The 287,202-nt window shown below is 53.2% G+C and overlaps 2 protein-coding genes across 5 annotated transcripts; one reads left to right on the top strand and one right to left on the bottom strand.

Annotated features, from left to right (window-relative positions):
- Positions 1-17,165: 17,165 nt before the first annotated feature.
- LOC140404568 (galactose-3-O-sulfotransferase 2-like) lies at positions 17,166-22,211 on the bottom strand. The gene is made up of 2 exons (XM_072493170.1): positions 21,906-22,211; positions 17,166-18,008 (listed from the first exon to the last, which is right to left on the bottom strand). Exons 1-2 carry the CDS (start codon positions 22,209-22,211, stop codon positions 17,166-17,168), a joined length of 1,149 nt encoding a protein of 382 aa, XP_072349271.1.
- Positions 22,212-169,640: 147,429 nt separating this feature from the next.
- On the top strand, positions 169,641-274,043 carry gal3st4 (galactose-3-O-sulfotransferase 4). 4 transcript variants are annotated; one of them, XM_072493352.1, is made up of 4 exons: positions 169,641-169,907; positions 262,764-262,874; positions 267,711-268,020; positions 272,997-274,043. In XM_072493352.1, exons 1-4 carry the CDS (start codon positions 169,903-169,905, stop codon positions 273,804-273,806), a joined length of 1,236 nt encoding a protein of 411 aa, XP_072349453.1. In that variant the 5' UTR covers positions 169,641-169,902; the 3' UTR covers positions 273,807-274,043. The 4 variants fall into 4 exon arrangements, with proteins under 4 accessions (XP_072349453.1, XP_072349455.1, XP_072349454.1 ...); XM_072493353.1 differs by lacking the exon at positions 169,641-169,907 and adding an exon at positions 238,289-238,671; XM_072493351.1 differs by lacking the exon at positions 169,641-169,907 and adding an exon at positions 256,924-257,059.
- The last annotated feature ends 13,159 nt before the right edge of the window (positions 274,044-287,202 follow it).

Raw genomic sequence — 287,202 nt, 5'->3', positions numbered from 1 at the left:
AGGGCATTCAGCCTCTAATCTCCGGGTAAGCGTTCTCCAAGGCGGCCTTCAGGACCCGCGACAACGCAGAATCGCCGAGCAGAAACTTATAGCCAAGTTCCGCACACATGAGTGCGGCCTCAACCGGGACCTGGGATTCATGTCGCATTACATTCATCCCCCACCATCTGGCCTGCGAAATCCTACCAACTGTCCTGGTTTGACACAATTCACACCTCTTTAACCTGGGGTTACCCCATCTCTGGATCTGTAAAGATTTAATCACCTGCTAATGCTCGCATTCCAAGCATTGTTTGGCATCTTTGAATTTGTCTATATATGTGTTTCTGGAACAGACCTCTTCATTCACCTGAGGAAGGAGCAGCGCTCCGAAAGCTAGTGACATCGAAACAAACCTGTTGGACTTTAACCTGGTGTTGTAAGACTTCTTACTGTACTCACCCCAGTCCAACGCCAGCATCTCCACATCGAAGTACAAAGGCAGCTGACCTGCGGGGCCACATTCATTGTTGTACAGGTCACAGGCAGGCTCAGTTCTAAAGCTGATTAAAACCACGGTTTACTTCTCAATGTGTCTCTCAGTGAATTGATGGCCGCATCAATTTAATCAGCTTAAAATACTACTATGGAATCAGCCCTCAAACCTGATAGACTGGAACTCGATCCACAGGCCGCGGAGGCGAGAGAAACTTTTCGCACTGGCTTCGATGCTTCAAGGCCTATCTCGCCGCGTCGTCTACGCCATCCGTCACTGACGAACAGAAGCTGAGCCTCCTCCACGCACGGGTGAGCCATCATATTTCTGTCCAGCTCGACGAAGCCGCTTCCTATACAGAGGCCCTCGCACTACTCGAACGCCTCGATGTGCGGCCTGTGAACGAGGTATACGCGCGACACGTCTTCCCCACTCGCCGCCAGCGCCCCGGGGAGTCGCTAGATGATTACCTACGCGACCTCAAAGCCCTCGCGCGCAACTGTAACTCCCAGGCCGTTACGGCCCCTCAGCACATGGAGCTCGCCGTCCGAGACGTTTACGTGGCGGGGGTCCGGTCGAACTATGTAAGACAGTGCCTGCTCGAAAAAGGGGCCCAGGACCTGGAGGACACGGTAACACTAGCTACCTCTCTGGAGGTCGCGTTTCAGAGCCTTACTGCGTTCCCCGCCGACCACGCGACCACCTCGTGGGCGCCCAACCAGAGACTACCCCAGGCCTGTGCCGCGCGGCCGCCCGCCCATCATGGGGGGCTACCCTGCTACTTTTGCGGCCAGTCCCAACACCCCCGACTTCCCGGCCCGCAACGCGAACTGCAGCAGCTGCGGGCGGAAAGGACACTTCGCCAAGATCTACCCGAGGCCTAAGAACTCGAACTCACAGACCCGATCCACAGACGCACAGGCCCGCAGACCCCGCAAGGTGGCAGCGTGTCTGCCGACTCCGCCTCCGCACAACACGTGCGACTCACGGGGGCCGCCATCTTGGCCATCCTCCCCCACGCGGCCGGCCACGTGCGATCCATGGGGGCCGCCACTTTGGACGCCATCGTCCTCACCGCCCGCCACGCTCGAGCAACGGGGGCCGCCATCTTGGCCGCCATCTGCTACACCGCCCGAGATGTACGAACGACATGGACAGCAGCCATCGCGGGGCCGCCCCAGCACCTCCGATCACGCCGCCGGCTACCCGCAGCTCAGCGCGGTCACCCTGGACCAGTCGCGACCGAAGCACCTCCGGAGCTCCATGATGGCCGTCCGGGTAAACGGGCACGAGACACATTGCCTTTTCGACTCCGGGAGCACAGAGAGCTTCATTCACCTGGACATGGTAAGATGTTGTTCGCTCCCAATATTCCCGACACGACAAACCTATCTCCCTCGCCTCTGGGTCGCACTCGGTGCAGATCCAAGGGTGCACAACTGCAACCCTAGCGATCCAGGGCGCTGAGTACGCTAATTTTCAACTATATGTGCTCCGAGACCTCTGCGCTCCTCTCCTCTTAGGACTCGATTTTCAGTGCAACCTCAGGAGCCTAACTCTTAAATTCGGGGGGGGGGGGGCCCTGCCCCCGCTCACCATATGCAGCCTCGCGACCCTAAAAATCGACCCTCCCTCCCTCTTTGCAAACCTCACCGCCGATTGTAAGCCAGTAGCCACTAGAAGCAGGCGGTATAGCATGCAGGACAGGACGTTCATTCGGTCCGAGGTCCAGCATCTCTTGCGGGAGGGGGGTCACAGAGGCCAGCAATAGCCCCTGGAGAGCTCAGGTGGTGGTCGTCAAGACCGGGAAAAGTTCCGGATGGTGGTTGATTACAGCCAGACCATTAGCCGGTTTACGCAACTCGAAGCGTACCCCCTTCCCCGGATTGCAGACATGGTAAATCAGATCGCGCACTACCGCGTCTTCTCTGCGGTAGATCTGAAGTCTGCAGACCACCAGCTCCCGATCCGCCCGGAGGACCGCCACTACACGGCGTTTGAGGCAGACGGCCGCCTTTTCCATTTCCTCCGGGTCCCCTTTGGCGTCACAAACGGGGTTTCGCTGTTCCAACGAGCGACGGACCGAATGGTGGACCAGTACGGGCTGCGGGCCACGTTTCCGTACTTGGACAATGTCACCATCTGCGGCCATGATCAGCAGGACCACAACGCCAACCTCCACCGATTTCTCCAAACCGCCCAAAAACTCAACCTCACCTACAACAAGGAGAAATGCGTTTTCCGCACAACCAGGCTAGTCATCCTCGGCTACCAGCACCGCAACGTCTTCGAAGGCATAGGCACGCTCCCATATACCTACAAGATCATACTCAAACAGAACGCCACGCCTGTGGTGCATGCACCTCGCAGAGTCCCAGCACCCCTCAAGGACCACCTCAAGCAGCAGCTGCAGGACCTCCAAGACCAAGGAGTGCTCTCCAGAGTTACGGAACCAACCGACTGGGTCAGTTCCATGGTGTGTGTAAAGAAGCCTTCCGGCGAGCTCAGAATCTGCATTGATCCAAAGGATCTGAATCGCAACATAATGAGGGAGCATTACCCAATCCCCAAACGCGAAGAGATCACATGCGAGATGGCTCGAAGGAAATTCGGCATGTCCACATTGACTCTTACCAACTTTTACAGATGCACCATAGAAAGCATCCTATCGGGCTGCATCACAGCCTGGTATGGCAACTGCTCGGCCCAGGACCGCAAGAAACGTCAGAGAGTCGTGAACACCGCCCAGTCCATCACACGAACCTGCCTCCCATCCATTGACTCCATCTACACCTCCCGCTGCCTGGGGAAAGCGGGCAGCATAATCAAAGACCCCTCCCACCCGGCTTACTCACTCTTCCAACTTCTTCCATCGGGCAGGAGATACAGAAGTCTGAGAACACGCACGAACAGACTCAAAAACAGCTTCTTCCCCACTGTCACCAGACTCCTAAATGACCCTCTTATGGACTGACCTCATTAACACTACACCCTGTATGCTTCATCCGATGCCAGTGCTTGTGTAGTTACATTGTATATGTTGTGTTGCCCTATTATGTATTTTCTTTTATTCCCTTTTCTTCTCATGTACTTAATGATCTGTTGAGCTGCTCGCAGAAAAATACTTTTCACTGTACCTCGGTACACGTGACAATAAACAAATCCAAATATTTCAATTGAAAATCCACCTCGTTGATGGTTTGGTAACAGAGCTCATTGATTTGCCTGGGCGTTGCTGTGGAAACCACTCCAACGTCCAATCCTGTGTTCGCAATAAATATTTCATTGTCAAGGGATTTGAAAGCTCTCTAAAAACACGGCAGGAAGTGAGATTAGCATCAGTAACCCAGCTTTCTCCTGTAGACACACTCTAAGGGCTGGGTTCTTTTTTTTTAAGGTCTAACACATTTCCCAGCAGTCCCAAGGGGTTAGAGTTCAAAGGGCGCGAGAGGTGCGGGGCGAGATAGGGAGCGCATTGATTGGTCAGTGAGTATTTCGCTCGTTTGCCTTTTAGGAATTAGTGCAATTTATTGGTGACTGGAATGTTTTATGAAAAGTAAGGTTTTTATTGGGAACATTACGGCTTGTTAATTAAAATTAATTCATTGAAAGGGTAATTAATTCACACATGTAAGAGGCTGCTGATGTGCCATCAATTATGACAAAGATGAGTCGCGGAACGAAACTGTGGCTTTAATATGCTAAACGAGAACCTGCTGGCAACTGATCCCGAACTGGGGCAGGGCCAGAGGTCGGCCACCATTATACAGAGCCTGAGGGGAGGACCCAGCAGAGGCAACAAACAATATATACAATACAGTAACAGTGGTTTACCACAATATATACAGTACAGTAACAGTGGTTTACCACAATATATACAATACAGTAACAGTGGTTTACCACAATATATACAATACAGTAACAGTGGTTTACCACAATATATACAATACAACGGGCAGCACAGTAGCATTGTGGTTAGCACAATTGCTTCACAGCTTCAGGGTCCCAGGTTCGATTCCCGGCTTGGGTCACTGTGCGGAGTCTGCACATCCTCCCCGTGTGTGCGTGGGTTTCCTCCGGGTGCTCCGGTTTCCTCCCACAGTCCAAAGATGTGCAGGTTAGGTGGATTGGCCGTGCTAAATTGCCCTTAGTGTCCAAAATTTCCCTTAGTGTTGAGTGGGGTTACTGGGTTATGGGGTTAGGGTGGAAGTGTGGAACTTGGGTAGGGTGCTCTTTCCAAGAGCCGGTGCAGACTCGATGGGCCGAATGGCCTCCTTCTGCACTGTAAATTCTATGATTGATTCTAACAGTAACAGTGGTTTACCACAGCTGCATTGCAGAAATATGTAACGGCATTACATAACCCTCACTTGGCTAATTTATAGGTAGAGGAGAAAGAACTAATTGGTACGTTTGTCTAATTTCTGGTCTCTGGTTTATAATCAATTGTTCAAAAGTTAGCTTAAGGTTTGGCAGGGCAGCTTGCCCGTGCGGAATGCCCATCCTGTGGCACGTGGGAAGTCGTGGACAGGTCGTGCGGCCTGGACGAGTGCGTGGGCAGGAGGTGTCACCAGCTGCAGAAACCTGAGCTCTGGGTTCCGGCACTCGTGCCCGCAGCGGGCGATGGTTCCTCAAGCGAGTGGAGCCAAATTCAGGCTCAGTGGGAAAAAGGCAAAGACCGCTGGTTAGTGGACGTCTTTGAGACTGGAAGGTTGTTTTCTGAGGGGTTCCGGCGGGGCCCAGAACTGGGTAACCCTGCTTTGCGCGGAAACAGGTGAACAATTTGGACAATGATTGCAAGAGGAATGATCTAGAAGTTTGCAGGTGACACAAAGATAGGCCGTGTGGTTAATAGCGAGGAGGATTCGCTGGAGCATCGTCAAAACATAATGTGGCACTGAGTCTTCCGAAGGAGACATCGGGACCAATGGCCAAACGGTTAATCAAAGAGCGAGTCAAAGTCTGAAAGTATAAACCTTCTCGGCTTAACTCAGTTGTGGAGCAGTTGTCCCCACGCACCAATATTTAAACCCCAGCCATTGGTGATGAGGTGGTCAATGGGTGCGGTGCGGGGGGGGGGGGGGGGGGGGGGGGGGGGGACGTGGGGGAGGGTGATTCCTCGACGTCCGTCTCCCCGTCTCGCCTGAGAGCAGGGCGCAGCTGAAGCCCTCGTCGTTCACCCCCACCCCACCCTCTTCCCCCCACGATGGAATTACATCTCAGCGCATAGTTCATGCCCTCAAAGTCAGCCGCCACCCTCCCTGACGTCTTGATCTCAGTGCAAATCAACGGTGGGCGTGCAGGCAGCAACGCTGTGAAGTGACTGTATTGGGACTCAATGCAGGGTCTGTCCCTGACACAGAGAGAGAACGAGACAGAGAGAGAGACAGAGAGAGAGAGACAAAGACAGAGATAGAGAGAGAAATGAAATGAAAATGGCTTATTGTCACAAGCAGGCTTCAAATGAAGTTACTGTGAAAAGCCCCTAGTCGCCGCATTCCGGCGCCTGTTCGGGGAGAGAGAGCGAGACAGAGAGAGACAGACAGAGAGACAGAGACAGAAACAGAGAGAGTGAGACAGAGAGAGAGAGAGAGACAGAGAGAGAGAAAGACTGAGACTTAGACAGAAAGAGAAAGAGAGAGAGAGTTCAGGTAGAAAAGTGATTCATGGTTTGAAAGCAGATACTCAGGGCAATTTTTCCACTGACTGAGCAACCTGAGTTCCAGTCGCTTAGCAACGGCCGGGCGGGGTGGGGGTGGGGGGGAGGGGGGGGGTGCTCTTCCCGATGCCGCTCCAACCCTCCGCGCCAATTCCTAACGAACGCTGACCAGAAACGTCCCCCTCCCCCCTCCCCCACCCCTGACACCTCACCAACCCTCCAAAAATAAATCATTTGGAAAACGCAAGGAATGCATTTATATAAGACGATAAGACATAGAAGCAGAATTAGGCCATTCGGCCCATCGAGTCTGCTCCGCCGTTCAATCATGGCTGATATTTTTCTCATCCCCATTCTCCTGCCTTCTCCCCATAACCCCTGATCCCCTCATTAATCGAGAACCTATCTCTCTCTGTTTTAAAGACACTCTATCTCTGTCTTAAAGACACTCAGTGATTTGGCCTCCACAGCCTTCTGCGGCAAAGAGTTCCACAGATTCACGACCCTCTGGCTGAAGAAATTCCTCCTCATCTCTGTTTTAAAGGATCGTCCCTTCAGTCTGAGATGGTGTCCTCTGGTTCTAGTTTTTCCTACAAGTGGAAACATCCTCTCCACGTCCACGCTATCCAGGCCTCGCAGTATCCTGTAAGTTTCAATAAGATCCCCCCTCATCCTTCTAAACTCCAACGAGTACAGACCCAGAGTCCTCAACCGCTCCTCATACGACAAGCTCTTCATTCCAGGGATCATTCTTGTGAACCTCCTCTGGACCCTTTCCAAGGCCGGCACATCCTTCCTTAGATACGGGGCCCAAAACTGCTCACAATACTCCAAATGGGGTCTGACCAGAGCCTTGTGCAGCCTCAGAAGTACATCCCTGGTCTTGTATTCTAGCCCTCTCGACATGAATGCTAACATTGCATTTGTCTTCCTAACTGCCGACTGAACCTGCACGTTAACCTTTCGAGAATCGTGAACAAGGACACCCAAGTCCCTTTGTGCTTCTGCTTTCCTAAACATTTCCCCATTTAGAAAATAGTCACTGCGTAGATTCCTCCTTCCAAAGTGCACAACCTCACACTTTTCCACATTGTATTCCGTCTGCCACTTCTTTGCCCACTCTCCTAGCCTGTCCAAGTCCTTCTGCCGCCCCCTTGCTTCCTCAATACTACCTGCCCCTCTACAGATCTTTGTATCATCTGCAAACGTAGCAACAGTGCCTTCAGTACCTTCTTCCAGATCATTAATGTATATTGTGAAAAGTTGTGGTCCCAGCAACGACCCCTGAGGCACACCACTAGTCACCGGCTGCCATCCTGAAAAAGACCCCTTTATCCCCACTCTCTGCCTTCTGCCAGTCAGCCAATCCTCTATCCATGCCAGGATCTTACCCTCAACGCCATGAGCTCTTAACTTATTTAACAGTCTCCTGTGCGGCACCTTGTCAAAGGCCTTCTGGAAATCTAAATAAATCACGTCCACTGGTTCTCCTTTGTCTAACTTGCTTGTTACCTCCTCAAAGAACTCTACCCGATTTGTCAGATATGACCTCCCCTTGACGAAGCTGTGCTGACTCAGTCCTATTTACCATGCACTTCCAAGTTTCCGCGATCTCATCTTTAATAATGGACTCGAAAATCTTACCAATGACCAAAGTCAGGCTAACCGGCCTACAATCTCCCATCTTCTGCCTCCCTCCCTTCTTAAACAGGGGTGTTACATTAGCCACTTTCCAGTCCTCTGGGACCCTCTCTGCCTCCAGTGATTCCTGAAAGATCATCACCAATGCCTCCACAACCTCCTCAGTTATCTCCTTCAGAACCCTGGGGTGTAGTCCATCCGGTCCAGGTGATTTATCCACCTTCAGACCTTTCAGTTTCCCCAGAACCTTCTCCTTGCTGATGGCCACTGCGCTCACCTCTGCCCCCTAGTTCTCCTGGAGCTCTGGCATCCCACTGGTGTCTTCCACCGTGAAGACCGATGCAAAGTAACTATTCAGTTCCTCTGCCATTTCTTTATTTCCTATTATTACTTCTCCAGCCACATTTTCCAGTGGTCCAATGTCTATTTTTGCCTCTCTCTTACCTTTTATATATTGAAAAAATGGCGCCTTTCGTAGTGGGGCGACATCTTAAAGTGCTCCGGTGCCAATGGGACACCTTCCTGAAGTGCGATTGCCATTGCCATTGAGGGAAACGCGGTGTTTATTTGTACACAGTAAGATCCCGGGAGGTGATGACCAGACTTTAATGATTTTTTTTTTACGAGCGATTCTGGTTGAGGAACAGTTCTTGGTCTGGGCGTCATAGAATCCCTGCAGTGCAGAAGTTGGCCATTCGGCCCATCGAGTCTGCACCAACCCTCCGAAGGAGCACTCGACCCAGGCCCGCTACCCCGCCCTATCCCCGTAACCCCACCCAACCTGTACATCTTTGGACTGTGTGGGGTGGGGGGGAAACCGGAGCACCCGGAGGAAACCCACGCAGACACGGGGGAGAAGCTCCGCGCAGACAGTCACCCGAGGCCGGGATCGACCCCGGGACCCCTGGCGCTGTGAAGCAACTGTTACTGTGAAAAGCCCCTAGTCGCCACATTCCGGCGCCTGTTCGGGGAGGCTGGTCCGGGAATTGAACCCGCGCTGCTGGCATTGTTCTGCATTACAAGCCAGCTGTTTAGCACACTGTGCTAAACCAGCCCCTGTAGCCTCTCAGTCCTCAGTGAACCTATGTTGTTCCCCTCCGATGGGATGTAATACCGAGCGACGGGATTGGCAGGAACTGTGGACAATGCTCCCACTGTAGTGGGGAAACACAGACCAATTAATGAATTTAGCTCCGCTCTTCGTTTTGAGAGGAGCGACCCATTAGTCTGAAGAAGCTATTGTCCAAAGGCACAATTGGCAATTGTTGGCCGACAGGAAGTTCAATACGCAGAGATAGGGCTGATATCTGAACCATGCCTCACATACCCGTCTTCGCTCGGAACCAAACGCTTCAGATTAGGCTCCTTAGAAAAATGTGGGACTTGGGAGTTTATCCTATTTGGGCTCACAGGCCCCCTGCTTCAAGCACAGTTAGTGTCTGAGGAGCAGCCTGTAAAACTGCCCCTGTGTGCATGGGCTGAGTCTCGGAGGCTGGGGAGTCCTGCGGAGAGGGGCTCACCTCCTGACTCCCCAAAGCCTGTTCGCGATCGACACGCCACAGGTCAGGAGTGGGGTGGAGCAGTCTCCGCGTTTCTGGTGAGCGCGGCGGCTCCAGCAACACCCGAGGAGCTCGACACCATCCAGGACAAAGCAGCCACCGACTTGATTGCTACCCTGTTTTTTAAACTATTACACAGAGTCCGGTTCTACCACCTCCCACCCCACCATTGCTAAGGTTCACTGAATATAGAAGTAGAAATCTTGCACAACTAAAGTTCAAATACTGTTTTTGTGAAATGGTCAGGCACTAATGCCATCTTGGTGCAGGTTAAGATGGCGAATCAAGTTTATTTACAATTAAATGATTGACCAGAGCAGCAGTAGAAGGCAAATACAGTGATGCACAAATGGAATCTAACATTGGAAAAGAAGGATTTGATTTTCCCAAGCAGCTTTCAATACTCTTACCACGTCCCACGGCACCATTCTTGGCCCTCTGATTGTGAAACCTTCTTTTTTTTGTGGATGAATGTAGGTGCCTCAATTCCATTGTCCTCATCTGCTTCCAATTTTAGACAATAAGACATAGAAGCAGAATTAGGCCACTCGGCCCATCGAGTCTGCTCCGCCATTCAATCATGGCTGATATGTTTCTCATCCCCGTTCTCCTGCCTTCTCCCCATAACCCCTGATCCCCTCATTAATCAAAAACCTATCTATCTCTGTCTTAAAGACACTCAGTGATTTGGCCTCCACAGCCTTCTGCGGCAAAGAGTTCCACAGATTCCCCACCCTCTGGCTGAAGAAATTCCTCCTCATCCCTGTTTTAAAGGATCGTCCCTTCAGTCTGAGATGGTGTCCTCTGCTTCTAGTTTTTCCTACAGCCCCCTCTCCACGTTCACTCTATCCAGGCCTCGCAGTATCCTGTAAGTTTCAATAAGATCCCCCCTCATCCTTCTAAACTCCAACAAGTACAGACCCAGAGTCCTCAACCGTTCCTCATACGACAAGCTCTTAATTCCAGGGATCATTCTTGTGAACCTCCTCTGGACTCTTTCCAAGGCCGGCACATCCTTCCTTAGGCCCAAAACTGCTCACAATACTCCAAATGGGGTCTGACCAGAGCCTTACACAGCCTCAGAAGTACATCCCTGCTCTTGTATTCTAGCCCTCGACATGAACATTGCATTTGCCTTCCTAACTGCCGACTGAACCTGCACGTTATGCCAGGAGTATACAAAATAAGGTAGGGGAACTGGCAGCATGGGTTGGTACCTGGGACTTCGATGTTGTGGCCATTTTGGAGACATGGATAGAGCAAGGACAGGAATGGTTGTTGCAGGTTCCAGGGTTTAGGTGTTTTAGTAAGCTCAGAGAAGGAGGCAAAAGAGGGGGAGGTGTGGCGCTGCTAGTCAAAAACAGTATTACGGTGGCGGAGAGGATGCTAGATGGGGACTCTTCTTCCGAGGTAGTATGGGCTGAGGTTAGAAACAGGAAAGGAGAGGTCACCCTGTTGGGAGTTTTCTATAGGCCTCCAAATAGTTCTAGGGATGTAGAGGAAAGGATGGCGAAGATGATTCTGGATAAGAGCGAAAGTAACAGGGTAGTTATTATGGGAGACTTTAACTTTCCAAATATTGACTGGAAAAGATATAGTTCGAGTACATTAGATGGGTCGTTTTTTGTACAATGTGTGCAGGAGGGTTTCCTGACACCAGATGTTGACAGGCCAACTAGAGGAGAGGCCACATTGGATTTGGTTTTGAGTAATGAACCAGGCCAGGTGTTAGATTTGGAGGTAGGAGAGCACTTTGGGGACAATGACCACAATTCGGTGACGTTTACGTTAGTGATGGAAAGGGATAATTATACCCCGCGGGGCAAGTGTTATAGCTGGGGGAAGGGCAATTATGATGCCATTAGACATGACTTGGGGGGGATAGGATGGAGAAGTAGGCTGCAAGTGTTGGGCACACTGGATATGTGGAGCTGGTTTAAGGAACAGCTACTGCGTGTTCTTGATAAGTACGTACCGGTCAGGCAGGGAGGAAGGCGTCGAGCGAGGTAACCGTGGTTTACCAAAGAAGTGGAATCTCTTGTTAAGAGGAAGAAGGAGGCCTATGTGAAGATGAGGAGTGAAGTTTCAGTTGGGGCGCTTGATAGTTACAAAGTAGCGAGGAAGGATCTAAAGAGAGAGCTAAGACGAGCAAGGAGGGAACATGAGAAGTATTTGGCAGGTAGGATCAAGGAAAACCCAAAAACTTTCTATAGGTATGTCAGGAATAAAAGAATGACTAGGGTAAGAGTAGGGCCAGTCAAGGACAGGGACGGGAAGTTGTGTGTGGAGTCTGAAGAGATAGGCGAGATACTAAACGAATATTTTTCGTCAGTATTCACTCAGGAAAAAGATAATGTTGTGGAGGAGAATGCTGAGACCCAGGCTATTAGAATAGATGGCATTGAGGTACGTAGGGAAGAGGTGTTGGCAATTCTGGACAGGCTGAAAATAGATAAGTCCCCGGGGCCTGATGGGATTTATCCTAGGATTCTCTGGGAAGCCAGGGAAGAGATTGCTGGGCCTTTGGCTTTGATTTTTATGTCATCATTGGCTACAGGAATAGTGCCAGAGGACTGGAGGATAGCAAATGTGGTCCCTTTGTTCAAGAAGGGGAGTAGAGACAACCCCGGCAACTATAGACCGGTGAGCCTCACGTCTGTTGTGGGTAAAGTCTTGGAGGGGATTATAAGAGACAAGATTTATAATCATCTAGATAGGAATAATATGATTAGGGATAGTCAGCATGGCTTTGTGAAGGGTAGGTCATGCCTCACAAACCTTATCGAGTTCTTTGAGAAGGTGACTGAACAGGTAGATGAGGGTAGAGCAGTTGATGTGGTGTATATGGATTTCAGTAAAGCATTTGATAAGGTTCCCCACGGTAGGCTATTGCAGAAAATACGGAGGCTGGGGATTGAGGGTGATTTAGAGATGTGGATCAGAAATTGGCTAGCTGAAAGAAGACAGAGGGTGGTGGTTGATGGGAAATGTTCAGAATGGAGTTCAGTTACAAGTGGCGTACCACAAGGATCTGTTCTGGGGACGCTGCTGTTTGTCATTTTTATCAATGACCTAGAGGAAGGCGCAGAAGGGTGGGTGAGTAAATTTTCAGACGACACTAAAGTCGGTGGTGTTGTCGACAGTGCGGAAGGATGTAGCAGGTTACAGAGGGACATAGATAAGCTGCAGAGCTAGGCTGAGAGGTGGCAAATGGAGTTTAATGTAGAGAAGTGTGAGGTGATTCACTTTGGAAGGAATAACAGGAATGCGGAATATTTGGCTAATGGTAAAGTTCTTGGAAGTGTGGATGAGCAGAGGGATCTAGGTGTCCATGTACATAGATCCCTGAAAGTTGCCACCCAGGTTGATAGGGTTGTGAAGAAGGCCTATGGAGTGTTGGCCTTTATTGGTAGAGGGATTGAGTTCCGGAGTCATGAGGTCATGTTGCAGCTGTACAAAACTCTGGTACGGCCGCATTTGGAGTATTGCGTAAAGTTCTGGTCACCGCATTATAGGAAGGACGTGGAAGCTTTGGAGCGGGTGCAGAGGAGATTTACCAGGATGTTGCCTGGTATGGAGGGAAAATCTTATGAGGAAAGGCTGATGGACTTGAGGTTGTTTTCGTTGGAGAGAAGAAGGTTAAGAGGAGACTTAATAGAGGCATACAAAATGATCAGGGGGTTAGATAGGGTGGACAGTGAGAGCCTTCTCCCGCGGATGGAAATGGCTAGCATGAGGGGACATGGCCTTAAGCTGAGGGGTAATAGATATAGGACAGAGGTCAGAGGTAGGTTCTTTACGCAGAGTAGTGAGGCCGTGGAATGCCCTACCTGCAATAGTAGTGAACTCGCCAACATTGAGGGCGGTTAAAAGTTTATTGGATAAGCATATGGATGATAATGGCATAGTGTAGGTTAGATGGCTTTTGTTTTTTGACTTCCCATGTCGGTGCAACATTGTGGGCCGAAGGGCCTGTACTGCGCTATATCGTTCTATGTTCTATGTTCTATGTTAACCTTAAGAGAATCGTGAACTAGGACTCCCAAGTCCCTTTGTGCTTCTGATTTCCTAAGCATTTCCCCATTTTGAAAATACTCTATGTCTCCATTCCTCCTTCCAAAGTGCATAACCTCACACTTTTCCACTTTGTATTCCATCTGCCACTTCCTTGCCCACTCTCCCAGCCTGCCCAGGTCCTTCTGCAGCCCGCCTGCTTCCTCAATACTACCCGTCCCTCTACAGATCTTTGTATCATCTGCAAACTTAGCAACAGTGCCTTCAGTTCCTTCTTCCAGATCTCTTACCCATCCGATCGTACTCCAGCTTGGGCCCCTCTGCTCGATCATACACCGTCGAGGATGGAGTCCAGCACAAGGTGTTTCATCGCCTCCTCCGCTCTTTCAGTGACCGATATTGGGGTGAATTCACAGCACGGAAGAAGATCATTGGGCCTAACTGGTTCATTTGTGCCCCCGCATCAGCCTTTCCCGACGTATCCGTGTAACATAGAACATAGAACATAGAACATAGAAAATACAGCACAGAACAGGCCCTTCGGCCCACGATGTTGTGCCGAACCTTTGTCCTAGATTAATCATAGATTATCATTGAATCTACAGTGCAGAAGGAGGCCACTCGGCCCCCTGAGTCTGCACCAGCTCTTGGAAAGAGCACCCTACCCAAACTCAACACATCCACCCAACACCAAGGGCAATTTGGACATTAAGAGCAATTTATCATTGGCCAATTCACCTAACCCGCACATCTTTGGACTGTGGGAGGAAACCGGAGCACCCGGAGGAAACCCACGCAGACACGGGGAGGACGTGCAGACTCCGCACAGACAGTGACCCAAGCCGGAATCGAACCTGGGACCATGGATCTGTGAAGCAATTGTGCTATCCACAATGCTACCGTGCTGCCCTTAAGAACAAATAAATCTACACTATATCATTTTCCCGTAATCCATGTACCTATCCAACAGCTGCTTGAAGGTCCCTAATGTTTCCGACTCAACTACTTCCACAGGCAGTGCATTCCATGCCCCCACTACTCTCTGGGTAAAGAACCTACCTCTGATATCCCTCCTATATCTTCCACCTTTCACCTTAAATTTATGTCCCCTTGTAATGGTGTGTTCCACCTGGGGAAAAAGTCTCTGACTGTCTACTCTATCTATTCCCCTGATCATCTTATAAACCTCTATCAAGTCGCCCCTCATCCTTCTCCGCTCTAATGAGAAAAGGCCTAGCACCCTCAACCTTTCCTCGTAAGACCTACTCTCCATTCCAGGCAACATCCTGGTAAATCTTCTTTGCACCTTTTCCAGAGCTTCCACATCCTTCCTAAAATGAGGCGACCAGAACTGTACACAGTACTCCAAATGTGGCCTTACCAAAGTTTTGTACAGCTGCATCATCACCTCACGGCTCTTAAATTCAATCCCTCTGTTAATGAACGCGAGCACACCATAGGCCTTCTTCACAGCTCTATCCACTTGAGTGGCAACTTTCAAAGATGTATGAACATAGACCCCAAGGTCTCTCTGCTCCTCCACAATGCCAAGAACTCTACCGTTAACCCTGTATTCCGCATTCATATTTGTCCTTCCAAAATGGACAACCTCACACTTTTCAGGGTTAAACTCCATCTGCCACTTCTCAGCCCAGCTCTGCATCCTATCTATGTCTCTTTGCAGCCGACAACAGCCCTCCTTACTATCCACAACTCCACCAATCTTCGTATCGTCTGCAAATTTACTGACCCACCCTTCAACTCCCTCATCCAAGTCATTAATGAAAATCACAAACAGCAGAGGACCCAGAACTGATCCCTGCGGTACACCACTGGTAACTGGGATCCAGGCTGAATATTTGCCATCCACCACCACTCTCTGACTTCTATCGGTTAGCCAGTTCGTTATCCAACTGGCCAAATTTCCCACTATCCCATGCCTCCTTACTTTGTGCAGAAGCCTACCATGGGGAACTTTATCAAATGCCTTACTAAAATCCATGTACACTACATCCACTGCTTTACCTTCATCCACATGCTTGGTCACCTCCTCAAAGAATTCAATAAGATTTGTAAGGCAAGACCTACCCCTCACAAATCCGTGCTGACTATCCCTAATCAAGCAGTGTCTTTCCAGATGCTCAGAAATCCTATCCTTCAGTACCCTTTCCATTACTTTGCCTACCACCGAAGTAAGACTAACTGGCCTGTAATTCCCAGGGTTATCCCTAGTTCCTTTTTTGAACAGGGGCACGACATTCGCCACTCTCCAATCCCCTGGTACCACCCCTGTTGACAGTGAGGACGAAAAGATAATTGCCAACGGCTCTGCAATTTCATCTCTTGCTTCCCATAGAATCCTTGGATATATCCCGTCAGGCCCGGGGGACTTGTCTATCCTCAAGTTTTTCAAAATGCCCAACACATCTTCCTTCCTAACAAGTATTTCCTCGAGCTTACCAATCTGTTTCACACTGTCCTCTCCAACAATATCGCCCCTCTCATTTGTAAATACAGAAGAAAAGTACTCATTCAAGACCTCTCCTATCTCTTCAGACTCAATACACAATCTCCCGCTACTGTCCTTGATCGGACCTACCCTCGCTCTAGTCATTCTCATATGTGTAAAAGGCCTTGGGGTTTTCCTTGATCCTACCCGCCAAAGATTGTTCATGCCCTCTCTTAGCTCTCCTAATCCCTTTCTTCAGTTCCCTCCTGGCTATCTTGTATCTCTCCAATGCCCTGTCTGAACCTTGTTTCCTCAGCCTTACATAAGCCACCTTTTTCCTCTTAACAAGACATTCAACCTCTCTTGTCAACCATGGTTCCCTCACTTGACCATCTCTTCCCTGCCTGACAGGGACATACATATCAAGGACACGTAGCACCTGTTCCTTGAACAAGTTCCACATTTCACTTGTGTCCTTCCCTGCCAGCCTATGTTCCCAACTTATGCACTTCAATTCTTGTCTGACAACATCGTATTTACCCTTCCCCCAATTGTAAACCTTGCCCTGTTGCACATACCTATCCCTCTCCATTACTAAAGTGAAAGTCACAGAATTGTGGTCACTATCTCCAAAATGCTCCCCCACTAACAAATCTATCACTTGCCCTGGTTCATTACCCAGTACTAAATCCAATATTGCCCCTCCTCTGGTAGGACAATCTACATACTGTGTTAGAAAAGCTTCCTGGACACACTGCACAAACACCACCCCATCCAAACTATTTGATCTAAAGAGTTTCCACTCAATATTTGGGAAGTTAAAGTCGCCCATGACTACTACCCTATGACTTCTGCACCTTTCCAAAATCTGTTTCCCAATCTGTTCCTCCACATCTCTGCTACTATTGGGGGGCCTATAGAAAACTCCTAACCTTCTGACCCGCCCCCCCCCCTCCCTCCCTCTCTCTATCTCTCTCTCTCTCTATCTCTCTCACATGGGTTAATCCGGCTTCCCATCGATCGTGTCACCCACCAATTCCTCGTGGTTGACTTCCATATCTTTTTTTCCCCATCAGTCGCTATTTGGGCATGCTTGGACTTCTTTGCAGGAGAAACTACTCAATTGGCACAGCGGGGTAGCACACATGGCGTTTTCTGAGGAGCGGTTAGAATTGCACCTCACCAACCATTACCTCTACCAACTGGCCACTCCCCAAATTACGGGGGTGGAACTTGTTGAGCATTTTCGGAGGTCTGCCCCGGAGGGTTTGCACGTTCTCGCTAATTTAGTTACGCCCTGAGCAGCCGCCTCCCTCCCTATTAGGTCCAATTCCCCCCCCCCCCCCCCCCCCCTCACCCCCCCACCCCTCATGATCGGCGGCCCATCGTCACTGGTGGTTTTCCCCCCCATTTTCCGACGGCCTTTGGGGTCACGGGTGGGAGCAGGGACTGCAAGTGGTGCAGGTGATAGCGTTCCGGGAGCACCATCCGTTGGCACAGCTCCCGGGCGCTGCTGCTCAAATTGGCCCTGAGAATGTAGCCCAGGATCTTAGCCTTGCCAAAGTTGTCGGGCCGAAGTGCGTTACTCGTCACCCGCTCGCCCTCCACGGGGGTGCCGCCCTGGAGGCAGGTGGCGCTCAGGCGCTGGCGCAGTTCCCTCAGGCGGCCGAGGTCCTGCTGCATCCTCTCGTGCCCGTAGGTGGCCACCCGCTGCCAGAAGGAGGCGTTGAAGTGGCAGTAGAGCTTCAAATCCAGCCAGTTCCATACCCTCACCCTGTCGGCTGTGGTGGCGTTCAGCGAGCTGACCGAGGCACTGCTCCGGGCATTGAGCCTGAAGTACACCACGTCCTCCAACTCCCAGCACAGGGCCTCCCTGAGCAGGACCATCGACTCGTCGAAATACTCGGCAACCAGGATGAGGTCAAAGGTCCTCTCCAGCTCCCCGAGGGCAGTGCTGGCATTGAAGCCGGGGCCGTCCATCATGTTGTTGTCGTAGCCAAAGTCGAACCACATGAGATTTCGAGTGTAGTGGCTGTTCCGCTCCTGTCTCTTGTAGTACGAGTCAGCGTGCAACACAAACTCGCCCAGGCTCGCCGCCCTCTTAAAGGCAGGCGACACGGAGTGATAGTACGCGAACGAGGACTCCGCCAATCGGACAGGATTCCGCACGATGGAGAAATAAAATGAGCCATTTGGCATCACTCTCTTCACCTACAGGGTGAGAAAGACATTTACTCTCAGTTGAGGATGACAGCACATTCAGGCTAGCCAGTAATATAATCGTTGCTTGCTGGAAAGGGGCCATTCCGACCATCCAGACATGCAAGCTCTCAGAAGAGTAATCCAATCGTTTCCATTACCACCAATGCTCTCATAGAGTCATGGAATTTACAGTGCAGAAGGAGGCCATTCAGCCCATCGAGTCTGCACCGGCTCTTGGGAAGAGCACCCCATTTAAGCCCACAATTCCCGACGGGTGAGACCACGCGTGTCCCGCGCCGCCGGGAACTCTGCCGGTCGGGGACGGAGCATCGCTCAGGCAATGGCCTGAGGCGTGGATAAGGCGCGCGGCGTACTCCTAGAGTACACCACTGCTCAGAGGGCGGAGCATCGCGAAAAGCGGTGCCGCCTCCGATTCGTGCGTCACGGGGATTCTTTTGGAGGTGGGACGCACTCCCATTGTCACTGGCGGGGCGAGTTTGGACAGTTAAAATGACGGTCCTCCCGAAGGTTTTGTTTGTTTTTCAGAGCCTGCCAATTTTTATCCCCGAGGCGTTCTTTCAAAAAGTGAATGCAGAGGTCTCGGGATTTGTTTGGGCGAAGAAGGCGCTGATGGAGCGGGGCATGATGGGGGTCGTCTCTTCCGAATTTCATTAATTACTACTGGGCGGCGAATATTGCGATGGTCAGGAAGTGGGTGGTGGGGGTGGGGTCGTTATAGGAGTGGGTGGAGGCAGCCTCGTGTAAAGACACAAATTTGGGGGCATTGTTAACCGTGGCCCTCGCCGGCTCGGTACTCCATAAGCCCGGGAGCAGTGGCAGCCCTGAGGGCGTGGGGACAGCACATGGGGTTGGAGGGGGCGTTGGTGTCGGCACTGATATGTGACAACCTCCCTTCCGCCCCGCGGGGAGGCTGGACAGGGGGGTTTCGGAGGCGGCAGCGGGCGGGGATCGAGAGAGTTGGGGATCTCTTTATTGAAGAGAGTTTCCCGAGTCCGGGGGAGCTGGAGGAGGAATTTGAGTTCCCAGGGGGGGAATGGGTTTCGGCATCTTCAAGTGAGGGATTTTGTGCGGAGGCAGGTTTCGAACTTCCCCCACCTGCGCTCCAGGAGCTACAGGATAAGGTGGTGTCGAGAAGAGGAGTAGGAGAGGGGAAGGTCTCAAAGATCTATAAGGAGCTGATGGGGTGGGAGGGAGCCCCGATAGGGGAGGTAAAGAGAAAGTAGGAAGAAGGCTTGGTGGGGGGGAGTTGGAGGCTGAGTTAACGAGTAGGCCCTGTAGAGAGTTACTGCATCCTCGTCGTGTGCCAGGCTTACTCTGATACAGTTTAAGGTGCTCCACTGTGGTCGACTGTGGCCCGAATGAGCAGGCTCTTTAAGGGTGTGGAGGATAGCTATAGGCGCTGTGCAAGGGGCCCTGCGAACCAAGTCCATGTGTTTTGGGCATGTCCGAGACTGAGGGGTTTCTGGCAGGGGGGTCACATCAGAGGCCTTACAAGGGAGGGGGGCGCCGAGTCCAGAGGTGGCGATTTGTGGTGTGTCGGCAGGCCCGGGAGCCCAGGGGGGTGAGAGAGGCCGACGTCCTGGCCTTTGCCTCCCTGGTGGCCCGGGAGACAGATCTTACTAGGGTGGAGGGACTCGGAGCCCCTGAAGACGGGGGGGGTGGGTTAGCAACATGGCGGGATTTCTCAGACTTGAGAAAAAGGAATTCGCCTCGAGCGGTCCGTTGTAGGGGCTGGATAGGAGGGGCAGCCGTTCATCGATTTCCTCGAGAAAAATTTAGCTGTCAGCAGTGTGGGGGTGTGGGGGGAGGGGGGGCGCATTTGGAGTATTGCGTGCAGTTCTGGTCACCACATTATCAGAAGGACATGGAAGCTTTGGAGAGAGTGCAAAGAAGGTTGACCAGGATGTTGCCTGGTCTCCAGGGTGTTGGCTCTGAGGAGAGATTGAATAAACGAGGATTGTTTTCACTGGAAAGACGGAGGCTGAGGGGAGGAGAAGAACTAGATGATTTGGAGTTGGGGGACCAAGGGCAATGTGTCCAAGTTTGCAGCCGACACTAAGATAAGTGGTAAAGCAAAAAGCGCAGAGGATACTGGAAGTCTGCAAAGGGATTTGGATAGGCTAAGTGAATGGGCTAGGGTCTGGCAGATGGAATACAATGTTGACAAATGTGAGGTTATCCATTTTGGTAGGAGTAACAGCAAAAGGGATTATTATTTAAATAATAAAATATTAAAACTAAGTTCCCAGGGGGGAATGGGTTTCGGCATCTACAAGTGAGGGATTTTGTGGGCAGCGCGGTAGCATTGTGGATAGCACAATTGCTTCACAGCTCCAGGGTCCCAGGTTCGATTCCGGCTTGGGTCACTGTCTGTGCGGAGTCTGCACATCCTCCCCGTGTGTGCGTGGGTTTCCTCCGGGTGCTCCGGTTTCCTCCCACAGTCCAAAGATGTGCAGGTTAGGTGGATTGGCCACGATAAATTGTCCTTAGTGTCCAAAATTGCCCTTAGCATTGGGTGGGGTTACTGGGTTATGGGGATAGGGTTGAGGTGTTGACCATGGGTAGGGTGCTCTTTCCAAGAGCCAGTGCAGACTCGATGGGCCGAATGGCCTCCTTCTGCACTGTCAATTCTGCGATCTGTGATCTGTGAAAACATGCTGCTGTGCAGAGAGACCTGGGTGTGCTAGTGCATGAGTCGCAAAAAGTTGGTTTACAGGTGCAGCAGGTGATTAAGAAGGAATTCTGTCCTTCATTGCTAGAGGGATGGAGTTTAAGACTAGGGAGGTTATGCTGCAACTATATAAGGTGTTAGTGAGGCCACACCTTGAGTATTGTGTTCAGTTTTGGTCTCCTTACTTGAGAAAGGACGTACTGGCACTGGAGGGTGTGCAGAGGAGATTCACTAGGTTAATCCCAAAGCTGAGGGGGTTGGATTACGAGGAGAGGTTGAGTAGACTGGGACTGTACTCGTTGGAATGTAGAAGACCTGATAGAGGTCTGCAGAGTTAGGTGAGGTATGGACAGGGTGGATAGTCAGAGGCTTTTTCCAAGGGCGGAGGTGTCGATTACAAGGGGGCGCAGGTTCAAGGTGAGAGGGGGGAAGTTTAAAAGGAGATGTGCGGGGTACGTTTCTCACGGAGAGAGTGGTGGGTGCCTGGGACGCGTTGCCAGAGGATGTGGTGGAAGCAGCACATTAGCGACATTTAAGAGGCCTCTGGATGGGTCCATGAATCGGGGGGGAAATAGAGGGATAAGGACCGAGTGAGGGCATCATTATCGGCAGGGACTTGGACGGCCAAAGAGCCTGTTCCTGTGCTGTACTTTTCTTTGTTCTTTGTTCCGAAACTAGTGAATCATAAGTCTTTGCCTGGAATGCACTGTCTGGAGGTGTGGTGGAGGCAGGTTCAATCGAGGTGTTCGAGAGGGTGATTATTCAAATAGAGACAGCGTGTAAGGGTACGGGGGGAAAGGCAGGAGACCGGCTCTCGGAGAGCCAGGGCGGTCACGATGGACCGAATCGCCTCCTTCGGGGACAGAACAGTTTGCTGATTCAGCCCCGGGATCATTCTGGCAGAACTGTGTGTCTCACCAACATCCCCCCCCCCCCCCCCCCCCCGCACCCCCACCGAAGCAACGCCCAGGACTGAGCCACAAGCTTTTCATTATTTATTGATGTAGAATATTACAATTTGGTCGATTGGAAATGCAGAATTTGAGTGTTGCTGAAAAAAGAGACGTGTTGTCGAAGCTTTTCGTCGTGCACTCATCAGGTCAGCCTTGCAAGAAGACCAAATTTCAAACCTTTATCATCTGGCATTCTCGCGGTAAGCTTCGATAAGCATCTCTTTTTTTGTTATTGTTAGCATTGCATCGAGATCGCATTACCTCAGGTAGATTGAATCTCATGTGGTTACAGATGATATTGTGCTCTTTGTCACGATTCTTAGCAAAGTCCTTGACAAATTCTGCCTTGAATCTTTTAGGATAGCCCAGATGGTCCTGGGTCGGCAAGGCGAACGTCAGATTCCTGCTTTCCCCGTACCGATACAGGATGTTGAGGACAGTGCTGCTTGCCGTTTTGTGCGTCTTCAGGAACACCACGTGCTTCTTGGGGGCACAGGTGGGCCCCAGGGTGATTCCATCCCTATTCCAAACAAACCAAAGAATTTTACATACAGCTGCAGCGTGCATTTGTGAAAGACACCAGTCAGTGTACAGATATCTCCCTGAGAGAGAGGGGGGACTGAGAGACACCAGTCAGTGTGCAGATATCTCCCTGAGAGAGAGGGGGGACTGAGAGACACCAGTCAGTGTACAGATATCTCCCTGAGAGAGAGAGGGGACTGAGAGACACCAGTCAGTGTACAGATATCCCCCTGAGAGAGAGAGGACTGAGAGACACCAGTCAGTGTACAGATATCTCCCTGAGAGAGAGAGGGGACTGAGAGACACCAGTCAGTGTGCAGATATCTCCCTGAGAGAGAGAGGGGACTGAGAGACACCAGTCAGTGTACAGATATCTCCCTGAGAGAGAGGGACTGAGAGACACCAGTCAGTGTACAGATATCTCCCTGAGAGAGAGAGGGGACTGAGAGACACCAGTCAGTGTACTGATATCTCCCTGAGAGAGGGGGGACTGAGAGACACCAGTCAGTGTACAGATATCTCCCTGAGAGAGAGAGGGGACTGAGAGACACCAGTCAGTGTACAGATATCTCCCTGAGAGAGAGAGGGGACTGAGAGACACCAGTCAGTGTACTGATATCTCCCTGAGAGAGGGGGGACTGAGAGACACCAGTCAGTGTACAGATATCTCCCTCAGAGAGAGGGCACCGAGAGACACCAGTCAGTGTACAGATATCTCCCTGAGAGAGAGGGACTGAGAGACACCAGTCAGTGTACAGATATCTCCCTGAGAGAGAGAGGGCACTGAGAGACACCAGTCAGTGTACAGGTAGCTCCCTGAGAGAGAGGGACTGAGAGACACCAGTCAGTGTACAGGTAGCTCCCTGAGAGAGAGGGGACTGAGAGACACCAGTCAGTATACAGATATCTCCCTGAGAGAGAGAGGGGACTGAGAGACACCAGTCAGTGTACAGATATCTCCCTGAGAGAGAGGGGACTGAGAGACACCAGTCAGTGTACAGATATCTCCCTGACAGAGAGGGGACTGAGAGACACCAGGCAGTGTACAGATATCTCCCTGAGCGAGAGAGGGGGGAGAGAGAGACAGCAGTCAGTGTGCAGATATCTCCCTGAGAGAGAGGGACTGAGAGACACCAGGCAGTGTACAGATATCTCCCTGAGAGCGAGAGGGGACTGAGAGACACCAGTCAGTGTACAGATATCTCCCTGAGAGAGAGGGGACTGAGAGACACCAGTCAGTATACAGATATCTCCCTGAGAGAGAGAGGGGACTGAGAGACACCAGTCAGTGTACAGATATCTCCCTGAGAGAGAGAGGGGACTGAGAGACACCAGTCAGTGTACAGATATCTCCCTGAGAGAGAGGGGACTGAGAGACACCAGGCAGTGTACAGATATCTCCCTGAGAGAGAGGGGACTGAGAGGCACCAGCCAGTGTACAGATATCTCCCTGAGAGAGAGAGGGGACTGAGAGACACCAGGCAGTGTACAGATATCTCCCTGAGAGAGAGAGGGGGCTGAGAGACACCAGTCAGTGTACAGATATCTCCCTGAGAGAGAGAGGGGACTGAGAGACACCAGTCAGTGTACAGATATCTCCCTGAGAGAGAGGGGAATGAGAGACACCAGTCAGTGTACAGATATCTCCCTGAGAGAGAGAGGGGAATGAGAGACACCAGTCAGTGTACAGATATCTCCCTGAGAGAGAGGGACTGAGAGACACCAGTCAGTGTACAGGTAGCTCCCTGAGAGAGAGAGGGGGGACAGAGAGACAGCAGTCAGTGTACAGATATCTCCCTGAGAGAGAGGGGACTGAGAGACACCAGTCAGTGTACAGATATCTCCCTGAGAGAGAGAGGGGGGACAGAGAGACAGCAGTCAGTGTGCAGATATCTCCCTGAGAGAGGGGACTGAGAGACACCAGTCAGTGTACAGGTAGGTCCCTGAGAGAGAGAGGGGACTGAGAGACACCAGTCAGTGTACAGATATCTCCCTGAGAGAGCTGTGACTGAGAGACACCAGTCAGTGTACAGATATCTCCCTGTGAGAGAGGAGACTGAGAGACACCAGTCAGTGTACAGATATCTCCCTGAGAGCGAGAGGGGACTGAGAGACACCAGTCAGTGTACAGGTAGCTCCCTGAGAGAGAGAGGGGGGACAGAGAGACAGCAGTCAGTGTACAGATATCTCCCTGAGAGAGAGGGGACTGAGAGACACCAGTCAGTGTACAGATATCTCCCTGAGAGAGAGAGGGGGGACAGAGAGACAGCAGTCAGTGTGCAGATACCTCCCTGAGAGAGAGGGGACTGAGAGACACCAGTCAGTGTACAGGTAGCTCCCTGAGAGAGAGAGGGGACTGAGAGACACCAGTCAGTGTACAGATATCTCCCTGAGAGAGCGGGGACTGAGAGACACCAGTCAGTGTACAGATATCTCCCTGAGAGAGAGGGGACTGAGAGACACCAGTCAGTGTACAGATATCTCCCTGAGAGAGAGGGAGGACAGAGAGACAGCAGTCAGTGTACAGATATCTCCCTCAGAGAGAGGGGACTGAGAGACACCTGTCAGTGTACAGATATCTCCCTGAGAGAGAGGGGACTGAGAGACACCAGTCGGTGTACAGACATCTCCCTGAGAGAGAGGGGGGACAGAGAGACAGCAGTCAGTGTACAGATATCTCCCTGAGAGAGAGGGGACTGAGAGACACCAGTCAGTGTACAGATATCTCCCTGAGACCGAGAGGGGACTGAGAGACACCAGTCAGTGTACAGATATCTCCCTGAGAGAGAGGGGACTGAGAGACACCAGTCAGTGTACAGATATCTCCCTGAGAGAGAGAGGGGACAGAGAGACAGCAGTCAGTGTACAGATATCTCCCTGAGAGAGAGGGGACTGAGAGACACCAGTCAGTGTACAGATATCTCCCTGAGAGAGAGAGGGGACTGAGAGACACCAGGCAGTGTACAGATATCTCCCTGAGAGAGAGAGGGGACTGAGAGACACCAGTCAGTGAACAGATATCTCCCCGAGAGAGAGGGGACTGAGAGACACCTGTCAGTGTACAGATATCTCCCTGAGAGAGAGAGGGTACTGAGAGACACCAGTCAGTGTACAGATATCTCCCTGAGAGAGAGGGGACTGAGAGACACCAGTCAGTGTACAGATATCTCCCTGAGAGAGAGAGGGGACTGAGAGACACCAGTCAGTGTACAGATTTCTCCCTGAGAGAGAGAGGGGGCTGAGAGACACCAGTCAGTGTACAGATATCTCCCTGAGAGAGAGGGGACTGAGATACACCAGTCAGTGTACAGATATCTCCCTGAGAGAGAGGGGACTGAGAGACACCAGCCAGTGCACAGATATCTCCCTGAGAGAGAGGGGGGACTGAGACACTAGTCAGTGTACAGATATCTCCCTGAGAGAGAGGGGACTGAGAGACACCAGGCAGTGTACAGATATCTCCCTGAGAGAGAGGGGACTGAGAGGCACCAGCCAGTGTACAGATATCTCCCTGAGAGAGAGAGGGGACTGAGAGACACCAGGCAGTGTACAGATATCTCCCTGAGAGAGAGAGGGGGCTGAGAGACACCAGTCAGTGTACAGATATCTCCCTGAGAGAGAGAGGGGACTGAGAGACACCAGTCAGTGTACAGATATCTCCCTGAGAGAGAGGGGAATGAGAGACACCAGTCAGTGTACAGATATCTCCCTGAGAGAGAGAGGGGAATGAGAGACACCAGTCAGTGTACAGATATCTCCCTGAGAGAGAGGGACTGAGAGACACCAGTCAGTGTACAGGTAGCTCCCTGAGAGAGAGAGGGGGGACAGAGAGACAGCAGTCAGTGTACAGATATCTCCCTGAGAGAGAGGGGACTGAGAGACACCAGTCAGTGTACAGATATCTCCCTGAGAGAGAGAGGGGGGACAGAGAGACAGCAGTCAGTGTGCAGATATCTCCCTGAGAGAAGGGACTGAGAGACACCAGTCAGTGTACAGGTAGGTCCCTGAGAGAGAGAGGGGACTGAGAGACACCAGTCAGTGTACAGATATCTCCCTGAGAGAGCTGTGACTGAGAGACACCAGTCAGTGTACAGATATCTCCCTGTGAGAGAGGAGACTGAGAGACACCAGTCAGTGTACAGATATCTCCCTGAGAGCGAGAGGGGACTGAGAGACACCAGTCAGTGTACAGGTAGCTCCCTGAGAGAGAGAGGGGGGACAGAGAGACAGCAGTCAGTGTACAGATATCTCCCTGAGAGAGAGGGGACTGAGAGACACCAGTCAGTGTACAGATATCTCCCTGAGAGAGAGAGGGGGGACAGAGAGACAGCAGTCAGTGTGCAGATACCTCCCTGAGAGAGAGGGGACTGAGAGACACCAGTCAGTGTACAGGTAGCTCCCTGAGAGAGAGAGGGGACTGAGAGACACCAGTCAGTGTACAGATATCTCCCTGAGAGAGAGAGGGGACAGAGAGACAGCAGTCAGTGTACAGATATCTCCCTGAGAGAGAGGGGACTGAGAGACACCAGTCAGTGTACAGATATCTCCCTGAGAGAGAGAGGGGACTGAGAGACACCAGGCAGTGTACAGATATCTCCCTGAGAGAGAGAGGGGACTGAGAGACACCAGTCAGTGAACAGATATCTCCCCGAGAGAGAGGGGACTGAGAGACACCTGTCAGTGTACAGATATCTCCCTGAGAGAGAGAGGGTACTGAGAGACACCAGTCAGTGTACAGATATCTCCCTGAGAGAGAGGGGACTGAGAGACACCAGTCAGTGTACAGATATCTCCCTGAGAGAGAGAGGGGACTGAGAGACACCAGTCAGTGTACAGATTTCTCCCTGAGAGAGAGAGGGGGCTGAGAGACACCAGTCAGTGTACAGATATCTCCCTGAGAGAGAGGGGACTGAGATACACCAGTCAGTGTACAGATATCTCCCTGAGAGAGAGGGGACTGAGAGACACCAGCCAGTGCACAGATATCTCCCTGAGAGAGAGGGGGGACTGAGACACTAGTCAGTGTACAGATATCTCCCTGAGAGAGAGGGGACTGAGAGACACCAGGCAGTGTACAGATATCTCCCTGAGAGAGAGGGGACTGAGAGGCACCAGCCAGTGTACAGATATCTCCCTGAGAGAGAGAGGGGACTGAGAGACACCAGGCAGTGTACAGATATCTCCCTGAGAGAGAGAGGGGGCTGAGAGACACCAGTCAGTGTACAGATATCTCCCTGAGAGAGAGAGGGGACTGAGAGACACCAGTCAGTGTACAGATATCTCCCTGAGAGAGAGGAGAATGAGAGACACCAGTCAGTGTACAGATATCTCCCTGAGAGAGAGAGGGGAATGAGAGACACCAGTCAGTGTACAGATATCTCCCTGAGAGAGAGGGACTGAGAGACACCAGTCAGTGTACAGGTAGCTCCCTGAGAGAGAGAGGGGGGACAGAGAGACAGCAGTCAGTGTACAGATATCTCCCTGAGAGAGAGGGGACTGAGAGACACCAGTCAGTGTACAGATATCTCCCTGAGAGAGAGAGGGGGGACAGAGAGACAGCAGTCAGTGTGCAGATATCTCCCTGAGAGAAGGGACTGAGAGACACCAGTCAGTGTACAGGTAGGTCCCTGAGAGAGAGAGGGGACTGAGAGACACCAGTCAGTGTACAGATATCTCCCTGAGAGAGCTGTGACTGAGAGACACCAGTCAGTGTACAGATATCTCCCTGTGAGAGAGGAGACTGAGAGACACCAGTCAGTGTACAGATATCTCCCTGAGAGCGAGAGGGGACTGAGAGACACCAGTCAGTGTACAGGTAGCTCCCTGAGAGAGAGAGGGGGGACAGAGAGACAGCAGTCAGTGTACAGATATCTCCCTGAGAGAGAGGGGACTGAGAGACACCAGTCAGTGTACAGATATCTCCCTGAGAGAGAGAGGGGGGACAGAGAGACAGCAGTCAGTGTGCAGATACCTCCCTGAGAGAGAGGGGACTGAGAGACACCAGTCAGTGTACAGGTAGCTCCCTGAGAGAGAGAGGGGACTGAGAGACACCAGTCAGTGTACAGATATCTCCCTGAGAGAGCGGGGACTGAGAGACACCAGTCAGTGTACAGATATCTCCCTGAGAGAGAGGGGACTGAGAGACACCAGTCAGTGTACAGATATCTCCCTGAGAGAGAGGGAGGACAGAGAGACAGCAGTCAGTGTACAGATATCTCCCTCAGAGAGAGGGGACTGAGAGACACCTGTCAGTGTACAGATATCTCCCTGAGAGAGAGGGGACTGAGAGACACCAGTCGGTGTACAGACATCTCCCTGAGAGAGAGGGGGGACAGAGAGACAGCAGTCAGTGTACAGATATCTCCCTGAGAGAGAGGGGACTGAGAGACACCAGTCAGTGTACAGATATCTCCCTAAGAGCGAGAGGGGACTGAGAGACACCAGTCAGTGTACAGATATCCCCCTGAGAGAGAGGGGACTCAGAGACACCAGTCAGTGTTCAGATATCTCCCTGAGAGAGAGAGGGGACTGAGAGACACCAGTCAGTGTACAGATATCTCCCTGAGAGAGAGGGGACTGAGAGACACCAGTCAGTGTACAGATATCTCCCTGAGAGAGAGAGGGGACAGAGAGACAGCAGTCAGTGTACAGATATCTCCCTGAGAGAGAGGGGACTGAGAGACACCAGTCAGTGTACAGATATCTCCCTGAGAGAGAGAGGGGACTGAGAGACACCAGGCAGTGTACAGATATCTCCCTGAGAGAGAGAGGGGACTGAGAGACACCAGTCAGTGAACAGATATCTCCCCGAGAGAGAGGGGACTGAGAGACACCTGTCAGTGTACAGATATCTCCCTGAGAGAGAGAGGGTACTGAGAGACACCAGTCAGTGTACAGATATCTCCCTGAGAGAGAGGGGACTGAGAGACACCAGTCAGTGTACAGATATCTCCCTGAGAGAGAGAGGGGACTGAGAGACACCAGTCAGTGTACAGATTTCTCCCTGAGAGAGAGAGGGGGCTGAGAGACACCAGTCAGTGTACAGATATCTCCCTGAGAGAGAGGGGACTGAGATACACCAGTCAGTGTACAGATATCTCCCTGAGAGAGAGGGGACTGAGAGACACCAGCCAGTGCACAGATATCTCCCTGAGAGAGAGGGGGGACTGAGACACTAGTCAGTGTACAGATATCTCCCTGAGAGAGAGGGACTGAGAGACACCAGTCAGTGTACAGGTAGCTCCCTGAGAGAGAGAGGGGGGACAGAGAGACAGCAGTCAGTGTACAGATATCTCCCTGAGAGAGAGGGGGCTGAGAGACACCAGTCAGTGTACAGATATCTCCCTGAGAGAGAGAGGGGGGACAGAGAGACAGCAGTCAGTGTGCAGGTACCTCCCTGAGAGAGAGGGGACTGAGAGACAGCAGTCAGTGTACAGGTAGCTCCCTGAGAGAGAGAGGGGACTGAGAGACACCAGTCAGTGTACAGATATCTCCCTGAGAGAGCGGGGACTGAGAGACACCAGTCAGTGTACAGATATCTCCCTGAGAGAGAGGGACTGAGAGACACCAGTCAGTGTACAGATATCTCCCTGAGAGAGAGGGAGGACAGAGAGACAGCAGTCAGTGTACAGATATCTCCCTCAGAGAGAGGGGACTGAGAGACACCTATCAGTGTACAGATATCTCCCTGAGAGAGAGGGGACTGAGAGACACCAGTCGGTGTACAGATATCTCCCTGAGAGAGAGGGGGGACAGAGAGACAGCAGTCAGTGTACAGATATCTCCCTGAGAGAGAGGGGACTGAGAGACAACAGTCAGTGTACAGATATCTCCCTGAGAGCGAGAGGGGACTGAGAGACACCAGTCAGTGTACAGATATCTCGCTGAGAGAGAGGGGACTGAGAGACACCAGTCAGTGTACAGATATCTCCCTGAGAGAGAGAGGGGACAGAGAGACAGCAGTCAGTGTACAGATATCTCCCTGAGAGAGAGAGGGGGCTGAGAGACACCAGTCAGTGTACAGATATCTCCCTGAGAGAGAGAGGGGGGACAGAGAGACAGCAGTCAGTGTGCAGATACCTCCCTGAGAGAGAGGGGACTGAGAGACACCAGTCAGTGTACAGGTAGCTCCCTGAGAGAGAGAGGGGACTGAGAGACACCAGTCAGTGTACAGATATCTCCCTGAGAGAGCTGTGACTGAGAGACACCAGTCAGTGTACAGATATCTCCCTGTGAGAGAGGAGACTGAGAGACACCAGTCAGTGTACAGATATCTCCCTGAGAGCGAGAGGGGACTCAGAGACACCAGTCAGTGTACAGGTAGGTCCCTGAGAGAGAGAGGGGACTGAGAGACACCAGTCAGTGTACAGATATCTCCCTGAGAGAGCTGTGACTGAGAGACACCAGTCAGTGTACAGATATCTCCCTGTGAGAGAGGAGACTGAGAGACACCAGTCAGTGTACAGATATCTCCCTGAGAGCGAGAGGGGACTGAGAGACACCAGTCAGTGTAGAGGTAGCTCCCTGAGAGAGAGAGGGGGGACAGAGAGACAGCAGTCAGTGTACAGATATCTCCCTGAGAGAGAGGGGACTGAGAGACACCAGTCAGTGTACAGATATCTCCCTGAGAGAGAGAGGGGGGACAGAGAGACAGCAGTCAGTGTGCAGATACCTCCCTGAGAGAGAGGGGACTGAGAGACACCAGTCAGTGTACAGGTAGCTCCCTGAGAGAGAGAGGGGACTGAGAGACACCAGTCAGTGTACAGATATCTCCCTGAGAGAGCGGGGACTGAGAGACACCAGTCAGTGTACAGATATCTCCCTGAGAGAGAGGGGACTGAGAGACACCAGTCAGTGTACAGATATCTCCCTGAGAGAGAGGGAGGACAGAGAGACAGCAGTCAGTGTACAGATATCTCCCTCAGAGAGAGGGGACTGAGAGACACCTGTCAGTGTACAGATATCTCCCTGAGAGAGAGGGGACTGAGAGACACCAGTCGGTGTACAGACATCTCCCTGAGAGAGAGGGGGGACAGAGAGACAGCAGTCAGTGTACAGATATCTTGCTGAGAGAGAGGGGACTGAGAGACACCAGTCAGTGTACAGATATCTCCCTGAGAGCGAGAGGGGACTGAGAGACACCAGTCAGTGTACAGATATCTCCCTGAGAGAGAGGGGACTGAGAGACACCAGTCAGTGTACAGATATCTCCCTGAGAGAGAGAGGGGACAGAGAGACAGCAGTCAGTGTACAGATATCTCCCTGAGAGAGAGGGGACTGAGAGACACCAGTCAGTGTACAGATATCTCCCTGAGAGAGAGAGGGGACTGAGAGACACCAGGCAGTGTACAGATATCTCCCTGAGAGAGAGAGGGGACTGAGAGACACCAGTCAGTGAACAGATATCTCCCCGAGAGAGAGGGGACTGAGAGACACCTGTCAGTGTACAGATATCTCCCTGAGAGAGAGAGGGTACTGAGAGACACCAGTCAGTGTACAGATATCTCCCTGAGAGAGAGGGGACTGAGAGACACCAGTCAGTGTACAGATATCTCCCTGAGAGAGAGAGGGGACTGAGAGACACCAGTCAGTGTACAGATTTCTCCCTGAGAGAGAGAGGGGGCTGAGAGACACCAGTCAGTGTACAGATATCTCCGTGAGAGAGAGGGGACTGAGATACACCAGTCATTGTACAGATATCTCCCTGAGAGAGAGGGGACTGAGAGACACCAGCCAGTGCACAGATATCTCCCTGAGAGAGAGGGGGGACTGAGACACTAGTCAGTGTACAGATATCTCCCTGAGAGAGAGGGACTGAGAGACACCAGTCAGTGTACAGGTAGCTCCCTGAGAGAGAGAGGGGGGACAGAGAGACAGCAGTCAGTGTACAGATATCTCCCTGAGAGAGAGGGGGCTGAGAGACACCAGTCAGTGTACAGATATCTCCCTGAGAGAGAGAGGGGGGACAGAGAGACAGCAGTCAGTGTGCAGATACCTCCCTGAGAGAGAGGGGACTGAGAGACAGCAGTCAGTGTACAGGTAGCTCCCTGAGAGAGAGAGGGGACTGAGAGACACCAGTCAGTGTACAGATATCTCCCTGAGAGAGCGGGGACTGAGAGACACCAGTCAGTGTACAGATATCTCCCTGAGAGAGAGGGACTGAGAGACACCAGTCAGTGTACAGATATCTCCCTGAGAGAGAGGGAGGACAGAGAGACAGCAGTCAGTGTACAGATATCTCCCTCAGAGAGAGGGGACTGAGAGACACCTATCAGTGTCCAGATATCTCCCTGAGAGAGAGGGGACTGAGAGACACCAGTCGGTGTACAGATATCTCCCTGGGAGAGAGGGGGGACAGAGAGACAGCAGTCAGTGTACAGATATCTCCCTGAGAGAGAGGGGACTGAGAGACAACAGTCAGTGTACAGATATCTCCCTGAGAGCGAGAGGGGACTGAGAGACACCAGTCAGTGTACAGATATCTCGCTGAGAGAGAGGGGACTGAGAGACACCAGTCAGTGTACAGATATCTCCCTGAGAGAGAGAGGGGACAGAGAGACAGCAGTCAGTGTACAGATATCTCCCTGAGAGAGAGAGGGGGCTGAGAGACACCAGTCAGTGTACAGATATCTCCCTGAGAGAGAGAGGGGGGACAGAGAGACAGCAGTCAGTGTGCAGATACCTCCCTGAGAGAGAGGGGACTGAGAGACACCAGTCAGTGTACAGGTAGCTCCCTGAGAGAGAGAGGGGACTGAGAGACACCAGTCAGTGTACAGATATCTCCCTGAGAGAGCTGTGACTGAGAGACACCAGTCAGTGTACAGATATCTCCCTGTGAGAGAGGAGACTGAGAGACACCAGTCAGTGTACAGATATCTCCCTGAGAGCGAGAGGGGACTGAGAGACACCAGTCAGTGTACAGGTAGCTCCCTGAGAGAGAGAGAGGGGGGACAGAGAGACAGCAGTCAGTGTACAGATATCTCCTTGAGAGAGAGGGGACTGAGAGACACCAGTCAGTGTACAGATATCTCCCTGAGAGAGAGAGGGGGGACAGAGAGACAGCAGTCAGTGTGCAGATACCTCCCTGAGAGAGAGGGGACTGAGAGACACCAGTCAGTGTACAGGTAGCTCCCTGAGAGAGAGAGGGGACTGAGAGACACCAGTCAGTGTACAGATATCTCCCTGAGAGAGCGGGGACTGAGAGACACCAGTCAGTGTACAGATTTCTCCCTGAGAGAGAGAGGGGGCTGAGAGACACCAGTCAGTGTACAGATATCTCCCTGAGAGAGAGGGGACTGAGATACACCAGTCAGTGTACAGATATCTCCCTGAGAGAGAGGGGACTGAGAGACACCAGCCAGTGCACAGATATCTCCCTGAGAGAGAGGGGGGACTGAGACACTAGTCAGTGTACAGATATCTCCCTGAGAGAGAGGGACTGAGAGACACCAGTCAGTGTTCAGGTAGCCAGAGAGACAGCAGTCAGTGTGCAGATACCTCCCTGAGAGAGAGGGGATTGAGAGACACCAGTCAGTGTACAGGTAGCTCCCTGAGAGAGAGAGGGGACTGAGAGACACCAGTCAGTGTACAGATATCTCCCTGAGAGAGCGGGGACTGAGAGACACCAGTCAGTGTACAGATATCTCCCTGAGAGAGAGGGGACTGAGAGACACCAGTCAGTGTACAGATATCTCCCTGAGAGAGAGGGAGGACAGAGAGACAGCAGTCAGTGTACAGATATCTCCCTCAGAGAGAGGGGACTGAGAGACACCTATCAGTGTGCAGATATCTCCCTGAGAGAGAGGGGACAGAGAGACAACAGTCAGTGTACAGATATCTCCCTGAGAGCGAGAGGGGACTGAGAGACACCAGTCAGTGTACAGATATCTCCCTGAGAGAGAGGGGACTGAGAGACACCAGTCAGTGTACAGATATCTCCCTGAGAGAGAGAGGGGACTGAGAGACACCAGTCAGTGTACAGATATCTCCCTGAGAGAGAGAGGGGAATGAGAGACACCAGTCAGTGTACAGATATCTCCCTGAGAGAGAGGGACTGAGAGACACCAGTCAGTGTACAGGTCGCTCCCTGAGAGAGGGAGGGGGCACAGAGAGACAGCAGTCAGTGTACAGATATCTCCCTGAGAGAGAGGGGACTGAGAGACACCAGTCAGTGTGCAGATATCTCCCTGAGAGAGAGAGGGGGGACAGAGAGACAGCAGTCAGTGTGCAGATATCTCCCTGAGAGAAGGGACTGAGAGACACCAGTCAGTGTACAGGTAGCTCCCTGAGAGAGAGAGGGGACTGAGAGACACCAGTCAGTGTACAGATATCTCCCTGAGAGAGCTGTGACTGAGAGACACCAGTCAGTGTACAGATATCTCCCTGTGAGAGAGGAGACTGAGAGACACCAGTCAGTGTACAGATATCTCCCTGAGAGCGAGAGGGGACTGAGAGACACCAGTCAGTGTACAGGTAGCTCCCTGAGAGAGAGAGGGGGGACAGAGCCACAGCAGTCAGTGTACAGATATCTCCCTGAGAGAGAGGGGACTGAGAGACACCAGTCAGTGTACAGATATCTCCCTGAGAGAGAGAGGGGGGACAGAGAGACAGCAGTCAGTGTGCAGATATCTCCCTGAGAGAGAGGGGACTGAGAGACACCAGTCAGTGTACAGGTAGCTCCCTGAGAGAGAGAGGGGACTGAGAGACACCACTCGGTGTCCAGATATCTCCCTGAGAGAGCGGGGACTGAGAGACACCAGTCAGTGTACAGATTTCTCCCTGAGAGAGAGAGGGGGCTGAGAGACACCAGTCAGTGTACAGATATTTCCCTGAGAGAGAGGGGACTGAGATACACCAGTCAGTGTACAGATATCTCCCTGAGAGAGAGGGGACTGAGAGACACCAGCCAGTGCACAGATTTCTCCCTGAGAGAGAGAGGGGGCTGAGAGACACCAGTCAGTGTACAGATATTTCCCTGAGAGAGAGGGGACTGAGATACACCAGTCAGTGTACAGATATCTCCCTGAGAGAGAGGGACTGAGAGACACCAGTCAGTGTTCAGGTAGCCAGAGAGACAGCAGTCAGTGTGCAGATACCTCCCTGAGAGAGAGGGGACTGAGAGACACCAGTCAGTGTACAGGTAGCTCCCTGAGAGAGAGAGGGGGGACAGAGAGACAGCAGTCAGTGTACAGATATCTCCCTGAGAGAGAGGGGACTGAGAGACACCAGTCAGTGTACAGATATCTCCCTGAGAGAGAGAGGGGGGACAGAGAGACAGCAGTCAGTGTGCAGATACCTCCCTGAGAGAGAGGGGACTGAGAGACACCAGTCAGTGTACAGGTAGCTTCCTGAGAGAGAGAGGGGACTGAGAGACACCACTCGGTGTACAGATATCTCCCTGAGAGAGCGGGGACTGAGAGACACCAGTCAGTGTACAGATTTCTCCCTGAGAGAGAGAGGGGGCTGAGAGACACCAGTCAGTGTACAGATATCTCCCTGAGAGAGAGGGGACTGAGATACACCAGTCAGTGTACAGATATCTCCCTGAGAGAGAGGGGACTGAGAGACACCAGCCAGTGCACAGATATCTCCCTGAGAGAGAGGGGGGACTGAGACACTAGTCAGTGTACAGATATCTCCCTGAGAGAGAGGGACTGAGAGACACCAGTCAGTGTTCAGGTAGCCAGAGAGACAGCAGTCAGTGTGCAGATACCTCCCTGAGAGAGAGGGGACTGAGAGACACCAGTCAGTGTACAGGTAGCTCCCTGAGAGAGAGAGGGGACTGAGAGACACCAGTCAGTGTACAGATATCTCCCTGAGAGAGCGGGGACTGAGAGACACCAGTCAGTGTGCAGATACCTCCCTGAGAGAGAGGGGACTGAGAGACACCAGTCAGTGTACAGGTAGCTCCCTGAGAGAGAGAGGGGACTGAGAGACACCAGTCAGTGTACAGATATCTCCCTGAGAGAGCGGGGACTGAGAGACACCAGTCAGTGTACAGATATCTCCCTGAGAGAGAGGGGACTGAGAGACACCAGTCAGTGTACAGATATCTCCCTGAGAGAGAGGGAGGACAGAGAGACAGCAGTCAGTGTACAGATATCTCCCTCAGAGAGAGGGGACTGAGAGACACCTATCAGTGTGCAGATATCTCCCTAAGAGAGAGGGGACTGAGAGACAACAGTCAGTGTACAGATATCTCCCTGAGAGCGAGAGGGGACTGAGAGACACCGGTCAGTGTGCAGATATCTCCCTGAGAGAGAGAGGGGACAGAGAGACAGCAGTCAGTGTACAGATATCTCCCTGAGAGAGAGAGGACTGAGAGACACCAGTCAGTGTACAGATATCTCCCTGAGAGAGAGGGGACTGAGAGACACCAGTCAGTGTACAGATATCTCCCTGAGAGAGAGAGGGACTGAGAGACACCAGTCAGTGTACAGATATCTCCCTGAGAGAGAGGGGGGACTGAGAGACAGCAGTCAGTGTACAGATATCTCCCTGAGAGAGAGAGGGGACTGAGAGACACCAGCCAGTGTACAGATATCCCCCTGAGAGAGAGAGGGACTGAGAGACACCAGTCAGTGTACAGATATCTCCCTGAGAGAGAGAGGGGACTGAGAGACACCAGCCAGTGTACAGATATCCCCCTGAGAGAGGGGGGACTGAGAGACAGCAGTCAGTGTACAGATATCTCCCTGAGAGAGAGAGGGTACTGAGAGACACCAGTCAGTGTACAGATATCTCCCTGAGAGAGAGAGGGTACTGAGAGACACCAGTCAGTGTACAGATATATCCCTGAGAGAGAGGGGACTGAGAGACACCAGTCAGTGTACAGATATCTCGCTGAGAGAGAGGGGGGACAGAGAGACAGCAGTCAGTGTACTGATATCTCCCTGAGAGAGAGAGGGACTGAGAGACACCAGTCAGTGTACAGATATCTCCCTGAGAGAGAGGTGGGACAGAGAGACAGCAGTCAGTGTACAGATATCTCCCTGAGAGAGAGGGGACTGAGAGACACCAGTCAGTGTACAGATATCTCCCTGAGAGAGAGGGGACTGAGAGACACCAGTCAGTGTACAGATATCTCCCTGAGAGAGAGGGGACTGAGAGACACCAGTCAGTGTACAGATATCTCCCTGAGAGAGAGGGGGGACAGAGAGACTGCAGTCAGTGTACAGATATTTCCCTGAGAGAGAGAGGGGACTGAGAGACACCAGTCAGTGTACAGATATCTCCCTGAGAGAGAGGGGGGACTGAGAGACACCAGTCAGTGTACAGATATCTCCCTGAGAGAGAGGGAACTGAGAGACACCAGTCAGTGTACAGATATCTCCCTGAGAGCGAGAGGGGACTGAGAGACACCAGTCAGTGCACAGATATCTCCCTGAGAGAGAGGGGACTGAGAGACAACAGTCAGTGTACAGATATCTCCCTGAGAGAGAGGGGGGACAGAGAGACAGCAGTCAGTGTACAGATATGTCCCTCAGAGAGAGGGGACTGAGAGACACCAGTCAGTGTACAGATATCTCCCTGAGAGAGAGAGAGGGGACTGAGAGACACCAGTCAGTGTACAGATTTCTCCCAGAGAGAGAGGGGACTGAGATACACCAGTCAGTGTACAGGTAGCTCCCTGAGAGAGAGAGGGGGGACAGAGAGACAGCAGTCAGTGTACAGATATCTCCCTGAGAGAGAGGGGACTGAGAGACACCAGTCAGTGTACAGATATCTCCCTGAGAGAGAGAGGGGGGTCAGAGAGACAGCAGTCAGTGTGCAGATACCTCCCTGAGAGAGAGGGAACTGAGAGACACCAGTCAGTGTCCAGATATCTCCCTGAGAGAGAGGTGGGACAGAGAGACAGCAGTCAGTGTACAGATATCTCCCTCAGAGAGAGGGGACTGAGAGACACCAGTCAGTGTACAGATATCTCCCTGAGAGAGAGAGAGGGGACTGAGAGACACCAGTCAGTGTACAGATATCTCCCTGAGAGAGAGAGAGGGGACTGAGAGACCCCAGTCAGTGTACAGATATCTCCCTGAGAGAGAGGGGGGACAGAGAGACACCAGTCAGTGTACAGATATCTCCCTGAGAGAGAGAGGGGGACTGAGAGACACCAGTCAGTGTACAGATATCTCCCTGAAAGAGAGGGGGGGGGGACAGAGAGACAGCAGTCAGTGTACAGATATCTCCCTCAGAGAGAGGGGACTGAGAGACACCAGTCAGTGTACAGATATCTCTCTCAGAGAGAGAGGTGACTGAGAGACACCAGTCAGTGTACAGATATCTCCCTGAGAGAGAGGGGACTGAGAGACACCAGTCAGTGTTCAGATATCTCCCTGAGAGAGAGGGGACTGAGAGACACCAGTCAGTGTACAGATATCTCCCTGAGAGAGAGAGGGGGACTGAGAGACACCAGTCAGTGTACAGATATCTCCCTGAAAGAGAGGGGGGGGGGGACAGAGAGAAAGCAGTCAGTGTACAGATATCTCCCTCAGAGAGAGGGGACTGAGAGACACCAGTCAGTGTACAGATATCTCTCTCAGAGAGAGAGGTGACTGAGAGACACCAGTCAGTGTACAGGTAGCTCCCTGAGAGAGAGAGGGGACTGAGAGACACCAGTCAGTGTACAGATATCTCCCTGAGAGAGCGGGGACTGAGAGACACCAGTCAGTGTACAGATTTCTCCCTGAGAGAGAGAGGGGGCTGAGAGACACCAGTCAGTGTACAGATATCTCCCTGAGAGAGAGGGGACTGAGATACACCAGTCAGTGTACAGATATCTCCCTGAGAGAGAGGGGACTGAGAGACACCAGCCAGTGCACAGATATCTCCCTGAGAGAGAGGGGGGACTGAGACACTAGTCAGTGTACAGATATCTCCCTGAGAGAGAGGGACTGAGAGACACCAGTCAGTGTTCAGGTAGCCAGAGAGACAGCAGTCAGTGTGCAGATACCTCCCTGAGAGAGAGGGGATTGAGAGACACCAGTCAGTGTACAGGTAGCTCCCTGAGAGAGAGAGGGGACTGAGAGACACCAGTCAGTGTACAGATATCTCCCTGAGAGAGGAGCGGGGACTGAGAGACACCAGTCAGTGTACAGATATCTCCCTGAGAGAGAGGGGACTGAGAGACACCAGTCAGTGTACAGATATCTCCCTGAGAGAGAGGGAGGACAGAGAGACAGCAGTCAGTGTACAGATATCTCCCTCAGAGAGAGGGGACTGAGACACACCTATCAGTGTGCAGATATCTCCCTGAGAGAGAGGGGACAGAGAGACAACAGTCAGTGTACAGATATCTCCCTGAGAGCGAGAGGGGACTGAGAGACACCAGTCAGTGTACAGATATCTCCCTGAGAGAGAGGGGACTGAGAGACACCAGTCAGTGTACAGATATCTCCCTGAGAGAGAGAGGGGACTGAGAGACACCAGTCAGTGTACAGATATCTCCCTGAGAGAGAGAGGGGAATGAGAGACACCAGTCAGTGTACAGATATCTCCCTGAGAGAGAGGGACTGAGAGACACCAGTCAGTGTACAGGTCGCTCCCTGAGAGAGGGAGGGGGCACAGAGAGACAGCAGTCAGTGTACAGATATCTCCCTGAGAGAGAGGGGACTGAGAGACACCAGTCAGTGTGCAGATATCTCCCTGAGAGAGAGAGGGGGGACAGAGAGACAGCAGTCAGTGTGCAGACATCTCCCTGAGAGAAGGGACTGAGAGACACCAGTCAGTGTACAGGTAGCTCCCTGAGAGAGAGAGGGGACTGAGAGACACCAGTCAGTGTACAGATATCTCCCTGAGAGAGCTGTGACTGAGAGACACCAGTCAGTGTACAGATATCTCCCTGTGAGAGAGGAGACTGAGAGACACCAGTCAGTGTACAGATATCTCCCTGAGAGCGAGAGGGGACTGAGAGACACCAGTCAGTGTACAGGTAGCTCCCTGAGAGAGAGAGGGGGGACAGAGAGACAGCAGTCAGTGTACAGATATCTCCCTGAGAGAGAGGGGACTGAGAGACACCAGTCAGTGTACAGATATCTCCCTGAGAGAGAGAGGGGGGACAGAGAGACAGCAGTCAGTGTGCAGATATCTCCCTGAGAGAGAGGGGACTGAGAGACACCAGTCAGTGTATAGGTAGCTCCCTGAGAGAGAGAGGGGACTGAGAGACACCACTCGGTGTCCAGATATCTCCCTGAGAGAGCGGGGACTGAGAGACACCAGTCAGTGTACAGATTTCTCCCTGAGAGAGAGAGGGGGCTGAGAGACACCAGTCAGTGTACAGATATTTCCCTGAGAGAGAGGGGACTGAGATACACCAGTCAGTGTACAGATATCTCCCTGAGAGAGAGGGGACTGAGAGACACCAGCCAGTGCACAGATTTCTCCCTGAGAGAGAGAGGGGGCTGAGAGACACCAGTCAGTGTACAGATATTTCCCTGAGAGAGAGCGGACTGAGATACACCAGTCAGTGTACAGATATCTCCCTGAGAGAGAGGGACTGAGAGACACCAGTCAGTGTTCAGGTAGCCAGAGAGACAGCAGTCAGTGTGCAGATACCTCCCTGAGAGAGAGGGGACTGAGAGACACCAGTCAGTGTACAGGTAGCTCCCTGAGAGAGAGAGGGGGGACAGAGAGACAGCAGTCAGTGTACAGATATCTCCCTGAGAGAGAGGGGACTGAGAGACACCAGTCAGTGTACAGATATCTCCCTGAGAGAGAGAGGGGGGACAGAGAGACAGCAGTCAGTGTGCAGATACCTCCCTGAGAGAGAGGGGACTGAGAGACACCAGTCAGTGTACAGGTAGCTTCCTGAGAGAGAGAGGGGACTGAGAGACACCACTCGGTGTACAGATATCTCCCTGAGAGAGCGGGGACTGAGAGACACCAGTCAGTGTACAGATTTCTCCCTGAGAGAGAGAGGGGGCTGAGAGACACCAGTCAGTGTACAGATATCTCCCTGAGAGAGAGGGGACTGAGATACACCAGTCAGTGTACAGATATCTCCCTGAGAGAGAGGAGACTGAGAGACACCAGCCAGTGCACAGATATCTCCCTGAGAGAGAGGGGGGACTGAGACACTAGTCAGTGTACAGATATCTCCCTGAGAGAGAGGGACTGAGAGACACCAGTCAGTGTTCAGGTAGCCAGAGAGACAGCAGTCAGTGTGCAGATACCTCCCTGAGAGAGAGGGGACTGAGAGACACCAGTCAGTGTACAGGTAGCTCCCTGAGAGAGAGAGGGGACTGAGAGACACCAGTCAGTGTACAGATATCTCCCTGAGAGAGCGGGAACTGAGAGACACCAGTCAGTGTGCAGATACCTCCCTGAGAGAGAGGGGACTGAGAGACACCAGTCAGTGTACAGGTAGCTCCCTGAGAGAGAGAGGGGACTGAGAGACACCAGTCAGTGTACAGATATCTCCCTGAGAGAGCGGGGACTGAGAGACACCAGTCAGTGTACAGATATCTCCCTGAGAGAGAGGGGACTGAGAGACACCAGTCAGTGTACAGATATTGTAAGGTTTTCGGGCAATTCGGCCCTTTTGGAGAAACTCAGAGACTGTAAACTGACTTTCCAGCCAAGGGAACAGAACCAGTTTTCCCAGCAGGCTTGGCCCGCTGAGCTGAGTGGGGACATAAGCACATAAATATTTACAAACACCCCCCTAGGAGCTACAAGGAAGAAGGAGCCAGACAACAAGATAACATCAAGACACAGACAAAGGGGCACGGGAATACACAGGAGGCTTGCATGCAAGCAGGACAATGGGATGGTCATAGCCCCATGCAAATGTAAATGACCTGGCCTCCACCAGAGCAGAATCCAATCAACACCCCATCAACATAGCAGCATCTCCGGAGCAGATGGAAGTCTTTGAAAATCTTCAAGGGAGCTCAACCTCGTTATCTCAAAAAAACAGACTGGAGGCGGACCTAGGGGAGGTACTCCCATCTCGACAGCTCTGACCGGCTCAAAGGGGGCGGGACCAGCGGGAACTTTAAAACTTACCTTTTCAATGCAAAAGGGGCTGGCCGATCACAGAACAAAGCCAGGTAAAGCAATATAAAAGGGGCTGTGTTTTCAATTGGGGGGCTCTTCGTTCCTGGCTCGACCTCTGCACCCCTGACTTGACCTCTGCAGCCTGTGACCGTAAGTACTCCGCAGCAGCTTACGAAACTCCCTTGATTTTAATAGTGGTTGAGGCTTTGGGGAAGGGAACTTGTTTTGTGCCTGTGATATTGCTAAAATCTGTGTAAGCATAAGAATTTTCGTTGTGTCCGCTATATTACCTTTGAATAGACATAGTGTATATTAGAGTATAAGATTGTATTGTGTTTCTTCTGTTGATGATTTTGACCTGGGTTTTACAATAAACCTTGATTTGATGATAATTGGAGTCGTTTAAATTCTTCAATCTCTCACCAGCGACCTCTGACCAAGTCATTGTTAAAATACTCCTCACCTTAATTCCGGGTTCAGGAATCGAGGGTCATCTTGAGCGATTCACTCAGGACAGACTGCTGGTTAGGAAATAAACAGCAGTGTCCTATTCTCTCTCTTGGGAAAGCTACTCTAGTGGAGTAGGAACCGGGTGGCTGTTGCACCACCGGCAAGAGAGAGAATCACCTGGGTATTGGTAGGGGTCTGGAGATCTGTGTGATATAAGTCTCAGGCTGTCGGTTAGGAATAAACGGCAGGCTTGAATCAGTGCTCTCTTCAGTGGAAGTGTCCCAGTGCGACATCCCCTGGCCTCTGAAGTTTCAGTGCCAGCTGGAGAGAGACACACACAGATATTCAAACCCCAGATATCGGCCCAGTAGTGGAGTAGCGGAGATGGCACCCTCTACAATGGCGACCGCGGCAGGACCCCGGTGGTTTGGAGTATGTGACTTGGCAGAGGGGGTGAGGGAACGAAGTAAAATGGAGGAGAGAATATCCTCATATTTGTGGCAAAAGGTCAACCTCACCAAACCTTGGGTCTCAGAATTGATCAATGCAGAGCAACCGGTAATGGCAGCGGCTGCATGGACAGAAAGCAAGGCGCACAAAAAGCACTTGGAGAAGGCAGTTTGGCTGGTTTGCCTGTCCGAGCAGGTAGTCAAAACTGAGGATAGGGTCGAAGAGTTAGAGCAGGAGTTGAGAGAAGTGAGGGCCAGCGCAGGGGACAGCGCTAGCGCAGCGGAACGACTGCGGGAAGAAGTGGCAGAAATGAAACAGGAAAGCGAGTCTAACCGGTGTGAGAAGGACTATCTCCACTGCCAGATAGTGGAGGGTAAAGAAAAGGAACGGAGGCTCCAGGAACTCTATGCTCGGAGTACAGAGCAGTGTAGGAAGCTGGAGGGGAAGTTCCGGGACATCCAGGCAGCATACCGAGTGGCTCGCGAGGAAATAGGGGACTGTGCCCATGGGCCGTGCCAGGCACGAATAACGGAGTTGGAGGAGGCCTTGTCCAGGTTCAGGGGACAGATACACCTGGTAGGTCCAGGGGGGTTCCCTAGGGGCAAGGTGCTCCTCGCAGCGGATGATTCCCCAAAGGCCAAGGGGAATAGACCGCCTCCTGAGGCACCGGGATCATGTCCGGGTCGGCAGGGGGGGATCGGGCTGCACGTTCAGGGGCAAGTCCAAGGGGGGTCGGCAGTGTATCCCCAGATAGCGGCGTCTCCTATATGGGTAGCTAGCCCGGGGACAGGGGGGCTACCCAACGAGGCAGGAGAGCTGGACAGTGGGGAGGAGGAGCAGGAACCCCAGGTAGGGCAGATGTGCCCTGTCAGGCAAAGAAGGTATGGTCCCCCGGCGGGGATGGCAAACAGGGGACCGGTTGAGGGCGACATTATCGTTCCTCATGGGGCATCCGCGCTCAGGGGGATGGTGGCCCACGTTCCCAGACTAACTCCAAAGGGGGATCCGTCGCTGCATTTTATGGAGGTGGAACAGGCTGCCAACATCAATGACTGCGACGAAGGGGAGCAAATAAAGATGCTCCTGATGACCCTAGATGCACAGCTATGCAGGACAGTGACCTCTGGGAATGGGGGAAGACCTGACACATGGGCGGCCGCACAGACTGCTGTTCTGGAGGCGATGGGCTTGAATCTGGGGAGCCCTTTCATGAGAGTGGGGGAAACCAAGCAGCAACCAGGGGAATCTCCCACCATGTTCGCAGACAGGCTGTGGATTGTCTATATGGAGGCATGCGGGGTTCAAGCGGATAGACGGAATTTAGGGGAAAGAACCGCCCACTGGCTGAAGACCCTAGTTGCCAACTGTCTCCCTAACGTTAGGGCAAAAGCCGAACACTGGTTCGACCCGCAGAGTCCGGACCTTAATGAGGAAGAGGTCCTTAGGAAACTTACCCTCGCATATCGTAATGGGGAGAGGGGTGAGGACAAGCCCCTTAAGGGTAGGGTGCATGAAATCGCGCCAGCAGCCCCTAAGAGAGAGTGGAAGCATGTGGGCACCCGGACCTCCGACGAGAAACCGGTATGCTACGGGTGTGGGAAGGCCGGGCATTTCAAGAGGGAATGTAAAAACCCTAGCAAGCAGGAGAGGGCTCCCGCAGTAGAGAGTCAGACCCCGGCGGCAGGAGCAGCTGCCCCGGAAACCTTCGAGGTAAAGAAACTTTTAGCCTTTTTGCAGAGCCTAACAGCTGGGTCGGGACAGGTGGCAATGGCAACGGGCCAGGGCCTGCCCGCACCCACACCACAAGAACCCGTATGACTACCCAGGGAGCAGCCTCAGGAAAAAGGGAGCGCAGGGGTAGTTCTAGCCCCAGACCCTGGTCCGGTCCAGGTGCAGGGTCCCATTCTGGAGGCTGCCTCAGGGGCTATTTGCAGTTTAAATCCCTTAAGGTGGGACCCATGCGAACGCCACATCAGTCAATTTAAATTGTTCCACCCCATAAGGACAAAAAAGAGCAAGGTGGGGGGAAGACGGGGGGTGGTAGTGGAGAAACCCCCCGTAGAATTAACGACGGTGGGGGAGGTCCCTGACTCCACGGTCACACAACCGGTGACAAGGTGCTGTCCCGAAGGGGCAGTCCCAAAGAGACCGACAGTGCTGCAAGCACCCAGCCCAGGGACAGGAACGATTCCCAAGCCCTTACCTGTGGGTCAGGTGGCCTGCCTTAGTATAGAGGCTAAGGAGGCGGAGGAAGTGGAGGTATCACCTTGGGTTTGGGAACCAGTCAGGGGACGAAGGAGCAATCGGGTCTCCAAGCCCCCGGTAAGATGGTCCCCATCCCATCTCCCTGTCACCCGGTCCCGCAGTAAGGGGGCCCGAGTGGAAGGGAGCGATGAGGGATCACCGAACCCTGTTGGGAAAGGAGAGGCAAGGGGCAGCCCGAACCCCCGGGAGGGGACGGTCTGGCCCGAGCCATTGGACCAAATAGGTGAACTGCCCCAGTTTAGCGGGGCACAGTTTTAATTTGGCCACCCGGAGACGGGTGGCATTGTATATAGCATTCCCCCCCTGTTAGTTCTAATTAGTGTGTAGTTGTGTGTGAGGTATTTAGGATCGTGGGAACACAGAAGCGCCTGGTGCAAGGGTAAAATGATGAAGCACCAGGCACTAGGACCCTGGTGCAGCCGGGCTGTAAACACAGAACCCCAGACAGGCTGCGGCAACTTCAAAGCAGGAGCTGCTGCCGCCACCGGATAGCACCCATGCACTTCAAGGTAGGTAGGGCTGTAGAGGCAAGAATGTGTTTTGTTTTTACAGATGGGGCACCCGACGATGTGGAGTTTGCTGATCTTGGCGATGGTGGGACCGGGAGAACTCCGCAGAGGCGAGACAGAAGAGTCCTTCGACTGACCGGGTTAGGGTGACTGAGGGCAGGCGGGTGTGTTCAACCTGTGAGGGGGACGTTCCTTTGGGGAGACGGTGGTGGCCCAGGAAGCTGAGGCTGGACATGAGGGATCGGTCCTCGGACTGGGAACGGACTGGACAACACCTAACGGACCATCACGGGGTCACCGGGTAGGATCACCGTTTGCGGGGATAAGGGGTGGGCTTCTGACCAGGGCATTTATTTGTGTTCATGGGGATCTACCAAGGCATGTCCACAAGGGGCATTAATCACTTTTGTAAGGTGGTGGCAGAACCCAGGGAACGGGATAAATTGACCGCAGTGGGGAGGGATGTGTAACGCCCAGGGAAGGGATGACTGTAGAAGCTACCGAACTGCTGGTTCAGGTAAAGCGACCCCTGCCCACAGCCCAACCGATCGACCCTCACAACTGTCCGATCACCACCAGGGGGGAGCCTGAGAATGGTTTAGTGTTTGCCCCCACAAAGGAAATGTTGTACAGGGGGTACATTATGCTGCCGCCTCAGTTGGACTAAACCTTTCAGCTGCAGGTATCGACGATGGAGGATAAATGAAGAGCCCTCAACGGGAAGAAGCGAAGTGCAGCCAAGAAAGGAGGATCCTTGATGAAATAAACAGATGCAATTGTAAATAGTTGTATGGATTCGCGGGTCCCAGTTACTTGACTGGGATATATGTACAGGGACCCTTACGTTTGGGGTTCCGGTGAAATGTGTACTTGAGTGTGATATATGTACAGGGACCCTTACGTTTGGGGTTCCGGTGAAATGTGTATATGTTACTGTCTGCTTGAATTAAGTATGGTCTTGTCTTTCCCTTTCATTGAAATCAGGGGGAGCCGAGATTAAGGGAACTGTCTTGGGACTTGTAGTTTCGCATGTTGTTGGGGGGGGACCTACGGTCCACACAAAAGGAAATAATTGCCCTTCACCTGTGTCGATACGGTCCAAGCAGGTAGGGACGTATCGAAGGGGCATCTGTAAGGTTTTCGGGCAATTCGGCCCTTTTGGAGAAACTCAGAGACTGTAAACTGACTTTCCAGCCAAGGGAACAGAACCAGTTTTCCCAGCAGGCTTGGCCCGCTGAGCTGAGTGGGGACATAAGCACATAAATATTTACAAACACCCCCCTAGGAGCTACAAGGAAGAAGGAGCCAGACAACAAGATAACATCAAGACACAGACAAAGGGGCACGGGAATACACAGGAGGCTTGCATGCAAGCAGGACAATGGGATGGTCATAGCCCCATGCAAATGTAAATGACCTGGCCTCCACCAGAGCAGAATCCAATCAACACCCCATCAACATAGCAGCATCTCCGGAGCAGATGGAAGTCTTTGAAAATCTTCAAGGGAGCTCAACCTCGTTATCTCAAAAAAACAGACTGGAGGCGGACCTAGGGGAGGTACTCCCATCTCGACAGCTCTGACCGGCTCAAAGGGGGCGGGACCAGCGGGAACTTTAAAACTTACCTTTTCAATGCAAAAGGGGCTGGCCGATCACAGAACAAAGCCAGGTAAAGCAATATAAAAGGGGCTGTGTTTTCAATTGGGGGGCTCTTCGTTCCTGGCTCGACCTCTGCACCCCTGACTTGACCTCTGCAGCCTGTGACCGTAAGTACTCCGCAGCAGCTTACGAAACTCCCTTGATTTTAATAGTGGTTGAGGCTTTGGGGAAGGGAACTTGTTTTGTGCCTGTGATATTGCTAAAATCTGTGTAAGCATAAGAATTTTCGTTGTGTCCGCTATATTACCTTTGAATAGACATAGTGTATATTAGAGTATAAGATTGTATTGTGTTTCTTCTGTTGATGATTTTGACCTGGGTTTTACAATAAACCTTGATTTGATGATAATTGGAGTCGTTTAAATTCTTCAATCTCTCACCAGCGACCTCTGACCAAGTCATTGTTAAAATACTCCTCACCTTAATTCCGGGTTCAGGAATCGAGGGTCATCTTGAGCGATTCACTCAGGACAGACTGCTGGTTAGGAAATAAACAGCAGTGTCCTATTCTCTCTCTTGGGAAAGCTACTCTAGTGGAGTAGGAACCGGGTGGCTGTTGCACCACCGGCAAGAGAGAGAATCACCTGGGTATTGGTAGGGGTCTGGAGATCTGTGTGATATAAGTCTCAGGCTGTCGGTTAGGAATAAACGGCAGGCTTGAATCAGTGCTCTCTTCAGTGGAAGTGTCCCAGTGCGACATCCCCTGGCCTCTGAAGTTTCAGTGCCAGCTGGAGAGAGACACACACAGATATTCAAACCCCAGATATCGGCCCAGTAGTGGAGTAGCGGAGATGGCACCCTCTACAATGGCGACCGCGGCAGGACCCCGGTGGTTTGGAGTATGTGACTTGGCAGAGGGGGTGAGGGAACGAAGTAAAATGGAGGAGAGAATATCCTCATATTTGTGGCAAAAGGTCAACCTCACCAAACCTTGGGTCTCAGAATTGATCAATGCAGAGCAACCGGTAATGGCAGCGGCTGCATGGACAGAAAGCAAGGCGCACAAAAGGCACTTAGAGAAGGCAGTTTGGCTGGTCTGCCTGTCCCAGCAGGTAGTCAAAACTGAGGATAGGGTCGAAGAGTTAGAGCAGGAGTTGGGAGAAGTGAGGGCCAGCGCAGGGGACAGCGCTAGCGCAGCGGAACGACTGCGGGAAGAAGTGGCAGAAATGAAACAGGAAAGCGAGTCTAACCGGTGTGAGAAGGACTATCTCCACTGCCAGATAGTGGAGGGTAAAGAAAAGGAACGGAGGCTCCAGGAACTCTATGCTCGGAGTACAGAGCAGTGTAGGAAGCTGGAGGGGAAGTTCCGGGACATCCAGGCAGCGTACCGAGTGGCTCGCGAGGAAGTAGGGGACTGTGCCCATGGGCCGTGCCAGGCACGAATAACGGAGTTGGAGGAGGCCTTGTCCAGGTTCAGGGGACAGATACACCTGGTAGGTCCAGGGGGGTTCCCTAGGGGCAAGGTGCTCCTCGCAGCGGATGATTCCCCAAAGGCCAAGGGGAATAGACCGCCTCCTGAGGCACCGGGATCATGTCCGGGTCGGCAGGGGGGGATCGGGCTGCACGTTCAGGGGCAAGTCCAAGGGGGGTCGGCAGTGTATCCCCAGATAGCGGCGTCTCCTATATGGGTAGCTAGCCCGGGGACAGGGGGGCTACCCAACGAGGCAGGAGAGCTGGACAGTGGGGAGGAGGAGCAGGAACCCCAGGTAGGGCAGATGTGCCCTGTCAGGCAAAGAAGGTATGGTCCCCCGGCGGGGATGGCAAACAGGGGACCGGTTGAGGGCGACATTATCGTTCCTCATGGGGCATCCGCGCTCAGGGGGATGGTGGCCCACGTTCCCAGACTAACTCCAAAGGGGGATCCGTCGCTGCATTTTATGGAGGTGGAACAGGCTGCCAACATCAATGACTGCGACGAAGGGGAGCAAATAAAGATGCTCCTGATGACCCTAGATGCACAGCTATGCAGGACAGTGACCTCTGGGAATGGGGGAAGACCTGACACATGGGCGGCCGCACAGACTGCTGTTCTGGAGGCGATGGGCTTGAATCTGGGGAGCCCTTTCATGAGAGTGGGGGAAACCAAGCAGCAACCAGGGGAATCTCCCACCATGTTCGCAGACAGGCTGTGGATTGTCTATATGGAGGCATGCGGGGTTCAAGCGGATAGACGGAATTTAGGGGAAAGAACCGCCCACTGGCTGAAGACCCTAGTTGCCAACTGTCTCCCTAACGTTAGGGCAAAAGCCGAACACTGGTTCGACCCGCAGAGTCCGGACCTTAATGAGGAAGAGGTCCTTAGGAAACTTACCCTCGCATATCGTAATGGGGAGAGGGGTGAGGACAAGCCCCTTAAGGGTAGGGTGCATGAAATCGCGCCAGCAGCCCCTAAGAGAGAGTGGAAGCATGTGGGCACCCGGACCTCCGACGAGAAACCGGTATGCTACGGGTGTGGGAAGGCCGGGCATTTCAAGAGGGAATGTAAAAACCCTAGCAAGCAGGAGAGGGCTCCCGCAGTAGAGAGTCAGACCCCGGCGGCAGGAGCAGCTGCCCCGGAAACCTTCGAGGTAAAGAAACTTTTAGCCTTTTTGCAGAGCCTAACAGCTGGGTCGGGACAGGTGGCAATGGCAACGGGCCAGGGCCTGCCCGCACCCACACCACAAGAACCCGTATGACTACCCAGGGAGCAGCCTCAGGAAAAAGGGAGCGCAGGGGTAGTTCTAGCCCCAGACCCTGGTCCGGTCCAGGTGCAGGGTCCCATTCTGGAGGCTGCCTCAGGGGCTATTTGCAGTTTAAATCCCTTAAGGTGGGACCCATGCGAACGCCACATCAGTCAATTTAAATTGTTCCACCCCATAAGGACAAAAAAGAGCAAGGTGGGGGGAAGACGGGGGGTGGTAGTGGAGAAACCCCCCGTAGAATTAACGACGGTGGGGGAGGTCCCTGACTCCACGGTCACACAACCGGTGACAAGGTGCTGTCCCGAAGGGGCAGTCCCAAAGAGACCGACAGTGCTGCAAGCACCCAGCCCAGGGACAGGAACGATTCCCAAGCCCTTACCTGTGGGTCAGGTGGCCTGCCTTAGTATAGAGGCTAAGGAGGCGGAGGAAGTGGAGGTATCACCTTGGGTTTGGGAACCAGTCAGGGGACGAAGGAGCAATCGGGTCTCCAAGCCCCCGGTAAGATGGTCCCCATCCCATCTCCCTGTCACCCGGTCCCGCAGTAAGGGGGCCCGAGTGGAAGGGAGCGATGAGGGATCACCGAACCCTGTTGGGAAAGGAGAGGCAAGGGGCAGCCCGAACCCCCGGGAGGGGACGGTCTGGCCCGAGCCATTGGACCAAATAGGTGAACTGCCCCAGTTTAGCGGGGCACAGTTTTAATTTGGCCACCCGGAGACGGGTGGCATTGTATATAGCATTCCCCCCCTGTTAGTTCTAATTAGTGTGTAGTTGTGTGTGAGGTATTTAGGATCGTGGGAACACAGAAGCGCCTGGTGCAAGGGTAAAATGATGAAGCACCAGGCACTAGGACCCTGGTGCAGCCGGGCTGTAAACACAGAACCCCAGACAGGCTGCGGCAACTTCAAAGCAGGAGCTGCTGCCGCCACCGGATAGCACCCATGCACTTCAAGGTAGGTAGGGCTGTAGAGGCAAGAATGTGTTTTGTTTTTACAGATGGGGCACCCGACGATGTGGAGTTTGCTGATCTTGGCGATGGTGGGACCGGGAGAACTCCGCAGAGGCGAGACAGAAGAGTCCTTCGACTGACCGGGTTAGGGTGACTGAGGGCAGGCGGGTGTGTTCAACCTGTGAGGGGGACGTTCCTTTGGGGAGACGGTGGTGGCCCAGGAAGCTGAGGCTGGACATGAGGGATCGGTCCTCGGACTGGGAACGGACTGGACAACACCTAACGGACCATCACGGGGTCACCGGGTAGGATCACCGTTTGCGGGGATAAGGGGTGGGCTTCTGACCAGGGCATTTATTTGTGTTCATGGGGATCTACCAAGGCATGTCCACAAGGGGCATTAATCACTTTTGTAAGGTGGTGGCAGAACCCAGGGAACGGGATAAATTGACCGCAGTGGGGAGGGATGTGTAACGCCCAGGGAAGGGATGACTGTAGAAGCTACCGAACTGCTGGTTCAGGTAAAGCGACCCCTGCCCACAGCCCAACCGATCGACCCTCACAACTGTCCGATCACCACCAGGGGGGAGCCTGAGAATGGTTTAGTGTTTGCCCCCACAAAGGAAATGTTGTACAGGGGGTACATTATGCTGCCGCCTCAGTTGGACTAAACCTTTCAGCTGCAGGTATCGACGATGGAGGATAAATGAAGAGCCCTCAACGGGAAGAAGCGAAGTGCAGCCAAGAAAGGAGGATCCTTGATGAAATAAACAGATGCAATTGTAAATAGTTGTATGGATTCGCGGGTCCCAGTTACTTGACTGGGATATATGTACAGGGACCCTTACGTTTGGGGTTCCGGTGAAATGTGTACTTGAGTGTGATATATGTACAGGGACCCTTACGTTTGGGGTTCCGGTGAAATGTGTATATGTTACTGTCTGCTTGAATTAAGTATGGTCTTGTCTTTCCCTTTCATTGAAATCAGGGGGAGCCGAGATTAAGGGAACTGTCTTGGGACTTGTAGTTTCGCATGTTGTTGGGGGGGGACCTACGGTCCACACAAAAGGAAATAATTGCCCTTCACCTGTGTCGATACGGTCCAAGCAGGTAGGGACGTATCGAAGGGGCATCTGTAAGGTTTTCGGGCAATTCGGCCCTTTTGGAGAAACTCAGAGACTGTAAACTGACTTTCCAGCCAAGGGAACAGAACCAGTTTTCCCAGCAGGCTTGGCCCGCTGAGCTGAGTGGGGACATAAGCACATAAATATTTACAAACACCCCCCTAGGAGCTACAAGGAAGAAGGAGCCAGACAACAAGATAACATCAAGACACAGACAAAGGGGCACGGGAATACACAGGAGGCTTGCATGCAAGCAGGACAATGGGATGGTCATAGCCCCATGCAAATGTAAATGACCTGGCCTCCACCAGAGCAGAATCCAATCAACACCCCATCAACATAGCAGCATCTCCGGAGCAGATGGAAGTCTTTGAAAATCTTCAAGGGAGCTCAACCTCGTTATCTCAAAAAAACAGACTGGAGGCGGACCTAGGGGAGGTACTCCCATCTCGACAGCTCTGACCGGCTCAAAGGGGGCGGGACCAGCGGGAACTTTAAAACTTACCTTTTCAATGCAAAAGGGGCTGGCCGATCACAGAACAAAGCCAGGTAAAGCAATATAAAAGGGGCTGTGTTTTCAATTGGGGGGCTCTTCGTTCCTGGCTCGACCTCTGCACCCCTGACTTGACCTCTGCAGCCTGTGACCGTAAGTACTCCGCAGCAGCTTACGAAACTCCCTTGATTTTAATAGTGGTTGAGGCTTTGGGGAAGGGAACTTGTTTTGTGCCTGTGATATTGCTAAAATCTGTGTAAGCATAAGAATTTTCGTTGTGTCCGCTATATTACCTTTGAATAGACATAGTGTATATTAGAGTATAAGATTGTATTGTGTTTCTTCTGTTGATGATTTTGACCTGGGTTTTACAATAAACCTTGATTTGATGATAATTGGAGTCGTTTAAATTCTTCAATCTCTCACCAGCGACCTCTGACCAAGTCATTGTTAAAATACTCCTCACCTTAATTCCGGGTTCAGGAATCGAGGGTCATCTTGAGCGATTCACTCAGGACAGACTGCTGGTTAGGAAATAAACAGCAGTGTCCTATTCTCTCTCTTGGGAAAGCTACTCTAGTGGAGTAGGAACCGGGTGGCTGTTGCACCACCGGCAAGAGAGAGAATCACCTGGGTATTGGTAGGGGTCTGGAGATCTGTGTGATATAAGTCTCAGGCTGTCGGTTAGGAATAAACGGCAGGCTTGAATCAGTGCTCTCTTCAGTGGAAGTGTCCCAGTGCGACATCCCCTGGCCTCTGAAGTTTCAGTGCCAGCTGGAGAGAGACACACACAGATATTCAAACCCCAGATATCGGCCCAGTAGTGGAGTAGCGGAGATGGCACCCTTTACAATATCTCCCTGAGAGAGAGGGAGGACAGAGAGACAGCAGTCAGTGTACAGATATCTCCCTCAGAGAGAGGGGACTGAGAGACACCTATCAGTGTGCAGATATCTCCCTAAGAGAGAGGGGACTGAGAGACAACAGTCAGTGTACAGATATCTCCCTGAGAGCGAGAGGGGACTGAGAGACACCAGTCAGTGTGCAGATATCTCCCTGAGAGAGAGAGGGGACAGAGAGACAGCAGTCAGTGTACAGATATCTCCCTGAGAGAGAGAGGACTGAGAGACACCAGTCAGTGTACAGATATCTCCCTGAGAGAGAGGGGACTGAGAGACACCAGTCAGTGTACAGATATCTCCCTGAGAGAGAGAGGGACTGAGAGACACCAGTCAGTGTACAGATATCTCCCTGAGAGAGAGGGGGGACTGAGAGACAGCAGTCAGTGTACAGATATCTCCCTGAGAGAGAGAGGGGACTGAGAGACACCAGCCAGTGTACAGATATCCCCCTGAGAGAGAGGGGGGACTGAGACACTAGTCAGTGTACAGATATCTCCCTGAGAGAGAGGGACTGAGAGACACCAGTCAGTGTACAGGTAGCTCCCTGAGAGAGAGAGGGGGGACAGAGAGACAGCAGTCAGTGTACAGATATCTCCCTGAGAGAGAGAGGGGGGACAGAGAGACAGCAGTCAGTGTGCAGATACCTCCCTGAGAGAGAGGGGACTGAGAGACAGCAGTCAGTGTACAGGTAGCTCCCTGAGAGAGAGAGGGGACTGAGAGACACCAGTCAGTGTACAGATATCTCCCTGAGAGAGCGGGGACTGAGAGACAGCAGTCAGTGTACAGATATCTCCCTGAGAGAGAGGGACTGAGAGACACCAGTCAGTGTACAGATATCTCCCTGAGAGCGAGAGGGGACTGAGAGACACCAGTCAGTGTACAGGTAGCTCCCTGAGAGAGAGAGAGGGGGGACAGAGAGACAGCAGTCAGTGTACAGATATCTCCCTGAGAGAGAGGGGACTGAGAGACACCAGTCAGTGTACAGATATCTCCCTGAGAGAGAGAGGGGGGACAGAGAGACAGCAGTCAGTGTGCAGATACCTCCATGAGAGAGAGGGGACTGAGAGACACCAGTCAGTGTACAGGTAGCTCCCTGAGAGAGAGAGGGGACTGAGAGACACCAGTCAGTGTACAGATATCTCCCTGAGAGAGCGGGGACTGAGAGACACCAGTCAGTGTACAGATTTCTCCCTGAGAGAGAGAGGGGGCTGAGAGACACCAGTCAGTGTACAGATATCTCCCTGAGAGAGAGGGGACTGAGATACACCAGTCAGTGTACAGATATCTCCCTGAGAGAGAGGGGACTGAGAGACACCAGCCAGTGCACAGATATCTCCCTGAGAGAGAGGGGGGACTGAGACACTAGTCAGTGTACAGATATCTCCCTGAGAGAGAGGGACTGAGAGACACCAGTCAGTGTTCAGGTAGCCAGAGAGACAGCAGTCAGTGTGCAGATACCTCCCTGAGAGAGAGGGAGGACAGAGAGACAGCAGTCAGTGTACAGATATCTCCCTCAGAGAGAGGGGACTGAGAGACACCAGTCAGTGTACAGGTAGCTCCCTGAGAGAGAGCGGGGACTGAGAGACACCAGTCAGTGTACAGATTTCTCCCTGAGAGAGAGAGGGGACTGAGAGACACCAGTCAGTGTACAGATATCTCCCTGAGAGAGAGAGGGGACTAAGAGACAGCAGTCAGTGTACAGATATCTCCCTGAGAGAGAGAGGGGACAGAGAGACAGCAGTCAGTGTACAGATATCTCCCTGAGAGAGAGAGGGGGCTGAGAGACACCAGTCAGTGTACAGATATCTCCCTGAGAGAGAGAGGGGACTGAGAGACACCAGTCAGTGTACAGATATCTCCCTGAGAGAGAGGGGACTGAGCGACACCAGTCAGTGTACAGATATCTCCCTGAGAGAGAGAGGGGACTGAGAGACACCAGTCAGTGTACAGATATCTCCCTGAGAGAGAGAGGGGAATGAGAGACACCAGTCAGTGTACAGATATCTCCCTGAGAGAGAGGGACTGAGAGACACCAGTCAGTGTACAGGTCGCTCCCTGAGAGAGAGAGGGGGGACAGAGAGACAGCAGTCAGTGTACAGATATCTCCCTGAGAGAGAGGGGACTGAGAGACACCAGTCAGTGTGCAGATATCTCCCTGAGAGAGAGAGGGGGGACAGAGAGACAGCAGTCAGTGTGCAGATATCTCCCTGAGAGAAGGGACTGAGAGACACCAGTCAGTGTCCAGGTAGCTACCTGAGAGAGAGAGGGGACTGAGAGACACCAGTCAGTGTACAGATATCTCCCTGAGAGAGCTGTGACTGAGAGACACCAGTCAGTGTACAGATATCTCCCTGTGAGAGAGGAGACTGAGAGACACCAGTCAGTGTACAGATATCTCCCTGAGAGCGAGAGGGGACTGAGAGACACCAGTCAGTGTACAGGTAGCTCCCTGAGAGAGAGAGGGGGGACAGAGAGACAGCAGTCAGTGTACAGATATCTCCCTGAGAGAGAGAGGGGACTGAGAGACACCAGTCAGTGTACAGATATCTCCCTGAGAGAGAGAGGGGAATGAGAGACACCAGTCAGTGTACAGATATCTCCCTGAGAGAGAGGGACTGAGAGACACCAGTCAGTGTACAGGTCGCTCCCTGAGAGAGAGAGGGGGGACAGAGAGACAGCAGTCAGTGTACAGATATCTCCCTGAGAGAGAGGGGACTGAGAGACACCAGTCAGTGTGCAGATATCTCCCTGAGAGAGAGAGGGGGGACAGAGAGACAGCAGTCAGTGTGCAGATATCTCCCTGAGAGAAGGGACTGAGAGACACCAGTCAGTGTACAGGTAGCTCCCTGAGAGAGAGAGGGGACTGAGAGACACCAGTCAGTGTACAGATATCTCCCTGAGAGAGCTGTGACTGAGAGACACCAGTCAGTGTACAGATATCTCCCTGTGAGAGAGGAGACTGAGAGACACCAGTCAGTGTACAGATATCTCCCTGAGAGAGAGGGAGGACAGAGAGACAGCAGTCAGTGTACAGATATCTCCCTCAGAGAGAGGGGACTGAGAGACACCTATCAGTGTGCAGATATCTCCCTGAGAGAGAGGGGACTGAGAGACAACAGTCAGTGTACAGATATCTCCCTGAGAGCGAGAGGGGACTGAGAGACACCAGTCAGTGTGCAGATATCTCCCTGAGAGAGAGAGGGGACAGAGAGACACCAGTCAGTGTACAGATATCTCCCTGAGAGCGAGAGGGGACTGAGAGACACCAGTCAGTGTACAGGTAGCTCCCTGAGAGAGAGAGGGGGGACAGAGAGACAGCAGTCAGTGTACAGATATCTCCCTGAGAGAGAGGGGACTGAGAGACACCAGTCAGTGTACAGATATCTCCCTGAGAGAGAGAGGGGGGACAGAGAGACAGCAGTCAGTGTGCAGATACCTCCCTGAGAGAGGGGGGACTGAGAGATACCAGTCAGTGTACAGGTAGCTCCCTGAGAGAGAGAGGGGACTGAGAGACACCACTCGGTGTACAGATATCTCCCTGAGAGAGCGGGGACTGAGAGACACCAGTCAGTGTACAGATTTCTCCCTGAGAGAGAGAGGGGGCTGAGAGACACCAGTCAGTGTACAGATATCTCCCTGAGAGAGAGGGGACTGAGATACACCAGTCAGTGTACAGATATCTCCCTGAGAGAGAGGGGACTGAGAGACACCAGCCAGTGCACAGATATCTCCCTGAGAGAGAGGGGGGACTGAGACACTAGTCAGTGTACAGATATCTCCCTGAGAGAGAGGGACTGAGAGACACCAGTCAGTGTTCAGGTAGCCAGAGAGACAGCAGTCAGTGTGCAGATACCTCCCTGAGAGAGAGGGGACTGAGAGACACCAGTCAGTGTACAGGTAGCTCCCTGAGAGAGAGAGGGGGGACAGAGAGACAGCAGTCAGTGTACAGATATCTCCCTGAGAGAGAGGGGACTGAGAGACACCAGTCAGTGTACAGATATCTCCCTGAGAGAGAGAGGGGGGACAGAGAGACAGCAGTCAGTGTGCACATACCTCCCTGAGAGAGAGGGGACTGAGAGACACCAGTCAGTGTACAGGTAGCTCCCTGAGAGAGAGAGGCGACTGAGAGACACCAGTCAGTGGACAGATATCTCCCTGAGAGAGCGGGGACTGAGAGACACCAGTCAGTGTGCAGATACCTCCCTGAGAGAGAGGGGACTGAGAGACACCAGTCAGTGTACAGGTAGCTCCCTGAGAGAGAGAGGGGACTGAGAGACACCAGTCAGTGTACAGATATCTCCCTGAGAGAGCGGGGACAGAGAGACAGCAGTCAGTGTACAGATATCTCCCTGAGAGAGAGGGGACTGAGAGACACCAGTCAGTGTACAGATATCTCCCTGAGAGAGAGGGAGGACAGAGAGACAGCAGTCAGTGTACAGATATCTCCCTCAGAGAGAGGGGACTGAGAGACACCTATCAGTGTGCAGATATCTCCCTGAGAGAGAGGGGACTGAGAGACAACAGTCAGTGTACAGATATCTCCCTGAGAGCGAGAGGGGACTGAGAGACACCAGTCAGTGTGCAGATATCTCCCTGAGAGAGAGAGGGGACAGAGAGACAGCAGTCAGTGTACAGATATCTCCCTGAGAGAGAGAGGACTGAGAGACACCAGTCAGTGTACAGATATCTCCCTGAGAGAGAGGGGACTGAGAGACACCAGTCAGTGTACAGATATCTCCCTGAGAGAGAGAGGGACTGAGAGACACCAGTCAGTGTACAGATATCTCCCTGAGAGAGAGGGGGGACTGAGAGACAGCAGTCAGTGTACAGATATCTCCCTGAGAGAGAGAGGGGACTGAGAGACACCAGCCAGTGTACAGATATCCCCCTGAGAGAGAGAGGGACTGAGAGACACCAGTCAGTGTACAGATATCTCCCTGAGAGAGAGAGGGGACTGAGAGACACCAGCCAGTGTACAGATATCCCCCTGAGAGAGGGGGGACTGAGAGACACCAGTCAGTGTACAGATATCTCCCTGAGAGAGAGGTGGGACAGAGAGACAGCAGTCAGTGTACAGATATCTCCCTGAGAGAGAGGGGACTGAGAGACACCAGTCAGTGTACAGATATCTCCCTGAGAGAGAGGGGACTGAGAGACACCAGTCAGTGTACAGATATCTCCCTGAGAGAGAGGGGACTGAGAGACACCAGTCAGTGTACAGATATCTCCCTGAGAGAGAGGGGGGACAGAGAGACTGCAGTCAGTGTACAGATATTTCCCTGAGAGAGAGAGGGGACTGAGAGACACCAGTCAGTGTACAGATATCTCCCTGAGAGAGAGGGGGGACTGAGAGACACCAGTCAGTGTACAGATATCTCCCTGAGAGAGAGGGAACTGAGAGACACCAGTCAGTGTACAGATATCTCCCTGAGAGCGAGAGGGGACTGAGAGACACCAGTCAGTGTACAGATATCTCCCTGAGAGAGAGGGGACTGAGAGACACCAGTCAGTGTACAGATATCTCCCTGAGAGAGAGGGGGGACAGAGAGACAGCAGTCAGTGTACAGATATGTCCCTCAGAGAGAGGGGACTGAGAGACACCAGTCAGTGTACAGATATCTCCCTGAGAGAGAGAGAGGGGACTGAGAGACACCAGTCAGTGTACAGATTTCTCCCTGAGAGAGAGAGGGGGCTGAGAGACACCAGTCAGTGTACAGATATCTCCCAGAGAGAGAGGGGACTGAGACACTAGTCAGTGTACAGATATCTCCCTGAGAGAGAGGGACTGAGAGACACCAGTCAGTGTACAGGTAGCTCCCTGAGAGAGAGAGGGGGGACAGAGAGACAGCAGTCAGTGTACAGATATCTCCCTGAGAGAGAGAGGGGGGACAGAGAGACAGCAGTCAGTGTGCAGATACCTCCCTGAGAGAGAGGGGACTGAGAGACAGCAGTCAGTGTACAGGTAGCTCCCTGAGAGAGAGAGGGGACTGAGAGACACCAGTCAGTGTACAGATATCTCCCTGAGAGAGCGGGGACTGAGAGACAGCAGTCAGTGTACAGATATCTCCCTGAGAGAGAGGGACTGAGAGACACCAGTCAGTGTACAGATATCTCCCTGAGAGCGAGAGGGGACTGAGAGACACCAGTCAGTGTACAGGTAGCTCCCTGAGAGAGAGAGAGGGGGGACAGAGAGACAGCAGTCAGTGTACAGATATCTCCCTGAGAGAGAGGGGACTGAGAGACACCAGTCAGTGTACAGATATCTCCCTGAGAGAGAGAGGGGGGACAGAGAGACAGCAGTCAGTGTGCAGATACCTCCCTGAGAGAGAGGGGACTGAGAGACACCAGTCAGTGTACAGGTAGCTCCCTGAGAGAGAGAGGGGACTGAGAGACACCAGTCAGTGTACAGATATCTCCCTGAGAGAGCGGGGACTGAGAGACACCAGTCAGTGTACAGATTTCTCCCTGAGAGAGAGAGGGGGCTGGGAGACACCAGTCAGTGTACAGATATCTCCCTGAGAGAGAGGGGACTGAGATACACCAGTCAGTGTACAGATATCTCCCTGAGAGAGAGGGGACTGAGAGACACCAGCCAGTGCACAGATATCTCCCTGAGAGAGAGGGGGGACTGAGACACTAGTCAGTGTACAGATATCTCCCTGAGAGAGAGGGACTGAGAGACACCAGTCAGTGTTCAGGTAGCCAGAGAGACAGCAGTCAGTGTGCAGATACCTCCCTGAGAGAGAGGGAGGACAGAGAGACAGCAGTCAGTGTACAGATATCTCCCTCAGAGAGAGGGGACTGAGAGACACCAGTCAGTGTACAGGTAGCTCCCTGAGAGAGAGCGGGGACTGAGAGACACCAGTCAGTGTACAGATTTCTCCCTGAGAGAGAGAGGGGACTGAGAGACACCAGTCAGTGTACAGATATCTCCCTGAGAGAGAGAGGGGACTAAGAGACAGCAGTCAGTGTACAGATATCTCCCTGAGAGAGAGAGGGGACAGAGAGACAGCAGTCAGTGTACAGATATCTCCCTGAGAGAGAGAGGGGGCTGAGAGACACCAGTCAGTGTACAGATATCTCCCTGAGAGAGAGAGGGGACTGAGAGACACCAGTCAGTGTACAGATATCTCCCTGAGAGAGAGGGGACTGAGCGACACCAGTCAGTGTACAGATATCTCGCTGAGAGAGAGAGGGGACTGAGAGACACCAGTCAGTGTACAGATATCTCCCTGAGAGAGAGAGGGGAATGAGAGACACCAGTCAGTGTACAGATATCTCCCTGAGAGAGAGGGACTGAGAGACACCAGTCAGTGTACAGGTCGCTCCCTGAGAGAGAGAGGGGGGACAGAGAGACAGCAGTCAGTGTACAGATATCTCCCTGAGAGAGAGGGGACTGAGAGACACCAGTCAGTGTGCAGATATCTCCCTGAGAGAGAGAGGGGGGACAGAGAGACAGCAGTCAGTGTGCAGATATCTCCCTGAGAGAAGGGACTGAGAGACACCAGTCAGTGTCCAGGTAGCTACCTGAGAGAGAGAGGGGACTGAGAGACACCAGTCAGTGTACAGATATCTCCCTGAGAGAGCTGTGACTGAGAGACACCAGTCAGTGTACAGATATCTCCCTGTGAGAGAGGAGACTGAGAGACACCAGTCAGTGTACAGATATCTCCCTGAGAGCGAGAGGGGACTGAGAGACACCAGTCAGTGTACAGGTAGCTCCCTGAGAGAGAGAGGGGGGACAGAGAGACAGCAGTCAGTGTACAGATATCTCCCTGAGAGAGAGAGGGGACTGAGAGACACCAGTCAGTGTACAGATATCTCCCTGAGAGAGAGAGGGGAATGAGAGACACCAGTCAGTGTACAGATATCTCCCTGAGAGAGAGGGACTGAGAGACACCAGTCAGTGTACAGGTCGCTCCCTGAGAGAGAGAGGGGGGACAGAGAGACAGCAGTCAGTGTACAGATATCTCCCTGAGAGAGAGGGGACTGAGAGACACCAGTCAGTGTGCAGATATCTCCCTGAGAGAGAGAGGGGGGACAGAGAGACAGCAGTCAGTGTGCAGATATCTCCCTGAGAGAAGGGACTGAGAGACACCAGTCAGTGTACAGGTAGCTCCCTGAGAGAGAGAGGGGACTGAGAGACACCAGTCAGTGTACAGATATCTCCCTGAGAGAGCTGTGACTGAGAGACACCAGTCAGTGTACAGATATCTCCCTGTGAGAGAGGAGACTGAGAGACACCAGTCAGTGTACAGATATCTCCCTGAGAGCGAGAGGGGACTGAGAGACACCAGTCAGTGTACAGGTAGCTCCCTGAGAGAGAGAGGGGGGACAGAGAGACAGCAGTCAGTGTACAGATATCTCCCTGAGAGAGAGGGGACTGAGAGACACCAGTCAGTGTACAGATATCTCCCTGAGAGAGAGAGGGGGGACAGAGAGACAGCAGTCAGTGTGCAGATACCTCCCTGAGAGAGGGGGGAATGAGAGACACCAGTCAGTGTACAGGTAGCTCCCTGAGAGAGAGAGGGGACTGAGAGACACCACTCGGTGTACAGATATCTCCCTGAGAGAGCGGGGACTGAGAGACACCAGTCAGTGTACAGATTTCTCCCTGAGAGAGAGAGGGGGCTGAGAGACACCAGTCAGTGTACAGATATCTCCCTGAGAGAGAGGGGACTGAGATACACCAGTCAGTGTACAGATATCTCCCTGAGAGAGAGGGGACTGAGAGACACCAGCCAGTGCACAGATATCTCCCTGAGAGAGAGGGGGGACTGAGACACTAGTCAGTGTACAGATATCTCCCTGAGAGAGAGGGACTGAGAGACACCAGTCAGTGTTCAGGTAGCCAGAGAGACAGCAGTCAGTGTGCAGATACCTCCCTGAGAGAGAGGGGACTGAGAGACACCAGTCAGTGTACAGGTAGCTCCCTGAGAGAGAGAGGGGGGACAGAGAGACAGCAGTCAGTGTACAGATATCTCCCTGAGAGAGAGGGGACAGAGAGACACCAGTCAGTGTACAGATATCTCCCTGAGAGAGAGAGGGGGGACAGAGAGACAGCAGTCAGTGTGCACGTACCTCCCTGAGAGAGAGGGGACTGAGAGACACCAGTCAGTGTACAGGTAGCTCCCTGAGAGAGAGAGGCGACTGAGAGACACCAGTCAGTGGACAGATATCTCCCTGAGAGAGCGGGGACTGAGAGACACCAGTCAGTGTGCAGATACCTCCCTGAGAGAGAGGGGACTGAGAGACACCAGTCAGTGTACAGGTAGCTCCCTGAGAGAGAGAGGGGACTGAGAGACACCAGTCAGTGTACAGATATCTCCCTGAGAGAGCGGGGACAGAGAGACAGCAGTCAGTGTACAGATATCTCCCTGAGAGAGAGGGGACTGTGAGACACCAGTCAGTGTACAGATATCTCCCTGAGAGAGAGGGAGGACAGAGAGACAGCAGTCAGTGTACAGATATCTCCCTCAGAGAGAGGGGACTGAGAGACACCTATCAGTGTGCAGATATCTCCCTGAGAGAGAGGGGACTGAGAGACAACAGTCAGTGTACAGATATCTCCCTGAGAGCGAGAGGGGACTGAGAGACACCAGTCAGTGTGCAGATATCTCCCTGAGAGAGAGAGGGGACAGAGAGACACCAGTCAGTGTACAGATATCTCCCTGAGAGCGAGAGGGGACTGAGAGACACCAGTCAGTGTACAGGTAGCTCCCTGAGAGAGAGAGGGGGGACAGAGAGACAGCAGTCAGTGTACAGATATCTCCCTGAGAGAGAGGGGACTGAGAGACACCAGTCAGTGTACAGATATCTCCCTGAGAGAGAGAGGGGGGACAGAGAGACAGCAGTCAGTGTGCAGATACCTCCCTGAGAGAGGGGGGACTGAGAGACACCAGTCAGTGTACAGGTAGCTCCCTGAGAGAGAGAGGGGACTGAGAGACACCACTCGGTGTACAGATATCTCCCTGAGAGAGCGGGGACTGAGAGACACCAGTCAGTGTACAGATTTCTCCCTGAGAGAGAGAGGGGGCTGAGAGACACCAGTCAGTGTACAGATATCTCCCTGAGAGAGAGGGGACTGAGATACACCAGTCAGTGTACAGATATCTCCCTGAGAGAGAGGGGACTGAGAGACACCAGCCAGTGCACAGATATCTCCCTGAGAGAGAGGGGGGACTGAGACACTAGTCAGTGTACAGATATCTCCCTGAGAGAGAGGGACTGAGAGACACCAGTCAGTTTTCAGGTAGCCAGAGAGACAGCAGTCAGTGTGCAGATACCTCCCTGAGAGAGAGGGGACTGAGAGACACCAGTCAGTGTGCAGATATCTCCCTGAGAGAGAGGGGACTGAGATACACCAGTCAGTGTACAGGTAGCTCCCTGAGAGAGAGAGGGGGGACAGAGAGACAGCAGTCAGTGTACAGGTAGCTCCCTGAGAGAGAGAGGCGACTGAGAGACACCAGTCAGTGGACAGATATCTCCCTGAGAGAGCGGGGACTGAGAGACACCAGTCAGTGTGCAGATACCTCCCTGAGAGAGAGGGGACTGAGAGACACCAGTCAGTGTACAGGTAGCTCCCTGAGAGAGAGAGGGGACTGAGAGACACCAGTCAGTGTACAGATATCTCCCTGAGAGAGCGGGGACAGAGAGACAGCAGTCAGTGTACAGATATCTCCCTGAGAGAGAGGGGACTGAGAGACACCAGTCAGTGTACAGATATCTCCCTGAGAGAGAGGGAGGACAGAGAGACAGCAGTCAGTGTACAGATATCTCCCTCAGAGAGAGGGGACTGAGAGACACCTATCAGTGTGCAGATATCTCCCTGAGAGAGAGGGGACTGAGAGACAACAGTCAGTGTACAGATATCTCCCTGAGAGCGAGAGGGGACTGAGAGACACCAGTCAGTGTGCAGATATCTCCCTGAGAGAGAGAGGGGACAGAGAGACAGCAGTCAGTGTACAGATATCTCCCTGAGAGAGAGAGGACTGAGAGACACCAGTCAGTGTACAGATATCTCCCTGAGAGAGAGGGGACTGAGAGACACCAGTCAGTGTACAGATATCTCCCTGAGAGAGAGAGGGACTGAGAGACACCAGTCAGTGTACAGATATCTCCCTGAGAGAGTGGGGGGACTGAGAGACAGCAGTCAGTGTACAGATATCTCCCTGAGAGAGAGAGGGGACTGAGAGACACCAGCCAGTGTACAGATATCCCCCTGAGAGAGAGAGGGACTGAGAGACACCAGTCAGTGTACAGATATCTCCCTGAGAGAGAGAGGGGACTGAGAGACACCAGCCAGTGTACAGATATCCCCCTGAGAGAGGGGGGACTGAGAGACACCAGTCAGTGTACAGATATCTCCCTGAGAGAGAGGTGGGACAGAGAGACAGCAGTCAGTGTACAGATATCTCCCTGAGAGAGAGGGGACTGAGAGACACCAGTCAGTGTACAGATATCTCCCTGAGAGAGAGGGGACTGAGAGACACCAGTCAGTGTACAGATATCTCCCTGAGAGAGAGGGGACTGAGAGACACCAGTCAGTGTACAGATATCTCCCTGAGAGAGAGGGGGGACAGAGAGACTGCAGTCAGTGTACAGATATTTCCCTGAGAGAGAGAGGGGACTGAGAGACACCAGTCAGTGTACAGATATCTCCCTGAGAGAGAGGGGGGACTGAGAGACACCAGTCAGTGTACAGATATCTCCCTGAGAGAGAGGGAACTGAGAGACACCAGTCAGTGTACAGATATCTCCCTGAGAGCGAGAGGGGACTGAGAGACACCAGTCAGTGTACAGATATCTCCCTGAGAGAGAGGGGACAGAGAGACACCAGTCAGTGTACAGATATCTCCCTGAGAGAGAGGGGGGACAGAGAGACAGCAGTCAGTGTACAGATATGTCCCTCAGAGAGAGGGGACTGAGAGACACCAGTCAGTGTACAGATATCTCCCTGAGAGAGAGAGAGGGGACTGAGAGACACCAGTCAGTGTACAGATTTCTCCCTGAGAGAGAGAGGGGGCTGAGAGACACCAGTCAGTGTACAGATATCTCCCAGAGAGAGAGGGGACTGAGATACACCAGTCAGTGTACAGGTAGCTCCCTGAGAGAGAGAGGGGGGACAGAGAGACAGCAGTCAGTGTACAGATATCTCCCTGAGAGAGAGGGGACTGAGAGACACCAGTCAGTGTACAGATATCTCCCTGAGAGAGAGAGGGGGGTCAGAGAGACAGCAGTCAGTGTGCAGATACCTCCCTGAGAGAGAGGGAACTGAGAGACACCAGTCAGTGTACAGATATCTCCCTGAGAGAGAGAGAGGGGACTGAGAGACACCAGTCAGTGTACAGATATCTCCCTGAGAGAGAGAGAGGGGACTGAGAGACCCCAGTCAGTGTACAGATATCTCCCTGAGAGAGAGGGGGGACAGAGAGACACCAGTCAGTGTACAGATATCTCCCTGAGAGAGAGAGGGGGACTGAGAGACACCAGTCAGTGTACAGATATCTCCCTGAGAGAGAGGGGGGGGGGGGACAGAGAGACAGCAGTCAGTGTACAGATATCTCCCTCAGAGAGAGGGGACTGAGAGACACCAGTCAGTGTACAGATATCTCTCTCAGAGAGAGACGTGACTGAGAGACACCAGTCAGTGTACAGATATCTCCCTGAGAGAGAGGGGACTGAGAGACACCAGTCAGTGTTCAGATATCTCCCTGAGAGAGAGGGGACTGAGAGACACCAGTCAGTGTACAGATATCTCCCTGAGAGAGAGGGGACTGAGAGACACCAGTCAGTGTACATATATCTCCCCTGAGAGAGAGGGGACTGAGAGACACCAGTCAGTGTACAGATATCTCCCCTGAGAGAGAGGGGACTGAGAGACACCAGTCAGTGTACAGATATCTCCCTGAGAGAGAGGGGGGACAGAGAGACAGCAGTCAGTGTACATATATCTCCCTGAGAGAGAGAGGGACTGAGAGACACCAGTCAGTGTACAGATATCTCCCTGAGAGAGAGGGGACTGAGAGACACCAGTCAGTGTACAGATATCTCCCTGAGAGAGAGAGGGGACTGAGAGACAGCAGTCAGTGTACAGATATCTCCCTGAGAGAGAGAGGGGACTGAGAGACACCAGCCAGTGTACAGATATCCCCCTGAGAGAGAGAGGGACTGAGAGACACCAGTCAGTGTACAGATATCTCCCTGAGAGAGAGAGGGGACTGAGAGACACCAGCCAGTGTACAGATATCCCCCTGAGAGAGGGGGGACTGAGAGACACCAGTCAGTGTACAGATATCTCCCTGAGAGAGAGGTGGGACAGAGAGACAGCAGTCAGTGTACAGATATCTCCCTGAGAGAGAGGGGACTGAGAGACACCAGTCAGTGTACAGATATCTCCCTGAGAGAGAGGGGACTGAGAGACACCAGTCAGTGTACAGATATCTCCCTGAGAGAGAGGGGACTGAGAGACACCAGTCAGTGTACAGATATCTCCCTGAGAGAGAGGGGGGACAGAGAGACTGCAGTCAGTGTACAGATATTTCCCTGAGAGAGAGAGGGGACTGAGAGACACCAGTCAGTGTACAGATATCTCCCTGAGAGAGAGGGGGGACTGAGAGACACCAGTCAGTGTACAGATATCTCCCTGAGAGAGAGGGAACTGAGAGACACCAGTCAGTGTACAGATATCTCCCTGAGAGCGAGAGGGGACTGAGAGACACCAGTCAGTGTACAGATATCTCCCTGAGAGAGAGGGGACTGAGAGACACCAGTCAGTGTACAGATATCTCCCTGAGAGAGAGGGGGGACAGAGAGACAGCAGTCAGTGTACAGATATGTCCCTCAGAGAGAGGGGACTGAGAGACACCAGTCAGTGTACAGATATCTCCCTGAGAGAGAGAGAGGGGACTGAGAGACACCAGTCAGTGTACAGATTTCTCCCTGAGAGAGAGAGGGGGCTGAGAGACACCAGTCAGTGTACAGATATCTCCCAGAGAGAGAGGGGACTGAGACACTAGTCAGTGTACAGATATCTCCCTGAGAGAGAGGGACTGAGAGACACCAGTCAGTGTACAGGTAGCTCCCTGAGAGAGAGAGGGGGGACAGAGAGACAGCAGTCAGTGTACAGATATCTCCCTGAGAGAGAGAGGGGGGACAGAGAGACAGCAGTCAGTGTGCAGATACCTCCCTGAGAGAGAGGGGACTGAGAGACAGCAGTCAGTGTACAGGTAGCTCCCTGAGAGAGAGAGGGGACTGAGAGACACCAGTCAGTGTACAGATATCTCCCTGAGAGAGCGGGGACTGAGAGACAGCAGTCAGTGTACAGATATCTCCCTGAGAGAGAGGGACTGAGAGACACCAGTCAGTGTACAGATATCTCCCTGAGAGCGAGAGGGGACTGAGAGACACCAGTCAGTGTACAGGTAGCTCCCTGAGAGAGAGAGAGGGGGGACAGAGAGACAGCAGTCAGTGTACAGATATCTCCCTGAGAGAGAGGGGACTGAGAGACACCAGTCAGTGTACAGATATCTCCCTGAGAGAGAGAGGGGGGACAGAGAGACAGCAGTCAGTGTGCAGATACCTCCCTGAGAGAGAGGGGACTGAGAGACACCAGTCAGTGTACAGGTAGCTCCCTGAGAGAGAGAGGGGACTGAGAGACACCAGTCAGTGTACAGATATCTCCCTGAGAGAGCGGGGACTGAGAGACACCAGTCAGTGTACAGATTTCTCCCTGAGAGAGAGAGGGGGCTGGGAGACACCAGTCAGTGTACAGATATCTCCCTGAGAGAGAGGGGACTGAGATACACCAGTCAGTGTACAGATATCTCCCTGAGAGAGAGGGTGTCATGATATTCAAACACACACATCATGATGGACACACTAACAGGCAAATCAGAGTACACAACACCACAACCAATCACAGACAAGAACACCAACCACATAAAAAGCACGAGCACGACACCTGGAGGTCAGTAGGTCTGGGGAGAAGGAAGCATGAAAGAGCTGTTGAAACACCACAAGCAGGGAGCCCCCCACGTGCAGAGTGCAAAGACCAAGTTGTAAATAGCAAGTTTAAATAAACAAGTGTTGTACCATATGCAACTGTGTTGGCTCTTCTGTGTGTTAGAACACCCAACACCACATGGTACAGGAGTGGATCGATACCTGCCTACCAACCTGCCATTCTGGACATGGACCACACCGGCAAACCGCAGCCGATGCAAGTCACGGGGAACCTAGGCACCAACTGGAAGCTCTACAGGCAGCGATTTGACCTGTACATCCGTGCCACCGAAAAACAGAATGTCTCGGATGATTCGAAGATTGCAATGCTCCTCTTCTACGCAGGCCCCCACCCAAATGATGTCTTTAATTCACTGGTGTTCGAGGAAGGCGAAAACCAGGCCAAATATGACACGGTCATCCTCAAAATGGACCAGCACTTTCAAACTGAAGTAAACGAAACTTTCGAAAGATACATCTTTCAGCAACGCCTGCAAGGTAAGGAGGAGCTTTTTCAACCCTTTTTGACGCACCTCCGGATTCTAGCGCAGTCCTGCGGTTACGGCACCACCACAGAGTCCATGATCAGGGACCAGATTGTTTTTGGCGTTGCCTCCAGTGGCCTACGCCAGCAGCTTCTTAAAATAAAGAGCCTCACCTGAGCGTCTGCTGTGGAAGCCTGTGTCCTCCATGAAAATGCGACCTGCCGTTTTGCCCGATTTCAGGCGTCCGAGTTGGCACGGAGGGGGTCCCCAGCCGTCGAATCGGCAAGCCAGGCCGCCCACGACGTTGAACGCATCCAGGCCGTCGATTTCTTCCCGCCCCACGGCCCGGACGACAGCGGCCGCTTCCCGCGCTTTTCGCGGTCTCCCGCGCAGGTGCGCGCCAAGAATAACGGCCACAACGAGGGACGCACTGCGCAGGCGCGCCCACCGCAAGATCGCACTGCGCATGCGCAGTGGCGCAACGAACGCCGTGACGTCATGACGTGCAGCAAGTGTGGAGGTCTACACTTAAAAGGGCAATGTCCTGCAAAATACCAACAGTGCAACAGATGTGCCATGATAGGCCACTACGCAGCCCGCTGTCGTGCGGCTCAACCCATGGATCCGGCGCATCCTCGACAACCTCGCACACGAGTCAGGACCGTCCAGCCCACGCATCAAGACTTCCAGTTAAGTGATGCAGATGACCAGGATGACTTCAGAGTTGCCGTCATTGATGTCAACAAGGTCAATGCCATCAATCCAGACGATGAGTGGTGTGCCACCCTGACGGTCAACCGATCGCGCGTCGCCTTCCGTCTGGACACCGGCGCATCCGCCAACCTGATTGCTTACTCTGCAGTCCAGGCCATGAAGGTCAAACCACTCATCACACCATCCCGGCTTAAGATGGTTGACTATAACGGGAACGTTATCCCGTCCGTAGGATCTTGCCAGCTACAGGTGACTCACAAGAGGTACACGGCCACACTCCCCTTCGAAGTTGTGGGCTCATCAAAGGACTCGTTACTGGGCGCACAAGCGTGTAAGGTCCTTCACCTGGTACAGCGCATCATGTCTCTCTCTCCAGATGAGATATCCGACTTCCCGGATGCTGAGTTCCACGCGAATCTCCATTCCCTCCTCGCTCACAACCAGGAGGTTTTTGAAGGCATGGGGACATTGCCACACACGTACAAGATTCGACTCAGACCGGACGCCATCCCTGTCGTTCACGCACCTCGCAGGGTTCCTGCGCCTCTCAAAGACCGCCTCAAGGCACAACTGCAGATTCTTCAGGACCAAGGGGTCCTATCCAAGGTCACGGAGCCCACGCCATGGGTCAGCTCCATGGTCTGTGTAAAGAAGCCCTCTGGCGAGCTCCGTATATGTATAGATCCAAAAGATCTGAACAACAACATCATGCGGGAACACTATCCCATCCCAAAACGAGAAGACCTCACCAGCGAGATGGCGCGAGCCAACATATTCACTAAATTGGATGCGTCCAAAGGATTCTGGCAGATCCAACTGGACCCGGCCAGCCGAAGACTATGCACATTCAACACCCCTTTTGGCAGATTCTGCTACAACCGGATGCCATTCGGCATCATTTCGGCATCTGAAGTATTCCACCGCATTATGGAGCAGATGATGGAAGGCATCGAAGGGGTACGTGTATATGTGGACGATATCATCATTTGGTCCACCACTCCGCAGGAACACATGCATCGTCTTCGACGTGTCTTCACCCGCATACGGCAAAATGGCCTGCGTCTCAACCGTGCGAAGTGTGCTTTCGGCCAGACGGAGCTGAAATTCCTCGGGGACCACATCTCAAGGTCCGGGGTCCGTCCCGATGCAGACAAGGTTAGCGCCATCACAGCCATGCCACGACCGGCTGACAAGAAGGCTGTCTTAAGATTCCTGGGCATGGTCAACTTCCTTGGGAAGTTCATTCCCAACCTGGCTTCTCATACAACAAACATGCGCCATCTCGTAAAAAAATCGACGGAATTCAACTGGCACCAGTCGCATCAGCAGGAATGGGAGGAGCTCAAGCACAAACTGGTCACGGCACCAGTGCTGGCCTTCTTTGACGCGACTCGCCCTACAAAGATCTCAACAGACGCCAGCCAATCTGGTATTGGAGCGGTACTCCTGCAAAAAGACAGCACGTCATCATGGGCCCCGGTTGCGTATGCCTCACGAGCCATGACCCCTACCGAACAGCGCTACGCGCAAATCGAAAAAGAATGCCTGGGCTTGTTAACTGGACTGGACAAGTTCCACGACTATGTGTATGGCCTGCCACGATTCACGGTCGAAACTGACCACCGCCCCCTGGTCAACATCATTAACAAAGACCTGAACGACATGACTCCTCGCCTCCAGCGCATCTTACTCAAACTCAGGAGGTACGATTTTGAACTGATCTACACTCCGGGGAAGGAACTCATAGTGGCGGACACTCTTTCCCGAGCAGTGAGCACACCACCAGATGCGGAGGGGTTCGTGCGTCAAATTGAGGCACACGTGACTCTGACAGCAGCAAATATGCCAGCTGATGATCCTTGTCTGGCCCACATACGCGCAGAGACGGCGACTGACCCTCTGCTGCAGCGAGTGATGCGCCACATGACGGAAGGGTGGCTAAAAGGGCAGTGCCCCCAGTTTTACAATGTGCGAGATGATCTCACCAATATAGACGGGGTCCTTATGAAATCGCATAGGATCGTCATTCCACACAGTGTGCGCCAGATGATTCTTCGTCAACTACACGAAGGCCACTTGGGTGTCGAAAAATGCAGACGAAGGGCCCGGGCGGCGGTATATTGGCCGGGTATTAATGAAGACATAGCCAACATGGTGCTCAACTGCACAACCTGTCAGAGGTTTCAGCCGGCGCAACCTCCGGAAACACTTCTACCACACGAGATGGTGACGTCCCCCTGGGCGAAGGTGGGTGTTGACCTATTTCACGCGCTCGGCAGAGATTACATTGTTATTATAGACTACTTCTCAAACTACCCGGAAGTCATGCCTCTCCATGATCTGACGTCGTCCGCAGTCATTGGGGCCTGCAAGGAAACGTTTGCTCGCCATGGCATTCCAAGGACTGTCATGTCAGACAATGGACCTTGTTTTGCCAGCCGTGAATGGTCGTCCTTTGCCGCAGCATATGGTTTCACTCATGTGACATCCAGCCCTCTGCATCCACAATCGAACGGGAAGGCTGAAAAGGGTGTCCACATCGCAAAGCGGCTCCTGTGCAAGGCGGCTGATGCCGGATCGGACTTTAACCTTGCCTTGCTGGCCTATCGATCGGCCCCGTTATCCACGGGCCTCTCGCCAGCGCAGCTACTAATGGGTCGCTCCCTCAGGACGACGGTACCTTCCGTCCTGGCACCGACAACAGACCATGAGGCGGTTCTTCGGGACATGCAACTGCAGCGTGATCGCCAGAAAGGTCGGTACGACACACGAGCGACGGACCTGCCCCCCCTGTCCTCCGGAGACAAAGTACGCGTCCATCAACCGTATGGTGGCTGGTCAGCACCGGCCGAAGTCCTCCGACAAGTGGCTCCCCGCTCGTTCCTGGTTCGCATGCCGGATGGTTCCGTGCGTCGCCGCAATCGGCGCGCCCTTCGCCGACTTCCACGTTCACAGCCACACAACACGCCAGATCCTCAACAGGCTTCCGAGGATGACTTTGTGGAGCTGCCGCACATCACGCCCTTTCCATCGCCACCCATGGCCATGCCTGCACAGCAGCCGGTGGTTCTTGATCCACCCTTAAGGCGGTCAACCCGAATTCGTCGCAAACCCATTAGAATGGACTTATAATACAGTTCATATGTTTAATAAGTTGGACAATTTTACATGATAACCTGTTGTTGTTTATCGTTCCAGATGTCGTCTGACTGGACAACTGTTCAAAATTTTTTTTCTTCTTCTCTCGTTCGCATTTCTGTTATGTTATGGTACAACTGGATTCATGTGACGCACTCGACATCGCCCCATGTACATAGTTCCGTCATAGACACATGCTGCACACGACACACACACACTCTTAGATGCACTCACGTCACGATCATATTTATTACCACGTAGGCACATATCTTTGTAAAAAGGGGGGATGTCATGATATTCAAACACACACATCATGATGGACACACTAACAGGCAAATCAGAGTACACAACACCACAACCAATCACAGACAAGAACACCAACCACATAAAAAGCACGAGCACGACACCTGGAGGTCAGTAGGTCTGGGGAGAAGGAAGCATGAAAGAGCTGTTGAAACACCACAAGCAGGGAGCCCCCCACGTGCAGAGTGCAAAGACCAAGTTGTAAATAGCAAGTTTAAATAAACAAGTGTTGTACCATATGCAACTGTGTTGGCTCTTCTGTGTGTTAGAACACCCAACACCACAGAGGGGACTGAGAGACACCAGCCAGTGCACAGATATCTCCCTGAGAGAGAGGGGGGACTGAGACACTAGTCAGTGTACAGATATCTCCCTGAGAGAGAGGGACTGAGAGACACCAGTCAGTGTTCAGGTAGCCAGAGAGACAGCAGTCAGTGTGCAGATACCTCCCTGAGAGAGAGGGAGGACAGAGAGACAGCAGTCAGTGTACAGATATCTCCCTCAGAGAGAGGGGACTGAGAGACACCAGTCAGTGTACAGGTAGCTCCCTGAGAGAGAGCGGGGACTGAGAGACACCAGTCAGTGTACAGATTTCTCCCTGAGAGAGAGAGGGGACTGAGAGACACCAGTCTGTGTACAGATATCTCCCTGAGAGAGAGAGGGGACTAAGAGACAGCAGTCAGTGTACAGATATCTCCCTGAGAGAGAGAGGGGACAGAGAGACAGCAGTCAGTGTACAGATATCTCCCTGAGAGAGAGAGGGGGCTGAGAGACACCAGTCAGTGTACAGATATCTCCCTGAGAGAGAGAGGGGACTGAGAGACACCAGTCAGTGTACAGATATCTCCCTGAGAGAGAGGGGACTGAGCGACACCAGTCAGTGTACAGATATCTCCCTGAGAGAGAGAGGGGACTGAGAGACACCAGTCAGTGTACAGATATCTCCCTGAGAGAGAGAGGGGAATGAGAGACACCAGTCAGTGTACAGATATCTCCCTGAGAGAGAGGGACTGAGAGACACCAGTCAGTGTACAGGTCGCTCCCTGAGAGAGAGAGGGGGGACAGAGAGACAGCAGTCAGTGTACAGATATCTCCCTGAGAGAGAGGGGACTGAGAGACACCAGTCAGTGTGCAGATATCTCCCTGAGAGAGAGAGGGGGGACAGAGAGACAGCAGTCAGTGTGCAGATATCTCCCTGAGAGAAGGGACTGAGAGACACCAGTCAGTGTCCAGGTAGCTACCTGAGAGAGAGAGGGGACTGAGAGACACCAGTCAGTGTACAGATATCTCCCTGAGAGAGCTGTGACTGAGAGACACCAGTCAGTGTACAGATATCTCCCTGTGAGAGAGGAGACTGAGAGACACCAGTCAGTGTACAGATATCTCCCTGAGAGCGAGAGGGGACTGAGAGACACCAGTCAGTGTACAGGTAGCTCCCTGAGAGAGAGAGGGGGGACAGAGAGACAGCAGTCAGTGTACAGATATCTCCCTGAGAGAGAGAGGGGACTGAGAGACACCAGTCAGTGTACAGATATCTCCCTGAGAGAGAGAGGGGAATGAGAGACACCAGTCAGTGTACAGATATCTCCCTGAGAGAGAGGGACTGAGAGACACCAGTCAGTGTACAGGTCGCTCCCTGAGAGAGAGAGGGGGGACAGAGAGACAGCAGTCAGTGTACAGATATCTCCCTGAGAGAGAGGGGACTGAGAGACACCAGTCAGTGTGCAGATATCTCCCTGAGAGAGAGAGGGGGGACAGAGAGACAGCAGTCAGTGTGCAGATATCTCCCTGAGAGAAGGGACTGAGAGACACCAGTCAGTGTACAGGTAGCTCCCTGAGAGAGAGAGGGGACTGAGAGACACCAGTCAGTGTACAGATATCTCCCTGAGAGAGCTGTGACTGAGAGACACCAGTCAGTGTACAGATATCTCCCTGTGAGAGAGGAGACTGAGAGACACCAGTCAGTGTACAGATATCTCCCTGAGAGCGAGAGGGGACTGAGAGACACCAGTCAGTGTACAGGTAGCTCCCTGAGAGAGAGAGGGGGGACAGAGAGACAGCAGTCAGTGTACAGATATCTCCCTGAGAGAGAGGGGACTGAGAGACACCAGTCAGTGTACAGATATCTCCCTGAGAGAGAGAGGGGGGACAGAGAGACAGCAGTCAGTGTGCAGATACCTCCCTGAGAGAGGGGGGACTGAGAGACACCAGTCAGTGTACAGGTAGCTCCCTGAGAGAGAGAGGGGACTGAGAGACACCACTCGGTGTACAGATATCTCCCTGAGAGAGCGGGGACTGAGAGACACCAGTCAGTGTACAGATTTCTCCCTGAGAGAGAGAGGGGGCTGAGAGACACCAGTCAGTGTACAGATATCTCCCTGAGAGAGAGGGGACTGAGATACACCAGTCAGTGTACAGATATCTCCCTGAGAGAGAGGGGACTGAGAGACACCAGCCAGTGCACAGATATCTCCCTGAGAGAGAGGGGGGACTGAGACACTAGTCAGTGTACAGATATCTCCCTGAGAGAGAGGGACTGAGAGACACCAGTCAGTGTTCAGGTAGCCAGAGAGACAGCAGTCAGTGTGCAGATACCTCCCTGAGAGAGAGGGGACTGAGAGACACCAGTCAGTGTACAGGTAGCTCCCTGAGAGAGAGAGGGGGGACAGAGAGACAGCAGTCAGTGTACAGATATCTCCCTGAGAGAGAGGGGACAGAGAGACACCAGTCAGTGTACAGATATCTCCCTGAGAGAGAGAGGGGGGACAGAGAGACAGCAGTCAGTGTGCACGTACCTCCCTGAGAGAGAGGGGACTGAGAGACACCAGTCAGTGTACAGGTAGCTCCCTGAGAGAGAGAGGCGACTGAGAGACACCAGTCAGTGGACAGATATCTCCCTGAGAGAGCGGGGACTGAGAGACACCAGTCAGTGTGCAGATACCTCCCTGAGAGAGAGGGGACTGAGAGACACCAGTCAGTGTACAGGTAGCTCCCTGAGAGAGAGAGGGGACTGAGAGACACCAGTCAGTGTACAGATATCTCCCTGAGAGAGCGGGGACAGAGAGACAGCAGTCAGTGTACAGATATCTCCCTGAGAGAGAGGGGACTGTGAGACACCAGTCAGTGTACAGATATCTCCCTGAGAGAGAGGGAGGACAGAGAGACAGCAGTCAGTGTACAGATATCTCCCTCAGAGAGAGGGGACTGAGAGACACCTATCAGTGTGCAGATATCTCCCTGAGAGAGAGGGGACTGAGAGACAACAGTCAGTGTACAGATATCTCCCTGAGAGCGAGAGGGGACTGAGAGACACCAGTCAGTGTGCAGATATCTCCCTGAGAGAGAGAGGGGACAGAGAGACACCAGTCAGTGTACAGATATCTCCCTGAGAGCGAGAGGGGACTGAGAGACACCAGTCAGTGTACAGGTAGCTCCCTGAGAGAGAGAGGGGGGACAGAGAGACAGCAGTCAGTGTACAGATATCTCCCTGAGAGAGAGGGGACTGAGAGACACCAGTCAGTGTACAGATATCTCCCTGAGAGAGAGAGGGGGGACAGAGAGACAGCAGTCAGTGTGCAGATACCTCCCTGAGAGAGGGGGGACTGAGAGACACCAGTCAGTGTACAGGTAGCTCCCTGAGAGAGAGAGGGGACTGAGAGACACCACTCGGTGTACAGATATCTCCCTGAGAGAGCGGGGACTGAGAGACACCAGTCAGTGTACAGATTTCTCCCTGAGAGAGAGAGGGGGCTGAGAGACACCAGTCAGTGTACAGATATCTCCCTGAGAGAGAGGGGACTGAGATACACCAGTCAGTGTACAGATATCTCCCTGAGAGAGAGGGGACTGAGAGACACCAGCCAGTGCACAGATATCTCCCTGAGAGAGAGGGGGGACTGAGACACTAGTCAGTGTACAGATATCTCCCTGAGAGAGAGGGACTGAGAGACACCAGTCAGTGTTCAGGTAGCCAGAGAGACAGCAGTCAGTGTGCAGATACCTCCCTGAGAGAGAGGGGACTGAGAGACACCAGTCAGTGTGCAGATATCTCCCTGAGAGAGAGGGGACTGAGATACACCAGTCAGTGTACAGGTAGCTCCCTGAGAGAGAGAGGGGGGACAGAGAGACAGCAGTCAGTGTACAGGTAGCTCCCTGAGAGAGAGAGGCGACTGAGAGACACCAGTCAGTGGACAGATATCTCCCTGAGAGAGCGGGGACTGAGAGACACCAGTCAGTGTGCAGATACCTCCCTGAGAGAGAGGGGACTGAGAGACACCAGTCAGTGTACAGGTAGCTCCCTGAGAGAGAGAGGGGACTGAGAGACACCAGTCAGTGTACAGATATCTCCCTGAGAGAGCGGGGACAGAGAGACAGCAGTCAGTGTACAGATATCTCCCTGAGAGAGAGGGGACTGAGAGACACCAGTCAGTGTACAGATATCTCCCTGAGAGAGAGGGAGGACAGAGAGACAGCAGTCAGTGTACAGATATCTCCCTCAGAGAGAGGGGACTGAGAGACACCTATCAGTGTGCAGATATCTCCCTGAGAGAGAGGGGACTGAGAGACAACAGTCAGTGTACAGATATCTCCCTGAGAGCGAGAGGGGACTGAGAGACACCAGTCAGTGTGCAGATATCTCCCTGAGAGAGAGAGGGGACAGAGAGACAGCAGTCAGTGTACAGATATCTCCCTGAGAGAGAGAGGACTGAGAGACACCAGTCAGTGTACAGATATCTCCCTGAGAGAGAGGGGACTGAGAGACACCAGTCAGTGTACAGATATCTCCCTGAGAGAGAGAGGGACTGAGAGACACCAGTCAGTGTACAGATATCTCCCTGAGAGAGAGGGGGGACTGAGAGACAGCAGTCAGTGTACAGATATCTCCCTGAGAGAGAGAGGGGACTGAGAGACACCAGCCAGTGTACAGATATCCCCCTGAGAGAGAGAGGGACTGAGAGACACCAGTCAGTGTACAGATATCTCCCTGAGAGAGAGAGGGGACTGAGAGACACCAGCCAGTGTACAGATATCCCCCTGAGAGAGGGGGGACTGAGAGACACCAGTCAGTGTACAGATATCTCCCTGAGAGAGAGGTGGGACAGAGAGACAGCAGTCAGTGTACAGATATCTCCCTGAGAGAGAGGGGACTGAGAGACACCAGTCAGTGTACAGATATCTCCCTGAGAGAGAGGGGACTGAGAGACACCAGTCAGTGTACAGATATCTCCCTGAGAGAGAGGGGACTGAGAGACACCAGTCAGTGTACAGATATCTCCCTGAGAGAGAGGGGGGACAGAGAGACTGCAGTCAGTGTACAGATATTTCCCTGAGAGAGAGAGGGGACTGAGAGACACCAGTCAGTGTACAGATATCTCCCTGAGAGAGAGGGGGGACTGAGAGACACCAGTCAGTGTACAGATATCTCCCTGAGAGAGAGGGAACTGAGAGACACCAGTCAGTGTACAGATATCTCCCTGAGAGCGAGAGGGGACTGAGAGACACCAGTCAGTGTACAGATATCTCCCTGAGAGAGAGGGGACTGAGAGACACCAGTCAGTGTACAGATATCTCCCTGAGAGAGAGGGGGGACAGAGAGACAGCAGTCAGTGTACAGATATGTCCCTCAGAGAGAGGGGACTGAGAGACACCAGTCAGTGTACAGATATCTCCCTGAGAGAGAGAGAGGGGACTGAGAGACACCAGTCAGTGTACAGATTTCTCCCTGAGAGAGAGAGGGGGCTGAGAGACACCAGTCAGTGTACAGATATCTCCCAGAGAGAGAGGGGACTGAGATACACCAGTCAGTGTACAGGTAGCTCCCTGAGAGAGAGAGGGGGGACAGAGAGACAGCAGTCAGTGTACAGATATCTCCCTGAGAGAGAGGGGACTGAGAGACACCAGTCAGTGTACAGATATCTCCCTGAGAGAGAGAGGGGGGTCAGAGAGACAGCAGTCAGTGTGCAGATACCTCCCTGAGAGAGAGGGAACTGAGAGACACCAGTCAGTGTACAGATATCTCCCTGAGAGAGAGAGAGGGGACTGAGAGACCCCAGTCAGTGTACAGATATGTCCCTGAGAGAGAGAGAGGGGACTGAGAGACCCCAGTCAGTGTACAGATATCTCCCTGAGAGAGAGGGGGGACAGAGAGACACCAGTCAGTGTACAGATATCTCCCTGAGAGAGAGAGGGGGACTGAGAGACACCAGTCAGTGTACAGATATCTCCCTGAGAGAGAGGGGGGGGGGGGGACAGAGAGACAGCAGTCAGTGTACAGATATCTCCCTCAGAGAGAGGGGACTGAGAGACACCAGTCAGTGTACAGGTATCTCTCTCAGAGAGAGAGGTGACTGAGAGACACCAGTCAGTGTACAGATATCTCCCTGAGAGAGAGGGGACTGAGAGACACCAGTCAGTGTTCAGATATCTCCCTGAGAGAGAGGGGACTGAGAGACACCAGTCAGTGTACAGATATCTCCCTGAGAGAGAGGGGACTGAGAGACACCAGTCAGTGTACATATATCTCCCCTGAGAGAGAGGGGACTGAGAGACACCAGTCAGTGTACAGATATCTCCCCTGAGAGAGAGGGGACTGAGAGACACCAGTCAGTGTACAGATATCTCCCTGAGAGAGAGGGGGGACAGAGAGACAGCAGTCAGTGTACATATATCTCCCTGAGAGAGAGAGGGACTGAGAGACACCAGTCAGTGTACAGATATCTCCCTGAGAGAGAGGGGACTGAGAGACACCAGTCAGTGTACAGATATCTCCCTGAGAGAGAGAGGGGACTGAGAGACACCAGTCAGTGTACAGATATCTCCCTGAGAGAGAGGGGACTGGGAGACACCAGTCAGTGTACAGATATCTCCCTGAGAGAGAGGGGACTGAGAGACACCAGTCAGTGTACAGATATTTCCCTGAAAGAGAGAGGGGACTGAGAGACACCAGTCAGTGTACAGATATCTCCCTGAGAGAGAGAGGGGACTGAGAGACACCAGCCAGTGTACAGATATCTCCCTGAGAGAGAGGGGACTGAGAGACACCAGTCAGTGTACAGATATCTCCCTGAGAGAGAGAGAGGCAACTGAGAGACACCAGTCAGTGTACAGATATCTCCCTGAGAGCGAGAGGGGACTGAGAGACACCAGTCAATGTACAGATATCTCCCTGAGAGAGAAGGGACTGAGAGACACCAGTCAGTGTACAGATATCTCCCAGAGAGAGTGAGAGGGACTGAGAGACACCAGTCAGTGTACAGATATCTCCCTGAGAGAGAGAGTGGGACTGAGAGACACCAGTCAGTGTACAGATATCTCCCTGAGAGAGAGGGGACTGGGAGACACCAGTCAGTGTACAGATATCTCCCTGAGAGAGAGGGGACTGAGAGACACCAGTCAGTGTACAGATATCTCCCTGAGAGCGAGAGGGGACTGAGAGACACCAGTCAGTGTACAGATATCTCCCTGAGAGAGAGGGGACTGAGAGACACCAGTCTGTGTACAGATATCTCCCTGAGAGAGAGAGGGGACTGAGAGACACCAGTCAGTGTACAGATATCTCCCTGAGAGAGAGAGGGGGGACTGAGAGACACCAGTCAGTGTACAGATATCTCTCTCAGAGAGAGAGGTGACTGAGAGACACCAGTCAGTGTACAGATATCTCCCTCAGAGAGAGGGGACTGAGAGACACCAGTCAGTGTACAGATATCTCTCTCAGAGAGAGAGGTGACTGAGAGACACCAGTCAGTGTACAGATATCTCCCTGAGAGAGAGGGGACTGAGAGACACCAGTCAGTGTTCAGATATCTCCCTGAGAGAGAGGGGACTGAGAGACACCAGTCAGTGTACAGATATCTCCCTGAGAGAGAGGGGACTGAGAGACACCAGTCAGTGTACATATATCTCCCCTGAGAGAGAGGGGACTGAGAGACACCAGTCAGTGTACAGATATCTCCCCTGAGAGAGAGGGGACTGAGAGACACCAGTCAGTGTACAGATATCTCCCTGAGAGAGAGGGGGGACAGAGAGACAGCAGTCAGTGTACATATATCTCCCTGAGAGAGAGAGGGACTGAGAGACACCAGTCAGTGTACAGATATCTCCCTGAGAGAGAGGGGACTGAGAGACACCAGTCAGTGTACAGATATCTCCCTGAGAGAGAGAGGGGACTGAGAGACACCAGTCAGTGTACAGATATCTCCCTGAGAGAGAGGGGACTGGGAGACACCAGTCAGTGTACAGATATCTCCCTGAGAGAGAGGGGACTGAGAGACACCAGTCAGTGTACAGATATTTCCCTGAAAGAGAGAGGGGACTGAGAGACACCAGTCAGTGTACAGATATCTCCCTGAGAGAGAGAGGGGACTGAGAGACACCAGCCAGTGTACAGATATCTCCCTGAGAGAGAGGGGACTGAGAGACACCAGTCAGTGTACAGATATCTCCCTGAGAGAGAGAGAGGCAACTGAGAGACACCAGTCAGTGTACAGATATCTCCCTGAGAGCGAGAGGGGACTGAGAGACACCAGTCAATGTACAGATATCTCCCTGAGAGAGAAGGGACTGAGAGACACCAGTCAGTGTACAGATATCTCCCAGAGAGAGTGAGAGGGACTGAGAGACACCAGTCAGTGTACAGATATCTCCCTGAGAGAGAGAGTGGGACTGAGAGACACCAGTCAGTGTACAGATATCTCCCTGAGAGAGAGGGGACTGGGAGACACCAGTCAGTGTACAGATATCTCCCTGAGAGAGAGGGGACTGAGAGACACCAGTCAGTGTACAGATATCTCCCTGAGAGCGAGAGGGGACTGAGAGACACCAGTCAGTGTACAGATATCTCCCTGAGAGAGAGGGGACTGAGAGACACCAGTCTGTGTACAGATATCTCCCTGAGAGAGAGAGGGGACTGAGAGACACCAGTCAGTGTACAGATATCTCCCTGAGAGAGAGAGGGGGGACTGAGAGACACCAGTCAGTGTACAGATATCTCCCTGAGAGAGAGGGGACTGAGAGACACCAGTCAGTGTACAGATATCTCCCTGATAGCGAGAGGGGACTGAGAGACACCAGTCAGTGTACAGATATCTCCCTGAGAGAGAGGGGACTATGAGACACCAGTCAGTGTACAGATATCTCCCTGAGAGAGAGAGGGGACTGAGAGACACCAGTCAGTGTACAGATATCTCCCTGAGAGAGAGAGGGGGGGACTGAGAGACACCAGTCAGTGTACAGATATCTCCCTGAGAGAGAGGGGACAGAGAGACACCAGTCGGTTATGGATTTTGCCAGATAATATTTGGTTAACAGAATCTGTGGACTTTGCGAGATAGGGAAATTTTAATGGAGAGACCCTTACGGCCAGATGGTATCTGTTGATTCTGGAATATAGTTTTGTCTGTTGCGGCTTCATAGATTGGGTGAATAAACCGCCTCCTCCAAAAACAAAGTTCTGTTAAATCTCTGACCAACTCCACGTCTGCGATGCCCATCCTCCCCTCTGCCATAACCTCAGAAACCTCTGACCTGAGGCAATTCTCGACTGGTTCTTAATTCAGGGACGTCCCCTCCTCATTTCGCAGTGGGGTTACTGGGCAAAAGCATACCACGGTCCACCTGATTCTCTTGCTGCTGTCCTGCTATTGGTGCTCAACACAGAGTTGCTGACCATTCAGGGCAACGCACAGCTGCAGATCCAGACATGAGGCGCGAAATTCTCCGGAAACGGCGCGATGTCCGCCGACTGGTGCCCAAAACGGCGCAAATCAGACGGGCATCGCGCCGCCCCAAAGGTGCGGAATGCTCCGCATCTTTGGGGGCCGAGCCCCAACATTGAGGAGCTAGGTCGGCACCGGACGGATTTCCGCCCCGCCAGCTGGCGGAAAAGGCCTTTGGTACCCCGCCAGCTGGCGCGGAAATGACATCTCCGGGCGGCGCATGCGCGGGAGCGTCAGCGGCCGCTGACAGTTTCCCACGCATGCGCGGCGGGGGAGGTCGGAGAATCTCGCCCGAGGTGAGGCAAAACCTCGGGGTGGGAACTGAACCCGGGTCCCTGGCGCCGTGAGGCAGCAGTGCTAACCACTGAACCATCGTGCCGTTCAAGTCTGGAGCTTGATTCCCTAAGTGGTTATCATTCATTGATTAATTGTCAATTCAAATCAGAGATTTCTTGATTTTCCCCGTCCAAAGTTGTTACTCAAAGAGGAGGCAGTGGCGTGTTGGTAGTATCACTAGACTAGTAATTCAGAGACCCAGGGAAATGCTCTTGAGACACGGGTTCGAATCCCACCAGGGCATTTGGCAGAATTTACTAAAAATCTGGAATTGGGCGAGATCCCCCGACCCCCCCCGATCGGGGCCCACCGGTCCGCGGGCGGGCCTGTGGGCCCCGATCGCGGGCCAGGCCACCGTGGGGGCACCCCCCGGGGCCAGATCGCCCCGCGCCCCCCCCAGGACCCCGGAGCCCGCCCACGCCGCCTTGTCCCGCCGGTAAGGTAGGTGGTTTAATCCACGCCGGCGGGACAGGCAATTTAGCAGCGGGACTTCGGCCCATCCGGGCCGGAGAATCGAGCGGGGGGGCCAAAGATGTGCAGGTTGGGTGGATTGGGCGGGTTAAATTGACAAAGGCACTCTTTTCCTTCCGCCTTCGCCGCGGTCTCCACCATGGCGGAGGCGGAAGAGACTCCCGCCACTGCGCATGCACGGGGTGCCGTGAGCGGCCGCTGACACTCCTGCGTATGCGCCGCCCGGAGATGTCATTTCCACGCCAGCTGGCGGGGCAACAGAGGCCTTTTCCGCCAGCTGGCGGGGCGGAAATTTGTCCGGCACAGGCCTAGCCCCTCAAGGTTGGGGCTCGGCCCCCCAAGATGCGGAGATTTCTGCACCTTTGGGGCGGCGCGATGCCGGACTGATTTGCGCCGTTTCTGGCGCCGGTCGGCGGACATCACGCCGATACCGGAGAATTTCGCCCGAGAAGTCTCATGATGAAGCTTTTTCCAATTGTTGTAAAAACCCATCTGGCTCGCTAATGTCCTTTAGGGAGGGAAATCATAGAATCATCGAATCGCGACAGTGCATAAGGAGGCCATTCGGCCCATCGAGTCTGCACCGACCCTTCGAGTGAGCACTCGACCCAGGGCCATTCCCTCTCCTCCCCCCAGACACACCCTCTGCCCCATCCCCGTAACCCTGAACCAAAACTGCACATTCCTGGACACTAGGGGACAATTTATCATGGCCAGTTCACCTAACCTGCACATCTTTGGACTGTGGGAGGAAACCGGAGCACCCGGAGGAAACCCACGCACACACGGTGGAGGACGTGCAGACTCCGCACAGCCAGTGACCCAAGGCCGGAATCGAACCTGGGTCCCTGGCGCTGTGAGGCAGCAGTGCTAACCCACTGCGCCACCCCAAATCTGCCACGCAAACTCGGGCATATGGAACAAGGTCGCACTGTTGCTTCACAGCGCCAGGGTCCCCGGTTCGATTCCCCGCTGGGTCACTGTCTGTGTGGACTCTGCACGTTCTCCCCGTGTCTGCGTGGGTTTCCTCCGGGTGCTCCGGTTTCCTCCCACAAGTCCCGAAAGACATGGGGCTGGATTCTCCGTTTTGGGGACTATGTCCCCACGCCGTGGTGAAAACTGTGGTCTTCTACGCCAGGAAAACTGGCGGCAAAAGGCCACAGCTTCACCGTCTTGCAGGGGGCTAGCAGGCAGCCAGCGTAGAGCTCGCAGCTCCAGATGTCGATACGGCCCCCCGCACATCCAGGTCAGAGGCCGCGCATGCGGACTCAGCCCGCAGACGCGGACCCCCGAAACAGTGCCCCGCATCGGCCGCACACGTAGCTCCCAGTCCCGAATCAGCACCCCCCCCCCCCCCCCCCCCCACCCGCCCTCCCTCCCTCGACTGTGGCCGCCCCGGATTGAGTCCGTAGCCGCCTCACGGTTATCACGGACGGCGGGACCAGGAGTGGTCCATGCCGTCGGGAATTCGGCCATTCGGGGACGGGGAATAGCGGGGCGGGTCTCAAGGAATGGCCTGAGGCGGTGGATACTCGACGCGCCCGAGTACGCCGTTTTTCGGGGGGGGGGGGGGGTTGCGGAGAATCGCGGAACCGGCGGCGTTCCCGATTTGTGGCGGGAAACTGGATTCTTCGCCCCGTCGCCGAATGCAGTTTCGGCGTGGGGGCGCAGAGAACCAGCCCGTGCCTCTTAGGTGAATTGGACATTCTGAATTCGCCCTCCGTGTACCCGAACAGGAGCGTGGGACGAGGGGATTTTCACCGTCACCGTAATGTGAGCCTACATGGGGCAATAATAAAGATTAATCATGGTTTAATTTTTTATAAAGGTCAGCCATGATGCCACTGAATCGCGGCGGAACAGATTCAATGGGCTGAATGGCCGCCTCCTGTTCCTAAGGTCGGGCTTGGCAGCAATCCCAGGTTTGAACAGAACAAAGCTGTTGGGTTAAGTGCCATAGCCCACGCTATAAATCTGCCAACACCGACTATACAGAACAGGAAGATGAAGTTGTTGCCTCGTTCCATTTTGACATATTCTCAGACAGGTTTAAATTCATCGTTGCAACGTACCTCCTCCTGGCGAAACTGTAAACTGTTCGAATAGTGAGGCTGAAACTGGTTATGACTATGAAGATCAGTAATAGTTGTAAGGTCCGTGTCTTCTGCGGGCAATTCATCCTGGCCTCCCCTAGATTGGAAACAAATAGACAGATTTCTCCCGCCTCAAACCTTTTGACACTCGAAGTTCCGCAGCCGAGCGGCCCGAGGCCGGGACTGATGGAGGGCTGGCGAGGGACGACCCCCCCACCGTCCGGGTTGACACCACGGCGCGCGGGGGTGGTGGGGGGGGGGGGGGGGGTGGTCATCGCTCGCCAGCCCAAAAGATGTGCAGGTTGGGTGGATTGGGCGGGTTAAATCGCCCCTTCGTGTCCAAAAGATCAGGTGGGGTTTGTGGGTTATGGGGATAGGGTGGCGGCGTGGGCTTAAGTCGGGTGCTCTTTCCAAGGGCCAGTGCCTACTCGATGGGCCGAATGGCCTCCTTCTGTATTGCGAATCTATGATTCTATGAAAAGCCAGAATCTGTAAAGCTCTGCTGATTTTAAGATGGATTGAGAACTGTATGTTTGTTTTCCTATTGTTTAACGGAGTATTGAGTACATAGAACGATACAGCGCAGTACAGGCCCTTCGGCCCACGATGTTGCACCGAAACAAAAGCCATCTAACCTACACTATGCCATTATCATCCATATGCTTATCCAATAAACTTTTAAATGCCCTCAATGTTGGCGAGTTCACTACTGTTGCAGGTAGGGCATTCCACGGCCTCACTACTCTTTGCGTAAAGAACCTACCTCTGACCTCTGTCCTATATCTATTACCCCTTAGTTTAAAGCTATGCCCCCTCGTGCCAGCCATTTCCATCCGCGGGAGAAGGCTCTCACTGTCCACCCTATCTAACCCCCTGATCATTTTGTATGCCTCTATTAAGTCCCCTCTTAACCTTCTTCTCCCCAACGAAAACAACCTCAAGTCCATCAGCCTTTCCTCATAAGATTTTCCCTCCATACCAGGCAACATCCTGGTAAATCTCCTCTGCACCCGCTCCAAAGCCTCCACGTCCTTCCTATAATGCGGTGACCAGAACTGTACGCAATACTCCAAATAGTTGTGGGGTTTTTTTTGGGTGTGCATTTATAATCAAGTTTTGTTACCGAATACCAATTACCTATTTTTTCATGCACTCATTCCTGGAGTGAATCATTCTTTTCGCGCTGTCGCACAAACTAACTAAAGTATTGGGGTTTCGACCTGGTGTCAAAATGGTGTCGGCAATTTTAAACGGCGGCGAAGGAAATATTTTCTTGGCTGTTGTGGCACTCTTCCTGAATAATAAGAATAATCTTTATTCGTGTCACAAGTAGGCTTACACTAACACTGCAATGAGGTTACCGTGAAAAGCCCCCCGTCGCCACATTCCGGCGCCTGTTCGGGCACACGGACGGAGAATCCAGAATGTCCAATTCACCCAACAGGCACGGCTTTCGGGCCTTGTGGGAGGAAACCGGAGCGCCCGGAGGAAACCCACGCAGACACGGGGAGGACGTGCAGACTCCGCCCAGGCAGTGACCCGAGCTGGAAATCGAGCACGGGACCCTGGTGCTGTGAAGCAACAGTGCTAACCACTGTGCCATAAAGCTGCCCAATTTGGAATGTTCTGTCTGAAAGGGCGGAGGATGTAGTTTCAAAAGACAAATCAGAAAGAGGGTTGAAAACAAATAAAAATGTAGGGCCATCAGGATAGAGCAACAGACTGGGAATAATTTAATGGCTATTTTCGTAGAGCTGACAGAGGGTGAATAGGCCTTCTGCCTTGTCCCGAGGTTCAATAATTCTATGAAATAAACCATTATTATTTTTAAATTGATTTAGAGTACTCAATTCCTTTTTTTCCAATTAAGGGGCAATTCAGCGTGGCCAATCCACCTACCCTGCGCATCTTTGGGTTGTGGGGGTGGGACCCACGCAGACATGGGGAGAACGTGCAAACTCCACACGGACAGTGACCCAGAGCCGGGATCGAACCTGGGACCTCGGCGTCATGAGACAACATTAACCACTGCGCCACAGCACCGTCCCTAAGTAAATCATCTACACCTCCCGCTGCCTGGGGAAAGCGGCAGCTTAATCAAAGACCCCTCCCACCCGGCTTACTCACTCTTCCAACTTCTTCCATCGGGCAGGAGATACAGAAGTCTGAGAACACGCACGAACAGACTCAAAAACAGCTTCTTCCCCGCTGTCACCAGACTCCTAAACGACCCTCTTATGGACTGATCTGATCTCCCCACGCACCCTCTCTACCGAGTAGCTCTACACTCCGTATTCTTCACCCGATGCCTGCGTCTATGTATTTACATTGTATATTTTATTTTTGCCCTGTCATGCACGGAATGATCTATACGTTTCCACTGTACCTCGCAAGAAAAAATTTAAACAGCATTGCAAAGTATTTGCAGGTATTCTTTTTATTTTTTTTAATAATTTTTATTAAAGGTTTTCATAAAATATCAATAACAAAATGAGAAAGAAAAAAGAACCCAACAGGGGTAAGTACAAAACACAATCTAGAAAAGCAACCCCCCAAACCCCCCCCCCCCCGTACCTAAATAATAAATTAACATTAACACCCCGACTAAAGACAACAGGTATATACACCCCCTCAGATCCTCCAGTGTAAATAACATAAACAAAAATAAAGTAAAACCGCCCCCCGAGCTGCTGCTGCCATTGACCAATGTCTATCGTTCTGCCAGAAAGTCTAAGAACAGTTGCCACCGCCTAAAGAACCCTTGTACCGACCCTCTCAAGGCGAATTTCGCCCTCTCCAATTTAATGAACCCCGCCATATCGCTGATCCAGGATTCCACACTTGGGGGCCTCGTATCTTTCCACTGAAGGAGAATCCTTCGCCGGGCTACCAGGGACGCAAAGGCCAGAATTCCGGCCTCTTTCGCCTCCTGCACTCCCGGCTCCTCTGCCACCCCAAATATTGCGAGCCCCCAGCCCGGTTTGACCCTGGATCCTACCACCCTCGACACCGTCCTCGCTACGCCCTTCCAAAATTCCTCCAGCGCTGGGCTGGCCCACAACATATGGGTGTGGTTTGCTGGGCTCCCTGAGCACCTAACACACCTGTCCTCACCCCCAAAAAACTGGCTCATCCTTGTCCCGGTCATGTGTGCCCTGTGCAGCACCTTAAACTGTATGAGGCTGAGCCTCGCGCACGATGAGGAAGAGTTCACCCTCCCTAGGGCATCTGCCCACATCCCCTCTTCGACCTCCTCTCCCAACTCCTCCTCCCACTTACCTTTCAACTCCACCACCGAGGCCTCCTCCTCCTCCTGCATCACCTGGTAAGTTTCCGAGATCTTCCCCAATCCCACCCACCCCCCCGAGAGCACGCTGTCCTGTACTGTGTGTGGCAGTAGCCGTGGGAATTCCACCACCTGCCGTCTGGCAAACGCCCTTACCTGTAAGTACCTGAAGGTGTTCCCCGGGGGGAGCCCGTACTTCTCCTCCAGCTCACCCAAGCTCGCGAACTTCCCGTCCACAAACAGGTCCCCTAACTTTCGTATGCCTGCCCTGTGCCACCCCGAAAACCCTCCACCTGTTCTTCCTGGGGCGAACCGGTGGTTCCCCCGTAATGGGGTCCACGCCGAGGCCCTAACTTCCCCCCTGTGCCGCCTCCACTGCCCCCAGATTTTGAGGGCCGCCACCACCACCGGGCTCGTGGTATACCTCCTTGGAGGGAGCGGCAGCGGCGCCGTTGCCAGCGCCCCCAGACTCGTACCCACACAGGACGCCGTCTCCAGCCTCTTCCATGCAGCCCCCTCCCTCTCCATCACCCACTTGCGCACCATTGTCGCATTGGAGGTCCAGTAGTACCCACAGAGATTGGGCAGCGCCAGCCCCCCCCTATCTCTACTCCGCTCCAGGAACACCCTTCTCACCCTCGGAGTCCCTCGCGCCCACACAAACCCCTTTATACTCCTGTTAACCCGCCTGAAAAAAGCCTTCGGGATAAACACGGGGAGGCACTGGAACAGGAACAAAAACCTTGGGAGCACCGTAATTTTGATTGACTGCACCCTACCCGCCAGGGACAGCGGCAATGCATCCCACCTCTTGAACTCCTCCTCCATTTGCTCCACCAGCCTTGTAACGTTAAGCCTATGCAGGGCCCCTCAGCTCCTGGCCACCTGGACCCCCAAATATCTGAAACTCCTCTCCGCCCTTTTTAGTGGGAGCTCGCCAATCCCCCTCTCCTGGTCCCCTAGCTGAACTACGAACAGCTCGCTCTTCCCCATATTGAGCTTGTACCCCGAAAAGTCCCCGAATTCCCTAAGCATCCTCATTACCTCTGGCATTCCTCCCACCGGGTCCGCCACATACAGCAGCAGGTCGTCCGCATAAAGCAACACCCTATGCTCCTCCCCACCCCGCACCAACCCCCTCCAGTTCCTCGACTCTCTCAGTGCCATAGCCAGGGGTTCAATCGCCAGTGCGAAGAGCAGGGGGGACAGGGGACACCCCTGTCTCGTCCCTCGGTGCAACCGAAAGTATTCGGACCTCCTCCTATTTGTGGCCACACTCACCATCGGGACCTCGTACAACAGCCTAACCCACCTGACGAACCCCTCCCCAAACCTGAACCTCTTCAGCACCTCCCACAGGTACCCCCACTCTACCCTATCGAAGGCTTTCTCAGCGTCCATCGCCACCACTATCTCCGCCTCCCCCTCCCTCGCTGGCATCATGATAACGTTCAAAAGCCTCCGCACATTCGCATTCAACTGTCTCCCCTTCACAAACCCCGTCTGGTCTTCATGGATGATCTGCGGCACACAATCCTCAATCCTCGTGGCTAAGACCTTCGCCAGCACCTTGGCATCTACATTTAGCAAGGAAATCGGTCTGTAAGACCCACATTGCAGGGGATCCTTGTCCCGCTTCAGGATCAAGGAGATCAGTGCCCGGGACATCGTCGGGGGCAATGCCCCCCCCCTTCCTTACCTCATTAAAGGTCCTAACTAACAGCGGGCCCAACAGGTCCATATATTTTTTATAGAACTCGACCAGAAAACCGTCCAGCCCCGGTGCCTTCCCCGCCTGCATGCTTCCTATCCCTTTGATCAGCTCCTCCAGCCCAATCGGGGCCCCCAGTCCCGCCACCAGTCCCTCTTCCACCTTTGGAAACCTCAATTGGTCCAGGAAACGGCCCATCCCTCCATCCTCCCGTGGGGGCTCGGATCGGTACAATTCCTCGTAAAAGTCCCTGAAGGCCCCATTGATGCCAACCCCACTCCGCACCACGCTCCCTCCCCTGTCCTTAACTCCCCCGATCTCCCTAGCTGCGTCCCGCTTCCGAAGCTGATGCGCCAGCATCCGGCTTGCCTTTTCCCCATACTCGTAGACCGCCCCCTGGGCCTTCCTCCACTGCACCTCCGCCTTCCTGGTGGTCACCAGGTCGAATTCGGCCTGGAGGCTGCGCCTCTTCCTCAACAATCCTTCCTCAGGTTCTTCCGCATACCTCCTGTCTACCCTCACCATCTCCCCCACCAGCCTCTCCCTCTCCCCACGCTCCCTCCGCTCCTTGTGGGCCCTAATGGAGATCAGCTCTCCCCTCACCACCGCCTTCAGTGCCTCCCATACCATCCCCACTCGGACCTCCCCGTTGTCGTTGGTCTCCAAGTACCTCTCTATACTTCCTCGGACCCGCTCGCTCACCTCCTCGTCCGCCAACAGCCCCACCTCCAAGCGCCACAGCGGGCGCTGGTCCCTCTCCTCCCCCATCTCCAAGTCCACCCAATGCGGGCCGTGGTCCGAAATGGCTATTGCCGAATACTCGGTATCCTCTACTCTCGCTATCAGCGCCCTACTCAAAATGAAAAAGTCGATTCGAGAATAAGCATTATGGACATGTGAGAAGAATGAAAATGTACTTGCAGGTATAATAGACCACGACAGATTATTTTCCAATATCAATTGATGTCACCTGTTCCAATCTGCAGCCTTTCAAATCACAAGCCACTTCTGGACTCACCTTGTCTCTTCCCTCCTCCGGTCTTCCTGCTTAGGGTCCGTCAGGTCCTTCACGTCAGCTGGGTCGATGAGGAGCGAAGCACAGAGAGGTACACCTTCCTTCGACAGACTCCTGAAGGGCTGCAGCTGATATGCCCACGTCCTGAGTTCCGCACCTATTTGGTATCCTCCTCCGGCGAAATGAACAAAGGAAGCTTTAAGGAGACGAGCAGAGAGAGAAAGAGAGGTTCCTTTCACAGTAGAGAATATTGAAGAGGGTTTTCGCCAGCTGAACCGACGGCTGCGCATTAGGATGCCAGTCAGACAGGTGTTTGACCTGTTTCCAGCCCACAAGTTGTGAAGCGATACACTCCACAACTAGGGAGTGGCCAAGTTACCTAAGTAAGGCAGGTCGTTTAATGAATCGATGAAACGGTGCCAGCAGAAGGTGAATAGTTAGACTATCCCACCACTCCCTACCAACTCCTGTCCCCCAGGCATTGACCCCCCCCCCCCCCCCCCCCTCCCCCTCCCCGCTCATTACTGAGGCCGAATCACAATCGTTGGCCATCCTCGGTCTTTTTTTTTCAGCCTGAGTGGAACGTCAGAACCCCCCACCCCCCCACCCCACCACCACCCTCCCCGCCCCACCCCCACCCCACCCTCGTAGCTTGTGACGGCAGCATCCTGCGCAGTAGCCAAAGTGTTCGGAGGTCCTTTGGCCAATCCTCCTCCACCTTTCCTGTTCTCGAAACATGGAAAATGGGAGTGGAGGGAGGCCATTCTGCCCTTCAAACCTACCCCGCCATCCATTATGATCATGGTTCCTGTGGTAGCGAATTCCACAGGCCGACCGCTCTCTGGGTGAAAATATGTCTCCTCATCTCTGTCCTCAATGGTCTCCCCCGTATCCTCAGACTGTGACCCCTGTTTCCGGACACCCCCCCCCACCTTCGGGAACGTCCTATGTTGAATAAACTCGGTTTGTTCTCACTGGAACGACGGAGGTTGAGGGGCGACCTGATAGAGGTCTGCAAAATTACGAGGGGCATAGACAGAGTGGATAGTCAGAGGCTTTTCCCCAGGGTAGAGGGGTCAATTACTAGGGGGCATAGGTTTAAGGTGAGAGGGGCAAGGTTTAGAGGAGATGAGCGAAGGAGGTTTTGCACACAGAGGGTAGTGGGTGCCTGGAACTCGCTGCCGGAGGAGGTGGTGGAAGCAGGGACGATAGGGACATTTAAGGGGCATCTTGACAAATACATGAATAGGATGGGAATAGAGGGATACAGACCCAGGAAGTGTGGAAGATTTTAGTTTAGTCGGGCAGCATGGTCGGTGCAGGCTTGGAGGGCCGAAGGGCCTGTTCCTGTGCTTTACTTTTCTTTCTTCTTTGTTCTTTGAACCCTGTCCAGTCCTGTTAGAATTTTATAGGTTTCTACGAGATCCCCCCTCATTCTTCTCAAATCCCTACACAGGCCCTCTCAGCGAACTTTATCTTCTCCAGAAACTCTGCCAGGTCACACACCCACAAACCCCCCCCCCCCCCCCCCCCCCCCCCCGGTTTTGGGGCCCTCCATTCCAGCAAGATCCGTCTCCGGGCTACCAGGGAGGCAAAGGCCAAGGCGTCGGCCTCTCTCGCACCCTGGACTCCTGGGTCTCCTGACACTCCAAAGATCGGCTCTTCCGGACACGGGACTACCTTCAGGAACTCCGACGTAACTTCGGCAAACCCCCCTGCCAGAATCCTCCAAGCTTTGGAAAGGCCCAAAACATGCGGACATGATTCGCGGGCCCAGACGTCTGGTGGCGGCCATGGTGTGAGTGGTCGCACAGAGGGCAGCTCCTGCTTGAAGACACAGGAAAGAGCTCTTTTTTACCCGACAATGGGTGGAATTTTGCTGGAAAGGTGCAGGTGAAGGTTGGAGGCGTGGTCTCCCCCGGGAGTGGTATGTTTGCTGGTTACCAAATCTGGCAGAAGATGGTGAGAGACTTGGCCAAAGAGTTGGAGGCAGCCAGTGTAAGGATGGCTGCGGGGGAAGGGTGTGTGTAAGGTGCAAGGGCCCAGCTGGAGCAGTTGATGGCTTTTATTGTCGTGTGCAGAGCTGGTGAGGAGCCTGAATCTTCTCCATGGTGCCAGGATACATTTGCTGGTCGTCACGGAACGGACTGAGGTAAGCCACCTTAAATTAGTAGTCTCCTGGTACCATGTCGTATTAGGTACACTGGTCTAACACTGGCTGCAACTGGATGCAGCTTAGATCAGAAAGATACTCCAGACCTTGAAGTTAGTTCAATCAGGTTTATTGAACTAATAGCACAGTTCTCTGTGAGTTCGACTCTCTGCTAACTTAAGTGTGGTTACTCTGTCTGACTGAACCAGACTAGCTCTTAGCCACGTGGTGGAGGTGTGAGATTGTAACAACACCCTTGACTGACTCTCTTCATCAGTGGAAAGAGGCGGAGTGTGAGTGCTTTGTGTCTTTTATAGTCAGGTCCCACCCCTGAGTGTCCTGTCTGCTTATTGGTCATGTCCTGATCTCTGTGTCCATTAGCTGCTTGTCTGTATATCATTCTGTGTGTGTCTGTATGTCATGACATTTATTAAGGAGGAATTCTGCCAGCAGCGGATGGAAATGCGGGCGGGTCGCTCGAAAGCCATCGAAGGAGCTGTGGCACCCCTGAAGGGTTCTCTGGAACGAGTGGAGAAGTTTGGAGGTGCAGGGGTCGCATATTCGGGGCACCGAAGGAGTGATCTCGGACCACAGCGATGGTGTGGTGGCTCTGGAGGAGGAGGTGGGGCTCCGAGGAGACCTTTGTAAAACGTTGAGGGCAAAGGTGGAGGAGCCGGAGGAGGCAGAACCTGCGAATACTGGGCCAGCCTGAAGGAGTGGAAGGTGTGAGTGCCACAAGGTACGCCTCGAAGATGCTGGTGGGACTGGTGGCAGGGGGCATGCTAGATAAGGCCTCTGAAGTGGACCGGGTGCATAGGTCCTGTCATAATATCCACGCATGTATATAATGAGATGCAGACAGGCAGTGATTGACACACAGGATGACCAGTAAGCACACAACACAGTGCAGCCAATCATCAGACAGGACACCACCACTATAAAGCCAGAGGGCACTAGGTTTCCCGCTCTCTCGGGACCCAGTCACTGAGACAGTCAGAGTCCACAAGCTAGCAAGTGCAAACACCATGCGGTAGCTAGTAGGTCTGGTCAGGCTACTACAAGGTCTCCAGTCAGTTCAGTATAGTGCCGACCCACGGCTGAATATGTCTATCAGTTCTATCGTTGAATAAAACAGTGTTGGATCTTCTCCCGTGTTAGACGTCTGTTTCTAGCTTCCCTGCATCTAGTGCAGTCCACATCGAACCTACCTGCCTAACACATCAGGTCCCTGAGGCAGCAGCCTGGAGCTGGGGAGCAACTACAGGCAGTGATCGTGAGACCCCACAGATTTGTGGAGAAAGAGAAGATTTTGCGTTGGGCCAGGGAGAAGCGTTCCTGCGACTGGGAGGGGAACACAGTTCGAATATATCAGGAGTTGGCGAAGCGGAGGGCATTGTTCAACAAGGCATATATATATGTTCCAGAAACATAAATATATGTTTCTGGAACATACCTCTTCATTCACCTGAGGAAGGAGCAGCGCTCCGAAAGCTAGTGACATCGAAACAAACCTGTTGGACTTTAACCTGGTGTTGTAAGACTTCTTACTGTGCTCACCCCAGTCCAACGCCGGCATCCCCACATCATGGGATAACACAGGCTGCAACCGGATGCAGGGTAGGGAATATTCCTTCTTTTCACACGTCTATAAGGTGTATTCGAGGATTGATTACTTTGTAGTGAGTCGGGAGATTTGGGTTGGGGTGGAGGGGGCAGAGTATGCGGGGATAGTTATCTCGGACCATGTGCCCACTGGCTGGATATTCGGTTTAGACCGGGACGAGAACAGAGCCGGGGTGGAGGTTTGACTCGGGGTTGTTGGCGGATGGAGGTTTTTGTGATAAGGTGCGGGCGGCGATTAAGGAGTATGTGGAGTTGAATCAGAATGGGGAGGAGTCAGCGGGCATTTTTTGGGAAGCACTGAAGGCAGTGGTCCGGCGGGAAATTATTTAGTTTAAGGCTCATGCGGATAGGGAAAGGAGGGAGCAACATGACCGTCTGGTGAGCGAGATAGTGGAGGTGGACAGGGAATATTCGAGGGTGCCCACTGCGGAGCGATTGGCGAGGAGGAAAAAGTTGCAGGGGCAGTTTGACAGGCTGACAACAGTGAGGGCAACTACGTAGGGCAAGGGGGGTGCAATATGAGTATGGGGAGAAGGTGCACCGCACGCTGGCGCACCAGCTGCGGAAACAGGTCGCGTCCAGGGAAATATTGAAGGTACGGACTGGGGCCGGGGATGCGGTGTCGGAACCACCACCTTGTCCTGTAGCCCCTGGGGCGGCAGGCGAGGAAAGGGCGGTTCCTGCTTCCGGACGAAATCCCTCACCTGTAAATACAGGAACCCATTCCCGACGGACAACTCAAATTCCACCGCCAACCCCTCCAGGTTCGGAAAGCTGCCCCCCCAACGAATCTGCTCAAGCTGCTGAATCCCCGCCCGTTGTCACCCCCGATACCCCGGCCCAGCCCTCCCAGAGCAAACAATGATTCCCGCAAATCAGTGCCCAAACCGTGACTATCTAGTCATCATCGACTATCATTCCGAGGTGATGACGTTGAATGATTCAACGATAAGTATCTGTCATACGCAAAATCTATTTCTTCACGCCATGGATTACCGTTACACGTTGTCTCTGACAATGGCCCTTGCTTCACAAGCTGGGTGTGGACACATTTTGCAGAAAAGTACAACTTTAATCACATCACATCAAGCCCTTGCCATCCTCAATCAAATGATAAGCAGAGAAGGCATAGGAATAAGCAAAGAGCTGTTCCACCATGCAATCGATGATAGCAAAGATTTAACTTTAGCACTGCTGACGTATAACGCCACCATCATCTGGATTATCGCCAGCTCAGATGTGTTAGTGGGTAGAAAAAGTCGCACCACGTTACCTGAGATAACTATTCCAGATATGGATCATCGAGAAATTCACAACCGTCTCAGATTTAGAAAACAGAAACAAAAAGAGAACCATGACGAGCAAACCTCTATCAAAATTGAAAGAAGGAGACTACATACATGTTCAGAATCCTGATGGTGGATGGCAACACGTAGCTGAAGTTCTAAGACATGTCGCACCCAGATCGTACTTTAGTTCAGACTGAACATGGGAGTGGCCCTTTAAGAAATGTTTTTGTCTTAACACATGGCTTCAGTGATGTCATTGTGTGGGTAGAGCTGGGCTGTGGCTCTGTGGCTTTTTACTTTCGCTTTGACTTTGGACTGGGTTTTGAACTGCACAGGTTGAAAGAGGTGTCTCTCTCTAATCCTCATTTTAAAAGCTGTTGCCAGACTGCTTGACAGCTTAAAAGAGATCATTGCTCTCTGGAAGAAATACAAATCAGCTGCTTTGAAAAGGGGAACAGAGTGTCAATAACAACAGCCCTATATAAGTAGGAAGGCCGTGTGCTGGGTCACGCCTTTGAAAAAGAGTTTCTGGTTTCACTTGGATTTTGTTATTGAATTGGAACAGTTAAGGGGGAATTCATTAAGAGTAATACGTAGATTACTGTCACTGTGTGGGGCGTCTTTATGTTTGTTTGTAGTTCTTATTGTGTGTGTTTATACAAATGATTACTAAATTTGTAGAATAAAGCTGTTTATTTGATTAAAAGCGCCTAAGAAGTCTGTTGAATAACATTGGAAAGGCAGGGCCTTGTGCTCATCCTAACCAAAATCAACAGAAACAGTTGTAGGTCAGGTGAACTCCATGATATACTCTAGAGTTTTCTCACCCCTGGCCCAGAACACAAGTTCTATGTTCAGACGAAGTAGAAAATAACTGAAGCGGATAAAACATCATTTTCCGTCACAACATCAAAATGTTATTGATCAAGATAACATATTCAAAGACATTGACTTTCCTTTTTTTTCTGAAAATGTTTTATTAAAGCATTTATAATTTTTAACAACAATCTTCAAGAGGAAAACAACACAGTAAAATAACACCCACCCAACGAACAACCAAACCCAGACAACTTGTCAGAGAGAACCAGGTGTTAGTCAGAGAGCTCTAGGTGTACAGGTCCACAGGTCACTGAAAGGGGCAACACAGGTGGAGAAGGTAGTCAAGAAGGCATAGGGCATGCTTGCCTTCATTGGCCGGGGCATTGAGTATAAGAATTGGCAAGTCATGTTGCAGCTGTATAGAACCTTAGTTCGGCCACACTTGGAGTATAGTGTTCAATCCTGGTCGCCACACTACCAGAAGGATGTGGAGGCTTTAGAGAGGGTGCAGAAGACATTTACCAGGATGTTGCCTGGTATGGAGGGCATTAGCTATGAGGAGCGGTTGAATAAACTCAGTTTGTTCTCACTGGAACGACAGAGGTTGAGGGGCGACCTGATAGAGTGACCACATCTGCAGCAAGTGTTGACTGCTCAAGGAACTTCTGCTCAGAATTGATGAGCTGGAGACCGAGCTGCACACACTGCGGCACATCAGGGAGGGGGAACATTACCTGGACACTTTGTTTCAGGAGGCAGTCACACCCGGTAGAATAAGTACTGTTAATTCGGACAGTGGTCAGGGACAGAGTCGTGTGACTGCAAGGGAGGCAGGTAGGGGGATCCTGAGTTTAGGAGTTGAGGAGCCTCAACCTTGTCCAACAGGTATGAGGTACTTGCTCCCTGTGTGGATGAGGAAGAGGGCTGTAGGGAGGATGCGTTGACTGACCACTGCACCGTGGTACAGGAAGCCATTCAAGAGGGGGGAGCAAAAAGACATGTGGTAGTTGTAGGGGATTCTATAATTAGGGGGATTGATGGCATCCTTTGTAAGCCAGATCGAGAGTCCCACATGGTATGTTGCCTGCCCGGTGCCAGGGTGAGGGACATCTCTGATCGACATGAAAGGATTTTGGAGAGGGAGGGGGAAGATCCAGTTGTTGTGGTCCATGTTGGGACTAACAGCATAGGTAAGACTAGGAAAGAGGACCTGTTTGGGGATTATCAAACACTAGGGACTAAATTAAAGAACAGGTCCTCCAGGGTTATAATCTCTGGATTACTACCCGAGCCACGTGCCAATTGGCATAGGGTTGAGAAAATTAGGGAAGTTAACATGTGGCTAAAGGAGTGGTGCGGGAAAGAGGGATTCCATTTCATGGGGCATTGGCTGTACTGGGGCAGGAGGGACCTGTACCGTTGGGACGGTCTTCACCTGAACCATTCTGGGACCAGTGTTCTAGCGAATAGGATAAATAGGTTGGTCACAAGGACTTTAAACTAGCAAGTTGGGGGGAAGGGAAGTGTAAAGCTATGGACAGTATAATGGTTAATGGAGATCAAGGCAGCAGGTTATGTGACAGGTTAATATGTAGAGATATGGGTTCAAAGACAAGGAAAATTAGGAGAAAGGGTAAGAGGAAAAATAATTTGTGAAAAGTTACTGATCAAGGTGTTAGGATTCATAACAAAGACATAAAAAACAGCATAAGTGTACTTTACCTGAATGCTCGTAGTATACGAAATAAGGTAAATGAGTTGATGCCTCAAATCATCGTGAATGACTATGATTTAGTGGCCATTACTGAAACATGGTTAAAAGATGGTCACGACTGGGAGTTAAATATCCAAGGGTATCAGACTATACGAAAGGATAGAATGGACGGTAAGGGCGGTGGTGTAGCTTTGTTGTTTAAGGATGGCATCCGGGCAATTGTAAGGGATGATATTGGTGCTATGGAGGACAAGGTTGAATCAATTTGGGTGGAAATCAGGAATAGTAAGGCGGAAAGGTCACTGATAGGAGTAGTCTATCGGCCACCAAATAGTAACAGGATGGTAGGGCAGGCAATAAGCAAAGAAATAACGGATGCATGTAGAAATGGTACAGCGGTTATCATGGGAGATTTTAATCTGCATATCGATTGGTTTAACCAGGTTGGTAAAGGCAGCCTTGAGGAGGAGTTTATAGAATGTGCCCGGGATAATTTCCTGGAACAGTATGTAATGGAACCTACAAGGGAACAAGCGGTCCTAGATCTGGTCCTGTGTAATGAGGCAGGATTGATTAATGATCTCATAGTTCGGGATCCTCTTGGAAGGAGCGACCACAATATGGTGGAATTTAAAATACAGTTGGAGGATGACAAGGTAAAATCAAACACTAGTGTTTTGTGCTTAAACAAAGGTGATTACAATGGGATGAGAGAAGAACTAGCTAAGGTAGACTGGGAGCAAAGACTTCATGGTGAAGCAGTTGAGGAACAGTGGAGAACCTTCCGAGCGATCTTTCACAGTGTTCAGAAAAGGTTCATACCGACAAAAAAGAAAGACGGTAGAAAGGGGAAAAATCGACCGTGGATATCTAAGGAGGTGAGGGAGAGTATCAAATTGAAGGAAAAAACATACAAAGTGGCAAAAATTTGTGGGAGACTCGAGGACTAGGAAGTCTTTAGGGGACAACAGAAAGCTACTAAAAAAGCTATAAAGAAGAGTAAGGTAGACTATGAAAGTAAACTGGCTCAGAACATAAAAGCAGATAGTAAAAGCTTCTACAAATATATAAGACAAAAAAGAGTGGCTAAGGTAAATATTGGTCCTTTGGAAGATGAGAAGGGAGATTTAATAATAGGAGACGGGGAAATGGCTGAGGAGCTGAACAGGTTTTTTTGGGTCAGTCTTCACAGTGGAAGACACAAATAACATGCCAGTGACTGATGGAAATAAAGATATGATAGGTGAGGACCTTGAGATGATTGTAATCACTAAGGAGGCAGTATTGGGCAAGCTAATGGGGCTAAAGGTAGACAAGTCTCCTGGCCCTGATGGGATGCATCCCAGAGTGTTAAAAGAGATGGCTAGGGAAATTGTAAACGCACTAGTGATAATTTATCAAAATTCACTAGACTCTGGGGTGGTCTTAGAGGATTGGAAAGTAGCAAACGTGACACCACTGTTTAAAAAAGGAGGTCGGCAGAAAGCGGGTAATTATAGGCCGGTAAGCTTAACTTCGGTTGTAGGGAAAATGCTGGAAAGTTTTGATGCAAAAGAAGACCATTCTTGGCTCGCAAAACAGGGCCCATTGTCCGACATGACGGTAAGCGGAATGCCATGGCGAGCGAAGGTTTCCTTGCATGCCCTGATGACAGCTGACGATGTCAAATCGTGCGGGCGTACGACCTCTGGATAATTGGAAAAATAGTCAATTATGATGACGTAGTCCCTGCCGAGCGCATGAAAAAGGTCCACACCCACCTTCGCCCAGGGGGACGTTACCAACTCATGGGGCTGAAGCGTCTCAGGGGGTTGCGCTGGCTGAAACCTTTGGCAGGTGGGACAGTTGAGCACCATGTTGGCGATGTCGTCGCTGATGCCCGGCCAGTATACAGCTTCTCGGGCTCTCCGTCTGCACTTCTCAACCCCGAGATGGCCTTTGTGTGATTGTTCGAGGACCAGCCTGTGCATGCTGTGTGGAATCACAATCCGGTCCATCTTTAGGGGGACACCGTCAATGATGGCCAAGTCGTCCCGGACATTGTAGAATTGTGGGCACTGTCCTTTGAGCCACCCTTCCGTCATGCGGCGCATCACACGTTGTAGAAGGGGGTCAGCCGCAGTCTCACAGCGAATGTGGGCCAGATTTGCATCAGTAGCCGGCAGATTGGCCGATGTGAAGGCCACATGCGCTTCGGCCTGACAGACGATCCCCCCCGATTCGGGCGGTGTGTTCACTGCTCTGGACAGGGCATCCGCGATGATGAGGTCCTTTCCCGGGGTGTAGACCAGTTGGAAGTCGTACCTCCGGAGCTTGAGCAGAATGCGCTGGAGGCGAGGGGTCATCTCGTTGATGTCCTTTTGTATGATGCCGACCAGGGGACGATGGTCGGTCTCCACGGTGAACTGAGGGAGACCATACACGTAGTCGTGGAATTTATCGATGCCGGTTAACAAACCCAGGCACTCCTTCTCAATCTGCGCATTGCGCTGTTCTGTGGGGGTCATGGCCCGCGAGGCATTGGCGACCGGGGCCCATGATGCAGTGTCGTCCCGTTGCAGGAGTACCGCCCCAATGCCGGACTGGCTGGCATCAGTCGAGATCTTTGTGTCTCGAGAAGTGTCGAAGAACGCCAATACCGGGGCGGTGGTGAGCTTAATCTTTTTTTAAATATATTTTATTCAAATTTTTTTCCCGGCCAAACAAAACAGGACAACAATTTTTCCCTTTTACAACAATAAAGCAATATAAATAATAGTGACCGTTTTTAACAAATAAATAAATAATATATAAACTAAATGGCAAAACTCTCCCAAATAATAAAATCAAACAAGTCAATATACATATCCAAGTAAAAATATCCATACAAAAACACCCCTGAGGACCCCCCCGAGCCCCCCCCCCCCCCCCCCCCCCCCCCCGGGTTGCTGCTGCTACTTTCCCATTTCCTTTATCGTTCTGCGAGGTCGATGAACGGTTGCCACCGCCTGGTGAACCCTTGAGCCGAACCCCTTAGTGCGAACTTTATCCGTTCCAGTTTTATAAACCCTGCCATGTCATTTATCCAGGTCTCCACGCCCGGGGGTTTGGCTTCCTTCCACATTAACAATATCCTTCGCCGGGCCACTAGGGACGCAAAGGCCAAAACATCAGCCTCTCTCGCCTCCTGCACTCCCGGCTCTTCTGCAACCTCGAATATAGCCAACCCCCAGCTTGGCTCGACCCGGACCCCCACCACCTTCGAAAGCACATTTGCCACCTCCACCCAGAACCCATGCAGTGCCGGGCATGACCAAAACATGTGGGTATGATTCGCTGGGCTTCTCGCGCATCTCCCGCACCTATCCTCTACCTCGAAAAATTTACTGAGCCTTGCTCCGGTCATATGCGCCCTGTGCAAAACCTTAAATTGTATCAGGCTAAGCCTGGCACACGAGGACGAAGAGTTTACCCTGCGTAGGGCATCTGCCCACAGCCCCTCTTCGATCTCTTCCCCCGGCTCTTCTTCCCATTTTCCCTTCAGCTCATCCACCATGATCTCCCCCTCGTCTCTCATTTCCCTGTCTATATCTGACACCCTACCATCCCCCACCCATGTCCCCGAAATCACTCTATCCTGCACCTCCTGCGTCGGGAGCTGCGGAAATTCCCTCACCTGTTGCCTCGCAAAAGCCCTCAGTTGCATATACCGAAATGCATTCCCTTGGGGCAACCCATATTTTTCCGTCAGCGCTCCCAGACTCGCAAACGTCCCGTCTAGGAACAGATCCCTCAGTTGCACAATCCCTGCTCTCTGCCATGTTCTAAATCCCCCATCTATTCTCCCCGGGACAAACCTATGATTATTCCTTATCGGGGACCGCACCGAGGCTCCCGTCATTCCCCTATGCCGTCTCCACTGCCCCCAAATTTTCAGCGTTGCCACCACCACTGGACTTGTGGTGTATTTCTTCGGGGAGAACGGCAACGGCGCCGTCGCCAATGCTTGTAGGCTGGTTCCTTTACAGGACGCCATTTCCAGTCTCTTCCACGCCGCTCCCTCCCCTTCTCCCATCCACTTACACACCATTGAGATATTGGCGGCCCAATAATAATCACTTAAGCTCGGCAGTGCCAGTCCCCCCCTATCCCTGCTACGCTGCAAAAACCCCCTCCTCACTCTCGGGGTCTTCCCAGCCCACACAAAGCTCATAACACTCTTCTCAATTTTTTTGAAAAAAGCCCTCGTAACCATCACCGGGAGGCACTGGAACACAAAAAGGAATCTCGGGAGGACTACCATTTTGACCGCCTGCACCCTGCCCACCAGTGACAGGGACACCATGTCCCATCTCTTAAAATCCTTCTCCATCTGTTCCACCAATCGTGTTAAATTAAGCCTATGTAGGGTTCCCCAGCTCCTGGCTATCTGGATCCCTAAGTACCGTAAATCTCTTCTTACCCTCCTCAGCGGTAAATCATCTATTCCCCTGCTCTGCTCCCCCGGATGCACCACAAACAACTCACTCTTCCCCATATTCAATTTGTACCCCGAAAATTCCCCAAACTCCCTGAATGTCCACATTATCTCAGGCATCCCCTCCACTGGGTCCGCAACATACAGCAATAGATCATCTGCATACAATGATACCCGGTGTTCTTCTCCTCCCCTGAGTACTCCCCTCCACTTCCTAGAGCCCCTCAGTGCTATGGCCAGCGGCTCAATTGCCAATGCAAACTGTAACGGAGACAGGGGACACCCCTGTCTTGTCCCTCTATAAAGACGGAAGTAGTCGGACCTCTGCCTGTTCGTGATCACACTTGCCACCGGGGCCCTGTACAGCAGCTGTACCCATCCAATAAACCCCTCTCCAAAACCAAATCTCCTCAACACTTCCCATAGGTAGTCCCACTCCACTCTGTCAAATGCTTTCTCAGCGTCCATCGCCACCACTATCTCCACCGCCCCCTCCGGCGGGGGCATCATCATCACCCCTCGCAGCCTCCGTATATTCGTGTTCAGCTGTCTCCCCTTAACGAACCCAGTTTGATCCTCATGGACCACCCCCGGGACACAATTCTCTATCCTTGTCGCCATCACCTTGGCCAGGAGCTTAGCATCCACGTTCAGGAGGGAAATAGGCCTGTAAGACCCGCACTGCAGCGGGTCTTTTTCCTTCTTTAAGAGTAACAATATCGTCGCCTCCGACATAGTCGGGGGCAACTTCCCCCTTTCCCTGGCCTCATTAAAGGTTCTCGTCAAAAGCGGGGCCAGTAGGTCCATGTATTCCCTATAAAATTCCACCGGGAACCCATCCGGTCCCGGGGCCTTCCCCGCCTGCATGCCCCCAATCCCCTTTACCACCTCCTCCACCTCAATCCGTGCTCCCAGTCCCGCCCTCTCCTGCTCCTCCACCTTTGGGAATTTCAGCCGATCTAGGAAATGCATCATTCCCTCCTTCCCTTCCGGGGGCTGAGCCTTATACAGCCTCTCGTAGAATGCAATAAACATCCCGTTCACCCTCTCCGCTCCCCGTTCCATCTCACCTTCCTCATCCCTCACCCCACCTATCTCCCTCGCCGCTCCCCTCTTCCTCAGTTGTTGGGCCAGTAACCGGCTCGCCTTCTCTCCATACACATACTGTACTCCCTGTGCCCTCCTCCATTGTGCTTCTGCCTTGCCCATGGTCAGCAGGTCAAATTCCATATGTAGCCTTTGTCTTTCCCTGTACAGTCCCTCCTCCGGAGCCTCTGCATATTGCCTGTCTACCCTCAGAAGTTCTCTCAACAGTCGCTCCCTTTCTTTGCTCTCTTGCTTCCCTTTATGGGCCCTTATGGATATCAGTTCCCCTCTGACCACCGCCTTCAGCGCCTCCCAGACCACTCCCACCTGGACCTCTCCGTTATCATTAAGCTCCAGGTACCTTTTGATACACCCCCTCACCCTTAGACATACCCCCTCATCCGCCAACAACCCCATATCCAATCTCCAGAGTGGGTGCTGCTCCTTTTCCTCTCCTACTTCCAGATCTACCCAATGTGGAGCGTGGTCCGAAATGGCTATGGCCATGTACTCCGTCCCTGTCATCTTCGGAATCAGTGCCCTTCCCAGGACAAAAAAGTCTATCCGTGAATACACCTTGTGAACATGGGAGAAAAATGAAAACTCCTTACTCCTAGGTCTAATAAATCTCCAGGGGTCTACTCCTCCCATCTGCTCCATGAAGTCCTTAAGTACCTTGGCCACTGCCGGCCTCCTCCCGGTCTTAGACCTAGACCGGTCCAGCCCTGGATCAAGCACCGTATTGAAGTCTCCCCCCATTACCAGTTTTCCCGCCTCCAGGTCCGTGATACGCCCCAGCATACGCTTCATGAAGTTTACATCATCCCAGTTCGGGGCGTATACGTTCACCAGAACCACCGCCTCCCCTTGCAATCTGCCACTCACCATCACGTATCTACCCCCACTGTCCGCCACTATGGTCTTTGCCTCAAACAGTACCCGTTTCCCCACTAAAATAGCCACCCCCCTATTCTTCGCATCTAAGCCCGAATGGAACACCTGCCCCACCCATCCTTTATGTAGACTGACCTGATCTGCCAGTTTCAGGTGCGTCTCCTGCAACATGACCACATCTGCCTTTAAGTTCTTTAAGTGTGCGAGTACCCGTGCCCTTTTAATCGGCCCATTCAGCCCTCTCACGTTCCACGTGATCAACCCCCCCCCCCATGTCGACGAGCCATCCCCATTTCTAACACAGCTCCTCCCCCGGTTCCCACGTACCCGTATATCCCACCGACGGTGCTCTCCCACCCCATAACAGCTCCCCCTTCTCCTTAGCAGCAGCAACCCAGTTAACTACCCCCCCCCTCCGCTAGATCCCTTTCTAGCGTAGTTGCACCCCCCATGTTGCTCCCAGAAGTCAGCAAACTCTGGCTGACCTCGGCTTCCCCCCTTATCCTCGGCCCCCACTGTGCGAGGCCCCGAGGCCCCCTCCTTCCTGCGTCCCTGTTCCCGCCACAATTACCATAGCGCGGGAACAAAGCCCGCGTTTCCCACTTGGCCCCGCCCGTGATGGCGCAGTTCCCTTCTCCTTCCCCTTTCCTTCGCACCGGCGCCCACAGTTCCCCATACTCCCCCCGCCCCCCACCCCCCCCCCCCCCCCAACGAGGGGAAAAGAGAAAAGTTACAACATTGAAAAATTTAAAAAATTTAAAAAGTTCCCCCCCCCCCCACTTCCCCTTCCTCGTCCCACATAATCACCCCACCACTTTATTACAGAAGCTTTTTCTCTCGCCAGACTATTCCAGCTTCTCGTCCACAATGAATGTCCACGCCTCTTCTGCCGTCTCAAAGTAGTGGTGCTTCCCTTGGTGTGTGACCCACAGTCTCGCCGGCTGCAACATTCCAAATTTAACCTTTTTGTGGAGCACCGCCTTGGCCCGGTTGAACCTTGCCCTCCTTCTCGCCACCTCCGCACTCCAATCCTGGTACACGCGGATCACCGCATTCTCCCACCTGCAGCTCTGAGTTTTCTTCGCCCATCTTAGGACCATCTCGCTGTCATTATAGTGGTGAAACCTCACCACTATGGCTCGAGGTATTTCTCCAGCCTTTGGTCTTCGCGCCAGAACTCGATAAGCTCCCTCCACCTCCAAAGGGCCCGTCGGGGCCTCCGATCCCATTAGCGAGTGAAACATCGTGCTCACATGTGCCCCGACGTCCGCCCCCTCTATGCCTTCGGGAAGACCCAAGACTCTTAAATTCTTCCTCCTCGAGTTATTCTCCAGGGCTTCCAACCTCTCCACACACCTTTTGTGCTGTGCCTCGTGCGTCTCTGTCCTTACCACCAGGCCCTGTATTTCATCCTCATTCTCCGCAGCCTTTGCCTTCACGACCCGAAGCTCCAACTCCTGGGTCCTCTGCGCCTCCTTTAGCCCTTCAATCGCCTGTAGCATCGGGGCCAACACCTCCTTCTTCAGCTCTTCCACACAGCGCCGCAGGAACTCTTGTTGCTCCGGGCCCCATACCAAACGGCCACCTTCGACACCATCTTGCTTCGAGCTTCCCTTCCTTGCCGCTGCTCCAGTGGATCCACTGCAATCCGGCCGCTATCCTCTCCTTTATCCATATTTATCCGGGGGGATTCCCTCCTATTTCACCGCACAATGATTTTGGCCGTTAAAAATTGCCGTTGGGGCTCCTAATAAGAGCCCAAAAGTCCGTTTCAACGGGAGGTGCCGAAACGTGCGACTTAGCTGGTCATCGCCGCACCCGGAAGCCGGCGGTGAGCTTAATTTTGAGCTTCTCCCATTCGTTCTGGTGTGCGGGCAGCCACTGGAACTCCGTAGTCTTCTTCACTAGGTGGCGAAGAGCCGTTGTGTGGGAGGCAAGGTTGGGAATGAACTTCCCCAGGAAGTTGACCATCCCGAGAAAGCGTAGCACTGCCTTCTTGTCTGCCGGCTGCGGCATGGCTGTAATAGCTGTCACTTTGTCGGCATCCGGACGCACCCCTGACCGGGATATGTGGTCCCCCAGAAACTTTATCTCAGTTTGGCCAAAAGAACACTTGGCTCGGTTGAGGCGCAGGCCGTTTTCCCGTATCCGAGCAAAGACGCGCTGGAGACGACTGATGTGCTCCTGTGGTGTGGTGGACCAGATGATGACGTCGTCAACGTAGACGCGCACCCCTTCGATGCTCTCCATCATCTGTTCCATGATGCTATGGAACACCTCGGATGCCGAGATGATGCAAAACGCCATTCTACTGTAGCAGTACCTGCCAAAGGGAGTGTTGAAAGTGCACAGCTTCCTGCTGGACTGATCCAGTTGAATCTGCCAAAAACCCTTTGAGGCATCAAGCTTGGTAAAAATTTTAGCCCGGGCCATTTCGCTCGTGACCTCTTCCCGTTTGGGTATGGGGTAGTGTTCCCTCATGATGTTGTTGTTCAGGTCTTTCGGGTCGATGCAGATGCGGAGCTCGCCGGAGGGCTTTTTTACGCACACCATGGAGCTGACCCACGGCGTGGGCTCTGTGACCCGGGACAGCACTCCTTGGTCCTGGAGATCCTGCAGCTGCTGCTTGAGGCGGTCTTTGAGTGGTGCTGGGACTCTACGCGGTGCGTGAATGACCGGGGTGGCGTCCGGTTTGAGCCGTATTCTGTAAGTGTGGGGCAGTGTGCCCATGCCCTCGAAAACCTCCTGGTTGTGGGCGAGGAGCGAGTGGAGCTGTGCCCTAAAGTCTGCATCCGGGAAGTCGGACGTGCCTTCTGGAGACAGAGCGTGTACCCACTGAACAAGGTGGAGGATCTTGCACGCCTGTGCGCCGAGCAGGGAGTCCTTCGAGGATCCAACTATCTCAAAGGACAGTGTGGCTGTGTGTGAATTGTGTGCAACCTCGAGCTGGCAGGATCCCATGGCCGGGATAACATTTCCGTTGTAATCGACCATCTGACAGCGGGATGGCCGAATTGGTCATTTGACCTTCAAGGTGTAGAAGGCTGACCATGCGAGGAGATTGGCGGAGGCACCAGTGTCTAAACGGAATGTGATTGGTGATCGGTTAACCGTTAGGGTGGCACACCATTCATCACCCGGATTAACGCTGTGCACTGGCATCGGCTGGTGGGTCCTACTTGGGGACATCCGATTCCTGTCAATGACCGCAACGCGGAAGGCTTCCCGGTCGTCAGTATCACCGGTCTGTACGTCGCGGGCCGGGAGGAATTCGATCGACTGTCCCACTTGGCCTTGTAGGACCCCTGCCGTGCCGATTCGGCCGCCTGGAATTGGGAGTACCGGCTGGTCGCGTTTTCATAGAGGACGCAGCCTTCGATGGCGGTGGCTAGGGTGAGGCTCTTAATTTTGAGGAGCTGCTGGCGTCGGGTGTCCGAGGTGACCCCAAAAACTATCTGGTCCCGAATCATGGAATCGGAGGTGGCCTCATAGCCGCAGGACTGCGCGAGGATACGGAGGTGTGTTAGGAAAGATTGAAAAGGCTCATCCTTACCCTGCAGGCGCTGCTGGAAGAGGTACCTCTCGAAGCTCTCGTTCACCTCGACGCTGAAGTGCTGCTCGAGTTTAAGAAGGACCGTCTTGTACTTCGTCTTGTCCTCACCTTCCGCGAACACCAGGGAGTTGTAGATGTGGATGGCGTGTTGCCCTGCCGTGGAGTGGAGGAGGGCGATTTTCCTGGTGTCCGATGCAGTCTCCCTGTCTGTGGCTTCTAGGAAGACCTGGAAGCGCTGTTTACACAGCTTCCAGTTAACGCCGAGGTTTCCAGCGATTTGGAGCGGCTGCGGCGGGCTGATGGTGTCCATGGCGCAGGATGGCGGATCGCTGAAGATGTGTAGGTAGGTCTCACAGTTGCTGGGTTCCAATCCTGGTACTATGTCGTGTTGGGTGTTCCGCTATACAGACGAACCAACGCGGTTGCGGATGGTACAACTCAGTTTTATTACTCTTAATAACAACATCTGTAAACTTATGACTGTGGTTCGTAATTTACACGTTAACCTGTGGACCCAGCCCTTACACTATCTCAGAGAGGCACTCAGCACATGGTGTATGTCTGAGTGGCGCGCTGTGAGCTCTGTGCCCTGAGCTGTCTCCTGCTGGAATGAGCGGGAACTGCGGTGTTCCCCGTTTTATGGTGCGTGTGCTCTTGCTTGTGATTGGCTGTGATGTTGCGTGTGTGTTGATTGGTCCGTTGATCTGTCCATCAGTGTGTCTGTGTGTTTGCACCATGATATGTTTATCTGAATATCATGACAAGGGATAGACGGTCAGGGGGGTTGGTGTTGCCGAATTTGATGAACTGACACTGGCCGGTGAATATCGAGAATGTTCGGGAATGGGTTATGGAGTAAGGGTCGGTATGGGGGGTGCGGGCGGAGGAAGTTACCTGCACAGGGTCACGTTTGAGGGCTTTGGTGAAGCTCCTCTTCGGCTCTCGCCGGCCAGGTACTCTAGGAAACCCGCGGCGGTGACCCCGTTTATATGGAACCAGTTTAGGCCCCATTTTAAGCTCGAGGGAATGTCATTGATGGTGCCGATATGCGGGAACCACAGATTTATCCCGGCGGGGTTGGACTGGACATCCAGGATTTGGGAACGGGAGGGGTTAAGAGAGGTTTAGGGAATTGTTTCTGGAGTTGGAGGAACTGGTGGAAACTCCCCGGGGGTTCAAGTATTTACAGGTAAGGAACCTTGTGCGGGAGGCGCTGGCTACATTTCCTCCGTCCTTATTGACGGACAATCAGGATGAGATGGGAGAAGTGAAGATTTTGGATATCTATGAGCTGCTGATGGAGTGGGAGTGCGCCTGGCTGGGGGAGATAGGGAGGAAGTGGGAGGAAGGGCTGGAAGGTGCATTTGAAGGGGGTAGGTGTAGAGAGAGGCCTTCAAGAGGATAAACTCTGCCTCCTCAATGTGCGAGATTCAGTTCAAGGTAGCGCACAGAGCATGTATGACTAAAACACGCATGATAGCCCGGAGGAGGGCTCTGAGGGGAACGGGCTCCTGAGCCACCAAGGGCGACGGCGTGGGTGGGGGGGGTCTGCCGGGGTTTCTGCACTGGGAGAAAGTTAAGGAGGCCAATAGGGGGCAGAAGAGGGGTGTCCTGCCAGCTGGAGGCCCACTCGGCCCATCGAGTCTGCCCCGGCCCCTAGAAAGAGCACCCCACCCAAACCCACTCCTCCACCCAACCCCCATAACCCAGTAACCCCACCTAACCTTTTTGGACACTGAGGGCAATTTATCATCGCCAACCCGCCTAAACCCGCCTCTCTTTCTCACTCTCTCTCGTTAAGACGCCCCTCAAAGAAATCAACCTTTTTGACCCGATCTTTGGTCACCTGACCCTAATATCGCCTTAAATAGCTCTGTGACAACTTCCGTCTGACAACGCTCCTGCAAAGCACCTTGGGATGTTTTCATTCCATCAAAGGCGCGATATAAATGCAAGGTGTTGTTGTCGTTGAAGCACAAGTTGGGCAACGACGCTTGCTAGAGGACTGATCACCAACCTGTCTTCACCTTTCTCATCCAGGAACGTCCCGGGGGCCCGAGCCCTGGGACAGACGTAAGTGACAGTGTTCGAGGGCGGGCGGCCGAAGGGTCCACGGGTGCCCCGGCCTATATCCATCCTTCGGTCAACATCACGCAGAAGAAGACGATCCAAATAATCTCCTGATTGTCGCATCGCCGTTTGTGGGATGTCTCTTGCTCCAAATCGGCTGCTGCCTTTCCTTCACGGCAACAGAAACGACACTCCTCATTGGCTATGATGCGCCCTGGGGGTGGCGGGCCTGAGGCTGTGAACGGCGCTATAGAAATGCAAGTCCTTTCGAAGTTGCTGTGGTGATCTGCATCACTGTAAATACACAAGGGGTTAATGTAAATACACTACAACTAAGTAAACACTAGAGGGAGCAACAGTGACATCATGACATACAGCTAATGAACACATAGAATAGGACACGACCAATGGGCAGTCGAGACACCCAGAGGTGACACTACCACAAGGGGGCATTACACAACCCATATATAAGGACAGGGCACACACGCTCTGTCTCTTTCCACAGGCGACACTTAGAGAGTAGGACAGGGGCAGATCGGAAGCATCACACCCACCACGTGGCTTAGAGCAGACTGGTTAGTTAGACTGAGTTACTATAGCAAGATTAGCAGGAGAGTCGAACTCATAGAGAACTGTGCTAATGGTTCAATAAATCACATTGAACTTACTTCAAAGTCTGGAGTACCTTTCGGTCAAAGCTGCATCGAGTTGCAGCCTGTGTTATCCCAGAGTACACAACACAACAGTTGCGATAAAGCTCATCCAACTCCATCGCTCAAAATAATGGTTGGCCTGAAATGCAGACATTAATTGGGTATTGTTGGATCCTCAAGGCTGCAGGATGTCCCCACGAGGGTCATTGAGTTTTCCATTCCATTCAATTTTTTGACAGGTTTTCTTGGTGACCCGGTGCAGATTGATGGGTTTCCAGGTTTTCTTTTTCAAGAACGAGTAAGGTGACTCTAACCTGGGCCCCGCCATTGTTCAGTCTCGGAGTCAGCAAAGGCAAGGTCCTGGGAAGGGCAGAACAGGGGACTTTCAAAGCAGTGAGAGGCTGGGCAGTGAGAGTTAGGGTGGATTGGCCATGTTAAATTACCCTTAGGTTCGATGGGGTTGCTGCATTACAGGGATAGGGTAGAGGTGTGGGCTTAAGTAGGGTGCTCTTTCTAAGAGAATTTACAGTGCAGAAGGAGGCCATTCGGCCCATCGAGTCTGCACCCACCCACTTAAGCCCTTACTTCCACCCTATCCCCGTAACCCAGTAACCCTTCCTAATCTTTTTGGCCACTCAGGGCAAATTATCATGGCCAATCCACCTAACCTGCACGTCTTTGGACTGTGGGAGGAAACCGGAGCACCCGGAGGAAACCCACGCAGACACGGGGAGAACGTGCAGACTCCGCACAGACAGTGACCCAGCGGGGAATCGAACCTGGGACCCTGGCGCTGTGAAGCCACAGTGCTAACATCTATGCTACCGTGCTGCCCTTTTGAGTCTGTTCGTGCGTGTTCTCAGACTTTTGTATATCCTGCCCGATGGAAGAAGTTGGAAGAGTGAGTAAGCCGGGTGGGAGGGGCCTTTGATTATGCTGCCCGCTTTCCCCAGGCAGCGGGAGGTGTAGATGGAGTCAATGGATGGGAGGCAGGTTCGTGTGATGGACTGGGCGGTGTTCACGACTCTCTGAAGTTTCTTGCGGTCTTGGGCCAAGCAGTTGCCATACCAGGCTGTGATGCAGCCCGATAGGATGCTTTCTATGGTGCATCTGTAAAAGTTGGTAAGAGTCAATGTGGACATGCCGAATTTCCTTAGTTTCCTGAGGAAGTATAGGCGCTGTTGTGCTTTCTTAGTGGTAGCGTCGACGTGGGTGGACCAGGACAGATTTTTGGAGATATGCACCCCTAGAAATTTGAAACTGCTAACCATCTCCACCTCGGCCCCGTTGATGCTGACAGGGGTGTGGACAATACTTTGCTCCCTGAAGTCAATAACCAGCTCTTTAGTTTTGCTGGCATTGAGGGAGAGATTGTTGTCGTTACACCACTCCACTGGGTTCTCTATCATTAAAATGATCATTAGAGTGGTTAGTACGGCTGCCTCACAATGCCAGAGACCCGCGTTCGATTCTGGCCTTGGGTGATTGGCTGTGCAGAGTCTGCACGTTCTCCCCGTGCCTGCGTGGGTTTCCTCCGGGTGCTCCGGTTTCCCTCCACAGACCAAAGATCTGCAGGTTAGGGTGGATAGGCCGTGATAAATTGTCCCTTAGTCTCCAAAGATGTGTAGCTTAGGGTATGGAGTTGCGGGGATAGGACAGGGCTAAGGGTCTAGGTAGAGGGTCAGTGCAGATGTGATGAGCCAAGTGGCCTCTTTCAGTACTTTTGGGATTCTATGAATAACTATGACTTTGGGCAAAATACTCAAAAAATCCCCAATGCAGAAACTGGAATGAAAGGGACGCCCTGAAGATTGTGGCCATTGGGTGCTTTGGAGATCTTCGTGGTGATTAAAAGGAGTGTTTTCACACAGAGGAACTGGAATAATTAGCCAGCACTGCCCGGACACCTAGAATTTCTCCAGCAGTTTGGAAAAGGAAGAGCTTGGCTGGTATGTGAAAAGTGCAGGAATCTCAATGACATCGCCATCGGCGTGTTTCCTGATTCATCGAAACATAGAAAACAGGAGCAGGAGGAGGCCATTCGGCCCCTCGAGCCTGCTCCCCCATTCATTATGATCATGGCCAATCATCAAGTTCAATACCCTAATCCCGCCTTCCCCCCATACCCCTCGATCCCTTTAGCCCCATCTAATTCCTGCTTGAAATTACACAATGTTTTGGCCTCAACTACTTTCTGCGTTAGCGAATTCCACAGATTCACCGCTCTTTGGATGAAGACATTTCTCCTCACCTCAGTCCTAAAAGGTTTACCCCTGACCCTCAAACTATGACCTCCGAGTTCTGGACTCCCCCACCATCGGGAACATTCTTTCTGAATCTACCCTGTCTAATCCTGTTAGAATTTTATAAGTTTCTATGAGATCCCCCCTCACTCTTCTAAACTCCAATGAATATAATCCTAACCAACTTAGTCTCTCCTCATATGACAGTCCCGCCATCCCAGGAATCAGCCTGGTAAACCTTCGCTGCTCTCCCTCCACAGCAAGAACATCCTTCCTCAGATAAGGAGACCAAAACTGCACACAATACTCCAGGTGTGGCCTCACCAAGGCCCTGTATAATCGCAGTAAATCATCTCTATTCCTAGACTCTAATCTTCTCGCTATGAAGGCCAACATACCATTTGCCTTCTTTACTGCCGGCTGTACCTGCGCACTTACCTTCAGTGACTGATGCACGAGGACACTAAGGTCTCGCTGAGTATCCACCTCTCTCAATTTACACCGATTCAAATAATAATCTGCCTTCCTATTTTTGCTACCGAAGCGGATAACCTCACATTTATCCACATTATACTGCATCTGCCATGCATGTGTCCACTCACTCAGCCTGTCCAAATCCCGCTGAAACATCTCTGCATCCTCCTCACAGCTCACCCTCCCACCCAACTCTGTATCATTTGCAAATTTGGAGATAATACATTTAGTTCCCTCGTCCAAATCATTAATATATAGTGCGAACAGTTGGGGTCCTAGCACAGATCCCTGCGGTACCCCACTAGTCACTGCCTGCCAATCAGAAAAAGACCCATTTATTCACAGGAGCTGTGTCCATAAGACATAGGAGCAGAATTAGGCCACTCGGCCCATCGCGTCTGCTCCGCCATTCGATCATGGCTGATATTTTTCTCATCCCCATTCTCCTGCCTTCTCCCCATAACCCCTGATCCCCTTATTACGCAAGAACCTCTCTATCTCTGTCTTAAGGACACTCAGTGATTTGTCCTCCACAGCCTTCTGCGGCAAAGAGTTCCACAGATTCACCCCCCCCCCCTCTGGCTGAAGAAATTCCTCCTCATCTCTGTTTTAAAGGATCGTCCCTTCCGTCTGAGGCTGTGCCCTCTGGTTGTAGTTTTTCCTACAAGTGGAAACATCCTCTCCACGTCCACTCTCTCCAGGCCTCGCAGTATCCTGTAAGTTTCAATAAGATCCCCTCTCATCCTTCTAAACTCCAACGAGTACAGACCCAGAGTCCTCAACCGTTCCTCATACGACAAGCTCTTCATTCCAGGGATCATTCTTGTGAACCTCCTCGGGACCCTTTCGCCACCACTGAAGGTCCGTGGTCACCAATCCCATCGAAGGGCGCGGTACCTGGAGACAGAGTGGTGTCCCAACAGGAATTCCCTTTTATTCCCCTCATAAAACACTGGTTAGGCCCCAGCTAGAGTACTGTGTGCTGTTCTCGTCGCCACACTATAGGAAGGATATGGTTGCGCTGGAGGGGGTGCAGGGGAGATTCACCAGGATGCTGCCTGGGCTGGAGCGTCCCAGCTATGGGGAGAGGCTGGTTAGGCCGGGGTTGTTTTCCTTGGAGCAGAGAAGGCCGAGGGGGGACCTGATCGAGGTGGACAACATTACGAGGAACATAGATAGTGTGGATCGGAACCAACTTTTCCTCTTAGTAGAGGCAGGACAGCGAACCAAGGACAAAGCCCTGACAACCGTTACCAAGCGAAGCTAGTCAAGAGCTCGTCTAGCTGCTAACCACCGCTTGTAGCTTGTGAATAAATATTTGTCTTAATTACGTATCACAGGCAGATATGTGGACTGTTGCCATTTTGGAAGTCTTGAGGTCGATTCTTGTCGAACACAATATGGTTATAAAATTAATTCCTCACATCCTGAAGCAAGATTAATTTGTCCTTTGTATATATCCTGTTTCTCTTCACTTGTTTGCTATTTGCTCCAATCTATATTATTTCCACAGTCTGGGGAAATGTTTTTCTTGGCCATCTTTATTCCAGAGGTGAAAGCAGCTGTACATATAAAGTTCAAAAGCTCAATTAAGGAACAGGGAACATTAACGCTGAATAGTCCTTGATATTTTTAAGGAATTCTTTTCTCCCGCTGGCAAGGACATCATTCGTTGCCCGCCCAAAGTTTCCCCTTGAGAAGGTGGCGGGTGAGCCGTGACCTTAAACCGCTGCAGTCCCGTGTGGTGTAGGTGCACCCACTGTGCTGTTAGGGAGCGAGTTCCAGGATGTTGACCCGGTGACAGCGAAGGAACGGCCGGTATATTTCCCAGTCGGGGCGGTGAGTGACTCGGAGGGGAGCCTCCAGGTGGTGGGGTTCCCAGGTATCTGCTGCCCTCGTCCTTCTATATGACAGCAGTCGTGGGTTTGGAAGGCGCTGCCTAAGAAACCTTGGCGAGTTGGTACAGTGCATCTTGTAGACGGTACACACGGCTGCCACCGTGCGTCGGTGGTGGAGGGAATGACTGTGGCGGATGGGGGCTGCTTTGGCCTGGACGGTATCAGGATTCCCGGGTTGGAGCTGCGCTATTCATAAGAGGGGGGGGGGGCAATCTGTTTTATTCAAAGGGGTCCACGTGGGGAAAATCCCTCTTTGCCGTGGGACCCTGTGGTGAATCCCGCTCTCTGATTCCAGACCCCTGGGGTTGGCAACGTGGCTCGATGGGATGTATGGCGGCAGGCTCCCTCACCGTTAAATGCGCCATCGTCACGGCGATTGCCGGGGCTTTCCAGTCCCGTCGGAACCTCTGGGGACGAGGTTGGGCAGTTGAAGGTCCGTTCCGCACGGGAGGGTCTCTGCTGACGAAACAAAGTTGTGCCCTCGCCAGTGCCAGGGGGAGGGGCTTATCCTGGCGTTCTGGTGTCATAGTAACGGGGAGGGGCGAAAATCGCCCGCCAGGCCGCAGAAAGCTGTGGGGTCATCTCGAGTCACAGAGGTTTTCTAATCACCATCCCAACTGCTCTGGCCATCAAGCACCTATCCAGCCTAAACATTATTTTTTTTAAAAATATTTTTTATTCTCCTCCTTTTTCACCATTTTCTCCCAAATGTACACCCACCAACAATAAACAATAATCAGCAACAAATATGTCAATCCCCATATCAACAACAACGATCCCATCCTCCCACCAAACCCCAACATTAGCCCGCATGTTTACATAAACAAATGACAAATAGGAATCCGGATTCACCCAGAGTCGCCATTAACACACACCGCCCCCCCTCCGTCCCAACCCTCCCACCCACCCCCCAACTAATGTTCGATGTTATCCAGTTCTTGAAAGTGCCTAATGAATAATGGGGCAGCACGGTAGCATTGTGGACAGCACAATTGCTTCACAGCTCCAGGGTCCCAGGTTCGATTCCGGCTTGGGTCACTGTCTGTGCGGAGTCTGCACGTTCTCCCCCGTGTGTGCGTGGGTTTCCTCCGGGTGCTCCGGTTTCCTCCCACAGACCAAAGATGTGCAGGTTAGGTGGATTGGCCATGATAAATTGCCCTTAGTGTCCAAAATTGCTCTTAGTGTTGGGTGGGGTTTCTGGGTTATGGGGATAGGGTGAAGGTGTTGACCTTGGGTAGGGTGCTCTTTCCAAGAGCCGGTGCAGACTCGACGGGCCGAATGGCCTCCTTCTGCACTGTAAATTCTATGAATGCCCATGAATTGTAGAACCCCTCCATCCTTCCCCTCAGTTCAAACTTAACCTTCTCAAGAGTCAAGAATTCCAGCAGGCCCCCCCCGCCACGCCAGGGCACAGGGTGGAGAGGTTGATCTCCACCCTAACAGGATCCGACTTCGGGCGATCAACGAGGCGAAGGCTACGATATCTGTCTCCACACCTGTTTCCAACCCCGGCTGGTCCAACACCCCGAATATGGCCTCCTGGGGACCCGGGTCCAGTTTCACGTGCACCACTTTAAAAATTACCCTAAAAACCTCCTTCCAGTAATCCTCCGGCTTTGGACAGGACCAAAACATATGAACGTGATTAGTGCCCCCCCCCCCCCGCAATGTTCACACACATCTTCTACTCCTTCAAAGAATTGGCTCATCCTCCCCCTCGTGAGGTGTGCTCTGTATACCACCTTCAGCTGTATCAGTCCCAACCTCGCGCACGAGGTGGAGGCGTTCACCCTCCAGAGCACCTCACACCAGACCCCCTCCTCCATACCCTCTCCCAACTCTTCCTCCCACTTTGCTTTGAAGGGCTTTAACATAATTAAACATCTCGGCAGAGTTATCAAATATAATATTGATACCCGGTCACGTGAGGAGATGCGAGGTCAGGTGAGCGAAAAGCCGGGGCAAAGAGGCTTTAAGAAACGTTTCAAAGGAGGAACGGATTCACACAATGTTCACAAGAGCTTAGGGTCCGCCAATGGCGGATTATGTAAGGGGCAATGAAAGGAGCCCGCAGCATCAATAATGAACCAGTCTTTATCCTCGTCGCCAGATATGTATGGGGAAATGAAAGGAGTCCACAGCATCGCTAGAAAACCAGTCTTTATCCCCATCACCAGTTTGTCAGGGGCAGCGAAAGTAGTCCACACCGAGTTGTAGAGAAAAACAAAACCTATTTCATTGAACACGCTAACTATTCTGTACCGCTCGAGTAGTTCCCTACTGGGTCTTCTCCAGGGTGCTGAAGAGGAGCGGAGAGATCTCGGAGGGGTTTGTTTTTTCAACATTAATTTGCGGGATGTGGGCGCCGCCGATCTAAGCCAGCATTTGCTGCCCATCCCTAATTGCCCTGGAGAGGGCATTTCAAGAGGCAACCACATTGCTGTGGGTCTGGATCTTGCGTCGGCCGATTTCCTTCCCTCGAGGCGCATCAGTGAACCAGGTGGGTTTTTATGACAATTGTTTCAATCATTAGACTTTAAAAAAAAATTTTTGACTTCGAATTTAATTTCCACCGTCTGCCCTGGTGGGGTTTGAACCCTGGGTCCCCAGAGCATCGTCCTGAGTCGCTGGATCCTGCAATAATACCACCACGTCACCGCCTCCGGATGTGAGGCTGGCGGAGCTCACGGGACAGGGCCGGAATTCCCCGGCCGTCGGGATCGCCTGTTCCCTTTGCCAGCGAGCGGCGCCCCACCCAGAAACACCCGGCTGGGGGAACGGAGGGTCCAAGAATTGAACATTTTTAAAATCTCCGACCCCCGCTCCCTCCCCCCCCCCCCCCTCTCACCCCCACCCCTCCGAACCTGTTTAGGGGATCGTGGGAGGGCAGCCTCAAAGTTTCCTTGTTAATCGCTCCATCGAGGGCACGGATCCTCCACAATGATCTTTTCAGTCCGGTGTGTGTGTGTGTGTGTGAATGTATCTCTCTCTGGCTGGACTATCTCCAGAAGGATGGCGGGCGATATCAAATCTCACCGCTGCCCCAAGCTGCATTGTTGCATTTCATAATGCGGGCAACTCAAGCCACAGGGATTGTGTGTTTTATTTTTGGACAAGTACCTGTTCGACAGACATGGGCCGAAATGGCTTTATTCCATTTTACCAGTAATCCAATAGCAAACAGTGACAGCAATTTTCCATAATATCGTAACAGAAACCACTCTCAATCGCTGAATGGATAAGATACATTACCCATTGAAATTCTAGTCTCCAAGGAGATCGGTTTCTTTCGTCTGTCCACCATCAGAAATATCCTGCATTTATATAGCGCCCTTCAGGATTTCAGGGCTTATCGGCTAAGGGGGTCATTTTAACAATAAACTCCCTGTGGTAACGTCGGCAACGTGGCGGCCATTTTGTGCAGAGCAAGCCTCCCCGGGCACAGGCCCGCTCCGGTTCACCCGTCTTTTGCGATGTTGGGAGCCGAGGGATAAATATTGGTCCCAGGACATTGCCGGGGGTGTGGCAAGGGGGGGAGTGTAATGGCCCCCATGGGGCCTTCAAGGTGGGAAATGATTACCTCCCCTGGAGTCCTTGCGAAGTACGAGCTACCCTAGCCAGCAGCACCCCCCCCCCCACCCCCGCTCAGGGTGAGGGGGTGTCCGTTGAACCCTGTACAATTGATCGTGCATCAATGCTGCTGTGGGAGGCCACGCATCTTACTGCAATAAAATTGATGCGCGATCAATTGTACAAAGACTCAGGTTGGATACAACTGTGGCTTTATTGCAGTAAGATGTGTGGCCTCCCACAGCAGCTGGCGAAGTGGCTGCTGAATAGAGGACACGCATATTTATACTCCGCCTACTGGGCGGAGCCAGCAGGCAGGGGCTACCGGCGAACCTGTAGTACAGGTCCTACCTTACATCACCTAATATAGGTGCAACAGTGGTTTACCACACAGAATAAGGGGTCGGCCATTTTGGACTGAGAAGAGGGGATATGTCTGCACTCAAACAACGGATTACGAATCTTGGGAATTCTCCAGCCCAGGGAGTTTTGTGGATGCCCTGTCCTGCGGTATATTTTAGACTTGGTGTAATGCGTGTATGGGCGGGGTGAGGGATTCGAGAAATATGGATAATTAAAACAGGCAATCAGCCAACATCTTACTAGCTGGTGAAGCATGCTGAAGGGGCTGAATGGCCGATTGCTGCTGGTGCGTCGGAAGTTCTTGCGTTCTTTTTTAAAAAAACAATTTAGAGTACCCAATTCTTTTCTTTTCAATGAAGGGGCGATTGAGCGTGGCCAATCCACCTACCCTGCACATCTTTTTGGGTTGTATGGGGTGAGACCCACGCAGACACGGGGAGAATGTGCAAACTCCACACGGGCAGTGACCCGGGGCCGGGATCGAACCCGGGACCTCGGCGCTGTGAGGCAGCAGTGCTAACCACTGCGCCGCCGTGCCGCCCTGACTTAATATTGCCTTTTGAGGCCCAGTGTCAAATTTAATGCGCTGAATCTCCTTGGGCCAGTGCCTTTAGGCCATTGTACCCTGTTCGCGCTGCACAATTATAAAGTGTGGTTAAGAAAGACAGCTGAGGTACTCTATCTGTAAACCTTGAACGATATACAGTAATAATAATAATTTACTATTATAAATTGGTTTTATTGGTTTTAAATCAGAATTGCTAATGAAGCATGGGTGAACTGAGGTCCATGTTGAGAACCAACATTGCCTCGGGGGTAGTTGAACGAAAAGTCTGTTGCAAGAGGAGACAGGTATATTTCTGATTTTAAAAACAGGTTAAAAGGATATGGGGAGCAGGTGGGGAGGTGGATTTGAGACCAGGGAGAGATCAGCCAGGATCTGATTGAATGGCGAAGCAGGATCGAAGGGCTGGATTGCCGATTTCTGCTCCTAATTCCCAAGTTCCTGCAAGGACCATTCGGCCCATTGCTGCCTTTTCTTCCCTTTACTCTTTTCGCTGTCCTTTCTGTGGCTCTGTTCCAATTATGGCAATCAGTGAATTTGCCCATCTTTCTGTGCTATCCCTAATTCACCTGAGGAAGGAGCAGCGCTCCGAAAGCTAGAGATATCGGAACAAACCTGTTGGACTTTAACCTGGTGTTGTAAGACTTCTTACTGTGCTCACCCCAGTCCAACGCCGGCATCTCCACATCATGTCCCAATGCTTAGAGTCGCCAGGTATCGAAACCACCACAAGCTTCAACCGGCTGTCGATCAAAGAATCAAACACCAGTTAGTTAGTTCAAGGTCAAGGGTGCTTTATTTACACACAATTAGTCATGCAACATAGACACTACTAGTTAACTACATCTATCGACTAAGACAACCTGTACTTAACTTCAGGCACCCGGCTTAGGTCAGAGGAACAGTGGCCGCTGTTCGATTCTGGATCTATCGGGTCTGGAGGAGTAACTGCTGCTCAGCTGGGCTCATCCGTCTGGTAGCGAGCGTTGAATTGGACTTCCTTCTGGTGGTGCTGCGATTGGAGATGGTCGTGGCCGGGACGCCGTGTCCAAGAGAGCGAACATCTGGCGGACTCTCCTTCTTATACTTGGGGGTTTTCGCGCTCTTTTGGGAGGTCCTTCAGTTTGGGCCCCACTAATTGGGTGATCCCTGATCACTCCGTTCGATTCCTAACCAATAAGTGGGAGGGGATCTGGATGGCTGGGCATGTCCCAAGCGGTCACTGACCCCGTTGATTGCGTTTCCCTTGAACAGGGAGTGGCGCCAAAATGTCTGGGACTGTCCCGGTCGCTCGAGTACCAGTCCTTTGTTTTGGCGAAGGTGGGCCATCAAATGCTAATCGGCCCCATTAAAATGCCAATTGGACGGAGTTTCGATACCGTCTGGACTTCTTGCTTCCAAATATGCATTTCAGGCTCTGAGCCTGCCTGGGTCTTGGCTTGTCCATTTTACCCACTAGGCTTTGCGAGTTTCCCTGTACCTAGTTGGAAGTGGCCATCCCAGGTGGCTACACTATCCAGCATTCTCACCATTCAATATGAACATGGCTTGATCACCAGCCTGCTCCCCATATCCCATGATTCACCGGGAGACCTAATGCCTGTCCTTCCCCAGCCTGAAATAAATTCAATGACGGAACACCCACAATGCTCTGGGGTAGAGAATTCCAAAGATTCACGACTCTTTGAGTGAAGATATTTCTCCTCATCTCAGTCCCAAAATGATCGGTTCTTCATTCGAAGCCCAAGGCGGCCTCCAGGACGGGCGACAACGCAGAATCGCCGAGCAGTAACTGATAGCCAAGTTCCGCACGCATGAGTACGGCCTCAACCGGGGTCTTGGATTCATGTCGCATTACATTCACCCCCCACCATCTGGCCTGGGCTTGCAAAATCCTACCAACTGTCCTGGCTTGAGACAATTCACACCTCTTTAACCTGTGATTATCCCTCTCTCAAGTCGCACTGTCTGGACCTGTAAAGACTTAATTACCTGCAAAGGCTCGCATTCAAAGTATCTTCTTGCATCATTGGCTTTGTCTATATATGTGCTTGTGTCACCTGCCTCTTCACTCACCTGGTGAAATAGCGAAAGCTAATGAATCATAGAATTTACAGTGCAGAAGGAGGCCATTCAGCCCATCGAGTCTGCACCGGCTCTTGGAAAGAGCACCCTACCCAAGCTCCACTCTATCCCCATAACCCAGTAACCCCACCCAACACTAAGGGCAATTTTGGACACTAAGGGCAATTTAGCACGGCCAATCCACCTACCCTGCACATCTTTGGACTGTGGGAGGAAACTGGAGCAACCGGAGAAAACCCACGCACACACGGGGAGAAGGTGCAGACTCCGCACAGACAGTGACCCAAGGCGGGAATCGAACCTGGGACCCTGGAGCTGTGAAGCAATTGTGCTAACCACTATGCTACCGTGCTGCCCTAATAATGACTCCAAATAAACCTGTTATACTTTAACCTGGTGTTGTAAGACTTCTTACCAGGGAAATTAACGATGATACAAAGGTATGTATAGAAATAAATTTCAATTTATTTAAGTGTTTTTACTTCCATTTTTTTGATAAGATCATTCAGGGACAGGTAATGTATGAGCTATCTAATGTACTGTCTAATGTATGAGCAGATGATACAAAGATATGGAGAGGGACAGGTAGTATTGAGGAAGCAGGGGGGCTGCAGAAGGACTTGGGCAGGCTAGGAGAGTGGGCAAAGAAGTGGCAGATGAAATACAAAGTGGAAAAGTGTGAGGTTGTGCACTTTGGAAGGAGGAACGGAGACATAGAGTATTTTCTAAATGGGGAAATGTTTAGGAAATCAGAAGCACAAAGGGACTTGGGAGTCCTTGTTCACGATTCTCTTAAGGTTAACGTGCAGGTTCAGTCGGCAGTTAGGAAGGCAAATGCAATGCCAGCATTCATGTCGAGAGGGCTAGAATACAAGACCAGGGATGTACTTCTGAGGCTGTATAAGGCTCTGGTCAGAACCCATTTGGAGTATTGTGAGCAGTTTCGGGCCCCGTATCTAAGGAAGGATGTGCCGGCCTTGGAAAGGGTCCAGAGGAGGTTCACTTGAATGATCCCTGGAATGAAGAGCTTGTCGTATGAGGAACGGTTGAGGACTCTGGGTCTGTACTCGGTGGACTTTAGAAGGATGAGGGGGGATCTTATTGAAACTTACAGGATACTACGAGGCCTGGATAGAGTGGACGTGGAGAGTGATGTGTTGGGTGCTTTGGATCCGTGGAACACATACAGGCTACCAGCACTTAAAATAGGATAACACTATTTTATTAAGATAGAAACTGTTGAACATACTTTCACTGTGGGTTAACATGATATTAGATTAAACTAAAGACCTGTGCCTTGTCCTAACCAGTCTATGCACTCAGCACAAGGTGAAGATCTGTGCTGTAAGCTCTGTCCTTCTGAGAGGCTGCATCCCGAATGAGCGGGAAAACTGATGCCCTCTGTCTTTATAGTGAGTGTACTCTAACTGGTGATTGGCTGCGGTGTGGTGTGTGTTGATTGGTCCCACTGTGTGACCATCAGTGTGTGTGTCAGCACCATGATATACTGGTGTATATTATGACAGAGAGGATGTTTCCACTGGTAGGAAAAACTAGAACCAGAGGACACAATCTCAGACTAAAGGGACGATCCTTTAAAACAGAGATGAGGAGGAGTTTCTCCAGCCAGAGGGTGGTGAATCTGTGGAACTCTTTGCCGCAGAAGGCTGTGGAGGCCAATTCACTGAGTGTCTTTAAGACAGAGATAGATAGGTTCTTGATTAATGAGGGGATCAGGGGTTATGGGGAGAAGGCAGGAGAATGGGGATGAGAAACATATCAGCCGTGATTGAATGGCGGAGCAGACTCGATGGGCCGAATGGCCTAACTCTGCTTCTGTGGTCTTATGGTCTCAATAGTGTTGAAGTTTAAAAACAGCCATTAACTCATTGAATGACATAGCGGGCTGGAAGAGCTGAGACCCTCCTCCTATAATCTATAAATTTGCAGATGATACGACTGTGGTGGGTCGTATTTCAAACAACGACGAATCAGACTACAGGAGGGAGATAGATCACTTGGTTGCATGGTGTGCCGAAAACAACCTCTCACTAAATGTTGGAAAGACCAAGGAACTGATCATCGACTTCAGGAAGCGTAGCACGACACCTACCGCAGCCCCCCCCTCCCCCCCCCCCCCACCCCAACTTCCACATCAATGGCTCCGAAGTGGAGATGGTCGATAGCTTTAAGCTCCTGGGGGTCACCATCACCAACAGTCTGTCCTGGTCCACTCACGTTGATGCAACAGTCAAGAAAGCCCAACAACGTCTCTACTTCCTACGGAAGCTAAAGAAATTCGGCATGTCTGCATCGACTCTCACAAACGTCTACAGATGTGCCATAGAGAGCATCCTATCCGGCTGCATCACAGCCTGGTATGGCAACTGCTCGTCCCAAGACCGCAAGAAACTGCAGAGTGTGGTGAACACAGCCCGACGCATCACACAAGCTTGCCACCCCCACATTGATTCTGTCTACACCTCCCGCTGCCTCAGGAAGGCAGGCAGCATTGTCAGAGACCCCTCCCACCCAGGCTTTGCCCTCTTCCAGACCCTTCCATCAGGCAGAAGATACAGACGTCTGAAGACCTGCACATCCAGACATAGGAACGGCTTCTTCCCCACAGCTACAAGACTCCTCAACCACTCCCCCTCGGACTGATCTGTTCGCTGTAAGAACACTATTCACGACGCCCTATGCTGCTCTTGCTCATGTATTTGCTTTGTTTGGCCCCTTGTTCCGCACTGTAACCAATCACTGTTTGTCAATGTCCCATTTGTCAATATTCTCTATTGATTATTCTTTTGCCGACTATGTACGTACTGCGTACGTTCCCTCGGCCGCAGAAAAATACTTTTCACTGCACTTCGGTACATGTGGCAATAAATCAAATCAAATCAAATCAAATCCTGTCCCTATTCCCCGACCCAGAGGAATCAAGGCTCACCTTGTGAAAGTCCCTTCAGAATCGCCAAAGTTTCAATGACAGTGCCGCTCATTCTCCTAAACCCCATGGAGCATTTTACAAAGCCTGGCAGCATGGGGTGACCTCTCACCCCAGCGGCCAATCAACCGAATGGTTTTGAGTTGGGTTAATTGCTGAATCTGAAATGTTCACCTTCCCCAGTTCTTCAGCTTGTTTGCCGGAGACCGAAAGCGGCAACACTGCAACGTGCAATATTCTTCATTGTTTGGTTATCCTGCTATGAGCAAATATGAATGCCGTGTTTATTTTGGCAGCTCAGGTGGGAATCAAACAAGCTCAATGTGAGTGGAATCTTTCGAGAAGGCAAGATCTAAAATTTGCACAGCGGGAAGGGAGGTGATGCCCACTGACAATATTCCCCATTGTTGTCCTGCCACACGCGGAGGCATAGAAATGTAGAAACTAGGAGCACAAGGAGGCCTTTCGGCCCTTCGAGCCTGCTCCACCATCCATTATGATCATGGCTGATTGTCCAACTCAGTAACGTGTTCCCGCCTTCACTCCATATCCACCGATCCCCTTCGCCCCTGATGTGTCATGTACTCTGGGATAACACAGGCTGCAACTCGATGCAGCTTTGACCAAAAGATACTCCGGACTTTGAAGTAAGTTCACTGTGATTTATTGAACCATTAGCACAGTTCTCTATGAGTTCGACTCTCCTGCTAATCTTGCTCCAGTAACTCAGTCTAACTAACCAGTCTGCTCTAAGCCACGTGGTGGGTGTGATGCTTCTGATCTGCCCCTGTCCTACTCTCTAAGTGTCGCCTGTGGAAAGAGACAGAGCGTGTGTGCCCTGTCCTTATATATGGGTTGTGTAATGCCCCCTTGTGGTAATCTCACCTCTGGGTGTCTTGACTGCCCATTGGTCGTGTCCTATTCTATGTGTTCATTAGCTGTATGTCTGCATGTCATGATGTCTCTGGTGCTCCCTCTAGTGTTTACTTAGTTGTAGTGTATTTACATTAACCCCTTGTGTATTTACAGTGATGCATATCACCACAGCCCCAAGTGCTGTATCTAACTGTTTCTTGAAAACATGTTTTGGCTTCAACTACTTCCTGTGGTAGCGAATTTCACAGGCCCGCCACTCTCTGGGTGAAGACATTTCTCCTTACCTCTGTCCTAAATGGTCTCCCCCGTATCCTCAGACTGTGACCCCTGGTTCTGGACACCCCCCACCATCGGGAACATCCTTCCTGCATCTCTCCTGTCCAGTCCCCCCCACCATCGGGAACATCCTTCCTGCATCTCTCCTGTCCAGTCCCCCCCACCATCGGGAACATCCTTCCTGCATCTCTCCTGTCCAGTCCCCCCCCACCATCGGGAATATCCTTCCTGCATCGACCCTGTCCAGTCCCCCCCCACCATCGGGAACATCCTTCCTGCAACGACCCTGTCCAGTCCCCCCCACCATCGGGAACATCCTTCCTGCATCGACCCTGTCCAGTCCCCCCCACCATCGGGAACATCCTTCCTGCATCTCTCCTGTCCAGTCCCCCCCCACCATCGGGAACATCCTTCCTGCATCTCTCCTGTCCAGTCCCCCCCCACCATCGGGAACATCCTTCCTGCATCGACCCTGTCCAGTCCTGTTAGAATTTTATAAGTCTCTATGAGATCCCCCCTCATTCTTCTGAACTCCAGCGAGAACAATCCCAACCTCGTCAATCTCTTCTCGTACGTCAGTCCCGCCATCCCAGGAATCAGTCTGGTAAACCCTCGCTGCACTCCCCCTAGAACAAGAACATCCTTCCTCAGATAAGGAGACCAAAAATGCACACAATATTCCAGATGTGGCCTCACCAAGGCCCTGTATAATTGCAGCAACACATCCCTGCTCCTGTACTCGAATCCTCTCGCAATGAAGGCCAACATACCATTAGCCCTCTTTACCGCCTGCTGCACCTGCCTGCTTACCTTCAGTGACTGGTGTATGAGGACAGCCAGGCCTCGTTGCACATTCACCTCTCTCAAGCTATAGCCATGCAGTTAATAATCTGCCTTCCTGTTTTTGATACATAAGTGGATAACCTCACATTTATTCTTGTTACACTGCCTCTGCCCACTCACTCAACTTGTCCAAATGGCACTAATTCATTTCGGCCTCCTCCTCACAGCTCTCTCTCTGGCATCCACTGTCCGCGTGAACCAATTCAATCCCTGAAGACTCCACTCCATTTATATAGCGGCATCCCCGGTCGTAGGCCATTCGCAGCCAATGAAGCACTCCGTCGATGTAATCCGCACACAGCAAGATCCCACAGACATTGATGTGATAATCTGCTTTTGTGAAGTTGATTGAGGGATAAATATTGCCCCAGGCCTCCAGGCAAGAGAGCGGCCTACCAGGCCAGAGCCATTTGCAAACAACCTACCCTCCCACCAACGTGCACAGATTGACCCTCAGGCATTCTTTTTTACCAGTCACTTTAATTCCGTTCTTCCAGCAAGAACGTCCATACAACAACTTACATTGATGTGGCGTAATTAGGAAAGCATCCCGAGCTGCTTTGCCGTGGCGTAATGGTGCTGTCATTGGCCTTAATAGTCCAGAGGGCCAGGGTATTGTTCCGAGTCCTGGGTTCAAATCCCACTCCCCCACCCACAGCAGAAGGTGAGATTTGAATTCAGTTCAGAATCTGGCATTGAAGGCCAAATCCTCAATTCAATTGGCGCCAAAACTCCTTCTGGTTCACTAATGTCCCTTCCGAAGAGGAAATCAGCTGACCTTAGCTGGTCTGGCCGACATCCCGATCCCCAAATCAGGCCAAGGGGGAAATGAGGCCTGAGGCCTAGTCCAGCCAGCCAGCTAGTCCTGAGGCCTAGTCCAGCCCGAGGCCTAGTCCAGCCAGCCAGCTAGTCCCGAGGCCTAGTCCAGCCGAGGCCTAGTCCAGTCAGCCACATGCCACATCTTGTGCAGGAATTTGGAAAAAAAAGAAGTGTGATGAAACGGATTTTGGCACCTTGACACCAGGGCAAGTGACCAAAGGTTGGGTCAAAGGCTCTCTTACTGGAGAGAGGCAGAGAGGGCCGAGGGAGGGAACTCCAGATCACGGGGTCCCGGACAGTTGAAGGCACCACTACCTCCCCTACAATGTGATTCAGCGAGCTCAGGGATTGAAGGAGGGGGGACGGGGGGGACGGGGGGGGCAGGCCGTGCAGAGGGGGGCAGGGGGGCAGGCTGTTCTGTGAGTCGATAAACGGGCAGCAGGTCACTTAGAGTTCGAGAAGAATCTAAATCACACGCCGTGACGGAATTCCGCAATCTTTACATTGGGTTTATCGACCAACTGGTCGCTGATTCCCGACATGAGGCTTTCTCCCAACCTTACCTCATTCCTTCCTGGGTGGCACAGTGGTTAGCACTGCTGCCTCACGGCGCCGAGGACCGGGCTCGATCCCGGCTCCAGGTCACCATCCGTGTGGAGTTTGCACATTCTCCCCGTGTCTGCGTGGGTCTCACCCCCACAACCCAAAAAGATGTGCAGGGGAGGTGGATTGGCCACGCTGAATTGCCCCTCAATTGGAAAAAGAGAATTGGGTACCCTAAATTTTTTTTAAAACCTTGTTCCTTCCAACCATACCTCATCATCAATTCAGAGTGAACATAAATACAATTTATTGTTCAAGATCGCACACCTTCAGGCAATCTTGTCATCAGTAAATTTATCAGGACACGGAGCTGTTAATGTAGTGTCAATATCACAAGGCCCCACTTAATGGAGACCAGCAAGATTAATATTATAAGGGCCGAAAAGGAGGCCACACCGAACCAAACAGGTCAAGTCAAAGGAATAAGTTTTTTTTTCTAAATTTAGAGTATCCAGTTATTTCTTTTTCAATTCAGGGGCAATTTAGCGTGGCCAATCCACCTACCCTGCACATCTTTTTGGGTTGTGGGGGTGAGACCCACGCAGACACGGGGAGAATGTCCCTCCTTGTTGGGAATATCAATCCACCAGTCTCATAAGTGTTCCAGGGCCTGCTTAACCCCAGGTTATGACAATTAGAATTGACAGTGAGCCACTTAAGGAGATATTGGGACAGGTGACCCAAATCTTGGCACGATTTCAAGAAGGCCAGAGTTCGGAGGTTGCGTCATCCAACTGGCCAAAACTGTTCTGCCATCCAATGAGATCATGGCTGACACACTGCCTTACCCCATCCGTCCACCTTCGCCTCAGCGCAGCCCTCAATAACCCTGAATGGCACCAAAAAAAAAAGTGCGCCTGAGGTTTAAAATTACAGACCGATCCAGCAACAACTGACCTTTTGCGGAGGTCCAAATGTCCGCCAGTCTCTGTGCACGGAGGCATTCCCTCACTTCACTCCCGTAAATGGCGAACTCTAATTCTTAGGCCCCCTAGTCCTCTTTGAGGGGGAGAGTTGACTGGTGGCGACGTCATGTGAGAGTACCCTTTAAGAAATGAGTGTTTATGAAATGTACTTTTAAGAAATGGAGCTGCTCATGTTACTGGCGTGATGTCAGAGTGTGGGTGGAGCTGAGCTCTACTTCTGCTTTTTAGTTTCAATTTGAGAAAAGATTGGGTGTGTCTGTGTTTTTCAGTGAGCTGAATCTGAAGTTAAAAGTCAGCTGCACTGCTGTGATTTCTGCCATCCAAAGACTATCTATGGATCATTTGGCGAACATAGAATTGTAAAAAGGTCTCAGTATTAAATGTAAACCTAATGTGCTCCTGTTTGAAGGTCTGTTAAGTCTTTTGGGTGTAAAAGGACAGCATACAAGTTACTTTGTGCTGTATTCTTTGGGGGATGTATTTGATTTACTGGTTGCTAAGATATTCACTGTTTGTTTAAAAAAGGTTAACTTGAGTTCATAGAATAAACATTGTTTTGTTTTAAAAACCACTGTCCGTGTGGAGTTTGCACATTCTCCCCGTGTTTGCGTGGGTTCCGCCCCCACAACCCAAAGATGTGCAGGCTCGGTGGATTGGCCGCGCTAAATTACCCCTTAATTGGAAAAAATGAATTGGGTACTCTAAAAGTAAAAAAAAAATGGAATTGTCTGTAATGTAACCTCGGTACACGTGACAATATGAAATGAAATGAAAATCGCTTATTGTCACAAGTAGGCTTCAAATGAAGTTACTGTGAAAAGCCCCTAGTCGCCTCATTCTGGCGCCTGTTCGGGGAGGCTGGTACGGGAATTGAACCGTGCTGCTGGCCTGCCTTGGTCTGCTTTCAAAGCCAGCGATTTAGCCCTGTGCTAAACTAATCCAATGATATGTATATAGGCACATCAGTGAAGGGTTAATATTGCAATCTCAGTGTAATTCAAACACTAGGGGGCACCACCTGTTCCCAGTATAAATATCAGATCTCAGGGAACCTTGGGTTGTTCAGTGTTAACAGAGGATTTGATCGCAGCTCTTGGAATAGTTTAGCTCAGAGATAGAAGCAGCACGAGTACATAATTAGTTAATATTAGATTATAGATTACTGTATTAATAGTTATAGCTCTGCAGTGCGTGCGATCTCTATCTAATTTAATCGTTAGTCAATAAATTAATTTTGCTTCAATCTTAAAATGCTGGTTTCTTTATCACCCACTCATCAAACCATTCTGGATCTCAAAACAAAGAATACCAACATATTACATCAAAGTGTAATATATGTCATGTGAGAGTACCTTTAAGAAATGGGTGTTTATAAATGGGTGTGTATATAAGTATCTGTAGTGAAAGTACCTTTAAGAAATGGGTGTTTATTACTGCAGTGATGTCAGAGAGTGGGTGGAGCTGGGCTGTCTGTCAGCTTTTTACTTTCATTTTAGGCTGTTTGCTGCAGAGTGTGTTTTAGTTTCGTTTTAAGAGCTGGATAGCTGCAGTCACAGCCAGAAGGTGTATGAATCTCTCTCTCTGCAATACAAAGACTGTAAATCGATCCTGGTGATTTAAAACTAATAACAGCATGACTTTAACCTGATGTGCTCCTGGTAAAAGGAGTTCTAAGTCTTATGGATGTTAAAAGGAAAGCTGAAAGGATTACTTAGTGTTGTATTCTTTGGGGGTTGTATTTGAATTAATGTTGCTAAGATGTTCACTGTATGTTTTAAAAAGGTTAACTTGAGTTCATAGAGTAATCATTGTTTTGCTTTAAAAAATACTTTTCCATTTCTGCTGTCCCACACCTGTAGAGTGGGCCGTGTGCTCCCCATATCACAATCTATTAAAAGTAGTGGGTCAGGTAAACGCCATGATACACTTTGGGGTTTCTGAACCCTGGCCCATAACAGCGATTTAGCCTGAGGGTCGCCGCACCTCAGGCGCTATTGAGAAGGCTGGGGGCGGGGGCGGGGGGGAGGGGCCGGGGGGGTGGCCGGGGGGGGCCGGGCCTTCATGAATAACATCGGCCGGTACGGGAATTGAACCCGCGCCGGCGGCCTCGCTCAACACCTCGAACCAACCATCCAGCCCACTGAGCTAAACCAGGCCCCATGCACTGAAAGCGTCCATCGAGTGACCCCCCCCCCCCCCCCCCCCCCGCAACATCCTGGGTCTACAACCCCAGTTTTGTATACGCCCTCCTCATGAGTCTGAAGGAATATTCTCGGTACCTGGCTAGAGAAGGGAAGGTGAATGTAAGCATTGCATTGGACTGACAGAAGACAGGTCCTTCAGTGACTGGGCCTTTACCCGGTGCTCCTGTGATTTTTAAAAAAAAATTCATTCATGGGATACAAAGAAGATAGGAGCAGGAGGAGGCCTTTTGGCCCTTCGAGCCTGCTCCGCCATTCATCACCATCATGGCTGATCGGGTGGCCGGTGGGCCATGGATTGGGGGGGGGGGGGGGGCCGTGGGCCAGCCTTTATTGCCCTTGAACCGGGTGAACACGTTCAGCCATTTCAGGGGGGGTCAGTTAAGAGTCAACCACATGGCTGTGTGGGTCTGGAGTCACGTGTAGGCCAGACCGGGTCAGGACGGCAGATTTCCTTCCCGAAAGGAAGAGCCGGATTGGTTCTTACAACAATCGAGAACTATTTCCTTGGCGACCCTTAGACGTTTAACTCCAGGTTATTCAATTTTGAAAACTTTGTTACGGGCCAGGGTTTAGAGAACCCCAAAGTGTATCATGGAGTTCCCCTGACCCACAACTTTTACTAGATTGTGGTATGGGGAGCACACGGCCCACTCTACAGGTGTGGGACAGCAGAAATGGAAAAGTATTTTTTAAAGCAAAACAATGTTTATTCTATTAACTCAAGTTAATCTTTTTAAAACATACAGTGAACATCTTAGCAACCATTAATTCAAATACAACCCCCAAAGAATACAACACTAAGTAATCCTTTAAGCTTTCCTTTTTAACATCCATACGACTTAAAAACAAACCCTTTGTCAGAAGCACATCAGGTTAAAGTCACTACTGAAAACATTTATAATTCTGAATTCACCAAATGATCAAGAGATAGTCTTTTGATGGCAGAGAGAACAGCAGTACACCTGCTCTTTCTGGCTTCAGCTCCAACACTGAAAACGAAACTAAAACACACCCTGCAGCCTGTTCAAAAACAAAAGTAAAAAGCTGACAGACAGCCCAGCTCCACCCATTCTCTGGCATCACTGCAGTAGTAAACACCCATTTCTTAAAGGTACTCTCACTACAGATACTTATATACACGCCCATTTATAAACACCCATTTCTTAAAGGTACTCTCACATGACATAAATTACACTTTGATGTAATATGTTGGTATTCTTTGTTTTGAGATCCAGAATGGTTTGATGAGTGGGTGATAAAGAAACCAGCAATCTTAAGATTGAAGCAAAACTAATTTATTGACTAACGATTAAATTAGATAGAGTTCGCACGCACTGCAGAGCTATAACTATTAATACAGTAATCTATAATCTAATATTAACTAATTATGTACTCGTGCTGCTTCTATCTCTGAGCTAAACTATTCCAAGAGCTGCAATCAAATCCTTTGTTAACACTGAACTACCCAAGATTCCCTGAGATCTGATATTTATACTGGGAACAGGTGGTGCCCCCTAGTGTTTGAATTACACTGAGATTGTAATAATTAACCCTTCACTGATGTGCCTATATACATAATCATTGGATTGGTTTAGCACAGGGCTAAATCGCTGGCTTTGAAAGCAGACCAAGGCAGGCCAGCAGCACGGTTCAATTCCCGTACCAGCCTCCCCGAACAGGCGCCAGAATGAGGCGACTAGGGGCTTTTCACAGTAACTTCATTTGAAGCCTACTTGTGACAATAAGCGATTTTCATTTCATTTCATATTGTCACGTGTACCGAGGTTACATTACAGACAATTCCATTTTTTTTTTAACTTTTAGAGTACCCAATTCATTTTTTCCAATTAAGGGGTAATTTAGCGCGGCCAATCCACCGAGCCTGCACATCTTTGGGTTGTGGGGGCGGAACCCACGCAAACACGGGGAGAATGTGCAAACTCCACACACGGACAGTGACAGTGACCCAGAGCCGGGATCGAACCCGGGTCCTCGGCGCCGTGAGGCAGCAGGGCTAACCCACTGCGCCACCGTGCTGCCCCCGACAATTCCATTTTTAAAAAAAAATTGGCATTTATAAAAACCTCCAACAATAATTGACAAACTGCAGGAATGAGACTGAGTGTTTCAGTTGTCCTCTTTGTCGGCGAGAGAGTTTGGTGGGCAGTTTTTTTTTCTTCGCTCATGGGCGTCGCAGGCTGTGCCAGCATTTAATGCCCATCCCGAATTGCCCTCATGGGGGCAGTTAAGAGACAGCAACATTTGCTGTGGGTCTGGAGTTACGTGTAGGCCAGACCAGGGTAAGGAGGCAGATTTCCTTCCCTAAAGGACATTAGTGAACCAGATGGGTTTTGACGACAATTGACAATAGGTTTCAAAGTCATCATTAGACTTTTGAATTCCAGATTTTCAGTGAATTCAAATTTCACCATGTGCCATGGCAGGATTCGAACCCGGGTCCTCAGAACAATACCCTGGGTTTCCTGGTCCGGTGACAATGCCACTATGACACTGCCTCCCCAATTATTATGGTGTGAAGCATCATTTGTGCTGCTAAGTTCCAGCCCTGTCATTTTGCAGCAAGTTTCACAGGTAATTAATGTCAATCTCGCAAGTTTGCAAAAATAGCGGTGGTTTGAGAGCGTAATACATTTTTTTTTTGCGCAGAATGACAAATCTGAAGATTCGTGACTCACCATCTTTTCATCCTGCGAATGTGCTGACAGGTTTGCAAATTAATAGCAGTGTGTCTTCAGTACATGCAGGATGTGGGCGTCACTGGCTAGGCTAGTATTTGTTGCCCATCCCTAATTGTCCTTCCGAAGGTGGTGGGTGAGCTGCCTTTTTGAACCCGCTGCAGTCCATGAGATGTAGGTACACCCACTGTGCTGTTAGAGATTTTGACCTTCCCCCCCCCCCCCCCCCCCCAGCGACGGTGAAGGAACGGCCGATATATTTCCCAGTCGGGGCGGTGAGTGACTCGGAGGGGAATCTCCGGGTGGTGGGGTTCCCAGGTACCTGCTGCTATCGTCCTTCGAGATGGTAGAGGCCGTGGGTTTGGAAGGTGCTGCCTGAGGAGCCTTGGTGAGTTGCTGCCGTGCATCTTGTAGACGGTACGGCTGCCGCTGTGCGTCGGTGGGGGAGGGAGTGAATGTTTGTGGGTGGGGAGCCAATCAAGCGGGGCTGCTTTGTCCTGGATAGTGTCGAGATTCTTGAGTGTTGTTGGAGCTGCGCTCATCCAGGCAAGTGGAGAGTATTCCATCACACTCCTGACTTGTGCCTTAAACAATATTCATCTGTCTGTCTGTCTGTCTATCTACCTATCTATCTATCTATCTATCTATCTATCTATCTATCTATCTATCTATCTATCTATCTATCTATCTATCTATCTATCTATCTATCTATCTATCACTATCTATCACTATCTATCTATCTTTATCTATCACTATCTATCACTATCTATCTATCTACCTATCTCTATCACTATCTATCTATCTATAACACTATCTATCTATCCATGTATCTATCTACCACTATCTATCACTATCTATATCTATCTGTCTGTCTATCCATCTATCTGTCCATCTATCACTATCTATCTATCTCTATCACTATCTATCTATCTCTATCATTATCTATCTATCTATCTATCTATCCATGTATCTATCTACCACTATCTATATCTATCTATCTGTCTGTCTATCTATCTATCACTATCTATCTGTCACTATCTATGTCTATCTATCTATCTATCTCTATCACTATCTATCTCTATCATTATCTATCTGTCTATCTATCTCTATCATTATCTATCTATCTATCTCTATCATTATCTATCTATCTATACATATCTATCTATCTCTATCATTACCTATCTATCTATCTATCTATCTATATATCTCTATCATTATCTATCTATCATTATCTATCTATCTATCCATCCATCCATCCATCCATCCATCCATCCATCCATCCATCTATCTATCTATCTATCTATCTCCATCATTATCTATCTATCTATCTATCTGTTATAACCTGCCTACTTACCATTGGCTGGGGACTAATGACAACCCCACAATCCTGTGGGAGTATGAGCTTCCCCAATGAGGGGGCGGAGAAACCATTAGTAAACTCCTAGTATAAATAAAGCTGGCCAGTTCAGGAACCAGCAGGAAGGAGTGTGCAGCAAGGGAAGTTGCTGCTGTTATATATATATATGTTATTGTAAATAAATGTTATTACTTTGTATCCTTAAAACTCGTGCTGGATTCTTTGTGGCCCTCACAAAACTGGCGACGAAGGTTAAAGTGAATAGCTGTCTACACTGCTGAAGCCACCTCCCTGGATTTTTGTTGGATACAAGTTGGAAGTTGTTTTCTATTATACCATGCCTCTGTACAGACGTTTGGATGTTTTTGATGCTGGGCTGGAAAGCTGGAACCAGTTCACACAACGGATGCGTTACTATTTCTGGGCAAACAACATCACCGAAAACAAACGCCAGGTGGTCATATTGCTCACTGCCTGCGGACCACATACGTTTGGGGTGAGTAGGAACCTTACGTACCCAGCTGCGCCGGACATCAAAACGTTTGATGAACTTGTGAATATAGTGGGGCAACATTTTAACCCAACCCCGTCCACAATAGTCCAGCGTTACTGGTTTAATACCGCTGAGAGGACCCCAGGAGAATCCCTTGCCGATTTTCTATCCAGGCTACGCAGGATTGCGGAATACTGTGACTATGGTGAGACCTTGTCAGAAATGTTACGCGACCGTTAGGTTTGCGGTATTAACAATGCGGCCACCCAGAGAAAGTTGTTAGCTGAGCCAACATTGACTTTTCAACAGGCCATTCAAATAGTATTGTCCCGAGAGAGCGCAGAACGAGGAGTGCAGGAGCTACAGGGAATGGAAGTGCATGCCTTGGGGCGCAACCCCTTCCATCCAAAAACGTCCCCCTGCACTCCTGCGGTACCTTGGGCGAGGCAACGTCCGGACCGACCCCAGTGGCCGTCGGACATTCCTCCCCGAAGGGAGCCTTCTCCAGAACCAATGGATGAGGAGCCATGTCCGTGTCAGACTTGTAGGCGCCAACCCCGTCGCAGACGGCGGTCCTAGGGGCGCCAGAGGCGCCGTCGTTCCGACCAAAACTGGGACCAGCCCAGGGGCCGTAACTGGGACCAGCCCAGGGGCCGTACCTTCCACATGGATGAACCTGCGGCGGCCACTCCTGAGGACGTGGAGACCGAGGACGACTGCCTGCAGTTGCATTGTGTGGCAGCTCCCCGTGTGGCCCCCATTAAGGTGACAGTACGGGTCAATGACCACCCGCTTGAGATGGAGTTGTACACTGGCGCAGCGGTCTCCGTGATCGCCCAGAGGACATTCGACCACATCAAGCAGGGTATACAGACCCTTACATTAACCGACTCACAGGCCAGGTTGGCCACCTACATGGGGGAACCACTGGACATTGCAGGAACTACAATGACCCCTGTTGTTTATGGACGCCAGGAGGGGCGTTTCTCACTTATTGTGGTGCGCGGCCATGGGCCCAGCCTGTTGGGTCGGGACTGGTTGCGCCATTTGCGGTTGCAATGGCAGCACATCCTCCAAACAGTTTCTGAAGGGTTGACTGAGGTGCTAGGACAATACCCAGATGTATTCCAGCCTGGCTTGGGGAAAATAAAAGGGGCCGTAGCCCGTATCCAAGTTGAACCAGGAGCCACGCCGCGCTATTTCCGGGCGCGCCCGGTGCCTTACGCCTTGCTCTAGAAGGTAGAAGGGGAGCTCACTCGTTTGGAGAGTTTGGGTATTATCAGGCCCGTCCGTTTTGCTGACTGGGCAGCACCAATTGTACCTGTAATGAAGCCAGATGCCACAGTTCGCTTGTGTGGCGACTATAAACTTACAGTGAATACGGCTTCCCGACTCGACCGATATCCAATGCCTCGCATAGAGGATCTCTACGCGAAGCTTGCAGGTGGACTCTCGTTCACAAAATTAGATATGAGTCACGCCTACCTGCAGTTGGAGCTGGACCCTGCCTCCCGACCATATGTAATGATTAATACACACCGGGGCCTGTATGAATATACACGGTTGCCCTTTGGAGTATCCTCTGCCTGCGCAATTTTTCAACGTGTTATGGAGGGCATTTTGAGAGGTTTACCGCGTGTCGCTGTCTACTTAGATGACGTTTTGATTACAGGGACATCGGAGCAAGAACATTTGGAAAATCTGGAGGCTGTCCTTCGACGCCTTTCGGAGGCTGGAGTCCGTTTACGTCGCACAAAGTGCGTATTTCAGGCAAAGGAAGTAGTCTACCTAGGTTATCGGGTGGACCGCAAAGGTTTGCACCCCGTCGCAGAGAAGGTGCGTGCGATTCAACAGGCCCCCGCCCCGACTGACACTTCGCATCTTCGTTCTTTTCTCGGTCTCGTAAACTATTACGGGAAGTTCCTCCCCAATCTGGCAACTACGCTGGCCCCCTTGCACCTTCTGCTAAAGAAAAATCACACCTGGGTTTGGGGTCAGCCGCAAGAAACCGCTTTCCGGCGGGTAAAGCAACAATTGTCGTCGTCTGGGTTACTAACCCATTATGATCCTGGAAAGCCTTTGCTCGTCACATGTGATGCATCCCCGTATGGTATTGGGGCCGTCCTGTCCCACAAGATGGAGAACGGGGCCGAGCGACCGATAGCTTTCTCCTCCCGCACATTGACTGCAGCGGAGAAAAAGTACGCGCAGATCGAGAAGGAGGGCCTGGCAGTGGTTTTTGCGGTGAAACGCTTCCACCAGTACGTGTATGGCCGCCATTTCACTATCGTGACTGATCATAAGCCTCTGCTGGGACTTTTCAGAGAGGATAAGCCAATACCGCCCATTGCTTCCGCACGGATCCAGCGCTGGGCTTTGTTGCTTGCTGCATACGAGTATTCTCTGGAGCACAAACCAGGTACGCAGATAGCAAATGCCGACACACTGAGCCGATTGCCTTTATCGACCGGCCGCATGTCGACCCCCACGACCGGTGAGGTGGTTGCAACCCTAAATTTTATGGACACCTTGCCTGTCACGGCATCACAGATCCGTGAGTGGACCCAGACGGAGCCAGTCCTGTCAAAGGTTCGGCACGTAGTCCTGTATGGTGGGCAGCATAGACAGCTCCCAGGCGAGTTGCGGGCATTTTCCTCCAAGCTGTCAGAATTCAGCGTGGAAGACGGCATCCTCTTGTGGGGGACGCGTGTGATTGTCCCGGAAAAAGGCCAGGAGCTGATACTAACAGACTTGCACAATGGGCATCCAGGTGTGACCAAAATGAAAATGTTGGCCCAGAGTTATGTCTGGTGGCCAGGCCTCGACACCGACATTGAGAAGGTGGCCCAAAACTGCTCCATTTGCCAGGAGCATCAGAAGCTTCCGCCGGCCGCGCCCCTACATCACTGGGAATGGCCAGGGCGGCCTTGGGCACGCTTGCATGCAGCTTTCGCAGGCCCTTTTCAAGGATCCATGTTCCTTCTATTAATTGACGCCCAGTCTAAATGGCTAGAGGAGCATAAGATGCAGGGGACAACGTCCTGCGCAACAATTGAAAAGATGCGTTTGTCTTTTAGTACGCATGGCCTCCCCGAGGTGCTGGTCACGGATAATGGCACTCCATTCACGAGTGAGGAGTTTGCGAGGTTCGCGAAGATGAACGGCATACGCCATATCCGCACTGCCCCTTACCACCCGGCTTCAGGTGGGTTGGCAGAGCGCGCAGTGCAGACATTCAAAAGAGGCCTAAAGAAGCAGTCTTCCGGATCAATGGACACGAGACTGGCTCGCTTTTTGTTTACGTATAGGACCACCCCCCCATGCGGTGACTGGGGTAGCTCCCGCAGAACTCCTAATGGGCCGGAGACTTCTCACCCGCCTTAGTATGGTTTTCCCGGACATTGGCGCAAAAGTACGCCGCACACAAGAATGGCAGGGACAGGGATTTTCTCGGCATCGGCCGATTCGGCAGTTTGCGCCCGGTGACCCAGTGTTCGTTCGGAAATTTGCTGGTGGTGCCCAGTGGGTTCCTGGCGTAATCTTTCGCCAAACGGGCCCTATATCTTACCAGGTGCAAGCCCAGGGTTGTCTCCAGCGCAAACATGTAGACCACGTTCGGTCCAGAAGACTATCCCCTCAAAAGATTCCCCGCCCCCCGAGCTCATTTCTACAGCCACAGAGACCAGAGACAAGGGAAGGTAGTCCTCACAATCTTCCACTGGTGCCTCACTCGAAGCCTGCGCAGGTCGGTACAGAACCGAATGGAGATAGAGACGTTGACATGATGGAGGCAGCAGACTCTGACTCTGAGATTGAGACACAGGATGCATCAGAGGGGGAATCCTCGGGTCCACGGGCTGTGGATGTACAACCATTGCGCCGTTCATCACGGAAGCGCCGGTCTCCGTCTCGTTACACGCCGCCTGATCCAGCGCCGCGTGCAAATGGTGTCCGGCCTGCGGCAAAACGAGTCCGACGCCCTCCTTCCCCAGGGTCTTCGGTGGATTCCTTGGACTTTGGGGGGGAGGAATGTTATAACCTGCCTACTTACCATTGGCTGGGGACTAATGACAATCCCACAATCCTGTGGGAGTATGAGCTTCCCCAATGAGGGAATGATATCTCTACCATTATCTATTTATCTATCTATCTATCTATCTACCTATCTATCTATCTATCTATCTATCTATCTATCTATCTATCTCTATCATTATCTATCTATCTATCTATTTATCTACCTATCTATCTATCTCTCTATCTATCAATTTATCTATCTATCTATCTGTCCTAATCTTCTTGCTTTACATCTGTTTATCCCTGTTTCACTTTATTTTTATTTATCTCAATCACTTTCTCTTTCTCTGTACCTGTCACTATTCACAATTCCCCCAGTTTATCTTCGATTCCAATCTCCGGAGGGGATGGAGGGGTTTGGGGGAGTCAGGAGGGGTGGTCAGTGGCCTGACACATTTTTTCCAGATGTGTCAAACGGGGAATGTTCTGTACAGAGAGTACCTGCCTTAATACTTAATCATTCCTTTATTTATGATCACTATTTATTTTGATCCAGCCCCAATATAACTGCTCAATAATTTGCTCAAGGCAGCCTGCATGGCCTTTGTGAGATATATTTCATTGAAACGGGTGCTTCAGCCCATTGGTGCTTTGTTATCAGCTGTGTGGCTCCATGGTTAATGCACTCACCTCTGAATCTGAAGGTTGTAGGTGACAGGCGCCCGAGCACGTGACCTGGCTTGGCGTCCTGAGGGAGTGCTGCACTCCCAGAGACGCTGCCGGTTCTCCCTCTGCCTCTTTGATCGGACGCCTCCCTCCTCAGCTCCCTTCGTGTGTGGGATCCCGCTGTGCCACCGTGTCGCCGCGCTTTGGCGAGTGGGCGGGGAAGGGGGCAGTGCGCCCGGGGGATCCCTGAGGCCGCAGAGACGGGTTAGCGCCTCGTCCAGGTGACCTGCTTACGTGTTCAGCCCCGCCATGTCCCGGGAGGCAAGGCGAATGGAAAAGATACCACCCTCACACCCTGACCAAACTGAGCCCTGAATCCACTCCCGGCTACAAGCAACGTGTCTGATTTTCAAAGCTCTGCGGGTCCGTGAGACACCCAAAACACCTCGAAGTCAAGATTTCTAATTTTCAGCCTGTCACGTTCTCCTCTCTGACCTTCGCTCCCTCTGTCGGGATTCAATTTAAAGTTGTGTTTCTCTCGTCATTTATATTCCTGCCTGCACACTCGCCTGGCTATGTGGTAATTTGTGTTGGCAAGGTGATCTTTCTGTTTAAAAGCAAATTACTGCGGATGCTGGAATCTGAAACCAAAAGAGAAAATGCTGGACAATCCCAGCAGGTCTGGCAGCATCTGTAAGGAGAGAAAAGAGCTAACGTTTCGAGTCCAGATGACCCTTTGTCAGAGCTCCATTTGTGACAAAGCCCACCCCCGCCCTCACCCCTCCCCACTCTCTGTGATTGGCCAATCAAATCAAACAGCATCTGCCTTTGGGTAGCATCCAGGCCCTACTCAACCAGCCCAGCACTTCGCAAAAATCCAAATCAAAATGTCTACTGTCAGTTGGGATTCCGCGATTGGGCAGCACTTTCTGAACAATCCCGGGTGCGCTGGGCAATCGGGGGATGGGGGGGGGGGGGGGGGGGGAGCTGCTAATAGCTACACTAACAACCAATTTTTCTTTTTAATTTTTTCAATTAAGGGGCAATTTAGCGTGGCCAATCCAGGGGCTGGTTTAGCTCAGGGCTAAATAGCTGGCTTTTAAAGCTGACCAAGGCAGGCCAGCAGCACGGTTCAATTCCCGTACCAGCCTCCCCGAACAGGCGTCGGAATGTGGCGACTAGGGGCTTTTCACAGGAACTTCATCGAAGCCTACTTGTGACAAGAAGCCCCTCGTCGCCACATTCATTTCATTTCATTTTTCATTCACCTACCCTGCGCATCTTTGGGTTGTGGGGGTGAGACCCACGCAGACACGGGGAGAATGTGCAAACTCCACACAGACAGTGACCCGGGGCCGGGATCGAACTCGGGTCCTGGGCGCCGTGAGGCAGTAGTGCTAACCACCGTGTCGCCCGGACGTCACTACTGTAACCACCCACAAAGAAAGGAGTCCACAAAGGTTTTCAGGAACATCAGAAGTTCTACTGAAGGTTTCCTCCAAAGCCATTAGTCAAAGCTATTCCTCCGAGTGAGTGCCGGCCGGCACTGAGCTTTATACCGGAAGTTCTCGGAGGTTCCGCTCCTTTCAGTGGGCGGCGCTTATCTCCAAGGGCTTCTGGGAAATCCAGATCCACGACTCCATTGGCTTCAGTTGGGGCTAGGATATGACAGTCACCAATTGGGTTTTATTGTTACTTCACGCATTCTAACTTAAATGATATGATCCAAAGGTTTAAAGTCTTTCCCGGGATAGGGGTTTCTAGCAGGAAAATTAGTTTCGAGAAGCTTGGCAACCTCCTTTGAGAAAAGGGGGTTGAGGGGAGATTTGAGACAGATGGGCAAGATAATGGCAGCTTTAGATGAGCAAATACTTCCTTCGGAAGGCTGTGAATCTCGGGGTCTCCCTACCCCAGAGGGCTGTGGCCATTGCAATGTTGAAGGCATTTAAGGCTGGAATAATCATAGATTATCATAGAATTTACGGTGCAGAAGGAGGTCATTCGGCCCATCGAGTCTGCACCGGCTCTTGGAAAGAGCACCCTACCCAAGGTCAACACCTCCCCCCTATCCCCGTAACCCAGTAACCCCACCCAACACTAAGGGCAATTTTGGACACTAACGGCTATTTATCATGGCCAATCCACCTAACCTGCACATCTTTGGGCTGTGGGAGGAAACCGGAGCACCCGGAGGAAATGCACGCAGACACGGGGAGGACGTGCAGACTCCGCACAGACAGTGACCCAAGCCGGAATCGAACCTGGGACCCTGGAGCTGTGAAGCAATTGTGCTATCCACAATGCTACCGTGCTGCCCTCAGACCAGCCATGATCGAGGTGCCAAATGGTCTACTCTTGCTCCTGATGGCCTGTGTTCTTGTCAGACAACGTTGCCTGATTTGCTGATGGTATTGGGACCAGGGTGACACAGATATAAGGAAAAGAGTGAAGTTGTGCACTTCGGAAGGAGGAATAGAGGCATAGACTATTTTCCAAATTGAGATAGGCTTCGGGAATCTGAAGCACAAAAAGACTTAGGAGTCCTAGTTCAGGATTCTCCTATGGTTAACCTGCAGGTTCAGTCGGCAGTTAGGAAGGCAAATGCAATGTTCATGTCGGGAGGGCTAGAATACAAGAGCAGGGATGTACTTCTGAGGCTGTGTAAGGCTCTGGTCAGACCCCATTTGGAGTATTGTGAGCAGTCCGTATCGAAGGAAGGATGTGCTGGCCTTGGAAAGGGTCCAGAGGAGGTTCTCAAGAATGATCCCTGGAATGAGGAGCTTGTCGTATGAGGAACGGTTGAGGACTCTGGGTCTGTACTCGTTGGAGTTTAGAAGGATGAGGGAGGGTCTTATTGAAACTCACAGGATAATGCGAGGCCTGGATAGAGTGGATGTGGAGAGGATGTTTCCACTGGTTGGAGAGACTAGAACTGGAGGACACAGCCTCAGACTAAAGGGACGATCCTTTAAAACAGAGATGAGGAGGAATTTCTTCAGCCAGAGGGTGGGGAATCTGTGGAACTCTTTGCCGCAGAAGGCTGTGGAGGCCAAATCACTGAGTGTCTTTAAAATAGAGGTCGATAGGTTCTTGATTAATGAGGGGATCAGGGGTTATGGGGAGAAGGCAGGAGAATGGGGATGAGGAAAATATCAGCCATGATCGAATGGCGGAGCAGACTCGATGGGCCGAGTGGCCTAATTCTGCTCCTATGGTCTTATGGTTTAAGGTTTGGGGCAGACGATGCGGGGTGGGGGGCCAATGGGACTGAACGGATTTCTCCACAGAGAGCTGGCATGGTCTTTCGACGGGCCAAATGGCCTCCTTCTGAACTCAGAGGAGTTTACGACTGACAGTACTTTCCCGTCACGTGTAGAATCTTACCCTGAACGGTGTTTCCGACCCTGCTCGTGACAGACCCCCCGAGTGAAAACAGACGGGAGGTGGCCCTACGGGGCAAGCTGCTGTCTGGGCCCGCGAAAGGTAAACTCCAGCAGAATTCTCGGAGGGAGAGGGGAACATGGAGGCTGCTGCTTGAGATCTCAAGGACAAGTGAGCTAGAATTCCGGAGGCCAGAAGAATCAATTGCACCGGGAATACGAGCCCCATGGCACCGTGCTTTTGAAGAAGAAGAATCATAGAAGAATTTACAGTGCAGAAGGAGGCCATTCGGCCCATTGAGTCTGCACTGGCCCTTGGAAAGAGCACCCCACCCCATCCCCAGTAACGCCACCTAACCTTTTGTTTGGACACTAAGGACAATTTATCATGGTCAATCCTCCTAACCTCTTTGGACTGTGGGAGGAAACCGGACCACTCGGAGGAAACCCACACAGACGCGGGGAGAAATGAAAATGAAATGAAATGAAAATCGCTTATTCTCACATGTAGGCTTCAACTGAAGTTACTGTGAAAAGCCCCTAGTCGCCACATTCCGGCGCCTGTTCGGGGAGGCTGGTACGGGAATAGAACCGTGCTGCTGGCCTGCCTTGGTCTGCTTTCAAAGCCAGCGATTTAGCTCCGCGCAGACAGTGACCCAAGCCGGGAATCGACCCTGGAGCTGTGAAGCAACTGTGCTAACCACCGTGCTGCCCCACTGTTGTCCTCGCTGTCGTTTTGGTATGTTTACCAGCTGCTGAGTGTGGGAAGTAAGACATCTTGGAGCTCAGGCCGAACTTCAGACAGAAGGATTCTAAACATCCTGTTGCGAGCGGACCATTCAAATGTTAGCAAGAGCAATGAGTGGGTCTCCATAGCTGTGTGAAGGATATAGAAGAAGGGGTTTACGAACACTGAGATTATCGAGGTTTTATGCGTCACATTAGCCGACACGATGGTACCCAGGGAACCTAACAGTCGCAAAGAGTTTGTTTAATTTCTTCCGCGGGACGTGGGCGTCCCTGGACCAAGCCAGCATATGTTGCCCATCTCTAATTGCCCTCGAACTGAGTGGCTTGCTTGACCACTTCAGAGGGGCAGTTAAGGGTCAACCTCATTGCTGTGCGTCTGGAGTCACATGTAGGCCAGACCAGGTAAGGACGCCGGATTTTCTTCCCGAAAGGTTTTTTACGAGCGTCGCTGATAGTTTCATTGTCGCCGTTCTTGAGACCAGCTTTTACTTTACTGAATTTAACTCCAGTGGCCGCTACGATGGGATTGAAAGAAGGCCAGTCGGCCCATCGGGTCTCTACTGACCGTCTCTGAAAGAGCACCTTCCCTAGTCCCACTCCCCCCGCCCTATCCCTGTCACCCCACATAACCTGCACATCTTTGGGCACGAAGGGGCAATTTTATCACGGTCAATCCATCTAGCCTGCACGTCTTTGGACTGTGGGAGGAAACCGGAGCACCCGGAGGAAACCCGCGCACACACGGGGAGGACGTGCAGACTCCGCGCAGACAGTGACCCAAGCAAGGAATCGAACCTGGGACCCTGGAGCTGTGAAGCAGCTGTGCTAACCACTGTGCTACCGCATCACCCACAAAGGGAATAGCTCCACGGAAATGACGCTTCCATCCAGGACGGAGTGGGACTGCTGCTACACTTTGATATTCCTGCTAAAACATTCCCATCCGACCATAGGGAATGGGAGTAAAAAGAGGCCATTCGGCCCTTCGAGCCTGCCCGCCATTTAATAAGATCATGGCTGGTCGAACACTCACTCAGTCCACTTTCCTGCCTTCTCTCCGGAACCCTTAATTCCCCGACTGATTAAAAACCTCTCGATCCCGGCCTTGAAAGTGTCCACGGACTCGACCACCACAGCTTCCTGAGGTAAAGTATTCCAAAGATTCACCATTCTTTGAGAGAAGAAATTCTTCCTCAGCTCGTCTTAAATGAGCTCCCCTTATTCTGAGATGATTCCCTCTGGTTCATGTCTCACTAATACTGAATAAGATATAGCTACCTCCCACATAGGGTTTGTGGTGATATGCATGTGCACTTCAATGTATACAGTTATCTATCAATATATCCAGTTATCTGTACCACGACCGACCAGCAGGTGGCGATAGAGATCTACCATGTGACGTGAGAGATTCAGCAGTTGGTAGTAAGTCGTACTAGAGGACATTCGCACTAGACGTAGCTCCAGGAGAATTCACTGAATTTGATTATTCGTTACCGTTTGATTTATAGTTTGTCAGCTATCTTTCCACGTGTTCATCTTGTTAATAAATTATCTTACTCGTCAAAGAACTAGATGTTCTGTGTTGGTCTTTACCATGGCCATAACACAAAACATAATAGGTTAATACTTCAAACCATTCCAGAATTTCAGCTTGAAGGGGTTAAAGTGTTAAATGACTCCGAGATCCGTGAATCCCAACGAAAACATCAACAATAGTCAAGTGTCAGGCACTGCCCATTTCTGACAGAGAATCGAATCACCTCCCCTCAATTGATGTAAAACAACATCCTGGGGGTCACCATTGATCAGAAACTGAACTGGACCCAGCCACATTAATACTGTGGCTACCAGGGCAGGTCAGAGGCTGGGAATCCTGCGGAGAGTAACTCCCCTCCTGACCCCCCCCCCCCCTCCCCCCCCAAAGCCTGTCCACCGTCTACAAGGCACAAGTCAGGAGTGTGATGGGATACTCTCCACTTGCCTGGATGAGCGCAGCTCCGAGAACACTCAAGAAGCTCGACACCATCCAGGACAAAGCAGCCCCGCTTGATCGGATACTTACGTTGTAATATTCATCGATCACTTTTCACCGCCTCATCCCATCGCGAAGTGTTGCTTTAAATTCTTCCGTGGCACGTGGGCATCACCGGGCAAGGCCAGCATTTGCTGCCCACCCCCAATTGCCCTCAAGCTGAGTGGCTTGCTTGACCACTTCAGAGGGGCAGTTAAGCTCTCTGTCTGGAGTCACACGTAAGCCAGGCCTGGTAAGTGTCATAATATACACACGAGTATATGATGGTGCACAGACAGACAGTGAGTGGCACAAAGGATGACCAATGAACATACAGAACACAGCAGCCAATCACCAGACAGGACACGGCCACTATATAACCAGGGGGCACTAGTTTTCCCGCTCTCTCGGGATGCAGCCTCTGAGACAGTCAGAGCCTGTGAGCAGCAACTGGAACATCCACCATGTGGTAGTAAGATAGTCTGGTCAGGTTAGCCTCAGGTCTCCAGTCAACTCAGCACAGTGTCAACCCACAGTTCAAACATGTTTAATAGTTAAGAGTTTCATAAAATCGAGTTGCATTTCTTCAAGTGTTGGAAGCCTGTCTCTCTCACTGCTGCAGTAAACGCAGTCCTCGCAGACCCGGCCGACCCAACACATCAGTAAGGAAGGCGGATTTCCGTCCCGAAAAGTTTTTGAACAGCATCGATAGAAGCTTCTGTCGTGCTGGGTGTTCCGATGCACAAATGATCCAACGCGGCTGTAGATGGTACAACTCTGTTTTATTGTCTTAACAATGACAACTACCAACTGCTTGCTTGGGTACGTGCTTCACCAGCTAACCTGTGGACCCAGCCCTATCACTATCTTAGTGGGGCACTCAGCACATGGTCTATGTCTGAGTGGCGCGCTGTGAGCTCTGTGCTCTGAGCTGTCTCCTGGTAGAATGAGCGGGAACTGTGGTGTTCCCTGTTTTATAGTGCGTGTGCTCTCACTGGTGATTGGCTGCAATGTTATGTGTGTGCTGGTTGGTCCAACTGCCTGTCCGTCAGTGTGTGTGTGATTGCACCCTGATATGCTGATCTGGATATCTTGACAGCTTCGTTATCGCCATTATTGAGACCAGCTTTTAATTCCAGATTTTGTATTTTTTATTTATTGAAGTTAATTCCAGGGGCTGCTGTGATGGGATTGATGGTTAGCACTGCTGCCTGACAGCGCCAGGGACCCGGGTTCGATTCCGACCTCGGGTCACTGCCTGTGCGGAGTCTGCACGTTCTCCCTCGTGTCTGCGTGGGTTTCCTCCGGGTGCTCCGGTTTCCTCCCACGGTCCAAAGATGTGCAGGTAAGGGTGGATTGGCCGGGCTAAACACCGTAGCGTTGAGAGGTTGGGTGGGGTTACAGGGATAGTGCAGAGGATTGCGCCTGGATCGGAGGCTCTTTCGGAGGGCCGGTGCTGACCCGATGGACTGAAAGGCCTCATTCTGGACTGTAGGGATTCGATGACTCTATGTCCGTGAACATTATCCTGGGTCACTAGTCAAGGGTCATTTCTGCTCGTGCGGCTCCCGAAGTATTCTCACACAATTTCACCATTGTTACTTGTTCCTTGCCTTGTTGTTGGTCGGTATTCTAAAATGACTTCTCCCTTTTCTGTTGTCCAGCCCTAATGCGAGCGGTGACCTTTATTTCACATTCTGACCTGTGCACCCTCCCCCCCCCCACCCCCCTAGCCCCGACCTTCCCCACCTTTAAACATTGCTCCGAGCTGTGTCGTTTGTGTGTGGCTGGCTGAGGGCGATCGTCCTTGTGGGACACAACGACAGACTGCACGCTAAGCCTGGTTAATCCTCGGCTTCGGAAATACATTCTGGGATGAGGAGGGGATCTGTCCGCCCGCGTTCGGAATATGGAAAGCACACGGGCGGCACCGCAGATGCGCCGTGAGGGAGAGCTGCAGGTGGCCTGTCGACCAGCCTATTGAGGGGCACTCGCTTTGGGGTCGGGGGGCAGCCCGGGGGGGGGGGGGGGGGGGGGGGGGGGAGAGGGGGGTTGGTGGGGGGGGGGGGGTTATACCTGGAGGCTGGATGCTTCCGCCGCGAGGGAGCTGCACGTCACGTTCGTGGCCCAGGGGTCAGCCGTTCCCGCCGGGACCACGGAACACGGGGGCGGGATTCTCCGGTCGCCCCAGCCGCGCGGCTCCCGTCGGCGGGCCGTTTGCAGGCGGCGGGATTTCCCGCTCCCGCCATTGCTGACTGTGCCTTCAGCTGCCTAATGGGCCCTGAGCACTAAAGTTCCCCCCCCCCCCCCAAACCTCTCCCCGCCCCCTCTTATTTTCGTTTAAGATTCTACCTAGAGCTTTGTCCGAGGGACTTCCGGGTGCGGCGATGACCAGCTGAGTCGCACGTTTCGGCAGCTCCCAGTGGAACGGACTTTTGGGCTCTTGATAGGAGCCCCAACGGCAATTTTAACGGCTAAAAACACCGTGCGGTAAACCAGAAGGGTGTTCCCCCTGGACACGGATGGAAAAAGGAGAGGAAAGTGGCCGGATTGCAGCGGATCCTTTGGAACAACGGCAAGGAAGGCAAGCAGAAACCAAGATGGCGTCGGAAGGTGGCAGTTTCATATGGGGCCCTGAACAACAAGAGTTCTTGAAACGCTGCGTGGAGGAGATAAAAAAGGAAATGAAGAAAGAGTTGTTGGCCCCGATATTACAGGCGATTGAAGGGCTGAAAGAGGAACAAAAGACCCAGGAGCAGGAGCTTCGGGTCGTGAAGGCGAAAGCAGCAGAGAATGAGAACGATATACAGGGTCTGGTGGTGAAGTCGGAGATACAGGAGGCACACCAGAAACGATGTGTGGAGAGGTTGGAGGCACTGGAAAACAACGCAAGGAGGAACAACTTGAGGATTCTTGGCCTTCCTGAAGGTGTGGAGGGGGCGGACGTCGGGGCATATGTGAGCACGATGCTGCACTCGTTAATGGGAGCGGAGGCCCCGATGGGTCCGTTGGAGGTGGAGGGAGCATACCGAGTTATGGTGCGAGGATCGAGAGCAGGAGAAACTCCCAGAGCCATAGTGGTGAGATTCCTCCGTTTTAAGGATAGAGAAATGGTCCTTAGATGGGCGAAGAAAACTCGGTGTAGTAAATGGGAGAACGCGGTGATCCGCGTTTATCAGGATTGGAGTGCGGAGGTGGCGAGAAGGAGGGTGAGCTTTAATCGGGCCAAAGCGGTACTTCACAAAAAGAAGATAAAATTTGGAATGCTGCAACCGGCAAGACTGTGGGTCACATATCAAGGGAGGCACCACTACTTTGAAACGGCGGATGAAGCGTGGACTTTTATTGTAGAAGAAAAATTGGAATGATTGGGTTATGAAAATGAACGTTTGGACAAAGTGGTGGGGCGAATGGGGGGGGGGGGGCGAATGGGGGGGGGGGCGAAGAGGGGTTTTATGTTTTAATCCTGCGGTATGGTAACTTTTCTTTCTCCCACAGGTGGTGATGGGGGGAGGTGGGGAGGGAGAGGAGATGGGGCGTTGGCCATGGGAGGCGGGGCCGAGGGAGAGGCGCGGGCTTGGTTCCCGCGCTATGATAATTATGGCGGGAATAGAGAAGCAGGAAGGAGGGGGCGTCGCACGGTGCGAGCCGTGATCACGGGGGGAAGCCGAGGTCAGCCAGAGTTTGCTGACTTCTGGGAGCAACATGGGGGGAGTAATTACGCTAGCGGGGGGTCTAGCAGGGGGGGGGGAGGGGGAAATTACTGGGTTGCTGCTGCTGGGGAAAGGGGGGAGTGGGTACGGGAAAGGATGGGCGGGGGGGCACCGTCTGGGAGAGATACAGCTGCGTGGGAACTGGGTGAGAAGCTGGAAAAAGATGATGGCTAACCGGCAAGGGGGGGGGGGTGGGAAGCCCCCCAACTCGGCTGATCACGTGGAACGTGAGGGGGCTTAACGGGCCGATAAAGAGGGCACGAGTACTCGCACACCTTAAGAAACTTAAAGCAGATGTGGTTATGCTACAGGAAACGCACCTGAAACTGATAGACCAGGTTAGGTTGCGCAAAGGATGGGTGGGGCAGGTGTTCCATTCGGGGCTCGATGGGAAAAACATGGGGGTGGCTATATTAGTGGGGAAGCGGGTAATGTTCGAGGCGAAGACTATAGTGGCGGATAACGGGGGCAGATACGTGATGGTGAGTGGCAAATTACAGGGAGAGATGGTGGTTTTGGTAAACGTGTATGCCCCGAACTGGGACGATGCCAACTTTATGAGGCGAATGCTAGGACACATCCCAGACCTAGAGACCGGAAAGCTGATAATGGGGGGAGACTTTAACACGGTGTTGGAACCAAGGCTGGATAGGTCGAAGTCCAGGACTGGTAGGAGGCCGGCAGCAGCCAAGGTGCTTAAGGATTTTATGGAGCAGATGGGAGGGGTGGACCCGTGGAGATTCAGTAGACCTAGGAGTAAGGAGTTCTCGTTTTTCTCCTATGTCCATAAAGTCTATTCACGCATAGACTTTTTTATGTTGGGTAGGGCATTGATCCCGAGGGTGAGGGGAACGGAATATACGGCTATAGCCATTTCGGATCATGCCCCACACTGGGTAGACTTGGAGATAGGGGAGGAAACAAGAGGGCGCCCACCCTGGAGAATGGACATGGGACTAATGGCGGATGAGGGGGTGTGCCTAAGGGTGAGGGGATGCATTGAAAAGTACTTGGAACTCAATGACAATGGGGAGGTTCAGGTGGGAGTGGTCTGGGAGGCGTTGAAGGCGGTGGTTAGGGGGGAGCTGATATCAATAAGGACACATAAAGGGAAGCAGGAGAGTAAGGAACGGGAGCGGTTGCTGCAAGAACTTTTGAGGGTGGATAGACAATATGCGGAAGCACCGGAGGAGGGACTGTACAGGGAAAGGCAAAGGCTGCATGTGGAATTTGACTTGCTGACTACAGGCACTGCAGAGGCACAATGGAGGAAGGCGCAGGGTGTACAGTATGAATATGGAGAGAAGGCGAGCAGATTGCTGGCACACCAATTGAGGAAAAGGGGAGCAGCGAGGGAAATAGGGGGGGTGAGGGACGAGGAAGGAGAGACGGAGCGGGGAGCGGAGAGAGTGAACGAAGTGTTCAAGACATTTTATAAAAAATTGTATGAAGCTCAACCCCCGGATGGGAGGGAGAGAATGATGGATTTTTTGGATCGGCTGGAAATTCCCAAGGTGGAAGAGCAGGAAAGGGTGGGACTGGGAGCACAGATCACGGTAGAAGAAGTGGTGAAAGGAATTAGGAACATGCAGACGGGAAAGGCCCCGGGACCGGACGGATTCCCAGTTGAATTTTACAGAAAATATTTGGACTTGCTCGCCCCGCTACTGACGAGGACCTTTAACGAGGCAAAGGAAAGGGGACAACTGCCCCCGACTATGTCAGAAGCAACGATATCGCTTCTCTTAAAGAAGGAAAAGGATCCGCTACAATGCGGGTCCTACAGACCAATTTCCCTTCTCAATGTGGATGCCAAGGTCCTGGCCAAGGTAATGGCAATGAGAATAGAGGAATGTGTCCCGGGGGTGGTTCATGAGGACCAAACTGGGTTTGTGAAGGGGAGACAGCTGAACACGAATATACGGAGGCTGTTAGGGGTAATGATGATGGCCCCACCAGAGGGTGAAACGGAGATAGTAGTGGCGATGGATGCCGAGAAAGCATTTGATAGAGTGGAATGGGATTATCTGTGGGGGGTGTTGAGGAGATTTGGGTTTGGAGAGGGGTATGTTAGATGGGTGCAGCTGTTGTATAGGGCCCCAGTGGCGAGTGTGGTCACGAATGGACGGGGATCGGCATATTTTCGGCTCCATAGAGGGACAAGGCAGGGATGTCCTCTGTCCCCATTACTGTTTGCACTGGCGATTGAGCCCCTGGCGATAGCGCTGAGAGGTTCCAAGAGATGGAGGGGAATACTTAGGGGAGGAGAAGAACACCGGGTATCTTTATATGCGGATGATCTGCTACTATATGTGGCGGATCCAGCAGAGGGGATGCCAGAAATAATGCGGATACTTGGGGAGTTTGGGGATTTTTCAGGGTATAAATTGAACATGGGGAAGAGTGAGCTGTTTGTGGTGCATCCAGGAGAGCAGAGTAGAGAAATAGAAGACCTACCGTTGAGGAAGGTAACAAGAGACTTTCGTTACCTGGGGATCCAGATAGCTAAGAATTGGGGCACATTGCACAGGCTAAATTTGACGCGGTTGGTGGAACAGATGGAGGAAGATTTCAAGAGATGGGATATGGTAGCATTGTCAATGGCAGGGAGGGTGCAGGCGGTTAAGATGGTGGTCCTCCCGAGATTCCTCTTTGTGTTTCAGTGCCTCCCGGTGGTGATCACGAAGGCTTTTTTCAAAAGGATAGAAAAGAGTATCATGGGTTTTGTTTGGGCCGGGAAGACTCCGAGAGTGAGGAAGGGATTCTTACAGCGTAGTAGGGATAGGGGGGGGCTGGCACTACCGAGCCTAAGTGAGTATTATTGGGCCGCTAATATTTCAATGGTGAGTAAGTGGATGGGAGAGGAGGAAGGAGCGGCGTGGAAGAGATTAGAGAGGGCGTCCTGTAGGGGGACCAGCCTGCAGGCTATGGTGACAGCCCCATTGCCGTTCTCACCAAGGAACTATACCACGAGTCCGGTGGTGGTAGCTACACTGAAGATTTGGGGACAGTGGAGACGACATAGGGGAAAGACCGGAGCATTGGGGGGGTCCCCGATAAGAAACAACCACAGGTTTGCCCCGGGGGGAATGGATGGGGGATATGGAATGTGGCAAAGAGCAGGTATAACGCAATTGAAAGATCTATTTGTGGATGGGAAGTTCGCGAGTCTGGGAGCGCTGACTGAGAAATATGGGTTGCCCCAAGGGAATGCATTCAGGTACATGCAATTGAGGGCTTTTGCGAGGCAACAGGTGAGGGAATTCCCGCAGCTCCCGACACAAGAGGTGCAGGACAGAGTCATCTCGAAGAAATGGGTGGGGGACGGTAAGGTGTCGGATATATATAGGGAAATGAGGGATGAAGGGGAGACTATGGTGGACGAACTAAAAGGGAAATGGGAAGAAGAGCTAGGGGAGGAGATCGAGGAGGGGCTGTGGGCAGATGCCCTAAACAGGGTAAACTCGTCGTCCTCGTGCGCCAGGCTAAGCCTGATTCAGTTTAAGGTATTACACAGGGCACATATGACTGGAACACGGCTCAGTAAATTTTTTGGGGTGGAGGATAGGTGTGCGAGGTGCTCGAGAAGCCCAGCGAATCATACCCATATGTTTTGGTCATGCCCGGCACTACAGGGGTTTTGGATGGGGGTGACAAAGGTGCTTTCGAAAGTAGTAGGAGTCCGGGTCGAACCAAGCTGGGGGTTGGCTATATTTGGGGTTGCACAAGAGCCGGGAGTGCAGGAGGCGAGAGAGGCCGATGTTTTGGCCTTTGCGTCCCTAGTAGCCCGGCGCAGGATATTGCTAATGTGGAAAGAAGCCAAGCCCCCGGGGGTGGAGACCTGGATAAATGATATGGCGGGGTTCATAAAGTTAGAGCGGATTAAGTTCGTCCTAAGGGGGTCGGCTCAAGGGTTTACCAGGCGGTGGCAACCGTTCGTCGAATATTTTGCGGAAAGATAGATGGGGGAAAAAAGAAGGCAGCAGCAGCAGCCCAGGACTTGGGGGGGGGGGGCTGAGACAAGGCAGTTGCCAATTAGGGCTAGTTTTTATTTTTGTTATTTAATATTTATTTATTTGTTGTTGTTTTCTTTTGTTCTTGTTTAAATAAAAAAGGTCATTATTATCTGTATTGTTATAATGTTGTGTAAAGGATGCACAATGTACTGTGTTGGTTGACCAAAAATTTTCAATAAAATATTATTTTTTAAAAAAAGAGCTTTGTCCGAGCTTTTAGGTCACCTAACTTGACACCCCGTGTTCTGTCTGGTGATTGGCTGCTGCGTTCTGTATGTTCATTGGTCATCCTTTGTGCCACTCACTGTCTGTCTGAGCGCCCCCGCTCTGGAGCCTCGAGCGGCTTATCTCGGCCGGCGCGTCCGCCGCAGCGCTGAGGGAGTGCCGCACAGCCGGGGGGGGGGGGGAGGGGGGGGGCATCTTTGGGACGAGGTGTCACGGCGAGGCCCTTCGAGGCAAAGGTCCCGTTCCAAAGAGGAGAAGGGGGAGAGTGTGGGAGCTCAGGGAAGGACCCGACCTCCCAAACTGCTGACTGAGAGGTGGAGTGAGCACCTCCAAACTCGCACACACCAAGACTCCGGGCCAGGGGGCGCTGTCTTGTAAAATGAGCATCGTCAGCTAAGTGTTTAAAATCAATATGAACTAAGAACGAAGTGACTTTATGCTTTCATTCATCTGTTTTTATTTAATATTATACGATTACATTTGCTAGTTTTTCATACAAAAGCATGACATCTGGGCCGGGATTCTCCCCTACCCGGCGGGGCGGGGGGGGTCCCGGCGTGAGGGAGTGGCAGGAACCACTCTGGCATCGGGCCGCCCCAAAGGTGCGTAATTCTCTGCACCTTTAGAGGCCAAGCCCTCGCCTTGAGGGGCTAGGCCCGCGTCGGAGCGGTTTCCGCTCCACCGGCTGGCGGGAAAGGCCTTGGGCGCCACGCCAGCCGGGGGCGAAAGGTCTTCGCCGGGCGACGCGGGTCGGCGCATGCGCGGGAGCATCAGCGGCTGCTCACGGCATCCCCGCGCATGCGCAGGGGAGGGGGGCCTCTTCCGCCTCCGCCATAGTGAAGACCATGGGGAAGGCGGAAGAAAAAGAGTGCCCCCACGGCACAGGCCCGCCCGCGGATCGGTGGGCCCCGATCGCGAGCCAGGCCACCGTGGGGGCACCCCCCCCCGGGGCCAGATCGCCCCGCGCCCCCCCCCCCCTCCCCAGGACCCCGGAGCCTGCCCGCGCCACCTTGTCCCGCCGTTCAAAAGGTGGTTTAATCCACGCCGGCGGGACAGGCATTCCAGCAGCGGGACTTCGGCCCATCGCGGGCCGGAGAATCGGCGGGGGTGGGCCCGCCGACCGGCTGGGCGTGATTCCCGCCCCCGCCGAATGTCTGGTGGCGGAGAATTCACGCCAGCCCCCGGCGATTCTCCCACCCGGCGTGGGGTCGGCGAATCCCCCCATGGTTCTGAAATCAGATTGGAGGAGTAACTATATCGTAGTGTTTGGTTACAGGAGAAGGCCAGAAACTGGGAATTCCATATTTCCTCACCCCCCCCCAAAGCCTGTCCACCATCTACAAGGCACGTCATCCCATCATAGCTCTAAGCCACGTGGTGGGTGTGATGCTTCCTGATCTGCCCCTGTCTCTCTGAGTGTCTCCTATGGAAAGAGACAGAGCATGCGTGCCCTGTCCTTTTATATGGGTAGCCCCCTTGTGGTAGTGTCACCTCTGTGTGTATCGTGACTGCCCATTGGCCGTGTCCTATCTTACTGACCTATTGATTGACTGTCTGTGTGTCATGATGTCTCTGGTGCTCCCTCTAGTGTTTACTTAGTTGTAGTGTATTTGCATTAACCCCTTGTGTATTTACAATGATGCCGATCACCACACCGTCTACAAGATGCACCGCAATAACTCACGAAGGTTCCTCAGACAGCAGCTTCCAAACCCACCACCTCTACCAACTAGAAGGACGAGGGCAGCCGATACCTGGGAACCCCACCACCTGGAGGTTCCCCTCCGAGTCACTCACCGCCTCGACTGGGAAATATATCGGCCGTTCCTTCACTGTCGCTGGGTCAAAATCTTGGAACTCCCTCCCTGACAGCACAGTGGGTGTACCTACACCACAGGGACTGCAGTGGGTCAAGAAGGCGGCTCACCTTGGGGGGGGGGGGGGGGGGCAGTGTTGCTGAGTGTTTTCAAGGCCGAATTAGACCCACTTTCTTGAGGATTGAAGGATGTGGCGAAGGGAGATTGAGGCCACAATCCCATTGGCCACGGTCGTTTCAAATGGCAGAACAGGCTCGAGGGGCTGGTTGGTCATCTCTTGCTCCCAATTTGTATGTTTGTATGTAATTAGTGGAGGGCAACTGATGCTGGCCTTGCCGACAACAATCAAATCCCAGGAATGAATAAAATAAAGATTGAGCTCTACAGGAAATACCAAGGAAAGGATTAATCTCTGAGCCAGTGCTAATACCAAACCAATTAGGACCGTTAATCGCGAAGGTTAAATCCGATTGACCTCCATTTAACAAACCAATTGTCCAGTTGCTTCTTTAAGGCACAAAATTAACAGATTGAGGGAACTTTTATTCATTGAAGTGATTCTTTTTTATAAAATTTAGAGTACCCAATTGTTCAGCATGGTAGCATAGTGGTTAGCACTGCGGCGTCACAGCGCCAGGGTCCCAGGTTCGATTCCCTGCTGGGTCACTGTCTGTGCGGAGTCTGCACGTTCTCCCCGTGGGTTTCCTCCGGGTGCTCCGGCTTCCTCCCACAGTCCAAAGACGTGAAGGTTAGGTGGATTGGCCGTGCTATATTGCCCTTGGTGACTAAAAAAGGTTGCGACGGGTTATTGGGTTATGAGGATAGGGTGGAAGTGAGGGCTTAAGTGGGTCGGTGCAGACTCGATGGGCCGAATGGCCTCCTTCTGACACTGTATGTTCTATGTTTATTCTTTTTCTCCAATTAAGGGGCAATTTAGCGCGGCCAATCCACCTAGCCTGCACATCTTTGGGTTGTGGGGGCGAAACCCACGCAGACACGGGGAGAATGTGCAAACTCCACACGGACAGTGACCCAGAGCCGGGATTTAAACCCGGGTCCTCAGCGCCGTGAGGCAGCAGTGCTAACCACTGTGCCACATGCCGCCCGTTTCTGACGGTTTAACCTGAGATGAAGGAAGGACCTCCTGGTTCAAACCAATCACATCCTTCCCTTACCATTCCTCAGCGATTGGCTGCTTTCCCGATCGCCGTTTTGATCGAGCTAACAATCGTTGTGCTACGGATTGGCCGCATTGGGGATCTTGGGCGGAACGCTCCCGTTTTGAGGCTAACCCCGGCGGCAGGGGCGGGAGTATAGAGTGCTTCCCACCTCAGAAGTTGGCGGGGGAACACACCAGATCTCCCAGGCCCCACCTCGCTGATTAGGCCCCGGGGTCGTCCGCGTCATAACCGGGGGGCGCCATATCGAAAAGGCGTCTAATGTCACTGGCCCGCCATAGCAGGAACGAGGCGGTCCCACACAAAAATGGAGATGGGTCTCCATCCTGAATCCCTGAGGTGGCTCAGACATTTTCCGGATGAGTCCCGACATCTGGCATGTCACATCGCTCCGAACGTGTTTCACCCTGGTATGTTTACCCGCCATGCACTGCAGGGAACCTGGCATAGGGGGCGACAGGGGCGGAGGTCTTCATCTGCATCACAGTGAAAGATCCCGTTGTAAATGCCTGGTGGAATGAAACTGATTTCTGGGCCCTCCGCCATTTCACCCGCCCCCACCCCCCATGCCCGCCATGCCCCCACCCCCCCATGCCCGCCATGCCCCCACACCCCCATGCCCGCCATCAAACACACCGGGAAGCGTTTGGGAGAATTCTGCACACCTAAATAGGTAAAGGTCACAATGGCGAAGGACACGAGAGACGTGATGGTTAGCGGGCCCAATCATGCAAGACCAGATCCCTGACACTATCTTTAAATATTACTGAGAAAGGCAACATGTTGCTGAAACCTTTTCTCTTCAACGTCTCTGGACAAGTACAAGAATGTCAAATTTCACACAATCACAAAATGAGGTATTCGTGTGACCCTCTGACAGTGCGGCACTCCCTCAGTACTGTGCCTCTGACAGTGCGGCACTCCCTCAGTACTGACCCTCTGACAGTGCGGCACTCCCTCAGTACTGTGCCTCTGACAGTGCGGCACTCCCTCAGTACTGTGCCTCTGACAGTGCGGCACTCCCTCAGTACTGACCCTCTGACAGTGCGGCACTCCCTCAGCACTGACCCTCTGACAGTGCGGCACTCCCTCAGTACTGTCCCTCTGACTGTGCGGCACTCCCTCACTACTGTCCCTCTGACAGTGCGGCACTCCCTCAGTACTGACCCTCTGACAGTGCAGCACTCCCTCAGTACTGACTCTCTGACAGTGTGGCACTCCCTCAGTACTGACCCTCTGACAGTGCGGCACTCCCTCAGTACTGACCCTCTGACAGTGCGGCACTCCCTCAGTACTGTCCCTCTGACAGTGCGGCACTCGCTCAGTACTGTCCCTCTGACAGTGCGGCACTCGCTCAGCACTGACCCTCTGACAGTGCGGCACTCCCTCAGTACTGACCCTCCCACAGTGCAGCACTCCCTCAGTACTGACCCTCTGACAGTGCGGCACTCCCTCAGTACTGACCCTTGACAGTGCGGCACTCCCTCAGTACTGACCCTCTGACAGTGAAGCACACCCTCAGTACTGACCCTCTGACAGTGCGGCACTCCCTCAGTACTGACCCTCTGACAGTGAAGCACTCTGTACTCAGGCCTCCTTCTTTGCTGTAAGGATTCAATCTGGGCCATTATCACATCGCTGTTTGTGGGATCTTGCTGTGCACAAAATGGCTGCCACCTTTCGTACATTATGACAGGAATTCTCAGTTGGCTATGAAAGGCCTTGCGGATATCCTGAGGCGCCATGGAAATGCAACTCTTTCTCTCTTTTTCAATGCGTTTGGCCGGGTTATTCCACCATTTGTGCAGAGGGGTTATCTGTGCTCCACCTTCACATCCGGGGTTTTGCTGCAGTGAAGTGGGGCCACCATGAATAAAACTTCTGTTCTGAGGAAATCTGTCAGACAGATGGTGGTGAAATGTCTGGTGGTCTGGAAGGAGAGGACTAGAGAGGAGGAAGGAAAGAGAGAGAAAGAGAGAGAGAGGAGTGGGGGGGGGAGGAGGAGGGGGGGAGGAGGAGGAGGGGGGGGAGGAGGAGGAGGAGGGGGGGGAGGAGGAGGGGGGGGGAGGAGGAGGGGGGGGAGGAGGAGGGGGGGAGGAGGAGGGGGGGGAGGAGGAGGGGGGGGAGGAGGAGGGGGGGAGGAGGAGGGGGGGGAGGAGGAGGGGGGAGGAGGAGGAGGGTGGGGGAGGAGGAGGGGGGGAAGGAGGAGGGGGGAGGAGGAGGGGGGAGGGGGGGGAGGAGGGAGGGGGGGAGGGGGGGAGGAGGAGGGGGAGGAGGAGGGGGGAGGAGGAGGAGGGGGGAGGAGGAAGGAGGAGGAGGAAGGAGGAGGGGGAGGAGGAGGGGGGAGGAGGAGGGGGGGAGGAGGAGGAGGGGGAGGAGGAGGGGAGGAGGAGTAGGGGGAGGAGGAGGGGGGAGGAGGAGGAGGGGGGAGGAGGATGGGGGGAGGAGGAAGGGGGAGGAGGAGGGGGGAGGTGGAGGGCGGAGGTGGAGGGGGAGGAGGAGGGGGTGGAGGAGGGGGGAGGAGGAGGAGGGGGAGGAGGAGGAGGGGGAGGAGGAGGAGGAGGGGGAGGAGGAGGGGGGGAGGAGGAGGGGGAGGAGGAGGGGGAGGAGGGGAGGAGGAGGGGGAGGAGGAGGGGGAGGAGGAGGGGGGAGGAGGAGGGGGGAGGAGGAGGGGGAGGAGGAGGGGGGGGGAGGAGGGGGGAGGGGGAGGAGGAGGAGGAGGAGGGGAGGAGGAGGAAGGGGAGGAGGAGGAGGGGGAGGAGGGGGGAGGAGGGGGAGGAGGGGGGTGGGGGGGAGGAGGGGGGAGGAGGGGAGGAGGAGGGGGGAGGAGGAGGAGGGGAGGAGGAGGGGGAGGAGGGAGGAGGAGGGGGAGGAGGGGGAGGAGGGGGGAGGAGGGGGGGAGGAGGGGGGGAGAAGGGGGGGAGGAGGGGAGGAGGAGGGGGGAGGAAGAGGGGGAGGAAGAGGGGGAGGAGGAGGGGGGAGGAGGAAGAGGGGGAGGAGGAGGGGGGAGGAGGAGGGGGGAGGAGGAGAGGGGGAGGAGGAGGGGGAGGAGGAGGAGGGGGGAGGAGGAAGAGGGGGAGGAGGAGGGGGAGGAGGAGAGGGAGGAGGAGGGGGAGGAGGAGGGGGGCGGAGGAGAGGGGAGAGGAGGGGGTGGAGGGAGGGGAGGGGGAGGAGGAGGGGGAGGAGGAGGGGGAGGAGGAGGGGAGGGGGAGGAGGAGGGGGAGGAGGAGGGGGAGGGGGAGGAGGAGGGGAGGAGGAGGGGGAGGGGAGGAGGAGGGGAGGGGGAGGAGGAGGGAGGGGGGGAGGAGGAGGGGAGGAGGAGAGGGGAGGAGGAGGGGGGAGGAAGAGGGGGAGGAGGAGGGGGGGAGGAGGAGGGGGGGAGGAGGAGGGGGGAGGTGGTGGGGGGGAGGAGGAGGGGAGGGGGAGGAGGAGGGGGTGGAGGAGGAGGGGGAGGAAGAGGGGGGAGGAGGAGGGGGGAGGAGGAAGAGGGGGGAGGAGGAGGGGGAGGGGGAGGAGGGGGGGGAAGAGGGGGAGGAGGAGGGGAGGAGGAGGGGGGAGGAGGAGGAGGGGGAGGAGGAGGGGGGAGGAGGGGAGGAGGAGGGGGAGGAGGGGAGGAGGAGGGGGAGGAGGGGGGTGGAGGGGGAGGAGGAGGGGGGAGGAGGAGAGGGGGAGGAGGAGGGGGGAGGAAGAGGGGGGAGGAGGAGGGGGGAGGGGGAGGAGGAGGGGGGAGGAGGAGGGGACGAGGAGGAGGACGAGGAGGAGGAGGGGGAGGAGGAGGGGGAGGAGGAGGAGGGGGAGGAAGAGGGGGGAGGAGGAGGGGGGAGGAGGAGGGGGAGGAGGAGGGGGGAGGAGGAAGAGGGGGGAGGAGGAGGGGGAGGAGGAGGAGGGGGAGGGAGGGGGAGGAGGGGAGGAGGAGGGGGTGGAGGGGAGGGGGAGGGGGAGGAGGAGGGGGAGGAGGGGAGGAGGAGGAGGAGGGGAGGAGGAGGGGGAGGGGAGGGGGGAGGAGGAGGGGGAGGAGGAGGGGGGAGGAGGAGGGGGGGAGGAGGAGGGGGGAGGAGGAGGGGGGAGGAGGAGGGGGGAGGAGGAGGGGGGGAGGGAGGGGGGGGGGTGGGGGAGGGGGAGGAGGAGGGGGAGGAGGAGGAGGAGGAGGAGGGGAGGAGGAGGAAGGGGAGGAGGAGGAGGGGGAGGAGGAGGGGGAGGGGGCAGGAGGGGGAGGGGAGGAGGGGGAGGGGGGAGGGGAGGAGGAGGGGAGGAGGAGGAGGGGGAGGAGGAGGGGGGAGGAGGAGGGGGAGGAGGGGGGAGGACGGGGGGAGGAGGGGGAGGACGGGGAGGAGGAGGGGGAGGAGGAGAGGGGGAGGAGGAGGGGGAGGAGGAGGGGGGAGGAGGAGGGGGGAGGAGGAGGGGAGGAGGAGGAGGAGGGGGAGGAGGAGGAGGGGGAGGAAGAGGGGGGAGGAGGAGGGGGGGGGGAGGAGGGGGAGGAGGAAGAGGGGGGGAGGAGGGGGAGGAGGAGGAGGAGGGGGGGGAAGAGGGGGAGGAGGAGGGGGAGGAGGAGAGGAGGGGGGAGGAGGAGGGGGAGGAGGAGGGGGGCGGAGGAGAGGGGGAGTGGAGGGGGAGGAGGAGGGGGAGGAGGAGGGGGAGGAGGAGGGGGAGGGGGAGGAGGGGGGAGGGGAGGAGGAGGGGGGAGGAGGGGGAGGGGGAGGAGGAGGGGGAGGGGGAGGGGGAGGAGGAGGGGGAGGGGGGAGGAGGGGAGGGGGAGGAGGAGAGGGGGAGGAGGAGGGGGAGGAAGAGGGGGAGGAGGAGGGGGGGAGGAGGAGGGGGGAGGTGGAGGGGAGGAGGAGGGGGAGGTGGAGGGGGGAGGAGGGGGGGGGAGGAGGAGGGGAGGAGGAGGAGGGGGAGGAGGAGGAGGGGGAGGAGGAGGGAGAGGAGGAGGAGGGGGGAGGAAGAGGGTGGAGGAGGAGGGGGGAGGAGAAGAGGGGGGAGGAGGAGGGGAGGGGGAGGAGGGGGGGAAGAGGGGGAGGAGGAGGGGAGGAGGAGGGGGGAGGAGGAGGAGGGGGAGGAGGAAGGGGAGGATGGGAGGAGGAGGGGGAGGAGGGGTGGAGGGAGGGGGGAGGAGGGGGAGGAGGAGGGGGGGGAGGAGAGGGGGAGGAGGAGGGGGGAGGAAGAGGGGGAGGAGGAGGGGGGAGGAGGGAGGGGGAGGAGGAGGGGGAGGAGGAGGGGACGAGGAGGAGGGGGAGGAGGGGGAGGAGGCGGGGAGGAGGAGGGGGAGGAAGAGGGGGAGGAGGAGGGGGAGGAGGAGGGGGGAGGAGGAGGGGGGAGGAGGAAGAGGGGGGAGGAGGGGGGAGGAGGAGGAGGAGGGGGGGGAAGAGGGGGAGGAGGAGGGGCAGGAGGAGAGGAGGAGGGGGAGGAGGAGGGGAGGAGGAGGGGGGGCGGAGGAGAGGGGGAGGGGGGGGAGGAGGGGGAGGAGGAGGGGCAGGAGGAGGGGGAGGAGGAGGGGGAGGGGGAGGAGGAGGGGGAGGAGGAGGGGGAGGGGGAGGGGGAGGAGGAGGGGGGAGGGGGGAGGAGGAGGGGGGAGGGGGAGGAGGAGGGGGAGGAGGAGGGGGAGGGGAGGAGGAGGGGGAGGAGGAGGGGGAGGGGGAGGAGGAGGAGGAGGGGGAGGAGGAGGGGGGAGGAGGAGGGGGGAGGAGGAGGGGGGAGGAGGAGGGGAGGGGAGGAGGGGGGGAGGAGGAGGGGGAGGAGGAGGGAGGGGAGGAGGAGGGGGGAGGAGGAGGAGGGGAGGAGGAGGGGGGAGGAGGAGGGCGGAGGAGGAGGGGGGAGGAGGAGGCGGAGGAGGAGGGGGGGAGGAGGAGGGAGGAGGAGGAGGAGGGAGGAGGAGGAGGGGGAGGAGGAAGGGAGGAAAGAGGAGGGGGAGGAAGGGAGAGAGAGAAAGAGAGAGAGAGGAGTGGGGAGAAGGAGGGGGAGGGGAAAGAGGCGGGGAGGGAGGTGGGAGGGGGAGGGAGGAGGGAGGGAGGGGAAGAGGAGGGGGTGGTGAAGTGTTGGGTACTCTGAGACACAGACAAACCCAAGACGGTTGCGATTGGTACAAGGCTGTTTTATTTCTTTTAACTATTTATATAACAAACTCTGGTACTCAGCATATGGCGACTGTCTGAGTGTCTGGCTTGGAGGTCCTTGCCCTGAGCCGTCGCCTGCTGGACTGACCAGGAAGTGTCGTGTTCCTTGTTTTGTACTGTGCATGCTCTTGTCTGTCATTGGCTGTCGTGTTGTGTGTGCTAATTGGTCCGTTGATCTGTCCATCACTATGTATGTGTGTATGTGCTGTGATGTTCACTTGAATATCATGACATCCCCCTTTTTTTATAAGATTATGTGCCTACGTGGTTATAAATAGAAATGCGTACTGAATGCAGCTAAATGTGTGTGTGTGTAATATTTACAGCATGTACATGGGGCTTAACTACATACAAGGGGCGATGTCGGGTGTGACATAATAACTAAGTTGTACCATAACAAAGAACGTGGAAATGTGGAACGATAAAACGAATGCCTGTAACGAGAAGAACATAAACATGTTAACACAGTGATTGCAAAAGTTTGACGTGTAAACAGTCTCATAAGTCCAGTCTAGTAGGTGGGCGACAAATTTGGGTTGACCGTCAGGGTGGCACACCATTCATCGCCCAGATTGATGGTGTTGACTCGGTTCCCATCAATGGCCGCAACCCGGAAGGCATCTCAGTCATCTGTGTCATCGGTCTGGATGTCGTAATGTGGAGGCTGAATGGTCTGCACGTTCCTGCGAGGTTGTCGAAGATGTGGAAGATCGACAGGTTGAGCCGCTCGACAGTAGGCAGTGTAGTGGCCCACCTTGCCACAGCGTAGGCATTGTCAGGTGTTTGCGGGACATTGCCCTTTTAAATGTGCAGCTCCACAGTTGCTGCACGGCGTGATGTCATGGCGTTCGTCACGCCACTGCGCATGCGCAGTTCGGTCTTGCGTCGAGCGCGCCTGCGCAGTGCGTCCCTCAGTGTTGCCGTAGGTTTTGCCGCACACAAGCGCGGGAGGCCTTGAAAAGCGCGCGAAACGGCCGCCCTCGTCCGGGCCGCGACCGGGAGAAACTCGATCGCCTGGACCCGTTCGGCCTCGTGGGGCACCTGGCTCGCCGATCCGGTCGCGTAGGACCCCCTTCGCGCCGATTCGGTCGCCTGAAATTGGGCATAGCAGGGAGGGGGCGAGGGGGTGGGGGAGGGGGAGGGGGGGTAGGGGAGGGGGAGGATGGGGAGGGGGGAGGGGGCAGGGGAGGGGGGAGGGGGAGGACGGGGAGGGGGAGGAGTGGGAGGGGGGAGGGGGAGGAGTGGGAGGGGGAGGGGGAGGAGGTGGAGGGGGAGGAGGGGAGAGGAGGGGGAGGGGAGGGGGAGGGGAGGGGGAGGGGATGGGAGGGGGGGGAGGAGGGGGAGGAGGAGAGGGGGAGGGAGGGGAGAGGGGAGGGGAGGGGGAGAGGAGAGGGGAGGGGGAGAGGGAAGGGGAGGGGAGGGGAGAGGGGAGGGGAGGGGGGGAGGGGGAGAGGGAAGGGGAGGGGAGGGGGGAGAGGGGAGGGGGAGAGGGGAGGGGAGGGGGGGAGGGGAGGGGTGGGGGGAGGAGAGGGGAGGAGGGAGAGGAGGAGAAGAGAGGGGAAGGGAGAGGGTATGAGGAATGGGGTGGAGTGGGAGGGGAGAAAGGAGGGGAGGGGAGAGAGGAGGTGGGAAGGGGAGGGGGGAGGGGAGAGGGGGATAGGGAGGGAGAGGGGAGAGGTGGATAGGGAGGGGAGGGGAGAGGGAGAAGGGGGAGAGGGAGGAGGGGAGGACGGGGAGGGGAGAGGAGGGGGAACAGAGAGGGAGGAGGGGAGAGGGGGAGAGGAGAGGGGGAGGGGGAGAGGGAGGAGGAGGAGGGGGAGGGGGAGGAGGGGGAGGGGGAGGGGGAGGAGGGGGAGGGGGAGGAGGGGGAGGAGGGGGAGGGGGAGCGGGAGGAGGGGAGAGGGAGGAGGGGAGGGAAGAGGGGGAGGGAAGAGGGGGAGGGGGAGAGGGAAGAGGGGGAGAGGGAAGAGGGGGAGGGGGAAGAGGGGGAGGGGGAGAGGGGAGGGGGATAGGGAAGAGTGGGAGGGGGAGAGGGAGGAGGGTGAGAGGGAGGAGGGGGAGAGGGAGGAGGGGGAGCAGGGGGAGGGGGCGAGGGGAGGAGGGGGGAGAGGGAGGAGGGGGAGCAGGATGAGGGGAGGAGGGGAGCAGGGGGAGGGGAGGATGGGGAGCAGGGGGAGGGGAGGAGGGGAGCAGGGGGAGGGGAGGAGGGGGAGAGGGGAGGAGGGGAGAGGGAGGAGGGGGAGGGGAGAGGGAGGAGGGGAGGGGAGAGGGAGGAGGGGGAGTAGAGGAGGGGGAGGGGAGAGGGAGGAGGGGGAGTAGGAGGAGGGGGAGGGGAGGGGAGGAGGGGGAGGGGGGAGGGGGAGGGGAGGAGGGGGAGAGGGAGGAGCGGGAGAGGGAGAGGGAGGAGGGGAGAGGGAGAGGGAGGAGGGGAGAGGGAGAGGGAGGATGGGAGGGGAGGAGGGGGAGGGGGGAGAAGGAGGAGGGGAGAGGGAGGAGGGGAGTGGGAGGAGGGGGGGGGGAGTGGGAGGAGGGGGGGAGTGGGAGGAGGGGGAGGGCAGCGGGAGGAGGGGGAGGGCAGGGGAGAGGGAGGAGGGGGAGAGGGGAAAAGGAGGAGGGGGAGAGGGGAGAGGGCAGGGAAGATGGTGAGGGGGAGAGGAAATGGGGAGGGGGAGGATGAAATGGGAGGGGGAGGAGTGGGAGGGGGAGGGGAGGAGGGGAGGGGAGGGGAGGAGGGGAGGGGGAGGGGAGGAGGGGAGAGGGAGGGGAGGCGGGAGAGGATGGGGAGGGGTTGAGGTGGAGCAGGAGAAGGGGGAGAGGGAGGAGGGGAAGAGGGGAGAGGGAGAGGAGGAGGGGGAGAGGGAGGAGGGGGAGAGGGAGGAGGGGGAGAGGGAGGAGGGAGAAAGAGGGTAGAGGGAGGAGGGGAGAGTGAGGAGGGGGAGGGAGGAGGGGGAGGGAGGATGGGGAGGGAGGAGGGGGAGAGGGAGGAGGGGGAGGGAGGAGGGGAGAGGGAGGAGGGGGAGGGAGGAGGGGGAGGGAGGAGGGGGAGGGAGGAGGGGGTGGGGAGGGAGGAGGGGGTGGGGAGGGAGGAGGGGGTGGGGAGGGAGGAGGGGGTGGGGAGGGAGGAGGGGGTGGAGAGGGAGAGAGGGAGGAGGGGGAGGGAGGAGGGGAGGGGGAGGAAGGGAGGGGGAGGGGAGAGTGGCAGAGGGAGGGGGAGGAGGGAGGAGGGGAAGAGGGAGCGGGAGGGGAGGGGGGGAGGGGAGGAAGGGAGGGGAGGGGAGGGGAGGGGGAGGGGAGGGGGGGGGGGGAGGGGAGAGGGGGGAGGGGAGGGGGGGAGGGGGAGGGGAGGGGGGGAGGGGGAGGGGAGGGGGGGGAGGGGGAGGGGAGGGGGGCAGGGAAGAGGGGGAGAGGAGATGGGGGGGAGGGGGAGAGGAGATGGGGGGGGGGAGGGGGAGAGGAGATGGGGGGGGAGGGGAGAGGAGATGGGGGGGAGGGGGAGAGGAGATGGGGGGGAGGGGGAGAGGAGATGGGGGGGAGGGGGAGAGGATGGGGGGGGAGGGGGAGAGGAGATGGGGAGGGGAGGGGTTGTGGAGAAGGAAGGGAGGGGAGAGTAGTGGGGGGAGTCAAGGGAGTGGGGGGAGAAGTTGGGGAGGAGGAAGGAGGGAATGGTCGAGGAGGAGGGGAGAGGGGTAGGAAAGAAAAGGAGGGGCAGGGGAGATAAGAAGGAGGAGAGTGAAGGGGAGCGAGACAGGGAGGGAAGAGAGGAGAGGCACTGAAGGAGGGGGAGGGGATGGAAGATTATCATAGAATTTACAGTGCAGGAGGCCATTCGGCCCATCGAGTCTGCACCGGCTCTTGGAAAGAGCACCCTACCCAAGGTCAACACCTCCACCCCTATCCCCATAACCCAGTAACCCCACCCAACACTAAGGGCAATTTTGGGCACTAAGGGGCAATTTATCACGGCCATCCACCTAGCCTGCACATCTTTGGACTGTGGGAGGAAACCGGAGCACCCGGAGGAAACCCACGCACACACGGGGGAGAACGTGCAGACTCCGCACAGACAGTGACCCAAGTCGGGAATCGAGCCCTGGGACCCTGGAGCTGTGAAGCAATTGTGCTATCCACAGTGCTGCCCAAGGGAGGGAGAGGGGGAGGGGGTTGGGAAAGAGAGGAGAGAGAGAGAGAGAGAGGGGGAGGTGTGTCTGCGTGTGAGAAAGGCAAGACAGCGAGCGAGGGGATTGTGCAGTTAGGGGGCGAGGGAGGAGAGAAAAACAGAGAGGGGAGGAGAGAGAGAGGGAGGGGAAAGAGAGAGAGAGAGTGTGTAGAGAGGCCGAGAGATCTCCCGATCACCAAGCCATATGAATGTGTGTGTGTCTGTGTCAGAATGTGATTTAATGCAATTCTCTCTTGCATTTGAGTCCTTATAAAGGCAGGAGGGAGCGAGAGAGAGAGAGAGAGAGCAAGTATCTGACAGAGAGCTGCGATTCAATGCGGGTAGCCAGACACACACACACACAAAACACAGAGAGGAGGACAAGAGCGTGGATTCTGGAAAAGACCCACAGTGATGAGGTGGGTGACGCAAACTCTTTTGGGTTTAATCTGTTTATGTAACAAAGTTGAAGGGCTGTGGGGTGCGAGATGGGGACCCGTGGCTCTGTGATTAATTGGAAAAACGTGCGTTCCGGTTCTCTGCCAAGTCACATTTATTTTTCAATCCGTTACAAGCACTTTTTGTTTTTGCAAAAGGTTTTTTTTGCTCTCCCTCTCTCTCTGCATCTCTCTCTCTCTCTCTCCCTGCACGACCACATCAGTGATCTCTCTCTGCGTTGTGTTTGGAAACTGGGGGAGTTTAAAGAGGATTTTTGTGGGCAGTCGGCAGTCGGGTTGGTGTGCGGGGGAGGGGGGGGGGGGGGGTGGGGGGGATTCAGTCGAGCCGAAATTCCATTGTAGCCCCTTTGTTCCACAGTGGAGGCAGGGAAACTCGGGAAGGGATGAAGAGATTGGGATAAGGTTTAGGGTGAGCGAAGAAGTGAGGGGGGCGGGGGGGGGGGGCTAGAAATGGTCTGGAAAAATCCAGATGTCATGGACCCATGTTGGCAGAGAGCAGGCAGTGGGTCTAAGTGGGTCGTTCTTTTTTTTAGGACGGGCCGAATGTTCACCCCCTTTCCCCTTGGCGCTGTACGCTTACAGAATAGAGAGAGAGAGAGAGGCGGAAGGGGGGCAAAGGGCAGGCGGAGCGAAAATGATGGGCTGGGGCTACAACGGGGTTTCGATGGAGGAATTGCAGAGGCTGACGGTGGCAGGGTAGAGGGAGGGGGCGCAGCGCAGCGGTTAGCACCGCTGCCTGCCGCCGCCGAGGTTCGGTCCCGGCCCCGGGGTCACTGTCCGTGTGGAGTTTGCACATTCTCCCTCCCCCCCCCCCGTGTCTGTGTGGGTCTCACCCCCAACAATCTAAAAAGATGTGCAGGGTAGGCGGGTTGGCCACGCTAAAATTGCCCCTTTATTGGATGCTCTAAATTTTAAAAAAGCAAAGGAAAGAAAGAGTAGAGGGCGAGGGGGGGTTGGAGGGAGGAGAGATTTGGTGTTGACGGCAGCACAGTGGTTAGCACAGTTGCTTCACAGCGCCAGGGTCCCGGGTTCGATTCCCGGCTTGGGTCACTGTCTGCGCGGAGTCTGCACGTCCTCCCCCGTGTCTGCGTGGGTTTCCTCCGGGTGCTCCGGTTTCCTCCCACAGTCCAAAGATGTGCAGGTTCGGGTGGATTGGCCGTGATAAATTGCCCCCTTCGTGTCCCAAAAAAGGTGGGGTGGGGTTACTGGGTTACGGGGAGAGGGTGGAGATGCGGGCTTAGGTGTGGTGCTCTTTCCAAGGCTGGTGCAGACTCGATGGGCTGAATGGCCTCCTTCTCCACTGTAAATTCTGTGACGGGGAGGGTGAGAGGTGAGTTGAACTGATGGGAAGAGAGAGGGAGAGTGAGGAATGAAGGATTGGGGGGGGGGGGGGGGGTGGAGAGGGAGAGGTGGCGAGGAGAGCTAGAGAGAAAGCAAGTGATAAAAGGTTAGCACAGACAGCGAGAGGGAGAGAATGTGCTGGAAGAGAAATGTCGAGATTCACGGCACTTTTAACGAGTGCAAAGCTACAGACTCAAAAGGAAAAATGACTTTGTAATTGGGTCTGGGAGTGTTAGTCTCGATGGTGTCCAGCTGCAAGGCTGCCACTAAATAATGAATGGAAGGGTGTTTAAAATTTAACAGCTTCAAGATGGAGCTCCGAGCATTTGCTCCATTTTTTTCCTGTGTTTTGAAAGTGCCCCAATGTGCTCTGAAACTTGGCTCGCAAAGCTTGGCAGGAAAGGATAGACAATTTATTTGTCAAAGAGGGAGAGAGAGAGCGAGACTGTGCCAAATGTTGAATGAACCTGTGGAAATTAAATGAGATACGTTATTCATGATCAAAGAACTTAATTTAAAAAAAACAAGCTTGTCCTCAAATAGAACTGAGGGCTTATTTCTGTCGGTAAAGAATGACCTGGGAAAGGGAACTGCTGAGGTGGGGGGGGGGGGGGATATCAGCCGTGATCGAATGGCGGAGCAGACGCGATGGGCCGAGTGGCCTAATTCTGCTCCTATGTCTTATGGACACAGCTCCTGTGAATAAATGGGTCTTTTTCTGATTGGCAGGCACTGACTAGTGGGGTACCGCAGGGATCTGTGCTAGGACCCCAACTGTTCGCACTATATATTAATGATTTGGACGAGGGAACTAAATGTATTATCTCCAAATTTGCAAATGATACAGAGTTGGGTGGGAGGGTGAGCTGTGAGGAGGATGCAGAGATGTTTCAGCGGGATTTGGACAGGCTGAGTGAGTGGGCACATGCATGGCAGATGCAGTATAATGTGGATAAATGTGAGGTTATCCGCTTCGGTAGCAAAAATAGGAAGGCAGATTATTATTCGAATGGGTGTAAATTGAGAGAGGTGGATACTCAACGAGACCTTAGTGTCCTCGTGCATCAGTCGCTGAAAGTAAGAGCGCAGGTACAGCCGGCAGTAAAGAAGGCAAATGGTATGTTGGCCTTCATAGCGAGAGGTTTTGAGTATAGGAATAGAGATGTTTTACTGCAATTGTACAGGGCCTTGGTGAGGCCACACCTGGAGTATTGTGAGCAGTTTAGGTGTCCTTACCTGAGGAAGGATGTTCTTGCTCTTGAGGGAGTGCAGCGAAGGTTTACCAGACTGATTCCTGGGATGGCGGGGACTGTCATATGAGGAGAGACTAAGTGGGTTAGGATGATATTCATTGGCGGTTAGAAGAGTGAGACGGGATCTCATAGAAACTTATAAAATTCTAACAGGATTAGACAGTAGATTCAGAAAGAGTGTTCCCGATGGTGGGGGAGCCCAGAAGCAGGGAGTCATAGTTTGAGGGTCAGGGGTAAACCTTTTAGGACTGAGGTGAGGAGACATTTCTTCACCCAGAGAGCGGGGAATCTGTGGAATTCGCTAACGCAGAAAGTAGTTGAGGCCAAAACGTGGTGTAATTTCAAGACGGAATTAGATATAGCTCGTGGGATAAAGGGATATGGGGGGGGGGGGCGGATCAGGGGTATTGAACTTGATGATCGGCCATGATCAGAATGAATGGGGGGAGCAGGCTCGAGGGACCGAATGGCCTCCTCCTGCTCCTGTTTTCCATGTATGTTTCTGTGTCACGATTTCATAAACCCAATGGGGAATTCAGGAGAAATGTTGTTCCCCGGAGAGTGGGGGATGTCGTGTTATTCACCCTGGGGTAACACGGACTGCAACTGGATGCAGTTGTACTTGAAAGTAGACTCGAAATGTTGAAGTTCGTTCAATACGCTTCATTGAACTTGTTAAGCAGTGCACACAGTTCGCTGTGGGTTTGACACTCTACTAATCTAAGCGTGCTTACTATAACCAACTAGGCCAGACTAGCTCTGAGCCACGTGAAGAAGGTGCTAACTGATATATACACCCTGACTGTCACTACAGTTGTCACCAGTGGAAAGAGGCAGAGTGTTGATGCCTCGTGTGTTTTATAGTGGGAGACCACCATCTAGTGTTCTGCCTGGTGACTGGTTGTGTTCTGTCCTGTGTGTTGATTGGCTGTACTGGGTGTCTGTCACTGCCTGTCTGTATCTCATCATGTGCATGAGTGCCTATCATGACAGGGGAGAGTGTGGAACCCGCCCCCACAGGGAGTAGCTGAGGTGGACCGTGTCGAAACGTTGAAGGGGGGGGGGGGGAAGCCGGATAAACACATGCGGGAGGGGAGGGATGGAGGGAAATGGGGTGAGATGAAAGGGGAGGGGGGAGGGGGGGGACGTATTTGGGAGGAGGCTTGTGAGAAACAGCAGCACGGAGCAAAGGATGGGCCGAACGGCCTTTTCCTGTGCGGTGAATACTCTGTAACGCGTGTGATTGTGCCGTGAGTTGTCGGAGTGGCCAGCGACTGCCGCGTCGGCGGGATTTTCCCTGGCATCTCCGGGGTGTTGGTCACTGCTCCCGGCTGATCCCCAGAAGGAATAGCGGGAGATTGGGCAAAAACGCGGGCAACTTTTCATTCCCTTCTCACAGTTTAGTTCAGGAACTAAAAATGTCGGCGATGAGGGGGCGCGGCGGGAAATAAACGCGGTCACTCGACCTGACGGAGGGCAACAGAACCTCCGGGATCAGGTCCAAGTAGAGTTGGGAACGAGAATCATGTGAATTGTTGCCTGGCATGGAGGGGCATTAGCTATGAGGAGCGGTTGAATAAACTCGGTTTGTTCTCACTGGAACGACGGAGGTTGAGGGGCGACCTGATAGAGGCCTACAAAATTATGAGGGGCATAGACAGATTGGATCGTCAGAGGCTTTTTCCCAGGGTAGAGGGGTCAATTACTAGGGGGGCATAGGTTTAAGGTGCGAGGGGGCAATGTTCAGAGGAGATGAACGAGGCAAGTTTTTTACACAGAGGGTAGTGGGTGCCTGGAACTCGCTGCCGGAGGAGGTGGTGGAAGCAGGGACGATAGTGACGTTTAAGGGGCATCTTGACAAATACATGAATAGGATGGAATAGAGGGATACGGACCCAGGAAGTGTAGACGATTTTAGTTTAGACGGGCAGCATGGTCGGCAGGGGCTTGGAGGGCCGAAGGGCCTGTTCCTGTGCTGTGCTTTTCTTTGTTCTTTGTTCTCTTTGTCCTTTGAATTAGGAGAAGGAGTGGGCTATTTGGCCCCCTCGAGCCTGCCCTGCCATTTTGGTCAGATCGTGGCTGGTGGGACTGTGGCTTCTACTTTCCTGCCCTACCCCCTGTGACCTTTGACCCCCTTGCCGCTCGAGGGTCCGTCTAACCCGCCTTAGAAAATACTCAATCTGCTGTCTGCGGAAGAGATTTCCACAGATTTATGACCCGAATCCGTGGAATTCCCACAGTGCAGACGGAGGCCATTCGGCCCATGGAGACTGCACCGGCCCTCTGGAAGAGCGCCCTCCCCAGGCCCCCGCCCTATCCTCGTAACCCCACCTAACCTGCACATCTTCGGACACTAAGAGGCAATTTAGCATGCCCGATACACATAAGCTGCACATCTGTGAGGCAGTGGTGCTAACCACTCGTGGGACCCTCTGAGAGAGGAAAATAAATTCTCCTCATCTCCGTCTTAAATGGGAGGCCCCTTATTTCTAAACTGTGTCCCCTTAGTTCTGGTCTGTCCCACAAGGGGAAATATCCTCTCGTCATCTACCCTACCTCAGGATCTTTTATGTCTCCATAAGGTCACCTCTCATTCTTCTAAACTCCGATGGATACAGGCCAGACCTTTCCTCAAGGGATAAGCTCCCTCATCCCGGGACTCAATCGAGCCTTTTCTTAACTGCTTCTAATGTTGGTGCATGTCGGTCCGAGACAGTTCTCGTGAAGTATGAATCGTTGCCGCTTTTCCATTCGGTGTTCTTTTTTAATGGCCTGATGAGTTCAAGATGAAAAGCTTCGACGTGCCTTTTCTCAGCGATACTCAAGCGGAGTCGCAGCTGCGCGCTCCTGTGATCGTTCCTCATGTGGGGGAGCAGGGAATCAGAATGTTGGAAGTCTGGGGGGGGGGACTGTAGGCCGGGTTCCAACTCCTGTTGGAACCTAGGAGGCAAACTATGAGCGGGAAGGTGCGTTAAAGACAGGCGAGGGCGGATTCCAAGTTGGATCTGATCGCCACTTGCATTCAAATGGCGTCTATAACTTTGTAAGACTTTCCAAAGGAGTTTAGGGAGAGTGTTTATTTGACACCGCCACGGAGGGTGATAATGGGGATTGGCGAGCAAATGCTCGGTTGAAAGGGCCTCATAAAGTCGCCCAAGCTCCACTTGTTAATAAGATCCGAGCTGATTGGTGGAGCTGAAACCAACCCACAGAGCTGTTGGTTATTGAGGAAGCTCATTGACTTGTTCAGTCTCACACCTCTCCTCCAACTCAATCCAGTGTCCCAGGTGTCCCCTATTTATACTCTTCTAAATAAAAACAGAAATCAGTAAGCTAAACGCAAACGTTTAACAGCCCCTGGCGGGGCACTGTAACCAAAACAAAACGTGAAAGGAAACTTAACTAAATAAACCAGAATATCGTTCCTGAGGGTGATGGTGGTACACCCCCTGCCCCTGTGGGGCCCACTGAGCACGGGAAAGCCTGAAGCCTAAACCAGAATATCGTTCCCGGGAGGTGATGGTGGGACACCCCTGCCCCTGTGGGGCCCCACTGAGCACGGGGAAAGCCTGAAGCCTAAACCAGAATATCGTTCCCGGGAGGTGATGGTGGGACACCCCTGCCCCTGTGGGGGCCCACTGAGCACGGAAGGCCTGAAGCGTGCTTGTGGACACTGCGTGCTCACTCTCTAAGGCCACTCGGGTTGCGAATGCAGCCATGGCAGAGGGGCAGACAGTCGGGTCAGACGACCCCCCCCCTCCATCCTCCTGCTGCCTGGACCTGTTAATGACCAACCTAGCTCGGCCCAGGAGCGGGTTTATGAATAGATTCCCCTTCCTTCCCCGCCCTCCTCCGCAGCGGGGTGATCCCTTATTTATTTGTGCTGAAAGACGTCACCCGTTTTCTATTAACCTCAACAATGTAATTGACAAGACATTCAAGCTATTCAGCCAAGAAAGGCAGCACAGCCAGCAATCAACTCATCGCTTGTGGTGAATTAGAGGCACAAAGAATGCTCGAAAAAGTCAGGCGGTCAAAAAGTGTGGGGGCGATTCTCCAAAATGGAGACCAAGTGTTCGCGCCGCCGTGAACTCCGTCGCGTTTCACGACGGCGTGAAACGGGCGTGGGGATGACCGATTCTGGGCCCCGATCGCGGGCCAGACCCCATCGGAGGCCCCGCCCCCGGTGAAGGATCAGTTTTCCCTGCCCCACAGGCCGCCCCCTGGCCCTTCGCGCAGAGTTCCCGCCGGCAGCGACCAGGGGTGAAGGGCGCCGGCGGGAACTCTGTCGTATCTGTCGTAGGGGCTGGTTTAGCTCACTGGGCTAAATCGTTGGCTTTGAAAGCAGACCAAGGCAGGCCAGCAGCACGGTTCAATTCCCGTACCGGCCTCCCCGAACAGGCGCCGGAATGTGGCGACTAGGGGCTTTTCACAGTAACTTCATTTGAAGCCCACTCGTGGCAATAAGCGATTTTCTGTTTTTCTTCTTTTTTTTTTATCCGCGCGGCCTGCGGGCGGCGACGACGCTCCGCTCCTCGGAGAATCACCTGCCAGCGTCGGCGCGGCATGGGAGAATCGCGCCCCAAATGTGGAGAGAAACACGTTGAGATGACCTTTCACTTAAGGTCATCCCAACCTAAAGCATTAACTCTGTTTTTCTCTGCAGCGAAAGGTGCCACCGTGCTGTCCTGGTTGGGGTTATTTTCCTCGGAAGAAAGAAGGCAGAGGGGTGACTTGATTGAGGGGTACAAAATAATGAGGGGAAGAGGTAGAATGCACAGGATAGAATTGCTTCCCTTGGCGGAGAATTCTAGAACTAGGGGACGTATGTTCAAGATGGGTGGCGGAAGGTGTGGAGGGGGTGTGAGGAAGATCGTTTTTCCACAGAGGGTCGTGGGAATCTGGAATTCGCTGCTCATGTTGGTGGTGGAGGCTGAGAGCCTAAATTCTTTTTAAAAAGAACCTGGGGCGAAATTCTCCGGTATCGGCGCGATGTCCGCCGACCGGCGCCCAAAACGGCGCAAATCAGTCGGGCATCGCGCCGCCCCAAAGGTGCGGAATGCTGCGCATCTTTGGGGGCCGAGCCCCAACCTTGAGGGGCTAGGCCGGCGCCGGACTGATTTCCGCCCCGCCAGCTGGCGGAAAAGGCCTTTGGTGCCCCGCCAGCTGGCGCGGAAATGACATCTCTGGGCGGCGCATGCGCGGGAGCGTCAGCGGCCGCTCACGGCACCCCGCGCATGCGCTGTGGAGGGAGTCTCTTCCGCCGCCGCCATGGTGGAGACCGTGGCGAAGGCGGAAGGGAAAGAGTGCCCCCAAGGCACAGGCCCGCCCGCGGATCGGTGGGCCCCGATCGCGGGCCAGGCCACCGTGGGGGCACCCCCCGGGGCCAGATCGCCCCGCGCCCCACCCAGGACCCCGGGGGCCCGCCCACGCCGCCTTGTCCCGCCGGTAAGAGAGGGGGTTTAATCTACGCCGGCGGGACAGGCATTTTAGCGGCGGGACTTCGGCCCATCCGGGCCAGAGAATCGCCGGGGGGGGGGGGCCGCCAACCAGCACGATTCCCGCCCCCGCCGAATTTCCAGTGCCGGAGAATTCGGCAACCGGCGGGGACGGGATTCGGTCCAGCCCCCGGCGATTCTCCGACCCGGCGGGGGTTCGGAGAATCTCGCCCCTGGATCTACACCTTAACTGCTGTAAGATACAGGGATAAGGTCCGGGTGCAGAAGGGTGGGATTAGAAAGGGTGTCCTCCGGGCTGGCATGGGTCGAATGGCTTCCTTCTGTGCTGTAACCTTTCTACGGTTCCATGATAACAAAAGGAGGCTTGTCGTTATATTGTACATTCAATGTATCAAGACTTTCCCCGAGTGCTGATTGAATTTTCTGAGCATGTGTAGATGAGGGTAGTGTAGTTGATGTAGTTTACATGGATTTCAGCAAAGCCTTTGGCAAGGTCCCACATGGGAGATCTATAAAGAAGGCACCTGGGATACAGGGTAATTTGATAAGGTGGATTCAAAATTGGCTTAGCTGCAGGAGACAGAGGGTGATGACAGACGGCTACTTTAGTGACTGGGAGCCAGTGACCAGGGGCGTACCACAGGGATCTGTGCTGGGCCCCCTATTGTTTGTCATTTATATAAATGGCAGAGATGACTATGTGGGAGGTAGGATCAGTGAGTTTACGATTGACACAAAGATTGTCCGGGTGGTTAACAGTGACGTTGAGGGTCTTGGGTGACAGGGAGATACAGACGGGATGGTCAAACGGGCAGAGAGGTGGCAGATGGAATTTAACCCTGAAAAGTGTGAAGTGATCCACTTTGGAAGGAGTAACACGACCAGGAAATATTCAACGAACGGCCTGACGCCGGGAAGTTCGAAGGAACAAAGGGACCTTGGCGTGTTTGTCCACAGATCTCTGAGGGCGGAAGGGCAGGTTAATAAGGTGGTGAAAAAGGCAAATGGGACACTCGCCTTTATCGATCGAGGCACAGATTACAAAAGCAGGGAGGTCCTGTTGGAGTTGGACAGAACTTTGGTGAGGCCACAGCGGGAGCACTGTGTGCAGTTCTCGTCGCCACATTATAGGAAGGATGTGATTGCGCTGGAGGGGGTGCAGGGGAGATTCACCAGGATGTTGCCTGGGATGGAACATTTCAGTTATGAAGAGAGGTCGGATGTGATTGGGTTGTTTTCGCTGGAGCAGAGACTGAGGGGCGACCTGATCGAGGTGGACAGGATTCTGAGGGGCACGGACATTGTGCATAGGGAGCGGCTGTTCCCCTTCATTGAAGGGTCAGTCACGAGGGGGACATAAGTTCAAGGTGAGGGACGGGAGGTTTAGGGAGGATTTGAGGAAAAACGTTTTCCCCCAGAGGGTGGTGAGGGTCTGGAACGCACGGCCTGGGAGGGCGGTCGAGGCGAGTTGCCTCACAGCCTTTAAAAAATACCTGGATGAGCACTTGGCGCGTCACAATATTCGAGACTCTGAGCCAAATGCTGGTCAATGGGGTTAGATAGGCAGGTCAGGGTGTTTCTCGTGCATCGGTGCAGACCCGATGGGCCGAAAGGCCTGGTCTGCACTGTGCATTTCTGTGATTCTGTCAGGAATTAACTGGCACCCGATCCACACGAGGATATATGAGGGACAGGGGTCAGTCCAAGGGGTCAGCCTTAACGAACATCTTAATGGAGGAGCGGGAAAGGTGGAGAGGTTTAGGGTTGGGACTCCAGGGCTCGGGGCCCCCTGAGGCAGCTGAAGGCACGGACGCCATTGGCAGGGCGATGGGAATCGGGGGATGCTCAAGAGGCCGGAATTGGAGAAGTGCAGAGACACCGGAGGGTGATGGGGGCTGGAGGAGGTTACAGGAATGTGGGGGAGGGGTGATCCGAGGCCACGGAAAACCTTGAAAACAAGGCGGAGAATTCTACAATGATAACTACGCGTTTCGGGTTAAGCTGTTAACTTTTGCCAGAAAAGCTGGAAGAGATCATGTTTGCTGTGGCTCCTGGATGGATGTGAGGTCCGAAATGCTCTGCAGATTCAATAGGTGGAATGAGACAGAGAATATTATTTGGCCTCTGTAATTAGAGATCATTGTCCACTCTAATAACAAGGCACAGATTACAAGCCGGGAAAAGAGGGCCAAGATGTTTCTCTGACTATGTGGCCTATTAGCAGTGGACCAAAGAGTTAGCTGTGGTTCGGGCGGGGGTTGGCATGTTCATCTCTGAATCCGAAAAACCATCAATTCTAGGCCAGCCCTAGCAAGTGCGTAGTCCAGGCCGGCGCTCCCTCAGTGCCGCTGTCCTTCGAGGGGGGGTCGCCATTTTGGAGGTTTGTTCAACGTTGACCTTTAAAACAACAGGAGTCAAAACGGGGGCAGGGGGGGGAGGAGGAGTGAGGATGGTGGTTCATGGGATCCTGCTGTGCATTTCCTGGTATTAGCGCTTGGAGTGGGCGTGAGGTCGAGGAAACAGTTGATGAATTTCTTCCCGTTCCAGCGGATTTGGAAAGGATCAATGAGTTTGGTGCTACTGTGCTTCAGTCAAAGAAATGAATGTCTTGTAGCCTGAGGAAGGGAAGAGGTGGCCCGTCACTGGGCTGCACGGTAGCACAAGTGGGTTAGCACTGTGGCTTCACAGCGCCAGGGTCCCAGGTTCGATTCCCCGCTGGGTCGCTGTCTGTGCGGAGTCGGCACATCCTCCCCGTGTGTGCGTGGGTTTCCTCCGGGTGCTCCGGTTTCCTCCCACAGCCCAAAGATGTGCAGGTTAGGGTGGATTGGCCGCGCTAAGTTGCCCCTTAGTGTCCAAAAAGGTTAGGAGGGGTTATTGAGTTACGGCGATAGGGTGGAAGTGAGGGCTTAAGTGGGTCGGTGCAGACTCGATGGGCCGAATGGCCTCCTTCTGCACTGTATGTTCTATGTTTTACATTGCTGTGAGTCTGGAGTCTCTGGAGTCACATGTAGGCCAGACTAGGTAAGGATGCCAGATTTCCTACCCTCAAGGTCTTTACGACAACCAATGACACCTTTGTGTGATTGGTAGCTGTCCTAGTCATTGTCCTGAGATTAGTTTTGCATGCATTCCAGATTAATTAATTGAATTCAAATGTTGCCACGGTGGGATTTGAACCTATAGAATCCCGACAGTGCAGAAGGAGGCCATTCGGCCCATCGAGTCTGCCCCGACCGTCCGAAAGAGGTCTCTCCCTAGGCCCACTCCCCCCCCCCACCCTATCACCGTAACCCTGCAAGTTGGCCATGGCCAAGCCACCCGAACCTGCACATCTTTGGACTGTGGGCGGAAACCGGAGCACCCGGAGGAAACCCACGCACACACACGGGGGAGAACGCGCAGACTCCGCACAGACAGTGTCCCAAGGCCGGAATTGAACCCGGGTCCTTGGAGCTGCGAGGCAGCTGTGCTAACCACTGTGCCACCTATGTCCCCAGGATTACTAGCCCAGTGACATTACCGCTACACCACATTCCTCTCCCCCCCCCTCCTCCACACCCTGTCTTTTGGAGGTTACGTTTGTGTGCAATCAGCGAGGGGGTATGAGAATAACGTTTTGAAGGTGAATTCTACAACCAGCAGACACTCAAGAGCGACAGCTTATCACAATGACCTCCAACTCCAGTCAGTGCTTTCACTTTTCTCGGCCGCCCAGTTATCTTGTTTTCAGTAGATTGTTTGGGGGAAAACCCGGCTAGATTTCCAAAGGATCAGGAAGGGTTTCGAGAGGACACGGAAAAGCTTGGCCAGGATGTTCCCAGGGCTGAGAGGTTTCCATGCCATGGATAGGTGTTGGAAAGAAATCTGAGGGAGGTGGTCAAATTTATGAGGGCGCAAGGCGGGGTAACCCGGGAGAAGTTGTTGCCAAAAACCGAAGGGTCAAGAACCAGGGGGCACTGATTTATGGCGATTGGCGACGGAGGGTGACGTGAGGGAAAAGGTTTACACCCAGCGAGGGGTTAGGATCTGGAAGGTGCGAGCCAAGATTATGGTGGAGGCAGATTCAGCCGAGGCTCTCCTGAGGGGGTTGGGCCATGAACTGAAGAGAAAGAATGTCCAGAGCTATGCGGATAGGTTAGGGGAATGGGATTGGCAGCACGGTAGCATAGTGGTTAGCACAATTGCTTCACAGATCCAGGGTCCCAGGTTCGATTCCCGGCTTGGGTCACTGTCTGTGCGGAGTCTGCACGTCCTCCCCGTGTCTGCGTGGGTTTCCTCCGGGTGCTCCGGTTTCCTCCCACAGTCCAAAGATGTGCGGGTTAGGTGGATTGGCCATGATAAATTGCCCTTAGTGTCCAAAATTGCCCTTAGTGTTGGGTGTGGTTACTGGGTTATGGGGATAGGGTGGAAGTGTGGGCTTGGGTAGGGTGCTCTTTCCAAGAGCAGGGGCAGACTCGATGGGCCGAATGGCCTCCTCCTGCACTGTAAATTCTATGATTAGGTGGGTAGCTCTTCGAATCGTAGAATTCCCACAGTGGAGGCCACTTGGCCCATCGAGTCCTCACCGACCCTCCGAAAGAGCACCCTAACCTAGGCCCAATCCCCTACCCGATGCCCGTGACCCCACATAACCTTTGGACGCTTAGGGACAATTTTTTGGTCAAAGAATCAATGACTGATTGTTGCCATGGTCACCGTTACTGAGACTCGCGGAGGTTTGGAGAGGTTTGGAGGTCCCCCCCCTGCCAGCCATTCACTCGCTCTCCGGCAATTTCTGTTTTCATTCCGCTCCTATTCCCTGCACTCCCGGCACGTTCTCGCTGCTGTTGCTGAAAGTTGTCCCATTTGCTCCTTGGCTTTCATTTCTGGGGGGGGGGGGGGGGGATGCGGGGTGCGAATCGCACAATTTGAACCAGCTGTGGAATGTACTTGCTCAGAAAGCCATACTCCAGTTACATTTTGTGTTGGGGGGCGGGGGGGGAGCGGGGGGGGGGGGGGCTGAAGGGCAGCAGGGGTGGGGGGGAGGGGGGGGAGATTTGACTTAGCAGTTACCCAAGCGACCAAAACCATTGTATGTTGTGCAGGAAACAGCTGGTTTTCATTGACTGAAGTGAATTCGGCAGGAAGGCTGAACGATGCGGAGGGTGAGCCATGGTTCCTGGGTACGAATTTATCCCTTCGCCAGCTAGCTGCATCCAGCCAGAATCGTTCACCAAGTGTTTAAAAAAGAAGAGGGGGCTCCCGATAGGAGTCGGGGGCGCATTTTGGCAGAAGGGGGCAGGCTGAGGCGATTAGACCTAATCGCGCAGTTTTGAAGAGTCAACTGGGGGGGGGGGTTCAGTTGCGTCGACCTCAAGAGGCTTGGAATATAAAAGCAGGGATGTACTTCTGAAGCTTTATAAAGCATTAGTTAGGCCCCATTTAGAATACTGTGAGCAATTTTGGGCCTCACACCTCAGGAAGGACATACTGGCACTGGAGCGGGTCCAGCGGAGATTCACACGGATGATCCCAGGAATGGTAGGCCTAACATACGATGAACGTCTGAGGATCCTGGAGAGAGAGTGGGTAAATGGAGTTGAAATCAGCCATGATTGAATGGTGGAGTGGACTCGATGGGCTGAATGGCCTTACTTCCACTCCTATGTCTTATGGTCTTATGGACCTTCAGAGATGGTGAGCCACATTGAGAGACGAGCTAGCAGAGTTACGGGATGTCGGGCTTCGTGGACATTGAGTGCCAAAGCTGGGGGGGAGCAGGGGTACCCTTGCAAAGCTGGGGGCTGGGGGGGGGGTTCTTGAGCGATTGCGGAGGAGATTAACCAGAACGGCTCCACGGATGAGGGAGTTTTAGCGACAGGTTTAGGATGGAGAAGCTTGCGTTGTCCTCTGTGCAGCAGGGGAGGCTGGGCCAGAAAGCGGTGAGCGCAAATCGCACTGTGGCTGTGTTTGTGGGAGCTTGCTGTGCACACATTGGCAGCCTACATTCCTGACCCAGCAACCCTTTCAAAAGTGTCTGTGGGGTGTCAAGGGGCCATAAACGGAGCTATAAAATCGCAAAATCACCGAATGGTGTAAGGTAAGTGCCATATTATATTATTATTATATTATTAGCATTGTGCAGGTCAAGGTTCGGAGGTGGAGGAGCAGTCTCTGTCAGCGAGAGAACCTGAGAACATCTAAGACACTCAGAAGGTAAGAAGGTAAGTAAGTGATTTTTACTTATTTTTACTTTTATACCTTTTTTCAAATTGTGTGTGTCGGGGGGAAACTGAAGTGACATCACAGAAAAGCTGTGGCCAGAGTGGCTGGTTGGGATTCTACCCTAAATTTAAAAAAAATTTGAGTATTTGGTAACTAATTAAACATAATAACTTAATTATAATTTAGAGGGATATCTAAGCCAGAGATCGGAGAGTACTATAGTTAGATATCGCATTTCTATTAGAACTCTAGTGCTAGGAAACAGATAGTTGACAGTAACTTTGAAATTTTTTAAAAAATATTTTAAAAAAAAGACAAATTTTAATTTTAATTTTAATTAATTGACGCAATGTCAGTTAGAGGGGTGCTGTGCTTTGACTGTGAGATGTGGCAGTTCCGGGAGGTTTCCAGCGTCCCGGATGGCTTCATCTGCAGAAAGTGCACCCAACTGGAGCTCCTCACAGACCGCATGGTTCGGTTGGAGCAGCAATTGGATGCACTTAGGAGCATGCAGGTGGCGGAAAGCGTCATAGATCGCAGTTATGTAAATGTGGTTACACCCACGGTGCAGGCAGAGAAATGGGTGACCACCAGAAAGGGCAGGCAGTCAGTGCAGGAATCCCCTGTGGTTGTCCCCCTCTCGAACAGATATACCCCTTTGGATACTGTCGGGGGGGATAGCCTATCAGGGGAAAACAGCAGCAGCCAGAGCAGTGGCACCACGGCTGGCTCTGATGTTCAGAAGGGAGGGTCAAAGCGCAGAAGAGTAATAGTAATAGGGGACTCTATAGTCAGGGGCACAGATAGGCGCTTCTGTGGACGTGAAAGAGACTCCAGGATGGTATGTTGCCTCCCTGGTGCCAGGGTCCAGGATGTCTCCGAACGGGTAGAGGGCATCCTGAAGGGGGAGGGCAAACAGGCAGAGGTCGTTGTACATATTGGTACTAACGACATAGGCAGGAAGGGGCATGAGGTTCTGCAGCAGGAGTTCAGGGAGCTAGGCAGAAAGTTAAAAGACAGGACCTCGAGGGTTGTAATCTCGGGATTACTCCCTGTGCCACGTGCCAGTGAGGCTAGAAATAGGAAGATAGAGCAGATAAACACGTGGCTAAACAGCTGGTGTAGGAGGGAGGGTTTCCATTATCTGGACCACTGGGAGCTCTTCCGGGGCAGGTGTGACCTGTATAAGAAGGACGGGTTGCATCTAAACCGGAGAGGCATAAATATCCTGGCCGCGAGGTTTGCTAGTGTCACACGGGAGGGTTTAAACTAGTATGGCAGGGGGGTGGGCACGGGAGCAATAGGTCAGAAGGTGAGAGCATTGAGGGAGAACTAGGGAATAGGGACAGTGTGGCTCTGAGGCAGAGCAGACGGGGAGAAGTTGCTGAACACAGCGGGTCTGGTGGCCTGAAGTGCATATGTTTTAATGCAAGGAGCATTACGGGTAAGGCAGATGAACTTAGAGCTTGGATTAGTACTTGGAACTATGATGTTGTTGCCATTACAGAGACCTGGTTGAGGGAAGGGCAGGATTGGCAGCTAAACGTTCCAGGATTTAGATGTTTCAGGCGGGATAGAGGGGGATGTAAAAGGGGAGGTGGAGTTGCGCTACTCGTTCGGGAGAATATCACAGCTGTACTGCGAGAGGACACCTCAGAGGGCAGTGAGGCTATATGGGTAGAGATCAGGAATAAGAAGGGTGCAGTCACAATGTTGGGGGTATACTACAGGCCTCCCAACAGCCAGCGGGAGATAGAGGAGCAGATAGGTAGACAGATTTTGGAAAAGAGTAAAAACAACAGGGTTGTGGTGATGGGAGACTTCAACTTCCCCAATATTGACTGGGACTCACTTAGTGCCAGGGGCTTAGACGGGGCGGAGTTTGTAAGGAACATCCAGGAGGGCTTCTTAAAACAATATGTAGACAGTCCAACTAGGGAAGGGGCGGTACTGGACCTGGTATTGGGGAATGAGCCCGGCCAGGTGGTAGATGTTTCAGTAGGGGAGCATTTCGGTAACAGTGACCACAATTCAGTAAGTTTTAAAGTACTGGTGGACAAGGATAAGAGTGGTCCGAGGATGAATGTGCTAAATTGGGGGAAGGCTAATTCTAACAATATTAGGCGGGAACTGAAGAGCATAGATTGGGGGCGGATGTTTGAGGGCAAATCAACATCTGACATGTGGGAGGCTTTCAAGTGGCAGTTGAAAGGAATACAGGACCGGCATGTTCCTGTGAGGAAGAAAGATAAATACGGCAATTTTCAGGAACCTTGGATGACGAGTGATATTGTAGGCCTCGTCAAAAAGAAAAAGGAGGCATTTGTCAGGGCTAAAAGGCTGGGAACAGACAAAGCCTGCGTGGAATATAAGGAAAGTAGGAAGGAACTTAAGCAAGGAGTCAGGAGGGCTAGAAGGGGTCACGAAAAGTCATTGGCAAATAGGGTTAAGGAAAATCCCAAGGCTTTTTACACGTACATAAAAAGCAAGAGGGTAGCCAGAGAAAGGGTTGGTCCACTGAAGGATAGGCAAGGGAATCTATGTGTGGAGCCAGAGGAAATGGGCGAGGTACTAAATGAATACTTTGCATCAGTATTCACCAAAGAGAAGGAATTGGTAGATGTTGAGTCTGGAGAAGGGGGTGTAGATAGCCTGGGTCACATTGTGATCCAAAAAGACGAGGTGTTAGGTGTCTTAAAAAATATTAAGGTAGATAAGTCCCCAGGGCCTGATGGGATCTACCCCAGAATACTGAAGGAGGCTGGAGAGGAAATTGCTGAGGCCTTGACAGAAATCTTTGGATCCTCACTGTCTTCAGGGGATGTCCCGGAGGACTGGAGAATAGCCAATGTTGTTCCTCTGTTTAAGAAGGGTAGCAAGGATCATCCCGGGAACTACAGGCCGGTGAGCCTTACTTCAGTGGTAGGGAAATTACTGGAGAGAATTCTTCGAGACAGGATCTACTCCCATTTGGAAGCAAATGGACGTATTCGTGAGAGGCCGCACGGTTTTGTGAAGGGGAGGTCGTGTCTCACTAACTTGATAGGGTTTTTCGAGTAGGTCACTAAGATGATTGATGCACGTAGGGCAGTAGATGTTGTCTATATGGACTTCAGTAAGGCCTTTGACAAGGTCCCTCATGGTAGACTAGTACAAAAGGTGAAGTCACACGGGATCAGGGGTGAGCTGGCAAGGTGGATACAGAACTGGCTAGGCCATAGAAGGCAGAGAGTAGCAATGGAGGGATGCTTTTCTAATTGGAGGGCTGTGACCAGTGGTGTTCCACAGGGAACAGTGCTGGGACCTTTGCTCTTTGTAGTATATATAAATGATTTGGAGGAAAATGTAACTGGTCTGATTAGTAAGTTTGCAGACGACACAAAGGTTGGTGGAATTGCGGATAGCGATGAGGACTGTCGGAGGATACAGCAGGATTTAGATTGTCTGGAGACTTGGGCGGAGAGATGGCAGATGGAGTTTAATCCGGACGAATGTGAGGTAATGCATTTTGGAAGGTCTAATGCAGGTAGGGAATATACAGTGAATGGTAGAACCCTCAAGAGTATTGAAAGTCAAAGAGATCTAGGAGTACAGGTCCACAGGTCATTGAAAGGGGCAACACAGGTGGAGAAGGTAGTCAAGAAGGCATACGGCATGCTTGCCTTCATTGGCCGGGGCATTGAGTATAAGAATTGGCAAGTCATGTTGCAGCTGTATAGAACCTTAGTTAGGCCACACTTGGAGTATAGTGTTCAATTCTGGTCGCCACACTACCAGAAGGATGTGGAGGCTTTAGAGAGGGTGCAGAAGAGATTTACCAGAATGTTGCCTGGTATGGCGGGCATTAGCTATGAGGAGCGATTGAATAAACTCGGTTTGTTCTCACTGGAACGAAGGAGGTTGAGGGGAGACCTGATAGAGGTATACAAAATTATGAGGGGCATAGACAGAGTGGATAGTCAGAGGCTTTTCCCCAGGGTAGAGGGGTCAATTACTAGGGGGCATAGGTTTAAGGTGAGAGGGGCAAGGTTTAGAGTAGATGTACGAGACAAGTTTTTTTACGCAGAGGGTAGTGGGTGCCTGGAACTCGCTACCGGAGGAGGTAGTGGAAGCAGGGACGATAGGGACATTTAAGGGGCATCTTGACAAATATATGAATAGGATGGGAATAGAAGGATACGGACCCAGGAAGTGTAGAAGATTGTAGTTTAGTCGGGCAGCATGGTCGGCACGGGCGTGGAGGGCCGAAGGGCCTGTTCCTGTGCTGTACATTTCTTTGTTCTTTGTTTGTTACAGAACAGAAAAAGACCATTCGGCCCATCGGGTCTGCACTGCCAGCCCAAAGGAGTAATCTAAGTCTTGCCACTCTAGATAACCAGAGTCATAATAACATAAGAACTAGGAGCAGGAGTAGGCCACCTGGCCCCTCGAGCCTGCTCCACCATTCAATGAGATCATGGCTGATCTTTTGTGGACTCAGCTCCACTTTCCGGCCCGAACACCATAACCCTTAATCCCTTTATTCTTCAAAAAACTATCTATCTTTATCTTAAAAGCATTTAATGAAGGAGTCTCAACTGCTTCACTGGGCAAGGAATTCCATAGATTCACAACCCTTTGGGTGAAGAAGTTCCTCCTAAACTCAGTCCTAAATCTACTTCCCCTTATTTTGAGGCTATGCCCCCTAGTTCTGCTTTCACCCGCCAGTGGAAACAACCTGCCCGCATCTATCCTATCTATTCCCTTCATAATTTTATATGTTTCTATAAGATCCCCCCTCATCCTTCTAAATTCCAACGAGTACAGTCCCAGTCGACTCAACCTCTCCTCGTAATCCAACCCCTTCAGCTCTGGGATTAACCGAGTGAATCTCCTCTGCATACCCTCCAGTGCACGTACGTCCTTTCTCAAGTAAGGAGACCAAAACTGAACACAATACTCCAGGTGTGGCCTCGCTATCACCTTATACAATTGCAGCATAACCTCCCTAGTCTTAAACTCCATCCCTCTAGCAATGAAGGACAAAATTCCATTTGCCTTCTTAATCACCTGCTGCACCAGTAAACCAACTTTTTGCGACTCACGTAGAGTCATATAGAGTCCCAAAGTAATGCTGCAGATGGTGAAATTTGAAGTCAATGGAAATTCCAAATTAAGAATCTAATCATGACCATGAATTGTTAGTTGTCGTAAAAACCCATCTGCTTCACTAATGTCCTTTCGAGAAGGAAATCTGCCGTTCTTACCCGGTCTGGCCTACTTGTGACTCCAGACCCACAGCCAATGTGGTTGACTCTTAACTGCCCCCTCGAGGGCAATTAGGGAAGGGCAATAAATGCTGGCACAGCCTGCGACGCCCATGTCCCATGACGAATTTTTAAAAAATCACCTTAAATCTTTCTCCCCTTTGTTCTCGATCCTTCCACCTGTCCCAGATCCTCCCTATAGAATTCCCAAATCACTGAATGGTTACGGAACAGAAAAAGACCGTTCGGCCCATTGCGTCTGCACTGTTAGCCCGAAGGTGCAAATTACCCCTTGCCACTCCGATCTTCGCCCCAAGACCCGGCACATTCTTCTTCTTCCTTTTAGCATCTTTGATCAAATCTCCTCTCGACCTTCTCCTCTCCAAGACAAAGGTTCCCAACTTCTCTGATCTCCTCACCTGACTGAAACTCCCCATCCCTGGGCCCATTCTCGTGGATCTTTGCTGCGCCCTCTTCACAGCTTTCCAAGCGCACTCGATTTTCCCTTTTCACAGTAGGGAAGGGTAACGCGAGTAACTTCCACGTTTACCGCCAGCTGGTTACGCTCGGCTGTGAATCAACTTCTTTTTTTTATTCTTTCGTGGGGGCTCAAACGTCTTGGCGAGGCCTAACTGCCCTTAAACTGAGCGGCTGTCTCGCTCGGCCATTTCAGAGGGGCAGTTAGTCGCCAACCCCATTAGCTGTGGGTCTGGAGTCACATGTAGGCCAGACCAGAGTAAGGATGGCAGATTTCCTTCCCGAAAGGACATTAGTGAACCAGATGGGTTTTTACAACATTCGATGCCATGGTCGCTATTACTGGGCCTAGCATTCAATTCCAAAATTTAATTTAGTTTCCACCAGCTGCCTTGGTGAGATTTGAACTTGTGTATTCCGGGGCATTTGGCCGGGCCTCTGGAATATGAGTCGAGTGATATTACCACTCAACAATGGGATGCAACAGAACACAACAGGAGTGAAGTTCTGCTCCCTTGTGTCTGACCATCATCGTAATTGCAAACACCTCTTAAAATTAAATTTAGAGTGCCCAATTATTTTTTTTCCCGGGCAGCACGGTGGCGCAGTGGGTTAGCCCTGCTGCCTCACAGCGCCGAGGTCCCAGGTTCGATCCCGGCTCTGGGTCACTGTCCGTGTGGAGTTTGCACATTCTCCCCGTGTCTGCGTGGGTTTCGCCCCCACAACCCAAAGATCATAGAATTTACAGTGCAGAAGGAGGCCATTCGGCCCATCGTGTCTGCACCGGCTCTTGGAAAGAGCACCCTACCCAAGGTCAACACCTCCATCCTATCCCCCATAACCCAGTAACCCCACCCAACACTAAGGGCAATTTTGGACACTAAGGGCAATTTATCATGGCCAATCCACCTAACCTGCACATCTTTGGACTGTGGGAGGAAACCGGAGCACCCGGAGGAAACCCACGCACACACGGGGAGGATGTGCAGACTCCGCACAGACAGTGACCCAAGCCGGAATCGAACCTGGGACCCTGGAGCTGTGAAGCAATTGTGCTAACCACAATGCTACCGTGCTGCCCTGTGTGGGCAGATGTGCCGGGTAGGTGAATTGGACACGCTAAATTGCCCCTTAATTGGAAAAAATGAATTGGGTATTCTAAATTTACTGGGAGAAAAAAAATATTTTTTTCCCAATTAAGGGGCAATTTAGTGCGGCCAATCCACCTACCCTGCACATCTTTTTGGGTTGTATGGGGTGAGACCCACGCAGACACGGGGAGAATGTGCAAGCTCCACATGGGCAGTGATCCGGGGCCAGGATCGAACCCGGGACCTCAGCGCCGTGAGGCAGCAGTGCTAACCACTGCGCCACCGTGCCGCCCTTAATTGCAATCACACTGTGGCACAGTGGTTAGCACTGCTGCCTCATGGCGCCAGAGACCCAGGTTCGATTCCGGCCTCGGGTGAATCTCTGTGTGGAGTTTGCACGTTCTCCCCCGTGTGTGCGTGGGTTTCCTCCGGGTGCTCCAGTTTCCTCACACAGTCCAAAGATGTGCAGGTTAGGTGGATTGGCCGTGATAAATTGCCCCTAAGCGTCCAAAGATATGAAATGAAATTAAAATCGCTTATTGTCACAAGTCGGCTTCAAATGAAGTTACTGTGAAAAGCCCCTAGTCGCCACATTCCGGCGCCTGTTCGGGGAGGCTGGTACGGGAATCGAACCGTGCTGCTGGCCTGCCTTGGTCTGCTTTCAAAGCCAGCGATTTAGCCCAGTGTGCTAAACCAGCAGGTTAGGTGGATTGTGGCAGCACGGTGGCGCAGTGGTTAGCACTGCAGCCTCACGGCGCCGAGGTCCCAGGTTCGATCCCGGCTCTGGGTCACTGTCCGTGTGGAGTTTGCACATTCTCCCCGTGTCTGCGTGGGTTTCGCCCCCACAACCCAAAGATGTGCAGGGTAGGTGGATTGGCCACGCTAAATTGCCCCTTAGTGTCCAGGTTTGGTGGGGTTACTGGGTTACGGGGCTAGGGCGGGAGAGTGAACCGAGGTAGGGGGCTCTTTCAGAGGATCAGTAACATCATGATGGGCTGAATGGCCTCCTTCTGCACTAAAGGGATTCTATGATTCTATTCTATAAATGATCTCCAGGTCTTGAAACCGAGCGATCTTTGAGAGGGGGTGACTGAGGGGTGTTTGGGGTAGTCTCGGTAGGGGTTGGGTCAAAGGTCGAGGGGATTCCCACGCTCCCCTCTGTCCACTCGGTCTGAATGTACCTCCTCCCTCTTTTTTTTTGTTTTGACTTCGGGATAGCCCAGCTGCATGTCTGTACTCACTCACCCACCCCCCGCCTCTCTCTCTCTCTGACTCACATTTCCGAATCTCGTGCCAACGATACTAACACCAGTAAAGCTTCTTCATCTGGGATATATCCCGAGGACATACAAACCTGGAATGTCACCAGCTGGTCACAAGCACTTGCCAATCCCTCCAACCCTGTTTGCAGAGCTGCAGAATCCTCACTTCAGTTTGCTGGGGAGAAAGAGGAAGTTGCCCTGCTCGCTCTGCAGTGGGTCGCTACGCCAACACATATTTATTCTCCGGTGGGATATGGTCCTCGCTCATCCCTAATTGCCCTTGAACGAGTGGTCATTTCAGAGGGGCAATTAAAGGTCAACCACATTGCTGTGTGGGCCTGGAGTCACATGTAGGCCAGACCGGGGTAAGGACGGCAGATTTCCTTCCCTAAAGGGGACATTAGTGAACCAGACGGGTTTTTACAACAATCGATGGGGGTTTCACGGCCACTATGACCGAGACTGGCTTTTATGTCTAGATTTTTTTTTTTAATCAATCAAGTTTCAATGCCACCATTGCTAGTGCAGGATTTCATAGCACCCCTACAGTGAGGCCATTCAGCCCATCGAACCCGCACCGACCCGCCAAAAGAGTACCCTACCTAGGCCCACTCCCGCCCCGGCCAATCTCGGTAATCGAGACAAGCTACGAGGCAATTTTAGCGCGGCCAACCCACCTAACCCGCACATCTTTGGATTGTGGGAGGAAACCGGAGGTGCCCGGAGGAAACCCACGCACACACGGGGGAGAAAGTGCAGACTCTACATACTCACGTGAGGTTGGAAGCGAACCCGGCTCCCCTGGCATCGTGAGGCATCAGTGCTAACCCACTGTGCAACCCCCCCCCCCCCCCCCGCCGATTTGAACCCACTCCCCTGAACATCAGCCAGGGTTTCTGCATTACGAGTGCAATGACATTACTGTCGTGTTCTGCTTCTTCATGTAGCATAAGCTTCCTTGCTATCTCCTCTGACAAAGGAAGGTTCAGACTTGGAGATAGGTTTAACACATTTATTGACAATTCTCCTACTTGAGTTCGACTCTCCTGCTAATCTTGCTCCAGTAACTCAGTCTAACTAACCAGTCTGCTCTAAGCCACGTGGTGGGTGTGATGCTTCTGATCTGCCCCTGTCCTTCTCTCTGAGTGTCGCCTGTGGAAAGAGGAAGAGCATGTGTGCCCTGTCCTTTTATATGGGTAGCCCCCTTGTGGTAGTGTCACCTCTGGGTGCCTTGACTGCCTATTGGTCGTGTCCTATTCTATGTGTTCATTAGCTGTATGTCTGCATGTCATGATGTCTCTAGTGCTCCCTCTAGTGTTTACTTAGTTGTAGTGTATTTACATTAACCCCTTGTGTATTTACAGTGATGCACATCACCACAATTACCACATTAACACTGCACCATCATCTCCTCCGTAAAGCACCCAGTCTCGAGCAAAAGGAGATTTGTGTTTAGAGCAAGTTATCCCTTAAAGCCTCCACAATTCCTCCAAAACCCATGATCTCTACCATCTGGAAGGACAAGAAGAGCTAACACATGGGGAACCCCACCACCTGGAGGTCCCCCTCCAAGTCACTCACCACCCCGGCTGGGAAATATATCGGCCGTTCCTTCACTGTCGCTGGGTCAAAATCCTGGAACTCCCTCCCTAACAGCACTGTGGGTGTACCTACACCACACGGGACTGCAGCGGTTCAAGAAGGCAGCTCACCCACCCTCGTCTCATGGGGAGGTGGCGGTATAGTGGTATTCTCAATGGACTAGTAGTCCAGAGACCCAGAGTAAGGCTCTAGGGACCGGGGTTCAAGTCTGACCATGGCAGGTGGTGAAATTTGAAGTCTGGAATTAAAAGTCTAATGATGATCATGAAACGATTGTCGTTTTTTTAAAAAACCATCTGGTTCACGAATGTCCTTTAGTGAAGGAAACCTCCCGCCCTTACCCAGTCTGGCCTACATGTGACTCCAGACCCACAGTCTGGTTGACTAATTTTTTTAATGTCCTCTGAAATGGCCGTGCAAGCCATTTCGTTTATAAGGACAATAAATACTGGCCTAGCTTATGATGCCCAGAAAGAATATTCTAAAAGTTTAATTTGTCTCGCAACTTTCACAACCTCAGATTGGTTAAAACGCTCTACAACCAATGACGTACTTTCAAAATGTCACTATTTTAAACCAGTGGCCATATTGTGCGAACCAGACAGCCATATTGTACATAATCAGGCGGCCATATTGTACGTAACCATGTGGCCATATTGTGCAAACCAGACAGTCATATTGTATGTAATCAGGTGGCCATATTGTACGTAACCAGGCGACCATATTGTATATAACCAGGTAGCCATATTGTACGTAACCAGGTGGCCGTATTATACCTAACCAGGCGACCATATTGTATATAACCAGGTAGCCATATTGTACGTACAAAGAACAAAGAAATGTACAGCACAGGAACAGGCCCTTCGGCCCTCCAAGCCCGTGCCGACCATACTGCCCGACTAAACTACAATCTTCTACACTTCCTGGGTCCGTATCCTTCTATTCCCATCCTATTCATATATTTGTCAAGATGCCCCTTAAATGTCCCTATCGTCCCTGCCTCCACTACCTCCTCCGGTAGTGAGTTCCAGGCACCCACTACCCTCTGCGTAAAAAACTTGCCTCGTACATCTACTCTAAACTTTGCCCCTCTCACCTTAAACCTATGCCCCCTAGTAATTGACCCCTCTACCCTGGGGAAAAGCCTCTGACTATCCACTCTGTCTATGCCCCTCATAATTTTGTATACCTCTATCAGGTCGCCCCTCAACCTCCTTCGTTCCAGTGAGAACAAACCGAGTTTATTCAATCGCTCCTCATAGCTTATGCCCTCCATACCAGGCAACATTCTGGTAAATCTCTTCTGCACCCTCTCTAAAGCCTCCACATCCTTCTGGTAGTGTGGCGACCAGAATTGAACACTATACTCCAAGTGTGGCCTAACTAAGGTTCTATACAGCTGCAACATGACTTGCCAATTCTTATACTCAATGCCCCGGCCAATGAAGGCAAGCATGCCGTATGCCTTCTTGACTACCTTCTCCACCTGTGTAGCCCCTTTCAGTGATCTGTGGACCTGTACTCCTAGATCTCTTTGACTTTCAATACTCTTGAGGGTTCTACCATTCACTGTATATTCCCTACCTGCATTAGCCCTTCCAAAATGCATTACCTCACATTTGTCCAGGTTAAACTCCATCTGCCATCTCTCCGCCCAAGTCTCCAGACAATCTAAATCCTGCTGTATCCTCAGACAGTCCTCATCGCTATCCGCAATTCCACCAACCTTTGTGTCGTCTGCAAACTTACTAATCAGACCAGTTACATTTTCCTCCAAATCATTTATATATACTACAAAGAGCAAAGGTCCCAGCACTGATCCCTGTGGAACACCACTGGTCACAGCCCTCCAATTAGAAAAGCATCCCTCCATTGCTACCCTCTGCCTTCTATGGCCTAGCCAGTTCTGTATCCACCTTGCCAGTTCACCCCTGATCCCGTGTGACTTCACCTTTTGTACTAGTCTACCATGAGGGACCTTGTCAAAGGCCTTACTGAAGTCCATATAGACAACATCTACTGCCCTACCTGCATCAATCATCTTAGTGACCTCCTCGAAAAACTCTATCAAGTTAGTGAGACACGACCTCCCCTTCACAAAACCGTGCTGCCTCTCACTAATACGTCCATTTGCTTCCAAATGGGAGTAGATCCTGTCTCGAAGAATTCTCTCCAGTAATTTCCCTACCACTGAAGTAAGGCTCACCGGCCTGTAGTTCCCGGGATTATCCCTGCCACCCTTCTTAAACAGAGGAACAACATTGGCTATTCTCCAGTCCTCCGGGACATCCCCTGAAGACAGCGAGGATCCAAAGATTTCTGTCAAGGCCTCAGCAATTTCCTCTCCAGCCTCCTTCAGTATTCTGGGGTAGATCCCATCCGGCCCTGGGGACTTATCTACCTTAATATTTTTTAAGACACCCAACACCTCTTCTTTTTGGATCACAATGTGACCCAGGCTATCTACACCCCCTTCTCCAGACTCAACATCTACCAATTCCTTCTCTTTGGTGAATACTGATGCAAAGTATTCATTTAGTACCTCGCCCATTTCCTCTGGCTCCACACATAGATTCCCTTGCCTATCCTTCAGTGGGCCAACCCTTTCCCTGGCTACCCTCTTGCTTTTTATGTAAGTGTAAAAAGCCTTGGGATTTTCCTTAACCCTATTTGCCAATGACTTTTCATGACCCCTTCTAGCCCTCCTGACTCCTTGCTTAAGTTCCTTCCTACTTTCCTTATATGCCACACAGGCTTCGTCTGTTCCCAGCCTTTTAGCCCTGACAAATGCCTCCTTTTTCTTTTTGACGAGGCCTACAATATCACTCGTCATCCAAGGTTCCCGAAAATTGCCGTATTTATCTTTCTTCCTCACAGGAACATGCCTGTCCTGTATTCCTTTCAACTGACACTTGAAAGCCTCCCACATGTCAGATGTTGATTTGCCCTCAAACATCCGCCCCCAATCTATGTTCTTCAGTTCCCGCCTAATATTGTTATAATTAGCCTTCCCCCAGTTTAGCACATTCATCCTCGGACCACTCTTATCCTTGTCCACCAGTACTTTAAAACTTACTGAATTGTGGTCACTGTTACCGAAATGCTCCCCTACTGAAACATCTACCACCTGGCCGGGCTCATTCCCCAATACCAGGTCCAGTACCGCCCCTTCCCTAGTTGGACTGTTTACATATTGTTTTAAGAAGCCCTCCTGGATGCTCCTTACAAACTCTGCCCCGTCTAAGCCCCTGGCACTAAGTGAGTCCCAGTCAATATTGGGGAAGTTGAAGTCTCCCATCACCACAACCCTGTTGTTTTTACTCTTTTCCAAAATCTGTCTACCTATCTGCTCCTCTATCTCCCGCTGGCTGTTGGGAGGCCTGTAGTATACCCCCAACATTGTGACTGCACCCTTCTTATTCCTGATCTCTACCCATATAGCCTCACTGCCCTCTGAGGTGTCCTCTCGCTGTATAGCTGTGATACTCTCCTGAACAAGTAGCGCAACTCCGCCTCCCCTTTTACATCCCCCTCTATCCCGCCTGAAACATCTAAATCCTGGAACGTTTAGCTGCCAATCCTGCCCTTCCCTCAACCAGGTCTCTGTAATGGCAACAACATCATAGTTCCAAGTAGTAATCCAAGCTCTAAGTTCATCTGCCTTACCCGTAATGCTCCTTGCATTAAAACATATGCACTTCAGGCCACCAGACCCGCTGTGTTCAGCAACTTCTCCCCGTCTGCGCTGCCTCAGAGCCACACTGTCCCTATTCCCTATTTCTCCCTCAATGCTCTCACCTTCTGACCTATTGCTCCCGTGCCCACCCCCCTGCCATACTAGTTTAAACCCTCCCGTGTGACACTAGCAAACCTCGCGGCCAGGATATTTATGCCTCTCCGGTTTAGATGCAACCCGTCCATCTTATACAGGTCACACCTGCCCCGGAAGAGCTCCCAGTGGTCCAGATAACAGAAACCCTCCCTCCTACACCAGCTGTTTAGCCACGTGTTTGTCTGCTCTATCTTCCTATTTCTAGCCTCACTGGCACGTGGCACAGGGAGTAATCCCGAGATTACAACCCTCGAGGTCCTGTCTTTTAACTTTCTGCCTAGCTCCCTGAACTCCTGCTGCAGGACCTCATGCCCCTTCCTGCCTATGTCGTTAGTACCAATATGTACAACGACCTCTGCCTGTTTGCCCTCCCCCTTCAGGATTCCCTCTACCCGTTCGGAGACATCCTGGACCCTGGCACCAGGGAGGCAACATACCATCCTGGAGTCTCTTTCACGTCCACAGAAGCGCCTATCTGTGCCCCTGACTATAGAGTCCCCTATAACTATTACTCTTCTGCGCTTTGACCCTCCCTTCTGAACATCAGAGCCAGCCGTGGTGCCACTGCTCTGGCTGCTGCTGTTTTCCCCTGATAGGCTATCCCCCCCTAACTACTCACCTCCAAGAAGGCCCCTGCGCACCGCTGCCGCCGAAATCCAAAGGGCTGCTCCTGTAAAGGTAAGTGCTTTTAAACTAACTACTCACCTCCCAGAAGGCCCCTGCGCACCGCTGCCGCCGAAATCCAAAGGGCTGCTCCTGTAAAGGTAAGAGCTTTTAAACTAACTACTCACCTCCCAGAAGGTCCCTGCGCACCGCTGCCGCCGAAATCCAAAGGGCTGCTCCTGTAAAGGTAAGTGCTTTTAAATTCACTACTCACCTCCAAGAAGGCCCCTGCGCACCGCTGCCGCCGAAATCCAAAGGGCTGCTCCTGTAAAGGTAAGTGCTTTTAAATTCACTACTCACCTCCAAGAAGGCCCCTGCGCACCGCTGCCGCCGAAATCCAAAGGGCTGCTCCTGTAAAGGTAAGTGCTTTTAAACTAACTACTCACCTCCCAGAAGGCCCCTGCGCACCGCTGCCGCCGAAATCCAAAGGGCTGCTCCTGTAAAGGTAAGTGCTTTTAAATTCACTACTCACCTCCAAGAAGGCCCCTGCGCACCGCTGCCGCCGAAATCCAAAGGGCTGCTCCTGTAAAGGTAAGTGCTTTTAAACTAACTACTCACCTCCCAGAAGGCCCCTGCGCACCGCTGCCGCCGAAATCCAAAGGGCTGCTCCTGTAAAGGTAAGTGCTTTTAAACTAACTACTCACCTCCCAGAAGGTCCCTGCGCACCGCTGCCGCCGAAATCCAAAGGGCTGCTCCTGTAAAGGTAAGTGCTTTTAAATTCACTACTCACCTCCAAGAAGGCCCCTGCGCACCGCGTAACCATGTGGCTATATTGTATGTAAACAGACGGCCATAACCAGACGGCCATATTTTTTTTTTTAAATTTAGGGTACCCAATTATTTTGTTTTTCCAACTAAGGGGCAATTTAGCGTGGCCAATCCACCTAACCTGCACATCTTTGGGTTGTTGGGACGAAACCCACGCAGACACAGGGAGAATGAGCAAACTCCACACGGACAGTGACCCAGGGCCGGGATTCGAACCCCGGTCCTCAGTGCTGTAGTCCCAGTGCTAACCATTGCGCCACCGGGCTGCCCTAGCAGACAACCATATTGTACATAACCAGATAGCCGTATTGTACCTAACCAGGCGATCATATTGTATGCAACTAGATAACCATATTGCACGTAACCAGGCAGCCATTTTGTACGTACCCAGGCGACCATATTGTACGTAAACAGATGGCCATATTGACTGTAACCAGGCACCCATATTATACGTAACCAGGCAGCCATATTGTACGTACCCAGGCGACCATATTGTACGTAAACAGATGGCCATATTGACTGTAATCAGGCGCCCATATCATACGTAACCAGGCAGCCATATTGTACGTACCCAGGCGACCATATTGTACATAACCAGGCGCCCATATTATACGTAACCAGGTAGTCATATTGAATGTAACCAGGCGGCCATATTGTACAGAACCAGGCAATCATTGTATGTAACCAGGTGACCATATTGCACATAACCAGCTGGCCATATTGTACGTAACCAAGTGACCATATTGCACGTAACGAGGTGACCATATTGTCCGTAACCAGGTGGCAATATTGTACGTAACCAGGTGGCCATATTGTACATAACCAGGCAGCCATATTGTACGTAATCAGGCGGCCATATTGTACGTAACCAGGTGGCCATATTGTACATAACCAGGCAGCCATATTGTACGTAATCAGGCGGCCATATTGTACGTAACCAGGCGGCCATATTGTACATAACCAGGCAGCCATATTGTATGTAACCAGGTGGCCATATTGTACGTAACCAGATACTATAAACAGGAATGTCATGTCCTCTGTTTTTGGTGATGTTATCTGAGGGTTAAATATTGGGACAGCTTTGGAATGGTGGTCACAGGATCTTTCACATCCGCCTGAAGGCCTCACCCGCAAGGCAGCACTTCCAACAGTGCAGGCCCCCCCTCAGTATCCCACGGCGGGATAGGACAGAGAGCCGGGATTTCTGCACTGAAACAGGGGCTTGAACTCAGACCTTGCGACTCCGAGGTGAGCCCACAGCTGAATGCTTTCGAAGCGCAGCAGCAGTCTCCTGGACCAGACATTAAATCCAGGCCCCCATCTGCTTTCTCCATTGTAAACCCCGACTGCACATCAGGAGAGGCACTTTGGGAATGTTCTGGGAGCACTACGTAAATGCAAGTCTCTCGTTTCCGCACTCTCTTGATGACCTCCAATCGAGCTGTGTTTGTCTTTAATCAAAGTCGCATCCCTCCCGGCTCCATGGCTAACTTAAAGGGATGACAGTTTCTTGGTGGATATTAATCGTCCCTCTTCCTAATTCTGCTCGCTTTAGATGCGGCCGGCCTGGGTTAGACCGGGCAGAACATTGTCATTAAAAAATCAATGCCATTTGACCCCTATCCGTTCCACAGACACTGGTGTGCTGCTAAACAGGCTTCATTCTCACTCTCGATGTGCAATCGGTTCCAGCACCATCACCATTGCTGGTGTGGCTCTGTTAATTCACAATTACATTCTTATCCACATCCACCTCCATTTCGAATTGAAGGAAAATGCAATTTATTTCTAACTTTCCTTCCTTCCACCATTCCAGCCTCCCTCCCTTCCTCCCTCCCTCCCTCGCTCCCTTACTCCCTCCCTCCCTCCCTTACTTCCTCCCTTCTTCCCTCCCTCCCTCCTTCCTTCCTTCCTCCCTCCCTCCCTTACTTCCTCCCTTCTTCCCTCCCTTCCTCTGTCCCTCCCTTCCTCCATCCCTCCCTTACTTCCTCCCTCCCTCCCTTACTGCCTCCCTTCTTCCCTCCCTCCCTCCTTCCTTCCACCCTCCCTCCGTCCCTCCCTTCCTCCCTCCCTCCCTTACTTCCTCCTTTCTTCCCTCCCTTCCTCTGTCCCACCGCCCCTCCCTTCCTCCCTCCCTCCCTTACTTCCTCCCTTCCCTCCCTCCCTTCCTCCCTCCCTCCCTCTCCCTCCCTTCCTCCCTCCCTCCCTCTCTCCCTTACTTCCTCCCTCCCTCCCTTACTTCCTCCCTTCTTCCCTCCCTCCCTCCCTCCTTCCTTCCACCCTCCCTCCGTCCCTCCCTCCCTCCCTTACTTCCTCCCTTCTTCCCTCCCTTCCTCTGTCCCTCCCATCCTCCGTCCCTCCCTTCCTCCCTCCCTCCTTTACTTCCTCCCTCCCTCCCTTCCTCCCAGGGGCTGGTTTAGCACAAAGCTAAATCGCTGGCTTTGAAAGCAGACCAAGGCAGGCCTGCAGTACGGTTCAATTCCCGTCCCAGCCTCCCCGAACAGGCGCCGGAATGTGGCGACTAGGGGCTTTTCACAGTAACTTCATTTGAAGCCTACTTGTGACAATAAGCAAATTTCATCTTCCTTTCTCCCTCTTCTTTCTTTCTATCTGTCTTTCTTGCTCAGGCTGAATGCAGCCCACAGCGACTCCGTTGTACAAGTCACTTAGTCAGGGAGTAACTGGGGGAGCAGAGGCTGCTTCACTCAGGCCAGAGCAGGTGATGGAGGGATTTAATCGAGGCGTTCAAAGTCTTGAAGGATTTTAATGGAGAAAATAAGGACCAACTCTTTCCACTGGCGGGAAGATCGGTAACCAGAGGGACACAGATGCGGGGAGAGTGCGGGGCCGGGGTTGGGTATGGTGCAGGGCGGGGTGGGGATGGCTGTTCTATGATTCACTGGAATCCCCATCCCGGAATTCTGTGAGACTTATGCCCGCCAGCTTTACTGCGATTGGCTGTAAACTTCCCGAGGGAGCTGTGGCCAAAAAAATCCCGTTCCAAAATGGCCGACTGCGAACAGCCTTTCCCCTTTCCCCTCTCTGATTTTCTCTCCCTCTCTCCGTTCTCACCTCCATCCCTCCGTGCGGGTAAAGTTACAGGCAGCTTACCGGGCAGGCCAGGCCATGCCTGCCAATGTGTGCAGGCCCCGCCGTCCGCCGTAAGGGATTAGGAGTCGCAGATGTGAGGGGACGGCCAGGCAGTGACATGTTGTTAAGCAATGGCATCCTAATCCTCTCCGCGATGTCGTCTCCGACCTCAGGATAAAGGCTGCATCTCATTCAGAAACCTAGTGCAGCAAAGTTGCCAGCGGGCCCATCTGTTTTTTTTTGTGTCGGAACATACTTGGAGCATCTGGGAGCTGGGGGTGGGGGTAGGAATGTACAGCTTAGCAAGATTTATTTACAGAACTGAAATATCCACCAGGCCAGCTCCTTTCAGACCCTCCTGATCTCCTCCCACCGTTTTAATCCTCCTTCACCTCCCTCCTTCAGCGCATCGGCTCCAGTCACCTCTCCCTGTGGGAGAGGGTAACCCAGTCGCTCTCTGGGTAAAGGTTTTTCTGGGTTGGATTTATTGTTGACCATTGTGTGGACCCCCGGTTCAGATGAGGAAACATCTCCTCAACGCCGACCCCGATCAAACCCCTGATATCCCTCAGCCTTCGCTGTTCTACAGAAGCGAACCTCATTTGTTGCCTCTTTCCCAATAGCTATAAGCTCTCAGCTCTGACGTTCTAAATCTCTGGTGGATCTCTTTACCAGGATCATCTTTGCAGAAGCTTCTAGACCAGATATAAACAATCTGAAGTACTGTGGGGCCTCCTACATGTGGGGAGGGTCGGTACTGAGGGAGTGCCGCACTGTCAGAGGGTCAGTACTGAGGGAGTGCCGCACTGTCAGAGGGTCAGTGCTGAGGGAGTGCCGCACTGTCAGAGGGGTCAGTACTGAGGGAATGCTGCACTGTCAGAGGGTCAGTACTGAGGGAGTGCCGCACTGTCAGAGGGTCAGTACTGAGGGAGTGCCGCACTGTCAGAGGGTCAGCGCTGAGGGTGTGCCGCACTGTCAGAGGGTCAGTACTGAGGGAGTGCCGCACTGTCAGAGGGTCAGCGCTGAGGGTGTGCCGCACTGTCAGAGGGTCAGTACTGAGGGAGTGCTGCACTGTCAGAGGTTCAGTACTGAGGGAGTGCCGCACTGTCAGAGGGTCAGTACTGAGGGAGTGCTGCACTGTCAGAGGGTCAGTATTGAGAGAGTGCCGCACTGTCAGAGGGCCAGTACTAAGGGAGTGCCGCTCTGTCAGAGGGTCAGTACTGAGGTAGTGCCGCACTGTCAGAGGGTCAGTACTGAGGGTGTGCCGCACTGTCAGAGGGTCAGTACTGAGGGAGTGCCGCACAGTCAGAGGGTCAGTACTGAGGGAGTGCTGCACTGTCAGAGGGTCAGTACTGAGGGAGTGCCGCACTGTCAGACGGTCAGTACTGAGGGAGTGCTGCACTGTCAGAGGGTCAGTACTGAGGGAGTGCTGCACTGTCAGAGGGTCAGTGCTGAGGGAGTGCCGCACTATCAGAGGGTCAGTACTGAGGGAGTGCCGCACTGTCAGAGGGTCAGTACTGAGGGAGTGCTGCACTGTCAGAGGGTCAGTACTGAGGGAGTGCTGCACTGTCAGAGGGTCAGTGCTGAGGGAGTGCCGCACTATCAGAGGGTCAGTACTGAGGGAGTGCTGCACTGTCAGAGGGTCAGTACTGAGGCAGTGCCGCACTGTCAGAGGGTCAGTACTGAGGGAGTGCTGCACTGTCAGAGGGTCAGTACTGAGGGAGTGTTGCACTGTCAGAGGGTCAGTACTGAGGGTGTGCTGCACTGTCAGAGGGTCAGTACTGAGGGAGTGCTGCACTGTCAGAGGGTCAGTACTGAGAGTGTGCTGCACTGTCAGAGGGTCAGTACTGAGGGAGTGCCGTACTGTCAGAAGGTCAGCACTGAGGGAGTGCTGCACTGTCAGAAGGTCAGTTCTCAGGGTGTGCTGCACTGTCAGGGGATCAGAACTGAGGGAGTGCCGCACTGTCAGAGGGTCAGTACTAAGGGAGTGCCGTACTGTCAGAGGGTCAGTACTGAGGGAGAGCTGCACTATCAGAGGGTCAGTACTGAGGGAGCGCCGCACTGTCAGAGGGTCAGTACTGAGAGAGTGCTGCACTGTCAGAGGGTCAGTACTGAGGGAGTGCTGCACTGTCAGAGGGTCAGTATTGAGGGAGTGCCGCACTGTCAGAGGGTCAGTACTGAGGGGGTGCTGCACTGTTGGAGGGTCAGTACTGAGGGAGTGCCGCACTGTCAGAGGGTCAGTATTGAGGGAGTGCCGCGCTGTCAGAGTGTCAGTACTGAGGGAGTGCCGCACTGTCAGAGGGTCAGTACTGAGGGAGTGCCGCACTGTCACAGCGTCAGTACTGAGGGGGTGCTGCACTGTTGGAGGGTCAGGACGGAGGGAGTGCTGCACTGTCAGAGGGTCAGTACTGAGGGAGTGCTGCACTGTCAGAGGGTCAGTACTGAGGGTGTGCCGCACTGTCAGAGGGTCAGTACTGAGGGAGTGCCGCACTGTCAGAGGGTCAGTACTGAGGGAGTGCTGCACTGTCAGAGGGTCAGTACTGAGGGAGTGCCGCACTGTCAGAGGGTCAGCACTGAGGGTGTGCCGCACTGTCAGAGGGTCAGCACTGAGGGAGTGCCGCACTGTCAGAGGGTCAGTACTGAGGGAGTGCTGCACTGTCAGAGGGTCAGTACTGAGGGAGTGCTGCACTGTCAGAGGGTCAGTGCTGAGGGAGTGCCGCACTATCAGAGCGTCAGGACTGAGGGAGTGCTGCACTGTCAGAGGGTCAGTACTGAGGCAGTGCCGCACTGTCAGAGGGTCAGTACTGAGGGATTGCTGCACTGTCAGAGGGTCAGTACTGAGGGAGTGCTGCACTGTCAGAGGGTCAGTACTGAGGGTGTGCTGCACTGTCAGAGGGTCAGTACTGAGAGAGTGCTGCACTGTCAGAGGGTCAGTACTGAGGGGGTGCTGCACTGTCAGAGGGTCAGTACTGAGGGAGTGCCGTACTGACAGAGGGACAGCACTGAGGGAGTGCTGCACTGTCAGAAGGTCAGTTCTCAGGGAGTGCTGCACTGTCAGGGGATCAATACTGAGGGAGTGCCGCACTGTCAGAGGGTCAGGACTGAGGGAGAGCTGCACTATCAGAGGGTCAGTACTGAGGGAGCGCCGCACTGTCAGAGGGTCAGTACTGAGGGATTGCTGCACTGTCAGAGGGTCAGTATTGAGGGAGTGCCGCACTGTCAGAGGGTCAGTACTGAGGGGGTGCTGCACTGTCACAGGGTCAGGACTGAGGGGGTGCTGCACTGTTGGAGGGTCAATACTGAGGGAGTGCTGCACTGTCAGAGGGTCAGTACTGAGGGAGTGCTGCACTGTCAGAGGGTCAGTATTGAGAGAGTGCCGCACTGTCAGAGGGTCAGTACTGAGGAAGTGACGCATTGTCACTGGGTCAGTACTGAGGGGGTGCTGCACTGTTGGAGGGTCAGTACTGAGGGAGTGCTGCACTGTCAGAGGGTCAGTACTGAGGGAGTGCTGCACTGTCAGAGGGTCAGTACTGAGGGAGCGCCGCACTGTCAGAGGGTCAGTACTGAGGGAGTGCCCCACCGTCAGAGGGTCAGTACTGAGAGAGTGCCGCACTGTCAGAGGGTCAGTACTGAGGGAGTGCTGCACTGTCAGAGGGCCAGTACTGAGGGAGTGCTGCACTGTCAGAGGGTCAGTACTGAGGGAGTGCCGCACTGTCAGAGGGTCAGTACTGAGGGTGTGCCGCACTGTCAGAGGGTCAGTACTGAGGGAGTGCCGCACTGTCAGAGGGTCAGCACTGAGGGAGTGCTGCACTGTCAGAGGGTCGGTACTGAGGGAGTGCCGCACTGTCAGAGGGTCAGTACTGAGGGAGTGCTGCACTGTCAGAGGGTCAGTACTGAGGGAGTGCTGCACTGTCAGAGGGTCAGTGCTGAGGGAGTGCCGCACTATCAGAGGGTCAGTACTGAGGGAGTGCCGCACTGTCAGAGGGTCAGTACTGAGGGGGTGCTGCACTGTCAGAGGGTCAGTACTGAGGGAGTGCTGCACTGTCAGAGGGTCAGTACTGAGGCAGTGCCGCACTGTCAGAGGGTCAGTACTGAGGGATTGCTGCACTGTCAGAGGGTCAGTACTGAGGGAGTGTTGCACTGTCAGAGGGTCAGTACTGAGGGAGTGCTGCACTGTCAGAGGGTCAGTACTGAGGGTGTGCTGCACTGTCAGAGGGTCAGTATTGAGGGAGTGCCGCGCTGTCAGAGTGTCAGTACTGAGGGAGTGCCGCACTGTCAGAGGGTCAGTACTGAGGGAGTGCCGCACTGTCACAGGGTCAGTACTGAGGGGGTGCTGCACTTTTGGAGGGTCAGTACTGAGGGAGTGCTGCACTGTCAGAGGGTCAGTACTGAGGGAGTGCCGCACTGTCAGAGGGTCAGTATTGAGGGAGTGCCGCGCTGTCAGAGGGTCGGTACTGAGGGAGTGCTGCACTGTTGGAGGGGCAGTACTGAGGGAGTGCCGCACTGTCAGAGGGTCAGTACTGAGGGAGTGCCGCACTGTCAGAGGGTCAGCACTGAGGGTGTGCCGCACTGTCAGAGGGTCAGCACTGAGGGAGTGCCGCACTGTCAGAGGGTCAGTACTAAGGAAGTGCCGTACTGTCAGAGGGTCAGTACTGAGGGAGAGCTGCACTATCAGAGGGTCAGTACTGAGGGAGCGCCGCACTGTCAGAGGGTCAGTACTGAGGGAGTGCTGCACTTTCAGAGGGTCAGTACTGAGGGAGTGCTGCACTGTCAGAGGGTCAGTGCTGAGGGAGTGCCGCACTATCAGAGGGTCAGTACTGAGGGAGTGCTGCACTGTCAGAGGGTCAGTACTGAGGCAGTGCCGCACTGTCAGAGGGTCAGTAGTGAGGGACTGCTGCACTGTCAGAGGGTCAGTACTGAGGGAGTGTTGCACTGTCAGAGGGTCAGTACTGAGGGAGTACTGCACTGTCAGAGGGTCAGTACTGAGGGAGTGTTGCACTGTAAGAGGGTCAGTACTGAGGGTGTGCTGCACTGTCAGAGGGTCAGTACTGAGGGAGTGCTGCACTGTCAGAGGGTCAGTACTGAGGGAGTGCTGTACTGTCAGGGGATCAGTACTGAGGGAGTGCCGCACTGTCAGAGGGTCAGTACTAAGGGAGTGCCGTACTGTCAGAGGGTCAGTACTGAGGAACAGCTGCACTATCAGAGGGTCAGTACTGAGGGAGCGCCGCACTGTCAGAGGGTCAGTACTGAGGGAGTGCTGCACTGTCAGAGGGTCAGTATTGAGGGAGTGCCGCACTGTCAGAGGGTCAGTACTGAGGGGGTGCTGCACTGTTGGAGGGTCAGTACTGAGGGAGTGCCGCATTGTCAGAGGGTCAGTATTGAGGGAGTGCCGCGCTGTCAGAGTGTCAGTACTGAGGGAGTGCCGCACTGTCAGAGTGTCAGTACTGAGGGAGTGCCGCATTGTCACAGGGTCAGTACTGAGGGGGTGCTGCACTGTTGGAGGGTCAGTACTGAGGGAGTGCTGCACTGTCAGAGGGTCAGTACTGAGGGAGTGCCGCACTGTCAGAGGGTCAGTATTGAGGGAGTGCCGCGCTGTCAGAGGGTCGGTACTGAGGGAGTGCTGCACTGTTGGAGGGGCAGTACTGAGGGAGTGCCGCACTGTCAGAGGGTCAGTACTGAGGGAGTGCCGCACTGTCAGAGGGTCAGCACTGAGGGTGTGCCGCACTGTCAGAGGGTCAGCACTGAGGGAGTGCCGCACTGTCAGAGGGTCAGTACTGAGGGAGTGCTGCACTGTCAGAAGGTCAGTACTGAGGGAGTGCCGCACTGTCAGAGGGTCAGTACTGAGGGTGTGCCGCACTGTCAGGGTGTCAGTACTGAGGGAGTGCCGCACTGTCGGAGGGTCAGTACTGAGGGAGTGCCGCACTGTCAGAGGGTCAGTACTGAGGGAGTGCTGCACTGTCAGAGGGTCAGCACTGAGGGAGTGCGCACTGTCAGAGGGTCAGTACTGACGGAGTGCTGCACTGTCAGAGGGTCAGTACTGAGGGAGTGCTGCACTGTCAGAGGGTCAGTGCTGAGGAAGTGCCGCACTATCAGAGGGTCAGTACTGAGGGAGTGCTGCACTGTCAGAGGGTCAGTACTGAGGCAGTGCCGCACTGTCAGAGGGTCAGTACTGAGGGACTGCTGCACTGTCAGAGGGTCAGTACTGAGAGAGTGCTGCACTGTCAGAGGGTCAGTGCTGAGGGAGTGCCGCACTATCAGAGGGTCAGTACTGAGGGAGTGCTGCACTGTCAGAAGGTCAGTACTGAGGCAGTGCCGCACTGTCAGAGGGTCAGTACTGAGGGACTACTGCACTGTCAGAGGGTCAGTACTGAGGGAGTGTTGCACTGTCAGAGGGTCAGTACTGAGGGTGTGCTGCACTGTCAGAGGGTCAGTACTGAGGGAGTGCTGCACTGTCAGAGGGTCAGTACTGAGGGTGTGCTGCACTGTCAGAGGGTCAGTACTGAGGGAGTGCCGTACTGTCAGAGGGTCAGCACTGAGGGAGTGCTGCACTGTCAGAAGGTCAGTTCTCAGGGAGTGCTGCACTGTCAGGGGATCAGTACTGAGGGAGTGCCGCACTGTCAGAGGGTCAGTACTGAGGGAGCGCCGCACTGTCAGAGGGTCAGTACTGAGGGAGTGCTGCACTGTCAGAGGGTCAGTATTGAGGGAGTGCCGCACTGTCAGAGGGTCAGTGCTGAGGGGGTGCTGCACTGTTGGAGGGTCAGTACTGAGGGAGTGCCGCATTGTCAGAGGGTCAGTATTGAGGGAGTGCCGCGCTGTCAGAGTGTCAGTACTGAGGGAGTGCCGCACTGTCAGAGGGTCAGTACTGAGGGAGTGGCGCACTGTCAGAGGGTCAGTACTGAGGGGGTGCTGCACTGTCAGAGGGTCAGTACTGAGGGAGTGCTGCACTGTCAGAGGGTCAGTGCTGAGGGAGTGCCGCACTATCAGAGGGTCAGTACTGAGGGAGTGCTGCACTGTCAGAGGGTCAGTACTGAGGCAGTGCCGCACTGTCAGAGGGTCAGTAGTGAGGGACTGCTGCACTGTCAGAGGGTCAGTACTGAGGGAGTGTTGCACTGTCAGAGGGTCAGTACTGAGGGTGTGCTGCACTGTCAGAGGGTCAGTACTGAGGGAGTGCTGCACTGTCAGAGGGTCAGTACTGAGGGAGTGCTGCACTGTCAGAGGGTCAGTGCTGAGGGAGTGCCGCACTATCAGAGGGTCAGTACTGAGGGAGTGCTGCACTGTCAGAGGGTCAGTACTGAGGCAGTGCCGCACTGTCAGAGGGTCAGTACTGAGGGAGTACTGCACTATCAGAGGGTCAGTACTGAGGGAGTGTTGCACTGTCAGAGGGTCAGTACTGAGGGTGTGCTGCACTGTCAGAGGGTCAGTACTGAGGGAGTGCTGCACTGTCAGAGGGTCAGTACTGAGGGTGTGCTGCACTGTCAGAGGGTCAGTGCTGAGGGAGTGCCGTACTGTCAGAGGGTCAGCACTGAGGGAGTGCTGCACTGTCAGAAGGTCAGTTCTCAGGGAGTGCTGTACTGTCAGGGGATCATTACTGAGGGAGTGCCGCACTGTCAGAGGGTCAGTACTAAGGGAGTGCCGTACTGTCAGAGGGTCAGTACTGAGGAAGAGCTGCACTATCAGAGGGTCAGTACTGAGGGAGCGCCGCACTGTCAGAGGGTCAGTACTGAGGGAGTGCTGCACTGTCAGAGGGTCAGTATTGAGGGAGTGCCGCACTGTCAGAGGGTCAGTACTGAGGGGGTGCTGCACTGTTGGAGGGTCAGTACTGAGGGAGTGCCGCATTGTCAGAGGGTCAGTATTGAGGGAGTGTGCGCTGTCAGAGTGTCAGTACTGAGGGAGTGCCGCACTGTCAGAGGATCAGTACTGAGGGAGTGCCGCACTGTCACAGGGTCAGTACTGAGGGGGTGCTGCACTGTTGGAGGGTCAGTACTGAGGGAGTGCTGCACTGTCATTGGGTCAGTACTGGGGGAGTGCCGCACTGTCAGGGGGTCAGTATTGAGGGAGTGCCGCGCTGTCAGAGGGTCGGTACTGAGGGAGTGCTGCACTGTTGGAGGGGCAGTACTGAGGGTGTGCCGCACTGTCAGAGGGTCAGTACTGAGTGAGTGCTGCACTGTCAGAGGGTCAGTGCTGAGGGAGTGCCGCACTATCAGAGGGTCAGTACTGAGGGAGTGCTGCACTGTCAGAGGGTCAGTACTGAGGCAGTGCCGCACTGTCACAGGGTCAGTACTGAGGGGGTGCTGCACTGTTGGAGGGTCAGTACTGAGGGAGTGCTGCACTGTCAGAGGGTCAGTACTGAGGGAGTGCCGTACTGTCAGAGGGACAGCACTGAGGGAGTGCTGCACTGTCAGAAGGTCAGTTCTCAGGGAGTGCTGCACTGTCAGGGGATCAATACTGAGGGAGTGCCGCACTGTCAGAGGGTCAGTACTAAGGGTGTGCCGTACTGTCAGAGGGTCAGTACTGAGGGAGTGCTGCACTGTCAGAGGGTCAGTACTGAGGGAGTGCTGCACTGTCAGAGGGTCAGTATTGAGGGAGTGCCGCACTGTCAGAGTGTCAGTACTGAGGGGGTGCTGCACTGTCACAGGGTCAGGACTGAGGGGGTGCTGCACTGTTGGAGGGTCAGTACTGAGGGAGTGCTGCACTGTCAGAGGGTCAGTACTGAGGGAGTGCTGCACTGTCAGAGGGTCAGTATTGAGAGAGTGCCGCACTGTCAGAGGGTCAGTAATGAGGGACTGCCGCACTGTCAGAGGGTCAGTACTGAGGGAGTGCCGCACTGTCACTGGGTCAGTACTGAGGGGGTGCTGCACTGTTGGAGGGTCAGTACTGAGGGAGTGCTGCACTGTGAGAGGATCAGTACTGAGGGAGTGCTGCACTGTCAGAGGGTCAGTATTGAGAGAGTGCGGCACTGTCAGAGGGTCAGTAATGAGGGACTGCCGCACTGTCAGAGGGTCAGTACTGAGGGAGTGCTGCACTGTCAGAGGGTCAGTACTGAGGGAGCGCCGCACTGTCAGAGGGTCAGTACTGAGGGAGTGCCCCACCGTCAGAGGGTCAGTACTGAGAGAGTGCCGCACTGTCAGAGGGTCACTACTGAGGGAGTGCTGCACTGTCAGAGGGCCAGTACTGAGGGAGTGCTGCACTGTCAGAGGGTCAGTACTGAGGGAGTGCCGCACTGTCAGAGGGTCAGTACTGAGGGTGTGCCGCACTGTCAGAGGGTCAGTACTGAGGGAGTGCCGCACTGTCAGAGGGTCAGCACTGAGGGAGTGCTGCACTGTCAGAGGGTCAGTACTGAGGGAGTGCCGCACTGTCAGAGGGTCAGTACTGAGGGAGTGCTGCACTGTCAGAGGGTCAGTACTGAGGGAGTGCTGCACTGTCAGAGGGTCATTGCTGAGGGAGTGCCGCACTATCAGAGGGTCAGTACTGAGGGAGTGCCGCACTGTCAGAGGGTCAGTACTGAGGGAGTGCTGCACTGTCAGAGGGTCAGTACTGAGGGAGTGTTGCACTGTCAGAGGGTCAGTACTGAGGGTGTGCTGCACTGTCAGAGGGTCAGTACTGAGGGAGTGCTGCACTGTCAGAGGGTCAGTACTGAGGGTGTGCTGCACTGTCAGAGGGTCAGTATTGAGGGAGTGCCGCGCTGTCAGAGTGTCAGTACTGAGGGAGTGCCGCACTGTCAGAGGGTCAGTACTGAGGGAGTGCCGCACTGTCACAGGGTCAGTACTGAGGGGGTGCTGCACTTTTGGAGGGTCAGTACTGAGGGAGTGCTGCACTGTCAGAGGGTCAGTACTGAGGGAGTGCCGCACTGTCAGAGGGTCAGTATTGAGGGAGTGCCGCGCTGTCAGAGGGTCGGTACTGAGGGAGTGCTGCACTGTTGGAGGGGCAGTACTGAGGGAGTGCCGCACTGTCAGAGGGTCAGTACTGAGGGAGTGCCGCACTGTCAGAGGGTCAGCACTGAGGGTGTGCCGCACTGTCAGAGGGTCAGCACTGAGGGAGTGCCGCACTGTCAGAGGGTCAGTACTAAGGAAGTGCCGTACTGTCAGAGGGTCAGTACTGAGGGAGAGCTGCACTATCAGAGGGTCAGTACTGAGGGAGCGCCGCACTGTCAGAGGGTCAGTACTGAGGGAGTGCTGCACTGTCAGAGGGTCAGTACTGAGGGAGTGCTGCACTGTCAGAGGGTCAGTATTGAGGGAGTGCCGCACTGTCAGAGGGTCAGTACTGAGGGGGTGCTGCACTGTTGGAGGGTCAGTACTGAGGGAGTGCCGCACTGTCAGAGGGTCAGTATTGAGGGAGTGCCGCGCTGTCAGAGTGTCAGTACTGAGGGAGTGCCGCACTGTCAGAGGGTCAGTACTGAGGGAGTGCCGTACTGTCACAGCGTCAGTACTGAGGGGGTGCTGCACTGTTGGAGGGTCAGGACTGAGGGAGTGCTGCACTGTCAGAGGGTCAGTACTGAGGGAGTGCTGCACTGTCAGAGGGTCAGTACTGAGGGAGTGCTGCACTGTCAGAGGGTCAGTGCTGAGGGAGTGCCGCACTATCAGAGGGTCAGTACTGAGGGAGTGCTGCACTGTCAGAGGGTCAGTACTAAGGCAGTGCCGCACTGTCAGAGGGTCAGTAGTGAGGGACTGCTGCACTGTCAGAGGGTCAGTACTGAGGGAGTGTTGCACTGTCAGAGGGTCAGTACTGTGGGTGTGCTGCTCTGTCAGAGGGTCAGTACTGAGGGAGTGCTGCACTGTCAGAGGGTCAGTACTGAGGGAGTGCTGCACTGTCAGAGGGTCAGTACTGAGGGAGTGCTGCACTGTCAGAGGGTCAGTACTGAGGCAGTGCCGCACTGTCAGAGGGTCAGTACTGAGGGAGTACTGCACTGTCAGAGGGTCAGGACTGAGGGAGTGTTGCACTGTCAGAGGGTCAGTACTGAGGGTGTGCTGCACTGTCAGAGGGTCAGTACTGAGGGAGTGCTGCACTGTCAGAGGGTCAGTACTGAGGGTGTGCTGCACTGTCAGAGGGTCAGTGCTGAGGGAGTGCCGTACTGTCAGAGGGTCAGCACTGAGGGAGTTCTGCACTGTCAGAAGGTCAGTTCTCAGGGAGTGCTGTACTGTCAGGGGATCAGTACTGAGGGAGTGCCGCACTGTCAGAGGGTCAGTACTAAGGGAGTGCCGTACTGTCAGAGGGTCAGTACTGAGGAAGAGCTGCACTATCAGAGGGTCAGTACTGAGGGAGCGCCGCACTGTCAGAGGGTCAGTACTGAGGGAGTGCTGCACTGTCAGAGGGTCAGTATTGAGGGAGTGCCGCACTGTCAGAGGGTCAGTACTGAGGGGGTGCTGCACTGTTGGAGGGTCAGTACTGAGGGAGGGCCGCATTGTCAGAGGGTGAGTATTGAGGGAGTGCCGCGCTGTCAGAGTGTCAGTACTGAGGGAGTGCCGCACTGTCAGAGGGTCAGTACTGAGGGAGTGCCGCACTGTCACAGGGTCAGTACTGAGGGGGTGCTGCACTGTTGGAGGGTCAGTGCTGAGGGGGTGCTGCACTGTTGGAGGGTCAGTACTGAGGGAGTGCCGCATTGTCAGAGGGTCAGTATTGAGGGAGTGCCGCGCTGTCAGAGTGTCAGTACTGAGGGAGTGCCGCACTGTCAGAGGGTCAGAACTGAGGGAGTGCCGCACTGTCACAGGGTCAGTACTGAGGGGGTGCTGCACTGTCAGAGGGTCAGTACTGAGGGAGTGCTGCACTGTCAGAGGGTCAGTGCTGAGGGAGTGCCGCACTATCAGAGGGTCAGTACTGAGGGAGTGCTGCACTGTCAGAGGGTCAGTACTGAGGCAGTGCCGCACTGTCAGAGGGTCAGTACTGAGGGAGTACTGCACTATCAGAGGGTCAGTACTGAGGGAGTGTTGCACTGTCAGAGGGTCAGTACTGAGGGTGTGCTGCACTGTCAGAGGGTCAGTACTGAGGGAGTGCTGCACTGTCAGAGGGTCAGTACTGAGGGTGTGCTGCACTGTCAGAGGGTCAGTGCTGAGGGAGTGCCGTACTGTCAGAGGGTCAGCACTGAGGGAGTGCTGCACTGTCAGAAGGTCAGTTCTCAGGGAGTGCTGTACTGTCAGGGGATCAGTACTGAGGGAGTGCCGCACTGTCAGAGGGTCAGTACTAAGGGAGTGCCGTACTGTCAGAGGGTCAGTACTGAGGAAGAGCTGCACTATCAGAGGGTCAGTACTGAGGGAGCGCCGCACTGTCAGAGGGTCAGTACTGAGGGAGTGCTGCACTGTCAGAGGGTCAGTATTGAGGGAGTGCCGCACTGTCAGAGGGTCAGTACTGAGGGGGTGCTGCACTGTTGGAGGGTCAGTACTGAGGGAGTGCCGCATTGTCAGAGGGTCAGTATTGAGGGTGTGCCGCGCTGTCAGAGTGTCAGTACTGAGGGAGTGCCGCACTGTCAGAGGGTCAGTACTGAGGGAGTGCCGCACTGTCACAGGGTCAGTACTGAGGGGGTGCTGCACTGTTGGAGGGTCAGTACTGAGGGAGTGCTGCACTGTCAGAGGGTCAGTACTGAGGGAGTGCCGCACTGTCAGGGGGTCAGTATTGAGGGAGTGCCGCGCTGTCAGAGGGTCGGTACTGAGGGAGTGCTGCACTGTTGGAGGGGCAGTACTGAGGGAGTGCCGCACTGTCAGAGGGTCAGTACTGAGTGAGTGCTGCACTGTCAGAGGGTCAGTGCTGAGGGAGTGCCGCACTATCAGAGGGTCAGTACTGAGGGAGTGCTGCACTGTCAGAGGGTCAGTACTGAGGCAGTGCCGCACTGTCAGAGGGTCAGTACTGAGGGAGTACTGCACTGTCAGAGGGTCAGTACTGAGGGAGTGTTGCACTGTCAGAGGGTCAGTACTGAGGGGGTGCTGCACTGTCAGAGGGTCAGTACTGAGGGAGTGCTGCACTGTCAGAGGTTCAGTACTGAGGGTGTGCTGCACTGTCAGAGGGTCAGTACTGAGGGAGTGCCGTACTGTCAGAGGGTCAGCACTGAGGGAGTGCTGCACTGTCAGAAGGTCAGTTCTCAGGGAGTGCTGCACTGTCAGGGGATCAGTACTGAGGGAGTGCCGCACTGTCAGAGGGTCAGTACTAAGGGAGTGCCGTACTGTCAGAGGGTCAGTACTGAGGAAGAGCTGCACTATCAGAGGGTCAGTACTGAGGGAGCGCCGCACTGTCAGAGGGTCAGTACTGAGGGAGTGCTGCACTGTCAGAGGGTCAGTATTGAGGGAGTGCCGCACTGTCAGAGGGTCAGTGCTGAGGGGGTGCTGCACTGTTGGAGGGTCAGTACTGAGGGAGTGCTGCACTGTCAGAAGGTCAGTTCTCAGGGAGTGCTGCACTGTCAGGGGATCAATACTGAGGGAGTGCCGCACTGTCAGAGGGTCAGTACTAAGGGTGTGCCGTACTGTCAGAGGGTCAGTACTGAGGGAGAGCTGCACTATCAGAGGGTCAGTACTGAGGGAGCGCCGCACTGTCAGAGGGTCAGTACTGAGGGAGTGCTGCACTGTCAGAGGGTCAGTATTGAGGGAGTGCCGCACTGTCAGAAGGTCAGTACTGAGGGGGTGCTGCACTGTCACAGGGTCAGGACTGAGGGGGTGCTGCACTGTTGGAGGGTCAGTACTGAGGGAGTGCTGCACTGTCAGAGGGTCAGTATTGAGAGAGTGCCGCACTGTCAGAGGGTCAGTAATGAGGGACTGCCGCACTGTCAGAGGGTCAGTACTGAGGGAGTGCCGCACTGTCACTGGGTCAGTACTGAGGGGGTGCTGCACTGTTGGAGGGTCAGTACTGAGGGAGTGCTGCACTGTCAGAGGGTCAGTACTGAGGGAGTGCTGCACTGTCAGAGGGTCAGTATTGAGAGAGTGCGGCACTGTCAGAGGGTCAGTAATGAGGGACTGCCGCACTGTCAGAGGGTCAGTACTGAGGGAGTGCTGCACTGTCAGAGGGTCAGTACTGAGGGAGCGCCGCACTGTCAGAGGGTCAGTACTGAGGGAGTGCCCCACCGTCAGAGGGTCAGTACTGAGAGAGTGCCGCACTGTCAGAGGGTCACTACTGAGGGAGTGCTGCACTGTCAGAGGGCCAGTACTGAGGGAGTGCTGCACTGTCAGAGGGTCAGTACTGAGGGAGTGCCGCACTGTCAGAGGGTCAGTACTGAGGGTGTGCCGCACTGTCAGAGGGTCAGTACTGAGGGAGTGCCGCACTGTCAGAGGGTCAGCACTGAGGGAGTGCTGCACTGTCAGAGGGTCAGTACTGAGGGAGTGCCGCACTGTCAGAGGGTCAGTACTGAGGGAGTGCTGCACTGTCAGAGGGTCAGTACTGAGGGAGTGCTGCACTGTCAGAGGGTCATTGCTGAGGGAGTGCCGCACTATCAGAGGGTCAGTACTGAGGGAGTGCCGCACTGTCAGAGGGTCAGTACTGAGGGAGTGCTGCACTGTCAGAGGGTCAGTACTGAGGGAGTGTTGCACTGTCAGAAGGTCAGTACTGAGGGAGTGCCGCACTGTCAGAGGGTCAGTACTGAGGGTGTGCCGCACTGTCAGGGTGTCAGTACTGAGGGAGTGCCGCACTGTCGGAGGGTCAGTACTGAGGGAGTGCCGCACTGTCAGAGGGTCAGTACTGAGGGAGTGCTGCACTGTCAGAGGGTCAGCACTGAGGGAGTGCCGCACTGTCAGAGGGTCAGCACTGAGGGAGTGCGCACTGTCAGAGGGTCAGTACTGACGGAGTGCTGCACTGTCAGAGGGTCAGTACTGAGGGAGTGCTGCACTGTCAGAGGGTCAGTGCTGAGGGAGTGCCGCACTATCAGAGGGTCAGTACTGAGGGAGTGCTGCACTGTCAGAGGGTCAGTACTGAGGCAGTGCCGCACTGTCAGAGGGTCAGTACTGAGGGACTGCTGCACTGTCAAAGGGTCAGTACTGAGGGAGTGTTGCACTGTCAGAGGGTCAGTACTGAGGGTGTGCTGCACTGTCAGAGGGTCAGTACTGAGGGAGTGCTGCACTGTCAGACGGTCAGTACTGAGGGAGTGCTGCACTGTCAGAGGGTCAGTGCTGAGGGAGTGCCGCACTATCAGAGGGTCAGTACTGAGGGAGTGCTGCACTGTCAGAGGGTCAGTACTGAGGCAGTGCCGCACTGTCAGAGGGTCAGTACTGAGGGAGTACTGCACTGTCAGAGGGTCAGTACTGAGGGAGTGTTGCACTGTCAGAGGGTCAGTACTGAGGGTGTGCTGCACTGTCAGAGGGTCAGTACTGAGGGAGTGCTGCACTGTCAGAGGGTCAGTACTGAGGGTGTGCTGCACTGTCAGAGGGTCAGTACTGAGGGAGTGCCGTACTGTCAGAGGGTCAGCACTGAGGGAATGCTGCACTGTCAGAAGGTCAGTTCTCAGGGAGTGCTGCACTGTCAGGGGATCAGTACTGAGGGAGTGCCGCACTGTCAGAGGGTCAGTACTAAGGGAGTGCCGTACTGTCAGAGGGTCAGTACTGAGGAAGAGCTGCACTATCAGAGGGTCAGTACTCAGGGAGCGCCGCATGTCAGAGGGTCAGTGCTGAGGGGGTGCTGCACTGTTGGAGGGTCAGTACTGAGGGAGTGCCGCATTGTCAGAGGGTCAGTATTGAGGGAGTGCCGCGCTGTCAGAGTGTCAGTACTGAGGGAGTGCCGCACTGTCAGAGGGTCAGTACTGAGGGAGTGCCGCACTGTCACAGGGTCAGTACTGAGGGGGTGCTGCACTGTTGGAGGGTCAGTACTGAGGGAGTGCTGCCTGTCAGAGGTTCAGTACTGAGGGTGTGCTGCACTGTCAGAGGGTCAGTACTGAGGGAGTGCCGTACTGTCAGAGGGTCAGTACTGAGGGTGTGCCGCACTGTAAGAGGGTCAGTGCTGAGGGAGTGCCGCACTGTCAGAGGGTCAGCACTGAGGGAGTGCTGCACTGTCAGAGGGTCAGTACTGAGGGAGTGCCGCACTGTCAGAGGGTCAGTACTGAGGGAGTGCTGCACTGTCAGAGGGTCAGTACTGAGGGAGTGCTGCACTGTCAGAGGGTCAGTGCTGAGGGAGTGCCGCACTATCAGAGGGTCAGTACTGAGGGAGTGCCGCACTGTCAGAGGGTCATTACTGAGGGAGTGCTGCACTGTCAGAGGGTCAGTACTGAGGGAGTGCTGCACTGTCAGAGGGTCAGTGCTGAGGGAGTGCCGCACTATCAGACGGTCAGTACTGAGGGAGTGCTGCACTGTCAGAGGGTCAGTACTGAGGCAGTGCCGCACTGTCAGAGGGTCAGTAGTGAGGGACTGCTGCACTGTCAGAGTGTCAGTACTGAGGGAGTGCTGCACTGTCAGAGGGTCAGTACTGAGGCAGTGCCGCACTGTCAGAGGGTCAGTACTGAGGGAGTGTTGCACTGTCAGAGGGTCAGTACTGTGGGTGTGCTGCACTGTCAGAGGGTCAGTACTGAGGGAGTGCTGCACTGTCAGAGGGTCAGTACTGAGGGAGTGCTGCACTGTCAGAGGGTCAGTACTGAGGGAGTGCTGTACTGTCAGAGGGTCAGTACTGAGGCAGTGCCGCACTGTCAGAGGGTCAGTACTGAGGGAGTACTGCACTGTCAGAGGGTCAGTACTGAGGGAGTGTTGCACTGTCAGAGGGTCAGTACTGAGGGTGTGCTGCACTGTCAGAGGGTCAGTACTGAGGGAGTGCTGCACTGTCAGAGGGTCAGTACTGAGGGAGTGCCGTACTGTCAGAGGGTCAGCACTGAGGGAGTGCTGCACTGTCAGAAGGTCAGTTCTCAGGGAGTGCTGTACTGTCAGGGGATCAGTACTGAGGGAGTGCCGCACTGTCAGAGGGTCAGTACTAAGGGAGTGCCGTACTGTCAGAGGGTCAGTACTGAGGAAGAGCTGCACTATCAGAGGGACAGTACTGAGGGAGCGCCGCACTGTCAGAGGGTCAGTACTGAGGGAGTGCTGCACTGTCAGAGGGTCAGTATTGAGGGAGTGCCGCACTGTCAGAGGGTCAGTACTGAGGGGGTGCTGCACTGTTGGAGGGTCAGTACTGAGGGAGGGCCGCATTGTCAGAGGGTGAGTATTGAGGGAGTGCCGCACTGTCAGAGGGTCAGCACTGAGGGTGTGCCGCACTGTCAGAGGGTCAGCACTGAGGGAGTGCCGCACTGTCAGAGGGTCAGTACTGAGGGAGTGCTGCACTGTCAGAAGGTCAGTACTGAGGGAGTGCCGCACTGTCAGAGGGTCAGTACTGAGGGTGTGCCGCACTGTCAGGGTGTCAGTACTGAGGGAGTGCCGCACTGTCGGAGGGTCAGTACTGAGGGAGTGCCGCACTGTCAGAGGGTCAGTACTGAGGGAGTGCTGCACTGTCAGAGGGTCAGCACTGAGGGTGTGCCGCACTGTCAGAGGGTCAGCACTGAGGGAGTGCGCACTGTCAGAGGGTCAGTACTGACGGAGTGCTGCACTGTCAGAGGGTCAGTACTGAGGGAGTGCTGCACTGTCAGAGGGTCAGTGCTGAGGGAGTGCCGCACTATCAGAGGGTCAGTACAGAGGGAGTGCTGCACTGTCAGAGGGTCAGTACTGAGGCAGTGCCGCACTGTCAGAGGGTCAGTACTGAGGGACTGCTGCACTGTCAAAGGGTCAGTACTGAGGGAGTGTTGCACTGTCAGAGGGTCAGTACTGAGGGTGTGCTGCACTGTCAGAGGGTCAGTACTGAGGGAGTGCTGCACTGTCAGAGGGTCAGTACTGAGGGAGTGCTGCACTGTCAGAGGGTCAGTGCTGAGGGAGTGCCGCACTATCAGAGGGTCAGTACTGAGGGAGTGCTGCACTGTCAGAGGGTCAGTACTGAGGGAGTGTTGCACTGTCAGAGGGTCAGTACTGAGGGTGTGCTGCACTGTCAGAGGGTCAGTACTGAGGGAGTGCTGCACTGTCAGAGGGTCAGTACTGAGGGTGTGCTGCACTGTCAGAGGGTCAGTACTGAGGGAGTGCCGTACTGTCAGAGGGTCAGCACTGAGGGAATGCTGCACTGTCAGAAGGTCAGTTCTCAGGGAGTGCTGCACTGTCAGGGGATCAGTACTGAGGGAGTGCCGCACTGTCAGAGGGTCATTACTAAGGGAGTGCCGTACTGTCAGAGGGTCAGTACTGAGGAAGAGCTGCACTATCAGAGGGTAAGTACTCAGGGAGCGCCGCATGTCAGAGGGTCAGTACTGAGGGAGTGCTGCACTGTCAGAGGGTCAGTATTGAGGGAGTGCCGCACTGTCAGAGGGTCAGTGCTGAGGGGGTGCTGCACTGTTGGAGGGTCAGTACTGAGGGAGTGCCGCATTATCAGAGGGTCAGTATTGAGGGAGTGCCGCGCTGTCAGAGTGTCAGTACTGAGGGAGTGCTGCACTGTCAGAGGGTCAGTACTGAGGGAGTGTTGCACTGTCAGAGGGTCAGTACTGAGGGTGTGCTGCACTGTCAGAGGGTCAGTACTGAGGGAGTGCTGCACTGTCAGAAGGTCAGTACTGAGGGAGTGCCGTACTGTCAGAGGGTCAGCACTGAGGGAGTGCTGCACTGTCAGAAGGTCAGTTCTCAGGGAGTGCTGTACTGTCAGGGGATCAGTACTGAGGGAGTGCCGCACTGTCAGAGGGTCAGTACTAAGGGAGTGCCGTACTGTCAGAGGGTCAGTACTGAGGAAGAGCTGCACTATCAGAGGGACAGTACTGAGGGAGCGCCGCACTGTCAGAGGGTCAGTACTGAGGGAGTGCTGCACTGTCAGAGGGTCAGTATTGAGGGAGTGCCGCACTGTCAGAGGGTCAGTACTGAGGGGGTGCTGCACTGTTGGAGGGTCAGTACTGAGGGAGGGCCGCATTGTCAGAGGGTGAGTATTGAGGGAGTGCCGCGCTGTCAGAGTGTCAGTACTGAGGGAGTGCCGCACTGTCAGAGGGTCAGTACTGAGGGAGTGCCGCACTGTCACAGGGTCAGTACTGAGGGGGTGCTGCACTGTTGGAGGGTCAGTACTGAGGGAGTGCTGCACTGTCAGAGGGTCAGTACTGAGGGAGTGCCGCACTGTCAGAGGGTCAGTATTGAGGGAGTGCTGCACTGTCAGAAGGTCAGTACTGAGGGAGTGCCGCACTGTCAGAGGGTCAGTACTGAGTGTGTGCCGCACTGTCAGGGTGTCAGTACTGAGGGAGTGCCGCACTGTCGGAGGGTCAGTACTGAGGGAGTGCCGCACTGTCAGAGGGTCAGTACTGAGGGAGTGCTGCACTGTCAGAGGGTCAGCACTGAGGGTGTGCCGCACTGTCAGAGGGTCAGCACTGAGGGAGTGCGCACTGTCAGAGGGTCAGTACTGACGGAGTGCTGCACTGTCAGAGGGTCAGTACTGAGGGAGTGCTGCACTGTCAGAGGGTCAGTGCTGAGGGAGTGCCGCACTATCAGAGGGTCAGTACTGAGGGAGTGCTGCACTGTCAGAGGGTCAGTACTGAGGCAGTGCCGCACTGTCAGAGGGTCAGTACTGAGGGACTGCTGCACTGTCAAAGGGTCAGTACTGAGGGAGTGTTGCACTGTCAGAGGGTCAGTACTGAGGGTGTGCTGCACTGTCAGAGGGTCAGTACTGAGGGAGTGCTGCACTGTCAGAGGGTCAGTACTGAGGGAGTGCTGCACTGTCAGAGGGTCAGTGCTGAGGGAGTGCCGCACTATCAGAGGGTCAGTACTGAGGGAGTGCTGCACTGTCAGAGGGTCAGTACTGAGGGAGTGTTGCACTGTCAGAGGGTCAGTACTGAGGGTGTGCTGCACTGTCAGAGGGTCAGTACTGAGGGAGTGCTGCACTGTCAGAGGGTCAGTACTGAGGGTGTGCTGCACTGTCAGAGGGTCAGTACTGAGGGAGTGCCGTACTGTCAGAGGGTCAGCACTGAGGGAATGCTGCACTGTCAGAAGGTCAGTTCTCAGGGAGTGCTGCACTGTCAGGGGATCAGTACTGAGGGAGTGCCGCACTGTCAGAGGGTCAGTACTAAGGGAGTGCCGTACTGTCAGAGGGTCAGTACTGAGGAAGAGCTGCACTATCAGAGGGTAAGTACTCAGGGAGCGCCGCATGTCAGAGGGTCAGTACTGAGGGAGTGCTGCACTGTTGGAGGGTCAGTACTGAGGGAGTGCCGCATTATCAGAGGGTCAGTATTGAGGGAGTGCCGCGCTGTCAGAGGGTCAGTGCTGAGGGGGTGCTGCACTGTTGGAGGGTCAGTACTGAGGGAGTGCCGCATTATCAGAGGGTCAGTATTGAGGGAGTGCCGCGCTGTCAGAGTGTCAGTACTGAGGGAGTGCCGCACTGTCAGAGGGTCAGTACTGAGGGAGTGCCGCACTGTCACAGGGTCAGTACTGAGGGGGTGCTGCACTGTTGGAGGGTCAGTACTGAGGGAGTGCTGCACTGTCAGAGGTTCAGTACTGAGGGTGTGCTGCACTGTCAGAGGGTCAGTACTGAGGGAGTGCCGTACTGTCAGAGGGTCAGTACTGAGGGTGTGCCGCACTGTAAGAGGGTCAGTGCTGAGGGAGTGCCGCACTGTCAGAGGGTCAGCACTGAGGGAGTGCTGCACTGTCAGAGGGTCAGTACTGAGGGAGTGCCGCACTGTCAGAGGGTCAGTACTGAGGGAGTGCTGCACTGTCAGAGGGTTAGTACTGAGGGAGTGCTGCACTGTCAGAGGGTCAGTGCTGAGGGAGTGCCGCACTATCAGAGGGTCAGTACTGAGGGAGTGCCGCACTGTCAGAGGGTCATTACTGAGGGAGTGCTGCACTGTCAGAGGGTCAGTACTGAGGGAGTGCTGCACTGTCAGAGGGTCAGTGCTGAGGGAGTGCCGCACTATCAGAGGGTCAGTACTGAGGGAGTGCTGCACTGTCAGAGGGTCAGTACTGAGGCAGTGCCGCACTGTCAGAGGGTCAGTACTGAGGGAGTGCTGCACTGTCAGAGGGTCAGTATTGAGGGAGTGCCGCGCTGTCAGAGTGTCAGTACTGAGGAAGTGCCGCACTGTCAGAGGGTCAGTACTGAGGGAGTGCCGCACTGTCACAGGGTCAGTACTGAGGGGGTGCTGCACTGTTGGAGGGTCATTACTGAGGGAGTGCTGCACTGTCAGAGGGTCAGTACTGAGGGAGTGCCGCACTGTCAGAGGGTCAGTATTGAGGGAGTGCCGCGCTGTCAGAGGGTCGGTACTGAGGGAGTGCTGCACTGTTGGAGGGGCAGTACTGAGGGAGTGCCGCACTGTCAGAGGATCAGTACTGAGGGAGTGCTGCACTGTCAGAGGGTCAGCACTGAGGGTGTGCCGCACTGTCAGAGGGTCAGCACTGAGTGAGTGCCGCACTGTCAGAGGGTCAGTACTAAGGAAGTGCCGTACTGTCAGAGGGTCAGTACTGAGGGAGAGCTGCACTATCAGAGGGTCAGTACTGAGGGAGCGCCGCACTGTCAGGGGGTCAGTACTGAGGGAGTGCTGCACTGTCAGAGGGTCAGTACTGAGGGAGTGCTGCACTGTCAGAGGGTCAGTATTGAGGGAGTGCCGCACTGTCAGAGGGTCAGTACTGAGGGGGTGCTGCACTGTTGGAGGGTCAGTACTGAGGGAGTGCCGCACTGTCAGAGGGTCAGTATTGAGGGAGTGCCGCGCTGTCAGAGTGTCAGTACTGAGGGAGTGCCGCACTGTCAGAGGGTCAGTACTGAGGGAGTGCCGTACTTTCACAGCGTCAGTACTGAGGGGGTGCTGCACTGTTGGAGGTTCAGGACTGAGGGAGTGCTGCACTGTCAGAGGGTCAGAACTGAGGGAGTGCTGCACTGTCAGAGGGTCAGTACTGAGGGAGTGCTGCACTGTCAGAGGGTCAGTGCTGAGGGAGTGCCGCACTATCAGAGGGTCAGTACTGAGGGAGTGCTGCACTGTCAGAGGGTCAGTACTGAGGCAGTGCCGCACTGTCAGAGGGTCAGTAGTGAGGGACTGCTGCACTGTCAGAGGGTCAGTACTGAGGGAGTGTTGCACTGTCAGAGGGTCAGTACTGAGGGTGTGCTGCACTGTCAGAGGGTCAGTACTGAGGGAGTGCTGCACTGTCAGAGGGTCAGTACTGAGGGAGTGCCGCACTGTCAGAGGGTCAGTGCTGAGGGAGTGCCGCACTATCAGAGGGTCAGTACTGAGGGAGTGCTGCACTGTCAGAGGGTCAGTACTGAGGCAGTGCCGCACTGTCAGAGGGTCAGTACTGAGGGAGTACTGCACTGTCAGAGGGTCAGTACTGAGGGAGTGTTGCACTGTCAGAGGGTCAGTACTGAGGGTGTGCTGCACTGTCACAGGGTCAGTACTGAGGGAGTGCTGCACTGTCAGAGGGTCAGTACTGAGGGCGTGCTGCACTGTCAGAGGGTCAGTGCTGAGGGAGTGCCGTACTGTCAGAGGGTCAGCACTGAGGGAGTGCTGCACTGTCAGAAGGTCAGTTCTCAGGGAGTGCTGTACTGTCAGGGGATCAGTACTGAGGGAGTGCCGCACTGTCAGAGGGTCAGTACTAAGGGAGTGCCGTACTGTCAGAGGGTCAGTACTGAGGAAGAGCTGCACTATCAGAGGGTCAGTACTGAGGGAGCGCCGCACTGTCAGAGGGTCAGTACTGAGGGAGTGCTGCACTGTCAGAGGGTCAGTATTGAGGGAGTGCTGCACTGTCAGAGGGTCAGTACTGAGGGAGTGCCGCCCTGTCAGAGGGTCAGTATTGAGGGAGTGCCGCGCTGTCAGAGGGTCAGTACTGAGGGAGTGCCGCACTGTCAGAGGGTCAGTACTGAGGGAGTGCCGCACTGTCAGAGGGTCAGTATTGAGGGAGTGCCGCACTGTCAGAGGGTCAGTACTGAGGGAGTGCCGCACTGTCAGAGGGTCAGTACTGAGGGAGTGCCGCACTGTCAGAGGGTCAGTACTGAGGGAGTGCCACACTGTCAGAGGGTCAGTACTGAGGGAGTGCCGCACTGTCAGAGGGTCAGTATTGAGGGAGTGCCGCACTGTCAGAGGGTCAGTACTGAGGGAGTGCCGCACTGTCAGAGGGTCAGTACTGAGGGAGTGCCGCACTGTCAGAGGGTCAGTACTGAGGGAGTGCTGCACTGTTGGAGGGGCTGCAGTATTCATTATGACTGTTCTATAATATATTATCACAGAATGTCAATCAAAGTGTTCGTCCCATGAGAATTCTGATTAATGTGAATGCAGGATCCACTGTTCTCCCAATCAGTTCTTTGTTTCTGGGTATAACTCCCCGAATGACGATGGTGGTATTTACGATCCAATTCCAGTGACCTTAACCGGTAGCGAGACACAGTATTATCTACATCTTACTGCAGACAAGCCAGATCCTGCCCTGTGTTCAGGCCCACGCATGTCGACTGCGAGCTTAAGTTGCCACGTTACCGGTTCGAGTTCAAAAGCTTCTTGCTTGCCTGAACCTAACACCCAAAGCACTGACCCCATTGTACTGCCCTGAGTGAGGGTTCAGCCTGTGCCCAGTCAGGAACTCTCCCCCGTCCTGAGCGTTGAATAACCGCCCGGAGCCACAGCCAAGGCCTTATTTAGCCAACTGTACGCAAAATGTTCATAAAAGCAAAATACTGCAGGTGCTGGAATCTGCAACTAAACTAACCTAAACTGGATAAACTCTGAAGCGTTGGCGGCAGCGAATTAAACGGAATCAATGCTTCGAGTCCGCAATGACTTTGCTTCAGAACTAAAAGGAGGCCGAAATGTCATTATACGCAAAAGCGGGTGCAACAGCCGAACCATTGATTTGTGGGAGATTGCGAGAAAAATGAAGCAAAACGTAAGAAGAAGTGGTCCGTGTGGAGTTTGCACATTCTCCCCGTGACTGCGTGGGTCTCACGCCCACGACACATAGATGTGCAGGGTAGGTGGATTGGCCCCGCTAAATTGCCCCTTAATTGGAAAAAAATAATTAGGGAAATAGAACAAGTACCAGATGGCCCAGTGGGAGGAACGTTACTGCCAGTGTCAAAGACTAAAGAATGTGTTAATAGCAGAGCAAGGGTCAGCACTCTGTGAAAGCAAAGCAAGTAGTTGTTGAAAAAAACGGCAAGATATAGGATAGAGTTCATGGGTCTGAAGTTTTAGAGCTCAATGCTTATATTATAATAATCTTTATTGCCACAAGCAGGCTTACATTAACACTGCAATGAAGCTACTGTGAAAAGTCTCGAGTCGCCACATTCCGGCGCCTGTTCGGGTACACAGATGGAGAATTCAGAATGTCCAATTCACCCAACAGCATGTCTTTCGGGGCTTGTGGGAGGAAACGGGAGCCCCCGGAGGAAACCCCCGCAGACACGGGGAGAACGTGCAGACCCCGCACAGACAGTGACCCAAGCCGGGAATCGAACCCGGGACCCTGGCGCTGCGACGCCACAGTGCTAACCACTGTGCTACCCTGCTGCCCCACTCCGCAGTGTAGAGGAGACCGCGTTGGAAGCAGTGAGTGCAGCTGACCAAATTGAAGGAGGGGCAAGTGGAATACTGCCGAACCGGAAAGGATGTGGTTTTGTCATGTTGCTTGAGGACCCAGGACACAGGAGAGAAAAACCTTCCCACCGTTCCACTATCCTTCAAAGTGATCGCCATGGGGTTAAACACATCCGGTTGAGACCCGCATATTGTGTTGGCAAATCCACTGAAGCGGAATGCAACGTCACTGAAGGGTAAATGATGTTGCGTCCCGTGTCCCAGTTTAGTTTTGTATGATTTGATTCCGAAGGCTTGGATTCTGGTACCTTAACCATGAACATAAATAAACGCCAAGAACAGTGCATTTACCCTCCAGATGACCTCCACTCACTCATAATGTTGACTTAACACACGTCTGCACTTTCTGTCAAGAGTGTAGCACAACCCAGGGTTAAGCATGGCTGGCGATAGGGCCACTTAAACACACTTCTACCTTGTCAACTCCACACTTCAATGCACCGCCCTGTTCATCTTCATGACTAAAACGCTGATTTAATCTGAAGTCTCTGCAAATCTGCCCACTTGTGCATCCCCGATCGCCATCCCTCCGCCTTTATCGGCCGCGCCTGCGGGCCCAAAGCTCTGGAACGCCCTCCCTCAACCTCTGTGCCTCCCTCTTCCCCCTCGTTTGGGACGTTCCTTAAAAGTGACTTCTTTAAGCCCCCCACCCGCCCCTAATATCGCCTCGTGGGACTTGGCGTCAACTTACGCTTGGTAACTGAGCCAGTGAAGCACCTTGGGATGTTCTACGCTGTCAGAGGTGCTATATGAATGCAAGTTGTTGTTGTTGGGCCAAAATGCCCTTTGCGCAATTCAAGCCAGTACAAAATCCTCCAGAACATCTTTAACTTCATGTGGATGGACGAGAGAAGCTGCTTTAATCAGAATGTATTTTTTCACAAGGTGTGGTAAACGGCAGGAGCCTGGGAAGCACGGAGGATCAGAGGGATCTTGGTGTGCACGTATACCGGTCCCTTAAGGTAGCAGAACAGGTGGATACAATGGTTAAGACGGCATATGGTATACTTGCTTTTATTAGCAGAGTCATAGGTTATGCTGGAATTGTATCAAACCTTGGTTAGGCCACAGCGAGAGTATTGTGAGCAGTTCTGGAATCCACATTATAGGAGGGATGTGATCGCACTGGAAAGGGTGCAGAGGAGATTTACCAGGATGTTGCCTGGGCTGGAGAGTGTTAGCTACGACGAGAGATTGGATAGACTGGGGTTGTTTTCCTTGGAGCAGAGGAGACTGAGGGGGACGGGATGGAGATGTATAAAATTATGAGGGACATAGAGAGAGGAGACAGGAAGAAACTTTTACCCTTGGTGGAGGGTTCAGTGACCAGGGGGCAGAGATTTAAGGTGAGGGGCAGGCGGGGATGTGAGGAAAAACCTTTTCACCCAGAGGGGGGGTGGGAGTCTGGAACCCGCTGCCTGAAAGGGGGGGTGGAGGCAGAGACCCTCAGAACATTGAAGAAGTATTTAGATGTGCGCTTGCGGTCCCAGGGCAGACAAGGCTATGGACCAAGTGCTGGGAAATGGGTTGAGAATAGTTAGGTGGGTGTTTTTGACCAGTGCAGACATGCTGGGCCTTTTCTGTGCTGTGAGCCTCTATGACTCTACACGGTCCGGTGATTATTGTCAATCCCTAATTGCCCTCGGGAGGGTGGTGGATGAGCCGCCTTCTTGAGCCGCTGCACTCCGTGTGATGTAGGTACATCCACAGTGCTGTTAGGGAGGGAGTTCCAGGATTTTGACCCCACGACAGTGAAGGAACGGCCGATATATTTCCAAGCTTTGGACAGCACGGTAGCATTGTGGTTAGCACAATTGCTTCACAGCTCCAGGGTCCCAGGTTCGATTCCCGGTTGGGTCACTGTCTGTGCGGAGTCTGCACGTTTTCCCTGTGTGTGCATGGGATTCCTCCGGGTGCTCCGGTTTCCTCCCACATTCCAAAGATGCTCAGGTTAGGTGGATTGGCCGTACTAAATTGCCCTTAGTGTCCAAAATTGCCCATAGTGTTGGGTGGGGTTACTTGGTTATGGGGATAGGGTGGAGGTGTGGACCTTGGGTAGGGTGCTCTTTCCAAGAGCCGGTGCAGACTCGATGGGCCGAATGGCCTCCTTCTGCACTGTAACTTCTAACAGGGGCTGTTTAGCACAGGGCTAAATCGCTGGCTTTGAAAGCAGACCAAGGCAGGCCAGCAGCACGGTTCAATTCCCGTAACAGCCTCCCCGAACAGGCGCCAGAATGTGGCGACTAGGGGCTTTTCACAGTAACTTCATTGAAGCCTACTTGGGACAATAAGTGATTTTCATTTTTCATTTCATGATCTGGGAAGTCAGGGTGGTGAGTGACTTGGAGGGGATCCTCCAGGCGGTGGGGTTCCCAGGTATCTGCTTGCTTTTGCTATCCTCGGAGATAGATAGAGACCACGGGGTTGGGAAGGTACTGTCGAAGGAGCTTTGGCCAATTCCTGAGGCGTGGGTGGTACACGCGGCTGTCACTGTGCGCCAGTGATGGAGGGAGCGAATGTTTAAGGTGGAGGATAATTGTTGTCCTCGGAGCAGCGAAGGTTAAGCGGCAGATTTCATGGAAAAAGAGTAAATAAGGAGAAAGTGTGTCCGGACACAGATTGAAGAAAATTGACAAAAGAGCTTGAGGTGGAGCGATTAAACTATTTTTTACTCAGCAAGTTGTTACGATCTGAAAGGGTGGTGGATTCAGATTCAGTAACTGCCAAAAAGGAATTGGTAAAGATGCGAAGGCTATGATAAAAGCAGAAATGGTGGGATTGATTGGGCCGTGTTAATGTTAATTATATTGTTAAGACACACAAGAGAAGGGCTTTGGTTAATTAAGTACCTAGAGTACCGAGGTGGTGGAGAAGGATGACCTCCCCGTGAACCTGCTCCTGGGTCTAGGCAAACTTGCCGTCAATTGAAAATGCTGGAAAAGCTCAGCAGGTCGGGCAGCGTGCGTGGAGAGGGAAGCAGAATTTCCATTTGCAGTTTGCCTGACTCTCCCTCTGAAGAAGTGGGTCTAGCCGGATGGGAAACGTTAACTCCGGGCAGGGCTCTCCGACGCCGGGATGCCCGCAATGCGTTCCCCGGTGGGACGGAGATGCGGGCGTCGGGGGGGGGAAATCGGGATCTGAGCCGGACGGCGATCGGAACGCGATGCTCTGCCCAAAGGAACCCCCTCCACAGACCACCCCTCCACACACAGAGTCCCCCCCCCCACCACAGAAAAGGGGCCCCTGTCTGAATGCTAGAGAGCAGTGCAGACAGGGGCAGTGAGCGGAATTTCAGCTGAAACACTTACCTTGCAGCTCCACTTGTCCATTCCTGGAAGGGGTTCCCACGTCCATTAGCTGCATTCATAGCTTTCCAGTAGTAGTCTGTGATTGACAGCTTGTTAAAACCATCTGCAGTTTTGATTCATTCATCTCCCTTCACGCTTGAGTGGCCTGAGTGGCGAAAATCCAATATTTACAAACTGTGACCGCATCAAAGACAGGTAAGTGCATTCCAATCACTCAAACATGCAACTTCACTGCACTTACCCTGTAATTGGGGGTGTGGATCACTCAGGTAATCTGGGGGTGGCTGTGAAGTGTAAGGGGGCGGAAGGCGGGGCCGCTTTGCAGTGGTTGGGGGAGGGATTGGGGCCGATTTACGTTGTGGGGGGAGAGGGCGGGGGCTGGCCGGCTGCGGTACCTCTCCATCGGGCTGCCCGCACAAGATGGCGGCCCAAGAGCGCCATTCTCTGGGAGTCCACCGTATTCCACGCCATGCATAAATTTGCATGACGAGGAACGCTGATTCGCATCCTGCTTTACGACCACAAGAGCGATTCAGCTCCGCCGGGGAGAAGCACAGTCGGAGAATCCCCCCTTCCGTTTCTCTCGCTGCCGGACCTGCTGAGCTCCCTCCGCATTCTCTGATTTTATTTCAGGGTTCCAGCACCTGCGGTAATTTGCTTCCATTGCCATCCGGCCATTGAGGGCGTTGTCCAAACCCATTTTCGTCCCCCACCCCCCTGGGCACTGCGGCTACAATGATGGCCGGGTGTCCCAGGAGAGGGTGCACGCGGTACCTGCTGGCACCATTGAAAGACCTCCGTACCCCGTGGGTACCCCGTGGGCACCCCCGGGACTGGGGTGTTAGATTAACTCCTTTTATTTGATATTTTAAGTTTGCTATGTGATTTAGAACCAGTGCAGAAGAGGGCCATTCGGCCCATCGAGTCTGCACCAACCCTCTGAAAGAGCGCCCTACCCAGGCCTACTTCCCCACCTTATCCCGGTAACCTAACCTGCACATCCCTGGGCACTAAAGGGCAATTTATCGCGGCCAATCCACCCGAACCTGCACATCTTTGGACTGTGGGAGGAAACCGGAGCACCCGGAGGAAACCCACGCAGACACGGGGGAGAACGTGCAGACTCCACACAGACAGCGACCCAACCCGGGAATCGAACCTGGGACCCTGGAGCTGTGAAGCAACAGTGCTGACCACTATGCCACCCATTGTTTCCAGTTTGTTGCAATATCCCTTCCAGAGGTTTCTGTCTTAACTTGTTTGTTCGATTCATTTGAAATGCCCGTTTGTTTTACTCCAACAGAGGTTAGCAGGCTGCTGGTATGGCGGGGTTGGTGTTAGGTAGGAAGTTGACATACTCAATGCTGCGTCCCGTTGATAAACCAGCTATCAGGAAAAGTATTCATGTCTAGTTTCAGACTTCCCCAACTGGCTGGGGGTCAACTTAAGAGGTCGCTCCTTCAAAGAGCTAGTACCTGCACGATGGGCCGAATGGCCTCCTTGTGTGCTGTATGCTTCCACGAGACCTGAGCATATCGTTCTGCTCTGAAGAGACAAAAGGTTACATTGACCTTGGAGACAGTGCAGCGAACACACACAAGAACATTACTGTGGTTCCAATGATTAGATTGCGTGAAGGAATTACATAACGAGGCTGGTCGACCACGGAATGCACAAGGTTGAGGTGATTTGTTTGCAATTTCCGGGTGTTGAAAGGAATTATATGCTGGGTAGAGGGAAAGCTTTACGTCGCTGGTGGGCGGGCGGGCGGTCCGGGGTCAAGAGGTCATCACCTCAAGGCCTCCCATCCGGAGAGGAGCCGCGGACTCATGGAATTGTCACAAATGGAGGTGATTGGGGCCATCGCGTCTGCTCCGGCTCTCCAACTGAGCAGTGAGGCCCAGCATCACTCCCAACCCCCCCGCCTTCTCCTCGTAATCCCACCCCCGCTGGGAGGGAACGCTTCTCCTGGGTGTCTCCATTGCCCGTTTTTCCAATCACCTTAGGCCTCATGGCCCTCGGGCTCCTGATCCGCCCTCTCGCCTCTATCCCGGATCACCTCGGTCAGATGTCCTCTCGAGCTTTCCCATCTCCGGGGGGGAGAAGGTTCCCTGTCATCTCCCGTCTACCCACGTGCCCGAAGTCCCTCGCCTCAGGAAGCGCTCTCGTGAATCTACTCTGCGCCCTTTTCAAAATCCCTTCACCACCTTGCTCTCGGGCGAGAGTACTTCCTCAGAGGACTCCGACCCTCACCAAGTTTGCTGTTTAGCACAGGGCTAATTCGCTGGCTTTGAAAGCAGACCAAGGCAGGCCAGCAGCACGGTTCGATTCCCGTAACAGCCTCCCCGAACAGGTGCCGGAATGTGGCGACTAGGGGCTTTTCACAGTAACTTCATTTGAAGCCTACATGTGACAATAAGCGATTTTCATTTCATTTCATTTCAAAAACCTGATTAAAATTTAGAAATCTGCGCTCCACAGTCTTCCTGGACATGGGTGGAACCGAGATATTGGGGCACAGGCAGGCAGATGGACAGCTGCAGATGGGGCCGGGTGAGTGGCAGAATGGGCTCGAGGGGCTGAATGGCCTCCTCCTGTCCCCGCCCATTGGGCCACAACGAACAAAAGTATACTTTTTTCAACATTTCTATCCATTTATATTGGAGATAGGGGTGCGGGCAAGGTGGGGGAAAAAAAGGCTGTTTGACCGGGTTGGAGGTGAGGGGTCAGATGATGTCACATCCAGCCTGGGCTCGCGACCTCTAGTCTTTGACCTTTCAGCGGCCAACTGCATCAACGATGACAGGCAGGGCGCAGGTAGGTAGGGGGAGGTCAGCAAGGAGCCACAAACGAGATGTATACCAATAACTGCGCCTTTGCTGATGGAGCGTTATAGAATCAAAGGATTTACAGTGCAGAAGGAGGCCATTCTGCCCATCGAGTCTGCACCGGCTCTTGGAAAGAGCACCCTACCCAAGCCCACACCTCCACCCTATCCCCATAACCCAGTAACCCCACCCAACACTAAGGGCAATTTTGGACACTAAGGGGCAATTTATCACGGCCAATCCACCCTAACCTGCACATCTTTGGTCTGTGGGAGGAAACCGGAGCACCCGGAGGAAACCCACGCAGACACGGGGAGGACGTGCAGACTCCGCACAGACAGTGACCCAAGCCGGGAATCGAACCTGGGACCTTGGAGCTGTGAAGCAATTATGCTAACCACTGTGCTACCGTGTTGACAAGAGGGATGGACTTGATTTCGCAGAGCCGGCTGGAAGGCCTCATGTGTGGCCTCCGCTTGTGAGGTTTACGGTTCCACAAAACAGTGAAAGACCCGCGAGGGCGGCACGGTGGCGCAGTGGTTAGCACTGCTGCCTCACGGCACTGAGGACCCGGGTTCGAATCCTGGCCCCGGGTCACTGCCCGTGTGGAGTTTGCACGTTCTCCCCGTGTCTGCGTGGGTCTCACTCCCGCAGACTGAAAAAGATGTGCAGGGTAGGTGGATTGGCCACACTAAAATTGCCCCGTAATTGAAAAAGAAAGGAGAACTGGTGGGATTTGAACCTGCGACCCACCGCAGAGTACTCTAGGTCTCTGGGTTACTACTCCAGGGACAATACCAGGGCTGATTTAGCACAGGGCTAAAGAGCTGGCTTTGAAAGCAGACCAAGGCAGGCCAGCAACACGGTTCAATTCCCGTACCAGCCTCCCCGAACAGGTGCCGGAATGTGGCGACTAGGGGCTTTTCACAGTAACTTTATTTGAAGCCTACTTGTGACAATAAGTGATTTTCATTTCATTTCATTTTCCCCACTACGCCACCACCGCCCCATATGTCAAAGGAGGCCATTTGCTTGACTCAGACACCCCAATGCGGGTGCCGAACGTGGCTAATCGGGCGCGGGCGGGGGCGGCGGCGGCGGAGGGGAAGGGGGGGGGGGCAGTCTGTGTGAAAGCTATGCCAATGTCCAACACGGTTTGATAGGACAAACACCCCTTGAAATGCGCAGGCCTGAGGCCTCACTCAATTCAGTCCGCCAAGGAACCTGTGTTGGATTTTGCCCATTTTCTATTCGGAATGAAATGGCTGCCTCTTGCCTGCCTGCAAACGACAGGCCCAGGAATAAAAACACCTTGGATCCTGTGGCGGGACAAAACCTGTGCAGCTTCTGTCGTAGTTCACGTTTCACTGGAGAATGGGATTTACTCCACAAGGGACTTTTTCAGCCTAATTACAAGTCAAGAGACTCAGTGAGCTGCGACCTTGAGGTATTCAAATTGTTTTGTGACTTTAACTTTATTGATATGTTGATCCATGACAAAGCGGCGCTGTGTTTGTCAGGATCTGGTCATACTGCAAATATTTTATATTTCCCTCACAGTGTGAATTACTCTCAGAGCCTTTCATCATCCTGACCCATCAGCCGTGGCTCTCTGGGCAGCAGGTTCTCTCTGCTCTCTCCCTCTTTCTCTCTTCCTCTCTCTGTCAGGCCTTCCTCTCTTTCTCTCGCACTCTCTTTCCCTTTCTCTCTCTCGCTCTCACTTTCTCTCGGTCTTTCTTTTTCTCTCTCTCTTTTGCTCTCTCTTTTTCTCTCGCTCTTTCTCTCTCCATTTCTCTCTCTCTCTCTCTCTCTCTCGCTCTCACTTTCTCTCGGCCTTTCTTTCTCTCTCTCTTTTGCTCTCTCTTTCTCTCTTTTTTTCTCTCGCTCTTTCTCCATTTCTCTCTCTCGCTCGCTCTCACTTTCTCTCGGCCTTTCTTTCTCTCTCTCTTTTGCTCTCTCTTTCTCTCTTTTTTTCTCTCGCTCTTTCTCTTTCCATTTCTCTCTCTCTCTCTCGCGCTCTCACTTTCTCTCGGTCTTTCTTTCTCTCTCTCTTTTGCTCTCTCTTTCTCTCTCTTTTTCTCTTGCTCTTTCTCTCTCCATTTCTCTCTCTCTCTCTCTTCTTTCTCTCGGCCTTTCTTTCTCTCTCACTTTTGCTCTCTCTTTCTCTCTTTTTTCTCTCGCTCTTTCTCTCTCCATTTCTCTCTCTCTCACTCGCTCTCTCTTTCTCTCGGTCTCTCTTTCTCTCTCTCTTTTTCTCTCGCTCTCTCTCTCTCCATTTCTCTCACTCTCTCTTTCCTTCTCTCTTGCCCTCTTTGTCTCTTTCCTTCTCTTTTTCTTACTCTCTATCTCTTCCTCATTCTCACATTCCCTCTTTTACTTTCTTTCTTTCTCTCTCCCCCTCTCCCTCTCTTTTCTGTCTCCCTCTCTCTCTTCCTCTCCCTCTTTGTTTCTCCACCTCTCTCTTCCCCCTCTCTGTTGCTCTCTCTTTCTTTCTCTCTCTCCCTCTCTTCCTCTCTTTCTCTCTCTCTCTCTTTTACTCTCTCTCTCCCTGCCTGTCCTTCGCTTTCCCTCTCTCTTGTCTTTGAGGCAGAATGCCGTAGATTCAAGTCCCACTCTAGAGAGTTGAGCAGCGTAATCCAGGCCGACAGTCCCAGTGCCAACACAGGGAGAGCTGCACTGTCAGAGGTGCAGTCTATCGATTGATACGCAAAACCCAGCCTGCCCTCTCCCATGGGCCTGGAGGACCCCAGGGCTGCGGTTTCAAAGACACCCAGGGGTGCTTCCCCCGGTGCCCCTCGATCAACGTAAAGCTGGAACGATCTGGGTTGTTGATCACGTTGCTGTCAGTGGGATCCTGCTGTGTGGGGAATGGCTGTCGTGTGCCCTACATTTCAACAGGAACTATACCTCGGGGCTGTTAGATTACTGAAATTAATATAAATATTACTCATTTGTCTTGCCGAGTTGTATTTAACTTGATGATAAACAGTCAAAGTCTTCCAGTTGAAGACAAATTATTTATTGAGTAATAAAATAATATACTCGTGAGTTCTTTCACTTTAATACTTTGACTAGTAATATAATTAACTAAGATTAGATTAAACTAACAATTATATAATACACTACACACTGATCTGTCACATCTTTACCCCAGCTGCACTGCACACTAACCTACAGAAAGAGCGGGACATTCCTTATATAGGTCCTGTTAGTGTTGCCATCTAGTGATCATCTGTCTGTACTGACTACTTTGTGGGATTCCTGTGATTCTGTTCTCAGCATGGATTTTGTAGTGTTCACAAAGACCACAGAGGATAAGTTCATCAAGAGAGCTAACATTTATTTACACCACTTACTAAAGCTCGACCACTTACTCCTATAGTAAACAATAGCCTAGTAATCTACAATCGACACTAAACTAACACTAGCCTCTACACGATATCCATAACTGTACTGCCCTCTCTATTGCTGCTCTCTCTAGCTCTCGTGCGTGGGTCTGCGCAGGTCTGTGTGGGTTTCCTCCGGGTGCTCCGGTTTCCTCCCACAGTCCAAAGACGTGCAGGTTAGGTGGATTGGCCGCGCTAAATTGCCCTTAGTGTCCAAAAAGGTTAGGAGGGGTTATTGGGTTACGGGGATAGGGTGGCAGTGAGGGCTTAAGTGGGTCGGTGCAGACTCGATGGGCCGAATGGCCTCCTTCTGCACTGTATGTTCTATGTTCTATATTCAATGATTGCTTTATGTTGTTCTGCATCTAGCTCCACCCTAGTGGTTAGTTATGATACGACATTAACCCTTTGTATTCTGAACATTTCCCATGATGGCACACACTTCATTGACTGTAAAGCACTCTGGGGCATCGTACATGACAGCATAGTGTCCCTGCCTTTGAGCTCGGACGCTCTGGGGTCAGTTCCTGCACTCACCGCTAATATCTCAAAGAGCAATACCACACAGGGACAGGCCCTTCGGCCCTCCAAGCCTGTACCGGTCATGATACCAACCTTAAGGGCAGCACGGTGGCGCAGTGGTTAGCACTGCTGCCTCACGGCGCTGAGGTCCCTGGTTCGATCCCGGCTCTGGGTCACTGTCCGTGTGGAGTTTGTGCATGCTCCCCGGGTCTGCGTGGCTTTCGCCCCCCCCCCCCACAATGCAAAGATGTGCTGGTTAGGTGGATTGGCCACGCTAAATTGCCCCTTAATTGGGAAAAAATGAATTGGGTACTCTAAATTTATTTTTGATGCCAACCTTGGCCAAAACCCTAAAGACAAAACCCTCGGACACAGGAGCAGGTCCTTCAGTTTCTTTGTTTCTTTGTTCAAAGTTTCTTTAAACACTCGTTGTGAACTTCCTGGTGGCCTTATAAAAGTTTCCAGTTGCCGTAGGAAGACATGAGGCTGGATGAGTTGCTAACTAATGGCTGGAGAATTGTGGCGGAGGGGGGTGGGGATGGAGAGAGGTGGGTAGCAAAAGCCCCCCAGGAATAGGGTTAAACACAGTTGGCAAGCGGACTTGTAGTGCAGGCTGATGGCTGGCGGTAAGCGTGGGAGAGGTTCCCGGTCAGCTGTGCGATGGGCAGAATGTAGGCACGTTAGCAATCGCTCCAGACTACACTACGCATGTTGCCGTAGCAACTCAGACCCCCTGAGTGATCGGTTAACGCACTCCCTGGGGTATGGTTGGGTAAATGGAGTTGGGATGTAGATCAGCCTTGATCGAATTGAGCGGTCTGGAGCAGGCTTGAGGGGCTGAATGGCTTCCCCCAGGTTTTTATGCTACATTTGGTATGCTCATGGAGGAGGTGGTGGCGTGAAGGTGTTGTCTCTGGGTTACTAACCCAGGGCAATGTTCTGGGAATCTGGGTTCGAATCTCACCACGGCAGATGGTGAATTCAATTAAACAAAAGAGTCTGGGCAGCACAATGGGTTAGCGCTGCTGCCTCACAGCGCCAGGGACCCGGGTTCGATTCCCCGCTGGGTCACTGTCTGTGCGGAGTCTGCACGTTCCCCCCCGTGTCTGCGTGGGTTTCCTCCGGGTGCTCCGGTTTCATCCCACAGTCCAAAGATGTGCAGGTTAGGGTGGATTGGCCGTGATAAATTGCCCCTTAGGGTCCAGGAATGTGCAGGTTAGGTGGGGTTACAGGGATAGGGTGGGGAGCGGGCCTAGGCAGGGTGTTCCTTCGGAGGGTCGGTGCAGACTCGATGGGCCGAATGGCACGTGGGGCTTAGTCCCACACCCCGCCGCCTGTTCGGGTACACGGAGGGAGAATTCAGAATGTCCAATTCACTTAACAGGGTTATATGGGGGGCGGGGGGGGGGGGGGGGCTGCAGATTGAGGCCGTGATCAGAGGAACAAGGGCCTGCTCCTCCCCCTGTGTGATTAACGGGAAAAGGGCGACCGGTCTTAACAGGACGTCTTATCTCTTCCTGAGCACCTCATGTGCTTCTTGTACAAGGCACGTTGGAGTGCTGTGCTTGTCGAAAGCTCGCCGGTGTCAGGGGAGACGGGAGGGAAATCAGAGCTCGTGTTTGATTGGAAAGTGGGGCTGAGCAGACGGTTTGAGAGACAGCAGCATGGTTAGTCTGCGTGAGGAGCGGCTCTGGGTGTCTTTCGTCCTGACAGGGCTTGCCAGGGCAAGAGACAGAAATAGCAGGACTGTTAAACTCCGTGCCAGCTCCAGCGGTCCTGGGTTACATTCAGCAGCAGCCCTGGCGGAAAGCGACCCTCCGTCCCATTTCTGCTTGCTCCTGTACCCCGTCGACATGGAAGGAAAGTGCTTTGGGACTTGCTGAGTCGCCAACCAAATGTAAGTCTCTTGTTTGTCAGCAAAAGGGGGAGGTTATAAAGGCGACACAATGGATCTCTGTTTCACAGCGATGAGAGCCTACAGCTGAACCTGTGTGAGATCTAGAATGGTTGGAAACATGGGCGGATAAGCCTATCCTCTGAGAACTTTATCACCTCTCCATATGCTGGCTGGATAAATTCCAATCGCACGCCATAAAAGCTTTTATGACCACAGGGCGCTTTTAGAATGCTGATGCCCTGACCACATGAAGGCAGCATCAAGCCTTTCGTGTCAAATATCTGGAGCGCTGGGGAAATGGGAATGGGGGGGGGGGGGGGCAAATGTCAGAGCGAAGCCCGGACGGAGGCCTGGGCAGGAATTCTGCTCGCTTTTGCGGGTCAGGAACAGAAAGGAGAATTTCGGGTTCCATGCGTTTTTCCCGAGGAGGGGTCTTAAGTGCCCCGGCTGGTCCAAACTTGCTCAGTGTTCCGCCTTCAGCTGGGGACTTTGCAGACCCCCACCCCACCCCCACACAAACACAGGCACATGCACACGGATCCACGTTTTAATTAATAGTTTCCGTCAAGTTTATTTGGTGGGGCGGGGGGGGGGGTTATGAGGTTGATCTTTTTTTAAATAAGTTTAGAGTATCCAATTATTTTTTTGCCAATTAAGGGGCAGTTTAGCGCAGCCGATCCACCTACCCTGCACATCTTTGGGTTGCGGGGGCGAAACCCACGCAGGCACGGGGAGAATGTGCAAACTCCACACGGACAGTGACCCGGGGCCGGGATTCGAACTCGGGTCCTCGGCGCCGTGAGGCAGCAGTGCTAGCCACCGTGCTGGCCACGAGGTCGATTTTAAGGAACGTCCCAATGGAGATGAGAGAGGGGCGTGGTCCACGGGGTGGGGGGTGGGGGGGTGGGGGGGGGGATTTCCAGAGGTTAGGATCGCCAGGCACAGGGCAGCACATGGGTTAGCCCTACTTAAGAATTGTCTCCTTCTTCCGGTCTCATTCGGAGGATGCTCCTTCGTTCTCTCCTCCGCCCATCTCACCTTCCCGATCCTCCTTCTGAACTCCCACCTTCCGAAGCTGTTAATTTGCTGACCTTCCTCTTTCCCAGTGCCCGAGGTTTCCCATCTGTGATTCGCTACCCACCGAGCACAGCATTCTTGTCTGAAGACCGTCGTGTGTTGTTTTATCAAACACTTTGTTCAAGTCCATGGACAGAACATTTTGAATTTCTTTTTACTCAATTCGGGGGATGTGGGCAATGCTGGCCGGACCAGAATTAGTTGCTCGTCCCTAATGGCCCCTCAGGTGGTGGCTGACGAGACATCTTGAGCCGCTGCAGTCCCTGAGATATAGGTGCACCCACTGTGCTGTTAGAGAGGGAGTTCCAGTCGGGATGGCGAGCGGCTTGGAGGTGAACTTGTAGGTGTTGGTGTGCCCCATGTGCCTGCTGCCCCTTGTCCCTCCAGACGGTCGGGGGTGCGGAAGGTGCTGGGAAGAAAAGGTGACCCTGCGCCAGTATGGCGAGCAGTGAGATTGCCCGCAGGAGCGAAGATGTATTTCCAGCACAGAAACAGGCTATTCGTCCCCTCTGACCCGTGCTGGTCATTCTGCTCCGCATGAGCTTCCTCACTTCACCTCGCCCTGTCAACATATCAGGGGCTGGTTTAGCACAGGGCTAAATCGCTGGCTTTGCAAGCAGGCCAGCAGCACGGTTCAATTCCTGTACCGGCCTCCCCCAACAGGCGCCAGAATGTGGCGACGAGGGGCTTTTCACAGTAACTTCATTTGAAGCCTACTTGTGATCATAAGCGATTTTCATTTCATTTCATTTCACATATCCTTCTATTTCTTTCTTTCTCCCCTCACGAGCTTACCCAGTCCCCCCTTCAATGCGTCGGGAGCAAGTTCCACATTCCCACAATGTTCGATGGTGACGATCAAAACCCGTGAGGGGCGGGGCCAGACTGAGTAAATGGGGAGGAACTATTTGCTGTCGGCGGAAGGGGCGAAAACCGGGGGGATTTAAGACGATTGCCGAAAAAGGACCAGAGGCAACGTGAGAGCAAAAGGAAAACTTTTACTTTTTCAGGCAGAGAGTGGTTAGCGTCTGGAATGCGTTGCCCGCGAATGAGTGGGAGGCTAGTTTGAGACTTTCTAAAGGAAATTGGATTATTAGCTGAAGAGGAAACCGTTTGCAGTGCTACGGGGGTGGGGGGGCCGTGGGCCGGGGGCGGGGGGGGGGGGCGCGGGAAAAGTCAGCGGGGAGGGGGGGGTGAAATGGGCCTACCTGAGTTGCTCTGGCACGGAACCAACACTGACAAGGAGGGCCGAAAAGCCTCCCACTGTATTGTATCCGTTCCATTGTGTACTCTCTCAAGGAGGAACCAAAAATAACGGCCATTAAATATTCCGAAGAATATTAAACAGAGTTTCAGCCTGCCCTTCATTCTTCAGGCTGGGCCTGCACTCATTAATCGTTCCCAGTTTTCCATCTTCCCCACAGCCTTTAATTCATTTCGGCCGTCGGCTTTCCAGTGTACCCTGGTCCGCGTTGGCGGGAATGTTCGCACGTGCGGCTGGGGGAACGGGGAATGTTTTTACTGGGAAACGTACCTCTGAGAAAAAATAAAATGTCCCAGCCCTGTCCGAACATTCTCAGTCTCCAAACTCATCCAACAGCTACACGGCAGCTGACGGTGTTAGTTTCTCCCTGGGTTTGATAGCGGCCAGGTGCTACGAGGAGATCGAGCTCTGGAACACCCCCCCTCCCACCCACCCCTCCCCGCCCAGTCAGCCGTCAGGTCATTTCGTGGCTGCCAGAGTCGGCCGACGTTTGCTTGGCAGCGCTCTCTAGTGGTCGCAGCTCAAATGCCACTCCGGAGACAATGGGGCCACACTCCCAGCGCAGCCCTGAGGGAGTGCTGCACCATCGGTGGTGTCTTGCGGAGGATGTCCGCCAGGGGCCGGTGACAGGATATTCCACTGAGTGGGGGGGGGGGGGGGGCAGCAGCGGTGGGAGGGGGAGAAGAGGGGGTCGCTGTCGGCGGGACGGCCAGAATTCTAGTTCCAGATTCTCTTAAGGTTAACGTGCAGGTTCAGTCGGCAGTTAGGAAGACAAATGCAATGATCATGTCGAGAGGGCTAGAATAATGAAAGAAAAAAGAAAATCGCTTATTGTCACAAGTAGGCTTCAATGGAGTTACTGCGAAAAGCCCCTAGTCGCCACATTCCGGCGCCTGTTCGGGGAGGCTGGTACGGGAATTGAACCGTGCTGCTGGCCTGCCTTGGTCTGCTTTCAAAGCCAGCGATTTATCCTTGTGCTAAACCCAAGATGTACTTTTGAGGCTGTATAAGGCTCTGGTCAGACCCCATTTGGAGTATTGTGAGCAGTCTTGGGCCCCGTATCTAAGGAAGGATGTGCTGGCCTTGGAAAGGGTCCAGAGGAGGTTCACATGAATGATCCCTGGAATGAAGAGCTTGTCGTATGAGGAACGGTTGAGGACTCTGGGTCTGTACTCGTTGGAGTTTAGAAGGATGAGGGGGGATCTTATTGAAACTTGCAGGATACTGCGAGGCCTGGATAGAGTGGACGTGGAGAGGATGTTTCCACATGTAGGAGAAACTAGAACCAGAGGACACAATCTCAGACTGAAGGGACGATCCTTTTAAACAGAGATGAGGAGGAATTTCTTCAGCCAGAGGGTGGTGAATCTGTGGAACTCTTTGCCGCAGAAGGCTGTGGAGGCCAATTCACTGAGTGTCTTTAAGACAGAGATAGATGACTTCCGGGTGCGGCGATGACCAGCTGAGTCGCACGTTTCGGCAGCTCCCTGTGAAACGGACTTTTGGGCTCTTGATAGGAGCCCCAACGGCAATTTTAACGGCTGAAAACACCGTGCGGTAAACCAGAAGGGTGTTCCCCCTGGACACGGATGGAAAAAGGAGAGGAAAGTGGCCGGTTTGCAGCGGATCCTTTGGAACAACGGCAAGGAAGGCAAGCAGAAACCAAGATGGCGTCGGAAGGTGGCAGTTTCATATGGGGCCCTGAACAACAAGAGTTTTTGAAACGCTGCGTGGAGGAGATAAAAAAGGAAATGAAGAAAGAGTTGTTGGCCCCGATATTACAGGCGATTGAAGGGCTGAAAGAGGAACAAAAGACCCAGGAGCAGGAGCTTCGGGTCGTGAAGGCGAAAGCAGCAGAGAATGAAAACGATATACAGGGCCTGGTGGTGAAGTCGGAGATACAGGAGGCACACCAGAAACGATCTGTGGAGAGGTTGGAGGCACTGGAAAATAACGCAAGGAGGAACAACTTGAGGATTCTTGGCCTTCCTGAAGGTGTGGAGGGGGCGGACGTCGGGGCATATGTGAGCACGATGCTGCACTCGTTAATGGGAGTGGAGGCCCCGACGGGTCCGTTGGAGGTGGAGGGAGCATACCGAGTTATGGTGCGAGGATCGAGAGCAGGAGAAGCTCCCAGAGCCATAGTGGTGAGATTTCTCCGTTTTAAGGATAGAGAAATGGTCCTTAGATGGGCGAAGAAAACTCGGTGTAGTAAATGGGAGAACGCGGTGATCCGCGTCTATCAAGATTGGAGTGCGGAGGTGGCGAGAAGGAGGGCGAGCTTTAATCGGGACAAAGCGGTACTTCACAAAAAAAAGATAAAGTTTGGAATGCTGCAACCGGCAAGACTGTGGGTCACATATCAAGGGAGGCACCACTACTTTGAGACGGCGGATGAAGCGTGGACTTTTATTGTAGAAGAAAAATTGGAATGATTGGACTACGAAAATGAACGTTTGGACAAAGTGGTGGGACGAGTGGGGGGGGGGGCGAAGAGGGATTGTATGATTAATCCTGCGGTATGGTAACTTTTCTTTCTCCCACAGGTGGTGATGGGGGGAGGTGGGGAGGGAGAGGAGATGGGGCGTTGGCCATGGGAGGCGGGGCCGAGGGAGAGGCGCGGGCTTGGTTCCCGCGCTATGATAATTATGGCGGGAATAGAGAAGCAGGAAGGAGGGGGCGCCGCACGGGGCGAGCCGTGATCACGGGGGGAAGCCGAGGTCAGCCAGAGTTTGCTGACTTCTGGGAGCAACATGGGGGGAGTAATTACGCTAGCGGGGGGGGGGGGGGGAGGGGGGAATTACTGGGTTGCTGCTGCTGGGGAAAGGGGGGAGTGGGTACGGGAAAGGATGGGCGGGGGGGCACCATCTGGGAGAAATACAGCTGCGTGGGAACTGGGCGAGAAGCTGGAAAAAGATGATGGCTAACCGGCAAGGGGGGGGGGGGGGGTGGGAAGCCCCCCAACTCGGCTGATCACGTGGAACGTGAGGGGGCTTAACGGGCCGATAAAGAGGGCACGAGTACTCGCACACCTTAAGAAACTTAAAGCAGATGTGGCCATGTTACAGGAAACGCACCTGAAACTGATAGATCAGGTTAGGTTGCGCAAAGGATGGGTAGGGCAGGTGTTCCATTCGGGGCTGGATGCGAAAAACAGGGGGGTGGCTATATTAGTGGGGAAGCGGGTAATGTTCGAGGCAAAGACTATAGTGGCGGATAACGGGGGCAGATACGTGATGGTGAGCGGCAAATTACAGGGAGAGATGGTGGTGTTGGTAAACGTGTATGCCCCGAATTGGGACGATGCCAATTTTATGAGGCGAATGCTAGGACGCATCCCAGACCTAGAGACCGGAAAGCTGATAATGGGGGGAGACTTTAACACGGTGTTGGAACCAAGGCTGGATAGGTCGAAGTCCAGGACTGGTAGGAGGCCGGCAGCAGCCAAGATGCTTAAGGATTTTATGGAGCAGATGGGAGGGGTGGACCCGTGGAGATTCAGTAGACCTAGGAGTAAGGAGTTCTCGTTTTTCTCCTATGTCCATAAAGTCTATTCACGCATAGACTTTTTTGTGTTGGGTAGGGCATTGATCCCGAGGGTGAGGGGAACGGAATATACGGCTATAGCCATTTCGGATCATGCCCCACACTGGGTAGACTTGGAGATAGGGGAGGAAACAAGAGGGCGCCCACCCTGGGGAATGGACATGGGACTAATGGCGGATGAGGGGGTGTGCTTAAGGGTGAGGGGATGCATTGAAAAGTACTTGGAACTCAATGACAATGGGGAGGTTCAGGTGGGAGTGGTCTGGGAGGCGTTGAAGGTGGTGGTTAGGGGGGAGCTGATATCAATAAGGACACATAAAGGGAAGCAGGAGAGTAAGGAACGGGAGCGGTTGTTGCAAGAACTTTTGAGGGTGGACAGACAGTATGCGGAAGCACCGGAGGAGGGACTGTATAGGGAAAGGCAAAGGCTGCATGTGGAATTTGACTTGCTGACCACAGGCACTGCAGAGGCACAATGGAGGAAGGCGCAGGGTGTACAGTATGAATATGGAGAGAAGGCGAGCAGATTGCTGGCACACCAATTGAGGAAAAGGGGAGCAGCGAGGGAAATAGGGGGGGTGAGAGACGAAGATGGAGAGACGGAGCGGGGAGCGGAGAGAGTGAATGAAGTGTTTAAGACATTTTATAAAAAATTGTATGAAGCTCAACCCCCGGATGGGAGGGAGAGAATGATGGAGTTTTTGGATCGGCTGGAAATTCCCAAGGTGGAAGAGCAGGAAAGGATGGGATTGGGAGCACAGATCACGGTAGAAGAAGTGGTGAAAGGAATTAGGAACATGCAGACGGGAAAGGCCCCGGGACCGGACGGATTCCCAGTTGAATTTTACAGAAAATATTTGGACTTGCTCGCCCCGCTACTGACGAGGACCTTTAACGAGGCAAAGGAAAGGGGACAACTGCCCCCGACTATGTCAGAAGCAACGATATCGCTTCTTTTAAAGAAGGAAAAGGATCCGCTACAATGCGGGTCCTACAGACCAATCTCCCTCCTCAATGTAGATGCCAAGGTCTTGGCCAAGGTAATGGCAATGAGAATAGAGGAATGTGTCCCGGGGGTGGTTCATGAGGACCAAACTGGGTTTGTGAAGGGGAGACAGCTGAACACGAACATACGGAGGTTGTTAGGGGTAATGATGATGGCCCCACCAGAGGGTGAAACGGAGATAGTAGTGGCGATGGATGCCGAGAAAGCATTTGATAGAGTGGAGTGGGATTATCTGTGGGAGGTGTTGAGGAGATTTGGGTTCGGAGAGGGGTATGTTAGATGGGTGCAGCTGTTGTATAGGGCCCCAGTGGCGAGTGTGGTCACGAATGGACGGGGATCGGCATATTTTCGGCTCCATAGAGGGACAAGGCAGGGATGTCCTCTGTCCCCATTACTGTTTGCACTGGCGATTGAGCCCCTGGCGATAGCGCTGAGAGGTTCCAAGGGATGGAGGGGAATACTTAGGGGAGGAGAAGAACACCGGGTATCTTTATATGCGGATGATCTGCTACTATATGTGGCGGATCCAGCGGAGGGGATGCCAGAAATAATGCGGATACTTGGGGAGTTTGGGGATTTTTCAGGGTATAAATTGAACATGGGGAAGAGTGAGCTGTTTGTGGTGCATCCAGGGGAGCAGAGTAGAGAAATAGAAGACCTACCGTTGAGGAAGGTAACAAGAGACTTTCGTTACCTGGGGATCCAGATAGCTAAGAATTGGGGCACATTGCACAGGCTAAATTTGACGCGGTTGGTGGAACAGATGGAGGAAGATTTCAAGAGATGGGATATGGTAGCATTGTCAATGGCAGGGAGGGTGCAGGCGGTTAAGATGGTGGTCCTCCCGAGATTCCTCTTTGTGTTTCAGTGTCTCCCGGTGGTGATCACGAAGGCTTTTTTCAAAAGGATAGAAAAGAGTATCATGGGTTTTGTTTGGGCCGGGAAGACTCCGAGAGTGAGGAAGGGATTCTTACAGCGTAGTAGGGATAGGGGGGGGCTGGCACTACCGAGCCTAAGTGAGTATTATTGGGCCGCTAATATTTCAATGGTGAGTAAGTGGATGGGAGAGGAGGAAGGAGCGGCGTGGAAGAGATTAGAGAGGGCGTCCTGTAGGGGGACCAGCCTGCAGGCTATGGTGACAGCCCCATTGCCGTTCTCACCAAGGAACTATACCACGAGTCCGGTGGTGGTAGCTACACTGAAGATTTGGGGACAGTGGAGACGACATAGGGGAAAGACCGGAGCACTGGGGGGGTCCCCGATAAGAAACAACCATAGGTTTGCCCCGGGGGGAATGGATGGGGGATATGGAATGTGGCAAAGAGCAGGTATAACGCAATTGAAAGATCTATTTGTGGATGGGAAGTTTGCGAGTCTGGGAGCGCTGACCGAGAAATATGGGTTGCCCCAAGGGAATGCATTCAGGTACATGCAATTGAGGGCTTTTGCGAGGCAACAGGTGAGGGAATTCCCGCAGCTCCCGACACAAGAGGTGCAGGACAGAGTCATCTCAAAGAAATGGGTGGGGGACGGTAAGGTGTCGGATATATATAGGGAAATGAGAGACGAAGGGGAGACTATGATGGACGAACTAAAAGGGAAATGGGAAGAAGAGCTAGGGGAGGAGATTGAGGAGGGGATGTGGGCAGATGCCCTAAACAGGGTAAACTCGTCGTCCTCGTGCGCCAGGCTAAGCCTGATTCAGTTTAAGGTATTACACAGGGCACATATGACTGGAACACGGCTCAGTAAATTTTTTGGGGTGGAGGATAGGTGTGTGAGGTGCTCGAGAAGCCCAGCGAATCATACCCATATGTTTTGGTCATGCCCGGCACTACAGGGGTTTTGGATGGGGGTGACAAAGGTGCTTTCGAAAGTAGTAGGAGTCCGGGTCGAACCAAGCTGGGGGTTGGCTATATTTGGGGTTGCACAAGAGCCGGGAGTGCAGGAGGCGAAAGAGGCCGATGTTTTGGCCTTTGCGTCCCTAGTAGCCCGGCGCAGAATATTGCTAAGGTGGAAAGAAGCCAAGCCCCCGGGGGTGGAGACCTGGATAAATGATATGGCGGGGTTCATAAAGTTAGAGCGGATTAAGTTCGTCCTAAGGGGGTCGGCTCAAGGGTTTACTAGGCGGTGGCAACCGTTCGTCGAATATCTTGCGGAAAGATAGATAGGGGAGAACAAAGAAGGCAGCAGCAGCGGCCCAGGACTTGGGGGGGGGGGATGGGGGGGGGGGGGGGGGGTGTGGCCCGAGACAAGGCAGTTGCCAATGAGGGCTAGTTTTTATTTTTTGTTATTTAATATTTATTTATTTGTTGTTGTTTTTGTTTAAATTTAAAAAGGTCATTATTATCTGTATTGTTACAATGTTGTGTAAAGGATGCACAATGTACTGTGTTGGTTGACCAAAAATTTTCAATAAAATATTATTTTAAAAAAAAAGACAGAGATAGATAGGTTTTTTTAATAAATGAGAGGCCAATTCATTTTTTTCCAAATAAGGGGCAGTTTAGCGTGTCCAATCCACCTACCCGGCACATCTTTGGGGCAAAACCCACGCAAACACGGGGCGAATGTGCAAACTCCACACGGACAGTGACCCAGGAGTCGGGATCAAACCTGGGACCGCGACGCCGTGAGGCAGCAGTGCTAACCACTGTGTCACCGTGCTGCCCGATACATAGGTGCCGGAACAATAAGGGGATCAAGGGTTATGGGGAGAAGGCAGGAGAAAGGGGATGAGAAAAATGTCATCCGTGATTGAATGGCGGAGCAGACTCGATGGGCCGAGTGGCCTAATTCTGCTCCTAAGTCTCATGGACTAAAACTTTGACACAAGTCTGTCCGCTCAGGTACAAGATCCTACTGGTCGAAGAACAAGGTGTGGGGGGGGGTGGGGGGGGGCGCATCCTGGGCCTAAACTTTATCCCTCATCGTCATACGAACATCCGGATCAGGAGCAGGGGCCACTCGGCCCCCCGATCCTGCTACCCCATTCAATAAGGTCTTGGCTGATCCGACTGTAACCGCGACCCCAGATTCCTGCCGACCCCCCTGTAACCTTCCACCCTACCTCACTGGTCGAGGATCTATCTGGCTCCGCCTTGGAGTTGAGCAAAGATTGTGCATCCACTGCCTCTCGAGCAAGGGAGTCCCAGCGGCGGTGACGTCAGGTGGCGTCCTGATCGCCTCCAGTTCGGCGGCCTGCTGCACCCGTCAAGCCAGTTGACCTGCCCGGACAGAGGTCAGACAAATGATCCCGCCGCCGCCATTTTGAAGATGAGGGTGACCTCCCCGGTGTCCTGAGGCAACTTCACTATTATCTGCTCATATACCGCGTGGCTGTTGGCGCGATCTCCCGAACCGGCGGCCATCTTGCCTACCTTATAGCACTCCCCAAAGTATTTTGGCGGCCCCAAAGCGCTTTGGGACGTCCCGAGGCCGCGGCGGGCGCCAAATGAATGCACCTTCTTGCTTCCACAGAGAGAAACGTAGAAAACAGGAGCAGGAGGAGGCCATTCGGCCCTTCGGGCCTGCTCCACCGTTCAGTATCATCCCGGCTAATCCTCTGTTTCGACGCCACACTCCCACCTTCTCCCCTTGACCCCCAGAGCCGAGAAATCTGTCCATTTCCTTCTTGACTACATTCAGTGACGATTGTCTGTCGCTGTTCTCTGCAACTTTTGTCACCCTGTTCTTGGCCATTAACGGGTCCTGGCAGCGGGCGACCGAGGGGAGTCGTCCGTCCGGACTGCCTGTCCTGGAGAGGGAGCATGCAGTGTCCACGGGCACTCTGGAGGCCTTCCATGCCCAGTGGGTGTCGTGTTGGGTACATTGGTCTAACACTGGCTGCAACTGGATGCAGCTTAGATCAGAAAGATACTCCAGACCTTGAAGTTAGTTCAATCAGGTTTATTGAACTAATAGCACAGTTAGCACAGCTCTCTGTGAGTTTGACTTGTTGTGATATACATCACTGTAAGTACACAAAGGGTTAATGCACATACACTACACCTAGCTAGTCACTAGAGGGAACACCAGAGACATGACACACAGGCAGTCAACCAACAGCACGGTAGCATTGTGGATAGCACAATTGCTTCACAGATCCAGGGTCTCAAGTTCGATTCCGGCTTGGGTCACTGTCTGTGCGGAGCCTGCACGTTCTCCCCGTGTGTGCGTGGGTTTCCTCCGGGTGCTCCGGTTTCCTCCCACAGTCCAAAGATGTGCAGGTTAGGTGGATTGGCCATGATAAATTGCACTTAGTGTCCAAAATTGCCCTTAGTGTTGGGTGGGGCTACGGGGATAGGGTGGAGGTGTTGACCTTGGGTAGGGTGCTCTTTCCAAGAGCCGGTGCAGACTCGATGGGCCGAATGGCCTCCTTCTGCACTGTAAATTCTATGATAATAGCTCAGTAAGATAGGACACGACCAATGAGCATTCACGATACACACAGGTGACACTACCACAGGAGGGCATTACACCAACCCATATAAAAGGACACATCACACATGATCTTCCTCTTTCCAGTGGAGACACTCAGTGAGTACAGACACATAGTTGATTGAACATCACACCCACCACGTGGATTGTAGCAGACTGGTTCGTCAGTCTGAGTAGCTATAGCAGGATTAACAGTAGCGTCGAATCCAAGAAGGAGAATTGTTGATAGTTTAATAAACGTGTTAAAGCTATCTCCAAGTCTGAACCTTCCTTTGTCAGAGTGCACAGCAAGGAAGCAGCTTATGCTACAAAAGCATAACACAACACGACTCTCTGCTAACTTAAGTGTGGTTACTCTGTCTGACTGAACCAGACTAGCTCTTAGCCACGTGCTGGAGGTGTGAGATTGTAACAACACCCTTGACTGACTCAGTGGAAAGAGGCGGAGTGTGAGTGACTCGTGTCTTTTATAGTCAGATCCCACCCCTGAGTGTCCTGCCTGCTCATTGGTCATGTCCTGTTCTCTGTGTCCATTAGCTGCTTGTCTGTATATCATTCTGTGTGCGTCTGTATGTCATGACAGTGGGCGCTGCAGGGGTTGAATTGCTTCACGACCCCTCTTTTCACGTTTTGATATGACGTTGATAAATTGCCGTTGTTCTTAGTTATTTTTGGGCAGTGCCCCTAGCAGGAGCTGCCCCTTTTAATCCCGAAGTTAATTTCTGTTGTGTTGATTGGACCCTAAAATACCAATTTGTCCCAGCCAATAGGATCGGGGCAGGTTATAACACCCTTGTCACAGTCTCATCTCAAACAAATTCTGCGCTGTCCGCGGTGGTGAACCGTACCCGTTTTCGATTCGACGACGCACGTGGAGAGAAAATTAGTGCCTCCACGATAATTAATAATCAAGGCCGTAATTTGTAACTGCTGTAATTAACTATTGACGGTCTCTTGACAGGATTGAGTTTATTGCGCGGAGTGTTCGTAAGGGATTCCTGCCCTCCAGCGCCCTCAGGGCCTCGCCAGACACTTGTCAGCCAATCGAGCCCTTTGAAAGCACTGCCGCTGTTGCAGAGTGGGAGGCGTGGCAGTCGGGCGGCACATAGCAAGATCCCAAATACAGCACCGGGGTAATGGTCGTTCGGCCTGTTTTATTCGGGTTATGTCGATCGAGCGATGAATATCGTCCCGGGAGAAATGTGCAGCGATCCACTTGTCTTTGACATGACGGCCGAGGGATATTTTACAGGCTTCCGAGGGGGGCGGGGCAGAGGGGGTCTCGATTTAATACGCGTGAGGTCGAATGAAACGGGGGCTGGGGGGAGGCCGCTTGGCTCCTCGAGTCTCTCCGCCCTTGACTAAGATCGTGGCCCGCCCGCTTGTTGCCTTAATTCCACCTTCCCGCCTGTTCCTCCTCTCCCCACGCGACCCTTGACCCCCCCCTGTCGCCAATCAACAATACGCCTCGCTCCAGTTTGAGTTGATGACCGAGCCGCCACTGCTGTCTAAGGAAGGCAAGTCCAAATACTAACCAGTCTCTTAAAGAAGACATTTCTCCTCATCCCGAGTCGGAAATGGGAGAACCTTTATTTTGAAACTGCGGCCTACCAGTTCTGGATTCCTGCACGAGGAGTGAACATTCTCTCAGAATCCACCCTTTCAAACACCCCCCCCCCTCAGAATCTTATACGTTTTAATAGCTTCATGCAAAAGACAGATCCCCCAACAATGCAGCACTCCCTCGGTCCTGCACTGGAGTGTCAGCCTCGAATTTTGTACTCGGGTGTCCGGAGTGGGGAAGGTCAGCACTTCACTTGGTGACCCATGAGAGAGTCTGCCGCACGCCATCCGCAGAGCCGGCACCGTCAATGCCGATACCAGTCTTGTGGATGGCCAGCTCAACACAACAATGCTGGTTGTCACTCGCACCGTCCGAACAACTCACCTCCCAGTCCGGGCAACGGGACGGTGGCGCAGTGGTTAGCTCCGCTGCCTCAGAGCGGCAGGGACCCGGGTCAATTTCAGCCTCGGGCGACGGTCTGTGCGGAGTCTGCACATTCTCCCCGTGGCTGCGTGGGTTTCCTCCGGGTGCTCCGGTTTCCTCCCACAGCCCAAAGATGTGCAGGTTAGGGTGGATTGGCCGCGATAAATTTTTATAATAATCTTTATTGTCACAAGCAGGCTCACATTAACGCTGCAATGAAGTTACTGTTAAAAAAACCCTAGACGTCACATTCCGGCGCCTGTTCGGGTACACAGAGGGAGAATTCAGAATGTCCAATTCACCCAACAGCACGTCTTTCGGGACTTGTGGGAGGAAACCGGAGCACCCGGAGGAAACCCACGCAGACACAGGGAGAACGTGCAGACTCCGCACAGACAGCGACCCAGCGGGGAATCGAACCTGGGACCCTGGTGCTGTGAAGCATCAATGCTAACCACTGTGCTACCCTGCCGCTCCTTAGTCCCTTATTGTCCCTTAGTGTCCAAAGATGTAAAGGTTAGGTGGGGTTGCGGGAAAGGGCCGAGGCAGGGTGCTCTTTCAGAGGGTCGGTGCTGACTCAGTGGGCCAAATAGCCTCCTTCTGCACTGTAGGGATTCTATGAAGGTTTATGTCAATCCAAGCCTGCCACTACTCTCGGGCCTTACCAAAAGCCTGCTGCTCGCCTCCCATCACCACAGCCTGTATGGCTAAGACAAGAGTGCCAGGGAAGCCCCGTGGCAGCGGGAATGGAGACAACATGCCGCCATTAACAACCGCTTCCTTACCACAGATCGCACCCTCCGCAGAGGCCAGGATTGGGCGCTGCGGAACCGTTTCCCGAAGTGGGCCCCAAGGCCTGTTTGCAGCAAATTGGCACAAGTGGTGCCTCGCAGGGGGAACCCGGATGGAGCTGTGGTGCCCGCCCCCACCCCACCCCAATCGACGACACACTTAATTGGTGAGCCCCCCTTTCCCCCCCCCCCCCCCCACCTTGACAAAATTCAGCGGAGGGCGCAGAGAGCTCCATGTCGCCACTGCGGAAGCTATTCCCCATCGCGGCGAAGACTGAGCACCGCCTGAAACAAAACATTGGCGGGAGCTGACCGCCGCGCTCCGCCCTTCCCCGTGACGCGGTCAGGCTCACCGAGGAATGGCGATCAAACAGAATTCGACACCTCGTCACGTGAGGCGGGAACAGGGGCAGGCGGCCCAAAGCTGGCTCACAAGAATTTGGTTCTGAGGGGCGCCTCGAAGGAGGCCAAGTGAGCGGCCGAGAGGTTTACGGAGGGAATTCCGGAGCGTAGGGGCCCAGGCGGCTGAAGGCAGGGCCGGCATTGGCAGAGAAGATGAGGTGGAGGAGCAGGAAGATCCCGGAGTGTTACCTAATCTGTAATGTTGCGAATCACTGACCGTAACTTCGGAACAGGAATTCACAGCCTAGTGTAATACCTTCCCGGTATTCCACATCAGCATTTGTCAATCAGCAGAATGTACACAGACCTCACCCACTTACATCTCGATCAGCGCTTTTTGTCACACACAACTCAGCTGCCATATGTCAGAGCCCTGTAATAATTAACTTACCCCGCACCATCCTTCAATAAAACCACTCAGAGGCCTCGAGTTTATTTTTTAATGATCCATTCTCAAATCTGCCCAAGTGCGCTGGTCCCTACCGTATCTCGGAAGGGGGCCAGCATGGCAATGGGCCTAATGGCCTCTATCGGGTGCTGTGCCTTTCCGTGGAGTGATTCCTGCGCGGGAGCTGTGAGTCAGCGGGTGGCTCTCTCTTTCTCTCCCCTTTGCCTCGGAGTCAGACAGCTGTGGGTTCAAATCCCCGCTCCGGAGGACCGAACACGACATTTCTTCTGACATAAATTTAGAGTACCCAATTCATTTTTTTTCCCCAATTAACGGGCAATTTGGCGTGGCCAGTCCACCTCGCCCTGCACATCTTTTTGGGCTCGGTGGGTGGGGGGAGACCCACGCAGGCATGGGGAGAATGGGGAGACATTTGGGCAACACGGTAGCATGGTGGTTAGCACAATTGCTTCACAGCTCCAGGGTCCCAGGTTCGATTCCCCGCTTGGGTCACTGTCTGTGCGGAGTCTGCACGTCCTCCCCGTGTGTGCGTGGGTTTCCTCCGGGTGCTCCGGTTTCCTCCCACAGTCCAAAGATGTGCAGGTTAGGTGGGTTGGCCATGCTAAATTGCCCTTAGTGTCCAAAATTGCCCTTAGTGTTGGGTGGGGTTACTGGGTTATGGGGATAGGGTGGAGGTGTGCGGCTGGGTAGGGTGCTCTTTCAGAGAGCCAGTGCAGACTCGATGGGCCGAATGGCCTCCTTCTGCACTGTAAATTCTATGAAATTCTATGAACATGCAAACTCCGCACGGACAGTGACCCGGGGCTAGGATCGAACCCGGGTCCTCGGCGCCGTGAGGCAGCACTGCTAACCACTGTGCCACCATGCCACCCCCTTCCCCCCCCCATGAGCACAATAAATTTATCTGGCACTCCGGTGCCATGCTGGGGGGAGTGCTGCACTGTCAGAGGTGCCGTCTGTGAGACCCCAAACCGAGGCCCTCTTGTGTGGATGTAAATGATACCATCGTGGCCACTATTCGAAGGAGAGCGGAGGGAAAATCTCTCGTGGCAATATATTCTTCTTTTTCTTTATCTGCAAAATGCATACTTTATTTGTGAAATAGCTTCTCAGGCATTTCAAATCGGCCATCGCAGGAAGCACGTCAATTTTTCAAGTTTTTACATTGGTCAAATTACTCTCTTGCATCGGTAATGCAAGCAATATTCATCACTCACCCAGGATTGTAACGTTCATTGAAGCAGAGTTCTCCCATGTCTCAGAGGGGCCAATATTGATCCCCCAACCACCATCTCTCCAAACAGATGATCCGGCCGTGACTGCTGTTTGTGGGAGCTTGCTATGCGCAGGTTTATCATAGAATCGTAGAAATTACAGTGCAGAGAGGCCATTCGGCCCATCGAGTCTACACCGGCCCTTGGAAAGAGCACCCCCACCCAAGCACACACCTCCACCCCTTCCCCGCAACCCAGGAACCCCACCCCACCTCTTTTGGACACTAAGGGGAAATTTAGCGCGGTCAATCCACCTAACTTGCACATCTTTGGACCGTGGGAGGAAACCGGAGCACCCGGAGGAAACCCGGGCAGACACGGGGAGGATGTGCAGACTCCGCACAGACAGTGACCCAAGCCGGGAATCGAACCTGGGACCCTGGAGCTGTGAAGCAACTGTGCTAACCACTGTGCTACCGTGCTGCCCGTTTCCTCAATATGGCACATCTGAACGTGTTTGCTTGGCTGCGGCGTGCTTTGGAACGCCCTGAGGCAGTTAAAGGCACTACAGAAATGCAAATCCTTTCATATACGAATAGGGTCACCAGTAATCGGAACAGGAGGAGGCCATTCGGCCCCACACCTCCATTCGATATAATCATGCCTGATCTGTTTGTAACCTCACCCCCACCTTCCCGTCTGTCCCGACCCCGCCCCTTCGCCAGCCCCACCCCCATAATCCTCCACTCCCCCCTCGATCAGAAACCTGTCCAGCCCAACGTTGGAACATATGGACCCACCACCTCGGCTGCTCTCTGGGGCAAGAGGATCCCAGACATCAATGACCCTCGGAGAGGAAGGAATCACAGGAGGGCGGAAGGAATGGAAGGATGCAATGACAGGGGAGATGACGAGAGAGTGGGAGGGGGGCGCAGAAGCGGAGCAGAAACACCAGCACGTAGTAGATGGATCGAACGGCCTGTTTCGATGCTGTTCCTTCTCCCTACGTCGGAATAATGCCTGCGTGCTGCTGGCAGGTCATTTTCTTTTCTGACCCTTCCTTCCAAATCCCTCCGTGGCCTCAATCTCTGTAACCTCCTCCAAGTCCCACGATGCACAAAGATCTCTGCGCTCCTCCGATTCCGGCCTCGGCTCACTGTCTGTGCGGAGTCTGCACGCTCTCCCCCGTGTCCGCGTGGGTTTCCTCCGGGTGCTCCGGTTTCCTCCCACAGTCCAAAGATGTGCAGGTTCGGTGAATTGGCCGTGATAAATTGCCCTTTGTGACCAAAGATGTGCAGGTTAGGTGGATTGGCCGGGCTAAATTGCCCTTAGTGACCAAAGATGTGCAAGTTAGAACATAAAGCATAAAACATACAGTGCCAGAAGGAGGCCATTCGGCCCATCGAGTCTGCACCGACCCACGTACGCTTCCACCCTATCCCCGTCACCCAATAACCCCTCCTAACCTTTTTGGACACTAAGGGCAATTTATCACGGCCAATCCACCTAACCTGCACATCTTTGGACTGTGGGAGGAAACCGGAGCATCCGGAGGAAACCCACGGGGACACGGGGGAGAACGTGCAGACTCCGCACAGACAGCAACCCAGTGGGGAATCGAACCTGGGACCCTGCCGCTGTGAAGCCACAGTGCTATCGACATGTGTTACCCAGGTTAGGGTGGATTGGCGGTGATAAATTGCCCCTTAGTGTCCGGGGATGCGCAGGTTAGGTGGGGTGCGCGGGGCGGGTGGGGCGGGAGTGGGGTGCTCTTACAGAGGGGTCGGTGCTGACCTGACGGGCCGAATGGTCTCCTTCTGCACTGCAGGGGAAACCTACGATTTGTTCACCCCACTTCTCGCCCTTCTCCAGACTGTGAGTTCACCCTCACGCCCAGTTTACAAGCAGCCCACGCACTTTCGATTCCTGCTCCTCCTAAAGGGAGAGGGAGAGGGGGGGTGGGAATGGTGAGAGAGAGAGGTACCTGCCCAGAGTTATTATCTACACTGGGAGGATCCAGTAGGGGGCTGGCAATGTCTGTGCCAACTGGAAATCTGCAGTCAGATCATTGCACTGCTGCTGTCTCTCTCTCTCCATTGCAATCGCGTTGAACGGGGGGGGGGGGGGGGGAAGAGACAATTTAAATATATCTTGTATTAAAAAAAAGGACATTCCGTCACCTTGGAAAGCTGAGGCGAAGTTGCATCCTTTGAGATAAACCTGGTCGAGATGTTCCGACGAAGACGTCGCAAGTAAGTGTCCCATTAAGGTGGGGGGGGGGGGGGGGGGGGGAGAGAGAGAAAAATGCTTCTGAAATTGACATGCAATGCGAAATTGATCAGGTGCAGTTTCGGGGGGGGGGGGACGACTTGCTGTTGAACAGGCTCAGTATTAAGGAGGGGGGGGGATCAGGGCTGGGGAGGGGGTGGAGGACGTATTAATGCAGAACGGGCAATCTTAAATAATTGCAGCAGGATTTGCAGAGAGAGAAGGGGGGGGGGGGGGGGTTGAGATGAATTAACAATGCTCAAGGCTAAATTATGCGATGCCCAGCTCTGGCGGACGGGGGGCTGGGGACAGGATTAAAATCCACCACCTCCCTCCTTTCACCACCTGGGGGTGGGGGATGGATATTTGATGACCCTCCCCCTCTCCTCCATCTCGGATCTTGGTTCAAATGCAGCCGAGGGGGCTGGGCAGGCATTTGCTGCTTCTGTCCACTCTCCAGTTACACATTGGAGAGGGAGGGAGACAGAGGTTTAAGTTGGTGGCCAGGGGGCAGCTCTTGCCTCCGATGCCCCTTCACCCTCGCTCCATCCTGGAGTATCTGTCTAGCTCTCAAAAAAATGCAAAACGTCCCAGGCGTTCCCCCAATATGGAAAAGAGCCTCGTAGAGGTTCAGGAAATCATCGTGGAATCCCTACTGTGCAGAAGGAGGCCATTCGGCCCATCGAGTCTGCACCGACCCTCCGAAAGAGCACCCTGCCCAGCCCTCTCTCCCACCCTATCCCCGTAAGGCAGCACGGTAGCACAGTGGTTACCTCAGTTGCTTCACAGCTCCAGGGTCCCGGGTTCGATTCCCCGGCTTGGGTCACTGTCAGTGTGGAGTCTGCACGTCCGCCCCCGTGTGTGCGTGGGTTTCCTCCGGGTGCTCCGGTTTCCTCCCGCAGTCCAAAGATGTGCAGGTTAGGTGGACTGGCCATGATAAATTGTCCTTAGTGTCCAAAAAGGTTAGGTGGGGTTACTGGGTTACGGGGATAGGGTGGAGGCGTGGGCTTCAGTGGGGTGCCCTTTCCAAGGGCTGGTGCAGACTCGATGGGCTGAATGGCCTCCTGCATTGTAGATTCTATGATTCTATGAACTTCACGAGCCTCCTCCCACTACCGCTACATCTCACCCCATCAACATATCCTATTCCTCTACCCTTCATGTGTTTATCCTGCTTTCCCTTAAATATATCTCACCAGGCATATGGGATACTTGCCTTTATTAGCCGAGGTATAGATTATAAGTGCGGGGAGGTTATGATGGAGCTGTATAAAACGCTGGTTAGGCCCCAGCTAGAGTACTGTGTGCTGTTCTCGTCGCCACACTATAGGAATGATGTGGTTGCGCTGGAGAGGGTGCAGGGGAGATTCACCAGGATGCTGCCTGGGCTGGAGCGTCCCAGCTATGGGGAGAGGCTGGTTAGGCTGGGGTTGTTTCCCTTGGTGCAGGGAAGGCCGAGGGGGGGGGACCTGATCGAGGTGGACAGAATTATGAGGGACATAGATGAGGTGGATAGGAAGGAACATTTCTCCTTTAGTAGAGGGGTCAATAACCAGGGGGCAGAGATTTAACGGCAGGGGCAATGGGTCTGAACAAGGGGTCACAGCCTCGGGATATGGGGTCGGCCACTTCGGACTGAGATGAGGAGGCTTTAGAGAGGGTGCAGAAGAGATTTACCAGGATGTTGCCTGGTCTGGAGGGCATTAGCTATGAGGAGCGGTTGAATAAACTCGGTTTGTTCTGACTAGAACGACGGAGGTTGAGGGGCGACCTGAGAGAGGTCTACAAAATTATGAGGGGCATAGACAGAGTGGATAGTCAGAGGCTTTTCCCCAGGGTAGAGGGGACAATTAGTAGGGGGCATAGGTTTAAGGTGTGAGGGGCAAGGTTTAGAGGAGATGTACGAGGCAAGTTTTTTACACAGAGGGTAGTGGGTGCCTGGAACTCGCTGCCGGAGGAGGTGGTGGAAGCAGGAGCGATAGTGACGTTTAAGGGGCATCTTGACAAATACATGAATAGGATGGGAATAGAGGGATACGGACCCAGGAAGTGTAGAAGATTGTAGTTTAGTCGGGCAGCATGGTCGGCGCAGGCTTGGAGGGCCGAAGGGCCTGTTCCTGTGCTGTACTTTTCTTTGTTCTTTGTTTGTTCTCTGTAAATGTCTTCATTCAGAGGGTGGTGACCCTATGGGACTCTCTAACACAGACGGCTGTGGAGGGCACTCAATGTATTTAAGAAGGAAGTGGATGGATTTTTGGACAATGAAGGTGTCAAGGGTTCATGGGGGGGAGAAAGCTGGAGTATGTTGCCTAGATAGAGAATTAGCCAGGATCATGATGAATGGTGGAGCTGGATCGAAGGGCCGCATGGTGGCCTCCTCCTGCTCCTATTTCCCACGTCTCTAAGGTGGTGCAATTTGGTGGGAAGAATATCACCCTCTTGTCTCTGTGTCCTAAGGTTGTGGGTTCAACTCCAGGACCTGAGTGGCGGAAGAACCCAGACTGACATTCAAACGCAGCAATGCGGGAGTGCTGCACTGTCTGAAGCGCCCTCGTCCAGAGCAGACATTAAACTGAGGCCCTCTCAGTGGGGTGGTGAAAGATCCGATAGGAGGGCAGTTATCCCCGGGGCCAATATTTATCCCTCATGCGAGAACAGATGATTACTGTCACTATCGCGTTGCTGTTTGCGGAATCTTCCTGTGCGCACAAAGGCCGCTGACCTTCCTAAATTACAACAGGGTTTGCATCTAAACGTAGTTTACTGGCTGTAAAGTTGTTGGTGAGATCAAATGCGCGGCACAGTGGTTAGCACCGCTGCATCTGTGTGCAGTTTGACCTTCCTCTCCGTGTCTGCGTGGGTTTCCTCCGGGTGCTCCAGTTTCCTCCCACAGTCCAAAGATGTGCAGGTTAGGTGGATTGGCCGTGCTAAATTGACCCTTAGTGTCCAAAGATGTGGAGGTTAGGTGGGGTTACAGGGATAGTGCAGAGCGAGTGGGCTGAGGTAAGATGCTCTATCAGAGGGTCGGTGCAGACGTGATGGGCTGAATGACTTCCTTCTGCACTGCAGGGATTCTATGGTCACGAAAGGGCAGCCCGGTAGCATTGTGGTTAGCACAATTGCTTCACAGCTCCAGGGTCCCAGGTTCGATTCCGGCTTGGGTCACTGTCTGTGCGGAGTCTGCACGTCCTCCCTGTGTGTGTGCGTGGGTTTCCTCCGGGTGCTCCGGTTTCCTCCCCCAGTCCAAAGACGTGCGGGTTAGGTGGATTGGCTGTGATAAATTGCCCTTAGTGTCCAAAATTGCCGTTAGTGTTGGGTGGGGTTACTGGGTTATGGGGATAGGGTGGAGGTGTTGACCTTGGGTAGGGTGCTCTTTCAAAGAGCCGGTGCAGACTCAATGGGCCGAATGGCCTCCTTCTGCACTGTAAATTCTATGAAAAGTGCTATATAAACGCAAGTCCACATCTCAGGGATCTGGGTGCCCGAGTGAATGGATCACAAAAGGCTCGTCTGCAGGCACCAGAGGTAATTGGGAAAGCTAAAGCTATCGTTTATTGTGCTTACAAATGACAGAAGTAGGGAGTACGTTTCAGTTGTACAGGACACTGGGTGAGCACGAGTACATAGAACATAGAACGATACAGCGCAGTACAGGCCCTTCGGCCCACGATGTTGCACCGAAACAGCACTGCTCTTCTTAGTTAAGGGAAAATGCCAGTGGATTAGAAGCCTGCATCCAAAGGTGTTCTGTACAAGATTCACGGCGCTTCTTTGCTTCTGAACCTGGAACGAATCACCGAAATGAAAGCGGGCGATCCAGGTCATTTATCACCTTTGCTGTTTGCGGGATCTTGCTGTGCGCCGATTGGTTGCCGCGTTGCCCGCATGACAACGCTTCAGCCAGGACGCTGCGAAAGGTGCTATTTTCCGAAGCGAATTGGATAATTATCAGCGAACGAAAAATAATTTGGCGAGGTGGGGGGCGGGGGACTGGGTGAGTTGCTCTTACGGGGAGCTAGCAGGGATGCGACAGGGTGATTGGCCTCCTGTTCTGTTGCCTTGCTATTGTGGAAGTTCTCGAACCCAGAATCCTGTGAGGCTGGATTCACCGCCCTGCGCAGTGGTCTTCAGGTTTTCTCCACCCCACCCCCCCCACCCCCCACAACTCCGCAAATTCTTTTGCGTTCTAGTTTTTCCGAATTGCTAACTTTCCCGCAAATTATTTGCGGCGCGATGTCCGATTTCAATTGTCTCGTGCGATGAAAACGCTGTTTCCGGTTGCGGGGGGCTGACACTGCCTTTTCAAAGTGCGAGATAAGGTTCCCCGGGGAGTGTCAGATATATTTGACCCCCCCCACCCCCTCCCCCCCCGGTGGGAACATCCAGACCGCCATTGGCGAATGCCCCACCCAGGCGGTGGGGTTCCCTGGTGGCGCGTCCGTCGAACACGGCAAAAAGGGCATAGATATCGAGGGGACTGGAAGATCCTGCTGCCAGGGGAGGTGGGGGGGGGGGGGGTTGGGGATGGGTAAAATCCTGCCCCCCAAAGTGTTTGGAAGGCAACTATTCGACACTTCAAACAACATTTCTGTAGTGCCTTTCGCATCCTCGGGGTGTCTAGCCGCGTTTTACGGTCCGTTGGAGTGTTGGATTGTGGGAATCGCAGCAACCAGATTTGCGCACAGCAAGATCTCACAGGCAGCTATGAAATTTATTTTGAATTAAAAAAACATCCCGAGGGGTCTTGGCAGGGGTGGATGTGGAGAGGTCGTTTCCTCTGGTGGGAGAATCTAGAACGAGGGGGGGTCACTGTTTAAAAATAAGGGGGTGGCCACTTTAAGATGGAGATGAGGAGAAATATTTTCTCTCAGAGGGCGGAGTCTCTGAAAAGGCAGCGGATGCAGAATCCTTTTCAGGCAGAGTTGGATAGATTCTTGACTAACAGGGTTGGAGGGGGGCCGGGGTGAAAGGTTATCTGAGGGGTCGGCAGGAAATGGGGGTTTGCGGTTCCTATCAGATCAGCCATGATCTTATTGAATGGGGTAGCAGGCTCGAGGGGCCTACTCCCGCTCAGAATTCGTTCGTATGCCACCTCATTATAGGAAGGATGTGGAAGCATTGGAAAGGGTGCAAAGGAGATTTACCAGGATGCTGCCTGGATTGGAGGGTAGGTCTTATGTGGAAAGGTTGAGGGAGCTCTTTGCAGTGGAGGAGGATGAGAGGCGACTTAGTAGAGGTTTATAAGGTGATGAGGGGGATAGATCGAGTGGACGTTCAGAGACTATTTCCTCGGGTGGATGTAGCTGTTACAAGGGGGCATAACTATAAGGTTCGGGGCGTGAGATATAGGAGGGATGTCCGAGGTAGGTTCTTTGCTCAGAGAGTGGTTAGGGTGTGGAATGGACTGCCTGCTGTGCGGACACTTTAGGAACTTTCAAGCGGTTATTGGATAGGCACATGGGGCACACCAGAATGACAGGGAGTGGGATAGCTTGATCTTGGTTTCGGACAATGCTTGGCACAATATCGAGGGCCGAAGGGCCTGTTCTGTGCTGTACTGTTCTATGTTCTCTGTTCTATTGTTGTTCGTGAGGTCCTGTTCTATCTTCTGGATCAAGGTTTGACTATCAGGGCCAGGTTAAAAGGATGTTCCTGTATATCTTCTCACACACCACCTCTTTCTTTTAGGAAGCCAAGGCTACTCCAATGGTGCACCCTCAGTGTCCTATGGATGACTGTGGTGATCCTAATGGCTATCGGGCTGGCAATCCAGACGCTGGGCATCACGGATAAAAAAAGGTCATTTTACATTTTGCTTCAATAACTATTGTGGAGAAGACACGTGCTGTCGAAGCTTCTCGTCTGGCACTCATCAGGACAAACACAAGAACACCAAATTTCAACACGATCACAATTTATACCACAGGGAACATGGTGGTGAATTTGGTAACAGCATTGAACGACTAACCCTGGCGACGTGGGTTCGGTCCTCCACCACCACGGCGGCTGGTGGGATTTCAATTCAGCTCATAAAACCTGGGGGGGGGACCTTTTTTTGTTTTGATGTTGAAATGTTGTTATTGGTTCACCTCATGCCCGGCCTGGACGTGACTCCAGACCCGCAGGCGTGTGGGTTGACTCTGAACCACCCTCTGACGAGGCTGAGCTAACTACGCATTTCAAGGGCCGTCGGGGGAATGGGCTGCAAATGCTGACCTTGCCCACCAACGCCCACATCTCGCGAAAGAATAGCGAAAGAAAAAAGGGGGGCCTGATTCCTCCCGTTCAACATTATTGTGACTTTGAAATTTGGCAGTCTTGTGTTTGTCCCGGTGAGCACAACATGTCTCTCTTTCCTGCAATATCCACGTTCCGTGCTCCCACGTGATTTAAATACTGGAATTAAAAGATTGATGCGTGTTAATGGGCCTCACTGGAAAAGGTCAACAGTGAAGTGCATGGCTTACTTGAAAACGCTAATTTGCTATCCTACGTTGACCGTTGCTGAATTCAGATCTTAGTTATATCATCCCATCGCAGCTTTGTGAAGCACACTTAACAAAGGAACGTGGGAGCAGCAGGGGCCCATTCTGCCCCTCGGATCTGTGCCAACTTGATCATGGCTGACCCGGGTTCAATTCTGGCCTCGGGTGTCTGCGTGGGTTTCCTCCGGGTGCTCCGGCTTCCTCCCACAGTCCAAACGATGTGCAGGTTAGGTGGGATTGGCCAAGATCAGTTGACCCTTAGTGTCCAAAAGGTTAGGTTGGGTTACGGGGATAGGGCGGGGGGTTGGGCCTAGGTAGGGTGCTCTTTCGGAGGATCGGTGCAAACTCGATGGGCTGAATGGCCTCCTTCTGCACTGCTGGGATTCTATGTATTTCAAATTCACGGGTCCGCCTCGGATCCTGAGGATAAGTGTTGACGCCGTCGGAAATGCCGTCGCGTCTCCCGACGGCGTCATCACGGCCTCAGGGCCGGCAATTCTGGCCCCGACGGGGGGCCAGCACGGCACTGGAGCGGCGGCTGCTGATCCCGCGGCAAGCTGGGCGCCGCGGGATCCGCGCACGCGCAGTGGCACCGGCGCCAGCGCCGACCCGCGCAGGCGCAGCGGCTCCCTTCAACGCGGCCGGCCCCGACGCAACACGGCGCAGGGCTACAGGGGCCGGCGCGGAAGAAAGGAGGCCCCCAGCCAGAGAGGCCGGCCCGCCGATTGGTGGGCCCCGATCGCGGGCCAGGCCACATCGGAGACCCCCCCCCCGGGACATCGAAACAAACCTGTTGGACTTTAACCTGGTGTTGTAAGACTTCATACTGCGCTCACCCCAGTCCAACGCCAGCATCTCCACATCATCACTCTTTGGACGCAGAGGGAGTGCACGGCTCTCACAGCCAGTGTTGCGAGGGATCGGCACGCACCTCACCTCACTCGCCCTCGCTTGTTGGGCGAATCACTTCAGCCATACCGGTCGGAAAAAAAAAAACCCACGCGGACGGGATTTGGCGGAATGTGGTGACCCCCCCCCCGCGCGTGGGCGACGGTCAACAAAATGTCACGTGGGGGGGGGGGGGGCCGCGCTCCGAACCCGGGTGGGCCGAACGTGGTTCCCGGGCCACCTCTGATCCAGGCACACGGCAGTGCGGCTGATTCTTAGCTGCCCTCTGAAGCGTCCAGCTCAAGGGTTATGAGGTAATGGGCAACCAATGCTGGCCCCGCCCACAGAAAGGGAATGGAGCGGGGGCCGCCAATTTGTCGGCAAAGGCCCGTCTGGCGGCCCCTTTTAGGGAAGGAAAGGCGCCGCCCTCGCCCTGGTCTGGCCTACACGTGACTCCAGACCCCCACTACGCCTGTCACCTCTGGAGTGACCCCGCAAACCACCCGGTTGCCAAGACGTTGACTTACCTGCCACCGGCTTCTCCAGGGCAATAAAGGGGCAGACGTTAGAAATTAGTTAACCGAGAGGTTTATTTCAGCTGGAAAGAGGTGAGGGATTTGGCTGGTTCGACGTCCCTGGGCTAAGGCAGACCTGGAAACCATTTCCTCCCTTGGTGCATTGAGTCACCGCATAATTAGAGCGTTTCCCACAGCCCCTCAGAGGCATGTCTGTTTTGACATTAATTTGACAGTGTGGGCTAATATTACAAATTAAGCGTGTTCTGAGACATGTTCATTTATGTGAGGAAAGTTCCGGAACTTGGCAGGGCTATGGGAAAAGAGCAGCAGTAGGGGGTGGATTGCGAAGGCGGTAGTGCGACGACTTGGGGAGAAAGAGCTGGGTTCAAGCTCCCCCCTCCCCCATTTTCCTGCCTGACCTCCATTAACCTGCCTGACCTCCATTAACCTGCCTGACCTCCATTAACCCTTGACCCCCTTGTCAATCAAAGATATGGCTAACTCAGTCTTGAATATATTCAATGACCCTCAGCCACCGCTGCTCTCTAGGATGGGGGGGGGGGGGGGGGCGCGGAATTCCCCAGACGAATGATCCTCTGAGGGGAACAATCCCTCTAGGCTTCCATTTTAAATGGGAGACTCCTTGGGCGGGATTCTCCCCTACCCGGCGGGGCGGGGGGGTCCCGGCGTGATGGAGTGGCGGGAACCACTCCGGCGTCGGGCCGCCCCAAAGGTGCGGAATTCGCCGCACCTTTAGAGGCCAAGCCCTCACCTTGAGGGGCTAGGCCCGCGTCGGAGCGGTTTCCGCTCCGCAGGCTGGCGGGAAAGGCCTTGGGCGCCACGCCAGCCAGGGCCCAAAGGTCTTCGCCGGGCGACGCATGCGCGGGAGCGTCAGTGGCCCCTCACGGCCTCCCCGCGCACGCGCAGGGGAGGGGGGTCTCTTCCGCCTCCGCCACAGTGAAGACCATGGCGAAGGCGGAAGGAAAAGAGTGCCCCCACGGCACAGGCCCGCCCGCGGATCGGTCGGCCCCAATCGCGGGCCAGGTCACCGTGGGGGCACCCCCCCGGGGCCAGATCGCCCCCCCCCCCCCCCCCCAATGACCCCGGAGCCTGCCTTATCCCGCCGTTCAAGAGGAGGTTTAATCCACACCGGCGAGAGAGGGCTGACAGCGGCGGGACTTCGGCCCATCGCGGGCCGGGGAATCGCCGACCGGCGCGGTGCGATTCCCGCCCCCGCCGAATCTCTGGTGGCGGAGAATTCGGGACACGGCGGGGGCGGGATTCACGGCAGACCCCAGCGATTCTCCGACCCGGTGGGGGGGCCGGAGAATCGCGCCCCTTATTTTTTAAACTTTGTCCCTTCGTTCGAGATTCCTCCACAAGACGAAAAATCCCCTCAGCACCTTAGAAGTTTCAATAAGATCATCTTTCGTTCTTCTAAACTCCCAACGAGTGTTTGCCTGACCTGCTCAACCGTTCATCATAGAATCCCTGCAGTTCAGAAGGAGGCCATTCGGCCCATTGAGTCTGCACCGTCCCGAGAGAGCACGCCACACAAAGTCGCCTCCCCGCCCCATCCCAAATAGCCTTTAACCTAACCTGCACATCCCTGGACATTAAGGGGCAATTTAGCACGGCCAGTCCACACCTGACCTGCACGTCTTTGGACTGTGGGAGGAAACCGGAGCACCCGGAGGAAACCCACGCACACACAGGGAGAAAGTGCAGACTCCGCACAGACAGTGACCCAGCCGGGAGTCGAACCTGGGACCTTGGCTGCTGTGAGGCAGCGGTGCTAACTACTGTGCTACCGTGCCGCCCTCCTCATAAGACAAACCCCTCCACCTCTGGAATTGAGCTAGGCTTGGCAGGGTTGATGCTGAGAGGCACCTTGGTTGGAGAGTCCAGAATTAGCAGTGGTTTGGGGGCGTTGGGGGGGGGGTATCACAGTTCGATGATAAGGGGTCGGCCATTTTGGGCTGAGGTGAGGAGAGATGTTTCCTCCCGTAAGGTTGTGAATCTTTGGAACTCTCTACCCCAAAGGGCTGTGGATGCTCGGTCGCTTAATAAAGCCTAAGGAATAAGAGGGGCAGAGTGCGAAGGGAGAATTGAATGGCGGAGCAGGCTCTAGTGGGTGAATGGCCTCCTCTGAGGGAGGAAGGAACAGAAACATGTGCCGATAGTGTGTTGAGCGAGAGATTCATAAATCCCAACACGGACCAGTTGCCCATTTTGACCAATGGCCCGTGTCTATGTTGGAAGTATTAATGGTACATTAATCGTACGTTAATTGTATTATCAAGGTGAAGCGGATTGATTGATTAAGTACTTCGAGCACATATAAAGAGAGACCGTCGGGGCACTGGGTTAGTCGGTAGTAGATGGACACAAGTAATGCTGCACCCTGTAAATAAACCAACTGTCAAGGGGCGGCACAGTGGTTAGCACTGCTGCCACACAGCACCAAGGACCCAGGTTCAATTCCGGCCTTGGGTGATCGTTTATTTGGTGTTTCCACTTCCTCCCCGTGTCTGCGTGGGTTTCCTTCCACAGTCCAAAAATGCAAAATTGCCCTGTAGGGATTCAATGGTTCGAGAAGGGGATTTACGTCTTCCACCGTCAGACCGGGTGATCCATTTTCCTGTCGATTCCGTGTAACTCTGTTGAAACCAATCTTGTCGGAGACATTTTCACTCCAGCGCCTCGGCTGACTTTGTCATTTCGATGCTGTTCCGTTTCTCTAGGGTAATGTCCAATCAGTTGGACCAGCCTCGGGTTTTGTCGATGACCTCTCGGGACGAAGGGGTCCCGTGGAGACCCTGTCAGCCCAAGACGCACGTGATGTTCCTAAAGACGCACAAGACAGCCAGCAGCACAATCCTCAACATACTGTACCGCTTTGGGGAGGCGCGCAACCTGACGTTCGCGCTACCCAACTCTTACCAGTTTGGCTATCCCTTGCTCTTCAGCACCAGGAAGATTAAGTACTACAGTCCAATTAAAACACAAGAGTACCACATAATATGCAACCACATGAGATTCTTCCGACCACAGGTAAAGCAACTCGCAGGCTGCGTGTGTCTCTTTACTCCAGAGAAAAGAAGGCGCGGGGAGGGGGTGGGTGGGGATTGGTGACCTGATAGTGGTCTTTTGGGGCAGCACGGTAGCACTGTGCTTATCACAGTTGCTTCACAGCTCCAGGGTCCCAGGTTCGAATCCCGGCTTGGGTCACTGTCTGTGAGGAGTCTGCACGTTCTCCCCCGCGTGTCTGCGTGGGTTTCCTCCGGGTGCTCCGGTTTCCTCCCACAGTCCAAAGATGTGCAGGTTAGGTGGATTGGCTGTGCTAAATTGCCGTTGGTGTCCAAAAATGGTGAGGTGGGGTTACGGGGACAAGGTGGAAGTATGGACTAGGGTGGAGGTATGGACTTGGGTAGAAGTATGGGGTTGAGTAGGGTGTTCTTTCCAAGGGCTGGTGCAGACTCGATGGGCCGAATGGCCTCCTTCTGCACTGTAAATTCTATGAAAAAATTCTATGATTTAAGTAAACTGAGCAGTGACGAATGGACTTGTACCCCGAACGGTACGAGGTGATGCATTTTCGGAGGTCTAACAAGGGAGGGGAATACGCAATGAAGAATGGAACGATCGGAAGTAGAGGGACTTTGTTGGTGCATGTCCATTGATCCTTGAAGGCAGCTGGACAGGTAGATAAGGTGGTTAGGAAGGGGTATACGGGTGGCGCAGTGGTTAGCGCTGCTGCCTCATGGCACCAAGGACCCGGGTTTGATCCAAGCCCAGGGCCACTGCCCGTGTGGAGTTTGCACGTTCTCCCCGTCTCTGCGTGGGTCACACCCCCACAACCCAAAGATGTGCGGGGTAGGTGGATTGGCCACCTTAATTGGAAAAATCAAGAAAAAAAGGAGGGGCATTTGGCCGCGGTATAGATTATAAGTGCGGGGAGGTTATGATGGAGCTGTATAAAACACTGGTTAGGCCCCAGCTAGAGTACTGTGTGCTGTTCTCGTCGCCACACTATAGGAAGGATGTGGTTGCGCTGGAGAGGGTGCAGGGGAGATTCACCAGGATGCTGCCTGGGCTGGAGCGTCTCAGCTATGGGGAGAGGCTGGTTAGGCCGGGGTTGTTTTCCTTGGTGCAGAGAAGGCCGGGGGGGGGGGGGACCTGATCGAGGTGGACAGAATTATGAGGGACATTGATAGGGTGGATAGGAAGGAACTTTCCCCCCTTAGTAGGGGGTCAGTAACCAGGGGGCAGATTTAAGGTCAGGGGCAGGAGATTTGAGGAAAACCTTTTCCCCCAGAGGATGCTGGGAGTCTGGAACTCGCTGCCTGAAAGGGTGGGAGAGGCAGGAACCCCCGCAACATTTAAGAAGCATTTAGATGAGCGATTGGAACTCCACAGCAAACAAGGCGACGGACCAAGTGCTGGGAAATGGGGTTAGAATAGAGAGGGGCTCGATGGCCGGCACGCACACGATGGGCCGAAGGGCCTCTCTCTGTGCTGTAAAACTCTCTGACTCGATGAGTCGGTGTGGAGAAAAGATCTTTCCTCTTCTGAAGATGAGTCATTTGAACCCGAAACGTTAATTCTGTTTCTCTCTCCACAGATGCTGCCCGACCAGCTGAGCTTTTCCAGCATTTCCCAATTTTATTTCAGATTTCCAGCATCTGCAGCATTTTGCTTTTATTTTAGATTTTTCCCCTGGCTGGGAAGACCAGAACTAAAGTTATTAATCAGTACATAATAGTAATGAATGAATCCTGTAGGAGGAGGCCTTGAAGCACAGTGGTAGCGCCCCCTACCTTTAGACCAGAGGTTCGGGGTTTGCATCCAACACCAGGACTTGAGACCATGGAGGGAGCACTCCTCGCACAATTCAATGCGAATCCTTCCCTAAATAATGTTCGTGCGAAGATATTCTTTAAAAACCTGAATATATCCTGTAGAGAATTCCGGAGAAATGTCTTCACCCAGAGATTTGAGGCGTTCAAAACCATGGGAGGGCTGGACAGAGTAGACGGGGAGAAACGGTTCCTGCTCGTGAAAGGATCGAGAACGAGAGGGACACAGATTTAAGTAAAAGGAGCAAAAGTGATCTGAGGAGAAACTCCTCTCGGACAGCGAGTGATTGAGGTCTGGAAGGCACTGTCCGCGAGTGTGGTGGAGGCAGGATCAAAAGGGAATTGGAGAGTTGTGGTGATTGGCCCTCGGAGGGCAACACAGCAGAGTAATTGTCACCCAGGTCAGGTGGCCCTTCTTCTGCTGTGTTAGGGACCATCTGCCCGTGATCTGACAAGGAAGAGTGTGCCGGATTCCGGGGAGAAGGCAGGGGAGTGGCGCTGGGTGCTTTGCTCAGATGGAGAGTTGGTGCCAATGCAAGGGGCCAAAGGTCTCCTTCTGCGCCATAACAATTCAATCATTGGATGGAAGGTGCTCTGAGCTGATACAGTAGACATGGAGAAGAAATCGAGAACACTTTGGTTATCATTGATAGATTCGCTCTCCCTCCTTCTTATACCCTCTCTCCCTAACTCTAATTCTCCTTCTCTATCTCTCCCTCCCTCCCTCTCTCTCTGTCTCCCACTCTTTCCCACCCTCTCTCCCCTTCTTTAACTTTCTTTGTCCTTCTCTATCTCTCTCTCTCCCTCCCGCTCTCTGTCTCCCTCTCTTTCCCACCCTCCTTCCATCACTTACGCCTTTTGTCCCCCTCTCTCGCCCTCCCTCTTCCACCCTCTCTCTCTGTCTCTCTCTTCCTCTTTTTCTCCTTCTCCATCTCTCTCCCTCCAACGCCCACTCTTTCCCACCCTCTGTCCCTAAACAGGGGCTGTTTAGCACAGGGCTAAATCGCTGGCTTTGAAAGCAGACCAACGCAGGCCAGCAGCGCGGGTTCAATTCCCGTAACAGCCTCCCCGAACAGGCGCCGGAATGTGGCGACTAGGGGCTTTTCACAGTAACTTCATTGACGCCTGATTGTGACAATAAGCGATTTTCATTTCATTTCATTCCCTTACTTTCTTTCTCCCCCTCTGTTTCTCTTCCTTCCTCTCCTACTCTCTCACCCTCTCGTTCTGGCCCTTTCTCTCTCCCTCCGTCCCTTTCTCGTTCTATCTCTCTACCTCTGTCACGCTCGGTGAATCTTTCTCCATCTCGCTCTATCTTCTTTCTCTCTATCTCCCTCTCCCTACCTCTCTCTCTGGTCTCTCCTTTCTGTCTCTTTCTCCCCATCCTTTCTAAATTCCTTTCTCTCATCCTTTCTGTCTCTCCCCGTCTCCGTATCTCTTTTATGTTCAAACCCTAGCACCTCTGCACACACAAAAGGCAACAGAAGGATTAACCAAACCTAAACACAGAATTGTTTCCTCGTGACATAGTCCTCACACTTAGATAAGATGACACTAAGGTGTTAGTTAAAAATCTCACCCACCGGTGGAGGAAGTGGTGATATCAGTTCAAAGTTCAGATTATCTGTACCTTTTTGACCTATTTGTTCTCAGCCAAGCATAATTAATTTAATTGATGAGGCAGTGGACTGCACAGTGGTTAGCACTGCTGCCTCACGGTGCCAAGGTCCCAGGTTCCATCCCAGCCCTGGGTCACAGTCCGTGTGGAGTTTGCACATTCTCCCCGTGTGTCGCACCCCCCACAACCCAAAGATGTGCAGGGTAGGTGGATTGGCCACGCTAAATTGCTCCTTAATTGTGGAAAAAAAAGAATTGGGTACTCTAAATTTTTTTTTAATAATTGAGAGGCGACTAGCCTAATGGTAGAATTTCAAATTTTAGTACTAAATTAAATATTATATTCTATATAGAAATCTTACACACCTGAGTGTGTCTCTGCATGTCCTTCCATCGGGCACAGACAGACTCAAAAACAGCTTCTTCCCCGCTGTTTACCAGGCGGCTACATTACCCTCTTATGGACTGACCTCATCCCCCCCCGCCCTGTCCAAACGGCAGTTTTCCGTCCATTAAGCATTCCGAAAACTGCAGTGACACAATGGGAATGTCACTGGACTGAAACAGCTGATGTCCTGAGGAAAGAGTGAGAGTTGCAGGGAGAGAGATGGAGCAGGAGGAAGAGAGAGAGGGTGGAACAGTGCTCTGCGAAGATTAAATCTGCTTCCATTTTCCAGTCTTTCTAGATCATAAAAATTCCCCTCGTCCCCTGATCTTTTTGCCAGTTGCCTCCGATCTGTGTCCCTCTGGTTTTCGCCTCTCCTCAGAGAATCATAGAATGCCTACAGTGCAGAAGGAGGCCATTCGGCCCCTTGAGTCTGCACTGGCCCTATGAAAGAGCCCCTTACATCGGCCCACTCCCCCGTTTTATCCCCTTACCCCCACCTTACCTACACATCCCTGGACACTCAGAGGCAATTTAGCCCGGCCAATCCACCTAACCTGCACCTCTTTGGACTGTGGGAGGAAACCGGAGCACCCGGAGGAAACCCACGCAGACACGGGGAGAAAGTGCAGACTCCGCACAGTGACCCAAGCTGGGAATTGAACCCGGGACCCTGGAGCTGTGAGGCAGCAGTGCTAACCCCTGTTGCTTAGACCAGACTAGATTTAAAAAAAAAAAAATTTTAGAGTACCCAATTATCTCTTTTTCCATTTAAGGGGCAATTTAGCACGGCCAATCCACCTGATCAGCACATCTTTGGGTTGTGGGGGTGAAACTCACGCAGACACGGGGAGAATGTGCAAACTCCACACGGACTGTGACCCAGGGCCGGGATTCGAACCCGGGTCCTCAGCGCCGCAGTCCCAGTGCTAACCACTGCGCCACGTGCCGCCCGTGACTAGATTAGATCTTGCTTATTTCCAGATTGATTTTGTTTTAACCAAATTTAAACCTCAGCTGCAGCCTTGATGGGATTTGAACCCCTGTCCACAGAGCATTAGCCTGGGTCTCTAGAGCTGTGATCACCTCCCATCAGTTCAATTCCTTCTCTTAGCTTCTTCCATCTGTCAGTGTCAGATTCACTGTTTCCATTCTGTTGTCCTCCACAGGTTGAAAAAGTGATGGCAAAGGGGACCTTTTACTTCTCCATCTTGCGGAATCCGGTGACGTTGGCGGAGTCCTCATTCACTTATTATAAGGGCTCGAGCGTGGCGTTCAAGAAGGTGGAGTCGCTGGAGCAGTTCCTGAGCGAGCCGTGGAAGTACTACTCGGCAAGGGACCGCGGCAACCAGTACGCCAGGAACCTGATGTGGTTCGACTTTGGCTTCGACCACAACGCCAACGACACGCGGGACTATGTGGACCTGGTCCTCAAGGAGATTGGCGGCACCTTCCACCTCATCCTGCTGTCGGAGTACTTTGACGAATCGATGGTCCTGCTGAAGGACGCCCTCTGCTGGGAGCTCGACGACGTGGTCTCCTTCAAGCTGAACTTCCGCAGCAACGTCACGGTGAGGAAGCTGTCCGGCGAGACGGTCGGGCGGGCCAAGGCGTGGAACTCGCTGGACTGGGAGCTCTACCTGCACTTCAACCGGACATTTTGGCAGAAGGTGGAGGAGTACGGGCGGCAGAGGATGCGGAATGATGTGCTGGTCCTGCAACAGAAGCGCCAGAGGCTGGTGGACCTCTGCCTCCTGGGGAGCAGGCCTGTGGAGGCTAGTCAAATCCAGGACAAGAACATCAAGCCCTTCCAGTACGGACGTGCCCAGATCATGGGCTACAACCTTAACCCGAACCTCGACAACAGCAGCAGGGCGAAATGTTTGCGCATGATCATGCCTGAACTTCAGTACAAGGATTTGCTCGATGCCAAGCTCTTCCCCCTGACCTCCAGGGGCAAAGATCTGCACACATCGTAGCAGTGTTTGTGAACGGATATCGGGAAGGGATCGACCATCCTTTGTCCCAACTACCCTCCAGTTATTGTACATCTACGTCAAAATTAGGCTGACAATTTGCAAAAGCATCGTTCCTCACTGCCACTTCGACAGCGTTGGGCATGAATGGGGCAGTGCCCCATTCGAACTCCGAACCATTGTTACATCAAACTATTTATCCACCAGTCTTGCTTCAAAAAAAAGAGACTTTTCATCTTGCTCTCTCTTTCATTTGCTGATTCGTTCTTTCACGGGACATTGGCGTTCCTGGGCGAGGACAGCCTTTGGTGCCCAACCCCAGTTGCCCCCGACTCTGAGCGGCTCGTTCGACCATTTCAGAGGGTAGCTTGAGGGTCAACCGCAGTCAGGTGTAGGCCAGACTGGGTAAAGGCGGCGGATTTCCTTCCCTGAACCCAGTCGAGTGTTTACGGCGATCGATCATAGTTGTCATGGTCACCGTCGCTGAAACTAGCTTCCAGCTCCAGATTTATTTATTGGATTCGAATTCCACCCACTGTCAAGGTGGGATCACTCTCAGCCTGTCTCCCAGGTATTCGCCTGGGTCGCTCGATTACTAGTCCAGTGAGGTTTTACTAATATACCATAATCAGGACACACTCAAGAATTCCAAATTTCAAAGGAAGCAATGTCCTTCCTGAGGAACAACCAATTGAAGATTGTGAGTTGGTCTCCCAGTGGCCCACAAATGGACAGTTGGATTTATGCTAGCTAGAAGCTACATATAATCATATACAAGGGCCTGTCTTCTGCAGGCAAAAGGGACGTGTCCAGGCGTTGCGCTCGTTTTAAATTAAACAAAAGCATGAGGGGCAATAGCGCCCTGGTGCAATCTCCGTGGGAACGACTCGATCAATCAGACCCAAACAAACAGCCCCCTTTTCTGATGCAGTGTGAAGTGTCGCTCCCTTTGAAATTTGGCATTCTTGCATCTGTCCTGGTGAGTGCAAGAGCAAAAGCTTCGACAGCATGTCTCTTTTCGACGGTCAATCCTGCACTACCGAGGGATGTTCCTCCTTCCCTGTGTTCCCATTTCCCGAATGGCGACCTCGTTCCAGCTGGCGAAGGAGATGTTTGAATGTTTTCTATTTATTGATAATGGGATCGTTTTTATCTAACCATGCATGACAAGGGGGCAAAGGACAATGAGCGCCCATTGAAGCAATAGCCATGGAATGATGGGTACCGTGATGTTGCGAGTATGCCGCTGGTCTGGACGGGCAGGCTGCAGACTCTCCTTTGGTGTAAAAGGACTGGTATTGGTCAAGAGGGACCAGTGAGCTGCCGGTTGGCCATAGAAGTTGCCCACACCAAGTGTGGCAACTGCCCCCCAAAACCAAAATGGCCCAGCCAACCACCCCATATGCCGCAAGAGCATGGCATTGGACATCACTGGCAAGGCCGCCATTTATTGCCCGTCCCCAATGGCCCCTTGAAAAGATGGTGGCGAGCTGCCTTCATGAACCGCTGCTGCTCACGGGATGTGATGTCACCCACTGCGCTTTATTTTACCCCCCCCCCCCCCCCCCCCCCCCCCGCCCCTTGCCATCGATACAACCTAGTGGCTCTTTTAGAGCAGCAGTTAATAGTCAACCACATTGGCTGTGGGTCTGGAGTCACATGTAGGCCAGGCCGGGTAAAGAAGGCAGATTTCCTCTTCCCTAAAGAGCATTAGTGAACCAGATGGGTTTTTAATGACTATTATGGCCAATAATCCTTAACTTAACCCCCCCCCCCCCCCCCCCACACACACACTGCCCCCAGCTGCTGTGGTGAGTTTTGAACCCACATTTCTGAGGTATTGGTCAGATGGAAGGGGTGGAGGTTCTCTAGAATACCAATAATATTACCATTAGGCTACCCCCCTCTCATGGTGCGTCGAGATGGGCCCAGCTCACTGCCTGAGGGTAGCACTGACCCACCCATCAATCCCCCACCCCAACTGTAATTTGCCAGTCAGGAGGAATTACTGTTTTGGTGCAAAGATCTGAGGCGCGATTCTCCGAGCCCCGCGCCGGGCCGGAGAATTGCCGCAACCGCGCCACGACGCCGGCGAGCGATTCTCCGAGGTGCGTTGGACGTGGCGCGGGCCGCTGGAATCGGGTTGGCGTGGCACCGGGAAGGGAGGCTGGGGCGGCGCGAACGGCTCCACGCGCCATGCTGGCCCCCTGTGGGGGACGGAATCGGTCGTCCCCGTGCCCGGTTCGCGCCGTCATGAATCGTGACGGCGTCCCCCGACGGCGCGGACACTTGGTCTCCATTTTGGAGAATCGCCCCCCCCCCCGGGCGTTCACTCTGGGTTCCCAGCACAAGGGAATTCTCCGTCGGCGGGATTCTCCGTTTGCAGCGCACTCGCGCCAGTGGAGTTCCCGATGGTGGGGGGGGGGGGGGGCAACAATGGGAGACCCCATCGGCCGGCTGCCGGGACGGAGGATCCCGCTGCCGGTGGGGGTGGGGCATGCCGCGCTGGAAAACGGGTTGGAAGGACGGAGGTTCCCGCGCGGAGCCTTTAACCAAATTGTGTCGAGTGTACGCCCAGAAGGTGGTGGCTCTACCAGGGCACCAGGATCCCCCCCCCCCCCCCCCCCCCCCCCCCCCCCCCCCCGGCTACCTAAAGCTCCCCAAACCCTACCTCCGCCCCGAAGACCCTCCTTAAAACCGACCCCCTTGACCGAGCTTTTGGCAGCCTGTCCGCCAACACCTCCTGACGTGGCCCAGGGGCAGTTGTCCTCCCACAACCATTCGTGTTGGCCCACTTTGGGACGTATAGCTACGCTCCATACAACACGGTAGCACAGTGGTTAGCGCAATTGCTTCACAGCTCCCGGGTCCCAGGTTCGATTCCCGGCTTGGGTCGCTGTCTGTGCGGAGTCTACACGTCCTCCCCGTGTGTGCGTGGGTTTCCTCCGGGTGCTCCGGTTTCCTCCCACAGTCCAAAGATGTGCGTGCGGGTTAGGTGGATTGGCCGTGATCAATTGCCCCGAGTGTCCAAAATTGCCCTTAGTGTTGGGTGGGGTTACTGGGTTATGGGGATAGGGTGGAGGTGTGGGCTTGGGTAGGGTGCTCTTTCCAAGAGCCGGTGCAGACCCGATGGGCCGAATGGCCTCCTTATGCACTGTAACTTCTATGATTCTAAGCACGTCAAATCCTCAAGAGGGTGGATTGAGATTGCCGAGCACACCTTAACAAAGCGGTTTGACTTCGGTTGACTGGTCGGAATCACATTTCCGGGCGAGCTATTATGGGATGCACCATTTAATTTCATGTCCCCCACGCCATCCTGGAAATGCCAACATGCGGCCAGCCCATGTGAATGCAAAAGAAAGTGGAAATATATTGTGATAAGTCCCACGTTGGTGAGCTTAAGTGGCCTTTTCCTCAGTAAAAGGATTCCACAGACAGTAAGATACATTTCAAAACAGAAGCAGGCCATTCAGCCCATCTTCTCTGTGCTGCTGTTTCTGCTCCACGTGAACCTCCCTCCACCCTCCTTCATCTCACCCTCTCATCCGTTATTTTTCTCCCTCGTGTGTTTATCCAGCTTCCCCCTTAACAGCCCCCTTACTATTTACCTCAACCTGCGGGTGCAAGCTTCACCTTCTCACTTGCACGTCCGTCCATTTTATTTTAATTCTTTCGTGGGATGCGGGCGTCGTCGGGCGAGGCCCAGCCCTCGTTGGCCCGTCCCTAATTGCCCCTGAACTGAGCGTCACGCTCAGCCATTTCAGAGGGGGCAGAGACAAACCGCTTTGCCGAGGGGTCTGGAGTCACATGTAGGCCAGACCGGGGTAAGGACGGCAGATTTCATTCCCCGAAGGGCATTAGTGGGTTTTGACAATAGTCGATGATGGTTTTACAGACGCCACAAATTCCCTATCGGATTTATGAGTGATTAGCCCATATTGAAGACACCCCCTCTCCCCCCCCTCAAGTGGAAACACCTTCTTAACATCTGCTCCGTCCTTCCACAATGTTAACGCCCCCTATCAGGTCAACAGCCAGCTGTTACTGTCGAGGAGGGTAAATCGATAGCAGATAATAACTGACTAATTCGACTGAGAGTAAATGTTCCTCATTCATTTGATCAACTGGTTGGGCCTCTGATTAGATTTTCCCAAGTTTTTAGCTTGTCACTCAATTGACGGATGCATCAAATGGGCCACACATGCTCATGTACACAGACACACACACACACACAGACACACACAGACACACTCACAGACGCACACACACAGACACACACAGACGCACACACACACAGACACACACACAGACACACACACACAGACGCACACACACACACACACACACACACAGACACACACACACAGACACACTCACAGACGCACACACAGACGCACGCACACACACACACAGACACACACACACACAGACACACACACACACAGACACACACACTCACAGACGCACACAGACACACACACACACACAGATGCACACACACACAGACACACACACACAGACACACTCACAGATGCACACACAGACGCACGCACACACACACACAGACACACACACAGACGCACACACACACACACAGTCACACACACACACGCAGACGAAAACACACTCACAGACACACTCATACTCACAGACACACAGAGACCCAAACACACAGCCAAACACACACTCACAGGCACACACACATACTCACAGACACACATACTCACAGACACAGACACACACACACACAGACACACACACACACACAAACACACACAAAGACACACACTCACAGACACACACACAGACGCACACACACAGACAAACACACAGACACAGACGAAAACACACTCACAGACAGACACACACACACTCACAGACACACACACACAGAGACACACACACACCCAGACACACACACTCACAGACGCACACAGACACACACACACACACAGATGCACACACACACAGACACACACACACAGACACACTCACAGATGCACACACAGACGCACGCACACACACACACAGACACACACACAGACGCACACACACACACACAGTCACACACACACACGCAGACGAAAACACACTCACAGACACACTCATACTCACAGACACACAGAGACCCAAACACACAGCCAAACACACACTCACAGGCACACACACATACTCACAGACACACACACACATACTCACAGACACAGACACACACACACACAGACACACACACACACACAAACACACACAAAGACACACACTCACAGACACACACACAGACGCACACACACAGACAAACACACAGACACAGACGAAAACACACTCACAGACAGACACACACACACTCACAGACACACACACATACTCACAGACACACACACACAGACACACACACACTCACAGACACACACACACAGACGCATACACACAGGGCCAGTGCAGACTCGATGGGCCGAATGGCCTCCTTCTGCACAGTAGATTCTTTGATTCTATGAAACACACTCTCAAAGACACACACACAGACACACACACTCACAGACACACACACACGGACAGTCACACACACAGACATGCACACACACAGACAGAGACACGCATGCACACACACACACATAGACGCATACCTGCACACAGAGATATGCACACATACATGCAAGCACAGATACACATATGCACAGGCACACATTCACACACACACGTACACACATATACAAACACATGAGTTTGCACATGCATACACATACACACACACGCATGCACAAATACACAGATGCACATACAAAAGTTTACGGTCTGAAATTGCTCAGAGATAGACAATGTGAAACTTTCAAAACTGTCTTTGACTTTATGGGATTACAAGATAGATATGGCAGCATCTGCAACATCACTTTAGCATCTAGTTATGCTGCTTTCAACAATCATTGGAAGAACTAGGTTGAGGGAGTGCTGCACTATCAGAGGCGCTGTCTTTGAGGTGAGACACAAACTCCACAGACAGTCACCTGAGGTCGGAATCGAACCCGGCTCCCTGGCACTGTCATAGATTATCATAGAATTTACAGTGCAGAAGGAGGCCATTCGGCCCATCGAGTCTGCACCGGCTCTTGGAAAGAGCACCCTACCCAAGGTCAACACCTCCCCCCTATCCCCATAACCCAGTAACCCCACCCAACACTAAGGGCAATTTTGGACACTAAGGGCAATTTACCATGGCCAATCCACCGAACCTGTGCATCTTTGGGCTGTGGGAGGAAACCGGAGCACCCGGAGGAAACCCACGCAGACACGGGGAGAACGTGCAGACTCCGCACAGACAGTGACCCAAGCCAGAATCGAACCTGGGACCCTGGGGCTGTGAAGCAATTGTGCTATCCACAATGCTACCGTGCTGCCCAGTGAGGCTGCTGCTGCTGCTGTGAGGCAGCAGTGCTAACCACTGTGCCTCCGTGCCACCCCCTTCAAGTATTCTCCGTAATTCAATGAGATTGTGACTGATCTGACTTGACAATCCCCAGCTCCACTTTCCCGCCTTTATCCCTGTGACCCTCGATTCCCTCCCCGATTAAAAATCGGTCTATTTCAGAACTTGACAAGGCTGAATGCTGAGAGGGTGATTCTGCTCGTGGGGGCAATCTTGAATTTGGAGGCACAGTTTCGAAGTGGGGGGGGTCAGACTTTAACAAGCGTTGACAATCGTTGAGCATCATGCGCGGACGTAAGGGATGATCATTTGCGAATCGCGCTGCTGAAGTGGGGCAGAAAGGGGCAAACTGTTTTTACAGTCACTTTAGTCGCCCTCGGATATTGTTGGGAAAGGGGAGATGCGCCACTGAGGCTTTCTATGGTCTTGATCTCCTGAGGACAAACACAAGAATGCCAAATTTCATAACGATCGCGACAGTTGAAACTTTTCCTTCTGCAGCGCAAATTGTTGTGATTGTTTGAAATTTGGTACTCTTGCATTTGTCGTGGTGACTGTGAGGCGGGAAGCTCACGACTTTGTCTTTTCAGCAGTAAACGGTTCTTGTTGACTCCGAGGGTTCGAACCCAAAGGGAATGCGAGCAGCGGGAACGTATTTTAACAAGAGGATATTTGGCCGCACAAGCAAGAGAGCGAAAAATCAGGAGCCAGAACAGATTCCTGAGGAGAAAAGTATTTTTTTCTTTCAGTTTGCATGTAGGGCCCAATTTATTTTTGTGCGTTGATGCTCCTGTGAAGCCATTTGGGATGTTTTAGTGACGCAATATAAATGCAAATCCTCCCACTTATTTCTGTGCAAAAACTTCTGAATTATTTGGGGTTTGGTTCTGGATTGTGGTATATACTGGATCTAAATCCTGGAACTATGGTGGTACTGCTGCCTCACGATGCCAGGGACCCGGGTTCGATTCCCGGCCTCGCGTGACTATCTGTGTGGAGTTTGCACGCCCTCCCCATGTCTGCCTGGGTTTCCTCCGGGTGCTCCGGTTTCCTCCCACACAGATGTGCATGTGAGGTGGATTGGCCACGTTAAAATTGCCCCTTAGTGTCCAGGGATGTGCAGATGAAGTGGGGTTACGGGGAGGGGTAGGGGGTTGGGTTCTCTTTCAGAGGGTGGGTGAAGACCCGATGGGCCGAATAGACCCCTTCTGCACTGACACCGGGGGGGCTACAGTGGTTCATGATGGCGGCCCACCACCACCTTCACAAGGGGCAATTAGGGTTGGGAAATGAATGCTTGAGCCAACGACGCTAACATCCCACATGAAAGAAGGGGCAGCACGGTAGCACTGTGGCTTCACAGCTCCAGGGTCCCAGGTTCGATTCCCCGCTGGGTCACTGTCTGTGCGGGGTCTGCACATCCTCCCCGTGTGTGCGTGGGTTTCCTCCGGGTGCTCCGGTTTCCTCCCACAGTCCAAAGACGTGCAGGTCAGGTGGATTGGTCATGATAAATTGCCGTTAGTGTCCAAAAAGGTTCGGAGGTGTTATTGGGTAACGGGGATAGGGTGGAAGTGAGGGCTGAAATGGGTCGGTGCAGACTCGAGGGGCCAAATGGCCTCCTTCTGCACTGTATGTTCTATGTTCTATAAAAACACGCGATTGGCTTCGTGCAGAGGGAACAGGGTGAGGAATTTAGAGCAGGTCGTTCTGCGCGGAACTACTTTTCGTTCAAACGTAGCCAACCACCTGGGGGGCGGGGCAGCATCCGCTGGCAAACAGAGATGAGGGGTGGGATTTTCCGGCGCTCCCGTTGGTGGGATCGTCCGGCCCTGCCGACGGTGGGTCCCGGGCCGCAGGTTACCTGGTGGCGGAGGGTGCGAAGAACGGGAAATCCCTTTGACAGTGTCGGGAATGGGAAGATCCCACTTCCAGCTAATGGTGGGTTGGCCTCCATCAGCGCAAAACCACTACCGCGTGGGGGGGGGGGGGGGGGGGGGGGCAGGGGAGCTTAGAATCCCACCCAAAGTCTCACGTCGGTTGCCTTTTCATCGGAACTGGAAGAAGTTAGAATGCTAATTGCCTCGACTGCTGCCCGTGATAGCAAGTTCCACCTTTCCACCACCCTCTGGGGAAAGAGGTTTCTCCTGAATTCCCCGCTAGGTCTATTTGTGGGCCCTGGTTCTGGCCCAGCCCCCCCCCCTCCAACTCCCCTTGATTCTACCCTCCCGGACATCCTTTGTCATTTTAACGACCTCATTCGGGGCACCCTCGGCCTTCTCTTGTCTGGAGAAAAGTGCACTCGGCCTCTTCGCTCCTTCCTGGTAGCTATGACCCACCGCACTGGTCTCCAAAGGCGATGGATGTGGTTCAGAGAAGGTTTACCAGACTAATACCTGAAATGGGCGGGTTGTCTTATGAGGAAAGGTTGGACCCACTAGGCTGGTACCCAATGGAGTTGAGAAGAGTGAGGGGGTGACTTGATTGAAAAATATTGGGCGCTACGGTAGCACAATGGTTAACACTGACCTCTGACCTCTGAAAGAGCACCCCCATAACCCCACCTAACCTGTACATCTTTGGACACTAAGGGACAATAAAGGACTAAGGGGCGGCACGATAGCACAGTGGTTAGCACTGATGCTTCACATCGCCAAGGGTCCCAGGTTCAATTCCCGGCTCGGGTCACAGTCTGTGCGGAGTCTGCACGTTCTCCCCGTGTCTGCGCGGGTTTCCTCCGGGTGCTCCGGTTTCCTCCCACAAGTCCCGAAAGACGTGCTTGTTAGGTGAATTGGACATTCCGAATTCTCCCTCCGTGTACCCGAACAGGCGCCAGAGTGTGGCGACTCGGGGCTTTTCACAGTAACTTCATTGCAGTGTTAATGTGAGCCTACTTGTGACAATAATAAAGATTATAATTATTATGGATACTCCGGTCCCCCAGCCGCGTGTTTCTCGGGATGGAGAGGGATTGCTGTTCACTGGGGTCACCCCACGCCGCCGGGAGACCTGCGAGCCGGGCTGCGCTGTCAGGATCGCTGAATCCCATCGATCTGGGAATTCTGATCATAAGATCGTGAGGCGGTGTTGACAGAGCGGGCTGTGGAGAGGATGTTTCATCTTGTGGGAGAATCTAGAACGAGGGGCTCAATGTTTTAAAAAAAGAGGGTCGCCCCTTTAAGACAGAGATGAGGGGAAATGCTCTCCTTCAGAAGAATTCTAGTCAGCTCCATGCTTCCCACAGAATGCAAGTAAGATTGGCCTTTGGGATAAAGCAACAGTGCATATTTGGTTGGAGTATCAACTATGAATATTGTTAATGCATGCCTCTGTCTGTACATTGACAAGTTAAATTGGGGTGTACCTATTCCTCATTTGTTACTGACTTGTAAACACTGTCCAGGAAACAACCCTTTCGAGAAAAAATAAACAATGCAGGGATCCTACTAACACTCATTGTATAAAGATTAAATTATGTCCTTTATGGCCTTATCCTTACGGATAATCGTGGCGGGAATATTTTTGTAATTTGAAGTCTATTCCACTTGTGCAGATGCAAATTCCATTTAACAATTGTTTTTAATCCAGATATTTAAAAATAAATTGTCGTGGCATGTCTTCACTCACCATGTGGAAAACTGTAATGAAGAAACATTTTAAAATGTTAATTTATTAAAATAATATCAATCATAATCCGAAAGAGAAAGCTCTTTAATGTGCTGTGGAAATTTTTTTTGGGGGGATAGTATTTTTATTCAAATTTGTTACGTTTACAACACATGAAGTGTAACTCCCACAACACTCCAAACCTGACCCCCCCCCCCCCCACACACTCACGACCTCCACCACCCAACCGCTCCCCCCCCCCCCCGCGCCCCCCCCCCCCCAAAGCAGTTGACGACAACCAGCTCCTCGAACTGTGGTATCAACAAACCCCATCTCTTGTGGAATCATAGAATCGCAGAATTTACAGTGCAGAAGGAGGCCATTCGGCCCATCGAGTCTGCACCGGCCCTTGGAAAGAGAGCCCTACTTAAGCCCACACCTCCACCCTATCCCAGTAACCCAAACTGACCTTTTTAGGCACGAAGGGGCAATTTAGCGCGGCCAATCCACCTAACCTGCAGATCTTTGGACTGTGGGAGGAAACCGGAGCACCCGGAGGAAACCCACGCAGACGCGGGGAGAGCGTGCAGACTCCGCACAGATAGTGACCAGAGCCGGGAATCGAACCTGGCACCCTGGAAGCAACGGTGCTAACCACTGTGATACCGTGCCGCCCAGAGCAATCTTCCCTTTTCCCAAATGCAGGAAGTCACATCAGTTCCCCCAGCCACACCGAGGCACAGGCTGGAGAGGTTGACCTCCACCCCAACTGGACCCATCTGCGAGCGATCAATGGGAGGGAGGCTAAAATGTCAACCCCCGCTCCCGTCTGCAGCTCGGGCAAGTCCGACACCCCAAATATGGCCCCCAGGGGACTGGGCTCTAAGTTCACGTGCAAGATCGCCGACATGGTGCTGAAGGACGACTTCTGTAATTTCTCCAACTTCGGGCAGGACCAGACATGCGTCAGCGATTGGCTGGGCCCCTCCCACACCGCTCACAAATATCATAGAATTTACAGTGCAGAAGGAGGCCATTCGGCCCATCGAGTCTGCACCGGCTCCTGGAAAGAGCACCCTACCCAAGCCCACACGTCCACCCTATCCCCATAACCCAGTAACCCCACCCAACACTAAGGCAATTTTGGACACTAAGGGCAATTTATCACGGCCAATCCACCTAACCTGCACATCTTTGGACTGTGGGAGGAAACCGGAGCACCCGGAGGAAACCCACGCACACACGGGGAGGACGTGCAGACTCCGCACAGACAGTGACCCAAGCCGGGAATCGAACCTGGGACCCTGGAGCTGTGAAGCAATTCTGCTATCCACAATGCTACCGTGCTGCCCACTTTACTGGGTTACTGGGATAGGGTGGAGGTGTGGGCTTAAGTAGGGCACTCTTTCCAAGGGCCGGTGCAGACTCGATGGGCCGAATGGCCTCCTTCTGCACTGTAAATATCCTCCACCCCCTCAAACAGCCGGCTCATCCTCGACTTGGTCAGGTGCGCTCTGTGTTCTATCTTTACCTGTATCAGCCCCAGCCTTGCACACGAGGTTGAGGCATTCGCCCTCCACAGCACCTCACAACATAAGACCATAAGACATAGGAGCGGAAGTAAGGCCATTCGGCCCATCGAGTCCACTCCACCATTCAATCATGGCTCATTTCAACTCCATTTACCCACTCTCTCTCCATAGCCCTTAACTCCTCGAGAAATCAAGAATTTATCAACTTCTGTCTTAAAGACACTCAACGTCCCGGCCTCCACCGCCCTCTGTGGCAATGAATTCCACAGACGCACCACTCTCTGGCTGAAGAAATTTCTCCTCATCTCTGTTCTAAAGTGACTCCCTTTTATTCTAAGGCTGTGCCCCCGGGTCCTAATCTCCCCTGCTAATGGAAACAACTTCCCTACATCCACCTTATCTAAGCCATTCATTATCTTGTAAGTTTCTATTAGATCTCCCCTCAACCTCCTAAACTCCAATGAATATAATCCCAGGATCCTCAGACATTCATCGTATGTTAGGCCTACCATTCCTGGGATCAACTGTGTGAATCTCTGCTGGACCCGCTCCAGTGCCAGTATGTCCTTCCTGAGGTATGGGGCCCAAAATTGCTCACAGTATTCTAAATGGGGCCTAACTAATGCTTTATAAAGCTTCAGAAGTACATCCCTGCTTTTATATTCCAAGCCTCTTGAGATGAATGACAACATTGCATTTGCTTTCTTAATTACGGACTCAACCTGCAAGTTTACCTTTAGAGAATCCTGGACTAGGACTCCCAAGTCCCTTTGCACTTCAGCATTATGAATTTTGTCACCATTTAGAAAATAGTCCATGCCTCTATTCCTTTTTCCAAAGTGCAAGACCTCGCACTTGCCCACGTTGAATTTCATCAGCCATTTCTTGGACCACTCTCATAAACTGTCTAAATCTTTCTGCAGCCTCCCCACCTCCTCCATACTACCTGCCCCTCCACCTATCTTTGTATCATCGGCAAACTTAGCCAGAATGCCCCCAGCCCCGTCATCTAGATCGTTAATATATAAAGAGAACAGCTGTGGCCCCAACACTGAACCCTGCGGGACACCACTCGTCACCGGTTGCCATTCCGAAAAAGAACCTTTTATCCCAACTCTCTGCCTTCTGCCTGACAGCCAATCGTCAATCCATGTTAGTACCTTGCCTCGAATAGCATGGGCCCTTATTTTACTCAGCAGTCTCCCGTGAGGCACCTTATCAAAGGCCTTTTGGAAGTCAAGATAGATAACATCCATTGGCTCTCCTTGGTCTAATCTATTTGTTATCTCTTCAAAGAACTCTAACAGGTTTGTCAGGCACGACCTCCCCTTACTAAATCCATGCTGACTTGTCCTAATCCGACCCTGCACTTCCAAGAATTTAGAAATCTCATCCTTAACATAGCTCCTCCTCCAGCACCAACCCCAGCTCCTCCTCCCACTTGGCCTTAAACCCCTCCTCCTTCATAATCCTCCTATAGATCGCCGAGATGACCCCCCCAAAACCCGATCACCAACAACACCCCTTCCAGCAACAAGGAGGGGCAGTGCCAAGTCGGCAAAATCTTTTTCACGAAATCCTGCACGTGCATGAATGTGAAAACCTCCCCAGGTGGGATCCCAAACATCTCCCCCAGCTCCTCCAAACGTATAAAAACAAATCCTTCATTTCCATCGCCCCCTGCTCCTCTCATCCCCAAAACCTAGCATCCATCCTCGCTGGCTCAAACCCATGGTTCCCTCGAATCGGCATCAACCTCGACCCTACCCCCAACCCAAAGTGCTGCTGAAATTGCTTTTCAGCGTGGCCAGCACCCCCGAGGACTTCCCCGGGGCAAACG

This window comes from Scyliorhinus torazame, chromosome 31, assembly GCF_047496885.1.
Source record: "Scyliorhinus torazame isolate Kashiwa2021f chromosome 31, sScyTor2.1, whole genome shotgun sequence".
Taxonomy (NCBI): domain Eukaryota; kingdom Metazoa; phylum Chordata; class Chondrichthyes; order Carcharhiniformes; family Scyliorhinidae; genus Scyliorhinus; species Scyliorhinus torazame.
Note: the sequence above shows the minus strand (reverse complement) of the source record. Positions and strands in the feature narration are given on the sequence as shown.

What these genes read in the sequence shown, in the direction of transcription:
- LOC140404568 (XM_072493170.1), bottom strand. Translation starts at nt 22,211, where the DNA reads ATGCACGCTGCAGCTGTATGTAAAATTCTTTGGTTTGTTTGGAATAGG. An exon ending in TGAGATTCAATCTACCTGAG is followed by an intron (nt 18,009 to 21,905) that starts GTAATGCGATCT and finishes CTCACCCTGTAG; the next exon opens with GTGAAGAGAGTGATGCCAAA.
- gal3st4 (XM_072493351.1), top strand. Translation starts at nt 257,037, where the DNA reads ATGTTCCGACGAAGACGTCGCAA. An exon ending in TTCCGACGAAGACGTCGCAA is followed by an intron (nt 257,060 to 262,763) that starts GTAAGTGTCCCA and finishes TCTTTCTTTTAG; the next exon opens with GAAGCCAAGGCTACTCCAAT. An exon ending in TGAGATTCTTCCGACCACAG is followed by an intron (nt 268,021 to 272,996) that starts GTAAAGCAACTC and finishes TGTCCTCCACAG; the next exon opens with GTTGAAAAAGTGATGGCAAA.